This window comes from Pseudonaja textilis, chromosome 11 (genome assembly GCF_049901715.1).
Source record: "Pseudonaja textilis isolate UNSWEBS1 chromosome 11, rPseTex1.2, whole genome shotgun sequence".
Taxonomy (NCBI): domain Eukaryota; kingdom Metazoa; phylum Chordata; class Lepidosauria; order Squamata; family Elapidae; genus Pseudonaja; species Pseudonaja textilis.
Window position 1 is genome coordinate 2401725 of NC_142000.1, and position 228276 is coordinate 2630000.

Genomic DNA, 228276 nt, shown 5'->3' on the forward strand with positions numbered 1-228276 from the left:
TTAAGAAGGCTTGTGTGGCCAGCAGCTGCTTTGTGAAGGGTCAAACCAGGCATTCTTGGTCAGAAGCCACAGGAAGATGGTGGAAGTCATTTAACAGATTTAACGGATAATCAGAGTTGGAAGGGACCTTGTAGGTCATCTAGTCCAACCCCCCGCCCAAGCATGAGACTCTACACCATTTCTGACAGATGGCAGTCCAGTCTCTTCTTGAAAGCCTCCAGGGATGAAGCTCCCACAACTTCCGAAGGAAACTTATGTTCCATGGGTTGATTGTTCTGTCAGAAAATTTCTCCTTATTTCCAGGTTGAATCTCTCCTTGCTCAGTTTATTCCTTGTCTGGCCTACAGTATTTTGGAAAATAGCTCAATCCCTTCCTCCTCTCTGTGGCAGCCCCTCAAATATTGAAAGACGGCTATCCTGTCTCCCCTGGTCCTTCTCTTCACTAGATTAGCCATGCCCAGTTCCTGCAACCATTCATCATATGTTTTAGCCTCCAGTCCCCTAATCCTCCTGGTTGCTCTTCTCTGCTCTCTTTCTAAAGTCTCAACACCTTTTTTTAGTGTGGTGACCAAAACTGGATGCAGTACTCGAGGTGTGGTCTTACTAAGGCTTTACAGAGTGGTATTAGTACCTCCCTTGACCTTGATTGTATCCCTCTGTTAATCTAGGACAGCAGAGGCTGAAAAGTGCAAGGCAGCGAAAGGACAATGATGCAGGGAAATAGGTAGGTGGGGGAAGTTGAAACGCCCCTGCAGTGCAGGCCAGTGGCTAAGTGCCTGAATTTTGGTGACCTGATTGTGTGTGTGTGTGTGTGTGTGTGTGTGTGTGTGCGAGAGAGAGAGTGAGAGAGATGCAATGGCTATAACTTTGGGAACCAATCATAAGTTCCTACATTCAGCATTGCTGTAACTTTGAACAGTTGCTGAATGGTCGTAACTTAAGGACTACCTTTAAGATAGGTCCAAAGGCAGTACATAAAATACAAATCCTGTACAATTCCAGACAAATGGCTATCCGATCTCTTCTTGAAAATGTCCGCTGTTGGAGACCCACAAATTCTGAAGGCAAGTTGTCCCCACTGAATGATTGTTTTCATAGTCAGGAAATTTCTCCTTAATTCTGGGTGAGATCTCTCTTTAATGATCTTCCATTTGTTACTTCTTAGAACTTAGATAACTTTGTCACTTTGAACGTCCACTAATCGGCATACATTAAAATGTAATTTTTTGACTTCCGGTTTGAGCTTCTTCGGTGACAGACCGAATCCTCGTCTCTGTGAGGCTTCGATCCGTGCTCGCCGCTGGAAACAAACTATAGAGAAACAGGGCCTATTTAGAGATAATGAGTGAAAATTTAATGGAAAAAGAGATTCTGCAAAGGTACATAAGATAGTATTGTTATATTAGAAACAGAAATAATTTTAGAAAATATGAAACAATGTATGATTAAAATGTTTGATAAAATAGCTATCGTAATCCAGTGGAGTGCTTGTCAATAAATAAATGTAACAAAATGAATACTAAATGATTTACAAAATATATGTGAAGAGAAATAAAGGAAAAATTAATTATGGAGATTATATGTGTCTTTAAGGAAGTATGATATTTAATTGAAACGAAGTGTTAAAGATGTTAAGATTTTAATGATTATTAATGATAGAACTGAATTGGAATGAAAGAGGGTTTATAATTACATATATTTATACTCTGTTCAGACAGAGTCATCCGGACTTCAACTCCCAGAATTCCCCTCACAACAATCCGGCTGGAGAATCCTGGGAGTTGAAGTCCACAAGCCAGGTTTAGGGACCCCCCCAGTCAAAAAACATTCCTTCCTTCCTTCCTGGGAAGGATACAAGGGCTGCCTGCCTAGGGCTGCCCATTGAGGTGTCTCAAGGGGAGCCCCTCCCCAACGCTGGAGAGCGGCCACTTTTGCCCCCTCAGCCACTCCGGACTTCAACTCCCAGAATTCCCCTCGCAGCAATCTGGCTGGAGAATCCTGGGAGTTGAAGTCTCCGGGGGGGGGAGAGAGAGAGAGAGAGAGAGAGAGAGAGAAGGACGGAGGGAGGGAGGGAGGGAGGCGCGCCGAAACCCGCCTTTCCCTCCACGATTCCTCCGGGACAGCTCTCCCCCCCCCCCAATTTTGCGCGCGCAGGCCGGGCGCGCCTCCGGGCGGGGCCGCCCCTTTTTCTACGCGGCGCCGGCGCTGCGCGGCCTCAGCTGACAAACGGGCCTCCTCGGTGCGTCATGGCTGCGTCGCTGAGGTAAGGCGAGGCTGGGGCGGCCGGACCTGCCGGCAGGGAGAAGCGGGGCTTGCAAGGCGAGAGCTGGGCCCCGCGCTCCAGGCTGGGGATGATGGGAGAAACCGAGCGCCTCCGGGTGACTGATTGGGCTGCCGCTGGGACGGCGGCGGCGGCGGCGGCTCCTCTCGCGGCCGGCTGCCGCGTTAGCGTCCCCCGGGCGAGTGGCAGCTCGGCTGGCCGGCAGAGACGCGGGCGTGGGGAGGGATTTTTCCCTTTCTGGGGTGGTCGCGCTTCCCGCCTCCCGCAGTCGTTCCCCGCCCCAGGTGGATGCCCAGGTGGAAACTTCGACTTACGGCCACAATGGAGCCCAGAATTGATGCTGCTAAGTGAGACATTGGAGTGTTTTAACAGAGTTCGAAGGGACCTTGTAGATCATCTAGTCCAACCCTCCTGACCACCCACCCCCGCCAAGCAAGAGACCCTACACCATTTCTGACAGGTGGCAGCCCAGTCTGACTTTCGCCCCATTTTACGACCTTTCATGCCACCGTTGTTAAGTGAATCGCTGCCATTGTTAAATTAGTCACAAGGTTCTCTATGGAGATTCTCAGTCCTCCAGGTCGTGGTTGGCCCAGAGGTGCTTTTTTTCATGAGGCAACTGGACTTTTCCTTCCTTCCTTCCTTCCTTCCCCTGTGTGTCATATCTCCTGATGCACACATATCTTCAGTCCTTTCTTTCTTTCTTTCTTTCTTTGTCAAACATGTACAAGATAACAAGTATAAGTACGAACATAAACAAGAGCAAAGGCAGTAAATACAGATAAATGGGGACAGTAAGACCGGGTCGGTAGGCACAGTGGCGCGCTTATGTACTTTCTGGATTTTCCTCTGAAGACATTTCGCTTCTCCTCCAAGAAGCTTCTTCAGCTCTGACTGGATGGTTGACTGATTTCCCCACCATCCACTCAGAGAAGAATGGAGGAGAAGCCGGAAGAAACATCTTCAAAGAAAAACCAGAAAGTCTGGTTGCCTCTTGAAAAAAAGGATAGTTTTTTGGGATAGTCACGCCGTTCTTAAGAGAATCCAGCTTCCCCATGGACATTGCTGGTCAGAAGGTCGTAAAAGGGGATCACCTGGGACACTGCAACAGTCATAAATGTGAATCCATTGTCAGGCATCCAGATGTAAATCATGTGACCACAGAGATGCTGCAACAGTCATAAGTGTGAAACATGGCACGTCACTTTTTTCAGTGCCGGTGTAACTTTGGACGGTCACTAAATGAACTGTAGTAAGTTGAGGACTACCTGTACAGGAGTGAAATCTGTGTCTTACTGGCAGCTTTCAAACAGGAGCTGCCTGTCTTAACCAGTGCAAGCCCAGTCTGTCTTGTGGGATGAGTATAGGATTCAGAGCAACCCCGCTTTAATTGTTACTTAATTGTTAATTGTTATAATGATTTCCGTGTTAATAGTTTTATTGCATTGTAAACTGCCCGGAGTAATTTTGGAAAGCAAAATGGGCATCATATAAATTTAATAAATAAATGCCATATAAACTATTTTCCAAGATAGTGTTTCTTGAACGTTTTGCCCTCAGGACTTCTTGGCACTTTTAAAACTTTGAGGTGGACCCCAAAAGAACTTTTATTTATATGGGGGATATTTCTCAACATTTACCATATTAAAAACAAAAATGGACATTCATAGGATATTTACGTATTGAATTGTGTAAAAATATTAAATATTTTGTTCACTAGGTATTACTGTAGGTAATAACATTTTTTTTGAAAAACCTTGTACTTTTAACCAAAAAATAAGTGGCATTATTTTAAATTTTTACCAATATCATTAATATATAATTTTGATTTTGATTTTGCAGACCCCTGAGAGGGACTTGGGTGACCCCTCCCCATGTCCTCTGAACACACTTTAGGAAAACACTTCTATGGGTTCAGAAAGGGCCTCTTGTTATATATAATTAAGGCTTCCATATTCTTACCTTAAATCCACTTGAAGGTTTTAGAGATCCCCTAACTATCTGAGCCTTGCTTCCATGGGAAATTTGGGGTGTGTCTTTTATAAAATGTTGGTGAACAAGTTTTGAATGGGAGTGCTTCAGGGTTCAGCTCTTTCCCCCTTACCTAGAGAGAGAAGTATTCAGGGAGAGGGGGTTGACCTTGACTTTCTTGTTGTCAGAACTCCCCATATCGATATTGTTGAATGTGTTTTGAACTGGGGTGATTCTGCAAAGGGGAAACCATAGCTGCAGGTCAACATTTTAAAGGCCCTTCAAAACTGAGCTCTTCTGGAGCAGTCCCTGAGGTTCCCTGCTTGGAAAATTGGAAGAAAAATAGCCATTAATGGATAGGTAGTAGACACCTTTGGCCCCTTGAAAAAGAAAGAAAGCTCAGCAGAGGTCCGTGGGATGAGAAATTGTTGTGTTTCCACTTGTGAGTGATAGGCTATGTATGTACATGCTCTGTGCACTATTGATTGCAAGTAAGGGATAAATCTCTTGTCATTTAGGCTTATCTTTTAGGGTAGCACACCCATTACCCTTTGTGCTGTTTTTTGTGCAACCTGACAGCTGATGTACACATGCACAATTACACTTGGCTACCTGCACAGCGCTTGTCTCTTTGATTCTCTTACTGGTGCTGAGGACTTTTGACTTCTCCTCTGATCTGCACCATAGCAAGATCCTGCAGCTCAACCAGCACAATTCTGATCTTGCTTTTCCTTCTCTCCTCCCTCCTTGGTTTAGTCAAGAAATTTGCAAAATTGTGCTGGGTGTCTCAGGCTTCTGGCAGTGTTTCACTGCCATTTTGATGGGCTGCCTGCAAAACTCCTTATGGTTACAGTCATGCTGCAGTGTGCTATCCTGCCATTTTGAGGCTGGATATTTATGAAAATAGTATGTGAGCCACAAAATGCCCAGGAAACAGCTTAAAAACAGAACCATAAGGGGGAAGAGAGGAAAATCCTCACTGTAATTATATATTAATTGCATACTCACAACTTTGCAGCTTTGTCCAGTTTGCTCTACCCAGCCTGTACCTGTAGGACAGGGGTTCCCAACCTCTTCTATACTCCACACCCCTAGAATGCTTCAGATATATTCTCGCACCTCTTACAAAAGTAAATAATTATATGTATATAATTATGTATATACAACTATTATTTTGAAACTTCTAAACCCAGGTTTTCGCACCCCCTGGAATATCGTCTCATACCTGCAGGAGGTGTGAGCACCCCCGGTTGGGAACCCCTGCTATAATTCTGAAGAACCTGGATGAGGATTTAGGTCAGGGGTCCTCAAACTTGACAGCTTGAAGACTTGTGGACTTCAACTCCCAGAATTCCTCCTCCAGTCATGTTAGCTCAGGAATTCTGGGAGTTGAAGTCCACGAGTCTTAAACTTGCCAAGTTTGAAGACCCTTGATCTAGGTGTAGGAATCCCTTTGGCCCCACCAAGTTTGGGGAAGAAGGTGAGGAATAGCTCATGTTCTTGCCTTTGCTCACCCCAGGAAGTGCTCCAACTTCTTCCATTTCCGAACTGTGAGTTACAGGTGAAACTTGAAAAATTAGAATAACGTGCAGAAGTTCATTTATTTCAGTAATGCAACTTAAAAGGTGAACCTAATATATGAGATAGACTCATTACATGCAAAGCAAGATAGTTCAAGCTGTGATGTGTCATAATTGAGATGATTATGGCTTACAGCTCATGAAAACCCCAAATCCACTCTCAGAAAATTAGAATATGGTGAAAAGGTTCAATATTCTAGGCTCAAAGTGTCCTACTCTAATCAGCTAATTAAGCCATAACACCTGCAAAGGTTTCCTGGGCCTTTAAATGGTCTCTCAGTCAGGTTCAGTAGGAATCACAATCATGGGAAAGACTGCTGACCTGACAGTTGTGCAGAAAACCATCATTGACACCCTCCATAAGGAGGGAAAGCCTCAAAAGGTAATTGCAAAAGAAGTTGGATGTTCCCAAAGTGCTGTATCAAAGCACATTAATAGAAAGTTACGTGGAAGGGAAAAGTGTGGAAGAAAAAGGTGCACAAGCAGCAGGGATGACCGCAGCCTGGAGAGGATTGTCAGGAAAAGGCCATTCAAAAGTGTTGGGGACTTTCACAAGGAGTGGACTGAGGCTGGAGTCAGTGCATCAAGAGCCACCACACACAGACGGATCCTGGACATGGGCTTCAAATGTCGTATTCCTCTTGTCAAGCCGCTCCTGAACAACAAACAATGTTAGAAGTGTCTTAAAGAAAAACAGACCTGGTCTGTTGCTCAGTGGTCCAAAGTCCTCTTTTCTGATGAGAGCAACTTTTGCATCTCATTTGGAAACCAAGGACCCAGAGTCTGGAGGAAGACTGGAGGGGCACACACTGCAAGATGCTTGAAGTCCAGTGTGAAGTTTCCACCGTCTGTTGATTTGGGGAGCCATGTCATCTGCTGGTGTTGGTCCACTGCTTCATTAAGCCCAGGGTCAATGCAGCCGTCTACCAGGAGATTTTGGAGCACTTCATGCTTCCTTCCACAGATGAGCTTCATGGGGATGCTGACTTCATTTTCCAGCAGGACTTGGCACCTGCCCACATGGCCAAAAGCACCAACACCTGGTTCAATGACCGTGGGATTACTAAGCTTGATTGGCCAGCAAACTCGCCTGACCTGCACCCCAAAGAGAATCTACGGGGCATTGCCAAGAGAAAGATGAGAGACATGAGACCGAACAATGCAGAAGAGCTGAAGGCCACTATTGAAGCATCCTGGTCTTCCATAACACCTCAGCAGTGCCACAGGCTGATAGCTTCCATGCCACGCCGCATTGAGGCAGTAATTGCTGCAAAAGGGACCCAAACCAAGTACTGAGTACATATGCATGCTGATACTTTTCAGAGGTCCAATATTGTTCTATGTACAATCCTTGTTTTACTGATTGCATGTAATATTCTAATTTTCTGAGATTGTGGATTTGGGGTTTTCATGAGCTGTAAGCCATAATAATCACAATTATGACAAATCACAGCTTGAACTATCTTGCTTTGCATGTAATGAGTCTATCTCATATATTAGTTTCACCTTTTAAGTTGAATTACTGAAATAAATGAACTTTTGCAGGATATTCTAATTTTTCGAGTTTCACCTGTAGTTGTACAAAGACCATATTCACACATTATGCGACGTTATGGTTGGAGTACCTATGATTTACTGCATAAATCATCATCGGCTGGATTGACCCAATGGTTGAAGCCATAACGGTGATTTATAACCAGAATGGGCAGGTTTATGCAGTCATCTTTCCTTAAGATGCCATCCAATGGAGAGGTGGTGTAGTTGCAAACCCCTAAATTACCTGAGCAGCAGAAACAAGAATTTCCTGAAATTTATTTGGAGAGAGAAAGCATGTTGGGTGTGAGATCCCTGATATGACCTGTCTTACCAATTGTCCAGCACTTATACTTATAGGCCTTCTTTGGGCTGTTCCACTTCATGCCCTCTTTTACCCAGGCGAGACATCCTTCAGAGATATTTTACTAGACTTAAACTGGGATGTTCATTCCTCTGTGTAGGCTGGGACTGGAGCCATGTGAAGCCATGACTTATTTTAACTGTGGTTTCTTTAATAAGCCATGGGGCTGAATTTCCATAGCGTGCTAAACAATAAACAGTGATTTTCCAAGCCACCAGTATGAATAAGGTAACACTGCATGCTAAGTTGAAGCCCACAGTTTAGGACACTGTGTGAATCAGCTGGTATACCACACAATAAGCCATGATTCATCCTAGTTCAGTGACTTAGTTGTATAATTCATGCAACGTTGCAGATAGTACTGGCTGGACTTGTTTAAAACCCAGCCTTTGCTTTGCAAACTCAGCGGGATTAAGAGTTGTTTTTTTTTAATGCGTTGCCTGATACAGTATTTAAAATGTGCATTTTGGACTTCAGAAGCTGAGAGCTTCCTCATTGCTGCTATAAAACAAAGGTTATCTGCAGGGTTGTATTCCAAGAAAGCTATATAATAATTAATAATACATCAGGGAGTATTCATGCTCAGATTAATGGGGTTTGCTCCTAATTTTCTCTGTTTTTCTAACAGCTCAGCATAGGAAGAACAGCAAAAAAATTTAGAGTGCAACTGTTGTTTCCTCTAGAACAAGTGTCTTCAAACTTGGCAAGTTTAAGACTTGTGGACTTCAACTCCCAGAATTCCTGAGCTAACATGACTGGAGGAGGAATTCTGAGAGTTGATGTCCACAAGTCTTAAAGGTGTCAAATTTGAAGACCCCTGGACTAGAAGGTACTTTTGACATAGTATGCTTTAGTTCAGAGGTCTCCAACCTTGGCAACTTTAAGACTTATGAACTTCAACTTCCAGAATTCCGCATGCAGCACAAAGAAAGAAACACTTGATCTCTTGAGTATCAATATTTTGTTATTTTAGTGTGTGTTATTGTTAAGATGCCAGGAAGATTTGGCGGCATGCACATGGGGTAAATAAATACATACCAATTGGCCCATTTCTCTTTTATTTCTTGGTAATACTATCCCACCAAATTTAGAAATACCCGTATCTGCCTTCGTGGGTTGTGAACAGGCTGTAAAAACATGGCATGGAAGGGGGGGCAGACCCTCATAATTGCCCCCCCCTGCCCTTAACCAGCATCCCTTGAGGGACCCTGCTCATTTTGATTCATCACCTGTCACTTTTCGTCTAAAACGTTAGATGAAAACGAACTGGAAATACAGGTAATCCTCGACTTACAGCAGTTTGCTTAGTGACCGTTTAAAGTTACAAGGACACTGAAACAAGTGAGCTATGACTGTTTTTCATACTTACGACCGTTGCAGCAGCATCCTCATGGCCATGTGATTTACACCTTTGGTAGCATTGGGTTTAACCTTGTTTGGGGCTTGTGACTCGTTCAGGGCCGGGGATTTTTGTCGCTGAATGGGCTCAGAGAACCGCAAACGCTTCTGGGAATCGTTTTCCTTCGGGGCCCTTCTGCACCGGGCGACCGGCAGGGTTGTGTGATCCAGCTGCAACGGCCAGACTGGAATGCTCCCTTTGCAAGCGCTGGTGGAAGGGGGTGTTTTCCCCCACCCCTGCTTGGTCCATGAATGTTGTCGAGCCACACCGATGTTAATTTTGGTTCCTCTTTCCAGGGCAACCTTTTGGCTGGGGAATGAAACCTTGAGAGTCTCGGCAGCACTTTTCGCCTTGAACAGGACCCGCTTGTGTGACCGGCTGAGAGCAAACAAGGCCGTTCCCCAAAATGCCATCGTCGTCTTGCAAGGCGGAGAGCAGACCAACCGCTACTGTACCGATACAGGCGTTGTTTTTCGCCAGGTGAGCTTTCGTGGCAAGCGTATCTTTCGTTTCATCTCTCTCCCTCCTTCTCTCTCCCTCTCCCTCCCTCCCTCTCTCTGTCTCTCTCCTCCCTCCCTCCCTCTCTCACCCTCTCTCTCTCTCTCCTTCCCTCTCCCTCCCTCTCTCTGTCTTTCTCCCTCCTCTCTCTCCCTCCCTCCCTCTCTCTGTCTCTCTTTCTGCCTCCCTCCCTCTCCCTCCCTCCCTCTCTGTCTCTTTCCCTCTCCCTCTGTCTCATCCTCCCTCCCTTCCTCTCCCTTCCTCTCTGTCTCTCTTTCCCTCCCTCTCCCTCCTTCTGCTTCCCTCTCTGTCTCTTTCCCTCTCCCTCCCTCTGTCTCTCTCCCTTCCCTCTCCCTCCCTCCCTCTGTCTCCCTCCCTCCCTCTCTCTGTCTCTCTCTGTCCCTCCCTCCCTCTCCCGCCCTCCCTCTCTGTCTCTCATCCTCCCTCCCTCTCTCCCTCCCTCTCTCCCTCCCTTTCTCCCTCTCTGTCTCTTTCCCTTTCCCTCCCTCCTGTGCTCTCCCTCCCTCCCTCTGCCTCCCTCCCTCTCTCCCCTCTCCCTCCCTCCCTCTCTCTGTCTCTCTTTCTCCCTCCTTCCCCCCTCCCCTCCCTCTCTGTCTCTTTCCCTCTGTCCTCATCCTCCCTCCCTTCCTCTCCCTCCCTCTCTCCCGCTCCCTCCCTCCCTCTGTCTCCCTTCCTCTCCCTCTCCCTCCCTCCCTCCCTTCCTCTGTCCCTTCACTCCTCCCCCTCCCTCTCTCTTGCCTTGCTCCCTCTTCCTTGCTTCTTCTGTTCCTTCACTGTCTGCCTTCCCCTCCCTCCCACTCCCTTCCTCTGTCTCTCTCTTTGTCTCTCCCTCTCACCCTCTATCTCTCCCTCTCCCTCCCTCTCCCTCCCTCTCCCTCCCCCCCCTCCCTCTTAGTCTCCTTTCTCCCTCCCTCCCTCTCTCTCCCTCCCTGTTTCTCCCCCTCTGTCTCTGGGTCTCTCTTTCTCCCTCCCTCTTTCTCCCTCTCTCCCTCCCCTCCCTCTCCTTCTCTCTCTTGTATTCTAGTGACTTTCCAATCCTTGTTTATGCTTGGAAGCACTTTATTTGAGCACCTGTCCTAAAAGCGCATGTCCTGAAGGATGCGCATAAAATGCATCGAACTAATTTTTCTTGCCATTAATAATTTAATCTTATAGCACTGATGGCTCATAAAACCAGTCCACGTATATTAGCTGAATCATTGCTTTGTGTGAGTGGTTTTGCCTTCTGCATGTAACAGCTTAAGTAAAATCTTATAACGGTAGTCCTTGAGTTACGACCACAATTGAACCTCACATTTATGTTGTTAAGTGAAACATTTGTTCAGTGAGTTTGCCCCATTTTATGACTTTTCTTGCCATGGTTGCTAAGCAAATCATTGCATTTGTTAAATTAATAACCTGGTTGTTAAGTGAATCTGGATTCCCCATTAACTTTGCTGGTCAGAAGGTCGCATTGGGACATAGCAGTGGTTATCAATAGCCTTGTATATCATGTTCAGGAGTGTAATTTTAGTAAATTCTCACATTGCTTTGATAATTATTTCGGAATGATTCTGAAGCATACTAATTTAATAATACTTTGACTTTTCAAGCCCAACGAATTGGATTTTGTCAGATTCTTTAGTAAATTCTGGCAATACAAACAAAATTTTTGTAGTTTAAAATCTCAGTGTAACAGCATACTGATGATCACATTAAATAACTGACCCTCTTTTTGCTAGTGTCATAGATACATTATTATTGATGTAGTTCATCTTCATTTATTCAGCATGAAACTGTCATTCTTTCTTGCATTTGATAAAGATCTGCCCTTGATAAGAATCTTTCTGCCTTACCAACATATATTTGAATATATTAGTTTTGTCTGTATGTAAATTAATAAAATGTTTAGCTTTTTGCCGTTAACATGGAAGTTTGGAAATTTCTCAAGAGGATTGAAAGTGAGAATAGTGGTATATAATTATTCATGATGCTTAAGGAAATATTTTTAACTATTTATTTCAGTTTATATAGCTGGCATCTTGCCACTCTAGATGACTAAGTTTAAACATAACCACAGTATAAAAATTTAAAAAATATCGTATTAATATGGCTGTACCGAACATGGAAAAAGTGCCATTTTTTCCAAGTTTGTAAGACTCGTGTTCCAATGTAACTGAAAGTGTTCAAAGGCAAACCTTAAGCGATTTCAATTGTGTCAGGCTCCGACCTCCCTATTCCCCAACTATTGTGGCCTGTTGTCCGCCGGCCCCTCCAGCATCCAAATCAGCTGAGGAGGAGTCCGGATCAGCATCAGGGCAACCTGAGAGCTCTGAGGGGGAAGAGGGAATGGAGCTGGCAGAGAGAGAGAGAGAGAGAGACAGAGGCAGAGCCTGGACTGTCCGTCAACCCTCAGGTGGAGAGTCAGCAGTCCCCAGGTCTAGAGGGGGCTGATGAGGAAGAGGAGGAACAGCTGGGTCCAGTGCCCGATGCGCGGATGCACAGAAGGCAGAGGAGAGGAGAACAGCGGAAATCTGTGGGCCGGTCCTTGGGACGCAAGAGCGACCACTGCTAGTGAAGCCCCACCCTCGCTCTGGAGATAAAAGGCAAGGGGTGGAGATGAATAGGTGTAGCAGACAGCTATTCATCTTTGGACAGACAGACTTGTTAGCCTGCGATGAGAGAGAAACTTTTTGCCGGGGCTGCTGGCATGCCCAATAAACGAATCTTTTGAGTTAACTTCAGAGGGTTGGTCGTCTTTGGGGAGTTGGGTCAGAACACAAACATTCTGTCCCTGAAACACTTTGTCAGACTTCATGCAGGCTCATAGTGAACAGCCCTTTCTCTGGGATTTCCTTCATGTTCCCTCAGTAGCAGAGACAGAACATGGCTGTTTGGCCAGAACAAGAGGACAGAGTCTTTGGAGGCCCGTCAGTATGGAGAGAGTTGCAGTTTACCAGTCAGCATTCAGAACGCGAAGATAGACAAAAGCGTGGTTCCTGCTCTTCCCTGCTCCACTGAGTGTGCAGCTGAATTGCCTGAGTGTGCGAGAGGATTGTCCTGCACCAGAGCTTCTGTCCTATCCACATTTTTAATTCATTTTAGCTAGGTTTGTAGCAGTTGTAACACTTGTAATAAGGCCCATTAAAGTTGAAGCAGCTAAATTTCCATACCACACGAAGCTCCTTTTACCTTTAACCTTGGTTAATTTTTGTAACCTGGTGTCTTATGTGAAAGAAGCCAGGGGAGCTAGTTTTTATAGTGGAAGCTATTGCGCAAAGCCTAAAAATTAGTTAATATAGGAACCAGGATAAGCATGACAGTCTAAGGTTAAAGTTTTTGGAGTTTGGGGAAGAAACCACCGATTCAGGTAGTGGATTCCAGGCACTGAGCACTCTGTGGCTGAAGTTGTATTTCCTGCGATCGAGTTTGGTGCAGTTTACCTTGAGATAAATGGACAGGATGTACAGGCACAGTAGACTGTAAAACGATCATTTTGTGGGAAATGTTAGGTGAATATTAAGGGCCAAAGTCTCTTTGATGCAGCTTTTGCCCTGATAAGTTTTGTAGATTGATTTATGTTGATTTCTCCCGTGACTGTACTAGTCACTCAGGCCTGGCGTAATAGTTGGGCAATGGCTCTGTATGCAAGATTCAGCTCCTGGTATCTCCTGACAGGACCAAGAAAGAGCCACGGCTGAGGTGTGCTCGTGGACTTTCCTCTCCTTTCTATCTTTGCTCTTTGTTGTTGTTTTTTTCCAGCTAATCTGCTGAGGCTTTATCAGTCTTTATCATCTGTGGAGGCTTTATCAGTCCAAGGTCTCCTGCTAGCCTGGAATTTCAATGGCTTGTCCTTGCATGGCATCAACTAATAGCCTTCAAAGTTCAGTACTGCAGGACCTCTGAGCCTCCCCCTCTTGTCTTTTCCCTTTAAGAACAGCCCACCTGGGCCAAACTAAAAGACCTCCCTGGGAAGGAGGGGCTTTGCATGTTCCCCCAGCCATTTCATGACCCTTTCCTCTTTTAGAGCATGAGGACGTGGCCCAGTCTACAGAGGAGTCTGACCGAGAGACGAGTTAAGCGGTGTAATCAACTTGGTTTGTTTTAGGGATGTAAATCAGGACTTTGTTAGCTGAACTAGAGTTCAGTGCAATTTATTGGTTGGGTCTGGGAGCATGTAATTTTGAAACCACTTGTTTCATTTTTATGAGAAAAAGGGAAATTTGGAGCGAAAGTGAAATATAACACATGGAGTAGCCATTTCTGTAGCCCTATTTTTTAAAAAACAATATTTTATTTGGGCTTCTGTACTGCTTCAATCAGATGATGCTGAGCAGCTTACAGCTTTGATCAATGTATAAAAGCAATGTCAAAAGTCAAAACCAAAACACTCCATGTACCTACCCCCTTGGTGGGGTGATTCAACCTTCCACCCCATCTCCAGAGGCTTCCAAAAGGACCAGGTCTTCAGGATTCTCTACTTACCATAATTGAAAGGAGCAGTTCTCATACCTTGAGGCTAGTTCATCACTGAGAAGACTTGACATCAAGGTCCCTCAAGATGACATTTCTTTTTGTGGCAGGACCTTTAACATAAATGATCTCATCCGTTTCCACTCGGACCGGAAGGTCTTTAAAAGACCTGGACTCTGAGCCACATTATGCTTTCTAAATGACACCTGCCACCTAGAAGCACACCTGGAAGCTAACCAGCAGCCAGCCAAGTTCCCGCTGTTGAGATGTCACATGGACAAGACTTGGCATACCCATAATTCCCAAGGCTGCCATATATTAAACTACCTGCAGCTTTTGAATGGTCTTCATGGACAGTCCAACATAGAACACATTGCAGCAGTCTAGACATGAGGTGATAAGAGCATGGATGGCTATCAACAAAGACTCCCGTTTCAGGAATGGTTGCAGTTGACAAAAAACATTTTTGGCCATAGTCTCGAACTCAGTTTTGTGAATCTCAGATTGTGGGTCAGTTCTGTCCAGGAAAACATAATCCCTGTGTGAAAGAGCTAAAGATGGAATCTCTCCAGAATCAGTCAGTTTTCAAATTCACAACCACTCCGTTCAAAGCCATGCTATGATGTTGTAGGCATTTCATTTCTATTCGTTTCTTTAGAATTAATGAATCAATGCGCCAGCGTGTCAGATAATGGTGATTTGGATCAGTGACGAGGTTCTTTCCTTCTGTTTTTCTAGGAATCCTATTTTCATTGGACTTTTGGGGTAACAGAGGCCGACTGCTATGGAGCCATTGAAGTGGACAATGGAAATACCATCCTCTTCATCCCGAGGCTTCCAGAGAGCTATGCCGTTTGGATGGGAAAGTAAGATGCTTTTTTTCTCCAAAATTGAAGCTTTTCAAAAATGTTTCTGTAATGGGCCGAATGGTTTAGAAAACAAACAGAATCTATAATCTTGGGGAATCACCAGTATTTCCTTTTTGGAACAATATTGTTCGTTTGTTTATTTATTATTAATCTGTGTTTGTAGCCGGAATCTCAGGTACATTCTTGTTTTGCTTCTGCTAGTTTCATATACGAGGGGTGGTGAATTGGGCGTTCATTCGGCATTTCATGTTCTCAGGTCTGTTGGAGGAAATTACTTGAGAAGGTTCTTGCTTTCATTGTAATAAAGGTTAGATCTGAAGGCTTCATACTTGGGAAGAACATTTACTTTTGGGTCTAAAGATACCTCCCTTGCAGATGCCACGTGAACAGTCCCTGCGAGCAGCTCATGCCAAACTCACCTTGTTACCTTCTTTGATAAAGTGACTAGATTACTGGGCCGTGGAAATGCTCTGGATATAGTATGCGTAGATTTCAGTGAGGCATTGGATAAAGTAGACTGCATCCTACTTCTTGGTGAGACAGAATAATTCAGGCTAGAGAGTACCACGGTTGGGACAAGAAGCAATGCAGCAAAGCTCCTCAAAAGAAGATCCAGCCTCGAAATAAGGACGACTTTCCTGACAGTGGGAAGCCTCAAGGGGTGGAATTGATGGCCTCCCAGAATTATGGGTGCTCCCTCACTTGGAGGTTTCTAGGAAAAGATTGGATAGCCATTTATCCAAGATGTTATGCGGACTCCTCCCTTGGGCAGAGGGTTGGACTAAAAGACCTTCAAGGTCCCCCTAAACCCCCTGATTCTGTGTATAAAAGAACAAGTTCGGTTTTGAGCAGAGCTCACCAATTAACATCTTGGCCAAAAAAAAAAATGTTTAAGTTGCTCCCACCAGGCCTGAATGTTGACATTTAGCTCATTCTTAGGCAATTTAAAATGTTCTTTCCAGTTGTTTAACATTCTCTTCACAATTGAACATATGTGCTGTTCTTTAATCTATTGGAAACAATAAAAGCTCACATCTTACTGTGGAATTTTATGCAAAGGAAGCTGTTTATTCCATTGTTGCTTCATGACCAGCAACGGGTGTTAAGTTTTGGTCCCACCCCCCACTGTGCCCTGCCGCTTCTGAAAGGCAGTTAACTATATTAAAATAGAACTTGGTGACTGATGGACGCAGAGTTAGATTACAGATTTTATTATGGGTATTGCAATTATCTTTCTCTTACCAGCTGTATTGCATTTCATTTTGGGGATCATTTTGTCTCCAGATGAGTTAGTTCTTTGCGAGATGAATGCTATAAAAAATAACAATTGAAATAATAATGTTAATAGTACCTGTGAAAGGAATGCATATTACAAAGGCTGGCAATTGAAAATGGGATATAGGTTCTAGTGGAAAGTTCACCCTTTGCCGCATATACAGATAATCCAAGTGGTTTTTTTAAAGGCCAATCTAGACAAAAGTATGCTTTTTATAACTCGTGAATGAAAAGTACATTGGCAGAACAATTGGGGAAAGTCTTATCAGAGTTCCTTTGTCTTGGTTAGAAACAAGTACTTTTTGTGAATGATTACATTTTCAGTGGTTGTCACATGCAATATGCAGTTTCAGGTTTTTGGGAAAGCAGTTTGTTTTGGGAGCAAATATCCAGTGAAGAAAATTATCTAAAACCGTCTAAAGAATTTTTGTCATCGAAGAGGTGGAATGACCCACTGGTGAGACCAGAGCTCAGTAGGACACATGAATTCTAAACCAGCTATTAATATATAATGCCAGCTACCTTTTGTATCCTGCTCTACGGAGTAGAAAGTTGGTCTCTGACAGAAAGCCACTTGAAGAGACAAGAAGCATTTGAAATGTAGATTCACAAAAAATAAATAAATAAATAAATTGAAACCGAGGCAGGAACTTCAGGAGCAAGGACCAAAAATTGATCAATGTGTTTATCTTCAGATTCAAAGCAGATACAAACAAGACAAAAAAGAATTCGGAATCAACAATAAATTGCAACAATTAGATAAAATTTTATTAGGATCAAATAAAAAAAAATAACAAAATTTTATAACTACTTATTAGAAACAGAACTAGAAGAAGAAATTGTAAAAGGAAATATGACTGCTTGGAGTAAGAACGTAGGGCGCAGCATCACATTAGCGGAATGGGAGAAAGTTTGGGGCAGAAACAATAAGATTACCAAATCGGCAGCATACAAGGAAAATCTTTATAAAATGTTTTATAGATGGCATCTCCCCCCTTCAAGGTTAGCAAAGATGCACCCCAACATGAGTCCGCATTGCTGGAAGTGTAGGAAAAAAGAAGGAACCTTTTTCCATATGTGGTGGTCTTGTGCAGAAATCCAAAAGTATTGGAAGAAAATCAAAACTTGGAAGAAATCACAAAAGAGCAGATCGAATACAAACCAGAGTCCTTCCTACTAGGGATTTTTGATAAGCAAATTTCCAAAAAAGCTAGATACATAACAATGCACATTTTAACAGCGGCCAGATTAGCCTTCGCTCAACACTGGAAACAACATCAAACTCCATCAGAAGAAATGATTATTGAAAAAAATCTCAAAATGCACAGAAATGGATAAATTGACTTTGGCGCTAAAAAATAAAGACACTTCACTATACTACGATAGCTGGAATTGTTGATATAATTGGATTGACCAAAGATAAATTATATATCATAAGGCATAAAAGAAAAGTATCAACCCATAATAACGAGGTAGCGATATAAGTAAAAAACAGGTGTGGTTATATGACACAAGTTAAGGTTATGAAAACAAAAGAAGATCTTGCAAACTGTTAAAATAAGAATACTTTTAACCTTGTAACCTCCTCCTTTCTTTCTTCCCCTTTTCTTTTTCTTTTTCTTTCCTTTCTCAAAATTCTTTCCCTCTCTGCCTCCCCTCTTTTCTTTCTTTTTCTTTCTTTTGCTTATTTGTGCATGTATTGTGACTGGTTTTAATTGTAAAAATTAATAAACTATATTTTTTTTAAAAAAGAAATGTAGATTCACAGATGGCTGCTACATATAAGCTGGGTTGACAAAATCAGAAATGAGGAGGAGATAAGCTGCCTGGGAAAGCCAAGGGAAATCATCAAAACCAGTGGTAGGATTTAGCCAGTTCACAAACCACTTTGGGAGAACTGGTTGTTAACTTTCTGAGCATTGGTGAACTGGTTGTTGGGAGCAATCATTAGGGCAGAGAACCAATTGTTAAATTACTTGGATCCTATCCCTGATAAAAACCATTAAAAAGCGAAAGTTAGAATATTTTGGACACGTGATGCGACACCTGGAAAAATACGGCATCCATCACTTAATCCTCCAGGGAAAGACTGAAGGCAAGCGAAGTCCAGGCAGAAGAAGAACATCATGGCTTCAAAATCGAAGAGACCGGTTTGGACAAAACTCAGCAGCCCTTTTTCATGTGGCTGTTAATAAAAATAGGATCGCTAACATGATAGCCAATGTCCAGTGATGGATATGGCACAAGAAGAAGAATGAAGCTAGGAAAGAAAAAAATGTTTTCAAGATGAAAATGACTACCCAGTACTGGTAAATCTCTTCCTATCAACATCCTGACCTTTTTCCATTCGGAAACCCTTGGAAAATTTTCTCGTATATCCAGGAGTATTTTCAAGGTGGGATCAAAATATAAGATGACACCCACCATTGTGCAGTTAAAACTGCACCTGTCTTTTATATGCAGTGTGGCTACGCCTATCATCTGTTGTTAGGGGAGTACACAATCCAGAACTTAGTGTCAAATGAGGGTTTATGCTAGTATCTTTGGAGCAAGTTAGTTTGTGCATGTGAAAGAAAATACAGGTATGTTAATCTGATTCAGCCTCAGAACCCAGTTTAGTGTTTAAATATCTGGATATTTGTGCTCTCATACTTCTGCTTTCAGTTAACTCTGGTCTGTTACAGGATATGTGGAGCTCTTCATCTAGAATTGAATTCCCCTTTTTTTCTGTCTCTCATTTCCAACCTGGCCTTGGTCTGCCGTGCCTAAATTCCAAACTGTAGTAAACTATTGTTCATGGGAAAAAGCCAAGATTATAAACCTAGCTTTGAAGTTCCCATGTTTTCCAAAACTATGGCAACTCATGATTTGACTCCTTTGGGGTTTTCTTTTGGTGGATCTGTTTCAAATTCTCTTCTTGAAGTACAAACAATGTGGGGTGCAATTTTTCTCTTTTCCCCCAACCTACTCAAGAAGGGCAGAAAATATGGATTACCTTGCCTCCCTTATTCCTCCATTGCTTGGTCAGTGGGACCTTGGAAAGAGAGAATGAAAAAACTGACACCTGAAGTTGCCCACCCAGGGCCTAGATACAGGGCCTAGATACAAAACCTGCTCACGTTTTGGGGGAAAAAAAAAGATGAATTGTGGGCTGTTAAAAATGGAAACAAATTGTTCTGACCCAGGTCCCCAAATGGTGGGCTAGGTAAGGTAGCCAAAATTTATCAAGAAACAGCGCAGTACAAGTGAATGCTGGGTCTAAATGGAAAGGGAAAGAGAAGCTGTGTCTACCCTTGGAGCAGATCACCAGGCTTGGAATCTACTCACTTGCCTTCTCTCCCTGCTGCCAATCTTTTGGGATTAAGTGGACAGTAAGTGGAACGGCACAATTTAGGGCTTAAGACCACATACCTACAATGCATTCTATTACAGACTTCCATTTTGCTAATTAATGCTGCACCTGCCATTTACCTGAGTTTAATTATAACTGACAGAACGAGTCAGTGTATTGATTAAAGTTATTTGCTGAATCAAAACATAATGTACAACAGCTGGTCTGTGTACCACATATGGCAAAACAATGTAATTGCTTGCAGGGAATTATCTTTGGCCTGCAATGTCCTGGAGCTGCATCCAAATTTGCATGGTTTTTAAAGGACAGACTGTTTGCCCATTGTCATCTCTCTAGTTTTTTTTCCCAGAACCTGCTTTTCAAAAGACGTTTCTAGAGTGCAGTCAAATTATCCTTTTGAGGAATTGAAGTAAGAAATGGAAAATGTGGCAAGTGCTGAATTTTCTGTCCCTTCTGCCCAGAATATTTGATTCAGCATCAGAGCGGAAAGAAGCTTGGGGTTTTCATTTCACCAGAAAAGTTGCCCAGAGTAAACGGATTGTGTTGTATTATCGTCTTGTATCTCAGTAAAATTCTGCAATGTCTCATTTTTCAACGTCTTGAGACCTTGAGAAGCGGGAGTTGCTGTCTGCTGTGCGTGCTATTGAAATTCAATTGGCAGGATGTAGGTGTGGGGTCCTTGGTGTTCTCTGGGCTTGCTTGTTCTCTTGTAGATATTACCCTAACTAGGTAACATCATCAGTGCTAGACTGTAATCAGTGCTGGAATGTAGGTGTGTTTGATGACATCAGGTGGGGACAAAAAGGGAGTGAATAGCAAGACCCGTCACTTGAATAAGCCCAACATTTCATCCTCATTTAGATTTTTCTCCTCTACGGCTCTCAGACCCTGAGAAGGAAGCTAAATACCTCAAGCATTTGGCCAGAGTCAACTCAGCTCTTCAAATCGCTTGCGGTGATTATGTTGCAGAAATCAGAACCTTAGCCAGTGGCCCATTTGAAACTTAAGTGATGGTGCATAAGTCAAGAGTCTTGCATATCTGACCTTGCCAAACCCAGCAAGAAACACCTGCCCTTCATAGGTAGACAGGTGCTTTGGATGAAAGAATCTAAAATTCTACTGGCACAAGCTGAGTTCAGACAGAAATAAAAACCTCAGTGTTGCTTCTTGGCATTTGTTTTTTTTCTGAACCACACTGGCTTTTGAAAAGCACTCAACTGATTTAATCACAGCTAGAGACCAGAAAAATACCAGCTACAAACTTTGAGGTAAGGGAATCTGGGATGCCAAGAATGCCATCTTTAGCAATTCTTGGCTACTTGCTTTCCTGGTGTTCCATGATCTGGTAAAACGAGTCTCATCATCGTATTTCAGCTGTGCCACTGAGTCTTGCATTCTTCTTTGGAGAATTCCTGGGTCCATGCACACCATCTGGGCATGGTTTTGCTCCTTTTTAAAAAAAAGATCAAAAATTCACTACCTGAAATAGCACATTTTGCTATTGTGAACCCCAAACACCCCCACCAGAGATCCTGCATATTTCTGTTCTCGTTATTGTAAACTATGAATGTGGTGAAATCACATTTGCATTTATACTTGGCTTCTAGCAGATTAAGACTGTAGGTGTCTGTTTGTCTGTCTCTGTCCATCATCCCTCCCTCCCTCCCTCCCTCCCTCCCTCTCTGTCTCATTGTGTGTATTGAGTATTCCTTCCTGTCGATATGTGTGTTTTGTTTATGGTGTGTATGGAGTATTTCTAGGTGGAACTCTCTTTTTTTTTTGTTCTGCAGCACTCTTTGCTCTCTTGTTCTTGGCAAATTTGAAAAGCTGCCTTGGCTGCACATAGAAGAGTTTATTTTAAAAAATACCCACAATGTTGGCTCTGCCAGAAACATCTGTTAGTACCTCCTAAAATCTGCAGTGTTCTTCTCCTAGCTGGTCTTGACACCCTCTTGTTAACACTTTTCCATCTGTGCATTTGATGTTAGTGTAAGGAGGAGTGGGAGGGTTGGCACGCCAGCGATAGCCCCTAGATGTCCCTCTCTGCCACGCTCCAATTTTTCATGCTTCCCATCTTGTTTTCTTACCCTTTCACCAAGACTACTTTTGCGTAGCTCTTGACACAGAAAAATTAAGGGGGCTGGGAATCACTGGTTGGGTGCTTCAGGTGTCTTGCCCGTCCCGCTCCCCTCCCCCCCCCCATATGTGTGTTATATTTGCAGTCAGAGAAGGATGCTTCCTATCCTTCCTAGATACCACTGACAGTCCAGATGTGTTAGACTACAATTCCCATTAACTGCAATGCCCAGCCAAAGTGACCGAGAATCCTGGATGTTTCTTTCTCCAAACATTGGAAGGGCACCATCTGGTGAAAGGCTGAGTTACACTAATCAGCTTATGAATATTTTATCAAAAGAAAAGAAAAATAACAAAGGCCAAGTGGCATGTTTTTCTTAATAAATGCATTTTAAGGTATGTGTATGAGTGTATGTGTGTGTGTGTGTGTGTGTATGTATGTATGTGTATGTATGTGTGTGTGTGTGTATATATGTATACACACATACACACACACACACACACACATGGTATTCAGCTTTGTTTGGGTATTTTGCCATGTCATTATAGTTGTGCTTTGAAAGTTGTAGCAACGTTTCGGCAGAATCTCATCTGCCATCATCAGGCTTCTGTATTGTGTTTGTCTGACCCGCAAAAACTTAGGAAAACATATATGTATGTATGTATGTATGGTATTCAGCTTTGTTCGGGTGTTTTCCCGTGTGTGTGTGTGTGTGTGTGTATAATACTTGTATGTATGTATTTATATATATATATATATGTGTGTGTGTGTGTGTGTGTGTGTGTGTGTGTGTGTGTGTGTATATGGATCTTTGGTTGTTCGGGTTTTCTCCCGCGTAAGATTTGAAGTATCTAGGCAACGTTTCGATGAAGTCTCATTCATCATCTTCAGGCTTCTGTCTCCGGCTCTGTGCTTCTCAGAGTAATGGAGATTGCATGGACCAGAAGCTGCACTGCAGCTGCATCACTACCCACTTCAAACCCCTCTGAGCCATACATGAAGCAAACCGACACCCACTATGAAGATGCAGCAGGACCACGTACTAGAAGCCAAACAGCAAGATCACAACCCCCCAGCTCAAATCCCCCAGCAACTAAGACTAACCTGAGCACAACCAAGCCCCCACCTGAACAGAACACGCCTCCAACCAATCAGAACACGGCTAACCCCCCAACCAATCAGAACACAGCCAAACCCCCTACCAATGAGAACACACCCCCACCCAATCAGAACACAGCCAAGCCCCCACCCAATCAAGTCCCACCCCCACTGGCAGTTAAAAGGAGGAAGCAGCTGCAATCTCCATTACTCTGAAAAGCACAGAGCCGGAGACAGAAGCCTGAAGATGATGAATGAGACTTCATCGAAACGTTGCCTAGATACTTTGAATCTTACGCGGGAGAAAACCCGAACAACCAAAGATCCACATATAAATACCCGAGAACCTCAGAAAACATATATATATATATATATATATATATATATATATATATATATATATATATATATATACATATCATACATACATACATACATACATACATACATACATACATACAAGTGGGATGCACCCTCTTAAGGATTTCTTGTTGTGTTTGTGTTGGGTAATGCAGATTCTTGTGTATTATTTAAATATTTAATCTTTTTTTCATAAAAAACCCTCTTAGAAATACATTCATTTTTGGAGGGAGTTTGAGAAAGAGTTTAAATAATAAAGTGTATACTTGCACATATTTCAACATTTCAAAATTCACATTAACTGTTGTCCAGCACTGTCTCACCTAATTAATACGTTCCTAAGAGTCCTTTAATTGGATGGCAATGGCTTCCCTCTCTTTGTCCCATGAATATCACCATCCGTGGCCTGGAGCCTGGCCGGGTTATACGCTGATGGAGCTGGAAGAGTTCCCTGTCCTCTACTTAGGGTGGGGCTCCAAATTAAGACATCTGCTTTGTTGCCCTTCCCAGACTTCGTCACTCCCCTGCTTCTTCCTGGGCCTAGATTGGGTGCCGTCATCTTGACCCTGGCCTGCTCTCTTCTTTCCCCATTCCTTGGGCAGCTGCCCTCTTCTGCTGATGGGTCTTCAGCCCCCTTAGAATAGAATAGAACAGAACAGAACAGAATTCTTTATTAGCCAAGTATGATTGGACACACAAGGAATTTGTCTTTAGTGCAGAAGCTCTCAATGTACATAAAAGCAAAGATACATTCATCAAGAGTCGAGAATCATCAGCTACCACACTTAATGATAGTCATAGGGTACAATAAGTACTCAAATCATACTAGAAAACAGTCCATATAAATTTTAAGGATACAAGCGACAAAGTTACAGTCCTACACTCACAAGTGGGAGGGGACGGGTGATAAGGAGTGATGAGAAGATTAACAGTAATAGTAGTGCAGACTTTGTAAAGAGTTGGACAGTGTTGAGGAAATTATTTGTTTAGCAGAGTCATTCAGGGAAAAACTCCCCTTGTGTCCAGTTGTTCTGGTGTGCAGTAGCGTCGTTTTGAGGGAAGGTGGTGAAACAATTTATGTCCGGGATGTGAGGGGTCTGTAAATATTTTCACAGCCCTCTTTTTAACTCGTGCAGGATACAGGTCCTCGATGGGAGGCAGGTTGGTAGCCATTGTTTTTTCTGCAGCCCTAATTACTCTCTGAAGTTTTTGTCTGCCTTGTTGGGTTGCAGAACCAAACCAGACAGCTATAGATGTGTATGTATTTATTTACTACATGTGCATGCTGCCAAATGTTCCTGGCATCTTAACAATAACACACACTAAAATAACAAAATATTGATACTCAAGAGATCAAGTGTTTCTTTCTTTGTGCTGCATGCTTCATGCTCAAGTCAGAGGGAAGACAAAGAAGGAAAACAGATTCATTTCCAAACTTTAACCTGCTTCCCAGATTTCAGTATTAATCGGCTTCAGAGTTAAATACACTATATCCCACATCTACGTTTTCACCTATTACAGGCTGGTTTTACAAGTACATTTTAGCAACTAAAGCAGGGCTCTCCAACCTTGGCAGCTTTAAGATTTGTGGACTTCAACCCCCAGAATTGAAGCGTTGTTTTGAGGGAAGGAATTGAAACAGTTTATGTCCGGGATGTGAGGGGTCTGTAAATATTTTCACAGCCCTCTTTTTGACTCATACAGTATACAGGTCCTCGATGGAAGGCAGGTTGGTAGTAATTGTTTTTTTCTGCAGTCCTAATTACTCTCTGGAGTCCGTGTCTGTCCTGTTGGGTTGCAGGACCGAACCAGACAGTTATAGAGGTGCAGATGACAGACTCAGTAATTCCTCTGTATTCCTTTGTTCTATGCTATTTCCCTCCCCCCATGTCTCCTAAATGTTAGTGCCCTCAGCAGGGAGAGTGCAGGTTGTAGGAAAGCTGAGGAGCTGGGAGGATCCTGGGGATCACAAATTGCATTGGCACTCATACTGGCTTTGCAGGATCCTGTCAAGCTTTCAGGCAGCTCTCTGCAACTGCGAAACCATGGTCCGGCCACTCTTGATATACCGGGATTCTGCAAATTGTATCTGGCGACTTTGTGCCTCCAAACTGGTAAAGTCTGATTTGCAGGGACTCAACATCTTGTAAATCTTCGTAGAGGAATGATGAGAAAGTTTTGTAAATCAAGTCTTTGCCATCTGTCCATAAGAAAGCCACTTTAGTGAATTGGGGTGGAATGGGACAACTCACCGCAGCCAACTTGCTGTGGTCAATTCACCCTGGCCAACTCACCACAGCCAACTCACCACGGGACAACATGCTATAGGAGAATTAAATAATTCAATTTAATCATTTAAAATAAATAAAAAATGTTTTAATTTTTGTCATTCACATTTCATTCTGGCCTGCCTTTGGCACCCTTTCTTTAATGATTCTATTCCACCATTTCTTTGATATCAGCGTAGCTCTTGTCCCGCAGCAAGTTTGCGCTGGCGAGTTGTCTATGACTATATGAAGCTGAGAAGGAGCTACTGGTAATGAAATGTATCAAAAATTTTATGTTTATGGGATTATTTTGCAGATAATTACAAGCATTGTTAGGTCTCTGTTACAAGTGAACGCAAGCGAAGATTTGGTTTATTAATGGTGCATAATCTCCTCTCTGTTTTTCATTGAAGTGGCTCTTCATTACAGATATTTAATGAATTCAGTCTTTGAATCAGTGGCAGTGTTTTGTTGTACTTATTAACTTTTGGTCTTTCAAAAGTTTCAGTAGCCTTCTTGACTCAGATACTAAAAAATCTGTACTTTCTGAGGATAGATAGATTAGATAGATAAAAATATGAATTTGAATACATGTTTCTTACAAAATAAAAACAATGTTGAGAAGGGACTGCAAAGATTTGAGCAGGCTTGTGAGGCAACATGATCGAGATAGATTCAACAAAGAAACCTGTGGGCACTTTAAAGATTAACTAAGGTGTTATTGTAGCAGCTCACAGTTCACTAGATCAAATGAGCGGAGGACAGGTTTGTGGTAGAGAATTATCAGTATTATTTGGGGGAGGGAGGTTTGGAGTGATTGGAGGATAAGGGAAGTAGGAGGCAGGAAGAATTGTTTGCACTAATGTTCTTGCCCAAAACAGATGTTGGATGTGATATGTGATTTACATCTATAACAAATCCTAGCTGCATTCTTGCTTTTGGAACTTTATATGATTTTTTTTTCTCAAAGAGGTTTAGACACAGTAGTACAGGGGTGGGATTCTACCAGTTTGCACCTATTCGCTAGAACTGGTTGTTAACATTCTAAGTAGTTTGGAGAACCGGTTGTTAGAAGAAATTACTGGCCTAATCCTGTAAGGAAGGCAGGAAGGAAACATTCTGGGGTTGCTTACAGAAACTGCCTCTCCGTTAACCCTAATTACATTTTTGGCAGGACTGGACTTCGTGTCTCTGGAACTTCTCTGGAGTTTTTTTTCCTCCTTTGCTGGTACTTTGCTTGTGTGGAGTGACCATTCAAAGTTACAATGGCACTGAAAAGAGTGACTTATGACCGTTTTTCCCACTTACGACTGTTGCAGCATCCCCACAGTCATGAGAGGCCAGGCGAGAAGATGCGTGCCTCGATGTAAGTGATGTTGAGTTGGCCATGCCCACCCAGTCACATGACCACCAAGCCACGCCCACCAACTAAGCCACGCCCACAGAACCGGTTGTTAAAAAAATTGAATCCCATCCCTGCAGTAGCACCTTTCCTGGTGTTAGCTTGGCCTCTTGTTTCATATAGAGATGCATATTCATACAGAGTTTGATGGAGAACTACTAGCATAGAAAGAGACCTAACACTTTGGAAGATGATCCGGTTGATGTTCTTCTGATGCTGTGGGGTCACCAGGATAGCATTGTTGGCAGAGGTGAAATGCTGCCGGTTCGGCCCGGTTCTGGTTGGGCGGAACCTGTATTTCTGACGATCGACAATTTTCTTACTTTCTAGCTAATCTAAATTGCGTGGCACAGCTGATATCCCCCCCCTCCCTGCCGCTGTTGTACTTACCTCGGAAGGCTTCAAAATGCTTCTTTTTTCAGCACCCAGGAGGCTTCCCTGAGACCCCCTAGGCCAAAAACGAGGTATGGGGAGGGTGCTGAAAAAGAAAAAGACTTTCCCCCCCAGTCATGTGACCACCTGGCCACACCCACAGAACCGGTAGTAAAAACATTTGAATCCCACCACTGATTGCTGGAGTAGATACAGAGGGGAATTGGCACTTGCCACAAGGTTTGGTTGCAACCTGCCTCATTGCTTTATGATGCATTGTCGCTGTTGTTTAGTGGCTGTTTTTAGTTTTCAGCAAGCCAAGACAGTGTCTTCATTCAGGTTGGGCTGCCAATCATTAAAACCCCTAGGAGTTATTCATAATCAGTCTACAATGGGATCAGGGTTTCATCTAAATATTATGAATACATAAGTAAGAATCTGGTTAAACAAAGAACACATCAAAGTGTGCAACACGTCTTGTGCTAATTGAGCACGCTGAGCCAACATTTGCTGTCTGTGTTGGAGAAAAACGAGGCCCCGGGATCATTAGTTGAATTAGATGTCCCAGCTTCTGAGGTTACTATCAAATGAATGTGAAGGACTGCCACGGTGCATGGCAGCCAGAAGGGTGTATAGACGGAGAGGGGGGTTGAGGGAGTGTCAACTACTCAGGTTTTTGATTACAAAGCCTCTGTTTGAAAAATATTGGAGAAAACGGCAAGTAGCATTCAAAAAACATGAGAGATGGGTGGAAACAGGAATTCTCACTTCTTCATAGCTTCTTTCCCTCTCTTAAGGTTAGTTAAATTGGAAGAACATATTAGTTACACCAAAATATTGGAAACCCAACTCTATTTTTTTTAAAAAAGAGTGCAATACTGTTTTTGGAGTTCCCACTTATCACAAAAACATTCCTTGGGATTGGCCCTGCTCCTTGGCCACCTTTTTTCTTTTTCCCAAGGATTGTTATAATGAATAAGTGTAACTAATTGGCAAGTTGGTATCTTGATATTACAGATAATAAGCCCTGTTTTTATTTGAAAGAGTTGTCTCTTGCCCCCCTGGATAAAAATACTAAGAGAAGCTGGGTGGCAGGGAAGGAAGGAACATTTTCAGGAATTTGTTTCTGGTAATTTAGTGTGGCAACCATTTTTGTGAGAGAGCCCACAGTGTGTGCTAAGGGTACATACTGATTGCTAGAGGTCTAGATTTAGATCTAGACTCTAGATTTCTGGGTTGTGCCAAATCTAGCCACTTAGATGAGAATGTGGATTACTGGCATACAAAACCTTATATTGTCTCTACAATATTTTGTCCTACCCTATTAGGAAAGAATGGTGTTGGTTTTAGGACTTTCTTCTTAGGATTTTACAAAGTGTGTAGTAGCTTTTCCACTAAAGAGAAATTTTCCAACCTCTTGATGTGTTGGGCTGCAATTCCTATCACTCCCAGCAAGCATGGCTGAGCACCAGGTTAAGATAAGGCTACATTAATCAGAGGCTCATTTTTGTCAATGAAGGTTAGAAATAATTCAGAATATTGGCAGCAGAATGAAACAAAGGCTAATCATTTGTTTTAGGTTTTCTTTCATTTCAACATTTCCCCTATTGTACATGTATTATATTGCTTTCATGTTGATAGATTGTACCCATCTCTTGTTTGGCTGATGAGGTGACATTTAAATGACATTTTTACAATTAGTATTTAGAAGAAACTAGCTGCTTTTCAACTTTATTATGCTCAATCTTTTTCTTTTTCTTTTAATCCTTGCTCGTAAATGTCATAAAATGAAATTTTAGAATTTTATTAAAACCACATTCTATCCTTAGAATGAGGATACACGAAGCAGATCTTTCTCATTAAATAATTCTTTTAAGTTTGTAATTATGTCTTTTCAGGTTTTTTTTTATTTGCTGCTCTTCACAATGTGAAATTAGTTGCTGTGGGATTTGGAAAAGCTTTAAAGGGGATTTTTAAAGTCTTGGGCAATGATTTCCTTGCTGATAAGTTAGGGAATATTCCCCTCCTAGATCAAAGACCAACAAAAGCCAGTTCTTGGGAGAAAAAGACTTTCCAGTAAACTTCTTTGAGAGGTAACTATGATGCTACTTCGTGCATTGGTAAATAGTTGTAAATATTGCTCATGGTTGTAAGCAATTTTTTAAAGGTTTTCATTTCATAGAATGAAAATGGTTCTATCATGGAGCTCTGATTGGAGCCTTACGCTAACAGAAGCATTGCTAAAACATATAATAATAGGGTTGGAAGGGAAATAGATCTTCTAGCTACGAAGAATGTGCTATCCACTCAATTACAGTTAATCCATAGGAAGAAGTGTTATCCCTGCATACCCTTACAAATACAGGGAGAAAAAGATTCTTTTAAACTGAGCTTGGTTCCTAAGGTTGACTTCCAGGTAGGCTTCTTGGCAGTAGTAATAAAATAATTGATCTTGGACCTCCAAAGGAATTCTTGTTTCTCTGCCTGCCTTGAATCCTTCCAGCACAGGGGTGTCAAACTCAAGGCACAGGGGCTGGATCTGGTCCGCTGGGCCACCCTGGAAACAGCAAAGGACTGGCCTGCGGTGCCTCTGCCAGTGAAAACAGAGCTCCATTGTCACTGGCAGAAGGTTACAGGAGGCTGTCGTAGTTGAAAACGGAGTTCGGGAGCCCATTTTCTCTGGCAGAGTACTCAGGCTTCCACAGGCGCCCCCGACACGAGTTACATTGAGCTGGCCACGCCCATCCCAGCTCCCTGAAATCAAACACAACCTGATGCATCTCTCAATGAAAGCGAGTTTGACACCCCTGTTCTTCAATGTCAGGATGTGTGTGTGTTGGGTCAGGATAACTGAATTACTCCCAAGGCACAAATTTCAATGGAGGTTCTCAGACAAAGTTGCCAACCTGAGTCTCTGCCCAGACCACGTCATCTTCTATCCAGAGACAATCCAATCGCAAGTAGAAGGACAAGGCAGAGGCCAAGCAAAGTCAGGGAGAGCCCACTGTCAGGTCTACCACCGTAAATGCTTCAGCCTGCTTTGCTTCGCTGGCATCCTGCCATAAAACATCGGTGGGGGGGAGAATGGGGATGTAGGGAGGAGGGATGACAGGATGACAGGAACCAGAGGTCCCAATCCAGAACTGACTGGCACATCTTACACGTAAACTGTTTAGAGCACGTCTTCTGAAAGGTGGAGATATGTTAACTCATGAACTTCATGAAAAGAACTTTTCAAGAGCTACATGAAAAAGAACTGATATTTTCAGAGCTGCATCAAGTTTACATCATTCTTTCCTCATTGGATGAAAGTTATGATGATTATGTGTCTTCACTGGAAGTCCTGCCCAAAGATGAACTAACATTGACTGACATAACTGGAAGGTTGTTAGAAGAAGCAAGAAGACAGCTGGATAGGAACCAACTGAGGAAGGAACAACCACATGAAGAGGATTTGTCTTCAACTGCCTATACTGTTAGGAAATGTTTTTCTTGTGGGGCTAGGGGACATATAGCTAGATTCTGTAAGAAGGGAAAACAACAGAATACTGGTAATCACCAGAAGGCTAAGAAGAATGTTAGTTTAGCTGTGTCTAGCAATTCAACTGTATACCATGATTTGTGGGTTGTTGATAGTAGAGCATCGCAATGCATTACTAAAGATAGAAAAAGGTTTGTGAAGATGTCTACGAGTAAACAACATGTATCATTGGCAAATGGATGGAAGATGAAAGTGTCTAGTCAAGGTACTGCATATTGTTCTTGTATACATGAACATGTAACTATGTTATATGTACCTAAACTGAAATTTAATTTATTATCAGTAAGGGCTTTAGTTAATCTTGGTTATGTAGTAACCTTTAGGGGAGATAAATGTATAATAGAGAAAGAGGGTAAAAGTGTTACTGCTACTTTAGAGAATTATTTATATGTGATATATGATGACCAGTTGCAGACGGCTAACTCAGTTTATAACAATGTTAAGCCACATGATGAATGTATACATTTACTGCATAGATGTCTAGGGCACATTAATTTCAAAATGCTCTGTTGAATTGTCAGAGGGAGTAAAATTGAAACCCTGTAGCAAGTATTTAAACTGTAATGCTTGTAGCCAGGAGAAAAGTAAGGTTACTCCTGCAAACAGACTAAATGGGTTTAAGACCAAAGAACCTTTAGAGGTTGTGTTTGCTGACATAATTGTCCTAAGAAACCTAGTTTAGGAGGTGCCTGCTATATTTTGAGTATTATGGACCATTACTCACGGTACAGTTTCTGCTATTTCATGAAAAACAAAACAGAAACATTCCAACATTTCTTTAATTGGCTAAGGTTTGCAGAGAGAAAAATGAATAAAGTCATTACTTTAGTTACTGATAACGGGACTGAGTTTGTTAACAAGAGATTCCAAACTATGTTGAAATTGGCTGGTGTTGAGCATAAACGCTCTGCACCTTACAGACCACAACATAACTCTTTTGTAGAACGAAGAGGGCAAACATTACAAGCCATGGCTTGCACTATGTTATCTGACTCAGGTTTGCCTGAAACACTGTGGGGTGAGGCCATAATGTGTTGTAACCATGTGTTAAACAGTGTCGTTAACACAACAACTGGTGAATTGCCATTCACTTGTTGGCATGGCAGAAAGCCAAATTTAAGTTATCTACACACATTTGGAGCTCCAGCATGGGTGCATATTCCCCCACAAGTAAGACTGAAAGGGCAACATAGAGCTAAGAAATTATTTTTTGTAAGTTACGAAGCCAACCATAGATCATTTAGATTCTGGGATCAAGGCACAGCTCATGTTTACGGTAGTGCTAGTGCAAAATTTCTTGAGCACATTGAGTGGAATAAACTGGAACAGGAATCCAGCAATGATATTATTATTGACACCCAAATAGTCCCTAAAGATGATATAAGTAAACCACGAATAGCCATTAAAGAGGAAGGACAGGAGGAAGTAGGAGAACAGGCACAGGGGGAGGTAGAAGAACAGGAGCAGTTGGCACAGGTGAGTCCACCAGTAAGCCCTGTATTACCAAGACGTTCAACCCGAGTAACACGACCACCTGATAGATATCAGGCTAGTGTTGTATGCCAAGTGAATACAGTTCCTGATAACTATAGTGAATTGAAACTGTATCCTGCTAAAGATCAGGCAGCTTGGCAGAAAGCAATGGATAAGGAACTGGAATCATTAAAACAGTTGGAGATATATGAAAACGTTAAGTTACCACCAGGTAAACATGCCATAGGATGTAAATGGATTTATAAACTGAAGACAGGTGTAGATGGGACTGTTACCCATAAAGCCAGGTTAGTAGCACAAGGGTTCAATCAGACAGCAAACCTCTACAATGAGGTGTTTGCACCTAGTCTGAAGGCTACTACATTAAGGGCAGCATTAGTTGGTCAGCTAAGGAGAAATACATTGTACATCATTTAGATGTAGAAACGGCACATCTGCATGCACTGTTGCAACACACTATATATTTAAAGAAACCTTTAGGTATAAAAGATACAACTGATTGCTGGAGATTGAAAAAGAGTCTTTATGATTTGAAGCAATCAGGATATGAGTGGAACCAGTGTATGGTTAAAGAATTAACTAAGATAGGTTTTGTAGCTGGCAGGGCTGATCCATGTTTGTTCAAAAGAGAAAGTAATGGTGTAATTTCATTGTTGCTATTGTTTACTGATGACATAGCATTAATCCAAAATTGAACTACTAAAGCTACTAAAATAATCTCACTGTTAGAGAAGAAATTTAAGAAAAAACAGTTAGGAGAAATCAAACAATATCTTGGTTTAAAGATAGATAAAACTAGGGGAGGATACAAGATCTCACAGGCAGATAAAATTAACCAATTACTAAAAAGTTTTAAAATGGAACTTTGTAAGCTGGCTAAAACACCAAGGAGCCAGGAGTTTAGCCATAGTAATGTTCAAAGTCCTATTTTTGATAACATTTATCAGTCCTTGATTGGTAGTTTATTTTATCTCAATAATTGGTCAAGGCCAGATATAGCATACTTTGTTAATCAGTTAGTGAGATTTAACGCTGAGTCAACTGAAAGGCACTGGCAAGCTGCTAAGCGTGTTAAGGTACCTGAAACAAACAATGCATTGTATTTGGAGCCTAAAGATGAACCGAGTTTAACTGCATATGCTGATGCAAGTTTTGCTACAGACATAAATACACGAAAATCTACATCGGGTACTGTTGTATTATTGGGAAAAGTGTTGATTGGATGCAGGTCTGTTAGACAGAAACATCTAAGTTTGTCAACAATGGAGGCTGAATTCTCATGTTTATTATGTACTGATTTAGTTTGTTATAAGCAATTATTGATTGATATGGGAATTGATGTAACAGATTCTATTGTTGTTTATGAAGATAACCAATCAGCAATACAAATGGCTTCAAATATTGCTGTTAAAACAAGAATGAAACACACAGATTTAAGATATTTAAATGTGAGACAATATGTGCAAAGTAAAATGATTAAGCTGGAATATTGTATGTCAGAAAACAATATAGCAGATCGTTTTACAAAGGCCCAAGGGTCTATAAAGCATAAGGCTTGCTGCAAGGATTATGGACTTAGAATGTAAGGTTGTATATATTGTCCTATCCAAAGGGGAGAATGTTAGGAATGTAAGTCACCTAACAGTTGTTTGGGTTGGAAATATATAAACCAGGATAGACATTTTAATACTGTATCTTTAAGAGAATACTAAAACTGTAATTGGGTGTGGTTCCGCAAGAGAAGAGAAAGAGAGAGTGTGCTGGTTTGGTGAGAACTTTTTTGTTATTCTAAGATCTGAAAGCACACCCTAAGGAAAAGAAAGAATCTGTAAAGGTTTTTGACAGAAGTGATTAAGCGGCGATTTTAAACAGGAATGTCAAAGCAATGTTTTTTTTTCTCATTGCTGGATTTTCTATACACGATCTTATATTTTGAAACTAGACTGGTTTTTTCTTTTACATCTATTTTTTTCCCCTCCTTTTTGATTTTGTAATATTTTAGGCTAAAGGCTCCCTTTTAGTTATTTCTTTTTTAAAAATATCTTTTTCTTTCTTTTTATTAATTTTTATTATATCTTGCTTGGAAAAGGAGGGGGAAAATGAGAGCAAAGAAACTTTGTAATTAGAGGCTTGAAAATATTCTATTTCCCTGTGACCAGACAAAGCTGAGAAAGAAAGAACTGAGTCTCTTTTTCAAGGACATTGCTATTTGATAAGATAGAGGGAAGAGCATGGGAGAGTATTATTTCAGGTGCTCTTCTGGGTTTCTATCAACAGCTGGAGTCTGGTGTTGAAACCTAGGGGAAAAAAAGGTGATAAGTTTTTGGAGAAGAGAGCTATAATAAGAGCCTTGGATAATTAAACAAAGTGCAGTGTGCTCTTTTTACTTTTTCGAAGTTATGCTATCCCTCCTCACCAGCTTTATTGTATTTCATTTTATCTCCCCCCCCCCCCTTGTAATAACTATTTGGGTTTTTGGCTTTGTTGGAGCTTGTCTTTCTTTTTCTTTTTTTCTTTGGAAGTCCAATCTCTACGTTTGCTTTTTATTTTAAAGGGAAAGCTTTAGTATTTTTTTTTTTTAAGGGATTTTTTTTTTAAAGGTATTTTTGTTTTTTCCTCTACCTTTCTGGTTTATTCTTATGCACTCTTTTCTATTTGAGACCCTTCAATTGGATTAAGGTGTTGAAGAACCTGAAGAATTTTTCCTTTTCCTTTTCCTTTTTTTCCTTTTTCTTTTCCAAGCCTTTTTCTTCATCTAACTACTGATTGGATTAAGGTATACAAGAACCGGAAGAAATTTTGTCCTCCCTTTTTTTTTCTTTTTTCTTTTATCATTATTATTGGGCTTCTTTTTTCTACTATTTTTATTTTGAACTATAATTGGTTACTTCACAATTGGATTAAGGTTTAGAAGAACCTGAAGATTTTGAATTGCTTAAAATGAGGAGGAAATTTACAGCTCCTGGTTCCTCAACTTCTACTTCTTCCTCTCCACCATCTGGAGGACAACGTTCAATACAAAGAAAAAGAACAAGAAAAAGTGACTGCAGATGATTATGCAAGGAATTCAAAATATTCAAGCAAGATGAGAGAATATTGAAAAGAGAATAGAGAACATTGAACAAAGAACAGAGAACATTGAACAAAGAACAAGGAAAACCGATGAAAAAGTGGAGAACAGCCAACAAATGATGTTGAAGTATGATGAGAGATTCCAAAAAATTGAAGAAGATAAAGAGAAAAGAAGATTGGAGATATTGATAATAGATTAACAGTGATTGAACAAGATAAAAGTGGTATGATGAGATGGGAGATGGATAGATCAGAATTCTATCTTAGATTCCAAAACGTACAGGAAGAAAAAGGACAAAACTTAGCTGAGATGATGATAGAAATACTGGCTGAAGCTTTGGAAATAACTCGAGAAGATGATGGGTAGCATAGATGAGGTTTATCGAGTTTTCACAAGATATGCAATGAGAAATAGCTTACCAAGAGAAGTTCACATTAGATTTACAAAGAAAGCCATTAAAACGCAAATGGCAAAAGAGAAAACATTGAAATATAAAGACAAGGAGATTGCGGTCTTGAAACAAATACCCAGAAAAGTGAGAGAGATGAGAAGAGAATACCGATTCCTGACTAAAATGCTATTTAAAAAAGAGGTGAATTATAGATGGCTGATTCCAGAAGGTTTAATGTTCACATGGCAAGAACAGAGACAGAATTGACTCAATTGAGAAAGCGGAATTATTTTAAACAGAATTTCTTGGAGGGAAAGAAGAAGAGTCAGAAAAAGAGATCTCACTAATTGAATTCCAAGAGGACTGCCAAATGGCGACTGAAAAAGAAGGTGCAGTAGGTGGGAAGGTGGAAGCCAAAGAACAACATGAACTAAGATCTACGAGAGCTGCTAAACTTAACCACAAAATATAACCATGGAAGAGAAAAAACTGATTACAATTAATATAAATGGACTTAACTCAGCCGTTAAAAGAAGGAAAACCTTTCATAAATTAGAGAAATTAAAATTTGATATAATTTGTCTACAAGAAGTACATATTAAAAACAATATGAACAATTGTTGATACAGCCAAAATTAGGGAAAATATTTACTTCCTTGACACAATGTAAGAAAAGAGGAGTGGTTTTATATATTAAAGAAACCACCCCAGCAAAATTGATTTATACCGATGATGATGGAAGAATACTAATGGTGGAAATAATGGACGAAAACACTCCTGATTGCAATCTATGCTCCGAATGACAAACAAGAAGAATTCTACAAAAAATTACATATCAAAATAATTGAACTGGACTATGCTAATATAGTTATGATGGGAGATTTTAATGGAAATGTAGACAACAAATTGGACTATACAGCACAGAAAACAATAAAGCAAAACAGAAAGACTCTCCCTAAATCGTTTTTTTAAAATGGTAGATGAAATAAACTTAAAAGATATATGGAGAGAAAGAAATGCTAAAACTAAATAATACACCTCCTATTCAAAAAGACACTTATCATGGTCCAGAATAGATATGATATGGATGTCAACAGGATTAATAACTAATATTCAAGAAATAAATATTGGAACAAATATTTGGGCAGATCACAATCCAATGACAATTAAATGGAAAGGACAAAAAAGAAGATCTAGATGGACATTAAATAATACTATTTTAAAGGAAAAAGACTTCACACAGTGGATGGAGAAAGAATTGGCTTTTTTCTTTACAGAAAACAAAAAAGAAGATGCATCAATTCAGAATGTATGGGATACAATGAAGGCATATGTTAGAGGCTTGATAATAGACTATACAAGGAAAAGGAATACTATGAAAAGACTAGCCTCTAAGGCCTTAGAGGATGAGTATAAAAGACTTGAAAAAGAGCTACAGAAAATGCCACAGAAAAAGGACATCAAGCTAAAAATGGATATAATTAAACATAAAATGGGTCAAATAGAAAAAGAAGAATTAGCACAGAAAATTAGAGGTGCTAAACAGAACTAATTTGAAGACTCAGACAAACCAGGTAGATGGTTAGCATACAAATTGAGAATGGAGAAAGAATCAAGGAAAATATTGCAATTAATAGATGACCAAGGCCAAGTTTGCTATGGTAGTAAAGAGAAGAAGGAAATCATTTGAGACTTCTATGGGAAATTATATATGCAAGAGAATATTGATGAGGAAAGAGTTAAACAGTACTTACAGAACGCTAATTTACCTCAGATACCTAAAGAGACTGAAACAATGTTAGAAAGACATATAAGGATGATGGAGTTAACTGAAGCACTCAAGAAGTAAAATAATGGAAAGACACCAGGCCCAGATGGACTTCTGGCAGAATTTTACAAAACATTACAAGAATCGTTGAATTTATTTTCAAACCAGCCACCTTTCCATTTGGTTTGCCTAATTGGGAGTTGTACTATCAAGCTACAAATCTGATGTGGGTTAAGGAATGGATAACACTAAGAAATACTAGGGGTATTTTAGAAGACATTATATACGTGAGTCTCTGTGGTTAAACTGGGAGAAGATTAAAAGACAATGTTATTTGAAAATTCCAGTCTGGTTATCGACTATTGAAGCATTTTCTTATAATATACAAACAGTTAGATATGGTGAAATATTGAATGAAAAGGGTGAACTCAAATCTATACAAAAACTAGAGGAACAAGGTATAAAGATGAATTGGTTTTCATATGCGCAAATACATTCAAGGTATGATAAAGATACTAAAATGGAAGGTTTCTATGATAAATTGACTGATTTAGATAAGATTTTGACAGGTACTGATGAAAAGGTGATTAAAAAACTGTATGGATATTTATTAGAAATTAAATTAGAAGAAGTACAAGTTAAAGAAACTATGATTGCTTGGGGGAAGAATTTTGGATATGGGATTAATTTAGAGAAATGGCAAAAATTGGGGTCTCAAAATTATAAAATGACAATGTCAACAGCATATAAAGAAAATTTGTATAAGATGTTTTACAGGTGGCATTTTCCCCCGACAAGAATAGCAAGAATGTTCAAGAATAAATCTGAAAAATGTTGGAAATGTCATCAGACACCTGGCTCATATTACCATATGTGGTGGACTTGTGCGGATGCTAAAAAATACTGGACTAAAATCCACATGTGGTTGGAAAAAATGACAAAAAAACATATAGAGTTGAAACCAGAGATATTTTTATTGGGAATTTTACCTGAAATATATCGTAAAGACTTGAAATACCTGATTGTAAATGTATTAACAGCAGCCAGGATTGTATTTGCTAAAAACTGAAAAAATGAGAAAATACCATCACAGGAGGAAATCATTAAGAAAATATTGGAATGTGCTGAAATGAGTAGATTGACATTTGAAATGAGAGAACAAGAGGATAAACAATTTTATAAAATTTGGGATCTATTTTATCAATGGTTAGACAATAAAATACAGTAATGGAATATGTAGACTTTTAGAAAATAATAAATATATAAAGATGTACTTATTATATGTACAAAATGATTTTAGGATAGATTTGGGATGATAATATGAACTGTTATAAAATAAACTAAATTATGATTATCTTGTAAAACATGTATGAATAAAAGTATAGTCAAATGATTGATTAATAATGATACTAAGGTATTTAATTTTTGATTGAAAATATGAGATTATATGCAATGTAATTGTAATTGAAGACTACGAAATGGAAACACAAAACAATTTGTAAACCAACCGGCACACTGTATGTACACATATGGAAGATAGCTTGATGTTTTTATGTTTTGTTTGTTTATGTTTGTTTTTAAAAACCCATAATTTTTTTAAAAAATGCTTAGCTTGTCAACCCTGGTGCGAACCTGGCTGAGGCCATCTTTGAGGCTTCAAGTTTGCCACAAGGCAGAAGAAGAGATGGGGGAGGGTGGGAGGAATAGATAGCTGGGGTTTGTAGTCAAAACAAAAAATTTCCTGTGGGAACCAAGGACATTCCAGCAGGTGCTGGGGAGAGGAGGAGTGGAGTAACCAAGCAACTGGCCAGCACCTCTATTGGACAATGTGACTGATGGCTTGGGGGAAGGGGGAACTTTCACTTTTTAATTAGGTGAAAACCACAGGAACTTCCAGATTCAGTTTTCACCAGTTGTGTCAATAAGATGCGTCCAATAAATTGTTCTTTGAGGAATCTACCTGACCCGGAGTTCTGTTTTCTATGGGTGTATTACTTGGAATACTGACATAGCTCCTTAAATGACCTGTGAGCAGGCAGATCAGCTTTAGGGCCATCTAGTAAAAAACAAGCAAGTTTGTTCCTGCATAAAATGGGAATAAAAAAGGAGAAAGAACAGTGTGTAAAAGTGCTCTTAACTGCAAAAATAACCAATGCACATTTGCTTGCTTTTTTTGTTTTAAAGGATCCACCCTCCTGAGTACTACAAGGAGAAATATGGGGTTAACGAAGTACACTATACGGATGAGGTGAGTTCCCTACATTTTGCAAAGTTAAAACCACAGTTGGAGATGGGTGGGAGGGCAAGTAATTTTCAGGTTAATAACTGACTCTGCAGGTTAAAGAGAATGAAAAGGGAGCTCCGTGGATGACACAATCTGGAATGACATGACACAGAGGCAGTGAGGAGAAAGGAGAGGGACGAGCCAGCTCAGGCCAGTTCTTAAAGGGATTTGCTCCAAGGGCTCTGACCTTCTCCTCCTCTCCGTGTGCAGAATGGGGTTGCAAGGCCACCGGGATGGTTGCTCAAATTTCTGCTGGTTCCATCAACTCCCTTTCCAGGGTGGTTAGATGAGCTGATGCCTCATTGTCTAAGACAGGGTTGTCCAACCTTGGTAACTTTAAGACTTGTGGACTTCAACTCCCAGAATTCCTCAGCCAGCTTTGCTGGCTGAGGAATTCTGGGAGTTGAAGTCCACAAGTCTTAAAGTTACCAAGGTTGGACAACCCTGGTCTAAGATAATTCGACCAGGTTCCGAGAGGATTTGGCCCCGAATGTTTATGTGATTGCCTTCCCCCTTCCACCCACGTCACAAGCTGGGCTACTGTAAAAGCCAGAATTAAATGGCATCAGTGGAATTGGCTTATTTGGAAAAGGAGAATTGAAGTCAGAAATTAGGGGTAATGGGCAATATACTCCTTCATGGGATGCTCAGAATATTCTAGAGAACAATGGAATTTTCTAACAAATGATACAACATGCTGGGCCATGCCAGTCTGGACATTTTGAGATGGTCTGAAGTATGATGGAAGTCAAGTAGGCCTCCCCAAATGGGAAGAGTTTCAACCCAGCTTCTTGGGATGGATTACTCCCAGTAGAGCCATAACTCCCAACTGCCATCAGAACTTCATATCCCAGAAAACACCAACATATCAGGGACTTTGGAATTCAGCAGAAAGGAGAGATTGATTCCTCCGAAGGTGACTGGCTGGGAAGTTGGCATCCTCAGGGCTTGCTCTGAAATGCAGACTTTTGCCTAGAATGATGTAGTAGAGGAACCTGATTCCTGTACAGCAGTGTTTGCCAATCTTGGTCACTTTTTAAGATGTACAAACCACAACTCCCACAGAATTCCCCAGCCAGGAAGTGAATTTCACCAGTCCGTGCATCTTAAAGTTACCAAGGTTTGAAAATGATGCTATAGAGTTTGGGATTGGACAGGGGATTTTTTTTATTCGGGATAATTCTGCCCTGTTTTATGTGGCTTTGGGATGTAAGAAATTAGAATTCTGTATTAGTAGGTTTATCTCTCATTAAATCTAATGTGTGCCAAGCACTTTCCTTGGCAGCTGCTTTTTTAAAAGATTTGTTTTAATTCTTTTTTATTCTATCTCTCCAATGGCAATATTATAATTTCTGTGTTGCTTCAACTCTGCGGTCAAATAAATACAGGGGTGTTGGAAAACCCCAAATATAGAAATAATTTAAAAGAGTATTTTTTTTTACCTTAAGAGCAAAGTATTGATGCATCTGCTCACTTCAAATCCTCAGTCCTAATTTTGAGGGGAGAAGTTTCCTCCCTCCCAGAAAAGGACACGGATGAGTGTTTTCTGCCAGGCTTTTATAAATTAAGCCAGCCTTCCTTCTTTCTTCCCTCCCTCCCTCCCTCCCTCCCTCCCTCCCTCCCTCCCTCCCTTTTTCTTTTCACTTTTTCAATTAAATATGCATTTGTTTTTCCCCCACTCCTTTCCCTTTTTATAGCATATAATTTTTCCTTAACAGGTCGAAGTTTCCCAGATTTGGCCACTGGGCAGAGAGAGACCATTTATAAACACAAAAAAATCCTTTAAACAATTATGTTTCCTTCTCGGAGCCCCCACTTTGACCATCTGTCTGAAAAATTCCACTTTCCAGTTGACATCTCCAATGCAGTTTGATCCTTGAAACAAATAGGCCTGTGAAATAGTCTCTTTCTAATCTCATCATCCCCTGTGCTGTCTGTAAAGGCGGCTGGCAGCTTATCTGGATTGGAATCGAGAGTGGTTCGCCTTATCTGACTTCAGGTGTCAGATACCAAAATGCTAGTTAAGGATTCCTTATCTGCAAGAGTGGATGACAGCCAGGAATTTGCACTTCGTATCACAACCATTGGCAAATTGTCAGGGGTGCTATGTACCATTATAGCGCTTCCTCCTTGGAAAAGTGTAAGGCAGGTAATTGTCCTTTAACATGTGGAAATAAGGAGGCCACATTTCTTTCCTCGACCTGGTGCCCTTTTAGAGGATTGGGACTTTGTTGCCCTATCCTGCCACCAGTTTTTCATGGATTGTGGACAGAAATAATTCATAGGGGAGGCGTTGTCCATTGCATCACTTTTTCCAGTGCTTTTTGCAGCCCTTGGAATCTCTAATGCAAGGTCCCCAACCCCTGGGCCGTGGCCCACTACTCTTTGTGGCCTATTCAGAATTGGGTTGTGCCAGCGGTGGGCCAGTGTGCACACATGCAGCTTGACTTGTGCGAGCAGTGGGGCAGTGTGCATGCACACATGCACACAGCTCAAAATGAGCAAGTTGAGCTCTGCGGGGCCATCGCTTGTGCAGTCCGGTTCTCCTCCCCCACCCAGTCTGCTGAGCCCCAAATGTTGGGGACTGCTGCCTTAGTGGACAAATCCATGCGCATGTCCTGAGTTCAAATATTGTTAAATAGAAACATCATTCCATCCCTCAGAAACAGGAGAGATTTCCAGACCCATCACCGAGAGAGGCAGGACCCTACAGCATCTCTCTTTGGATCCTCTGTATTTCACCTCTTCTTAAAAGCAGCTCTAAACAGCTGTCTGTTCACAGACTCTTTGCATTTAATGTACCTAATTGATTTCTTCTTGTTTGGGAGACTATTTGTTTTTCTGCTTACTATTCCTTTTGCTGAATTGACTGCTGTATTAAATTGCCTCTTCCTCCACCACCCTCTGCTCCCAGCTTGAAAAATTTTACATTGATGGACAAGTTATAAATAGGATTGCAGCCAGATTAGCAAAATTTTAGTCAATACTTTGTCTGAGTTTCCACTGATTGATTTTTTTTTAACCTTGCAGTTGTATATAAATGGTGGTGAATCAATAGATACTTTTCAGGTTCTATGGCTCCTTTTGGCAACACTGCAGTGTGGAAGTCCATTTATGGCACCAAATAGTTTTATTAATAATACTTGGTTAAGCAGGTAGACAATATATTTTCAATCAGAGCACAAAACTTTATTCTGATTCGAGAGAAATTCGAGTATAGTATAAACTTCTAAAGCAATATTTCAGTGACTTCCTGTGTGTAGAAATCTTCACAATTTCCATCTTACTCATAGTGAATTCATTAGAAACAACAGGTAGCCCCAAAAAGTTATTTCCATGCAAGAATGAAGGGTTGATAAGTTGGAGGAATTTCTAAGATTGATGAAGTACACATGGACTGGATTCCTGCATTGCAAGAAGCCAGTTTTCCCCAGTGTGGTGTCCCCAGGTTCTATAACTGCATCTTGTTCAATCCAGCTGTGGATTTAAACCCTAATGTATCTAAATCATAATGACGTTTGATTTTGACAAGTGCACCCCTCCCCTGTTTGTAGCCGAATTGGAGGAGCAGGAGGCGTGGGAGTCAGAGTCAGCATCAGGGCAACCTGGGAGCTCCGAGGAGGAAGAAGGAATGGAGCTGGCAGAGAAAGAGAGAGAGAGAGAGAGAGAGAGAGAGAGAGTCAGTCAGACAGACAGAGAGACAGAGACAGAGACAGAGGCAGAACCTGGGCTGTCTGTCAGCCCTCAGATGGAGAGTCAGCAGCCCCCAGGTCTGGAGGTAGCTGATGGGGAAGAGGAGGAACAGCTGGGCCCAGTGCCTGAAGTGCAGAAGGCAGAGGAAAGGAGAGCAGTGCTAATCTGTGGGCCGGTCCTTGGGACGGAAGAGCCACTGCTGCTAGTGAAGCCCCACCTAGCTCTGGGGACAAAAGGCAGGAGGTGGAGAGGAATATGTGTGGGAGACAACTATTCATCTTCCAGCTGGCTGGATTTGTTAGCCTGCGAGAGAAATTTTTGCCGGGGCTGCCGGCGCTCCTAATAAAGGAATATTTTGAATTCACGCCAGAGTTTGCGGGGCTGGGTCAGAACATTGTGTTTGATGGTTTGGTTAGATATGAACTGAGGCCACTGGCAGGTATTTAACAAACCTTCATAAAAATCAAACATGGGTGGATATTAAGAACTAGTCATAATTTTTGGTGAATGATGGGAGACTCAAGCAGAAGAAAAAAAATATGAATTATAGCTCAACATGCTGCTTTATTACTACACGCTTAAATAATAATATAATACTAAAACCTCCTAGAGAAAAAGCAGAACACAAACTGGGCCCAAAGAGTTGGCGTCTTTGAGAAAATGGAGACAGTGTTGTCCTTATTGATGTCAAATAGAATATTTAAATAGAGAGTATTTGAGAACGAGCGGGGAAACAGTTCAGAATCAGGGCAGCCTGGATCCCAGGGCTGTTTTAAGTTGATAGAACAGAGCGGAGATGATTCTCTTTTCATTTATTTTGTCAGATTGCCTGTGTTTTGGCTTCGAAAAACCCTTCGGTTCTTCTTACTCTGGTAAGTGCTAAGATGCATTCCCTGGTGTCAAGATATGACTTAGAGGTATGCTTCTCCAGTGCATTTTACTAAATGCATTAGTCTCTTCTTTTTATTTTATTCTTGCAATAAACTAGTAGTACCCAGTGTGCTCCCTTGGCTTCCTGTGAAGTCTTCCACCCAGTTTCCTTTGGAAATAATCGGTTCTACCTCCTGGAAAAAAAAAGCCACCTGCTCCTTTCCTGGCAACTTGCTATGGGAAGAGAGAAAGAAGTGGCTGTCTGAGTGTAGGTAAGTGTGCACAGGGTTACTGGTCCCACCCAGCCTTATCTTCACCCACTCTGGCCCTGTAGTGTGGACCTTGGTAGGAAAAAAAACAAACCCATTGCTGACCTCTACAATATAAAGGGCACCCCACAGGTGTTTTTTTTCAAGAGGCAACTGGACTTTCTGGTTTTTTTTTGAAGGCGTTTTGCTTCTCATCCAAGAAGCTACTTCTGCCCTCCCCCACCATTCAATCAGCACGATCTGTCTCCAGTCTACAACACAGTCCTTTCAGCAGTTCCAAGAAGGCTCCACACCGATTTGCACCACTCGACAGACCCTGAGGACACAGATAAACCTCCAAGTGGCCTCAACGACCCTCTAAAAGGATGCAAATGACCAGCTGTCTGCAAAGAGGATAAATCTTTCCCTTCCCCACCATCCAGTCAGAGCTAAAGAAGCTTCTTGGATGAGAAGCGACACATCTTCAAAGAAAAATTTGGGGCTCAGTTGTGGTCAAAAGTCGAGGACTAGCTGTATTCTACCAGGAGATGGAAGATTGATTTGAAAAATGACATCCCCTCACTCAAAGAGGCCGTTGAATGCGGGCTGCCCTGCCCTGTTAATCCAATTACAAGAGACTAACAAGAGGGCTTCTTAGACGGAACTCCAGTAGCACTGAAGGCAGTGGATATAACAGGGTGTCTTGTTTCACTTAGGGCCTAAATGGTGAAAAACCAGATGCAATTCTGCTTCTAGCTTATCCCGGAAACACAATGATTTATGAATGCTTGTAGATTTCTGGGCCTTTGCAAAATTGCTTGGGGGCAAATTCAAGGTGCTAGTCAAATTGTCTTAGTTGAAGGATCTTCATACTGTAGCTTTTGAGAATACAAGTGTCAAGTATTGGAAAACTGCTTGAATTTCACTGTTTCATAGAAATAATAATAATAATAATAATAATAATAACAACAACAACAACAACAACAATAGTAATAATAGTAATAATAATAGTAATAATAATAATATAATGATGATGGCTGGAATTCCATTGCACTGTATGGCCCTGAAGGCTGGGCAGCAACATCAGGGACCGAAGATTATCTGCATGCCATGGAAATGCAAATGTTCCATTGGATATCGGGCATCTCCCTTCTTGACCACATCACAGATGACACTATTCGACAGCATTTTAGTGTGGCACCAATTATAGAGAAGGGGAGAGAAGGCTGGCTCCGCTGGTATGGACACCTCCACCTCCCACCGTGGCCAAGACTAGAAGTCGATGGCCGGCAACCTCGTGGGCATCCAAAACAGAGATGGCAAAACACCACCAACAAAGAGATGCACGCGTGGGCCTGCACCCTGGAGACGCAGCTGATGGTGCAAAATGGTGTTCAATAATCTGAAAAGCGGACCCTGCACCTACAGGAATATGCTAGGAAGAAGAAGAATGGCTGCAATCCCTGGATTTGCCCCTTAATAATGACAGAATATCAGAGTTGGAAGGGACCTTGGAGGTCGTCTAGTCTAACCCCCTGCTCGAGCAGAAGACCCTGTGCTATTCTAGACAGATGGCTGTCCAGTCTCTTCTTAAAAACCTCCAGCAAGGGAGCACCCACAGCTTCTGAAGGCAACCCGTCTTCACAGGTGTGCAGAACAGATGTTTACTTTTTCCCTTCTTTAGGGTGAAAGGATTCTACCTGCTAATGCCCTCCCCATTCAGTGCAATCATCCATTGTGTCAGAAAACCAGCTGTGGGGAGAAAAAAAATCATTTCCCCTCTTCCTCCTGGGCTCTATCAATTGCCCTGCAAAACAAGATTGAACCAAAAACAAGCCTGATTAATTTTTTTGAACTGCAGAAGGCAGAAGAATAACACAATATGCAGCTTGTATTTTGTACGGAGGTGCCTTTAGCTTGCTTGGTGCTTGCCTCATCAATGCCTTCTTCCATCCAGATGGAAGTGAACACCTGGGATTCCTTCGTCCTATTATTAGTCCTCTTTGCTCCATCTGGAGCGTGCAGAGAAAGCCACAGGAGAGGTCTTTGTCTGAAAAGGGAGAGCAGCTTTTCCTCCCAAATGATTCACTTTAAAATCGCAGAGTCATTGTAAGTTCATTAAAAATATGATAAAATGAAGGATGCTCTAATTAGACATTTTTGTAGAGATGCAGCAGATTGTCTAAAATGCATGGCTGTCTTCCTTTTAGGTCAGTGGGTATTATATCTATCCATCTTACCCAACCTGGCATCAAGAAGGAGGCAAGGGGAATGACCAAATTCATCTCCCAGGGAAGGGAGAAAACTGGTTGGGTGAAAGGCTTGTCTTGGCTGTTTCTAAACTGAGCAGCTGCTCTAGAACTTGTGTTTTGCTCTCTTTTTTCCAGCGAGGAATTAACACCGACAGCGGAAGCGTGACCAGGGAAGCGTCTTTTGACAAAATCAGCCAGTAAGTTATCTTCTGGGTTTGAAATGTTTGGATGAATCCCCAATTGACTAATTATTTGAAATATCTAATAAACAAAAATAGGAGCCCGCCATTCCCAGTTCAGATGATCTTATTTCGATTGTATTTTTTTTTTTTCATGGTAGCAGAAAGCAGAAGAAAAAGAAGCCCGATTCTGTGTACAAACCCATAACAAAGACTTGTGAATCAAATCACTTTATTCCAAAAGAGTGGAGCATTTTAGCATTTTATGATAGATTGCAGTATTTGAAGCACATCGAAGCGTTCCAGAGGAGAATCCTTTGTGAGACAAATGAGTTATATTGCAGTGCAAAGAACAACATGCCAGTGGAAAACTTATTAATTAGCCCTGAGTCCAGGGTGAAGAGGCTCCCTGGCTATTCTATTTCGGTGTGCGGTGCTGCTGTAGCTATGATGTGTGTGTGTGTGTGTGTGTGTGTGCGCGTGTCCGCCTGCCTGCCTGCTTCGTTGCCTCCGTGTTTGTGTGACAACTGCTTTCTTCCCTTGCCCTGCCCAACTTGCTTGGAATGCTGTGGCTTTATTTATTCAATTATCAATCACATTTATGTGCTACCCATCCCATAAACAGTGATTCTGGGCATTGTGCAACAATAAGTAAAACAACATATATAGAGAAACCATCATTATAAAAATATGAAAAGCCATATTAAAATACAAAAACCTCTAAAAATTAAAACACACAAACCACATGAAGAGAGCAAAAGATCAAGCACAGTGAAGCCCTCTAAAAATGTCTGCAGCTCCCTGGGATGCCATAACCCATGGAGTCTTCAAACTTGACAGCTTGAAGGCTTGTGGACTTCAACTCCCAGAATTCCTGAGCTAACGTGACTGGAGGAGGAATTCTGGGAGTTGAAGTCCACAAGTCTTCAAGCTGTCAAGTTTGAAGACTCCCTGGGGTCTTGGAAATCCATGATCCCAAGACATAACCAGGTCTTGAGGGACTTTCAAAAAATGATGAACTAACCTGACTTGGGGGTAGGAAATATTCCACTGGATGGGCCCCATGGTAGAGAAGGCGCAGTTCCTGGGACCAACCATCTGTAGGTCCCTGGCAGAGGGTCCCTGTGACATGCCTTCTCCGCCAGTTCTAATGGGATGATGGGCTGGTGTAATTAAGGAGAGGCAGTCCCTCAGATACCGTAAATGTGGAGGATTATTTCCCTAATACGTACATGAAACACTCTCACAGCTTTGTGCAGAATGACTTTGAATGCAGAAATGTATCCCAGTGCCACATCTGACTTGGGCCAGATGCTATGTTAAAAGTCCCCTGCATACACACACAGACATATAGCCTCCGTTCCAATTTTTTCAAAGAGAAAAATGGGGCCTCTTCTGTCTTCCTTATTTGTTGCAAAGAGATTTCCAGTTTTTCTGGCAGTTTCGTCTGTCTGGATTAGCAGAGGTTTCCTTGCATTCTAACCATGGGGCATCGACTGATCTTCCTGTTGCCTTTTGACAGCTATGGATCATCTGTGCCTTCTGTCAGTAAAAGAGCCCCCTTGATGTGGTGTAGAACAGCTTGCAGCTTCTCACATGTCAAGACTTCCATCCTCAATCTCTCACTAAGCGTCTTCCAACCTCTTGGCACTGTAGTCTTGGCTGAGGGCCAGTCTACATTGGGGCTGGGGGGACTTTGATATGGACTGCTGGCACCAAATTGGGCTATAAGGGAAAAACCTTCCCAGGCTGTTCTCGGTTTCTGCATCCATAAGAATCTTTATGACTTATCTACTTGCAAACAGCTGCTCACAGATCTATACTTCAAAAAAGATCAACAAGGCTGCTGTGCGTTTTTGAAAAAGAAAACCACGGCTCTCATTTGGAGGAATTTGATGGCAGCATTATCCCTATTCTGGTCACTAAAGATGGGTAATGTTTTGGTGGGAGGATTCTTTTGAATTTTTAATGACTTAATTTGCATTTCCCAAACTGCTATGCAAACTAAGATACACTTAAGCTTCAATATTTATAGATTTTTAAATGTTATAGTTTGGGGATGTATGGTTTTTATAAAAATCTTAACAGGGAAAAAAGGCACCAAGCATATATGTGTTAGTAAAATGAATATATAAAAAGACATAGCCAATAGGGTCTACGACAACTCACCGTGGCCAACTCGCTGTGGGACAAGAGTTACACTAATATCAAAAAAATAGCGGAATAGAATTATTAAAGGAAGGATTTGAAAGATGGACAAAATGAAATGTGAATGACAGAAATTAATTTTTGTTTATTATTTTAAATAATTATACTGAATTATGGAATGGTCCCTCAGTGAGTTGGCCTATGGTGAGTTGGCCAGGGCAAGTTGTCCTGGGTTGAGTTGGCCGTAGTGAGTTGGCCTATGGTGAGTTGGCCAGGGCAAGTTGTCCTGAGTTGAGTTGGCCTATGGTGAGTTGGCTGCAGTGAGTTATCATCCCATTCCGTAGCCAATACAGCAAGGATTAGCCAATGCACGCGGGAGTTATGTCACAAATGAGACCCCACTGGTGACAAAATCCTGAGGTCCATCAGGGAAGGGGCTCTGGTGGGCTACCTTTCATCAGCACTTTGCAGAAAAGGATCCATTCTCAGCCTTGTAGGAATGATGGAAATGTTACTACAACCTCAGGATTGAAGCTGAAGATAGACGTTGTGTGCGTTGTGCCTTCCCTGAGCGATCATTTGGATGCTCCCCGGCTTTTCCTCAATAAGACAGCCTGCTGACTCAGAGGCCAGGGCTGTTTTCCATCATTCTTGCTCCCAGCAGGCTGTTCTCCCAACACACTCTTTCAATGTCCTGTTCTCCCTACTGATCTCAATCCCACAATTACTTTCTGATCTTCCTGATGCAGCTTGTGGCACACCTTCCTGTCTGCTTGTGAGGAACATAGTGGGATGCTTGGAGACAAAACAAAGACCCATCCTTTTGCTCAGTATTGTTCAGTGTACCAGCTCTCTCATCGGTGGGCCGTGTGGCTGTCTGCCTTTCTATTGAATGCAGTTTTGCATTTTCATTTTTCATTTTCTGCCTTTGTGCTAAACTATATGTGCCGGGGATTTAATGGCCTTAAGCCCTTGCAAAAAGGATTCCTTGATGTTCAGAGAAAGCAAATCTCATTAGATCCGCTTCTTTTTGTCACCCTGTGGTGAGACTCTCTTCTGCACAGTGCCAGAATTGCATGGCCGCGAGGAGCTCAAGTGATTATTGGCTAAAATTACTCAATTTTATTCAACTTCCAGAGGCGTGTGGAGCGTAGGGCTGGGCAGATCTGGCTCTCTTCTAGAAATTGAACGTCACCTCTTAAGCATTGGCAGTAACGTCTGCGAAACTTGTAGGATTGTAGCGTAGGCATGGAGCAAGATCATAGTGATCAAATATATTCCTGCAGCCTGGCTGGCAGAAGAAAGTTTCAAAGGTTGAATGCTGCCGGAAGTACTTAATTTCATAGCTGGCATTCTTGAAGATATTGATTCACACCTGAGTTTTCCTGGCTTTACAGGAATTCTCTTTCCTTTCTGTTGAGAAGGAGACACCCCCTACTGTTTGTTCGTCCAACCTACCTGTCAGGCTCCAAAAACTAAGAAAGGCCCAGATGTCTTCATTGTCCCTCATCCCGTCAATCAGAATAGAACTGGAAGGGACCTTGGAGGTCTTCTAGTCCAACCCTCTGTTCAAGCAGGAGACCCTGTACCATTTCAGACAAGTGGCTGTCTTGTCTCTCCTTTAAAACCTCCAGAGATGAAGGTCCCACAACTGGTGCTTTGGAAAATAGGTTGACCCACCCTGTTCTTCGGGGCAGCCCCTCAAGTACTGGAAGACTGCTATCATGTATATATCCATAGATAGAAATCTTAACCAAAATAAAAAGTGCTGGCACTCCCACAAAGCATATACTCTGGGGAGTGTTAGGGAGAAGCTGTGTTCCCCCTCTTTCTCTCACACAGATTGAGGTGAAAGGGATTGCCTCTCGCTCCTTGGAGTGCACTCCCCTCCCTCCCAGAATCCAGATCGCATCCCATCACACTTCCCCTCTTCTTGCATCTCTCAAGTTCCACCATCCCGCTGTGGTCTAGAAGAAACGTAACACTTTCCTGGGTAATAGATCAGATACCAGGTGTTCATTCTCTTCCTTCCTCACATCTGGACACGAGCCCTTGTAGCTGCACCAGCTTTAATCTGGATTGTTGTTTTTTTTCTATTATGTGCACCAAGTTGTTTTTGACTCCAAGCGATCACAAAGATCAGGGGTCAAACTCGATTTCTTTGAGGGCTGCATCAGGGTTGTGTTTGGCCTGGGGGGGGGGGGGGGGGGCAGGATGGGCATGGCCAGCTTGACATCTCTCATGTTGGGGGCACCTGTGATGGCCAAGTGCTAAGGCAGGACTTCCCTCAGATCTTCTCTCACTCTCATTATCTCCCTTCCTTCCTTCCTTCCTTCCTTCCTTCCTTCCTTCCTTCCTTCCTTCCTTCCTTCCTTCCTCCCTCCCTCCCTCCCTCCCTCCCTCCCTCGCTCCTTCCTTCCTTCCTTTCTTCCTTCCTTCCTTCCTTCCTTCCTTCCTTCCTTCCTTCCTTCCTTCCTTCCTTCCTTCCTTCCTTCTCTTCTTTTTCCTTTCCTCTTCATTCTCCTTTCTTATTCTTTCCCCTCTTTCCTTCTTTTTCCTTCCTCACTCTCTTCCCATCTTCCCTTCTTTTTCTTTGTCTTTCCTCTTTCCCTTTCTCCTTTCCTGTCCCTTCTTGCATGCTCAAATGCAAAAGGGGAAGCATTTCTCCTTTTGTTTAGTTTTTAGTTTGTTTTGCTAGCCTTCTGCCAGTGAAAATGGAGCCCAGGGAGTGCTCCCCCCAGCCCTATTTTCGCTGGCAGAGGCACCGCAAGCCTTTGCTGTTTTCAGAGCAGCCCATGGACCAGATCTAAGCACCACACAGGCTTTGAGTTTGACACCTTTGACATAGATAGATGAATATATCTCCGTGATGATCTACCTCTGATCTGTTCTTTCAAGCCTCCCAATGGTGCATTCATCGCCACCATAACCAAGTCCATCCACCTTGCTGTTGGTTGTCCTCTTCTTCTCTTTCCTTCTACTTTCCCCAGCACTGGTAGTCTTTGACTTACAACAGTTCATTTAGGGACCATTCAAGTAAAAATGCCTCTGAAAAAGGTGACTTATGACCGTTTTACACACAATTGTTGCACACAATCACATGGTCAAAATTCAGATGCTTGGCAACTGACTGGTATTTATGATGGCTCCAATGTCCTGGGGTCAAGCTATTATCTTTTGCAACCGCCTGATAAGCAAAGTCAACAGGGAAGCCAGATTCACATAACAACTGTGTTAACTAACTTAAGAACTACAGTGATTCACTTAACGACTGTGGCAGGGAAGGTCGTCAAATGGGGCAAAACTCACCTAACAAATATCTTGCTTAGCAACATAAATTTTGGGCTCAATTGTGGTCTAAAGTTGAGGACTTCCTAGATTAAAACCTTTTTCAAAAGACGAGGGTTTTCACATAATGTGTTTACATAAAGTAGGATGATTTGAACCTGGTCAATTGTGCCTTGGGTGAGCACTGAAGGCTTGTGACCTGCCTAAATACTTGTTGCTGCACAAAGTTCCTACCCTGTTTTCCCCAAAATAAGACTCCTCCTTATAATTTTTTTGCCACCAAAAATGGCACCAGGTCTTATTTTGGGGGGATGTCATCCACTGACTAACCTCACTTGCGTGCGTCGCCCCCTGGCCTCCTTTTCGTTCTCAGAGGCCTTCGGGAGCTGCTGCTTCTGCAGCCAGCAAGGCTTTCCTGAAGGCCTCTGCAGCTGATAACAGAGCTCTGGATCGATCCAGAGCTTTGTTATATCAGCTCCAGAGGCCTTCAGGAAAGCCTTGCTAGCCTGGCCGGCTGCAGAAGAAATGGGCCGGCAAGGCGGGTGTCGGGGTGTGCGAGGCTTGGCTGCAACTGTCCAAAGATAGGTAGTAGCGCAGCTCTACCCCCTCATCCCCACTCAAGCTTAATTTTTACCTGGAGTGGGAAGGATCTTAATTAGGGCTTATTTGGGGGATAGGGCTTATATTGGGCACATGTGTCAAAATCAAGCTAGGACTTGCTTTCAAGGTAGATTTTATTTTCGGGGAAACAGGGTAGATGCTCGAACATTCCCACCCATAATGTCCCAATTCTCCCACTATTCCTCTGCAAAGTCTTGCAGAAAAAAACTGATTTCCCTGGGCAAATTCCGCATGCAGCTGTTCCAGCCGCTTCTCCTCCTCACTACACATCTTCGGTTCTTTGGTTTGAAAAAGGATGGGAACAGTAGCATGGCACCGAGGAGAGAACAGACGAGCCCTGAGAGCTGTTTTCCTTGGTTAAGCCTTTCATCCACAGCAGCCTTGGAAAGAAAGAGTCCGTGGGGAAAGAAGGACACCCTTTGTTTAGGAAAAAAACCCAGGCTCTTCCCAACAGAGCAATAAATGTATTCACAGAGCTGGTGGGATGGTGGGCAAGTACCTCACCCATTTGCCTTCAAGGAAATGGCTGTTTTGTGTCAGCGCTCCCAGCTAAACCAGCAAGAAATAAGGCCAGGTGAGCTAATTCTACTTCCTTGGAAGGCAACCTTACCTGCATCTTGCAAATCTGAAAGTACAAACCTCCCGCCATCTCCATAACAGCTGGAGAACTCAAAGCGTGTGTGTCCCTTCTCAGCCTCTTTCTCCGCTCATCGTGCAGCTGCGGGCTATGCGTTCTCTGATCTGACCATCCTCTGGGCAGCATCTCTTCTCCTCCAGCCCTCTCTTTCCCAAGGCCATTCCCACATACCATTTCATATTTTTGTTGTTGCCACTGGTCATTGCTGGTTTTGGGCGGGGTTTGGAAACTATCCGAGAAAGCTTGCTAGCAGAATTCCCGGACTTAAATCTAGTTTTCTATGGCAGCAAGAAGGATGTCAAGGGAGCATTTTCTCTCTGCAGCATATTCTGGTTCTCTCTTCTCTTTCCTTGTTGTATCCCTAACATTGCAAATTATTCTGCAAGGGGGGATTTATTTGGAGGTCTAACAGAATAACGGGTTGGAAGGGACTTTGGAGATCTTCTAGTCCAACCCCTTGCTTAGGCAGGATATTCTGTACCACTTCAGACAAATTTTTGTCCAATCTCTTCTTAAAAACGTTCAGTGTTGCAGCATTCACAGCTTCTGGAGGCAAGTGGTTCCACTGATTAATTGTTCTAACTGTCAGAAAATTTATCCTCAGTTCTAGGTTGCTTCTCTCCTTGATTCATTTCCATCCTTCGTTTCTTGTCTTGCCTTCAGGTGCTTTGGAGAATAGGTTGATCCCCTCTTTTCTGTGGTAGCCCCTGAGATATTGGAAGACTGCCATCCTATTGCCCCCTAGTCCTTCTTTGCATTAAATGAAAACGTATCCTATCCATGGCATTTTACTCTGCATATGTCGAGACCAGGGTTATTTTTTAGTACAAGTTTTGTATGAATTCCTGATCAGAAATAAATTCCAGATGAGCCACTAATAGAGTTAACTTTTATTTCTCTCTTACCTTTTCTTTTTTTCTCCCGTAGGTTTACAGTAAACAATACAATTCTCCATCCTGAGATTGCAGAATGGTAAGTTATTCCTCACATTGATATTCCAGTTGTTGCCTTGACATTTCTGTTTTTGAGCAGAGAACTGCTGGGCCTGTATTTTCACAGGAGATGAGTCCTAAGGGGATGATAGGAGTGGAGTATCAGCCTCCCCACCCCCGTTTTATTTTTGTAACAAGGCAATGTTTAATCCTAAAAAGAAAAAAAAAGCTTTAAAAGAATTAAAAGTACAAATTAAAAATGCAGACTAAGAAGGAAAGAAAAAAAAATTGCAAATATTTTATATTCATCAACAGTTACTGGTTTGGCAATGAATTCAATACTATAATAGGAACCATGAAAGTCGTTATTGTAAAATATGACAGAATGTTTGACATAATAACACATATTACTGCATCTGTTGATTAGTTGAAAACATTGTTTTTTCCTATATTTCTGTCACATTTCTGACAACCCTTCCTTGATATCTGAAATATGATTTTTCCAATTTCTTTTTGCCTGCTTGATACAACCATAATTCCTGATAAAACAGTCAAATTCCATAGTTTTGTTTTATGATTCAACATTACATTAACAACTTTAACATTTAAAGATTTCCCATAAATATATTAATCTACTTTATCCCCAAAAGATTAAATGGTAACATAACCAGGTCCTCTGTATCAGGGACCTCTCAAATTTTCCTAACCCTCAGCATTTGATATTGACATTTTCTGGGGAGTCCAACACACCCTAAATATAATTTTTTGATAAGCCAACCATCATCTCCAATCTGTTGGTACCATTTTCATATTTTCAAGGACATGAAGCCATGGCTGCGGTTTTATCAAAAATTCAGCTCTTTAGTCTATGTCTGAAATATCCCAGAAATGTCCCGTTTAAAAATATTCTTGACCTTTTGATATGTTATGGGTGTGATTTTTGCCAGGGACTTCATCAGGAAATGTCAGAGACTCTTCCAGTGGTGGGATTCAAATTTCTTTTACTACCTGTTCTGCAGGCATGGCTTGGGCATGGTGTGGTTTTATGGGCATGGAAGGGAAGGATACCGCAAAATCCCCATTTCCTCCCCACCCCACTAACCTGCTTTCCAGCTCTGTTCTCCTGTGCAGGGCAACCAAAGGAGACCCAGCCGATCAGCTGGGACTCAATGGGAGGCAGAGAAGAGATGGGGCCAGTCAGAGGTGGGATTGGCCAGTTCCCCAAACTACTCAAAATTTCTGCTACCGGTTCTCCAGAACTGGTCCGAACTGGCTGAATCTCACCTCTGGGCTCTTCCCTTCCTGCGATAGCAAAATCTCTGGAGGAAGACCTCTCCCCTACTCTCCACACCTGACACCTGGCAAAGATGTGTTGCCATCCAAGGCTTCAGTTCATTAATACGTTAATATTCCAAATTTGTATGTAACCTTTCCAGAAGAGTCTGGGTCTAATAGTTTTAGTCTGGGACCATAAATAAATAACCAAAATTGCTTACACATTGTACTGTACATTGAATTGCTGCTTTCAGTTTTAAAATTGATTTTTAGTTTTTTTTTTTTTTAAAGATTCCATTGCAATGATAAATACTGTTCTGAAAGGCAGAATCCAATTATAGTTACTATTAGATGAAAAAAGGGGAGAGAATAGAACGGCTGGGTTATCAAAGGCCAAATAATTTTGGAAGGCAGTTTCTACTGAAGCTGCTTTTTGAGAAGAGAGTCTTGTGATCAGCAGATGCTCTGACTGTCTCCCGTTGCCTAGAAGGAAGGATTTTGGTGGCCCAGCTCATGATCGCGGTCATTATACAGTAGCACAGGAAGAAAAATGAAACACTACTTTATGATTCTTGTTAATTTGCTGTAAAATTAATTAGTGTTAGCTGTTGTGTAGGTACAAATACAAACAGATTCATTATAATTAATGTTCCTTCACTGACTACCCAAGGAAGTATTAATTGAATGTCTGGCAGAATGGGTAATGTTATATAAATGTCAGCCTATTACTGCTTTCTTTGGGGATTCATTTTAAAGGCATTAATTCTGATGCATTCTGCTGGCAAATTTATAGATGTTCTCTTTAATTACACTTGAATGTCAGTGGCGTCTGACATTAGCAGATGCCACCTAGAAGAATCAAAGAGTCTTAAAGGGTGGCACAGTGGTGATATTGCTTAATTTTTAATTCTTTGTTAAAAGACTCACCTTATTAAACAGCCTTCTGCTTTTGGAAAATAAAGGGCCTTTTGTTCAAACTGGTCAGTTTCGTGGGGCTCCAAGGAGGGTATTTGAAGTGACTAATAAAAGGCGAGCTAAGTATATTGTCACATCTGTTGATGCAGGATAATCACGGTGGGCTTTTTTGAATCTCTGTCCTCCAATCCCTCCCTTGTAATACTCGGGTTGACAATGTAGCACAGATGAAGGAAAAGCAAAAGGCAGCATGGGGCTCACAGGCAGCAAAAGAGAAACACGCCGTGGCTCTCCACTGTTTCATCATCCGTGGTCTTGCTTTTTGTACTCTGCCAGCCATTTCTGGTTGAGATGGTTGGACTAACTGTGTTCACTTTCCAGATGTTCTGACCCAGCTCCCCAAACACGACCAACCCTCTGAAGTGAACTCAAAAGATTCCTTTATTAGGCACGCCAGCAGCCCCGGCAAAAAGTTCCTCTCTCACCGCAGGCTAACAAGTCTGGCTGGCCGGAAGATGAATAGTTGTCTCTCACATCTATTCATCTCCGCCCCCCGTCTTTTATCTCCAGAGTTAGGGTGGGACTTCGCTAGCAGCTGGGGCTCTTCCGTTCCAAGGACCGGCCCATAGATTTCCACTGCTCTCCTCTCCTCTGCCTTCTGTGCATCTGCACATCAGGCCCTGGACCCAGCTGTGCTTCCTGTTCCTCATCAGCCACCTCCAGACCTGGGGACTGCTGACTCTCCATCTGAGAGCTGACAGGTGGCCCAGGCTCTGCCTCTGTCTCTTTCTCTCTGACAGATCCATTCCCTCTTCCCTTGCAGAGCTCTCGGGTTGCCTGGATGCTGACCCTGAATCTCACGTCTCCTCCGCAGCTTCTGATTCAGCCGCTGGAGGAGCTGGAGGCTGACAGGCCACAATATCAAACCAGATCAGTGACTTGGTTAAACTGGCTGCTTATCTGGTCAAGGAGTTTGGTGAACTGAACAAGGCTATTCAATGATGGGCTCTTTTTTTCCTAGTGGATATGCCTTTCTTCCTTTGTGGGGTTTACAACGACTTGCCATGGCCAACTTGCCATGGAACAATTCACCATGGCCAACTTGCTAGGGAACAACTTGTTGCGGGCAAGAGTTACACTAATATTGAAGAAATAGAATCATTAAAGAAAGGATGCCAAAGGAAGGACAAAATAAAATGTGAATGACAATTTTTTTTTAAAAAAAATGTAGAACTATTTTAAATCATTAAATTGAATTGTTGAATTGTCCTGCAGCGAGTTGGCTGTGGCGAGTTGGCCCGTTCTGTACCTTGTGGTGATTTTGACTTGTTTCTTTGGTTTTTGCAGTCTGGTTTTGATAGCATATTCCATGAATATTCTCAGGTCCTTGGTCTTCTCTAAGGCTGGTTGTTTCCCTGCAGACATTTTGTTCCCAGGCTGAACGTTGTATTGCAGGAGTGTCAAACTCGTGTCATCACGGCGGCATCATGAGATGTATCGTGACTTCCCCCCCCCCTTTGCTAAACTGGGCGTGGGCGTGGCCAGCGTGTGAGGCATCCGGCCTGCGGGCCGTGAGTTTGACTCCCCTGTTGTATTGTGAAGGATTGTGCATACAGGCGGTCCCTGGCTTCCAACCATTCATTTAGTGACTGTTCAAACTTATAACAGCACTGAAAAAAGTGACTTATGACTGAGACTTACGACTGTTGAAGCATCCCCACAGTCGCATGATCAAAATTTGAGTGCGTGGCATCTGGCATGTGTTTATGACGGTTGCTGCCTCTCGGGGTCACGTGTTCGGCATTTGTGACCTACCCAGCCAGCTTCTGACAAGCAAAAGTCAATGATTTGCTTAACAACCACATGATGCACTTAACACCTGCAGTGATTTGCTTAACAACCAAGGCAAAACAATTGTAAAAGGCAGCATAGCTCATTTAACAGCCTTGCTTAGCAACGCCTTGCCTCCTTGTGTTCGTATGTCAAGGACTACTTGTACATGGGTCGCCATTATTTTGGAAGACATTGAACAGGTTGTCCGTTTCTTCTTTTTGGAGTTCTGGGTTGCTGCAGCGCCTCTTGTTGAGATGAATAAAGTTCACGTTCTCTTGGAGGCAAGTTGCGTCCTTGCATCTGCAGGGAAGCCTTTGATTGATGGGAGTTGGAGGTTCTTTTTTTAAATATTCCTAGATGTTATGTGTACCTTTTCCTAAGCTCAGGGCCACACAAAAGTTGTGGGCAAAAGAAAGGAGGCCCCTGGGAGGTGTGGAAGAGATTATGTGGATAATCTCACCAACTTTGTGTCCGCACTCTGCCTGATAAATCCATTTTGGGAGAGCCCCTTTCAAAATTCTGAAGGTGCCCATTAAGACTCGTGACCCTTGATGACTGGCTTGAGCCCAGGGTTGTGCAGAAGGAACAGGAGTCATCTCTGAATTCAAAGTGCCCCTGTGCAGAGGGGACCAAGACTTTGAAGGATTTAAAATCAATTCAGAATCGGTACAAGGGCATCCATAAGGAAACTCGTCCTTGGAAGTTCACAATGTAGACAGAAAGCAAATCCAAGCCCAGCCTTTTATGGGAAACAGTTGTAAACAACAGCAATGTTTTTGTGCTGCTTAAGAAAAGTGCCTTGTAAGGAAAGTGAGATGGCCTCTGATGGACACGCTCCTCATCTTCCTCTCTTCTTCAGGTTGTCTGGAAAGTGCAGAAGCTGCCTGGGGTGTAGCTGGATCAGTGAGCCCAACGTCTGACTCGGGGACTGGCTTCACTGAGCCACATTATTGCTTAGTGTCATGCCTGAACCTGGTGCCTGAGCATAATTAGAATCTATGCTCGGATGAAAGAACATGCGCCGTGCCAAGTCAACACATGCCAAGACTTAGTACCCCAATTAAAGGGTGGGTGTGCCGTGCCAAGTCACACCCACCCTTTAATTGGGGTACTCAGTCTGTCATCCAGACCTGAAGCACCTGGCATTCCCCAATAGCTTGAGCCAGAATGGGAGACCCAACGGGGAGCCTTGATTTCAGGGGTGAGAGAAGCCAGGCCTCGCGCTTCAGAAGGAGAAACCAAACACTCGGGGTTAGACTAGGCAGTCCCTGACACAACCGCAGTAACTGCGAGACGGATCCCCGAGTCCTGGAGGACGGCCACTTTAATACGAGCCTTTTGGCAGCCTTTGACAGCTATAGAGTCATGGCAAGAGAGGTTGCATGGAGAACATTAAACTCTCATCTGAAGCCTGCCGCCATCTGTGGCAAGGGTGTCAAACCTGATTTCATTGAGGGCCACACCAGGGTTGTGTTTGACCTGGCGGGGGGGGGCAGAGGCGTGTCCAGCTCAGCCTCACTCATGGAGGCTCTGTTTTTGGCCACGACAGCCTCCTGCATCCCTCTGCCAAAAACAGAGCCTGGAAGGTCCATGCGTGGCCCTCCCAAGCTCCTTTTTCACTGGCAGAGGCACCTCAGGCCGGTCCTTCCCTGTTTCCAGGGTGGCCCTAGGGGCCAGATCTAAACATCCCACAGGCCAGTTCTGGCCCACGAGCCTTGAGTTTGACACCCCTAATCTATAGTTATTTCTCTGAAACCTCCCCAATCCGGTAGACTCCTGATGTTTTCAGAATTCCTGGGAATTCTGGGAAGTTGGTACAGGCACCTGAAGGGAATTCAGGCAGATCATTCTGGAGTGTAAAAGAGAAATCCTTACCCCAAATACAACTCGCTGCTCAACTGTTATGCCTCTGAAAATATGGAAGTGCTTGATTGACTTTGGTTTCTGTGTGACTCAGCTATCCTTGTGTTGTACTGTACTACTTGTGATGGTATAGGTTTGCTACATAGAACAATGTGGACTCTGTGGATTGGTCATGTGAGTGATTCACTTTGCAGCTGTCATGACTGACCATCGTAATGGGCAGGCTCCATTATAGTCGTAAGTCGAGGACTATCTGTAAACATTTATCGAATTCTTTCCACCCTTGAAACAAATCTGCCAGGAAGGCCAGCCCTACTATTACTGAGATCTAGATAAAATTACTATAGTTTGTGAGGAATCACCAAGTTCTGCACATTTTTAATATCAACCTTTCCCTCTGGCTCTTGACTTGGGGGGTATGTGTTTCTGGCATAACTGCTTTTTTGCAGTAACAAAAAGGGAATTGTACTTTTAAAACACTCTTTTTCTAGAAAACACTTTGATAAAAAATATTGTATGTATCTGATTAGGACATACAGAAATTTCTGCAAAAATTGTAGTTTCGTTCTGAGCGGGTAGATTACCTGGGATCTATTTTATCAGGAAATAATACGGTCAGGAAAGATTTCTTAAGTCTGAGAACTCCATTTTGCCAGGTTTGAAATGCATCAGAGGAATTCTGCAGGGTTTTTCTTCCTGCCAATGTTGGGTCCTTTCTGTGATAAACTGATAAACTGTGATAAACTGATATTGGTTTTAGCTGCCTTGTTTCTGCAGCAGTTGTGAGCGATTGCTTTACAAATGTCTTCTGCGTCATTTAAGGCAGGGACTTTGAGTCTTCCTTGGCAGAGAAGTGATGATTTCCCATAGAAAATCAGAGACATCCGGGATGTTGCAGTAATTGTTATTGGGCATTTCATAATGAAAGGTAGCAGGCAGACCAGAAATCTCTGCTTATTCTAATTGGGGGCCATAGTTCATGCAAGAGAAGAAAGGAGGGGCTTGTCTGCTCTTGTAAACTATTTAAAGATTACTCTACACCAGGGATGTCCAACCTTGGCAACTTTAAGACTTGTGGACTTCAACTTCCAGAATTGTGGCTTGTGGACTTCAACTCCCAGAATTCCTCAGCCAGCAAAGCTGGCTGAGGAATTCTGGGAGTTGAAGTCCACAAGTCTTAAAGTTGCCAAGGTTGGACACCCCTGCTCTACACATTTGTATGAGTTTACTTTGAGAGCCCTGGAAATTAAGCCTGTATGTCTTTTCTCTCATCCTTTCAATAAAGGAGTACATAGCATGTGAAATGCATCCTTCCCTCTTTCATGCATAATATTTCTTTTTCCTTCTTTCTGTAAAACTGAATTGAACCTAGTGGAGCCACAGCATTCATGGCAGTGCATTTGTCCAATCAGGTGCGTCCAGGTAATTCTTTGGACTTGCCCCTAGTCTGGATTAAAGTGCAGTGCTTCCAAGTCTCTGCATCCCATCATTTGCAAGCATTTCCGAGATGGCATCTTCCAGACGTGTTGGGCTGTACTTCCCACGGCGAGAGTAAAATCATGAGAATTCTAATCCGACATGCCTGGAAAATACTAAAAAGCCCAAGGATGCATTTTTGCTTTGGAACCTAAGAAATACTGTTCCAAAAAGAGAGAACATATCAAGGACCTTGTGGGTCTTCTGGTTGAATTCCCTGCACAAGCAGGAGGCCCTATATCAGGGTGTCAAACTTGATTTCTTTGAGGGCCACCACAGGGTTGTGTTTGATGGTGGGCGTGGCTGGGACGGGGTGGGTGTGGTCCTCTGCCAGCGAAAATGGAGCTCAGGCGTTCGCGGCCCGCCCAGGGCCCCGTTTTCAACCAGGATGGTCTCCTGCAGCCCTCCACCAGCGAAAATAGAGCTCTCAGACCGCTTCCTGCAGGCTTCTGCCAACGAAATCAGAGCAGAAATTTTGAGTAGTTGGGAGAACCGGCCAATACCGCCTCTGACTGCCTCCACCAACCCCATCTCTTCTCTGCCTCCCACTGAGTCCCAGCTGATCGGCTGGGTCTTCTTTGGTTGCCCTGCCCAGGAGAACGGAGCTGGAAAGCAGGCTTGTGGGGTGGGGAGGGAATGGAGATTTTGCAGTATCCTTCCCCTGCCACGCCCACCAAGCCACGCTCACAGAACCGGTAGTAAAAAAATTTGAATCCCACCACTTCCCTGTGCCTATATAATTTGACTGTCCAATCTCTTCTTAAAAATACCACTCTCCAATTCTGTGCTAGAATTAGTATGGCCTAGTGTGACCTGTTATGACAGACCTGCAAACACTTCTTGGTACATTTACTGGATAAATTCTGTTTCCTAACGTCTTTTATTTGCTGAAATCTCATATAATAGTTTTATTCGTTTGCAAGTTCAGTTACCTGGCTGTTCTTTGTACTTTCCAGTTAATCACTTGTGAGCTGTAGGGGAAACCGTTAACCTGATTTTCCTCTTCCCTCTTTCTCTCTGAAGCCGTGTCATTAAGACGGACATGGAATTGGAAGTCCTCCGCTACACCAATAAAATTTCCAGTGAAGCTCATAAAGAGGTAATGGATCTCTTCATAATAATTTTTCTTTTTCTTTGTGTAACATCACCCTTTTTTACCCCCAGAAAAATGTTCTCAGCTACTTGAATTGCTTAATAATGGAGTAATGAGGAGCTTGGGCTAAAACTCGTCAGGCCGCTTTGAGAAAGCGAGAGACGACTGACTTCCCTCAGCACCACAGAAAGCTGTTCCAGGATGCCAGTGAACGCCGCTCCCCGGGCCTGTTTCTTCTGCGGCCATTTGCTCTGATGGTTTTTAGCTGGGTGCTTTGATCACCTGTAGAGCTTTCTGAGTCAGCTAAATGATACAGAGGCATTTAGACTTGCAATTTTCTTGGATGTTCAAGAGAGAGCGCTGGAAGGAGAATTGCACTGACCCGTTGGTTGCAATATAATGGGGAGAAGCCAGGAGGAATCTCCTGGTTTGAACTCTTCCTAGATTTCCCTGGATGCAGCTGTTTCCTCTGCAGGCAGTTGAATCATCTTTGTATCTGTAACTCCAGTCAGCTACAGAGGGGAAAACTTTGCTTTTGAGGTTTTCGCAGAATCACGCTGATTATCTGCCGTTTTGTCCTATTCCAAAAAAAATTCAGGGAGCTTCAAAGGAACCAGCCCCAGTAGGTGGACAGGATAGTTGGGAGAGTTTAATTTTTTTTTGTCCCCGGTTTTCATCCAAATCCTGGCCGTCTTCCCATCATTTGCAAATTGTGTTCACTTCAGTGGGGAAACATGAAGTGTACACAATTGGTATGCGATGTGAAGATGACAAATATTGTGAGGTGTGGGGCTGGCACATGATTAGGATGATATAATGACTGTTCAAATCTCGTTTGTTTCCTTATCTCCTGGGCCAGCAAATGACCTCTTCCCACAATGGCAAAAGCAAGGACATGACTAGCATTGCTTATATTGTGGCCCATAAGGGCTTATTTCCAAGTTTGCCTGTTCTTGCAGTGGCTTCTTTAAGACAGTCTCTGTGATGCAGTATGGTAGATTTAGACCTATCTGATCTTTTGTTTGACCTACAATTCAGATTTTTGAATTAGACGTTGAAGATGTGCAAACAGTCGATTCAGAACATAAAGGAACAAGCTGTCTTGAAAGCTCCTTCTTATTCTGGTCTCTGTTGGGATCTCTGGAACTTAATCACTTAGCTCTTGAGATGCGAGCAAGAGTTCTTGCTCTTTTTGTGCTGCTATAGTTTTTACTGTAGCTGATGAATATTTTCATCAGTGCTTTGCAGCAGACATTATTCTAGAGTTGAGGGACTGTAGCTGCTGCAGAGCGGCCCTACTTCTGAAGAATGGCCAAATTTCTTATACTATACCTGCTTTTGTGACTATAGGTAATGAAGGCCGTAAAACCTGGCATGAAAGAATATGAGTTGGAGAGGTAAGTGCATTTCTGACATTTATGGCAAAACGATGGAAAAGCATTTCTAGCTTAACAGGAAATACGGCAGATAAGGGCAAACGACATTGATTTAATGACAATTATAGGACTATTTTGAGGTTGTGCTTGGCCTATTACTCTGTAATACAGAAAAGGCATTCCATCAATTCCTTTCATTTTATTAGATGACAATTGCTTTTAGGTATGTCTTAAAAGCCATATAATTCTCTTTGCTGAGTTTTATGTAATTTACAGAAAGAGTCCCTAATAGCTGTTATTAGTGTTTGACGATGTTCAATAAACCATCTTTTATAGGTGAGAATATCATAGTTATTCCTGTTACATTACACAAATATTTATAGCGACCATAAAAGAGTCTGGAGGTTTGTTTCAATCTCTTAAAACTGGAGCAAATGTTGCTGGTTCTGCTGATGTATCTCTATTCCAATCTACAGTATTAGTTTTCCTAATGAAATTGAAGATTGTCTACCTTGTCTAGAATCACTCAGCTTTACCTAATAGGACAAGTAGGTGTGCAGTCACACTGATGCAACTTTGATACTCAGCACATGTTTGCATTCTTCCCTTTGCCCTGTGCCATATGGCAACAGTCTAGTGCAGGGGTCTCCAACCTTGGCAACTTTAAGACTTGTGGACTTCAACTCCCAGAGTTCCTCAGCCAGCTTTGCTGGCTGAGGAACTCTGGAAGTTGAAGTCCACAAGTCTTAAAGTTGCCAAGGTTGCACACCCCTGGTGTAGAGTATTTTAAGCAGCTAAACCCAACTTAGGTTATGAACACCATGTGTTTTCATGCATTGTGCTAATCCATAGCCAACTTTATTTTAAACCACAAGCAGGCCATGTTATCGCCTTAGCATAATTCATTGACCCATCCATTAATTTGTCCATGAACATCTGTAATGTATCTGCATCTGAATAAAGCACTTGTTTTAGGAAGTGGAAAATATGCATATATGTGTGTGTGTATATGAGACAGAGCGGGGAGGGAGGGAGGAAGGAAGGAGAAAAGAAGGGAAGGGAAAGAGAAAGAGGGAGGGAGGAAGGGAAGGCAGGAGAAAAGAGGGAAGAGAAAGAGGAAGGAAGGAAAGAAAGGGAAAAGGGAGGGAGGGAGGATGGAAGCAGAAAAGGGAGGGGAAAGAGAAGAAGAAAGGAAGGAAGGAAGAAGTCATCCTAAAAGCTCTTACGAGACAAAACCACTGCATGATTTTGAACAGGTTCTTCCCAGCTTGAGCTCGCGAAAGAAAAAGTGTGCCGGTGTGCCAAATATGAATGTGATTACACAGATGATGAAACACCTACCAGATGCATCTCCTTGCCAGAGGCCTTGCTTTTGGAAGGATATTTACACCAAAGCATCAATGTGCACGAACACCCCCCCTTTAATTTTGGAGGAGTGATATTCCTGCTTGATGTGTTTCTTGTGAAGGAAACAATTTCTTTGATACTGCAAAGCTAAACCTGTAGCTCTTCCCCTAAGACGTTTTTCTCTTACAGCACCCCTCCCTGAGATGCATTTGGTTCCCCCTGCGCCCTGGCATTATTTAAATGAGCCCCGGAAACCTGGCCTTGTCCCCTGTCCCCCCCCCCCCCAGATCTTGGGTTAGAATGAGTCCTGTCTATTGCATCACTTTGAACTGAATTTGGTCTATCAGACATCTGAGTTTTTTAACTGTATTTTAGGAATGATTTTACTATTCATTAGAGTTGTTACAGAAGTTGGCAGACTGTTAAATTTAATAAGATTTTTTTTAAAAAAATGGATTTTCCATTTTACCCCCTGGTACTTTGGAAGTAATCTCTTTGGTTTGGAGCCTCTGAACATTTTATGGTCAACTTAGACATCATGAAAATTGAGATACCAATCTCTGTTGGAGCTGGCACAGACAGAAAAAGCTTTCCTTAAGGGCGTGAAAGCCAGGATCAGACTCTAATGTCCGATTCAAGGTAGCCCTGTGGTCTCTGGGCTGGGTTTCCACACCTGCCCCTTTCAGCTCTCTTCTGATCCACCTGCAACAGAAACTTTCACATCATGGTTGAGATGGGCGTCCGGTTTGGGGAAATCAAAAGGTGTGTTTTATAAGGTTTAATTTAAGCATTTGAAATGGAGAAAAGCATCCCATTTTCTGATTCCTAAGTGAATTAGGCATAAGATGTAAAAAAAAGTTTCACTTGATGAAGGACACCGTCCAACTATGTAATTCATATATGATTTTGCATCTCTTTGGGCTGTTGCAACGAAGTCTTTGGATGCTACAGTTGACCTGAATGAAGCAGCAAACTGGTCAAGATGGTGGAAGCACCACTCCTTCATGGTATAAATCAGGGTGTCACACCAGATGCATCACACATAAGCCACGCCCACCCCAGCTGCACGAAGGGAAAAACTGTCACGATATGTCACATGACAGCAACGTGACGCCACCAGTTTGACACACGTGATATAAATCAAAGGGATCTTTTTTAGGTTAGAGTCAGATTGTCAACGTTCCAGAAAAATCAAACTCCCAACACCAAAACTCTGAGGCAGGCATTTTCTCAAAGTTCCATTTTACTAGAGTAGTCATACTGGCACATCTGGGAAAGCCCAAATCTGAGAGTTCCAGGTTTTCCCCACAGTAATCCAAAACACAAACCCATCCCCTGCACTCATCAGTCCATCACATGGTCCAATCACCATCCATCCCAACTAGAGACATCTCCTAACCACTCCTCCTCCACGTGCAGGAAAGACATGACCTTGACTGCCAAGGAAAAATGCTATTATGTCCAACTACATACACTCTACCAAATCCCCCCTCTCAATGTCCCAGGCACAGGAATGTGGCAGCATGGAAGCTTCTGGTGCTATTATGGCTTTCAGAGCTGACACAGATACTTGAAGGCTAGCCGTTTCTTATGCTAGTTTCTCTCTCTCTCTCCCTCTCTCTCTCTCTCTCTCTCTCTCTCTCTCTCTCTCTCTCTCTCTCTCTCTCTCTCTCCCTGTGATTGGTGTCAACACCTTTCAGCTGCATGGATGAGTCCATGCAATTTCTTGATAAGGTTTTTCAGAAGTGGTTTGCCATTTCTTCCTCTTTAGGGCTGAGACAGTGACTGGCCCAAGGTTGTCCAACCAGCTTTGTGTCTCAGATGCAACTAGAACTCACAGTCTCCTGGTTTCCAGCCTGGTGTCTTTACAGACTGCACCAATCGGGCTCTGTGTTAGCCTATCAACCTCTAATTATGAATCCTCCTGCCTTGGAATAGGGGTGCTTGCAAATCAGGATCGTACTGGTTCTAATAATCAGAGAGAATTGGTTGACTATTCAAGTCCTGTTTCTTTCTATTTTCACGAAGCAATCCTTTTGACAGGTTGCCACTGATGAATGCATTCTGCTCCTAAATTCATTTGAAAAATATGCTCAAATTTGGGGAATTTGCTCATTCCCACCCCCCCTCCAATTGCCACTACTTATGTCATCTTTTCTGATAAGCTCTGAACCATTTTCATGGATCTTAGTAAAAATGTTCTGAAGCTGATACCAGAATGACCGTGGTGTTGCTTCCTTTTGAGAACAGGCAACCTGCCAGTTCTCACATAGGAGCGGGAATCTCGATTACTTTGGCTGTCTCACAAGCGTTCATCTCCCAAATATATTTGTTTCATGTTGGGGGCCCTCGAGGGCCATTTAGTGTTGGTGGAAAAAAAAAAAAAGATGAGAATAAATTTGACCATTATGAAAATGGGGGACAGATGAAGTCAAACCAAGTCTTGTGGGGGCCAAATAGTTGTTTCTCTAAGGCAGGCAGGAAGGAAGCAAAACAGAAAAAAAATTGAACAGGCTTCCTGTGCAGAGGGCCTGGTTTTGAACCATAGATGAGCATCGTTCATAATGGCTCCTTCCTTCCTTCAATAAATGCTACTTACCGTATTTGAAGTTCCTGGATTTCTTGCCATCTTGTAATGGTTCCTTATTTGCCTGCGGGGTAATTAAGGGATGGGGAGGATTGAAGAGAGCGGATGGCCAAATGTTGGCAAGCGTTTGCCAAGCCCTTCAGACCAGAGGTCTCCAACCTTGGTCACTTTGAGACTTGTGGACTTCGACTCCCAGCAAAACTGGCTGAGGAACTCCGGGAGTTGAAGTTCACAAGTCTGAAAAGCTGCCAAGGTTGGAGAGCCCTGCTTCGGACAGATTTGGCAGAAAATCTGCTCTGTTTTTCTTGCCCTCGTTTGTTTCCTTTGTCTGCCATCTGGATGCTTCCAAACCCAGCCGATGGAATTCACCGCAACTCTTTGTGACACTGTGGCACAGCTAAACCCTCCAAGATCCCTTTTGAGATGATTGCTCTTTCTATTATAGACTCTGAAACCTCGTTGGGGAAGAAGCCAACAATATGCTGTGTTGTTAAATTGCCATAAATAACACCCGATCAATAGAAGAAGCGAATGTCACAAAGCTGAACTGGGTGTGCAAATAGTCCTCATTTATTAAATGTTGTTGTTGGTGTTTTTTTTAATGTTGGTGTTAGGGAAAGGTTTGCTTGGCTGTTAAAGAGTGATGAATTGGCTGCCTTTGCACAATGCATACGCATTTTTAAAAAGTAGAACTGCATTTAGCCATTTTCTGTTTATGCACAGTGAATCGTTCAGGGTTGGTTTGCACATGCTAACCTTCAAAAATCTCATTATTAGCCAGGAGAAATTTAATAAGTATGTAATAATGGTCAAATAAGCCTACTTATGTGTGTTGCTTTAACAGTTGTTTTTCAACCTTGGCAAGAAGGAATGGAGGGAGGGAGAGGAAGGAGGGGAGGAAGGAACAGGAAAGGAGGGAAGAAGGAAGAAAAGGAGGAAAGAAAAGGAAGGAAGGAAGGAAGGAAGAGGGGAGGAAGGGAAGAAGGGAATCAAAGGGAGGAGGAAAGACTTCTGATGCTCCCTGCCAGATTCCCGCAAAGAAACTCAATGGGGAAACCAGCAGGAAGTTGGAAATTGCTCTTGCTCCCACAGTTTTTTGTGCCTGCCTGTGGTCCTTCTGTTTCTCTGTTCAGTAAGGAAATATCTCTGAAATGATGACCCCATGGGCACGGATTATCTAGTATTTATTGAAAGCCAAAGAATATACCTAGATTTCAGCTCAAACCCTGTGTCAGTGTTCCAACTAACCAACTCCAAACCAATAAACCGCGAGACAAGCATTTCTTCAAAGTTCCAATTTATTAGAGTTGTCATATTGGCACATCTGGGAAAACTTGAATCTGAGAGTTCCGGGTTTTCCCTTCCCAAATGAAAATACAAGATCCATCCCCTGCACCCATCAGTCCACCACATGGCCTAATCAAATCATCATCCCAACTGGAGACATTCTTCCGAACACGCCTCTCCAGGTGCAGGGTAACATGTCCTTGACTCTCTAAGAAAGAGTGTTGTTGTGTCTAATCTTCTACCCCACTATGAAATCCCCCCTCCCAAACTCCCAGGCACTAAATATGGCAGCCTTGAAACTTCCAAGTAAAAACTGGCTTCCAAGGCTGACACCCTGCAGATGTAGGGCAGTGGCACTATATGTGTCCCAAAGCAGATGCCTTAAGTAGCTCATAGTTTGGCTTAATGTGACGGCCTGGTTCCTATAACATGCTAAGATAGCACACTAAACCACAAACCAGCCAAGTCCTTTTTTTAAAGTAACTGGTTGTGCAGCCTTATTTTTTTTTAACCGCCACTGTGACTTTTAAATCACCTACCCAGACAGGAATTGGAAAATCGGCTAGATTAGGAGAGGGGGTACAAAGTAGTCACTTTGCATCTGAATTGAGAGAAAATTGGAGCTGGAGGACTTGGATAGTAAGACACTGCACAGAAAAGAAGCAGCCACTGAACTACCCCCCCCACCCCCCATTCACTAGAAAGAAAGAGTGCAGAGAAGAGCAACCAGGATGATTAGGGGACTGGAGGCTAAAACATACGACGAACGGTTGCAGGAACTGGGCTTGGCTAGTTTAGTGAGGAGAGGGATCAGGGGAGACGGGATAGCAGTCTTCCAATATTTGAGGGGCTGCCCCAGAGAGGAGGAAGGGGTCAAGCTATTCTCCAAGGCACCTGAAGGCCAGACAAGGGATAATGATCAAGGAGAGATTCAACCTAGAAATAAGGAGGAATTTCCTGACAGTGAGAACAATCAACCCATGGAACAGAAGTTGCGGGAGCTTCATCCCTGGAGGCTTTCAAGAAGAGACTGGACTTCCCTCTGTCAGAAATGGTGTAGGGTCTCCTGCTTGGGCAGGTTGGCCAAGCAGGGAGACCTACAAGGGCTCTTCCAATGCTGTTAATCTCCTAAAAGTACTGTGGATATTACTCTTCAGTTCAAGGCAGAAGGGGAGTATATCATCCCAGCTCTTGCTGTAGACGAGATGGATTCACCTGAGAATAAACATTGCAGCATCTGAGGCTGCTCTGCAGCTGTTTAAGGATTGGCACCCGGCACCCTCTGGCTATCTCAGGATTGCAGCTCCCAGAATTCTTAGCCAGTTCCTTGGGAATTCCGAGAGTTGCAGTCCAAACGTAAATGGATGGCCTCGGGGAGGGAACTATCGGTTTAGCGATTTGCATTCTTCTGCCTCTCCTATATTTGAATTGTCCCTGGAGGGACTACCCAACAGTAACTAGGAATCAGAATGATTGATGAAGACGAGCAGCTTAGCCATTTCAGCTTTTATGTTGTGCTTTGAATCACACCTTGGAAATTAATAAGAGGCAGCTTGGCAAATGAGGTGTCAAACGAGCATCACGCTTTCCAGGTAGCTCAGGGGTCTCCAAACTTTGGCAACTTTTAAGACTTGTGGACTTCACCTCCCAGCTGGCTGGAGAATTCTGGGAGCTGAAGTCCACAAGTCTTAAAAGTTGCCAAAGTTTGGAGACTTCTGAGGTAGTAGCTCTCCAAAGATGCAGCCCTGAAATCCTTGCACTGGGTGCAGCATCCAGCTTGGCTTCTCTCCCACTTTCCAGGGCTGAGACTCCCCTCCCTCTTTCCAGGTAAGGCAAGATCCTTGCCGTCTTCAGCCTGTTTTCTTCCCCGTTGTCGCACCGTTTCCCCCTTTTGTTTTAGGTTCGAGGACAAAAGGGCGTCTCAACCTTCTGAAAATCAATAGCCAAAGTAAGAGACCGGAAGCCAAAAGTGGCAAGGGCTCCTCGGTGAGTTGTTTAGAAGAGCAGCCATGTCAGAGCACCATCTTCCTTGCCTGTTGTTCTTCTTTCGCCCTGGATATTGATTGTGTACCTTCCCTTCTGCTGCCGCCCACACGGCATCTTGACAGTTAAGAGAGGTCAGCTCATTCCGCTCTATATTGCCGTCCTGATTCCCAAATGGGCCTCGGGCGATCAGGCCATCAAATATCGGCTGGCATTACATTGCCATATCTCTGGAGCTCTCTTGTGCATTGTGACTCACACCTTTCATTTATTCCGGTTCCCCCCGCCCCAAGGGCGCAAAGAAAAAAAATGAAGATTGCAGCCATTCAAAGAGAGTGCATTGTTTTCCTGCCTCTCGTTGTGTTACAGATGCGGTGATTTCTCATCTTTTCAGAGACGCTGCTCTTTTTTTTTTTTTTTTTGGCTTATTCAGATATTTAAGTTTATGGTTTCATTCAGTTTGAGAGTAAACATTTTCATCTTTAAGACAGCGAATGCGTTTGAAATGTTACCAATCCAAGTCAAAATTAGAAATGATCTGTTCATGTGCAGGAGTGGAGTGTGGGCGGGAGTGCGGAATATGTTCCTCCTTTATCAGGAGTATCACGGGATGAGGCTACTCTGGAAATGCTAGGAAATCGTAGAGGGTCTGCCCCATCTTGTAGACTTAGAGGGGGAGGAGGAGAGGAACTGAGCTAGCAAGCTGTGGTTCAGCCAGCTTCAAAACAAGGGCTAAGGAACCCAAAGAAGCCAAGCTGGTAATCAGCGTTTCACTGTTCAATAAAATTGGGATGTCACAGATGTTGATTCCAACTTTTGACTGATGATGGTTTTGTAGCCCAATGGTTGTTGCCACTTCTGAGGGATTCTGAAGGTTTAGGAGGTTCTTATTCCAGAGAATCTTGTTTGGGTATCAGTAAGTCCTACATCTGGTTTTCCACCCATTGGCCCCATTTCTGCTTTTATGGATTTGTAAGATTTATTCAGAGACAGGAGTTAGAATTGCAGAGTCTACGTGTATGAAAAAGGTTTGATCCTCTAAACTCCAGACTAAAATCTGGATCCTCTGCAAAGGAGGATCTACAGCAGGGGTCCTCAATCTTGGCAACTTTAAGACTTGTGGACTTCAACTCCCAGATGTAACTTTCAATGGTATGCTGGCTGAGGAATTCTGGGAGTTGAAGTCCACAAGTCTTAAAGTTGCCAAGTTTGGAGACCTCTGATCTACAGGATCAATTTTCTTGACTTCCAACACCGTCTCTAATACCCCTTCATTTTTAAAAAAATTGTCCATCCAGTTCTCAAAAGTATTGACATAATCCCTTTCTTTGGATTTCTCCTTTGCTATTTTTGTGAATCTGCACATCTGCTATCACCTCTCTTGTGTGTTACACAATGTTATGGACAATCATTTCAAGGACGAGTGACAGTTTAAATCAAAGTCACTATGTCATTTAAGGAGACAGAGCTACACTGAGATCCCCCCAAATCAGTTTGGCACCTTGATGTACAATCTGAAGGTGAAACTGTTGACTAAGGGTGCATGAGGATAATATTTTCATAAAATATGGTCCGAGCAGGGACAATATTAAATGCAAATAGTAGCAAATAATTCCAACTTCATCCATCCACCCATCCATCTATCAATCCAACCAACCAATGAGGGACTCGGGCAGAAAACAGAATTAAAACACAGTGAAAACAATAGCAAATAATTAAACCCCCAGCTAAGGTGAGCTTAAACGGAAATGATTTTCCATCTTTCTTGCTATATTCATGGAACCTGCCCTTCAAAAACCCCTTCCCCAAAAGCTAGGCAAACTCTGGGATTCAAAAACTACACAGAATTCAGTAAGGTGCTATTAATGTTAGTAATTCAAAATCTTGAGGATTTAAAGGCCAACCCTTCCTTAAGACTCCAGTAAGGCTTGGAAATGCTGTTTCCCAGATTTTTTCCCACCTGGACTGAGTTGCTAGTTATGAGATACAGATCTTTGGCCAGATTACCCTTCCACTCCCTTCCATGCCTTTCCCAGGCGCCCCAAAATCTCTTACTGGCATGGCTGTTGGCCTGTCCCTTAATGGGCCAAGGCGGCAAATTCAGGTATAAACATCCTCATGAATTCCGTCTACTCAAAACCTCTGTGGAAAATACTCTCATCACAGATCATGTTAATGTGCTGTAACAATGAGCCAGATGATGGGTTTTTATAAGAATTGGATTTGATCACAGTTACTGAGAACTGGTTTAGTTCGTCATGGAGTGCCTGGCGCGTGTGCCTGGTTTCCAATACTATAGTTCTCTTACTGTCATTTCCTTGGTTTTAATGGAATGTCGAACATTTACTCTTGGAAATGTCACTCTTGAATGGCGAAGCCTTCGGGTCCAAGCAGAATGAAGCGGATATTGCAAGCTTTAAAATGCCACTCACAGTTCTTAGCAGAATGTATCTGCACTACTCTACTAAAGTGTTTTTCCTCCTCCCCATTTCTGTGGGTGGTGTAAATTCTCTGGTTCTCAGGGTTTGCCTAAGAGGCAGTGAAGTGGAATTTCATTTCTAGGATGTCACTAGGGAACATCACTTAAAAATGGGTGCAAGATGAGTTTTTGTCCTGCCAGTTTTATGAGATCTTGTGAGATCCAAATCTTGCTAATGTCCACAATGGAGGAATGGTGGTGGTGAAGAGGATGAGACTTGCAGAGATGGCTAAATTAACTTCTTCGCTTAGAGAGAAAATATCTACATTTATGGCTGGCTGGAAACCACTTAATAGGCGTTTTTTGCATAAAATGGGGAAAATGCACCTAAGATTTGTGGTTTTGATGATTTAAAAAAACGGAATTGTAGAAAAGAATGAGCTCTTTTTGTAACCAGAGAGGAAGCGATAACTTTGTAATTATACTTGCACTTGCTGCAAAGGAAATTGGAAGCTGCTTCATTCTGTTTCTCTTTTTTTCTTTTCCCCCCTCCTTTTTCTTTTAATTAGTTTGTCTTAGTTCTTTTCTTCTTTGTAAGTTTTAATAAAAATTATATGGAAAAAGAAAGCAAATCTTCCAAAATAAGACTTAAATAACTTTTCAAAAATAGAGAAAGAAAACATCATGATGTCAACCGTCCCACTCAGCCATCTAGCAAAGAAAGACCTCTAGCCATTTGTTTTTGCCAAGAGTAGACCTTACTGGAGCTTAAGTGGTTACAGAAGTAGTGAAGCTGGTTCTGGCATTTTCACGCTCAAACGATGCAATTAATTTCCCCTTTTCCCTAGCTTTCCAGTTGGTTGACCTTGGCGGATTGGAGCCTCTCACGTCTCAGGCTGGCATAGCGTGGCTTTCATTCCCCCCCACACTTCCTTCCTATATTCCAATCCAATTTTCCCTCCCCCCACCCATTGCTAATGTCAGGCTGCTAGCCTGCAAAGCTTGGACAGCAGAGTAGCAACCATGACACACTCTTATGCTAGCAAAGAGGGTCACATGTAGTGTCATGCCCGCATCAGAGCCTGAATCTTGGAGGAGGACAAGCCGGAGCTGGAGCACACACAGATCGAGGGGCCAGTTTTGTTGGCTTTGGAGAAATGTGAGGAGGAGGAGCAAGACTAAGCAGCCCAGGGCCCCTCGGGATTGGGGTGGCTTGTTATCAGGGAGGAACGGGGACAGGATGACCGAGAGAGAGCAAGCAGTGGAAATGAAGAGTGGCAGAGCTCTGGCGATGAGCAAAGACCTCCCCCTCTTGATCCCCGAGCACAGAGAGTGGAGAGAAGGCGGGAACAGTGCAGGACAACCTGACGACTCAGGAGGAGAATGTCCCACCCCTCTTCACAAGGCACACTTGGGGACTGAGATTTAAGGGGATGCTGTGGGGAGGGGTGCTTGTCAGGGACAAACACTGAATTTGTAGAGTTTTGTGTGACGTTGCAGACATTGGGAGTTTGCAGGACTGCTTGCTTCTTCCTTGCTTTGTGGGCTCATTGCTTCTTCCTTGCTCTGTGGACTCATTGTTTGTTCCTTGCTTCGTGGATTCATTTCCCTGTTACTTTGCTTGGCTGGACTGGGTGGAGCCAGAGGCTACCGTGTATGTGCTTTGCTCTGGGACTTGCCAAGAACATGGGAGCATTTGGGGGAAATTTGGAGCATTAAAGGGGAGTTTGGACTCTCAGCTGGCTGTGTGGCCTCGCACCTGGTCCCAGGTCATCACACTCCCCACATTACTAATGTCAGGCTGTTAGCCTGTGAAGCTTGGATAGCAGAGTAGCAGCCATGACACACTCTTATGCTAGCCAAGAGGGACACAGATGGTTGGACTCCATATTGTCCCAACAGCTCTGAACCACTAAGGTCAACCATGGAGATGTATGGCTGAGGGAGATCTTCTGCTCTCTGCCCAACCTTCACTTGACCACAGAGGGAAAAGCCTGTGGGAGGTTTACTTGAGGATGCTGACCATTTTTGTCGAGTCTGCATTAGGGAAAAGCAAGAAAGTTTGCAGACAGCCGAGTGTGCTGAAGAGTCACCTTTCTGTTCTTCAACCATCCCAGAATTTGGAATCAGGGAAGGCAAAGCTGCGACAGCAGGTGCAGAGATCACCCCTGCATCACATCAGGCTTTCCTGTTCAGTTTTAAGGATAGTTTTAATTAGATGATAATGAAATGGGAACGCTGGCATGATGCAAATAAAAGCAGCCTCCTCCAGCATAATCATTGTGGTGACAAATACCACCTCTGGATCCAGAAGGGGTCTACGACAACTCACCACAGTCAACATGCCATGGTCAACTCCACCACAGTCAATTCACCGTGGCCAACTTGCCACAGGACAATTCACTGTGGGACAATTCTTCAATGCAATGCAATGCAAGTCAAGTCAAGTCAGTTTAACAGACGACTAGACTAGACTAGACTAGACTAGACTAGACTAGACTAGACTAGAGAAAGAATAGAATAGAATTTGAAGATGGAGTAGAGTAGAGTAGAATGGAACGGAACGGAACATAGGAGATAATAGAGTAGAATAGAATTAGAATTAGAATTAGAATTAGAATTAGAAATAGAATAGAATAGAATAGAATAGAATAGAATAGAATAGAATAGAATTCTTTATTGGCCAAGTGGGATTAGACACACTAGGAATTTGTCTTTGGTACAGAAGCTCTCAGTGTACATAAAAGCTATAAGTAATAAATCATGATCATAGTCATCATAAAAATACATTCATCATAAATCATAAGGTACAACACGCAATCATTTAAAAAAATAACAAAATATTTTAATTGTTGACATTCACTTTTCATTTTATCCCTCCTTCGGCATCCTTTCTTTAACGGTTCCATTCCAGTGTTTCTTCTGTATTATTGTAACTCTTGTCCTGCAGCGAGTTGGCTGTGGCGAGTTGTCCCATTTTGCCTAGAAGCCATGATTGTAAAAATGAGAAGTGAGTTAGATTACAGCCCAAGACTCGGCTGGAAGATGTGTCCCCTTCCTGGAATAATGGGAAAGGTGGACTTGGTTGGTAGAGGCCCGCTTGGGAAGCACCATCCTTCCCTCTTAAACCCAAGTGGGCAGTCTTGAGCTTCTTCCTCATCCATTTCTGTCTTCCTGGGGTAAGCCGATGTTTTTGTAACAGCTGCTGCATACTTCATGAGAGCCATGTTCGTGTTCCTCTACACACAAGGTGTGTGTGTGTGTTTGTGTCTACAAGATGATGGACACGGCTCTGTGTTTGAAGGCCCAGCTGAAGAGGCAGGAATTCAGTTGTTATAATAATGGCTTCATCTTGCAGGCCTGACCCCTCTACCCCCGAGCTAAAGTTTCCCTTATCTGCACCATCCTGTCTCTTGAATTCTGTGTCAAAGGAAGGCAAACAACAAAATACCTTTTGCAATTCCTGAACCATTTTCCTGCTAATTTCAGTCGGATTTGCATGGACAGCTTGTGAAAAATGTCTAGAGGAGTGCTTGGTTGTATAATGTAGCTTGAAGAACTTTGCCTGGTTGCACTGCTTTTGTTGATAGCGTAGTTTAAATGTATGTGTGCATTATGAGCTTAAAATTCTGCATGTACTAATAAGCATAACTAATGAAATTTCCAGTAATTAATTATTTCTTAGGGGCAAAACTCTCCCCTTCGGTGTCTCCTAATGAAACATGAGAAACATGAAAATTAATCTGTCTTATTAAAAATGTTTAAATTAAAAAGCCATTTGTTTTCACTCTATTTATTATGATATTTTCTGAATAGTAAAACAACCCCACAGCTTATGGGAACATCTGTTCCAAGCTCCTGGAATAAGGTTTGTTTTACGGTTTTCCCCTTCAACTTTCTGAACTAGGGCAAACCTTGATTATGCTACAACCTTAAGTTTTATTTTTCTCCCTGTTCAGAATTACTTCAAGACTCCCCTGTAGTCATGTGCCACCTCCCCCTCCAATCTCCCCCTCCCACCCCCTTAACCCAATGACATGGAGATTGGTCCCTCTGGGAGCAATTATTCTTTTCAGGATTATTCTAATACGTTTTTAGCTCCAGGTAGTATAAAGGTCAGGAGCAGGTTTCCACCCTGGTCTCTTTAAAAGAGCATTTCTATAGCTGCTGGCACAATTAATGTTTTTCTGAGTCAGACGCAAATAGCGTGGGGCCTGCTTTGACCAGCCAGAGGTGCTCCAGGTCCATGAGAAAATCCATTTTAGGTAGCAGGAACCCTGCTGTCCATCTTGCCTTCTGGGCTTGAATGGGGAAAGTTGTGTCTGTGTGGAGTGTCAACTCATAAAATATTTCTCTGGTCTTTTTAGAGTTGCCAGCAGAAAGGGAGGGGGCGGGGAGTAGCGTAGCTGCTTGCAAAAGAGAAACTGCATTCCGTAAATGTTTTCAAAGATAGTAACTAGGTGACCGAAGTTTCTGCTGTGCAAAATTCTAACTGGAGAGCGTGATGGATGACTCTTGGCTGGAAGTGTCCCGTTGGAAAACATGAATTACCGTTGGAAAACATGAATTACGATACACCCAGGGGGTGGGGTGGGGGGAAACCAGGGTCAAGGGTGACAATGACTGATGTGTCTCTGAATCAGCTACACCCAGGCAGCACCGGCATGTCTACTCCTAATAAATCTTCTTTAAACTTTGAAAATCCAGCTAGAGACTCATGATTTAAATGGGTGTAACTACCGGAGCCCTGACACGGAGCTTGCTGGACAACGCTTCTGCTGACCTGTGGCTTGTAGCAGGAGTCTCCAACCTTGGCAACTTTAAAACTTGTGGACTTCAACCAGTGGTGGGATTCAAAATTTTTATTACTGGTTCTGTGGCCGTGGCTTGGTGGGCGTGGCAGGGGAAGGATATACTGCAAAATCCCCCTTCCCTCCCCACCCCACTAACCAGCTTTCCAGCTCCGTTCTCCTGTGCAGGGCAACCAAAGGAGACCCAACCGATCAGCTGGGACTCAACGAGAGGCAGAGAAGAGATGGGGTTGGCGGGGCCAGTCAGAGGTGGGATTGGCCGGTTCTCTGAACTACTCAAAATATCTGCTACCGGTTCTCCAGAACTGCTCAGAACCGGCTGAATACCACCTCTGACTTCAACTCCCAGAAGCCAGCTGAGGAATTCTGGGAGTTGAAGTCCACAAGTCTTAAAGTTACCAAGGTTGGAGACCCCTGGCTTGGAGAGTTATGGCAGCCGCATTAGTGCGATCGAAGGTCATAAGGGCGCCCCTTGGAAGACGTCTTTTTGTGTGCAGCAACCAGGGAGCTCCATTCCAACTCCTTCATTCCTTCTGGTAATTCGGCAAGATGGTAAATATCAAAGCACTGTTGACTGTGTTTCCTTCTACAAATTTCCAGTGTTTTAGCCTCATGTACCTTTGATTACAAATCTTCTATCGAACCTTTTTCCTTCACAATTTGAATAACAGAATAACCGAGTTGGAAGGCACCTTGGAGGTCTTCTAGTCCAACCCCCTGCCCAAGCAGGAGACCCTATACCAATTCAGACAAGTGGTTGTCCAGTCTCTTAAAACCTCCAGTGTTGGAGCATTCACAACTTCTGGAGGCAAGATGTCCCACTGGTTAATTGTCCTCGCTGTTAAGAAGTTTCTCCTTCATTCCAGGTTGCTTCTCTCTTTGATTCGTTTCCAACCGTTGCTTCTTGTCCTGCCCTCAGGTGCTTTGGAGAATAGGTTGACCCGCTCTTCTTTGTGGCGACCCCTGAGATACTGGAACGTTGCTTCATGTCTCCCCTGGTCCTTCTCTTCATCAGACTAGACATACCCAGTTCCTGCAACTGTTCTTCACGTGTTTTAGTATTTATATGACCTACAAGTCTTTACAAAAGAGTAAAACATAAACACAATGGAAATTTTGAAATAAAATAAGCAAGCACAGCTGTTCATAAAATTGCAAGTACCACTTTTGGATTTGCAAAATAGTGCATGCTGCTTGCAAGAAAAACTGAAGGGAAAGGATTGGAGGGAAGCAGGCAACTGTGGAGCCCTGGGGTGAAGGTGAATTAAATGCAAAATGATATTTATTAATGCTACCAAACACACATATCAGCGGCTGGTGATGAAAGGGTGAGAGGGGAGTTGTTTTGTGCCCAGCGTGGCTTCAGATTGAAACATCACAGGGGGGTTCATTTCCTTCAGTGGCTGCATTTTCCTTGAGATGACAGTAATTGGTAATGTGTTTCCTTTTTTCCCCTCAAAGTAAATAAAGATTGGTTAAACCCTTTGAGGGTTCTTTGGCAACCCCAGGGTGAAAATGCATCCAGCCATTCCTCCCCCTTCTGTATTTGGAGGCTCCTGTGTTGTTTTTCCAACTCTTTCTTCTTCTTCTTCTTCTCCCTGTCAGCAGAGAATGGAGAAAGTGATTGCTTTGCCCTGACCTTTTTGCCTGCGGGAACATCAAGAAATCTCTTTTGCATTTGACAGGCTCTTGGGAGAAACTATTCTGTCACGGTTGGCTTTGTCTAATTCAATGAATGCTATGGAATGAACTCTTTTCCATGGTTGGTGCTTCTAATTTTTTTTCTTTTTTTTTGAAAAATATTTCAGGTCTTCTCCACCAGAAGTGCTGGACCTGGAATTGGGATAGCTTCTTCCCTAGGAAGCTTCATTTAGGGCAGGCGGGTCAAACTCGATCTCATTGAGGTTGTTGGCTGGGGGAAAGGAGCGTGGCTGGGGTGGTCGTGGCTGACTGATCATGGTCCGGGGTGTGTGGCCAGCTTGACATCGTTTGTGTGGGTGGTGCCTGTGGGGGCCGGGCGGGGTTGAGGAGGGAACCAGGGGTCTCCAGTGGGTGGGGTGGTGGGTGGTAGTGTCAAGCCCAAAATTGACATGTGTAGCCATTTTGGTTAGGTTTAGTATATAGTATATATTCTTTTTCTTACTTTCCTTTGGGCGGTCATGGGGGAAGGGTTTCGGGCTTGCCACATTCCTAAGGGGGGAGGAGTGGAGATAAAGAGAGTTGTTTTGGCTAGATGATTCTTCTTCCCGTGGGAAAATGAGCTGTCTGTGCTTAGGGCCCCTTGAGATGCAGATTTATGACATCAAACAATGTTGAATTACTTCTGTTGGAGAATGTGATTTTTGGTGTTTTTTTTTCTAACTTCTAATATTGTGGAGTAATTCCAGGGTGTGTCAGATCCGGAATTACCATGGACTTTGCCAGTTTGATGCTTTCCTAAATAAAAGAAATTGTCTTGGAAGATGGACTTTGCTCTATTCTTTTTAAATGGATTTCATCCCTTGGAAACCTGACAGGTAGGCTCATCCCACAGGATGGTGTGGGCTGGGCTGAAGCAACGCACACCGGCCCCTTACAGTTTCCAGCCTGGCCATGCGGGCCGAATGCAACCACACCACAGGCTGGATCCGGTCCATGGGCCTTGAGTTTGACACCCCTGATTTAGGGGAAGAGGAGAGGAGTTCAGAAAAACAGAGCAAGGGAAAAAAAAGTCTTTGACTTACAAACAGTTCATTTAGGGACCCTTCAAAGTTACAATAGCACTGAAAAAAGTGACTTATGACCGTTTTTCACACTTACGACCGCTGTAGTATCTCCCTATGTGATTAAAATTTGGATGCTTGGTAGCTGACTCATAGGATGGTTGCAGGGTCCCTTTGGGGTGATGTGATCTCCATTTGTGACCTGCTGACGAGCAAAGTCAGTGAAGAAGCCAGATTCCCTTAACAACTGTGTGTTACTAGTTAGTTTACTTTATTGTCATTGCACCTCGTACAACAAAATTAAATGCCATCTTCAGTGTTACATTATGGCTATGGAAATAAACACAAACACACATCCTTCACATTCTGTACATTGAATTGAAAATACCTGATATTGCACCAATATTGCACTATACGGTAGCATTCAATTAGTGGTCTGGGATAGTTAGTGGTCTGGTTAGTGGTCTGAGTTAGTGATCCGGGATAGAAGCTGTTTTTCAGCCAATGTGTCCTTGTTTTTATTGTCCTGTACTGTCTGCCAGGTGGTCATAGTTCAAAAAAAGGGGGTTCCCAGGATGAGATAGATCTTTGAGGATGTTTTGAACTTTCCTAAGGCAGCGGGAGCTCTAAAGCTCTTCCAAAGAGGGGAGAGGACAACCCATGATCCTCTGGGCAATGACCTTAACCCTCTGGAGTATTTTCCTATCTGCCCCTGTGCAATTGGCAAACCCTACACAGGTGCTGTAAGTTCAGATTCTCTCTGTGGTGCAGTGATTGAAGGTCACCACCAACTGAACAACTGCAGTGATTCTCTTAACAACTGTGGCACAATAGGTCGTAAAATGGGACAACATTCACGTAACAAATTGTTTCACTTAGCAACAAAAATTTGGGGCTCGATTGTGGTTGTAAGTCAAGGACTACTGTACTTTTCCTTTCCACTTAGAGAGAGATGTCATGTGAACTAAATATGTGCATATCTTCCACCAATGTCATCTTACAGGTTTTAATTGCAGTCTTCAGTACGTTGTTCATATCATATACACTGTTCAGTCTCCAGAGCATTCTCGAAAGCACGCCCTGAACTAGAAATCAATGCTAACTTTGTGTTCATCATTTCCTTGCGGTCTTAAATTAAATTTTTATTGTCCCAATCTGTGTATTACCAATCAAGCAATCAGGGCATCTTCCAGGCAGCTTAGCAAGCGGACTCAACTCTCTTCAATTATTCCTAATCATATTTTACAACGATTGACATTTAAATCAAATTCCTCAGCGATGAAATCCCCCTGCAATTAAATTAGCAGAGTACTTCTCCCCGGCCTCCTGCCGCTCCCCGTCTCTTCAGAGCTTTTAGGGTCCTCCATTGCTGAGCTGCATGTAGACTTAATTCTTGCAACTCGGATTATGAAGAGACCTGATCCTCAAGTCCCCTTCTGAGTTATTTTTTTAAACTCTGCATGGAGGTGAAAGGGAAGAGCAAAAGGCCCATTCTGTGGCTGACCCTTTGTCAGTGGACAGTGTAATTCTAGTCTGGCACCTCTGAAGGGTGTCCATTTTGAGACAGGCCACCCAGGATTTGGTGATCAGCGTGAGAAATAAATAATGTGAATAAATCCATAAGGAAAATTGATGTTTGTTCCCATCGAGCTGATTTCCTCACTTGCAGAGCTCAATTTGCTCTTGAGAACTTTGGTGAATGTTCACTTAGGGATCAGTATCTTCTTCACTTCACTCAGGCTTTTCTCAAATTGGTTATTGTCTTCACAATCGAACATTGTTGACTAGCAGCTGAGGGTGAAAAAGGAATCAACTTAACATCCCTGAAAATTCTTATACCAGAGCAGATGCAAATAATTGCGGGGATATCGAGCCACCGATGACAAACCTCTGCCTTGCCAGGTGTTCCATCATCTATCACTTTCTACCCTCCTGGCAGCCTTTTCACAACGTGGCTTGTCAGAGGCTTAAAACTGAGCTGCCTCAAAAGGACTTTGGCTTTGCTATTCCCCTGTGATTGGTTTATAAGCCCAGTATTCCCCTTTTCAGTAAGTCAGCCCACTTACTTTGCAGTAAGTCAGCCACCCATATCTCCAGAAATGCCTTCCCAATCCTTAGCAGAATCTTCTTGATCTCCAGGGGATCAAAGGCTGGTTTAGGAGCAGAGCAGAGCAGAGAAATAGAAGGAACATATTTTCCCTCATCATATTCACTCAGGCTGGACAATGTGCTTGCTTGGGAAATCTGGTCTGCTCCTGCAAAACAGGTAGATTTTCCTAGGGTGTTTATTTATTTAATGTGGTTTAGATGTTTTTTCCCCCCTGAGGTTCAAGGCAGCGTAGATTAGGATGAGAGAGGATGTACCTGTCCCAGTCATCAGCTTTCATAGACAATGGTGAAGTCAACCCTAGGTCTTCCTGTCCAGTTTCAGGACAAGCGCTGAAATGAGATCTTCATAAGCTGCTTTTGCACTGCACAGGGTTTAGAAGTATTGACTGGCAGAGTCAGGAACATTTCCAGCCAAGATTAGAATTAGAATTCTTTATTGGCCACATGTGGTTGGACACAAAAGGAATTTCTCTCCGGTGCATAAGCTCTCAGTGTAAATGCAAAAATAGTAAAAGATCATTGTCATAGTCATTGTAAAAATACATTCATCATAAAAAAATTAGATACAACACTTAGTGATAGTCATGGATACTAAATAAGAGAGAGAAAATTTGACCGTAGTAAGTCCAAGTCAGTAGCGGGATAGTGTGCTCAGCAGGGGTGGGATTCTACCAGTTCGCACCTATTCTCTAGAACCGGTTGTTAACATTCTAAGCAGTTCGGAGAACCGGCTGTTAGAAGAAATCACTGGCCTAATCCTGTAAGGAAGGCAGGAAGGAAACATTCTGGGGTTGTTTACAGAAACTGCCTCTCCGTTACCCCTTATTACATTCTTGGCAGGACTGGACTTCTAGTCTCAGGAACTTCTCTGGAGTTTTTTTCCCCTCCTTTGCTGGTACTTTGCTTGTTTGGAGTGACCATTCAAAGATACAATGGCACTGAAAAAGGTGACTTATGACCATTTTTCACGCTTATGACTGTTGCAGCATCCCCACAGTCATGAGAGGCCAGGCGAGGAGATGGGTGCTTTGATGTGAGTGATGTCGAGTTGGCCACGCCCACCCAGTCACATGACCACCAAGCCACGTCCATCACCTAAGCCACGCCCACAGACACTGGTTGTTGAAAAAATTGAATCCCACCCCTGGTGTTCAGGTCCCAGTCTGAGGTTCAAAGTGTTAATGGGAAGGTTAGGATTAGGTTCAGGTTGGCCCAGAGGAAGAGCTTCTAGAGCCAAAACTTTCCAGGGTTGAGTCCACTAAATCGAGACTGTATCAGATGTCAACACAGAGGCGCCTGTTGGTGGTACCCCAGCATAGGGACACAGCGGGGGTGGTGGGTGGTGGAGAGAATTAAGGCAAGCACTGAGCAAAGAGGGATGCTGAGCGTCTCAGTTCTGCCCTGTGGATTATGCAACATCCCTAGGGACCGGCTGGTCTCTTGGGATTGGGGCCCTCTTCTGAAGGCGATCACATGACCCTGGGACACTACGACCATCATAAATATGAGTCAGTTGCCAAGCGTCTGAATTTTGATCTCATGGCCAATGGGGATGCTGCAACGGTTGTAACTGAAAAATGGTCATAAGTCACATTTTTCAGTGCCTTTGTAACTTTGAACTAAACAAACTGCTGCATGTCAAGGACTGCAGTATATAGCAATAGCCTTTAGACTTCACAGTGCTTCACAGCCCCCTTCAAAGTAGTTTACAGAGTCAGCCTGTTGCCTCCAACAATCCGGGTCCTCATTTTACCCACCTCAGAAGGATGGCTGAGTCCACCTTGAGCCAGTGAGAATCGAACTCATGGCAGTGGGCAGAGTTAGCCTGCAACGCTGCACTCTAACCACTGTGCATCATGGATGGATGGAGGGAAGGAGGGAGGGAGGGAAGGGCACTAGCAATAGAGTTATATACTGCTTCACAGTGCTTTTACAGCCTTCTCTAAGCAGTTTACAGAGTCAACCTCTTGCCCCCAACAATCCGGGCCCTCATTTTACCCACCTTGGAAGGACAGGAGGCTGAGTCCACCTTGAGCCTGGTGAGATTTGAACTGCCAAATTGCTGGGGAGATGGTGGTAGGCAGCTGATTCCTGCTCTGGAGAGCCCACCGATGGCTCCCCAGCAAAAGAGCAGGTACAGCCTTGCTCTCTGCACTCCTTGGACAATGGGTATGTCGCACAAACTGGGGTGTGTGTGTCTCTTTGTCAAGCCTTTTACTGTTGAATGTGGTGGATGTGAAACATCTTAATTCGTAAACACCCTCAACAGTAGGAGAAAGAGCAGCTGGGCTCAAAGCCTGTGGACTTGAATCTTTTTGCTCCAACATCCTTAATTGTGGCTGCAGCTATTCTAGGCAGCGAGTTCCAGTTCTCTTCGCCTGATAAATCTAGCCATCACCCCTTTAAAAAAGGCCGATGCTGGTATGGCAAAGCCTCCTTCCTCGAATGGCTTGTACTGCCCCATCACTAAGCAGGGAGGGGACTGGAATATATTTCAAAGAGGGATTCGGGTGCAGCTTCTCTATTGCTTTTTATAATGGTGAGCTGGTTTTATGTATCTCTCTTCCCTCCCCACTTCTAATCCAATCTTAGAAGTGACTCTTTCGATAGCTCTCCTCTCCTTTTATTGCTCTTTCAGAAAAGTTGGACACGGAAATGCATCAGGCTGCTGGGGCACAAAAGAAAGTTGAATGAAATGAGCCTGTGTTATGTAGCTATCCTGTACCTGGAATCCTTGCTGATGGCTTTGGGGGATCAAAAAGAGAATGGAATAGCATCCCTGTTGAGAACCAGAGAAATGTTTTAAGTCAATAACAGGAAGGGACTTCCGTTTGGTTTGCAAACAGTGCAGTTATCTGTAAGCTTTTGAACAGAAAGGAGGGGGGTGGGTGGGGCAACCCAATTAGTTATCTTTCACGGTCAAACTTCTGGATGTAATGCCTGGGCTTTGAAGGAAAATGTACATCCTGCTGACATGCACTCAAGAGATTTTGGCTGCGGCTCCCTGAATTTAGCAATAATGAGAACTGGCAGGGAAGGGAACAGTGCTAGAGAAATTGCATCAGTGGAATGCAGGCAAGTTTTGCGATGGTTGAATGTTTTGCTTATTGCTCAGTGAATTTGCCCAGGTCTCCATTCACACCGTGCTTGATATATGTTAGTTTGCATAAAACACTTATCCAAAACCATTTAGATGTGACGCATGTGAAACACACAAGATCTTTTGTTTGGAAGCACCAGTACTTTGGACAGGAAGGCTGTGCACAGAGTGGCGAGGACGGCAGAAAAGATTATTGGGAGTTCACTTCCTTCTATCCAGGACGTGGCACATAAGCGCCGCTTGAGCAGGGTCCAAAGGATGCTACACAGCCTCGCCATGACCTGCTTTCCTCGTCACCTTCTGGGAGGAGGGGGCTTCGTGGTATCCGAAGCAGAACAACTAGATTCAGTCACAGTTTTGTTCCATATAGGATCAACCTTCTGAACTCTCAGGTTTCTTCTTTCTGCTATGTATTTGAAAATGGTCAGTGATGTGTGTGTGTGTGTGTGTGTGTGTATTTAGCATGTGTATATGTGTGGTATGTATAGGCAGGGGTGGGCTTCAAATTTTTTAGCAAGGGGCTCTCTGCTCTAATGACTGGCTGGGTGGGCGTGGCTAGGTGGTCATGTGACTAGGTGGGTGTGGCCAACTCAACGTTGCTTCTTTGCCCTAATTACCTAAGAAAGATATGTACCAAAAAGTTGTTTATTATTTCGTGCATGTAATACTTAAATAAAGGACTGGGTGAAACCAGGCTTAATAGCAGCAACTGTGAGAGGGAGTCTTAGTGGAGTTTCTGGTGAGTGACGTGATTCTTATTATTTGGGAATTAATCCCCTTGGAGGCTAGTGGCTATGTTATCTGATTTTCTCAATGGCTCTCCCTCAGCGAGCACTGAATGGATTGTTTATCTAGCTTGCAACACTTTTATGAGGTGTGAAATGCTCTTGGCTGAATGCCCAGAAGTTCAGTTAAGCCTATTAAGAGCTTTCCCTTGCTGCTTGCCTTTTCTTGTTTTGAGGTAAGCCGTAGGTAGTGGCTTGGCTGCTCAGTGAGTTTCATGACTGGTGAGTTTTGAATCCGGGGCCTGCCTTCCTCCTCCTAAAGCGCAGCCCATTCTGCTGAGTGACTTTAAAATGATCCCAGTCTCCATTCAGTGAGTGAGCAGAGGAAAAAGACCGAGGAAGCAGCTCATTGAGCAGCACTGGGACTGGTTTTGTTGAGCCATGCAAATGGTGACCTCTCTCCTTAGAATTCTTAGAATGAATGAGCTTGAAGGGACCTTAGAGATCTTCTAGTCCAACCCCCTGCTCAAGCAGGAAAACTTATATTATTTCAGATAAGTGACTGTCTAGACTAGGGGTGTCAAACTCGCATAACCATGGTGTCATGTGATGTATCGGGACTTTTTCCCCCTTCACAAAACCGGGCAGAGGGCCGGCCAGCACGTGATGCATCCGGCCCATGGGCCAGGAGTTTGGCAGCCCTGGTTTAGATTCTTCTTCAAAACCTCCAGTGATCTACTGGTTAATTGTCCTCCCTGTTAGGAAGTTTCTCCTTAATTCCAGGTTGCTTTTCTTCTTGATTAAGTTTCCAACCGTTGTTTCTTGTCCTGCCCTCTGGGGCTTTGGAGAATAATTTGATTACCTCTTCTTTGGGGCAGCCCCTCAAATACTGGAAGACTGCTATCATGTCTCCCCTGGTCCTTCTTTTCTTTAGCCAGACCCAAATCCTGCAGCTGAAGAGAACTTGTTCAGGTGGAAAGATATTGGTTGGGGGCTTTTGAGGAACTTTCCTTGGAATGATTACTCTTTCACAAATCCCTGACAAATATACTTGGTTTCTGAAGATAAAGGAATAGAAAGTAGCTTTAATAAAATGAATGTGTGAGCTTGTACATGTGTAGATGTGATGCAGTCCTAGCTTCCTGAATTAGCTTTAGCCTGGGTGAAATGCTTCTAATGCCATAAACATTATTTTTGGCATGTTTTTAGCAGCTGTGCATTATAATAACGAATTTGCTTGGAATAAGACTGGTTTTGTTCTTAGTAACAAAGGGAGATGGTTGGGTTATTTGTACTTTCACTGAATCCCATGAATGCTGAAGTGAGGATTAGCATCCTGTATCACTATTTCAGCAAAAGCCCACTCCTGCGGGACTTTCTGCTGCCTGTGGTTGTTTGTGGCTGAGGTTTTCCCATTTCCTGCTCCGACTCGCTTTTTATTTTTCTGCATGTCAGCAGTGTGCAAACAAAATGTAATTTCCCAACACCGCCTGTTATTTCACTCTTGCAATAAAGTAGTTGATACACAAAACATGAAGTCTGGAAGTGTCCAGTGTATTGATATTGATTTTGTGCAGAACTAAACACATCTCTAAAGCATAAATAGTGGGGTAGGGTTTTTATGTGGAGGATTTTTAAATATTGCAGCCTTGCCAGACTCACCAATGTGTACATTGGATGGCATATAAATTTGTTTAATAAATAAATCCATAACATAAAACATTCAGACAGTTTGAAGGATATTTACGTGGGAGAAACAAGTGACTACTAGTTTTCCTGCATGCGTGTATGCACGTGTGTGTCTGTACATTTGTGTATTTTCTGTCTGGAAAGTGAGGATCAGCCAAACTTGTTCTTCCTGTCTGTCCCAGTGCTGAGTGTCCTTTGCATAATTTTTCAGGCTGAAATATATTACTAATAATCTGTGGTGAATAGATTTTCAAGTAATTTAAATCAGTGTTACTAATTTTCACTTGTAATATCTCCTAGTTCCACTTTGTCTTCTTAAATGTTTGAAAATTATATGTGTGGCATATTTATATTATCACCATCATCTTTTGATGACCCCCCATAATCCCTTGTGGGGTGGAGTCTGGGCAACTGAATGGAGCTAGCAGAGTGTTTTAATGGCCGGATGCTTTCCCTGTTGCCAGTGCAGAGTTTTGTTCAGCGGATCTCAGGGTTCACTGGAGAGAGAAATATCTGCCTCTGTCTAGGATTGAACTCACAGCCTCCTGATTGTGAAGGGAGAGCTCCAGCTCTAGGCCAGCGGACCACTCCATGTGTGCCATATTTATATGGAACCATCTTTTTAAAGAATCTTAGTTTATCCAGTTATTGTTTTGGGATTAACCCACAATAAAGACCTTCAGATTCTTGGCTCCAAACCAGGCTGTTTTGGCAAAGAAGCACTGAGGAATACCCTTTCCTTGTACCATGTAGTTGAGAGTCATTTTTGATTGTGGCGGGATATAAATACAATCAATCAATAAAGTGTAATGAAAGAGAAAGCTTTGTGTACCGCCAACATACTGGCATGGCTTACATCTCTGAACAACTTGCTTTCTGTGGGTGTTAGTTTACATTCCTGCAATTGCCCAAGTTAATCGGTAAAGTTTTTTGGGCAAGGTTTTTCAGAGGTGGATTGCCATTGCCTCCTTCGTTGGGCTGAGAGAGAACGACTGGCACAAGATCACCTGGCTGCCTTTGTGCCTCAGGTGGGATCAGAGCTCCCAGTCTCCCAGTTTCCAGCCTGGTGCTTTCACCATTACATCAAACTGGCTCTTATTCGAGTTACTCTTGACTTGATGAATATCTGAGTAAGTCGCTCCAGTTGTAACCTTGCCCTTGCCTTCTTTTATCTAGGGCAAGAGGAGAGATTGGCCCATGGTCACCCAGGGGTCTTTGGGCCGACAGCAGGACTAGAAATCACGATCTCTTTCTTTCTAGCCTTAACCAGTAGTCCAAACTGACTCTCAGAATGACCTGCTTTGGGAATTTCATGTCAATGGAGGATAATATGGGCCAGCAAAGGACCCTCATGCACAAGTTATAGAACAGGAGTCCCCAAACTTGGCAATTTTAAGACTTGTGGACTTCAACTCCCAGAATTCTCCAGCCAGCATAGAATTCTGGGAGTAGAAGTCCACAAGTCTTAAAGTTGCCAAGTTTGGAGACCTCTGTTGTAGAAAATCTTGTAGAATTCCCCAGTCCTCCTGTTGCAGAATATCAAGAAATCTCCAAGACAGCATGGCAAGAATCCCAGGCCATTTGCGTGTCTAAACTACTTCACGGTCCCAGTTGAGCCTTTCTTCCAGGAATGGCCACAGAGTTCTCAAAATAACAATAACAACAACAGCAATAATAATAATCATCATCATCATCCCACAATGTTTTGCAACAGCGTTAATTCATGTTTCTGTCCTCCTTTAGCTATGAGATAGGAGCAAGGTGAAAGTGCATCAGAATCTCAGAAGGTGTTTGATGAGTTGTCCTGCAGAAGGAAAGAAGATAATTTCTATTGGGACCTAGCCGTCGTCTCAGGTGCTTTGGAGCATGTAGCTTTGTTGAAAGTCACAAGGCTTTTAATGAGATTTGCCTAAGCAAATATCGACAGGAGACTAGAGATCAGGTGGCCTCTTTCCTTGCTGCCTTTGTGAATGTCATTGAGAAGCAATCATGGAAGGAATACTAGTTGGGTAGTTGAGAGTGAAGATTTTGGATTTGTAGGTACAAGATTGAAGTCTTACCCAGATGAGACACGCTCCACTTCATTTTCTCTTTTTTTAATCAAGAAAGCATTTTAAGATTAGCTCTGAGTCCTACAGGGGTCAGATAATATCTTGCAACTTGGGTAATAGAATGTCTATGCATTTTTTTTTTCATTCTTTTGCTTTATTCCATTTTATTAAGATTTTATCCTGCGGGCTTTTCAAGGTTAGGGTTTACAGAGTTTATCTCCTTTCTTTGGCTCATTTCCCCCCCCCCTCAAATGGCCCCCTCCAATTGAATTGGCACATCTGTCTCTGTAGCTCCTATGGTTACCAGCGATTTCCTGATAATTCCAATCACTCCTTTTCAGGGACTGTTTCTAGAGACCGTTTTGTAAGCAGCAGTCTTGGTCTTTTGGGCTTTATTCATTGGACAGATCTATATCTGCCTATATAATGTACCTAACCAAAAGGGTCATAGCGGTTTTATGACTTTGTCCAACTGACTGAAAGCAAAAGAAAATCTGTTTTAGACTGCTTTGTACCACTCAGGTGACCCTGATGACACAAGTGGCCTCAAGGACTCGCTAAAAGGATGCAAATGACCAGCTGCCTGCAAGGAGTATAAATCCTTCCATTCCCCACCATCCAGTCAGAGCTGAAGAAGCTTCTTGGATGAGAAGTGAAATGTCTTCAAGGAAAAACTAGAAAGTCCAGTTGCCTCTTTAAAAAAGTTCCTTTGGGACAACCACGACCTGCAGGACTGAGAATCTCTGCAGACATTTTCATTTAGACTGGATTTTGCCATGACTTGTGCCTGCATAAGGCTTTCTCTTAAGTCTTAAGCTAATATCCCTTTCCCACTGCTGCATTTTCCATGTAGCCAATGCGTGAAAACTTTACCTGGCTCTGAGCAGATACATCCCTCATGCTATCGGGACAGAGCCAGTCCACTTACAAGCCCTCATCTCTCTGCTGGTTGTTGACCATAAATAAAACTTTACACACCCTCGTCATCACCTTCGGTAAATAAATCTTGATTTGGTTAGGATCACTTAAGGCAGGAGTCCCCAAACCCTGATCTGTGGCCAGTACTGGCCCGTGGCCCGCTTGTAACTAGGCCGTGCAAGCAACAGGTGAGCCCGTCGATGCAACTCCATTGTGCAAACGGTGGGCACTCACACGCATGCCCTCCACTCATGCAAATGGAGCTGTGCACGTGAGTGTGTGTGTGGCCGCCTCTTCCACAGAGCCATTTTTTTCTCTGCCCCCTCCTGCCAGTCTGCAAAGCCGGAAATGTTGTGGACCACTGACTTCAGGTGACTTTGGCCCCAAGGTAACAGAGAAGAAATGCAGGAGCCAGATAGTTGTTGGAGAGAACTCACTCTTTCCATACAGAGGGGCAGGGGTGGGATTCAAATTTTTTAACAACTGTGGGCGTGGCTTAGGTGGTGGGTGTGGCTTGGTAGTCATGTGACTGGGTGGACATGGCTTGGTGGTCATGTTATTGGCTGGGCGTGGCCAACTCAACATCACTCACATCGAGGCACGCATCTCTTCGCCTGGCCTCTCATGACTGTGGGGATGCTGCAACAGTCGTAAATGTGAAAAATGATCATAAGTCACTTTTTTCAGTGCCATTGTAACTTTGAATGGTCGCTCCACATGAGCAAAGTACCAGCAAAGGAGGGAAAAATAACTCCAGAGAAGTTCCTGAGACAGGAAGTCTAGTCCTGCCAAGAATGTAAAAAGGGTTAACGGAGAGGCAGTTTCTGTAAGCAACATCAGAATGTTTCCTTCCTGCCTTCCTTACAGGATTAGGCCAGTAATTTCTTCTAACAACCGGTTCTCCGGACTGCTTTGAATGTTAACAACCAGTTCTAGCGAATAGGTGCGAACCGGTAGAATCCCACCCCTGCAGGAGGGGGTTCTTTCTAACGCTTTCCATTCAGGGGTTTCTCCCCAAAATGAAAAGCAGAGTTCCAACGTCTCTCTGACTCTCACCCTACCCAAATATTCATTTTGACTGAAGAAGTTACTTGGATGAGTAACGAAACATCTCAGTTTCAATAAACTTTCGTCCAGTTGCCATTATTTAACCTTTTAAGATACAAACATGGAAATGTCTTTCTCAGGAAAAAATATGACCATTTTGTTTCTATTATGCTGCAGACCTTCATAGAATAACCAGGGCAGTTCAGAATGCAAAAGTGGAGAAGCCTTGTTATAGATCAGGAAGTAAGCTAATTCATTCTTATAGTTTACCCCTTTTGAAAAGTCTGATTTCTTAAACCCGTTTCTGTAATTTATTTTGAAGAAATTGCTGCTTGAGCACAAAAAACTTAATTGGCAGACACAATAATTAGTGTTTACTTAAAACAGAGTGATACTATGCTTATTTTAAAACAGTAATTATGAGGGTTTTTTGTAACTGAACACCAAGTGTACTGATCTAATGAAATCATAATATATAGGGTTTTCTAAGTTGACAGATGTAAATATGGGTATATCACATATTCATGTAAATATGAGTGTCCATCATTATTTATTTAAAAGATTATGAAGCTCAAAATTTGTGACTGTGGGTAGTATACGAAAGAACAACTCAAAAGAGATTAAATGCAAACAATAAACAGATATATAAAACCCAACAATCATATTGAATTATTTCTCCAATGATAAAACAGAATTGTTGCCTTTAATTATTTAGAATTCAAACAAATTCCATCTAATGCCCCAAAAGATGGCATGTGGAGAAGGAACCAAGGATATCTTCTTTAAAAAACATTTCCCCCACATTCTACTAGCTATCCTAAACCTCTACATTTCTCTGTTACTTTAACGGTCATGGAAAGAAATAAAATATTAATTAACCTTTAAACCCTTAATTGTTTGGTTATGTCAGTGGGACTATGATTTACTAAATTCCTCTGGAGCCAACTCTGGATTAGAATTCTTCTTCTTGTCTTCATGGAAAGGTTGGTTGTGTTACACTCACTTGAGCAATAAGTGAAACTGTGGAAATGCATATTTAGCAATTAGGACTACCGTGCATTATATAAAAATAAGTTGGAAATCTTAAGCCCTTTCTTTGCATTTTCAGAATCTCAATAGATCTACAAATAGCAGGTTCTTGTTAACGGTTAGTGACTCAGTGTTCTTTTTGTTAGAGACTTCGTTAGAGAGTTCAAACATATTTTAAAAGCCAAGTTGCTTAAAGATTTATCCTTTTTATAATTATGTCCCAGAAGTAGAAATTGCCTTTCCAACTGTGCCTCAAATAAAACGCTATCAGAAATGTTTCCAGTGTGAAAAAAGGGACAATCACAGCTTTTGCACAATTCAGAAGTTTGCAAGTTTTCTGAGTTGTACTGATACTTATCAGAATTCTGAATTTGGTGGGTTTTTCTCTAGGAGTTTTCCTCAAGCCACCATTGTTAGGCTCCTGTAGATCAGGGGTCCCCAACCAGCAGGGGCCATTTTTACTCAGAAGCACAACTTCTTTGCCAGAAGTTTCTGGGAAGGAAACAGTGATAATAATCCCCATGTTTCTCTTTTCCTCCCCACCCCCAATCTCACCCCAAGGGAGTTTTGGGTGGGGGAGAAAATTGCCAAATAAGTGTTCTCAGCGTACGCCTGGCTAAGAAGTCACAGATGCATTCGCAGGGAAAATGCTTAGAGCTGGAGGTCAGCAAGTACGCTAGGAACAGAACAGAATAGAGCAGGAAGGAACTTTGGAGGTCTTCTAGTCCAGCCCGCTGCTCAAGCAGGAGAACCTATACTAGTTTAAGAGTGTTGGACCGTTAAGGATTGACAGACAAAAATAGCCAGGCTGGCTCAGGAATTCTGGGAGTTGAAGTCCATGGGCCATCAAGGGTCTATAATTCCCCACCCCTCCCTAAGAGGTGACACTTGTAGAAGGCACAACTGTTTGAGGGTTTTATTTTATTTTATTTTATTCCAGATGTTTATATTGTATGAGTGGATTTGAAAGGAGAGGTTAGCCTTTTTTTCTTTCTTGTCTTGGATAGGTTATCTTCTAAACTAGAGTGTGAGTGAAAGTTTTCTTCTCAGATGGCCCTGATTTCTTTTATAGGATCCTCTCTCCAGCTTGTCCCAAGGATTCCAATTCTTTCCTTGAAAGAAGAATCCACAGTCTTGGATTTAATAAATGGCGGGACTCAAGAAGATCAGCTCCTAGAAAGGGAATAGTGAAAGGGACGGGGGTTTTGTAGTTAGCAAGTAGAGATGGTGTAGGGGTAGAATCATTTAGCAAGTTCAATAATTATGTATTGGTTCCTGAATGGACTCAGTGGCTAAGACGCTGAGCTTGTTGATCAGAAAGGTCGGCAGTTTGGCGGTTCGAATCCCTAGCGCCGCGTGACAGAGGGAGCTCCCATTCCTTGTCCCAACTTCTGCCAACGAAGCAGTTTGAAAGCACGTAAAAAATGCAACTAGAAAAATAGGGACCCCTTTGGTGGGAAGGTAACAACATTCCATGCGCCTTCGAAGGCATTTAGTCCTTCCGGCCACATGACCACGGAGACGTCTTTGGACAGTGCTGGCTCTTCGGCTTTGAAATGGAGGTGAGCAGTGCCCCCTAGAGCCGGAAACAACTAGCACGTACGTTGGAGGGGAGCCTTTACCTTTACTTACCTGAATGAACTTTCAAGAACAACATAGACTTCATATTTTATTCCATTATAATACTAACATAAATCTTACTTACTTACTTGGTATATTTTCTGCCTCTCTTCCAAAAGCTCAGGATATCCTCCCTCCCCCAGTTTCCAACCACAAATGCAGCCAGCAAAATGGAGTGGGCAAAGAAAGGGGGATTGCCTCAAGCTAGGAGCTTTCTAGTGGGTCACTGTGGATCACTGTGATGTAGTTGTTGTGGAATTGAACGGGAACAGGGAAAGCTGAGTTCTAGTCCTCCTCTCAGCCAAGGAATTTCTCGGGGAGACTTTGGCCTGTTCCTCTCTCAGCCCAAGAGCCAAGGGGGTTCACTAACCAGAAGGTTAGAGAAGCAGTGGAAGATCCTGGTCCTTATCCCCCACCCCACCCCTCCCCGAGCGATGAAAGTGCCCTGGGACAGCCCATCCCAGTCCAACAGAACTTGGGGTAGTTGTTGTGGGGGAAAATAAGAGGAGGAAGTGACGATATCTACAAGACATTGAGCTCCCGAATAAAAAAAATCGAGTGTAAATCTACTCAATACATAAAAAGTTAGCAAATACCATTAGACTGAGGTGCTCTCAGTTCAATCAGATGCTTCTTATGTTTAAAGATTTAACGGTACACTTCCTAGTTCATGTGAACTAGATGCACCCAACAGAGCTTCAGTGGAAGATGCTTCTCTGTTCATCCCAAAAATGCTTTTCCAAAAGGCAACTGGACTTTCTTGATTTTTTTCCCCTTGAAAAGGTTTTGCTTCTCATCCAAGAAGCTTCTTCAGTTCTGAAGAATCTTTTCTGTTCACACCAGAAGAACAGACTTGCTCCCTTCTTTCCCCATATTGCACGAAGCAAATGAAGGCTCAGGTTTCAATGTACCAGTATCCAAATGCATTGCAAACGGCGGCTGATAGCGGTCTTATGCCGTTGGCATGCAGATTCCAGCTCCATCTTGTCAGGTTTGCAATCGCAGAATGCAGTAATATCTCCACATCAGAAACGCTGTAATGCGCTGGAGTAGGCAGCATTTGGCAACACATTTAATAACTACAATTTATCAAGTTTATCAAACTGTCTCAGGAAGCTAAAGTGCCCATAATAGTAACATTTACTTTTAAAAAGATGAATTGTAGAGGAACAGGTCTGTGCAGGGCTGGTTTCCTGGGTTCAGCACATTGGAGTAGATAGATGGCTCAGAATATGCATGCTCAATGTAATTATGGGCACCGTGTCACACTGAGTTAGGCACTGTAAGCTTATTGAGTGGATGGCGCAGGAGAGTTAGTGTGTGCTATGCCAACATAGTTGTGAATGCAGAATTGCAGGGGCTTTTTTTACAACAACTTCTGGGGCAAAGCTACTTTGTGAATCCTGATCTCAATTGACTGTATCCTTCCCTTCTGAACTAATATTTGGATCCCACTTAACCGTTACCCATCACATTTCCTTGACTTTTCTTGTGGCGTTTTTTTTAATCAAGACATTTCAAAATATTTGATTATATATGAAGACATCCAGTAAACAGATACATGTAATCTGTGGAAAAATGGGACAGAGTAGAGTTTTCCCCATCTCATATTTGCAATAATATTGATGATGATAAAGAGGCGAGCAACAGCACTTATATACCGCTTCACAGTGCTTCACAATCCTCTCTAAGTGGTTTATAGAGTCAACCTACTGCCCCCAACAACCTGAGTCCTCATTTTACCCATCTAGGAAGGATGGAAGGCTGAGTCAACCTTGAGTCAATCAGGATCAAACTACTGGCAGCGGGCAGAGTTATCCTGTAATATTGTATTCTGGAAGGAAGGAAGGAAGGAAGGAAGGAAGGAAGGAAGGAAGGAAGGAAGGAAGGAAGGAAGGAAGATAGCAATAGCACTTAGACTTATATACCACTTTATAGTGCTTTCCAGCCCTCTCTAAGCGGTTTACAGAGTCAGCCTCTTGCCCCCAACAGTCTGGGTCCTCATTTTACCCACCTCGGAAGGATGGAAGCCTGAGTCAATCTTGAGCCAGTGAGAATTGAACTCCTGGGAGTGGGCAGAGTTATCTTGCAATGCTGTATTCTAACCACTGTACCACTATGGAGCACTGGCGAGTTCTTCATTTTAATAAGAATTTTCTGCAGGATGAGATAAATCCTGCACCTGTTAAGCAGTAAGTTTGTACTCTTGCGTTACCCTGATTCCAGCCTCCTGATATTTGGGCTGATGTTTCAAGGTTCTCTACTGATTATCCTCCCAGAGGAATGGCTTCGTAAGCGGCCTGCGGATGAGCCCCTGGAAGGCCTTGTGATTAGATTGCCCTCTTTCCATCGGTTCACCAGATGTGAGTTGCAGTTTGCCATATGTTTGATGTTGCCTGAATACCCTGGAGCTTCCTGACTTCTGATGTAAAGGGGAACAATTGACCGCCTGTGAAATCTGAGACAATTGGCAATTTGTCTCGTGTGTTTTTTCTCCCTCCAATGAACCACTCACATCTGACATGGCTCCATTGAGTCTCATCATAATGTCTTAGAGCAGAGGTGTCAAACTCAAGGCCTGCGGGCTGCATCGGGCCCACAGGGTGCCTAGATTTGGCCCACAGGGCCACCCTGGAAACAGCAAAGGACCCGCCTGCAGTGCTCTTAGAGGGTTTGTGCCTACAGAGAAAGGAAGGTGGGAAGGAGTAGGAGTTCAGAATTGAGTTCTTTGATCAGGATTCTTTAGAAAATATTATTGTTGATGTTAATTTCTCAGTCCTGAAGAAAGGAAGGACATTAGGGGCCGGGCTCCAAAAATACCGATTAAAACTTGATGGTACAAGTACTCCTGGAGTTACGACTGATCACTTAGCAACTGTTCGAAGTTAAGACGGACCTCCCTGGGGGTACTTTCAACTTGGATTCAGAGTTCTGATACACATACACATACCCTGTCATCACGTGATGACATTTTGGTTTCTTGGAAACCCAGCTGCTTTTACCCTCTGTCACATGGCTGGGTTTTATAACGGTTTTACAGAAAACCAGCATTTACTTCTAGTTTTTGGGTCCAAAACAACTGTTGTATTTGATATTCGCCAAACAACCACTGGAAAAAAAAAAGTCATAAAATCGGCTTGAGTCCCTGTGTGATCTGATTTATGACCCTCACAAGTTACAACTGTGAAGAGCAGGTTCTGTTGTAACTTGAGGATTACTGTGCTCTTTTTATTCTCTATAGTTTCAGGGATTTATCACAACTGTGGTGTCAACTTTGAACTGAACCTGGCAACAATCATCTTTCTGTTCCTCAGTTGCCACACAGAGGGGGAAGAGGGCAAGGAGGTTGGAATGTCTTACTGGACACAACAGAGAGGTTTCTCGTAAGATCCAAGGTCATCTCTACTGGCAATGGATAAGATTTGGGGAAGGAGTGCCTGCAGAGACTGCCAATTGACCTGTGACATTTGGGGAGGGGGTTATTTCCTATTTTAATTATACTGATCCCAGGGGAAATATTTAGAGTTAATTTTCCTTTAAAGCAGTGCCGACATGATACAGTCAATAAAGAAGTTTTTTGAAGAGGTTTCCAGTCTCAGAATTCTGATTTGCTTAGTCGAACCACTTGACATGTGGTTTGAAATAATCACGGAAAATGGTAGAGTAAAAAAATTAAAAGATAATTCCCAAAGAAGTGAAGACATGGTTTGTAGGCTGTACTTCCTGACTTATCGACTGCACGTGCCTCTGTGCTTGAAAAAACATGGCAGACCCAGGAAATTTGTGGAAATTGCAGATTGGAGGATGGGCTCCAACCCTTTGTCTCTTGTAATTAGCAGCCCGATTCTGCATTCAGTTTTTAAATTAAGCAAAGGAAAGCAACTCTTTTAAATTCAGCTTTTAAATTAAGCAAAGGGAAGTCATCTTGCAAACGGGTAAAATAAACACCAGTTGTCAGCCTTGGAAGCTATATTTTACTTGGAAGCTTTGAGGCTGCGACATTTCATGGCTGGGAGTTTGGGAGTGGGGCGTGTCTGAGAGAGGTGGAAGATAGGTGGAATCTAAACAACATTCTTATATAGTCAAGGACATGTTACCCTGCACGTGGAAAGGAGTGTCTGGAGGAATGTCTCCAGTTGGGACGATGTTTGATTGGACCACGTGATGAACTGATGGGAGCAGGGGATGGATTTTGATTTTCATTTGGGAAGGGAAAACCCGGAACTTTCAGATTTAGGTTTTTCCAGAAGTGCCAACTTGACTTCTTTAGTAAATTCTTACTTGGTCTTATCTGTATTTTGTCTTGTTATATATTTATGTTATGTTACTGATAAGGTCTTACGACTATTCAACTATTAACATCTTACTTGGATGAACTTCTTGTGGTCCGCCGGCAGCTGATGGAGCTGGCAGCAGAGTTGGACAGCGAGGAGGCTGGGAAGGAATCTGGGCCAGTCCTGGAGGCTGAGAAAGGCTTGGATGAGGGCTCTGCATCAGAGGAAGGAATGGGCCCAGGGCAGTCTGGCAGTCATCCGCTGCCTTTGGGCTCGGACAGCAGTGAGATGGGAGATCTTCTGGAACTGGTTCTCAGCCTGCGCATGTGCAGAGCTGCCAAAAGGAAGGAACAATTAAGAACTCAGGGTCGACGTGGGAGTAAGGCCACAGGTGGACAATGAATGGCCCCTCCCATCAGAATTGAAAGAGGAACAAAAGGGGAGGGGGCTTTTGCAGGAAACAACTCGCTCGTTCGTTCGTTCGTTCCAGCCTCGTGAAGATTTGTCTGTGTAACCCAGCCCTTCCTTGTCAGCACTGTGTGTGGAACTATTTACCAGATAGCTTCCAAGATAGATAAGGTCTGAGCTAATTAGCATACCTTTGCAAGACTGTTTGCCAAGCCATTGGCTGAATGTGAATGCACTAAATTCACATTCATTTAATAAAGGAGGCTTTGCCAGGACTCAGAGTTGGCTTAGTGCTTTTTGGGGGAAGTCTAGAACAGAACAGATCTCTGCTTCTGAGTGCTGAATGGGAATGGGGTGTTTCATTGGAACGCTGACACCTATGTGGAGATAGCTCTGTTACTCCTTGGCCTTCCATTTCTAGACGTTACTTTCTACCATCCTGCAGGCAGATGGCATCTTGTCCTTCAGCCCCTGGCACAAGATGTCTCAGATTCACCTTGATTGTGTGACTCCTTCCGTCCAAGAAACCCTTTTCTGTTCCTGCTTAACGGCCTAAATTCTTTCTTCCCTCATAATTTCAATAGCCCAAGTGTGAAGAATGACATTATAAAATTATGATGAAGACTTCGCTCACGAAACGTTGATGTCTGATTCTGACCCACAGATAGCTGAGAGGCCATACTGACTGGAAATTTATAGCTGGGATGTGAAATTAAACCAGTACAGTTTCCTAAAGGAAAAAAAAATACCCTCTATACTGTACAGTCTATTAATGCTGACTTCTAAATCTGAATATATTAGAAGCAATTACACACTGCATAGCTCTGCGTATTATTAATTTGACTGAAAGATTTTAAACGCAGCGCATTACTCACTGGAAATCCCTAGCAGCCTATTGTGTAACTTTACATAATTCCAAGAGGTTCAGCCAGCAGAAAAGGAGATATAAAATTAATGTCTAGTTATTACCTAAATTACTTCATAAATTAGTTACTTCTCTCATCAAGGTTAAAATGAACATTATTACTCGGGGGATGGAAGGAAAAAGTCTCAAAGTCGTCCATTCTGGCTACTGTTCTGATTAGGAAAAGTTTCTGTTTTGGAAACTAAATATAGCTGTCGCTCATTCTAACGTCAGTAATATTCAGGAGTGATGAACGGTGTAAAGCAATGTTCCTCAACTCTGGCAACTTTTAAGATCGGTAGACTTTAACTTCCAGAATTCCCCAGGCAGCATGAATTGTGGGAATTGAAGTTCACAGATCTTAAGTTGCCACAGTGGAGGAACATGGATCCACAGAATTCTCTCAGGCTCTGGCAAAGAGCTTTTCCCCAACAGGACATCCTCCAACTATGACGACCCTGTAATGTTCAGGATATCCAGACAGTTTGGCTGAAGTTGGGTGGGAGGGGAGAATCCTGGGATTTGTGGTCCTGACATCAAAGTCTTGCTGGTTGGGAATAGACCCAGGGGTCTCCAATCTTGGCAACTTTAAGACTTGGGGACTTCAACTCCCAGGGGAGCTTTGCTGGCTGAGGAATTCTGGGAGTTGAAGTCCACAAGTCTTAAAAGTTGCCAAGGTTGGGGACCCCTGCTGTAGAGTAGAGTAGAGTAGAGTAGAGTAGAGTAGAGTAGAGTAGAGTAGAGTAGAGTAGAATAGAATAGAATAGAATAGAATAGAATAGAATAGAATAGAATAGAATAGAATAGAATAGAATAGAATTCTTTATTGGCCAAGTGTGATTGGACACACAAGAAATTTGTCAGTGTTTTAGGGGTGTTAAGAACAGTAGCAAAACAGATAGTCCTTGACTTATGACCACAATTGAGCACAAAATTTCTATTGCTATGTGAGACATTTGTTAAGTGAACTTTGCCCAATTCTACAACCTTTCTTGCCACGTTTGTTAAGGGAACCACTTGCAGTTGTTAAGTTAGTAACACTTTTGTTGTTAGGTGAATTTACTTTCCCCATTGACTTGGCTAATCACAGAACATGACCCCAAGGCACTGCAACCGTCATAAGTATGAGTCAGTTGCCAATTTTGAACACATGACCACGGGGAGGCTGCCGCGGTTGTGTGAAAAATGGTCATAAGTCACTTTTTCCCAGTGCTGTTGTAATTTTGAACGGTCGCTAAATGAACTGTTGAAAGTTGAGGACTACCTGTAGTCTTTTTAACTTACTGCATTGTCCTAATATCTTGTGAGATGGTTTTCATAAACTTTTGCTTATACCCTGTCCTGCGTTTCAAGATTAAAAATCAGTACATCCTGGACATAAACTATTTCAACTCCTACCCTCAAAACAATGCTATAGACTAGAGCCCTGCACATCAGAACAACTAGACACAAGGACAGTTTTTTCCAAACGCCATCAGTCTGCTAAACAAATAATTCCCTGAACACTGCCCAACTATTTACAAAGTCTGCACTATTATTACTATTAATCTTCTCATCACTCCTTATCCCCCATCCCCTCCCACTTGCGACTGTAGGACTGTAACTTTGTCACTTGTATCCTTAGGATTTATATGGACTGTTTCCTAGTATGATTTGATTGCTTATTGTGCCCTATGACTATTATTAAGTGCTGCACCTGATGATTCTTGACTCTTGATGAGTGTATCTTTTCTTTTATGTACACTGAGAGCATTTGCACCAAGATAAATTCTTTGTGTCTCCAATCACACTTTGCCAATAAAGAATTCATTCATTCATTCATTCATTCATTCATTCATGTGCTTCCTGATTCCTATCAGCTGAAGAAACCTTAAAAAGAAATGCCTCTTGGATCTCTCCTGAGTGTGGGATCCTCTCAGGCCATTTCTGTTCCTGCATAACCATGTAATACCTTCTGCCTTCATCATTTCAAAAGCCCAAGGATCTTCTTTTAGACAGATGCTTCTGATCTGATTAGGTGCCATTGAGATGATGATGACTTTTAGTGACCACTTAGCTAGTATATCTCCAGGATATACCCACTAATGAATTAGTGTTATAGCCCCAGGATTTTGCAGACTAACTTTGAAATAATACTTACATTTGTGGTGAGCCAGTCTTTGCCATTATCCTCAGGAGGTGATCCATCTCAACTGCCAGGATTTCCACATTTTCTCTCATGGTAAAGACCTCCTGCTTCTTCTTTACATCAGGGGTCCTCAAACTTGACAGCTTTAAGACTTGTGGACTTCAACTCCCAGAATTCCTCCTCCAGTCATGTTCGCTCAGGAATTCTGGGAGTTTAAGTCCACAAGCCTTAAACTTGCCAAGTTTGAAGACTATGTTGTACGTGAACACTTTTCTTGACAACAATGCAGAAGTGTCTTGCTGTTTCCTTTTCCTATGAGATATTTTTAAACTTTGCAGTCTAGCCTATAATTTTAACAATTTCTCGAGGATCACTCATCCAGATGAGCACATGTACACCTCCTGGCATATACATATATTTACAGATAGATACTAAAAAGATTTTAAAGTTCTCTTCTCATAAGATGGCCTGTGCATAGTAGAGAATAGCTATTTCTAAATTGGAGATATATATAGCCCAAGAAACTATTTAAATTTTAAAGTGCTGTATTTTAGTAAACTCAAGAAGACCTCCCATGATGTTTCTGATCATTTCATGTCGAAGTAGAGGGAAAAAATGATTGGGGAGCAGAAATGGAAGAAGGTGCTCAAGAAACGGTATAGAGGTGGGAAAAATATGTTGCTTGACATGAAAATGCACAGTAAAGCTTCCAGCTTAATCAGACTGCTTAGACACACAGTCTCTGTCTCTTTCAGTATTCTATGGGTTACTCTTAAGACAAGAAATGATCAGTGCTCTTAGAAAATGGTGGGCCATAGACTGATTTGTAAGAGAAAAGGAATTTTGGACATCTTCAGATAGAACTGAGAAGGGATGTTGGTGAACGACTGAAGAGTCATTGCTTATCATTGCAGAAAATGGGGTGGTGTGGTGTGCTTGTTGTGATAACTGTGAATTTCTTGATAGTGAGAATAATTGATCAGTAGAACAGCTTGTTGCCCAGCGTTGTGGGTGCTCCATTGCTGGAACTTTTCAAGAAAGGATTGGCCAGTGATTTATCCGGAATGGTAGAAGGACTCCTGCATTGGGTAGGGAGTTAGACTGGAAGACTTCCAAAGTCTCATCTAGCCGTATGATTCTTCCCCCCGCCCAAATTTTTTATTTGTTTTATTTATACAACACATGAAAATTCAATTTCAAATATGATTCTATGAACATGCGATTTCCTGCTCTTGTTTCTATAAAAGAAAAAAAATATGACAGGGAATCCTTCAGTCAAGTCTAGGAAAGGTTGAGAAAGCTGAGACATGGGGTGTCATTGAACATTCATACCTGGAACTTCCCAGAAACTATCTGTCTTGTCTTGACTTGTCTCATCTTGTCTGTCTATCTAAATATCTATCTATCAAGAAAATTTATATAGGTATGTAAGAGTGTTTGCAGCATGACTACTATTGTGAGACCACCCAGGAGCACAACACAAAGGCTTCTTATTTTTAGCAGTGGTTTATATACAAGACAACTATATACATACACATATGTGGTTGGCAAATACCTGGCAAGCAATCAATCTTCTTTACTCTGCAAGGAGGACTCCAATGGAGACCGAACACAAGGAGAAGGAGATATGCCCTCTCATGGCCTCACATATATAGACAGCTTCTTAAAGTGGTAAATACTATGGACTCATACTCAGTCTTAAAGTGGCAATAACCATGCTGATTCATCCTCATTGCATCAGCCTTACAGCAGCTGGTCAGCTATTAAATCTCAATACCTTAACAAGGTGCCTACTTGCTCACAGCAAATCAAGGTAGATGAAAACACAGTGTGGAAGAAATAAAAATAAAAAATAAAATAAAGAAAATAACCTCCTACCCCACCACCCCTTGCAACAACACCCAGTCAAATGAACCATTTGATGGGCTGGAGCCCATTCTGGGATCCCCAGGCCCGCTGGCAGAACCACGTCTTCAGGGCCTTCCAAAAGAGTGTCAGGGTGGGGGCCAGTATAACTTCCGGAGGGATGATGTTCCAGAGGGAGGGAGCCACCACGGAGAAGGCCCTTCTTCTGGGTCCCACCAGAGGTACCTCCTGAGGGGACGGGACTCAAAGCATCACATGACCTGATCTGCTTTGCTCCCATTTCATTCCTTGATGTCAGGGTGACATTATGTGTTGAACTTCCTCTGCAGGCAGGAAGACCTGAAAATGATTCCCCACCCCAAGGAAGAAAGAGTGTGTGCTTATGTGTGTGATAGGTATCAACACCTGTGATGACCTGGGGCATGGTACAAAGGCAACCCAGTCAGATGATCAATAAGAGTCCCTTTATTATCTCCAACTTTTCCCCCAATGTCCTGGTTACCTTCTGGCTGGAGAAAAACTCTCCCAGGAACTGCCTTTGGCCGCAGAGAATCAAGTCTAAAACATGGTAATCAAAAATTGTAACTATAAGTCCAATCAAGGCAAGATGAGGTAATTAGTCTGGCAGGGCAGGAGAAGGAATTCCAGATGTGAAGGAACGGCCATAATTCAACACGGTTGGGAGGATGCCAGGAACACAGATAACCAAAGTCAACACAAGATAAACTCACGTTTGCTCAGCAGCTGTCACTCAGCATGCATCTCTTTTACACTCTCATTCCCAGGTGTGGCTAATGAAGGGAATCAGGGCCCTTTCCTCCCCCGTAAGCCACACAACTCACGTTGCTCCCTTCTCCATTCCTCCCTTCGTGCCCTAGGATGAAGAGGGGGTGGACCTTGGTCTTCCTCTGCACCCCCTCTCCCTTGTTCTACCTCTCTCCTGCTCTGCCCAGCCTGACTTTGCCCTTCCCCAGTTTCCTCCACAGCCAACGGAGCCACACTCGCACTCCCTGTCAGCTGTTCATCTTCCTCCTCGGATTCAGACTCCGACAGGGGCATGACAACACCTAAGCAACCCAGGCCAAACCCAAACAGCTAAGTAAATTAACCTTTGCATGGGGAAGGTTGAGAAGTTTGTGATGCCAGAGCACAAGTCCCTGATGAAGCCTGTTCCTTGCACACACGCCACACAGCACTGCAGTCCTTAGCTCCTCTCAAGGGTGACCTGACTTTTGAGTGGGTGTGTAGCAATGCCTTTATTAAACTTTTGTCTCACGAATCAGTGATAATTTATAAAAAATACGTATTGGTATACACACATTAAAGCTTTTTAATGTGTGTTAGCCATTAAAGTATAATTACATTTTTGACTTTTTTTAATTATTGGTTTTTCTTGAATGTATATTTAAAGATTGGGTGCTTGTAAATGTCTCCTACTTATGCATTGAAAACTGGGCTCCTTTCTGACAGAATCATAATTAAAAAGAAGGATTACTTAAAATACCACTTAATCATTGTGTCACTGAAGGATTTAGCTCTCATTAATTAGATGTTAATAAATAGTCATAAACAAAAAAGTGCTGTTTGAGATCCAGAATTATGATCAGGAGAATAATGGGTCTTCAGACTAGGTGCTGGCTCTCTTTTATTCAGTATTAAATTGAGCGTGAAATTAGTGATGTTGTACTAATCCTTTGAGTTTTTTTGTCATTGCCAATACCTGCAAGAGGAAACACACGAGAACTTTCGGAAGGGGAAGGGGAGATGTAAAACCTGCTCTCGAAGGATGAGGAAATGATACGTGGTTGAACATCCAAGAAGGCGGCTGAAGTTCCCTTAACCCAGAGGTCTCCAACCTTGGCAACTTTAAGACTTGTGGACTTCAATTCCCAGAATTCTCCAGCGAGCATAGCTTAGCATAGCTGGCTGGAGAATTCTGGGAGTTGAAGTCCACAAGTCTTAACGTTGCCAAGTTTGGGGACTCCTGCCTTAACCGGTCGCATCCTTCCTGGTTAATTCCAGCACTCTCCGGGAGTCTTTCAAAGTCATATCTGGAATCCTGGAAAGACTTGGCTTTGGCCCCTGGAACTTTCCAAATGTTGCTACCAACGTGGAATAGAATGTGACTTTAAATCAGTCCTGTGTCTTTTGGGGGAGGGCAACCCTGCCAGGTGAGCATTTTGGTCCCAAACTGTCATCCAGATCGTGGTTGTCTCAAAGGTGCTTTTTCAAGGGTCAATGGGACTTTCTGGTTTTTCTTTGAAGACATTTCGCTTCTCATCCAAGAAGCTTCTTCAGCTCTGACTGGGTGTTGGGGAAGGGAAGGATTTATACTCCTTGCAGACAGCTGGTCATTTGCATCCTTTTAGTGAGTCCTTGAGGCCACTTGGAGGTTTATCTGTGTCTTCAGGGTCACCTGAGCGATGCAAATGGGTGTGGAACCTTCTTGGCTGCAGGATGTTTCTCTGCCCTGTGTCCCTTCCCTTTTGAAGGCGGGCCCAGACTATTCGGGATGAATCTGTGGTTGTCTGCATCTCAAATGGAAGTGCAAACAGTTCCTGCAGTCTGCAATTTTTCTGGAAATCCATTTATACCCCCCGCACCATTCGAAGTGTGTTCAGCTTAAAGTGCATAGCTAAAAGTCTATGGAGATTCTCCGTCCTCCAGGTCTTGTTTGTCCCAAAGGTGCTTTTTCAAGAGGCAATTGGACTTTCTTGTCTTTTCTTTGAAGACATTTCGCTTCTCCTCCAAGAAGCTTCTTCAGCTCTGACTGGATGGTGGAGAATGGAAGGATTTATACACCTTGCAGACAGCTGGTCATTTGCATCCTTTTAGACAGTTGTTGAGGCTACTTGGAGGTTTATCTGTGTTCTCAGGGACACCTGAGTGATGCAAATGGGTGTGGAGCTCCCAAACAGACTGCTTTAAGCCAGCCTTCCCCAACCTTACTGTTTAGTCCAGGGGTCACCAACCTTTTGGACCTCAGGGACCACCAAACTCATAATTTTAAATCCCAGGGATCACGAACCGGTTCTGTGGGCATGACCTAATTTGTGGGTGTGGGTTGGTGGTCATGTGACTGGCTGGACATGGCTTGTATGTAAATATTATAAATATTTATATAAATATTGAATTTTTTATTAAAAAAGAGCAGTTTTTATCCAAAATCAGGCAAAGCAGGCAGGCAGATTGAGTTGCTCACAGAATCATTCAGTGAACTATCTGCCATTGGCTAGCTCAGTCTGTCACATAAAATTGGCTTGCCGTGAGTCTGCACTGAATAATAGAACCTTCAGTCCTAAGGGAGGTTCAGCTGTGCTTAAAAGAAGAGCCCGAGATCTAAAGATTAGCTAAAAAGCAAGAAATCCAATCATTTCCTGCTTCCTAGCTAATCTAAATTTCCCGGCACAGCAGAACAGATGATAGTCGGAAAAAGGCAAAATAGAAATTTAGTAGGCAAGTTTACCGGGTAAGGAGCGAGTGGGCGGGGAGGGTCCCCACGGGCCATGTGGGCTGGGCACAGCCTGGATTAATTGCTTTGGGGGAGTGATCTGGGGGTGGAGATTTCTCTGTGGCCCACCAAAATTCTCTTGCGGCCCACCGGTTGGCGACCACTGGTCTACTCTACATCCCCTTATCTGTATGAATGGATGGCCTCCCAGCTCCAGAAGAATGGTGGGTTCACCTCTGGCAAGCTTGTCCTTGGTTGTTCGTTTTGCCTCTTGACACACAATTGTTCACTTAGATTGGAGGGATTCTTCCCTACCACCATTTTTTCTTGCAAGGTCAGATGTCCAACATCAATTTACTCCTGTGTTTTTCAACCTCAACAACTTTAAGATGTGAGGATTTCAATTCCCAGAATTCCCCAGCCAGCACGAGGGAATTGACATCCTCACACCTTAAAAGTATATAAGACTGAGAAACCCTGAATCGACTCCTAAATGCTCGGAGCTCTCCTTCTGCACCTTCTCTGTCCCACATCTAATTGTTGGATACTCTCCAGAGGAGGAGAGATAGGTTCCTTCCTCCCTGAAAAATTAGAATAGCAATCAAAACCGTCCATATTTTGGCTTGTTTTATGAAATGTTAGGGTTTTTTTAAAAAAAAATGTTTTGTTTTATCCCATTCCTTCCTTATTTTGTTTTTAATTGCACATTAATTATGGCCAGAAAACTCTATGTGTTTCTGAAGAAAAAAATATTTATAAACACCTTAAAAAAAGCCAATAACCCACCTGCTTTGCTAACCTATCTGTTTAGAGAGGAAATAGGGTGATGCCCAGAAAATTCAATCTTCCCATATTGGCTCGGGACGATGGGAGCTGTAATGCAACGTATCTGGAGGGTACCAGAAGGAGCCTTCATTCACCACATCAGCTATACGTTATTTGATGGGGTTTTATTTGCAGCTCAGATCAGCCAAAAGATTTGTAATTCTCTGGTATACAATTAAAATGCCAATTATGGTTTAGCCAGCTCTCTCTGCTCTTTAACCTGAAACGATCTGTTGTTTTTCTTCCCTGTAAATCACCAGTGATGAATGTTGTTGGATGTGCTTTATTTTCCTTTTAATTTATGAACCATGAGCTGCCTTTATAGGGTTTTTTGGGTTTTTTTTGGAGGGCATCTGCCGATTTCCTAATTAAGCTTTGTTAGCATCTATCACGGCAGCTGTGCAGTCTTAGAAAGGAAAGAAAATGGATTTAATTTGTACAAGGCTGGATGTGTTATATGTTCAGGGATAATTCCCCAACTTTGGCCTGCAGAGACATGATATCACTGATCTCCTAAATGCGTTTTAAGGCAGGGAACACCGTCTGGCGTCTTCTTCCCTCCTCCTTCCCTCTTTTCCGAGGAACAGTACTAACTGTTGTTGGATGAAGAAGGTAGGATTGACAAACGATCCAGGTTGCCAGAGCAGCTTGGAAATAAAGACTCGTTGTAACAGATTGCGAGTCCGTTATTGACAAGCATCCATTAAATGCAAAAGTACGCAATGTGATTTACGTCATTTGCACCAATTTACATTTGCATAATGCTGTCAGTTCTTAATGCGATTTCCCTCATTTGGATGCAGATCAGTTCACTGACTGTATGTCATTTACCTGAGAATGCACTTGATGCACCGGATGCAGTTGGTCAGAGAAGTTTGGTCCGTTGGAGGTGAAGGCCACTGAATCAATGGTCAGTTAGGAAAGAAAGACCATCCCAACTTGACCAATTGGGAAAGAAAGACTCCTGGCCCCTGATTAGCCCAAAGGATACTTTACTAAAGCCAACGTGGTTACAGAAGAGGCAAAGTGGGGTCTGAGATTTTCCCCGCGCAAAAGATACAACTTTCCCTTGTTCCCGGCCAACCCCCTGGTTGTCAGTCAATGTCCAATTGGATGTTAACAGATTGTTTGTGAAATGTTCCCTGTCTTCCGACATTCATGGCTCCACATTCCTTTAGTGTGACCTTGAGACGGCCGGTGCTGGATGGGATGGCTTGGTTTTGATTCCTCCCCGTGTCCCTTACCCCACTGCTCCCCCCCCCAACTGATGTCAGGCCATCAGCTTAGCAGAATGGCAGCCATGACAGTTTCCCTGTAACAGAATCTTAATAGCCTTAGACTCCTTAGAACCAAGGAGAAATTTCCTGACAGTTAGAGCAATTAATCAGTGGGACAACTTGCCTCCAGAAGTTGTAGATGCTCCAACGCCGGAAGTTTTTTAAAAGATGCTGGATAACCATTTGTCTGAAATGGTATAGGGTTTCCTGCCTAAGCAGGGGGTTGGACTAGAAGATCTCCACAGCCCCCTTCCAACTCTCTTATTCTATTTTATGCTATGCTATGCTATGCTATTATCTCTCCTTGCTAAGATCCCGCTTGTAATGCCACAGAGCAAATTTGTTTGCTGGCTGATCAGTGGGTTTTCTGTGACGAGCCGAGTCCCCCATAAAAGGCATTTGTGAACATACTGTGCATGCATTCCAACTGTGCTCCAGTGCAAAAGCAGGTCCTCCTGATAAGGAAGGGGGAAAGCCCATTGAAAGCAATAAGGCAGCGTGATTTATGCCTAGGAGGCAAGCAGGAAAATGGCCATCCCTTCTGGTTTTTTTTGGTTGGACTGCAGTTGTATTTGCCATATAAACATTGAAAGAGTCTTTAGAAATAATTTTGATTTACCATCAGTGATCATTCTGAACATTCCAGTCTTCACAAAAAAAAAAAAAAAAAATTGTAATGCTTCACGTGACTGCCTGGTTTTGAAGCTCTGTGTTGTCTGCTCCTGTCCTTGCTAAGAGCTTAACTTGTAGACACACTTAACTCTAAATTGATCCCTGGTGTATCCCCCCCACTGCGATATTCTTCCCATTTCCTCCCCATTATCCAGTTTAGGCCATTTATTATATAATCAAGTGCTTTTCAGGTTGGACTGCATCTGGGAAGCACAGGTGAAATATACACTTTGCCTTCCTGCCACAATCATTTCCGAGAAAATGATTAAGAGTCAGATGCAGACCCTAGATGAAAGCCTAATCAACAAGACTTCAGTATTTGTTGCGGTATATTTGTTTTAAAAAAAATCCCACCTTTTCTTTAGAACTCAGAGATTTAAATGGCAGCCTCTCTTCCTTTGAGGCCTGTCGAAAAACAGCTCTGCCTCCTAGCAGTGTTTCTCAATTTGGGCTCCTTGACGATATGTGGACTTCAACTCCCAGAATTTCCCAGCCAGCCTAGCATAGTTCAAAGAGCCGGGGTTGAGAAACACAGTCCTAGTGAATTTCTATGGTTGAAGGTTCCTTTGAACTTGGATTTCTCCAAACCTGGTCCAATGCTATAACTCCCACACCATGTATTTCTGTCTCAAGACTGGGAAAGTTTGGGTACATCTAGTTTTATATGCAACTGGTGTGGATCTTAATGCAGTTTCTACAGGCTAACTCACTGTGCACTTGGTCCGGACCAGCTCAAAGTTGACCTAGCCTTCCATCCTTCCGAGGTGGGTAAAACGAGGACCCAGATTGTTGTGGGGAAAGAGGCTGACTTTGTAAACCACTTAGAGAGGGCTGTAAAGCCCGGTAAAGTTATATATAAGTAAGTGCTATTGCTATCTCCCTCCCTCCCTCCCTCCCTTCCTTCCTTCCTCCCTTCCTTCCTTCGTTCCGGTTAGAATGCAGCATTGCAGGCTAACTCTCATGGTTCAATTCTCATCAGGCTCAAGGCTGACTCAGCCTTCCATCCTTCCAAGAATGGGAAAACGAGGACCCAGATTATTCGGGGCCAGAGGCTGACTCTGTCAACCGCTGAGAGGGGGCTGGGAAGCACTGTGACGCGGCGTATAAGTCTAAGCGCAATTGCTACTGCTATCAAATGTGCTCCTAAAAGCTTCCCTGGTAGTAGCTGCTGCTGAAGGACAGCCGTGAATGTCTCTGGGAAAAAAAAAAAACCCGGAATGGCTCCATTACCACTCCTATGTTAATGAAACGATTTTAATATTACAATAAATGAGGTTCCCCCCCACAATCCTTCCTGTATTAAAGGGAATTGGATGGTTATTAGAGCATATTTCACGAAGACAGAAAGGAGCTCTAATATGTGCTTGACTCTTAAAGCAGTTAATCCTATATTAATTGTACTTGGGATCCATCTGTCCTTGTCGGATGGCAAAGCATTCATCACTCAAAAGGCGGCTGGAGCCTCTCTGAAGGTGGAAGAGCTCCCCCTGCAGGACGACTCTGGTACCAGCCGAGATTTATTTAATTATTTGATTTATATTGCTGCCTATTCGCCCATGACGACTCGAGGCGGCTTACACAATGTAAAATCATATTTAAAACAAAAAATAAAAACAAAAACAATAAGAACTAACAAAAAGAATCAAATAAATTAGTAAAGTACAATAGAACAAAATTTGGGAAAACAAAAAAACAAAAGAAAACAAAAACCAACTCCCACCCACCCCGATGACAGCGGGTCACACTAGCCTTCTGATGGGCTCCATCCCTCTCTGGGCTCCCCAGGCCCGCTGGCAAAACCAGGTCTTCTTCAGTGCCTTTCGGGACAGTATTAACGAGGGGGCCATTCTAATCTCTGGGGGGATGAGGTTCCAGAGGGAGGGAGCCACCACAGAGAAGACCCTTCTTCTGGGTCCCACCAGGTGTATCTCCCTCAGGGGTGGGACCCGCAGCATTCCCTGCCTCCTCGCTCTGATGGGTCGGGTAGATGTCACTGGCAAGAGATGTTTCCTCAGATCACCTGAGCCATGAAGGGCTCTAAAGTGGACAGCTAGCACCTTGAATTGCACCTGGAAGCAAATTGGCAGCCAATGCAGCTCCTGCAGGAGAGGTGATACATGTGCACACCAGGGTCTGCATAAAACCATGCGGGCAGCTGCATTTTTCACCAACTGGAACTTCCAGATGCTCTTCACGGGCAGCCCCATGTCGAGCGCGTTGCAATAATCAAGACGGGAAGTGACCAGGGCCTGAGTGACTGTGAGTAGGGACCGTTGATCCAGGAAAGGGCGTAACTGGTGCACAACCCGCAGTTTACTTTCAAGAATAGGCTGGACTGCCACCTGTCAGAAATGGTGTAGGGTCTCCTGCTTGGTGGGGTGGGGGTGGGGATTGGGCTAGGTGATTTACAAGGTCCCTTCCAACTCTGGTAATCTATTATCTGAAACCGAAAGTGATCTTGTGCAGTCCCGAGACATCCCATGGGAGCGGACTGCAAAGGCTCACCATCTAGCTCTCTGAACGTTGGGACAGTTACTAAAACATCTTCTTTGAATGTGACTGGACAATGGGGAGATAACGTGTGTGTGTGTGTGTGTGTGTGTGTGTGTGTGTGTGTGTGTGTGTAACAGAAAAGGGAAAGTTAACTATCAGTAGGGAATCTTTGCACGCAAACTCTTAGTTCTGGCTTTGCTACCGTAACCATTTGGCTTTTAGTAAAAGTAACCTTTTCCCTACAAATGGAGTCGAGAGTGTTTCTTTCCTAAGAGGCCAGAATCTGCCAGGTCTGACAGTTATTGAAATATGACATATCTCTCCCTATCCTCCCATTCTCTAGGGAAAAATACCTATTGATGCATTAAAGGAAACCACTAATTGGTGTGATTTCCAGGAGGGGAAGATATGTATTTGTTTGCTTTATGATAATGGCTTCAGGCTCCAATAAAGTTCCTGCGTTCGTAATGATATTAGCCAAGTAATCAGTTTGTGGTTGATTACAGAGGCGGAATTAATTTAAACTCTTCTGTTATTTTTACTGGCTCAGTTTTAGATTTTTGAATTTCTCCATCATATTTTTCCTCCAGAAGCTTTGTAATGGCAGAATAATAAAAAGTAACTGAGTTGAACTGACGGAGTTACTACTTATTGTGGAATGTGTTTTTTCACTTTCTGCCCAGGAGGTACTAGCAGAGTTATTTCCTTTTTCACTTCCAAGTTCATACAACTCTCTCTCTCTCTCTCTCTCTCTCTCTCTCTCTCTCTCTCTCTCTCTCTCTCTCTCTCTCTGTGTGTGTGTGTGTGTGTGTGTGTGTGTGTTATGGTTGATATCTGTTTCCATAGTATGTTCGTTCTGTAGTCCAAACTCAAAAGGGCAACTGAGTTTGCAAATTATACTGAACTATAATTACAGCTTGTTTTGCTTTGGCAAAAAGTGTGAACTTCTGAAGAGCTTCTGAATTTGGTCTTTGCAATGGGATGGGTGTGCTAATCTCATTGTGGTTGATTGGGATGCAGGACAAGGCACGGTGTTTTGCCACCTGAAGAGTGTGACTAAGTCTGATGTGTAAAACTGCCAATGATTTATTTATTTCTGTGCCACTCTATTTCCAAAGGTACAAAACAACCTGAATAAAGAGGAGGCCCGGGGGGGGGAGAAGGGGATGGTCCAAGTGGGGAGGAAGGAAGGGGCTTCACATCAACCTTAACAAGCCTGACTTTGGGTTTTAGGGCCCCATGGAAGCAGGGATTTTTTCCCAGAAAGATGGTGGAATCTCCTTCATTGGAGATCTTTTTTTTAAAAAAAATAATTTTTATTAAAGTTTTACAAATAAAAAAAAAAACCACAAATCATTTTACAATTTTTGCAATTCATTGTGTAGCATCGGTTTTTCCCGTCTTCCATTATTCATATTTACCTTATACATTATACCTTATACACACATCTATTATTCCTGTTATCTATCCAAGCATACAAATTCTCCCAGACCGTATAGAATTCTCTTTTTTCCTTCTCTTGCAACTCCATAGTAAGCCTATTCATTTCCTCACAATCCATAATTTTTTAAATGAACCTATTATCCGTGGGATTATCCTCCTTCGTTGGAGATCTTTAAGTGGAGGGTAGACAGTGATCTATCCGTGATGCTTATAACTCTAAAGCTGCCCTACGTGGCCTCAGCAGCCCTTCCAATTTGCGGTTCACAACAGTGAATCTCCTAATTCAGGGGTGTCAGACTCGATTTCATTGAGGGCTGCATCAGAGTTAGGGTGTGCGTGTGTGTGTGTGTGTGTGTGTGTGTGTGGTCAGCTTGACGTCCCTCGTGTCGCGGGCGCCTGAGGCAGCCCGAGCGCTTTTCCAGTGAAATCGGGCTCCCAAACTCCGTTTTCGGCTGTGACGGCTCCTGCAACCCCCTGCCAGCGAACATGGAGCTGGGGAAGGGGGCCTGTGTGCGGCTCTTCCAAGCTCCCTTTTCTCGCTGGCAGAAGCACTGCAGGCCGGTCCTTCCCTGTTTCCAGAGCGGCCCCATGGACCAGATCTAAGCCCCTCACAGGCCAGATCTGGCCCCCGAGCTTTGGGTTTGACCCCCCCCATCCTAATTTATTCACTTTGGGAGGTAGGTTGTGTGACAAAGCAAGCTCTAAGGTCAGGTGAGACCGTGAGCTTTCATCTTGGACTGGAAACAAAACAATCTAAGCCTGATATATTTCGAGGTAATATTTGATGGGTGTGAATGTTGTGGTTGGTCTGTGTGGTGGATGCTATTTTCCCACCCCAGCGTGTGGCAGCAAGTAATTCCATGCACACATTTTCATGCTGAGAAAGGAGGTTTCTTCTTTCATATATTGCTTCTCAGGCTGGCAAAGATGAAATGCTCTCTCTTTTTTTTCCTTCCCGGGTTCAAGAAACCCACTGAACTCTGATCCTGAGCAGACAAAACACAAGAGCCACGTTCACATCGCATGCAGTGTCTGAACAGAACCCCTAAAATAAATCCTGTGTTTTGCACAACCTGCTAAGATAATAGCTGGCTTCCCAGAAAATGCTGTGCCAGCGGTGACTTCTGCTTCTGGCCTGGCCTTGGGGGGTGGCAAAGCAGCCCTTTCTCTAGTGGGCCTTCTGGGGGGTTGGGGGGATTTTGCTTTTAATGCCTAGCTGATGTTTTGGCTTCTGCTATTGTCAGGAATTCAAATGGATTAATCCATATAGGTATGAATTAATTGTGGCCTCAGCTTAGGACCACAATTGACCCCAACATTTTGTTACTAAGTGAAACATTTGTTAAATGAATTTTGCCCCATTTTACGACCTTTCTTGCCACGGTTGTTAAATGAATCATTCCAGTTGTTGAATTAGTAATATGGTCGTTGAGTGAACCCAGTTTCCCATGGATCAGTCCACCTGCCACTTCCCAAGTGTCTGAGGCTTTTTTCTTCCTGGTGTTGGGGTATGTGCGTGCACCTGTGCGTGCTCTTTTTCTTATAAACTTTTGCGCGAGTTAAAATCTGCATGGAGGAGAAGGGGAGTTTGTGCTAAAAAATCCCAAGTAGCACGAGATAAATTGGGGCTGCCTTTCTTGAGATAGTACTTTGCAGCTTCTGGACAAATGATTAATCCTCTGCTTTCTTGCTTTCCAGCCTGTTCCAGCACTACTGCTACAAGAAAGGAGGCATGCGGCACACTTCCTACACCTGCATCTGTGGCAGGTAAAGCATTGGAGGGTGGGGGCCATTGATTTCCCAGAGCGTGGGATTAATGTGGAGCTTGTACACAACAATAGGGAAGCTTTTAAATTAAGTGCGGGTTATTTAACATGCGTAGATCGAATACTTCAGTGAAAAAAAAAAACGAAAGCCAGGAAAGGTTTATTGAGTAAGGCCCATAAAAATGGAAGACCTTGGAGTAGCTGATCCTGGCATTGGCCATGCTGAGAGCTGGGTGTCAGGACTCCTAGTAATACAACAAACAGAACTCCGAGGCAGGCAGGCTCCTCAAATAGTTTTATTGGACATGTCATATTGGCATAGGCTGGAGAAAACTGATTCTGAAGATTCCCGTGGTTTTCACCTAATTAAAAGTAGAAGTTTTTCCCCTTCCCCAAACAGTCGGTCCCATGGTCCAATCAGGTTGCTGTCTGGTTGTCTGGTAACTTCACTTGTCCTTTCTCCATTCACCAGTGAAAATGTCCTTGGTTCCCAGGAGAAAGTATTTTGTTTTGTCTACAAAACCATAGCTATCTCTATTCCCCCCCACCTCCCTATCCCTCCGCTCCAGTGTGGCAACACTGAAGCCTCCAAATGGTGTTGGGCAGGTCAGCTCCAGGGTTGACGTTGGGGCGATCGCTGGCATATTCACTCTGTGGCAGAGTTCCCCCAACCTTTTCGGCTTTCCGGGTTGGCGTTGCAGGGGAAAGAGGGGCTGGTTCTGCACACGTGGTGGGCCAGCGCGCACCCACAGCTCCATTTGCGCGAGTGTTGGGGACATGGCGCCTGACGCTCACACAAACAGAGCACCCCTCCATGCACTTACCCACTGCTCGCCTGTTTGGAGATGTGTGCACTCGCTCACCACTTCCGTGGCCCGGTTCCAAAAGGCTCAAGGCCCAATAGTGGGCCAGGCGTTGGGGACCCCTCCTCTAAGGGATACCAGCAAGCAAGAATATCCTTAGGCCCAGAATCCAGAAATGTTACCACTTGTGCCTTTTCTATAAATTTTCCAAGTTTTTTTGTCCCCTCCTTTGGTCTGTGGCTATTACAACGTAGAATTTATTGCATGCGTGTCCAAGTGTGTCTAGAGATTCTAAGTCGTCCAGGTCAGTGGTGGTATTTTACCGGTTTGGCCTGGTTCTACTGAGCCGGTAGCGCCAATGAGCGGCGGAGACGAAACCGGTTTCTGCCATTGGGCCCACCCGCCCACCTGGGCTCTCATACTCACCTTCATCCTCTGCTTTTGAAGCACAGCTGCTTTGCACGGCACAGGAGAGTGCTGCACGGCAGCTGCTGAAGTGACCAGGAGCGTGCAGGATTGCAGGAGGTGATTCGGAAAGCCTCTGCGCCTGCGCAAAGTGCGCATTTGGAACCGGTGGTAGAAATGTTTCAAACGCACCACTGATCCAGATCCTGGTTGTCTCAAAGGTGCTTTTGAGGCAACTGGACTTTTTGTTTATTTTCTTTGGACAGGTTTCACTTCTTCATCCAAGAAGCTTCAGCTCTGATTGGATGGTGGGGAAGGGAAGGATTTATGCTCCTTGTACACAGCTGGTCATTTGCATCCTTTTAGAGGGTCATTGAGGCCACTTGGAGGTTTATCTGTGTCCTCAGGGTCACCTGAGTGGTGCAAATGGTTCCTGCAGTCTGCCATTTTTTTCCCCCTCTGGAAATCCATTCCTACTCCCACATCTGTCAGGCTACAGAACTTTTTCCCATTCAATGAGCAAGAATGAACTTCTGAGAACCAAATGTATCAAAAGGAATCCTTTATTGAGATGAGACAATTCATGTAGGAGTTCAAAGCAGCGTCTGAGGTCTCTCGGGCATACAGGGATACGTAAGGGAGTTTAGAACCCTTCCCCTTATCTCGATGTGTATTTAGAGAAACAAAAGCCAGTATGTGAATTCCCCTCCCACCCCTTCTGTAGGAACGATCTTCCTCACAGTTTCCCAGGACATACCTAATTTCCCCCCACCCTCTTTTTAGAATGAACTTTTCCAGAGATTCCCAGGACACATCTCACTGGGGAATTTTTATGTTCTTCTCATCTCCTGGCTGTGCCTCTCAGAGGTGATAGGTTCCGGCCATCTGGCTTTTCTCCCTCCATTGTATCATGTGCGGGTTATACAAATTCGATGTAAGGTTAAATATATTCAGGTTACATCAAGAAAGGATTTCTTTATCAGCCTCCGCCGCCCTTTTCTTCTTCCACTGAAGAAATACACGGATCTGACAACATCATTTGAAGAATGTTCATCCCAAATTGCATAGCTAAAAGTCTGTAAAGATTCTACGTCTTCCAGGTCCTGGTTGTCCCAAAGGTTGCCCACCCTTTGCCACCCGGAATAGCCATGGCATTGGGGAGTGGATGAAAACCACCCTGATTTTTGAAAAATGGAGTGGTGCTACTACTGGAATGGCAGGTGGGTGTTGCCACTTCGACACACCCAAAGGTGCCTTTCCAGGACGCAACAGGACTTTCTGGTTTTTTCTTTGAAGACTTTTCGCTTCTTATTCAAGAAGCTTCTTCGGCTCTGACTGGATAGTGGGGAAGAGAAGGATTTATACTCCTTGCAGACAGCCGGTCATTTGCATCCTTTTAGAGGGTCATTGAGGCCACCTGGAGGTTTATCTGTGTCCCCAGGGTCACCTGAGTGGTGTAATGGAAGTATAAATCGTTCCATTCCCCAACCTCCAGTCAGAGCTGAAGAAACTTCTTGGATGAGAAACGAAACATCTTCAAAGAAAAAACAAGACGGTCCAGTTGTCTCTTGAAAAAGCACTTTGGGGTGTGTTGAAGTGGCAACACCGACCTGCCACTCCAGTAGTAGCACCACTCCATTGTTCGGAGGTGTTTTTCATCCACTCCCCCAATGCCATGGCTACTCTGTGTGGCAAAGGGTGGCTAACCTTCGGCTGGCAGAGGGTCCCAATAAGCAAGGCTGTGACGTGGATCAACTGAGCCGGGACTTGCGGATTCTTTTTTCTTGGGCTTTGGCTGAGGTCGGGGTGGGGATTTGTGAGACTCCCTTTGCGAGGTCAGTTCTCCAAAGCATCTTTGGGGGCTTATGGGGGTGTAGGTGTATTTCCCAACCCACAGTGGAACATTTTGGATTTGGTGCTGGGGGTTACGAAAAGACCCTCAGGCCCTCAGCTTGTTCGATTGAATTGGCCTGGAGCTCTTTCTCTGGGTGTGTTCGGTCTGCATAATTGGCTCTTTGGGGTGGGAGGGTTATTTTTCTAAAATGGGGGGGTGATTCAATGGCACGACAGAAGGCTGTTCATCCACTGAGCAGATTCTGTGGGGAGAGAACACCTTTTTAATTGTTGCTATGGCTCCTGGCAGAGAGCTGAGCTGAACTAACTTGTGCCATCATAAAGCTGCTAAGTTGGCTCAATAAAAATAACATCTCGCTGATCAATATTTCCAGCAAGAAGGAAATGGGACTTAAAAAGTCTTCATTAAAAATAAAAGAAGTCATGCTGGCAAAATTAGGGGAAGTGCAGAGATGGCTGAGCAGCCATCAAGCGCTGAAATCCTTTCATGCATATTTAATCTGGGGTTAATTGATTAGCCGAATTCTGTATAAAACATCCTGTTAGTGCAAATTAGAAGTGGGCGGATTTGCTTGGCCTGCCCTGGCTTGGCTACGCGAGAAGCCACACTTTCTCTCAAATGCTGGGAAACAGCTTGGCTTATTTTAGAGCCAACCCTACATGAGGAGCTTCCAAGCTTCCTTTGGAACAGCTACTGATCCGGGGGGGAGCAGAAGCTGTTTCTCTCGCCCTTCCATCTTTCCAGGGAGAAACAGAGAGAAGGAATGGGATACCGCGCGCCCACCTGTGCCCCCCACCTGATCTTACGGGGCAGAGACGTGCTTCCGCATGTCTCCTCCGCACTCAGCTTTTCCCTTGCCTACCTCTCCCTCCAACATGTTAAAGAATTGGAGAATTGTACCCCCAGGTCTCCTGGGTGGGTTGCTGCGATAATGTAAAGATGGGGCAGAAAAAAGCCCCTGTTGGTTTGGGATTGGCCCTGCCACCTGATGGACCAGCTCAGTGAAATGGAAGAGAGAGGCTGGAAGGCGGAAGTGCCCCAAACGTTTCTCCTCCATTCTTTCGGCACTCATTGTGCAGTTGAATGGAGTAGAAATTGCTGTCAGAACTGGTTGTAGCAAAAGTCCACCAGCACAGAGGGAGTTAAGAAAGCCTTTGAATTATCCTGCCATTTGAAAATGAACATTGAAGCGGACATGGGATTAGGAAAGAGCCCTGGTGGTTCAGTGGTTCCAATGCAGTATTGCAGGCTAATTCTGCCAATTGCCAGCGGTTCAATTCTCACCAGCTCCAGGTTGACTCAGCCTTCCATCCTTCCGAGGTGGGTAAAATGAGGACCCAGATTGTTGGGGACAAGAGGCTGACTCTGTAAACCACTTAGAAAAGGCTGTAAACTAGCACTGTAAAGCGCTATATAAGTCTAAATGCTATTGCTAGCCTTCCTTCCTTCTATCCATCCATCCATCCATCCATGGTGTGCAGTGGTTGGAATACAGTATTGCAGGCTAATTCTGCTGATTGCCAGCATTTTGATCCTGACCGGCTCAAAGTTGACTCAGCCTTCCAACCTTCCAAGGTCTGTAAAATGAGGACCCAGATTGTTGGGGTCCAGAGGCTGACTCTGTAAACCGCTTAGAGAGGGCTGGAAAGCACTGTGAAGCGGTACATAAATCTAAGTGCTATCGCTGTTGCCATTTTGGACCCTGCCTTAAAGGCTGATCATGTTCTTTGGTTGGATAGATGAGGAGAGAATGAGAGGAGATCCAGATCAGGAGGAAGGTGCTGTTGCAAACTCCAGCTGCTGGGCAGATTTGGTCTCTGCAAGATAAGACTCACGAAGACCTCTGAGAAAGAGCATGATTGGAACAAAAGGTACCACCAAAGGTCTGAGCAGGAATGCTACATGGCTAAACAGAGAAGATCGACTGGCAAGGGCTTTATATGCAGATGCCAAGTCCTGTAGAAATAAATAAAACCAGAAAAACAGAAAGCAGACCCCTTTCCCCCTTCTCACTTCATTTATGGTGCAGTAAACAATTTTTTTTTTTTAATTTCAGACCAGTTGGGCTATATGAAAACGGTTGCAATCCTCTGCGTGCCCCTTCACCATCAGGCTACTGGAAATCTCTTTATGATGCAGACTGATGCAGTTTTAATTTGCTAATTCATAATTGCTGATTTAAATATTTTATTAGTTGATCAAAAGATGAAATACAGAAATACAAGGAAAAATGAAGAAAATGGGGAAATATGGGAGGAAAATGGGAAAGAAGAAGAAAAGCATTGACTTCTGATTCTTTCTGGTGCAGTAGAATAAGGCGATCACCTAAAACCTCAGCCTTTTGCTTTTAAATAATAATACAGGTCCTTTGCATTCTTTGCGACATCAGCGGAGCCCAAAATTTATGTTGCTAAGTGAAAATTTTGTTACCTGAGTTTTGCCCCGTTTTATGACCTTTCTTGCCATAGTTGTTAAATTTTAACACGGTTAAGCTAGTAACCTGGTTGTTAAGTGACTCTGGCTTCCCCGTTGATTTGGCTTGTAAAAGATGATCACATGAGTCCAGGACACTGCAGCTGTCGTAAATGTGAGTCAGTTGTCCAGCAGCCGAATGTAACTCACAAGACCACGGGGATGCTGCAGTGGTCGTCAGTGTGAAAAACGGCCATGTCCCTTTTTTCACGTCCCTTTTGAACGGTCACTAAGCGAGCCATTGTAAGTCAAGGACTATCTGTATATAGTAGCCATTTCTATAACAACAAAGGTACCTAATCAGCATAAAGTCCAAAAGTGGATTCCAAGAATTTCCTAACTCCTAATTAATGATGATCTTGACACTAGCCAGAGCACTGTGAGTACAGATTGCAGGCCATCAGACACCAGTCTCCTGCAGGATCCTACGTGGAATCTGTATGGGATATAGCAGCCCCTCAGAGAAAGGCTTTATAGTACCACTCTGTAAAGCCTCAGTAAGGCCACACCTAGAGTACTACTGCATCCAGCTTTGGTCCCCCCACTATAAAAAAGATGTTGAGACTCTAGAAAGAGTGCAGAGAAGAGCAACCAGGTTGATTAGGGGACTGGAGGGTAAAACATACGATGAATGGTGGCACGAAATGGGCCTGGCTACTCTAGTGAAGAGAAGGACCAGGGGAGACAGGAGAGCATCTTCCAGTATTTGAGGGGCTGCCACAGAGAAGAGGTGGGGAGGGTCAAGCTATTTTCCAAAGCACCCAAAGGCCAGACAAGGAATAATGGATTGAACCTGAGCAAAGAGAGATTCAACCTGGAAATAAGGAGAAATTTCCTGACAGAGCAATCAACCAATAGAAACAGAAGTTGCCTTCAGAAGTTGTGGGAGCTTCATCCCTGGAGCCTTTCAAGAAGAGATTGGACTGCCATTTGTCAGATATGGTGTAGGATCTCCTGCTTGGACGAAGGGTTGCACTAGATGACCTACAAAGGTCCTTTCCAACTCTGTTAATCTGTTGATAAGAGATTGGATCAACGTCAGGCGTGGCTGCGTCATGGATGAGTAGAGGAGGCTTTGGATGGACTTTGGAGTCTATTCTGAATTTTCCCTCATTTATTCGCCTTTTCCCAGCCAGGCATTAGACAAAGGCTGACAAACCAGGGAAAGGAAGATGAACATGTTTGAAGGTCAAGAAACTGTTGGAGGAGGTTACTTCCAAAGGAAGGACTCTGGAAGTTTAATTACAAGAATATTTTAGGCATGCAGGATCCTCTCTTGTTAACACACACACGCATACACACACACACGCATACACTACAGAGTTGGAAGTGACCTTGTAGATCATCTAGTCCAACCCCCACCCCTGGCCCAAGCAGGAGACCCTACTACACCATTTCAGACAGATGGCCGTCCAGTCTCTTCTTGAAAGCCTCCAGTGATGAAGCTCCCACAACTTCCGAGGGCAACTTCTGTTCCATGGGTTGATTGCTCTCAATTTCAGAAAATTCCTCTTTATTTCCAGATTGAATCTCTCCTTGTTCAGTTTCCATCCATTATTCCTTCTGATGCTTTGGAAAATACCGTGTTTCTCCAACAATACGGCCTCCACCAATAGGAAGGCCCAGCATGATTTCTAGGCATGAGGGGAAATTAAGCCCCGCCCCCAAAATTTAGGCCTATTTAAACCAGGCGTTTCCCCGCCATTTCTCACATTGTTTGTTAGAATTACACGAGGTGAAGAGAAATGGGGGGGAAGAATGGGGGGGGATGGGGAGAAAACTTGCCTTTAGGAGTGCCCCGCAGGTAGCCTAGGCTAGAATACCCCGATAGCCGATCGAAGCTCCCTTGAAGGCAGAGTCCCCAGACGCTTCAGGGTGAGGCGTGGCTGCCTGTGTTCCCTCGACTTTAGGGCAGTCTCTTTTGGGCGACGGAAGCTCCCCAAATGCAGTCGCCAGCCACTTCGATCGGCCGGTAGAAGCGGCCTCGGGGCGAGTGCACACATACACACACACTCCCCTCGCCACGAGGCTTCTTCTGTCGGCAGACGAAAGCTCCCTTGAAGGCAGAGTCCCCAGCTGCTTTGGGGCGAGGTGTGGCACACACACACTCCCCTCGCTGCGAGGCCGCTTCTACCGGCCGATCAAAGTGATTGGTGACTGCATTTGGGGAGCTTCCATCGCCTGAAAGAGACTGCCTAAAGGCAAGGGGACATGGGCAGCCACGCCTCGCCCTGAAGCGGCTGGGGACTCTGCCTTCAGGGAGCTTTCGTCGGCTGATAGAAGCGGCCTCGCGGCAAGGTACGTGCGTATGGGCCACTCTAGGTGGGGGAGGAAATTAAGTCACCCCCGAAAAGATGGCCTACCCGTTTTTGCAGGGGTCAAAAAAAAATAAGGCCCGGCCTTATTTTGTGAGAAACACGATAGCTTGATACCTCCTCTCTGGGGCAGCCCCTCAGATACTGGAAGGCTGCTCTCCTGTCTCCCCTGGTCCTTCTGTTCCCTAGACTAGCCATGCCTGGTTCCTGCAACCGTTCGTCATACGTTTTAGCCTCCAGTCCCCTAATCAACATGTTAATGAATCAATTCTGGATACATGTGAATTTTTTTAAAAAGTATATTACTTTCTCTTCCTATTTCAAAGAACTTGGTAAAATAGATTTTCTTTTCATTTTAATCTTGCTTGTGCCACCGTGTGCGTCAGGCTAAATAGGGTTTTGTTCACAACATAATTTCCCCTTTTAAAAATTTCATGCCTCCATTTCTCAGTGTTTTACGAAGGAGGATTTTTCCTTCTCGATTTCCTCCTCCCACCATTCTGTAATTTGCAAGAGGTCTTACCACTAAGCATGGAGCGTGATCTTCCATTCTTTAATAACTCCGACTAGCACAGAATTTTGAGTGTGTTGGCTCATTGCAAATTTAAAAAGTGGATAAATAGAGGTCTGTTGTGAATCAAAGGCCAGAATATTCAGAAGATCAAAGCGGGCATATTAATGAAAGAATTGTGTTTTGGGTTTTTTTTGTGGACAGTAGATGCTCCTTAGGAAAGAAAAATCCTCCTGTGAGCTAATATAACCCTTGGTTGTCAAGATCGTGTAAATTATGAGTACTGCTGTATAAAACCTTAGTAAGGCTACACTTGGGATACCGCATCCAGTTTTGGTCAAAAGATGTTGAGACTTTGGAAGAAATGCGGAGAACAACTAGGATGATCAAAGGCCTGGAGACAAAAACATATGAAGAATGCTTCCAGGATTTGGGGTTGGCTACTCTAGAGAAAAGAAGGAGTAGGGGAGACATGATAGCAGAATTCCAGTATTTGAGGGGCTGCCATAAAGAAAAGGGGGTCAAATTATTCTCCAAAGCCCCAGAAGGCAGGACAAGAAACAGTGGATGGAAACTGATCAAGCAGAGAAGCAACCTGGAATTAAGGAGAAATTTCCTACCAGGGAGGACAGTTAACCAGTGGAACAGCTTCCCTTAAGACACTGTGGGTGCTTCATCACTGGAGGTTTTTAAGAAAAAACTGGACAGCTGCATATCTGAAATGATATGGGATTTCCTGCTTGAGCAGAGGCTGGACTAGAAGACCTCCAAGATTTCTTTCAGCTGACTTCCACATTGTCCACCTCACAGACTCTCAGACTTTATTGGCATATTAATGTATTGGATTATTTCCTAAACATTTCGATCACTCTAGCTCTGTAATGGGAATTTACCTTGTGCCAGGATGGGGAGTTCAGGTTCTCCAGAGTTTACTTCCTCTCTAAAATGGACTTTTTCCCCCTTCATTGGCCTACCCCTGCAATACTCCTTGTCTGCTAAATTGTCTTGGCATTTATAGTCTGATTCCAGACAGGCGCACATGCGTTTGCTTTAGGGAGGCCATCTAAATGATTTTTTAAAAAGCCAACCTACACAAAACAGCAAAGTAATATTTCTCAGTGGATCCTGGATGAAAAATGCATGAGCAAAACAGTGGCAGAGACGTTTTGCTTGCTTGTTCAGGAAATGTGGATCTTGGGGAGCAATTAAACCTTTGGAGTTTGTCTTGCCCACAAGTTCTCCCCCTTTTCTTGGAAAGTTATTTTGTAGACTTTAAACTACTAATTTGTAAAAACCCTTTAACCACTTTTCTGTAAGCTCTTTGTTTTAGAACTTCTTTGTCCAAAATCAAAGCAATCTGGAAAATATTGCCTTTAATTGAGATGCCAGTGTGCCTGTTGTACTATAACTGGCCAAGTGATGCTTCCTCATTAACGTCTTGTGAAATCAGTAACACCCGTTTACCTTTTGCCGTTGAGCTCTTTAAGGGTGGGGAAAAGATTGGCTCCTAGTTTTCTCTGGATTTAATTGGAGATGAAATGGTTGGCAGTAAGTCTTGGGAAAAATTGTTAAGACTTTTACAGAGAAGATGTTAGGTTAAAACAGTGCAGTATCCAGATTCAATAACAATAGCGCTTAGATTTATATGCCGCTTTCCAGACCTCTCTAAGCAGTTCACAGAGTCAGCCTATTGCTCCCAACAATCTGAGCCCTCATTTTACCCACCTTGGAAAGATGGAAGGCTGAGTCAACCAATCTTGAATAAAGATTGGACAAATCCTTCCGACTTGGGATGGGCTTACTCTATCTGCCTGTCCAGGAAGAGTTAGTGGGCCCATGCCAGATTGAACACAAGAGCCGTGGTGGCGCAGTGCTTAGAATGCAGTACTCCAGGGCTACTTCTGCTGACTGCCTACTGCCTACAATTTGGCAGATTGAATCCCACCAGGCTCAAGGCTGACTCAGACTTCCATTCTTCTGAGGTGGGTAAAAGGAGGACCCAGATTGTTTGAGGGCAAGAGGCTGACTCTGTAAAGCACTTAAGAGAGGCCTGTAAAGCATTGTGAAGCGTTATATAAGTCTATTGCCCTTCCTTCCACCCACCCATCCATCCATCATGCACAGTGGTTAGAATGCAGTATTGCAGGCTGACTGTCTACTGCCAGGTCAATCTTAACCAGCTCAAAGTTGGCTCTTCTGAGATCAGTAAAATGAGGAGCCAGATTGTTGGGGGCAAGAGACTGACTCTGTAAACCGCTTAGAGGGGGCTGTGAAGCACTTTAAAGTGGTATATAAGCCTAAGTGCTATTGCTATCTTTCCCGCTTAAGATCTCAGTCACCTGGGGACTGCTGCCACTGGCCTCTTTTGTGGAAAAGTCCTTCTCCAGAGTAGACCCGCTAGAGGCCTGGTCTTGTCTTAGGTACAGATCATGGGGTAAGACAAACAGTGCTGATGGAGATGGGAGAATGCATTCTTAAGAAACAAAAGCTCCTCTTCCTGTACATAAAAGGCTAACATGTATAGGGAGATTCAAACATTTCTCCTCTTATGCCAGTTATTTGACTTCCGGAGATTTTTTAAAAGAAGTACAGAACAGCTAAAAATAAGTTTCGCCATGAAGTGTTTGTTTTACAGCTTCGGAGTCTAGCACCCTATTCTCCTAAATATATAGGTACTCACGTATGTGGGGCTAACACCCAATTTGGTGTGTCTCCCATCCTCAAACAGCAGGGAACTTTCCTGCGGGGCCACTGCTTCTGAGGGCTAACAGCAGGGATGGGGTTTAAAAATCCCAGCAACCGATTTGCTGCCTGGTTGCTAGGTGGGCATGGCCTACAAGAACTTCTGGGGGCGGGGGGCGTTTTCACCTTTCCAAGGGTCCAGAGGTGTCCCCCAGGCCTCTGGGAGGGCGAAAATGGCGTCCCCCGGGCTCTGGAGGCCCTCTGGAAGCTAGAAACAGGCCCATTTCCAGACTTCCAGTACTTCTGGAAGGCCTGTTTTTCCCCCTCTGTGCGAACCCTGCACTTCCCTGCATAAAAAACGGGCCACATGGAGACTCCCGGGAGGGCCGGGACGAGTGGGGCAAACGTAACCGGTTCGCCCGAACTGGTCAGAACCGGTAGAATCCCACCCCTGGCTAACAGGTTGTCCATTCCTGATTTGGAATGGGAAGGCTTCCAAACAGGGAGGAGAATGATAGAACATGGTGATCAAACCAACAAAGGCAATGTGACATCGCTGTGAGCAGTTCACAAGCAGCCGTCTGATTCCCGTTGGGATAGAACTGGTCTGTGGAGAAAGTCATAAGTCTCAGGGCATGCAAGCATTTTGCCTTTGTGACTCAGGAGTTCTGCTGCAACACAGTCTCTCGCGTATGAGACCATTCGCTTCCAACCTGTTTATTCTCTGGCAAGTGATCAGCCCTAATATAATAGTACATCATTTGGTCCTCTAATATTGTTTATCCAAGCAAGAGTCTTTGGCAGGGCTCAATCGCTCTCATTTTGTCCCAGTTTTCCATGCACTGAGTTTGCCCAGTTTTTCAGTTGATGGAGTAGAAATTCCAAACAAACCATCAAAAAAGACTGAAAACCCAACAGCCTGGGTTCGAGACTCGAGCATCACACAATGGGTTGAGTGTCCATCTTCACCTAGCACAGGGGTGAGGGAAAGAGCCATCATTCCCCACCTCTGGCCTAGCTCCTGCCCACCTAGCAGTTTGAAAGGATGCCAATGCGAGTAGATAAATAGGTACCACTTGGGAGAAACAGCGCTCCGCAACATCATGCTGGCCACATGACCTAAAGGAAGGTTCCCTGGTATTTCCCTCCTGCCCTCTTTCCCTTTGATTCAATATCGAGATTGGCCATTTAACTGACCAAGCTATATAATTCAGGACTAATAATTTTGCCAAACACTAGAAAAAGGCATAAACTAGGTTTATTTTTTGCAATATGTAATATTTTTTTACAGATTTTTACTACGCAATAACTTTTTTCATTCTATGCACATAACATTTATAATGTGTATTGCTATTGCAGTGGCGATAACAGCTCGGTTTTGCACTACGGCCATGCTGGAGCCCCAAATGATAAAACCATTGAAGATGGAGATCTCTGGTGAGTGAAAGCGCTTTTGTCCTAACCCTTCGTTCCATCTTGTAAGGAAGGCAAGTTTTGAGCAGCAGCAACAACAGCTGTATAGTTGTTAACTGTTCATAATTTTTAGTTTATGTGCTCTAATTTATTAACTTCCTTCCCTGGTTTTACTGCAGAAAATTATGTCCAGGTATTAATGTTTAGCCTATATATGATCAAATATATATATTTGCAATCCTAACAAAAATCTTGTTTTTGAGCTTGTGATTTTGTTGTTGTTGTTTAACCAAAAAGGAATCCAGATCTTGTATTCTTGTGGAACTGGCACATTCTCCTCTTCTGAACTCTGATAACATATGAAAAAGCTGTTCTAAAGTTTTTATTTAAATCTCATCTTTCCCTTCATGCAGAAGGGAAACAAGACAAAATCCAATCGTGCTAAATGGAAACGTAATAAAGATTTTTTAAAAATTGGTGTGAATGGCAATGAGAAGGCTCAAACATTCCCATGTACAGAGAGTCCTCGACTGGGCCATCATTGAGCCTAGAATTAAGATTGTTCAGTAGGATAACATATGATCTCATCCAATTTTATTACCTTTCTTGTGGAGGTTGTTAAGCAAACATGGTAGTCGTTAAGCAAAACCCATTGTCCCAGGGATGGGATTCAACCAGTGTTACTACCGGTTTGGTGAGAGTTGCATTTTGTGCTGTGCGTGTGTGTACAAGCATTCGTAAAAAGCCATCAGCTGTGCCGCCTGGACTGCTAACAAGCGCTGCGCGCAGGTGCGCAGCGTTTGAAAATCCTCTTCTTTCCTGCTTTTTCAACCTCAGCTGTGCCGCGCAAAGCAACTGAAGTTGAAGAAGCAGGAAATAAAGGACAGCCAAGAGTCCAGGCAGGCAGGTGGGCCAAACAAATGACCAAAAGGTTGTTGCACTGAACCGGTTTGGTGTCTGCTGCTCCTCAGATCTCCCGGTTCTATAGAACTGGGCCGAACCAGTAGCATCCCACCCCTGCATTGTCCGTAAGCCAGGAACCAGAAGTAAAGACTGGTTTCTAGCAAGTTTGCTGTGGTGAATTGTCATGGACCTTTCTCTGCTAGCTTCCCACAAGTGAAGTCAGTGGGGAAGCTGACTGGAAGTAGCGCCTGCTCCCTCTGCTCTTTTGCCTGTGGGGGTCATTTGGTATATCTGTTTAGGTGAGGAAATATCTGTGCTGTGGTTAGCCGGCAGCAGGTGCGGATGGCTGAGGAGAGCGAGGACACAGATGAGGGGCCAGGACCACTTGGGAGTAGACTGCTGCCTTCAGAGATTGTGGGGGCTGGCAGCAGCGATGAGGAGGTTCCCCAGGAGCCTATGCCAGGTGTGCGTGCATGCAGGATTGCTCGTAGGAAAGAGCAGCTGCAGCAGCACAGGCGACTCGGGAGTCAGGCTGCAAGGTAATCGCCCTTCCTTCAAGACAATAAAAGCCAACTGTGAAACAAACGTCCTTTGCAGAAGGCAAAGACGTTTTGAAACTCCAGCCTCGTGGACATTCCAGTGTCCTGAGTTTGTATTTGAAGATTCTTGTATTGCAAATTATTTCTTGTCTTATCTTTTGGCAAGTCTCGCACAGTTTGTCAAGGCTTGTGCTTATCACAGCTGATTATTTTGCAAAAGCATTACAAGGTTTCTGTTCCCTTTGGATGGTGTTGGATTTGTTGGAAAAGGGCGTGGGTCAGAAGAACCTCAAGGGTGACAGGTTGTCTGGTCTCAACTAAGGCCAGGCTTTCCTCACGGGAGGTAAACGGCTGTTCCTTCTGCCTGCCTGTCTTGTGACGTTCCCGTGTGCAATTGCAGCTTTAACATGCTTCTGTGAGGAATTGTTCCAGGGGGTTCCTTCCTCCTCTTCTTCTACTGCCAAATCACTGACCCCCCCCCCCCCCGAATAGAAATTGGGGCCATGCAGGGCCTGCTGCAAAAAAAGAGGGAAGGTTAATTCTATGTTTTCTGCTCTTGCACATCAATTTCTGCAGCCCCCTTCACTCACCTGGCCTACCGGCCGGGGTCACACACCAATACCAGGGTTGCCTTTTTAAGGAAGGGGGTTCCCAAGGCAAACTGAGAGAGCACAAAAGGAAAGTCACGTTGCGCCTGGCGACAAAACACAGACCTTTTGCCGCAGCTTTCCTTGTTCTCTCTATGATCCTCCAAATGCCAGCCTTCTCAGGTCAGAAATGTAATTTTTTTTCCCCCAGTTTAAAAGCCAGAGCTTGTCACTTTTGAAATATGAATTGTAGAGCTCATGGCTTGCATTTCCCCTGCCCCCCCCCACCCCACCGCCAGCCCTTTCATAACAGAGAATAGCTGGTGTTGCACCAATTGGGCTGGAGGAATCTCTCCAGCTCTTCTATTCTAATTCTTCTTCTAAAGAAAAAAAGAATTAGGGATGACACGAAAGCGGTATTTGAGGGGCTGCCACAAAGAAGAGGGGGGTCAATTTATTTTCCAGCTCAAACCCAACAGGAACTGGTGCCTTTTGGGGATTTGACGAGAGGTTGCACGACGGCTGCCCTCCCAACAATAATTGACTCTGGGTGTCAACCGTCCCCACTTGGTCAGTTAGAAAAGAACGGCTCTCGAACTCACGGCTAGCGAAAGTCTACTTTACTAGAGCCCAAGCGGTTACAATGCAGCGAAGCCGGACCTGGCATTTCACGTCCAAAGCATACAGTGAACGTTCCTTTGGGTCCTGTCCCCCTCATGGTTATCAGGAGGTGCCCAGTAGTATTTATACCACTTGTTTTGCTAACGGTCCCCAGCTGTGTGAGCTTGAGGGGGTTGCAGTCCCCCCCTAGGTAGTCAATAGAGAAGCAACCTGGAATTAAGGAGAAACTTCTTAACAGGGAGGACAATTAATCAGTAGAACAGAAGTTGCCTTCAGAAATTGTGGGTGCTTCTTCCCTGGAGGTTTTTAAGAAGAGTCTGGACAGTCCCTTGTCTGAAATAGTGTAGGGTCTCCTACGTGAGCAGAGGGCTGGACTAGAAGACCTCCAAGGTCCCTTTGAGCTCTGTCCTATTCTTGGAACAGCCAGGAGGGCACAAAGACATTCTCTTTTCTTTCCTCTATGCCCCCTTCATCCCACCCCGCAGCTCCCTCTCCCCATTTCTCAGGACGGCCTGGCATCTAGCTGAGCAGACCTCTTGCAGCAGGATGGGGGGCCTGACATGGGGGCATTTCATGCTAGGCAGTGGTGGGATTCAAAAATTTTGATACCAGTTCTGCGGGCGTGGCTTGGTGGGCGTGGCAGGGAAAGGATACTGCAAAACCTCATTCCCTCCCCATCCCTACTAACCTGCTTTCCAGCTCTGTTCTCCTGGGCCGGGAAACCAAAGGAGACCCAGCCGATCATCTGGGACTCAACGGGATGGGATTGGCAGGGCCAGTCAGAGGCGGGATTTGCCGGTTTTCCAAACTACTCAAAATTTTCGCTACTGGTTCTCCAGAATCAGTCAGAACCTGCTGAATCCCACCTCTGATGCTAGGTATCATTTCAAGCCAGTGAGTTGGGGTGGATGATCTTTCCAAAGGGATCCACAGAGCTACACCTTCTCTGCTCAAGAAGGGAGCAAATAACTCCTCCGAGCCCAAGATCAAAAGATTGCTTCTGCACCAAGCCGCTGGAAATTACGGAGGGAGATGAAATGCAGGCCCATTTCGAAAGTGCACCCGGGGGACTCTTTCTCGATGGCCCAGTTTGCCTTTTCTGTGCCGTCCCTGTCCTTGGCTCGCCTTTGATCGATCCGTTCTGGAGAAAATCCAGCGCTGTGTTAGCTGGGTTTGGTAGGTTTGCCTGGCCTGAAGCCCGAGAGCCTTTTGCTGCTGTTAGTTCAAAAGCGTTTTGCTTTGTCGCAGAATATTAATATTGCTGGGAAAAAAACACATTTCACGTTTTATTTAGGCTTGGCTTTTAAAGAGCTGTTTGTTGCCTCCTCGGGCCTTGGTGCTCCGCAGCTTTTTATTAGCGTTATTACTCATTAGTAGTATTATGGGATGCAACGTGTGCGGCTCTCAGCCGGTTCTGCACATCTTGAGAGGTCAATTATGAAGTGGCATTTAATCCACAGTGCTGTAGAGGAGGGGTCTCCAACCTTGGCAACTTTAAGCCTGGTGGACTTCAACTCCCAGAATCTTTTGCTGTTTGATTCTTATTGGCTGCCATAGAAATGGGGGGGATGACTTGTGCGGACGCTAAAAAATACTGGACTAAAATCCACATGTGGTTGGAAAAAATGACAAAAAAATCATATAGACTTAAAACCAGAGATATTTTTATTGGGAATTTTACCTGAAATATATAGTAGACTTGAAATACCTGATTGTAAATGTATTAACAGCGGCTAGGATTGTATTTGCCAAAAACTGGAAAAATGAGAAAACACCATCACAGGAGGAAATCATTAAGAAAATATTGGAATGTGCTGAAATGAGTAGATTGACATTTGAAATTAGAGAACAAGAGGATAAACAATTTTATAAAATTTGGGATCTATTCTATCAATGGTTAGACAATAAAATACAGTAATGAAATATGTAGACTTTTAGAAAATAATAAATATATAAAGATGTACTTCTTATTATATCTACAAAATGATTTTAGGATAGATTTGGGATGATAATGTGGACTGTTATAAAACAAACTAAGTAAATTATGATTATCTTGTAAAACATGAATGAATAAAAGTATAGTCAAATGATTGATTAATAATGATACTAAGGTATTTAATTTTTGATTGAAAATACGAGATTATAGGCAATGTAATTGTAATTGAAGACTACGAAATGGAAGCACAAAACAATTTGTAAACCAACCGGCATACTGCATGTACACATATGGAAGATAGCTTGGTGTTTTTATGTTCTGTTTGTTTATGTTTGTTTTTTAAAACGAATAAAAACTTTTTAAAAAAAAGAAACGGGGGGGTGGGTAATTTGGTATTTGGGAGGGGAAGGTTGCTGGAGTGTGAAGATGTTCCTGTGTGGACTAAAAAGGAGGGGATGCTTTTCTGCTTACTGTGTCAACTCTGTCAATATTTCTATGGTCTTTTATAGTTGCCAACAGAAAGGGAGGTGGGGAGCATTGCGGCAGCTTGGAAATCAAAAGTGCATTCCATAAATAGTTTTCAAAGATAGTAACTAGGCGACTGAAGTTTCTGCCATGCAAAATTCTAACCGGAGAGCATGATTGATGACTCTTGGCTATGGATGTGTCCCATTGGAGAATATGAATTAGGATATACCCAGGGGGTGCGGGGGAACCAAGAGTGACAATGAACGATGTGTCTCAGAGTCAGCTACATCCAGGCAGTGCTGGCATGTTAACTCCCAATAAATCCTTTTTGAAGTTTTGGAAGTTTGGCTCGAGACTCATGATTTAAATGAGGGGAACTGCCAGGATCCTGACAGGTAGCTGCGAAGCCTGGCTGCGGATCTAACTGGACCAACCTCCTTAAGGGACTCCTGACCCGCCGGTCGCCAGGAGCACAGCATACCTGAGACAAGGACACGCCGGGTGTTACCTGCACACCTCTCGACACAGTTGCCTCATTAATCCAAGAAGGAGGCTTGCTTCCCTCCTTTTGGGTTGAGCCTCACCAGTTCCCCTTAGGTCAGTTCCCTCCCCTCCAGCACCCTGCTCTGCCCACACAGAGAGTAACTGGAGCCTTGTGCCTGCCTCCTGGTGGGCTGGCAGAGAGGAAGATGGCTCCAGGCAGCCTCAGAAGGCAGAGTCTGCTTCTCCACGTTCTGCCTTGCTAGGGGTAGCTTGCCACAAGAATCGAAGCTTGGTGCCCTGAGCATGCTGCAGAAACAGGCTGCTACCAGAGGTGGGCTTCAAAAAATTTAGCAACCAGTTTTCTGCCCACTTGCTGGGTGGGCGTGGCCATGGGGTGTGTGGCCTAGTCGACCTTCTGCACCACGGCAGGGGTGGTGGTGCGTTTTTGCCTCCCCGGGCTCTGGAGGCCCCCTGGAGGCTGGAGATGGCCCTGATTCCAGCCTTCCCAAACTTCCAGGAGGCCCATTTCGCACCTTCCCCGAGCCTCCATGTGGGCCCTGCACTTACCTGCATCCAAAACGGGCTGCGTGGAGACTCCTGGGAGGGGTGGGGTGGGGTAGGCGGGGCCAGCCAGTCGTTGCAAGTACTGATTCGGCGGACCGGATGTAAAATTTGCAACCGGTTCGCCTAAACCGGTGCATACCGGTAACAGCCCACCCCTGACTGTTGCTAAGGAGTGAGCAGGGTATCTCTCTGCAGCTGAAATTTATAACTTAGCCAATTATTAAACTCCAGAAATTTTTGTTAGAACCATGCACTTATTTCCTATGTCAAAGTAGCTCCCAAGGCTGGATAGTCTGATCTAGTTTTCTGACTTGGCAGAGCTCAAACCTGTTGATGGCTGCAAAAATCCTTAGAAGCAACACACACGCAAACACGTGTGCGCACACACAGACAGACATGCCTTCTTTATTCTCACGTTGTACCCATGGTGGCTCTGGAGTCGCCATTTATTGTTTGTTAGTTTATTAGAATTTGTCAAACAAAAACAAGAAGAAGAATAAAAGAATAATAATACAATGACAGGGACGATAGGTACATTAGTGCACTCGTGCACGCCCCCCCTGTTAACCTCTTAAGTATGATGTAAGGTCCACAGAAGTCAATTTGTCACTGAAACTGTGAAAATTTATAGCTGAAACAACTGAATCAGGTTCAGACTTCGACAGCTCTATTACAGACATCATTTTTTTCACAGTCAAGTTTAGAACGATTTACTTTGAATTTAAAGCTGTTGATCACGTGTGTATTATTGCGATTAAAACAAAAAGAGGCATCCACAAGTAAAAAAAACATTTACTACATATAATTTTGTATGCAATACCTAGGTCTGACAGCATGCGATTCTAATTATCCAGACTGAGAATTTTGAGCCTAGTAGCATATAAGTCCCGTGCTGTGACTGTTTTCTCCGGACGAGGGCAGTGTTGCTTTGAAAAGTGAAAACATTTCCTTTCCGTCCATACGCTGACTCATCAAGTTTAGGGAGGGATAAGAAATGTCAACTGGCCTATCTTGCTTGATTATGCTGGGCCGGATCAAATGGGATCGTCTGGGAGAGATGTTCTAGTACCTTCCAACCCCGTGGTTCTATTCCAAGAGGGTTTGTTTATATGTTTGTTTGTCAAACAAGTACAAGATAACAAGTGTAAGTATGAACATAAACAAGAACAAAGGGAGTAAATACAAATAAATGTATTTAAGACAGTAAGACAGGGACGGTAGGCACGCTGGTGCGCTTATGCACGCCCCTTTTAAGGACCTCTTAAGAATGGGGTGAGGTCCACAGCAGACAGTTTGAAGCTGTGAAGCTGTGAGGGGTTGAGGCTGTAACCACGGAGTCGGGTAGGGTGTTCCAGACATTGACTACTCTGTGGCTGAAGTCGTATTTTCTGCAATCGAGTTGGAGCGGTTTACCTTGAGTTTGTATCAGTTGTTTGCCCGTGTATTATTGTGATTGAGGCTGAAGAAGTCATTGACAGGCAAGACGTTGTAGCAGACATTTTTGTGTACTATGCTTAGATCGGACTGCAGGCAGCGCAGTTCCAGATTGTCCAGGCCCCAAATATTGAGCCTGGAGACATAAGGAATGCTATTGTGAGTGGAGGAGTAGAGAATTTTTCTCAAGAAATACCTCTGAACTCGTTCAATTGTGTTAATGTCCGATATACAGAGCGGGTTTCAGGCGGACGATCTGTATTCGAGAATTGGTCCGGCAAAGGTTTTGTATGCCCTAGTTAACAATTCAGTGTTGCCGGAAAAGAAGCTTCACGAAATAAGGTTAACAATTCTTCAAGCCTTTTGGGCTTTAAGCCCTTTCCCGCTTTCTTCGGTGTTTGTAGAAAACCCATATCTGTTTTCCCATCCAGGATTACCTACGTGCCACAGATAAACCCGAGGAAGCAACCTTGGCAAACAACATTGCTGGTTTTGCTGGAAAGTGTGATCTATTGCAGCATTTCTCAACCTAGCAACTTTAAGATACAGAATTCTGGGAGTTGAAGTCCACCTATCTTAAAGTTGCTAGGTTGACAAACGCTTGTCTGTTGGATTATCTTGTCTGCTTTCTGTCCTGGACTGAAAAGCCATTTTGAGTGGGGCTCAGCTCCTGCCATAACCTTTCCCTTCCCCATTTCCTTCCCCACCATGAAGTGGGGGAACCGACCCCTCTAAATCTGAGCTGATTGCAAATTTCACAAATGAAGGCCCAAAGCTTTTCCTCTTTTCAGTGGGATTTTAATGTGCCCTGCCAGGATGCTGAAGAAGGATGCCCACTGCCCAAAAGTTGCTCCCTTCACCAAATGCACGGCGGAGTTTGACTAAAGAAGGGCCTTTCAGGGAATGGGGAGGCATCTCCGAAAAAGCTTTTATTTTGAATAAAATATATTACTTGGGAAAGGTGCAGCCAGGGTTTCTCTGCTGGGTTTTTGTAAAGAAATAAATAAAATGGATGCTGAGATTTTGACAGGCTTGTCTTTATGATAAATGGAAAGAGGCAATGCCTCAGGTACAAAATGCCTCCCTGGCATTTTGTACCCAACAGTGTGCCTGCCGTCTTAGTCTCTCGGCAAAATGGATATAATTTCTAGATGTAGCTAAGAAAAGTTCCAAGATATTTTCCTAGTGTATTCTGCCATCTCGTGGTGGGTGTAAAATAACTCCCTTTCCTTTTAAAAGGTGCTCTGGTTTCTTTTGCCCCCATAGTGTCAAGGCCTGTTTTTATTCAGTTTTTCAACTGCTTAGCAGTAGATTCTTTTAAGTATATTCCTCTCTTTCCTCTTTTGAACAAAAAATAAAAAATAAAATGGTTTTTTTTTTTCTTGGAGTAAACGCTGCAACTTCGTCTCATCTGGGAAGTTTAAATTCAAGGGGAAAAAAATCCTTTGATGAACAAACCTAATATTTACCCCTCAAAAAGACGTAGTCTAATTCATTTCAAAGGAAAGCTGATTTACTGACATACTGCTGCTGCTTTTAGTGTTCTTATCCCTTTATCTATTCCCTTTCTAGTTTTTCTCGGCTGCATCGTCCCCAAATATATTCAAGTTTTTTCAAAAATCATCCAGCACCCTACATCTCAGAAATCAAATGATTCCTAGAATCATACCACATGCTTAAAACTTCCCTGCCTAGTGAGGTTCGGTCTGTAAGGTATTGACGATCCCATCTGTAAGGTACAGTCCATTATTAAGGTATTAGCTAATCCCAGTTTAATATGTGGAAATTTAATAAGGACCCATTCAATTCCATCCTCTATTTATAAAGGCGTTAAATAGCATTGCATCAAGGAAGGACTGAGCCCTGGGGGACTCCTGCTCAGTATTTTACTCCAGGGAAATGCAGAGCCTTTAACAAGCCCCTTTGGGCCGCTGCAAATCCAGAGAACAGTCAGGGTGGAAATAAAGCAGTATTTTGGACGTGAGCTAAACAAGGGTCCTTTGGAAGTGTGAATGGAAGCTTTCTTCATATATAACTTGGCACACAGTTGACTTACCACCTGGAAACAAATACTGTGGGAGTAAGACACCCCTGACACCCCTCAGGGTGTGTGTGCCTTAAAATGGCTTCTACTGTACAGCACAGTGGACTTGCCATGGTCATGGCTTCACAGTACTCCACAAGAAGAAGGCTCCCTCTCAGCCCACCAAGGAAACGTCAGGCGATTGGCCAAGTGCAATCAAAAAAATGAAACACCAGCCTAGAAAAGAAACTCCCAAAGAGAGGAATAGAAGAATTGTGAGGCTGCGAGAGAGAGTACAACAGCGTGACTCCCGACTACAGAATTTTCCTGTGCAATACAGGATTGGGATAAATAAATACCCGAGCAACGCCGGCTAGTTGAAAATAAAAGCAAGGAAATTATTTGGGATTAAAAAGAAGAAATCGGGGAATGCTGAAACAAGTATTTAGAGATGCATATAGGAATGATAAAGATAAGTTAAAAGACAGGGATGCCTAGAATTGAATAAATTATTGTGTAGCCCAGGAAACGGATGCTTTTCAGGGGCTTTGCAGGTCCCGGTTTCCAAATCCAGCCTGCTAGGAGAAACTGGCCTGGATTCTCTTTCTCCACCTGTACGTTAAAAGCATAAAATTCATCACTCTCTAGGATCATTTCCTAAGCTGAAGGAACTCTGTGATCTTCTCAGGAGTCCACATTGGGCTTCTTCCTTCCCCACCCCCCAACATCCCACCTTCATGACATCCGTTGTCAAATGATACAACACCTTCTCTCTGTTCAGGGTGCCCATTGAAACGGTCTGCCTGAAAGTGCAGCCCCAACCTTGGATTTGCGTCGTGAAGTTCAAGTTTTCTCCACAACCCGTTGCAATTTTAGCTCTCACAGAACAATCACAGAACTGCTCCTGCACCCTACATTTTACTGTTAGATCTTCAAAGACTCCTGTTGGGGAGTGTGAACAGAGGGGTTTTTTTTCCCTCTTAAAAACTCCCCCTCCCCCCATTTCCATGGCAGCCCACTGATACAATGAGGACATAAAAGTAATATATTGCTTCCAGCCAACGTAGATGCAACTGAGTGGTGGGGAACAATGGCCTTTTTGACTTGTGGGCTTCAACTCCCGACATTCCTGAGCCAGCCATTCTGGAATTCTGGGAGTTGAAGTCCACAAGTCCTAAAGGGGACACCTTTCCCCACCTCTGGTCTAACTGAAAGGTGGAATGGCCAAAGCGGTGGCTCCTGAAAAACTCCAGCACCAGCTTTCTCCGTTCTAGGTACTTAGACTGACATCTCATCCTGGCTGGCTTGGAAAGGTCTGAGCCCAAAGGATTTTGCAAGGAGCAAAGGCCATTGGAAAACTTGGATGTAGTCTGAGATTGTCTCGAAAACCAGACTTGCTCTCTCTGTTGACCAACCTTCCCAGGGGACCAGACGTCTGGTTCCTGCTCTCAAAGGGAGTGGAAAGAGGCTCGTTGGAGCCTCTCCTGACTGTCAGGGTTCCAAGTAATCTACCCATAGCAAACAGGACTCCAAGGCAGGTAGATTCCATAAAAAACACTTTTATTGGATACATTATATTGGCACAGACTCGGTGAAAACCGACTCTAGCAGTTCCCACGGTTTTCACCTAATTAACAGTAAAAGTTTCCCCCCTTTTTCCAAACAGTCAGTCCCATGATCCAATCAACGTGCTGGCCGGTTGCTTGGCAACTTCACCCCTCCTCTCTTCAGCTACCTGTGGGAATGTCCTTGGTACCCGGAGGAAACTATTGTGTTTTGGCTATGAACGCCCCTTCCCCCCCTCCCCCCCCGCCAGCTACCTCTATTCCCCCTTCCCTAACCCTCCTCTTGAAGCCTCCAAGATGTCCTCAGTCAGGCCAGCTTCAGAGTTGACACCCTCCTTGTTCAGGAGCCCAGGCAAGCACCTTTGCCTTTGGAAGCCGGCCTGTTTGAGTCACAGCACATCATGGCTTGGTCCTGTGCCAAAGACAACTAACTCGTTCAGTGTTCCAGGAATGGAATTCAACGCTTTGTGTGCCGTGTCTCCCATTCATGGCAGACATGGAAGCGAGTGACCTTTTGCATACACAGGGTAGGCCTGGTGCTATTTGCAGTAAAAGGCAATCATCAAAAGAATGACTTTTGCCCTGGGACTTTAATCTCCAACTGTTTGATCAGTGCACTGGGAGCAAAATGTTCTAGCCGGGTGCCGGGACTCCAGCACAGATGCCCAGGGGAAGGATTGGCCAAACTGGTTGCCACTCCCCAGGCCAACTCCTGAAAGTCCCTGGAACGAATGAAAGCGGTTGATACAGTTGCCCCCCCCGCCCAGCCTTTTCGGATCATGCAGCGTTTCAACACCAAATTCAATTTTAACTCTCTCTTTGCTATGCGAAGAATTCATCACAGGATGTCCATGCTGCTTGCGAAACCGGCCAGCCCTCGTGGCATCTCATCTGTCACCCTTATTCTGACAGATGAAGGGCTGCAGGAGTTTCATAACTTGGGAGTTCCACACTACACACGTGTTTGCATAGGACATCAATACACATGGGACATAACTACGCCCTGGAGGTCAGATGCACGCAGATCACTCTTGGCTGCTGGAATATCCAACATGAGCAAAAGGCACCCACCAGCCCTTTCCTGTTGGGCACCTTCTGGTCTGGAAATGACCAGAATTCATAGGCAAGTTACCCTTGCAGTTGGCATTGGTAGCGGTGGCAGCAGTGTTGCATTGAAGGTAACCGATTGAGCATCCCACCTGCGTATCAACGGAAACGGTCACCGGAATGGGGCCTCTGATTTTCCAACTGAATCAGTGGAGAAGTATTTCAGGCTGAGTTGAATAGAACCATCAGATACTTTCTATTGGGTTCACACAATTCAGTGAGCTTTGGATGTCTATTTGGGCTATGTAGGAGCCATGGTGGCACAGTGGTTAGAGTGTAGTACTGCCGGTTGCCTGCAATTTGGCAGTTCATATCCCACCACTCTCAAGGTGGATTCAGCCTTCCCTCCTTCCGAGGTGGGTAAAACGAGGACCCAGATTGTTGGGGGCAAGAGGCTGACTCTGTCAACCGCTTAGAGCGGGCTGGAAAGCATTGTGAAGCGGTATATAAGTCTAAGTGCTATTGCTATATTGGGGGCAAGGGTAGTCCAGAGAAAGAGAGACCAGGCCTTTGCAAGCATGTGGGGATTGGAGAGCGCTGGCTAGGAGAAACTGGCCTGTTTCAACTCTCAAGTCCTCTTCCCGCTTTTGGAATAGTTCTTGGGCTGCCATGGCTGCTTTGGGGTGTCCATTGCCACTGCAGCAATGCCCCCAATGATTGAGTCACCCGATAAATGTCTCTCTTGGGTCCAACCCCTCATAGGGGTTGGGGGTCTGTGGTGTTTCAGCCCTGCCCCCCATGGCAGTTGGCCATGATCGCTGGAGTTGAGCAGAGAGGCCAGAGCAGGGGGACAGGGGGGTGGGTGGAGTTCATTCTCAGTCCTGCATTGCTACAGGGTGGGTCAGATCAGCAGCCGCTCATGTCTCTTGGGCTGACTGCCGTGATATTGACTCAGGCTCTAAGTGGGAAAAGGGCATGTTCTTTTTTGCTTTGCTGGATTTTTGCCTCAGCCTTGCTGCCCCAAGCGGACCGGATTCCAGGTTGCCCCTTCCTTAGCCAGCCATCCCATGAAATGGGGTCACCTTGACTGGCCCCGAGACACCCACGGATTTCAGAGCAAACCAGGATCGACTGACCTTTTGGTCTGGTCTCATCCAGGTTGCGAGAGGAACCGTTGCTTCTCTATCTTCTTATAAAGCACTAATTAGGGCAAACCCGGAAAACGGCATCTGGTTTCAGTCGCCACATTACCGAAAAGATGTTGAGACTTGGGAAAAGGGCAGAGAAGAGAGCAGGGGTGGGATGCAAATATTTTTACTACCGGTTCTGTCGGCATGGCTAGGTGGAAGTAGCTAGGTGAGCATAGCCATATGACTGGGTGGGTGTGTCTTCTTCTTCTTCTTCTTCTTCTTCTTCTTCTTCTTCTTCTTCTTCTTCTTCTTCTTCTTCTTCTTCTTCTTCTTCTTCTTCTTCTTCTTCTTCTTCTTCTTCTTCTCTTCTTCTTCTTCTTCTTCTTCTTCTTCTTCTTCTTCTTCTTCTTCTTCTTCTTCTTCTTCTTCTTCTTCTTCTTCTTCTTCTTCTTCTTCTTCTTCTTCTTCTTCTTCTTCTTCTTCTTCTTCTTCTTGCGCTCCCACACTTTTTTCCTTTTTTTTTGCCTCCTGGGCCTCAGGGAAGCCTCCTGGGAGGCTGATTTTACTCCCAGGAGGCTTCCATGAGACCAGGAGGCAAAAATCGGAGCACCGGGGTCTGCACAGCACACACACACACACACACACACACACACCACGGTGTCCCTTTATGCCTCCTGGGCCTCAGGGAAGCCTTCCGGGCAAAACACTTAAGAGAGCTAGGGGCATCCCGGCACAGCCGATCATCAGAACAGCTGATCGTTGGGAGGAAAAAGAAAGAAAGAAGAGATACTTTTTTACTACCGGTTCGCCCAAACCAGGCCTAACCGGTGGAATACCACCACTGGATCAAAGGCCTGGAGAGGAATACATATCCAGAATGATTGCAGGATTTGGCTATGTCTGGTTTGATGAAAAGAAGGACTAGGGCCGACATGATAGCAGTGTTCAAGTATTTGAAGGACCGCCCCAGAGAAGAGTAGGGTCAACCTGTTTTCCAAAGCCCCAGAAGGCAGGACAAGGCACCATGGATGGGAACTAATCCAGGAGAGACGCAACCAGGAATTAAGGAGAAACCTCCTCACAGGGAGGACAAGTAACCAGTGGAACAAAAGTTGTTCTAGAAATTGTGGGTGCTCCATCAACTGAAGTTTTTAAGAAGAGACCGGACAGTCACTTGACTGAAATGATAGAGGTTCTCTTGCTTCAGCAGGGAGCTGGACTAGAAGACCTCCAAGGTCCCTTTGAGCTCTATTCTGATTGATTGATTCTTTGGCTGGCAGGGATTCCTCAGGGAGGAGGGAGGTGTGAGAGAGACTCTTAAGGGGCCAGTAACAACTTTGGCTCTTGAGCTGCTTTGCCATAGAAACAGTTTGTGTTTCTATCAAGAGACTCAAATCACAGGCATTTTGTAACCAAGGTTGGGCAAGACATTGTGTCAGAAAGACTGCAGCTAAGAAAAAATAATTATTGTTTTTTTTTCCTTTGCAATGTTTTCTTGAACAAACAAACGAATGTTAAACTTGGCTTGCAGGCATTTAAATTCAAGTGGCACAGTGAAATGGCATCAAGGTGACCAAGTCAGAGAACCGGTTTTTCCTTTCCTTAATCAGGCTATAGGTAAAACTTGGATTTAGAAGACTAAATTAAATTCTGCAGCAATTATATTGCTAAGTAACGGTTTATCTCCTAATCATGATATTAAAAGTGTGGAGATTGAAGGGACAGCTGACTTCCCAAAACGTTCTTCATTAGATTAAAGACATAACAGTGGCATTCACAAAACATTAGATATTCAGTTATTCCTTGTAGACTAGTATGAATCGGAGGAATGTGAACCAGGTTATAGGTCCGTATACAGAAGGAAAGGATTAATTCAGTAACCAGGCAAAAGGCTAGATTTTCCAGCTATGAAGGGATGTTGTTATGCCCTTGTTGGAGTCAGATTCCGAGGGAGAGGTGGAACAGCTGACAGGGAATCGGAGTGTGGCTCCGGTGGCTGTGGAAGAAACGGGAGAAGGGCACAGTGCGGCTGGGCATTCAGAGGAAGACCCAGGCCCATCCCCTCTTCATCCTAGGATATGCAGGGAGGAATGCAGAAGGGAGAAAAGTGGGTTACGGGGGAGAAAAGGGCCCTGATTCCCTTCATTAGCTGCATCTGGGAAAACAGGATTTGAAAGGGTGTTTGCACACAGCACCTTGATGGAAGCAAAGCCTGCCTTATTTTTGTCTAGGCTTATCTGGGTGTTGGCATCCTCCCAACTGTGTGTGCTTCGTTATCTTTTGGAAGTCTGCAATTTATTATCATGGCCTGTCGTGTTAATTACTTCAGCGTGGTTGGTGTTGGTTTTTTTTAATTCTAATTTATCTGTACTTTGGGTTTGGACTGCATTTCTTCCTTTTGTAGACGGTTTTTGGAAGAGTTTGCTCTCCAGCTGAGGATAACTGGACATTGGGGCCCAAGTTGGAGGCATTAAAGGGAATTTATCTACTTTTGTGACTTTGTTATTTTTGTGCCATGCCCCGGGACATCACAGATGTGTGGAGATGGCCTTGGGAAAGGACATTCATTCCTTCAAAGAGGAGAAATGGCAACTCAGTCAGAGGTGGGATTCAGCAGGTTCTGACCAGTTCTGGAGAACCGGTAGCAGAAATTTTGAGTGGTTTGGAGAACCGGCCAATCCCATCTCTGACTGGCTCTGCTCCCATCTCTGCCTCCCATTGAGTCCCCAGCTGACCGGCTGGGTCTTCTTTGATTGCCCTGCACAGGAGAATGGAGCTGGAAAGCAGGTTAGTGGAGTGGGGAGGGAATGGGGATTTTGCAGTAACCTTCCCCTGCCATGCCCACCAAGCCACGCCCACAGAACCAGTAGTAAAAAAAATTGAATCCCACCACTGATCTCAATCCTGGAAAGCAGGAGAAAGTAAGTAGAAGCTATTTTGTTTGAAATAAAAGAGAGAAACTCTTGACAGGTTTTTGAGAGTCTGTTCAAGAGTCCTGTAGCAACGAATTAGCATCTCTGGAATCCTTCGGGACCTGTTTCTTGAGCTGGCCCACCTCAAAGGGTGGATCTCTGCCAGTTACAGGAGGCTGGACTAGTCCAGGGGTCTCCAACCTTAGCAACTTTCAAGACTTGTGGACTTCCACTCCCAGAATTCCTCATCCACAAGTCTTAAAGTGGCCAAGGATGGAGCCCCCTGGACTAGATGACCATTGTCCTCTTTTCCGGCTTCACCTTTCCAATGACAACCTGTTCTGAGGAGGTCTACATTTGCTGTAACAGTTTATCATAATTATTCTCTTTGAGTGATTTACTATGTGGTGTTAACCATATGCCTAAATATTTGACCTTTTTTGTTGCCTGCATCCCCATGTTTTTTTCTAATTCTTTCCTCTGATTCTCTGTTAGATTTTTAGTCAGTAATTTTGTCTTATTTCTATTAATCTTTAATCCTGCTACTGAACCAAATTGTTCTAGTTCTTTTATTAGGTTATGTCCTTTTTCCATGGGTTCCTCTAGGAAGAAAACCATATCGTCTGCAAACGCCTGTAGTTTATATTCCTCTGCTTTGACCCTAACTCCTTGGATTTCAGAGTTTTGTCTTATCCGCGTTAACAGTGATTCTAAAGCAAATATAAATAAGAGGGGTGAGAGGGGCAACCCTGTCTGACACCCTTTTCAATGTTTAATGGGCCTGTTTGTTCACCATTAATTAGTATATTGGCTTGTTGGGTATTGTAAATTGTTGTGATAATGTTCTCGAATTTAGTGCCCAGACTCATGTTATAGATTTTTGTATTAAAAGTGCCAATGTAAGTTATCAAATGCTTTCTCCGCATCTAAAAACATGACTGCAAATTGTTTCTCTGGATGAACTTCATAATATTCTAAGACGTCAATAAAGGTTCTTAAATTATTTTTGATTTGGCGGGATGGAAGGAAACCATTTTGGTCTTCATGAATGTATAAATTTAAAACTTGTTTTACTCTATTCGCTATAATTGAGGTAAATAATTTATAATCAGCGTTTAAAAGTGAGATTGGTCTATAATTGTTGATATATCTGGCATCTACATCCTCCTTCGGAATTAACGAAATCAACGCCCCCCTCCATGAGTCTGGCTTTTTGGCTGCCAAAAGTACTTCGTTAAACACTTCCAGCATCAGTGGCCCTACTAACTCTATTGTGGCTTTGTACTATTCTACTGGAATCCCATCTGGACCAGGGGATTTATTATTACTTTGATTCTCCAGGAGGAGAATCTGAGGAGGTCTACAATCAGCCTCCCTGCGCAGACAACTGTGTGGTCGTGCTGCAGTCCGTATTCAGACTCAAACGGGCATTTCCTTTCTTTCCTTTTCCGCAGCCTCTTTGACATGGGGGGAGAGTATTACTGCTACGGGTCAGACATCACCTGCACCTTTCCTGCCAACGGGAAATTCACTCCCGACCAGAAGGCTATCTACGAGGCCGTCTACCGATCCTCCCGGGCCGTGTTCAGCAGCATCAAGCCAGGTAAAACAACCACAACCCCAAATCGGTCCCTGCCAACAATAACAGGGGGAGAGAGGAGAACTATGCCCTTGCCTCTTAGAGGTTGTGGGCATGGATATTCCAGTGCCCGCCATACTTCACAATGTCCATCCTGTCTCTCTGCCTTTTCTTGACCCAACTCTCAAGTTGGAGCGGTCCAAGGGCACGATCACAAAAAATCACGATGGAAGAACTTCCGTTGCCCCACTGCAATTGCCACCTTGACTTTTTTTCACCACTCCTGGGGTCACCCCGGCCTCAGGTGCACGTTCTCCTACCTTTTTAACAGCCTTTTGCCTCTGTCATCCAATTCTTTCCGCGACAGCTGAAGATCTCTAGTAGAAAATATTTCTGCTTTCCTGATACCAGGACAGCAAGGTTCATAGGGCTTTAACGGCACTCTCTGGGTGGCTTACAATGTCAGCACGTCACCCCCTCCCCCCCGCAACAATCTGGGTCCTCATTTTACCAACCTCAAAAGGATGGAAGGCTGAGTCAACCTTGAACCCTGTCAGGATTGAACTCCTGGCTGTCGGCAGAGCTAGACTGCAATGCTGTATTCCAACCACAGCACCACCACGTTTCTTTCATTGTTGTAGTTAGTATGTTAAAGGAAAATGTTGTAGTCCTGGGGTGGGGATGGAAGCTGCCGGGTGTGGGAAGGTGAGCTGCAGCCACCACGCCCAGCAGTGTGGTGCAAAACCCCAGCTGGCCAATCTTACTTTGGCTCCCAACGTGAGCCTCTCTCCAGATTGACCACGTAACGGGGGGAAAAATGAAAAAGTGGGAAAGAAAGACAAAAAAATGTACAAATCAGTTCTTGAAGTTGTTCTGGAATGACTAAAGGAAGGGAATGTCACTGGAGATTCTTGGTCATCCAGGTCATGGTTGTCCCAAAGGTGCTTTTTCAAGAGGCAACTGGACATTTTGCTTCTCATCCAAAAAGCTCCCTTCAGCTACGGCTGGAAGGTGAAGCCAGAGCTGAGAAAGCTTCTTGGATGAGGAGCGAAACATCTTCAAGAAAAAACAAAGCCCCGTTGCCTTTGGAAAGAAGCACCTTTGGGTCAAGAAAGGGAAGTCCAGTGGAGCCTCACGGAGTCCGTCTGCTTCCTTCTCATTTCTCCTTTTACATTGGAAGAAGGTGGCAGATGCCAAATGGCAGCTGATTGCTCTTGCTTGACCACTGAACAGCTCGCTGTTCAACAACCCTGTTGCGGCTCAAGACATCTGCAGCCTCTCCAAGCCGCTTCTGCAATCACGGCCGCCAAACCCTTGTTGTAATGAGTCTTTCCACTTTGCCCTTTGGTTAGAACTCCAGGCAGCCAGCAAAATGTTAACATGCATGAAACTTAAGCAGTTAAAAGCCTCAGTTTATATCAGTGAAAAAATAGCATGACCAGAACATCCACCGGACCTGGTGCTTTTTGTCAAAAGTGACCATATGGGGGTCTTGCCTTAGTCGCACATTATTCTGCCCCCCAACCCTGCCATGCACACACACACACACAGAGGGAGGGAGGGAGGGAGGGAGGGAGGGAGGGAGGAAGAGCCTGGGCCATCCATCAGCTCTCAGATGGGGAGTCAACAGCCCCCAGGTCTGGAGGTGGGTGATGAGGAAGAGGAGGAACAGCTGCGTCCAGTGCCTGACATGTGAATGCACAGAAGGCAGAGGAGAGGAGAGCGGTGGAAATCTATGGGCCGGTCCTTGGGAAGGAAGAGCCGCCACTGCTAGTGAAGCCCCACCCTAGCTCTGGGGATAAAAGTTAGGGGGTGGAGATGAATAGGGGTGGTCATCTTCTGGATGGACAGACTTGTTAGCCTGTGTTGAAAGAGAAACTTTTTGCCGGAGCTACCGGCGTTCCTAATAAAGGAACATTTTGAATTCATTTCAGGGGGTTTGTCGTGTTTGGGGAGCTGGGTCCGAACAACACTATGATGTGGGTGAGGTCTACCTTCCATCTCATGGCCAAGTTTAGCTCTGGGCCTTCTCGGTCTCTTGTCTCCTTTGAAGGAAAATTGGCCCCATTGAAACCTCCCATCAGTGGTGAGACCAGCCTTGAAAGGAGCCCAAAATACCATCCGCCCTGGGGGCCATTTATTCTTCAGTCCTTCACTGTTGGCGGTAACGCCGTTGTGATCGTTCCTCTTTGGGCCGCCTCTGTTGTTTTGCTTTGTTACTTGTTTATTTCCCGCTTTTATTATTTTCGTGAATAACTTAAGGCTGTGAACATTTCCAACACATGTTTTTTCTCCATTGGGACCAGTCTACCCAATTATGGGATGGAGCATCCTGCTTCTGTTTTCGCTTTTCAGCCCCCAATCCAAGGGCCTTTTCAGGCACTCGGTTTCGCCACAAACTATTTTTTTTTGTGTTAAATTCATGTTTTACCAACAAAGAAATAAAGGGAGACTAGCATAGATCTATTTCAAGCTATTTAGCTTGAAACTTAGCTAGCTGATGAGAGCTAAATATCTTGAAATAGATCTATGCTAGTCTCCCTTTATTTCTTTGTCGATAAAACATGAATTTCACAATTTGCAACACATCTTCCTCTTTTATTTTCCCCACAACAACAACCCTGTAAGGTGGGTGGGGCTGAGAGTGTTCTGAACCAAACTTTGCTCCAAGGAAACAAACACCAGACAGAGGTAACAGCAAAACCTTTTAATCAGGGGTCCCCAACCACCGGGCCACGGACCGGTACCAGTCCGTGGAACATTTCCTACCGGGCCGCCGGTTTGCTGGGCGCCACCATCTTGTTTGACGAGAAAGTGCTTCCGGGTGAGCTTTTCCGGTTGGAAAGCGGCGTTTGGGTCCTGAAGGAATCCTCGCGCCTTAGTTTCATCGAAGGCGGGGTGGCAGCTTCGAACGAAACTAAGGCGCGAGGATTCTTTCAGGACCCAAGGCAAGGCGAGCCGAGCGACCGTCCCGAAGCCGTCCCGAAGCGAAGCCCATCGACAAAGGTACAAAGGAGGAGTTGAAGGTGGCGGGGAGAAGCAGGGGACGGCTGGCTAGCTGGTCGCTCGGCTCACCTTGCCTTGTCATGTGTGCTGGTAGTACCGGGACGCGGATCATTTTGTGATGCCGGTACCGGGCCGTGGCACTGCTTTTAATGATTCTTTATGAATTCCGTTCCTTCCCGGTTAAAAGGCTATTAAAACTAATTGTGTCTGATAAGAATGAGCCTTGCCAGGGTTGTGCAAGGCTGCCAAGAACACCAGATAAAATTACTAAGAGATATTTCAAACGAAGTGTCTCCAAACACCAACCAAGATATATTCTAAATGTCTACAAGGCTTGAGTGCAAAAACTTATTTGCTTCCTGCAAAGAACTCTGGTTTCTCAGCTGGCTTTTATCTCTTAAGGGAGGGGCCATCACCTTGCAGCCTTACTCCCAAGTCTCCCGTGCTGCTGCAGTTGCTCTTTCCTTCAAGCAGCTTTGCACTGATGCGCACTGGGCACAGGCTCCTCAGGGAACTCCTCATCACTGCTGCCAGCCTCCACAATCCCCGAAGGCAGCGCTCCACTCCCCGATGGTCCTGGCCCCATCCCTGCATCACACACAGGCCCCTCATCTGAGTCCTCGCTCTCCGAGACCTCAGCCATCCACACCTGCTGCCAGTGAACCACAACAGAGAGAGAGTGACAGGCCCAAAGCCACCCAGCTGCTTTTCATGGCTAAGGCAGGACTTGAACTCATGGTCTCCTAGTTTGGTGCTTTCACCACTAAACCAGATGGTCTCCCTGGCTTTTAATGCTGTTCTTCCAGGAGGCTTCACTGTCCCCCCGCTTCTTCCTTGTGAACCTTCGGTCTGGTGAGGAATGAAGCACTTTCTCCCTTCCACCCTGCTCCCCTTTCGTCTCCTATCTCATCCTGACATGGCAAAGAAGACACTTGTCGATTGGCTGGGGGCTGATTTTTGTGAGTAGCTTCCATTCATGGTGAAAATAGGAAGCTTTTTGACAGGCGCTGAGACAAACTGACTGCAGTTTTTACAAGCAATGTGGCTTCCCCAGGGAAAAGGTAGAGCTATTTATTTGCGGTGGCACGTACTTCCATTCTCTTTGCTAAAGCAATGTATATCCAAAAATAAGAGTGCATGAAATAAATAAATTGAAAAGCTAGGAATGTCGAAAGTTTGGATTGGAAAAAAGTGGGACTTGAAATGAGGTTTGGATCCTTTCGATTTGAAAAACACGCATTCTGAGAAGTGGCTGTTGGATGGAAGAATCTGGGGGGGACGCTGGTGCTGCCTTTAACATTTGGGGCAGGCTGGTCCGTTTGCCACGGAGCCTCTAATGCTGGGGTTTCTCTGCTAATCGGTTCACGGTGCTTCGGTCAGTCCTGGCCCCCTTTCCGGAGGGAAACTGATCCAGGGGTGATTCGACTCAGAATAGGATGGGATAGCGATAGAATAAGATAGAATGGAATGGAATAGAGAAGAGGAGGAGGAGGAGGAGGAGGAGGAGGAGGAGGAGGGAGGAGGAGGAGGAGGAGGAGGAGGAGGAAAGAAGGAAAGTAGAATAGGAATGGAATGGAATGGAATGGAATGGAATGGAATGGAATAGAATAGAATAGAATAGAATAGAATAGAATAGAATAGAATAGAATAGAATAGAATAGAATAGAATAGAATAGAATAGAATAGAATAGAATAGAATAGAGGAAGGGAAGGGAAGGGAAGGGAAGGGAATAAATAGAATAGAGAATGAATAGAATAGGATACAGATAGGGATAGGATAGGATAGCATAGGATAGGATAGGGATAGGATAGAATATAAGAAATAGAATTAAGCTGGAAGGGACCTTGGAGGCCTTCTAGTCCAGCCCCTTGCTCAAGCAGGAGAACCTGTCATATATCATCTCAGACAAGTGACTGTCCAGTCTCTTCTTAAATAAGAAATAAGGAGGAATTTTCTGACAGTGAGAGCCATCAACCGATGGAACAGAAGAAGTTGCCTTCGGAAGTTGTGGGAGCTTCATCCCTGGAGGCTTTCAAGAAGAGACTGGACTGCCACCTGTCAGAAATGGTGTAGGGTCTCCTGCTCAGGGTCCCAAGGTCCCTTCCAACTCTGTTACTCTCTTGTTACTTGCTTCATTCATAGATCTAGCATCCAGTGCAGGAGAGTGCAGGGTTTGCTTCCGTTTCTCCAAGGCTCCGTGCCTGAGAAAGAGAGAGGCCATCAGCAATATGCCAGGCCTGGGCGTCTGTCTGCTCCTGTAGATGCTCGACCACCAAGGCTCACCAATGAAACGAGGCCGAGTCTGTTTCCGGCTCCGGCCAGAAGGCCTCCCGCTGGCTCTCTGGCCTGCGCTGCACCGTGTTGTCTCTCTTGGCAAGGAGTTGAGAAGCAGACGCCCCATCAGCAGATTTTGCGGAATCGAGATGGCTCAAGCCCCATGGTGCAAAGTCCAAAGGTTGGCCAGTTAGGCTGTGCAAGCTGGGCTGACAGTTGGCTGGCTTCGAACAAGAGTCGAGGGGGCCAAGGTTAATTGCCTGGGATCTGATGGGGCAGGGAGAGGAGGAGGAGGTGGGTCTATAAATAGCCCTGTCAATCCATCGTGTGGGCGGGTAGGATCATTCCGGGCGCAGGTTGGCATCTGGATAAGGGCGGTCTTTGTGTGACTGGAGAAGGAAAGGAGAGAGGAGGGAGGGAGGGAGAGAGAAAAGAGAAAGAAAGGAGAGACAGAGAAGCAGAAAGGAAGAGATACAAAGAGGAAAGAGAGAGAGAGAGAAAGAGAAAGAATGGAGAGAGAGAGACAGAAAGGGAGATACAGAGAGAAGAGAGAGAAAGAGAGGTGGTTGTAGGCAGAGAGAGAGAGAAAGAATGAGGAAAGAAAGAAAGAAAGAAAGAAAGAAAGAAAGAAAGAAAGAAAGAAAGAAAGAAAGAAAGAAAGAAAGAAAGAAAGAGAAAGAAAGGAGAGACAGAGAAACAGAAAAAAAGATACAGAAAGAAGAAAGAGAGAGATAGACCGACAAAGAAACAGAGAAAGAAAGAGAAAGAATGGAGAGACAGAAAGGGAGATACAGAGAGAAGAGAATGAAAGAAAGAAAGAAAGAAAGAAAGAAAGAAAGAAAGAAAGAAAGAAAGAAAGAAAGAAAGAAAGAAAGAAAGAAAGGAGAAAGAGAAAGAATGGAGAGACAGAAAGGGAGATAAGAGAGAGAAGAGAATGAAAGAAAGAAAGAAAGAAAGAAAGAAAGAAAGAAAGAAAGAAAGAAAGAAAGAAAGAAAGAAAGAGAAAGAGAGAGAAAGAAAGAAAGAAGAGAGAAAGCAAGAGAGAGAGAGAGAGAGATACAGAGAGAAGAGAAAGAAAGAGAGGCGGTTGTAGGCAAAGGACCAATACAAAGGTTGCAGTCTCGGCCTGACTGCTCTACCTTGTACTGTTTGCTCCAGGTACAGCGCCCCGTGGTTAATGCTGGGCTAAGAAACGGTTTTCCAAACCAAGATCACCTTTCTGTTGGGGGCTGCAGATCTGGTGTGAGCAGGGATGGGGTGTGGAGGGACTGAGCCCAAAGCAGAAATCCTCGCCTCCTCCCCTCAGGGCTTTTCCTGTTTTCTCTCTCTCAGCTCTTCGCTGTGTCTTCTGGGTATGGCAGCTGAGAGGCTTCCCCAAGAGGTGGGTGGGGGCTGCCACCACCACCACCACCCTGCCCCTTGCTGCCACCACCCCCCCCCCTTGGGCCTGAAGCAGGGAGCCTCCTGCACAAAAATGGAAGGACACTTTGATGGATGGATGGTTGCAATAAGGCGATAAGAGTTAGCAGAGATGACTTAATTGACTTCTGTGATTAAAGAAAAAACCCACACAATTACTTTTGTTTCTACTTGGAAACCACTTCTGGACTTCGTGCTTGAGATGGAAAAAATGAAACTTTGATTTGGAGGTTTACCGAATAGATAGGTTTGTTGTTGTATAAATGGCCAGTTTATATTATTATATGAAAGTAGTAAGTTGAGGTTTGATGCTATTACCTTATTCTACTGCATCAAAGGGAGTCAGAAGTCAATGCCTTTCCTTCCTTCCTTCCTTCCTTCCTTCCTTCCTTCCTTCCTTCCTTCCTTCCTTCCTTCCTTCCTCCCTCCCTCCCTCCCTTCCTCCCTTCCTTCTTTCTTTTCTTTCCCTTTGGCCTACATTTTTCCCTTCCCTTCTCCCTTCCTTATTTTCCTACTACCGTTTTTTTCTTCTGTATTTTATATTATTAAACTAATAAAAGAAGAAGAAGAAGCGGGGAGCCTCTCAAGCTGCATCCTCATCCTAATTTTGTTCTGAGCCACTTCTCTACATGCAGATATTAACTAGCCCACATTTGCATTAATAATCATCACAGTTAACCAAGGAACAGACCAAAAATGGTCTTTATGGCCTTGTTAAAGGCCAGCAGGGTCACAATGAGACTGATCTCTAGCGGCTGGGGTCCCAGGAGGTGGGCACTGGGCAGAAAAGGTTCTTGTCTGGGTCCTGCCAGATGGATGGGAGCCAGAGCAGGCCTCTCCTCCCAGATCTAGTGGGATGGGTAGGTAGCAATAGCACTGTGTATATAGCTGTATATAAGTCTTGTACCGCTTCACAGAGCTTTCCAGCCCCCTCTAAGCGGTTTACAGAGTCAGCCTCTGGCCCCCAACAATCTGGGTTTGGAAGGATGGAAGGCTGAATCAACCTTCAACCGGTCATGATCGAACTGCATCACAGTCGGCAGAGTCAGCCTGCAATACTGCATTTAACCACTGCACACCATGGATGGATGGATGGATGGATGGATGGAAGGAAGGAAAGGAAGGAAGGAAGGAAGGAAGGAAGGAAGGAAGGAAGGAAGGAAGGAAGGAAGGAAGGAAGGAAGGAAGGAAGGACAATAGCACTTAGACTTATATACACAATGCTTTGCAAGCGGTTACAGAGTCAGCCTCTTGCACCTGACAATCTGGGTCCTCATTTTACTCCCCTCAGAAGGATGGAAGGCTGAGTCAACCTTGAGCCCGTCAGGATCGAACTGTTGGCAGTTGGCAGAGTCAGCCTGCAATGCTCCATTCTAACCATTGCACCAACCAGGTCTCTAGGTGTTCCCAGAGAGAGCCTGAACTGTCTTAGTGTTAAGAACAGCTTTGAGATGACATAGCCACCATGACTGATTAACGTTTGTGGGATGTCAGGAGTGGGGTGCAAAAATGTGGGGACAAAAAGAGGAGGCAGCTACCTCCTAAAGAAAGTTCACCAGCCACCCAGGAGACTGAAATATATGAAGCAACTAGGGAAAACAATGATGCATTTCCTCTCCCTTTCTGATAAAAACATTTGCCACAAACAAACCATTGTTCCCTTTTGTAGGCTCCCTGCATGGGGAATTCCTGTACTTTGGTACTTTCTGCAACTCTGGGACCCCCATGGCCATCCTCTCCAGCCCAAATAGTTCGTGGTGGCTTTTGTTGTCTGACACGTTGAGGAGGCTGAATGATCATTGTAAAAACATATGAAGAATGGTTGCAGGATTTGGGTTTGGCTATTCCAGAGAAAAAAAGGGACGAAGGGGGGGACATGATATCAGCCTTCCAGTATTTGAGGGGCTGCCCCAAAGAAGAGGGAGTCGGGCTATTTTCCAAAGCCCCTGAAGGCAGGACAGGAAACAGTGGATGGAAACTAATCCAGGAGAAACTGAAAATAAGGAGAAACTTCCTGACTGGGAGGACAGTTAACCAGTGGAGCAGAAGTTGCCTTCAGAAGTTGTGGCTGCTCCATCGCTGGAGGTTTCTAAGAAGAGACCGGACAGCCACTTGTCTGAAATGGGACAGAGGCTGGACTAGAAAACCTTCAAGGTCCCTTCCAACCTTATTCTGATTGATTGATTGATGTTAGGATCCTGAAAACTTCTCCCTTTAAAAGAAATTGTACACTGTAGTAACAGAAAGAAGGTGAGGTTTGGGAGGCTCGTGTGAAGCCGTTGGCCTTCTACGGTGATTTTTGGCTCTTCTTGGTACTCTGACATTCCCTTTAACGTAAACGTGCCAAATGCTTGAAATGCTTCTGTGGAATCTCTACCTGCTTTCATAACTGTCTTTCTCCATCTTTATTTTTTCCCCCTGTAGCCTTTCCTCTCTTCCTTTGGAGATGCAAAAACTTCAGTTGTCTTTGATCACTCCTGGAGTCCCTAGGGAAGTATTTATTAGTGTTTATATCTATCTATCTACCTAACTGGGATTTTCTGCTGGGCTGTGATGAGATTAATGATGGAAGGAGGGCTTCCCAGCTGGAGAAGGTTATTCGTCCCAGTCTCCTGGAGGGAAGGCTGGTCGTTCTGGCCACCTCCAAGGCCATCTCAGTGAGCGATCCACCTGTTCTTTCCACGTCCGGGACATGAGGCCTGGTCATTCGATTCGCTTTCCAAATTCTAGCAAGCCAATTCCTACAGCAGAAGTTTCTTCCACTTGGGGTTCACACGGCTGACAGTCCCCGTCTTCTGAGTTGTGGCCTGGCCATTGTTTTCTGATCTGGGCTGTTCGTTCGGGAGAGGAGCTGGCTAATGCAGGAAATTCAGTTGCCCAGAGAGGCCGGCACCGAGGTGAGGTTCTCTCGTTATTAATTCTAGGCTGGGCTTAATGCTAGGATTTCCTCAAGATTGTGTTTTGGTTGCTTGAAGCAGTTAATCCAGAAACAGCTCTTAAAAACCTCCTTGTGGGCTATTTATAAATCATCCGTGGTGTAATTACAACAAGAAATCAAAGCTAGGATTCTCAGGCTTCAAAGGTGCTGAAAAGAACCTTCGGAAAAATCATGTCTGGCACCCGTGCAAATTTCTGCTAATTCTGCAGGCTGTATGTGAAATCATAATTGACTTGGTATTTGCAAAGTTTTATTGTGTATGTGTGCATGTGTGTGTGTGTGTTCTGCCAATTGGTGTCTTGTCCACACCAGCCGTTAGAAAACTGGGTGGGTGAAAAGAGGGAAGTGCAATTTTCTTACTTGACTGTTAAGAAAGGATATTTATCGCTAAGATTTTACTCATTGAAATACAATTCCCTCCATCCGGAAGACAAACCTCTCCTTTGAATTAATCCTGAGCAGCTCTTAGCTGTTTCCTCCAGCAGCAGCAGCAGCAGCTTTGCTCCAGTTGCTAAAGCCCCATCATGCAAGGGTCCCATTGGCTTGGACTACAATTCCCATGCATTGCAGCTGGGGTGGTCTGAATGATGTCCTTGCCTAGGCAAGGCCAGAATATTTTCTGGGTTCGGGAATAATCTTGGAGCAATTTTCTTTATGGGTTACAGCACCATGAGTTTTAGATAACTTTGCTGACAGTTTCCAGCAATTGTGCTTTGGAGGGGGAGAAGGCGTAGAGCGGGGATCTCCAACCTTGGGGTCTTGTGGACCTCAATTCCCAGAATTCCTCGACTTTAAGACTTGTGGACTTCAACTCCCAGAATTCCTCAACTTTAAGACTTGTGGCCTTCAACTCCCAGAATTCCTCAACTTTAAGACTTGTGGACTTCAGCTCCCAGAATTTCTCAGCCAGCTTGCTGAGAAATGTCACACGTGACCCCAAGGCTTCAGATTGCCTGCTCTTGCCCTGAAAGTTTTATCTACTCACCTTGGTCTCTCAGGGAGATAAGGCGTTTATGGGTGCCATTATGGCAACATTTTCTATACACGTTTTATAGTTGTCAAGGGCACTACTTAATGAGACTTCCTTACTGTTTTTATTATTATTGCTGATCTTCACCTGTTTTTATTATTGCTTTGTGATTTTGATCTTCGGCACCTAGAGTTACCCTAGAGTTACACCTAGAGATACAACTCTTTTAGCGAATACGTAAGATCTTGCATGGGCTATTGGCAGAGAAAGTTTAGTAATTTTGCATGGAAATGTGGATTAGCTCAAGTGTATTGATTTAAGCTGGTGATTTGAATGGCAGAAAATGAATTGTGAACAATACAGGAAACGCCTCCCTCCCCTGCCCCCAACCAGAATCGCTCTACTAGTAGTGATGGTGCTGAATTAGACGCTAGGAGACTGTGACTTCTAGGTCTGCCTTGGGCAGGAAGCCAGTTGGGTGTTTGGGGGCCAGTTCTAGAACTAGAAGAGCGGCGCAGTGGCGCAGTGGTCAGAATAGAGTACTGCAGGCTCCTTCTGCTAATGCCGACTGCCTGCGATTCGGCAAATTGAATCCCACCAGGCTCAAGGTTGACTCAGCCTTCCGTCCTTCCGAGGTGGGTCAAATGAGGACCCAGATTGTTGGGGGCAGGAGACTGACTCTGTAAACCGCTTAGAGGGGGCTGTGAAGCACTGTGAAGCGGTATATAAGTCTAAGGGCTACTGCTATTGCTAGAAAGCCACTTCTGAAAATGTTGCCCCAAAATTCATAGAGACTTGTTCCTGCAGACACCAGGAGCCAGAGTTGTCTCGATGGACCAGAGCAACCAGTTTGGCCCATTGAGGACTCCCAGCCCTGGTTCGGCTTGATTTCTTGTGCTCCTGCAGACCAGCAGTTTGTGGTCTGTCACCTCCTTAGCACATTCATGTAGTCCATAAATACAAACATTAGCTCTTCACTCCTCTAGTTCCAGTCTAAAAACTCCAACCAACCTTGGCCTCCAAGGCGAGTGTAGACTCCTGCAGAGTGACTTCCATCTGTGACTGTATCACGTGGGGCTCTCTTTCTCCAAAGTTCTTTCCCCCCACAAGACTGCCCAGAGCCCCCAAGCCTCACTAAGGCCACCTGCTCCAACAGGAGCTTCAAGAACCACATCAGAACTTGCCATGTTGCAGGTGCACATACGTGGCTGGTTCTGGCTCCGGCAGTGACCCCACAGGATTAGAATTAGAATAGAATAGAGCTGGAAGGGACCTTGGAGGTCTTCTAGTCCAGCCCCCTGCTCAAGCAGGAGAACCTATACTATTTCAGACAGGTGACTGTCCAGTCTCTTCTTAAGAACCTCCAGGGATGGAGCATACACGGTGTCTGGTGGCAGGCTGTTCCACTGGTTAATTGTCCTCACTGTTAGGGAGTTTCTCCTTAGCGTCTCCTCAATTCCAGCTTGCTTTTCTCCTTGGTTAGTTTCCAACCATTGTCTCTTGTCCTTGCCTGTTGGTGCTTTGGAGAATAAGTTGACCCCCCCTCCTCCTCCGTGGGGCAGCCCCCCAAATACTAACCCAATGCATGGCTGGTGTCTCTTCAGCCCCAGGCTCTCTCCTCCAGCAGGCCTTGGCACCTGAGCTCTTGGCACCATCTGGGTTTGTCTGACCTGCAAACCACCTGGACTGGTTCTTGGTTGGGTCAGATGCTCCTGTTGAACAGATGCTCCAGCCCTGCCTCTCTTGCGCCTGGCCTTTCTCCCAGAGACCTGCAGGCTTGGTTCCTGTCGAGGCTCAGCGACGGGAGAACGCTTCACTGCCTCAGCTGCTAGGACACCCCCTTGTTTCAGTGGGATGGGGCTTCCCCACCCCCCTCCAGAAGCTGCCTTCTTCCCCTAGGGGGACATAAAACAAGTTGAAAATTCAACTCTGTGGCTGAAAAATTGCTGGCGCTTGGTGGTTCTGCCAAACCTAAACAAGGCACAGCTAACTTCTTGGCTCCTTGTCTCAGTTCAGCAACCAGACTCTGGGAATGTTTCGTCCTCTGCAAAAGAAGGAAGAAATGAAGTCATTTGGCCATGTGGCAAAACCCCTGGATGTGCAAGTGAAACCTCAGTGTGTCCAAGAGGAAAGAGCAGTGGGCTTCAGGTCACCCAGATGTCTGAAATAATAGTTTATTGGCACTCCTGAGGAATGTCTTCTCTAGGATGTCTTAATTCTCGGGATTCTGTCTAATAAGGACTATGAGTTGCTGGCTGGAAGTGGAAACCATGTTTCTGCTTTGGAAATTCGGCCAAAATAGTGGCCCTACGTCTCCCATTGATATGAATTTGATATTGGAAGGTACTGAGATATGATCCCTGGAGTCTCCTGAAGGCTTCTTCCTGGAACTAGTGAGCAAGGACTCACCTTGGATTGTGTCTACTGAGAGAGGAAGTGTCTCATTTTGACACTCCTGCAGTTCCCGCAGCCTGGAAGCAAAAAATAAATAAATACCATGGTGGCTGGAATAAAGCATTAAAGGCAGGCCTTCAGCATAAACCCCCAACATGGTGACAGATTGGCTCAGAGGAACTTGTCAAAGAATCATCCATCACACCATCAGTTCCCCACCACTGGTTGGTTGTCTGGTTGTAGATTTGCTTCTCAAGAGTCCTCAATGCAAAGCAAAGGGGGTTAGACTAGAAGACCTCCAAGTTCCATTTCAACTCTGTTATTCTGTAAATGCTTTTGGACTCTTAAGTGGCCAGAAGCATTTCTTTGTCCTTTTTTTGCTGTTTTTCTTCCTTCCTTAGCAAAGAAAGTGAAGCGGAAACTGAAAAGCAGCGATTTTAATAGCATCGTCTTGACCTCACTGAGGCCGATTTCTTGACTTGGTGAATGTGTCGAGACCATTCATATTGGGAGATTCCAAGGAGTAGCCGCACTCGCCCTGTCGATCCCACACATTTCTCCTCAACTGGAATCCTTCCCCAAAGCTAAGAGGTTATGGGAATAACCTGATACAGTATTCAAAGTCCTTCAGAGTTTGCTTTACTCTAAGAAAGCTTCCACTGATAAAATTTCAACCTGAAATACTGTCCTGAATTGATGCAAAGCCACAAGCTCTGGTTTTGTGGGGTTTTTCTTAAGAGGGTTTACGTGGGGACTAAATAGCAATAGCCCTTAGACTTATATACCGCTTCACAGTGCTTTCCAGCCCTCTCTTGTTTACAGAGTCAGCCTCTTGCCCCCAACAATCCAGGACCCATTCAACCAATCTTGGAAGGATGGAAGGCTGAGTCCACCTTGAGCCAGTGAGAATTGAACTCTTGGCAGTGGGCAGAGTTAGCTTGCAATACTGCACTCTTAACCACTACACCACCATGGCTGTTAGATAGATATAGAGTTGGATGGATGGATGGATAGAGATACAGAGAGATAAGAGAGAGAGAGAGAGAGAGAGCAACAGCACTTAGGCTTATATACTGCTTCCCAGTGCTCAGTGGTTTACAGAGTCAGCCTGTTGCCCCCAACAATCTAGGTTCTCATTATGCCCACCTTGGAAGGATGGAAGGCTGAGTCAACCTGGAACAAGTCAGGATCGAACATATCTTGCCAGCATTGGCACCCTGTGCCTACTTGAATTCACCAGGTCAGATTCTGAGATGAAGATGCCCTCAAAGAGACTCAGGAGAATATGAAAAAAATAAAATAAAATCTTATGACATTTTTTCCCTCTGACTCACCTACAAGAGACTTGACCCCTTTGGCCTAGACCCCTAGCCTGTGCCATACATCAAGAGGGAGCTGAAATGTCCCTCTATGTCTTCTTTCCAGTTGGGCAGAAGTTGCATGTTTCTTTCAGATTAGACTTGCACAACACAACTTAATCCAAAATTGACTCGTTTTCTGCATTTACAGAACATTCTGAACCATTAGTCATAAAGGGGCTCCTTCATACAACATGCTAAGCTGCAAGAAATTTTGACATGTTGTACACATGCACGTGCTAGGGCACGGGTGTCCTATCTTTTGGCTTGCCTGGGCTGCACTGAGTGAAGAGCCACATATAAAATATATAATTCAGTTAATGTGCATAAATCACATTACGTTAAACCAAGGGTCCCCAAACTTGGCAACTTTAAGATTTGTGGACTTCAACTCCCATAGGTGGCTGGAGAATTCTGGGAGTGAGTTGAAGTCCACAAGTCTTAAAGTTGCCAAGTTTGGGGACTTCTGCGTTCAGTGTTTAGGATCTTGTGGGACTGAATTACCAGCTGTCTAGGGCCGCATGTGGCCCATGGCCCAGAACTAACCATGTTAGGGCTTTAACTAGCCCAGGAGAGTGTATTTGCCAACCTCCGTGCCTTTTCAGCCATTTTATTTTGAAAGGCAAGTGTCTGTGGTGTAGAATGACTCAACCCCAAGGCATCCAACATGGGGCCGGCCTGCCTGCCTGCTTTCTCCAGACATAGAGTGGAGAGAATTCTCTTGGGGGGACTCAGAAAACGGACACGCATGATAAGAAAACGTCTATTTATCAGAACAACGAAATAACTTTTTTTTCCTCTTTCCCTAAGGGGTGGCCTGGCCTGAAATGCACCGTCTGGCAGACCGAGTCCATCTGGAAGAGCTGACGAAAATTGGCATCCTCCGCGGCAATGTGGAGGACATGGTGGCGGTCCATCTGGGTGCTGTATTTATGCCTCACGGGCTGGGACACTTTCTTGGGATTGACGTTCACGACGTCGGCGGCTACCCGGAGGTCAGTTCTGAATTCTCCCCGCTCTGCAGCCAACCCAATACAGATCGATGACTGAAGCGTTTGGCACACTCGTTGGGCGGGTTGAGCAGGGGTAGGTTCTCTGCCTGGTGGCGGGGTGGGCGTGGCCATGGTGGGCGTGGCCATGGTGGGGGGGATTTGCCCTCCCCGGGCTCCGGAGGCTCTCTGGAAGCCGGAACCGGGCCCATTTCCAGCCTTCCCAAACTCCCCGGAAGCCCATTTTCGCCCTCTCTGAGCCTCCGTGCTTTTGCGGGGAACGGCAGGCAAACCCTGAAACCACACAGAGACTTTCCAGGCTGGATCCTGAACCCAGTCAGGCTTCGTAACCTCTAGCCTATTTCGGGGGGCAGGGGAGACCCATAGTCTAGCCTTCCTGCCAGGAACTTTTGAGCACACAGCTTATAACTCACAACTACCTCCCTGAAGTCACAGTGAAGCCCATGCTGGCCCAATCCACGAGTCTTTTCAGCTGCCACGGCCTGTGTGGTGCCCTTCCCTGTTACTCTATCCATCTGGCATCATCACGGCCTTTACGGCTGGAGGGCTGAAAGACGCCCCAAGCCTCTCGCTGAAGGTGTGCGCCCTTTCCTTTTCCCAGGGAGTCGATCGCATTGACTTGCCCGGTCTCCGGAGCTTGCGGACTGCCCGGACCCTCCTCCAAGGCATGGTGCTGACCGTGGAGCCTGGCATCTATTTCATTGACCATGTCTTGGACCAGGCCTTGGCGAATCCAGCGCAGGCCTGTTTCATCAACAAAGACGTCCTGGCACGTTTCCGAAACTTTGGTGGGGTGAGTAACTTTGTTCGGGCATAAAAGTGGACTGGAAAAATGTAGCGTTGATGAGAAGCTCTTTCAAAACACAGTGCATCAAAATTAAAAAAAAAATCAAAAATCCAAGGTACAGATTAGGCGAGACCTGGCTCAAAAACAGTAACTGGGGGAGGGGCTCTGGAGTCCCAGTGGACGTTCACTCGAACAGGAGCCAGCCGTGTGCAGCAGCAGCCAAAAAAGCTCATACAATCCTTGGTTATATAAACAGAGGCATAGAATCAAGATCATTTGAAGTACTAGTGCCATTTTATAAAGCCTCAGTAAGGCCACACCTGGAACACTGCAACCAGCTTTGGTCGCCATATTACAAAAAAGATGTTGAGACTTTGGAAAAAGTTCAGAGAGGATCAACTAAGGCGATCAGAGGCCTGGAGAGAAAAAGAGAAAAAAAACGTCTCTACAAAGAGAGAAGCAACCTGGAATTGAGGAGAAACTTCTTCACGGCGAGCTCAATTAACCAGGCGAACAGCTTTGCCTTCAGAAATCATGGGCGCTTCATCCCTGGAGGTTTTTAAGAAGAGACTGGACAGCCTCTTGTCTGAAATGGTAGAGGTTCTCCTGCTTGAGCAGGGGGCTGGACTAGAAGACCTCCAAGGTCCCTTCCAGCTCATTCATTCTGTTTGCACGCAGAATGCCATGAAAATGCGTCACAGTCTTGTGGAGTGGGCAGGTTTGGGTGGAATGAGACAGGGAATGGCCTAAAAATATCCAGAGGGTTTGTGCATAATCAGAGTTTAAATTTGGAACTTGTGAGAGTACAAAGCTTGGCCTCTTTGCATTTCTAGAAAGAGATTTTAAATGCTCTGCCTTTAGGGAATATTTTCTTTTCATCAGCTGGTTGCTAAGCAACATGGGTGCAACAGGGAAGTAGTTTGCAGCCGCTGGACAAGGTGGATGCACTTTTGGAAACTCCGGGCTTGTTCCGAAAGTAGCAGCAGCACCTTTGAATCATTTGCGCAACTCCAGGTGCTTCAGTCACCTGTTGGAGGAGAAAAGGAGCCAAGCAAAAGAAGGAAGGTGTCAGAACAGCAGCATTGCTAGCGACAATGGGGGTATGCTACTGGTTCGGCCCGGTTCTGGCATACCGGTAGCGCCAAAGATCAGCTGGCAGAGAACCTGGGCTCCCATACTGACCTTTACTCCCTGCTTTGCACGGCACAGGAGATTTCTGTGCATCCCTGTTGAAGCTACTATCCAGCAGTGATTCCAGCAGTGACCCCCATTTAAATCCTGAGTCTCGAGCCAAACTTCCAAAACTTCAAAAAGAATTTATTGGGAGTTAAACTGTCTGGCACTGCCTGGGTGTAGCCAACTCTGAAGCACATCATTCACTGTCATCATTGACCTTGGTTTCCCCCCCACCCCCTGGGTGTGTCCTAATTCATATTCTCCAATGGGACACATCCAGAGCCCAGAGTCATCCATCATGCTCTCCAGTTAGAATTTTGCGCAGCAGAAACTTCGGTCACCAAGTTACTATCTTTGAAAACATCTACGGAATGCAGTTTCCATTTTGCAAGCTGCTACGCTGCTCCCCCTTTCTGCTGGCAACTCTAAAAAGACCAGAGAAATATTTTATGAGTTGACATTTACAGAGGGGAGTGCAAGAGGTGAGTAGGAAAGCCTCTGCACATGCGCAAAGTGTATGTGTGCGCAGCAAAGTGTGCGCGCGCACACAAAGCCCGCCCACCAAGCCACGCCCACTTGAACCAGTGGTGAACCACTTAGAAACCCACCCCTGGCTGGCGAGCTGGAGAACATCCCAACCCAGACAGAGGGGAGCAACTTGAGGGCAGGATACCAAGCTGGGGGTTCCCCCACTGCTTGGAAGCCTCTCCCAGCGTGGAGCTCTTGCGGCCGTCCCTGGCAAAGTCTGGCAGGCTTTGGACAAGTCTGTGGAATAACCCCACAGTTGGATCCCAAAGACCATCCAGAAGGGTCGGAAGGGCTGCAGTCTCGGGGCTGCCTGGGAAGAGAATATCAGGGAGGAAATGTTTTGCGAGAGAGGCGTCCATCGGCTGCAATGATCACTGGAGGTTCGTCGTCTTGCCCGGAATCTCCACCGGCAATCGCACTGTGTCAGAAGTGTGGACTTTGGCTCCTTTGGTGGGAGGCTTTGCTCCAGGACGAGATCCCTCCTCCTCCTCATCTGCCCTGAGTCCTTCCCTCTTGGCTTCGCCTCCGAAAAGCTGTGTGTGCAGAGTCTACACTCTTATCAAGCCAGGTGGGACTTTACCTTCTGCTGCTGAATTTTCTCCCTAGGTCGGAAAGGTTATCTCTGCTCTGGGCCGTTTCTTGATCAGGGCGTTTGAGCCAACCAGGATTCTGGGGCTGGAAAGCCTGTGTCCCCCCCTGGGGAGATGGGGGGGGAGGGGGCTTCCTGCTTAGATGCTCCAGCAAGTGCTGCTGCACCGGTCAGCCCTGAAGCCGGGGGCCACCTGCTCTGGCTTTCTTTCCTCTCTTCCTAGCCAGGCCCAAGGAGACAGCAGTCCTGGGGGGCAGCCCCTCCGCACATGGGCCGCCTTCTGAAGGCCCCACGTGTCTGGGGCAGGTCTACTCCAAATAGCTTCTTGGCTGGGTGATGGATCTCTTTTAGAATGCAAGGAAGCCGTAGCCCCCAGAATTGCCTAGAGTTGGCTCTTTCCAGAGAAAAGTAAGAAGGCTGACCAATTTCTAGCCAGAAACTTCCAAGAACCATAGGTTAAAAGGGATCCTGGAGGTCTTCTAGTCCCACCCACTGGCCAAGGTCCTCAGATCGTCCCAGACAAACGGCTGTCCAGGCTTTTGAATAAACCTCCAGTGATGGAGCTCCTCCAACACCAGGAAGCAAAGTGATTCATTGTTCTCACTGTCAGGAAATTCCTCCGTAGTCCCAAGTTGGGTCTCCTTCTCCCCACTCAAGGCTTCTTTTCCTGCCCTCAAGAATGATTGGAGAATAATTTTTTCCTGTGACAGCCTTTCAGAGGTTGGAAGATTTAATCGTGTCACCCCCAGGTCCTTTTCTTCATTAGGCTAACCATGACCCTAAACTCCTTCAGCCATTTTTCATACAATTTAGCCTCCAAACACTTTCTTCTCTTGGTTGGTTTCATCCCTGTTCTTCTCTCCTTCTGCATTTCACGTAGCCTTTTGTTTACCATAACTTGATTCGGGATCACCAGATAAAAATCAATGGAAAACAAATGGGACATCAAAATAGCATGTAGAACAGGGATCTCCAAACTTGTCAACTTTGAGACTTGTGGGCTTCATCCCCCAGAATTCCCCAGCCAGCAAGTTTGAAGAATCCTGATTTAGAACCATGAAATTGCAAGTTAAACACCCTCGGCATGACTAACATTCATTTAGAGTGATTTGGAATCAGAATTTTCCTCAGCAACCACACGGGGGATTGAGAGTTTGGTTTGGTGATCTGAATTTGCAGGAAAAGACCAGCCTTCTACTGTGCAGTTGACTTCGCCGCATGGCAGGTTCTGCTGGCCTTACTGGCCAGGAATGCTGTAAAATACAGCCCCATAAATTCAGAAGGGTTTGCATGTGTGTATCTACTGCCCAAGAAGCTGTGCAAGTGGGTGTCTGGGATGGCCACACATTGTGTAGCGCTCTGTGAAGATTTCCAAGGAGCCTGATCCAAAGTCCTGACAAGTGCAGGTTTATCATTGGGAGAAACTTAGAAATACAAGTATTTCTACTGGCTCATTTTGATCTCTATGAAGGGGAGAAAGGGGAGGTCAATGTTTTGTCCAGGTTGTTATTATTGTTAGTTGCAAAGTCATGTCCGACCCATCGCGACCCCACGGACAACGTTCCTCCAGGCCTTCCTGTCCTCTACTACTATCCTCCAGAGTCCATTTAAGCTCACATCGAGTGCTTTAGTGAGTCCTTCCTTCTGATGAGGTGGCCAAAGTCTTTGATTTGTCCAGGTAGAAGGCCTCTTTTTGTCAATGAAAAGAGAGCAGTTGCCGTTTCCTGGATAGTAAAGAGTGAGAATTTGTAGATTTAGACTGAACAGCTGCCAGCTGCCTGCTGCACACATTCGGCCAAGCTTATTTAATTCTGGTCCATAATAACGTTTAAATTAATCTTAAATAATGAAGATAATTTGACAGTCAGCTTCACTGAGCACTTTAATAAGACTCAATGACTGGCTTTGTTTGAATAAATAGGCAATTTTGCAAGCAGGACAAATGTTAAACTAGCATTATTTTTAGATCAAAATGCTAAGAGGTCAGAAACAATTACAGGCCGCGCATAGTGGGAATCACCAGGGTTTGTGTTCCTTTGGCTTTGACACTTGGGATAAAATTGCTTTTATTGCAGCTTACAGGCTTACCAGCACATTTCTGATAAGATAAGGGATAATGACGGAGTCTGCATATTTGACCAGAAGAGATTAGCACTGGGCGCAGAGACTGGGTGCAGAACGGTGTGGCCTTTTCTTTCGCACCCAATGAGAATAGGAAAGGTTTCAGAGACCTTAGTAACAGTATCAGCTACAAAGCATCCTATCTCATGGCTCCTTTTTCAAAGGCAAAGGGATGAATAGAGCTTAACAAACAGGGAAGAGGAAGGCAAAATGTATTTATGCTGCAGCCCCAAAGTTGGACTTACGCTGGATCTTTATTTGAGGCAATTGACCCAACGGGAGCTGATAACATCCTATGCCACAGAGAGGAGGGAGGAGGGGGTCAAGCTATTGTCCAAAGCACCCGAAGGCCAGACAAGGAATAATAATGGATGGAAACTGATCGAGGAGAGATTCAACCTGGAAATAAACTTTCTGACAGTGAGAGCAATCAACCCGTGGAACAGAAGTTGCCTTCGGAAATTGTGGGAGCTTCATCCCTGGAAGCTTTCAAGAAGAGACTGGACTGCCCTCTGTCAGAAATGGTGTAGGGTCTCCTGTTTGGGCTGGGGGTTGGACTAGATGGCCTACACAGTCCCTTCCTTTAATCTGTTATGCAGGCAGCATATTTTCAATGCTGAGCACCTAATTTACATTGCTTATATTTATACCTTGCATCTCCAACCCTCTGTAGTCAGATTAATTTGTGGAGGGAGGTGTAACAAAATGAGTGATCCACATGATGCAGTCTAAGAACGGAACAGGGCTTCCTAAAAGAACGACGTTACCCCTACTTGCTTTGAGCGGTTCATGGCAATGGGCCACACGCTCCTCTCACCTGAGGCAGGACCCCAAAGTAGTAGCCAGGTGCATGAAGGGACGTTCTCAGGTCGGCTGTTTTCATCCCCGTTATGATTACAGGTAGTCCTTGGCTTACGAGCACAATTGAGCCAACGTTTCTGTTGCTAAGCGAGACATTTGCCAGGTGAATTTGGCTCCATTTTACAACCTTTCTTGCCACAGTCATTAAGTGAATCACTGCTGTTGTTAAGTTAGTATCACAATTGTTAACTGAATCTGGTTTTCCCATTTGACTTTGGTTGTCAGAAGGTTGCAAAAGGTAATTTACATGACACCCCCCACCCCAGGACCTTGCATCTGTCATAAATGTGGGTCAGTTGCCAAGTGTCTGGATTTTGATCACGTGATCATGGAAAGGCTGCAATGGTTGCAAGAGTGACAAATGGCCATGCGTCACTTTTTTCAGTGTCATTGTAACTTTGAATGGTCACTAAAGGAATAGTTGTAAGTTGAGGAGTACTTGTGCTGGTGGAGAAGAACTGTCTCCACGCCACTCTACCCTACAACCAAAGGATTTGAAGAGCCCACGTTTTCTCTGCAGCTTCTTTGAGGAAGTAGAATAGGATAAGTAGAATAAAGAATAAGAGATAACAGAATAGAATAAAGGATAGGATAGGATAGGATAGGATAGGATAGGATAGGATAGGATAGGGAGGAGGAGGAGGAAGGAGAGGGGGAGAAGGAAGAGGAGGAAGAGGAGGAAAAAGAAGAGAAGGAGAGGAAGAGGAGGAAGAGGGAGGGATGGAGGGAGAGAGAGAGAGAAATAATAGAAATAAATAAAAATAGAACCTTGGAGGTCTTCTAGTCCAGCCCTTTGCTCAAGCAGAATATACATACCAGGGGTGTCAAACCAGGCTGGATGCATCACGTGCTGGCCCCGCCCCTGCCCAGTTTAGCGAAGGGGGGAGAAGGTCCCAGTACGTCACGTGACAAAGCCGTGATGTTTGACCCCCGTGCCCCATCCCATTGCAGAGAAGTGCCTGTCCGGTCTCTTGCTTAACCACCACCAGGGAGGCCCCCGATTCCTGGAGGCCAGCTGTTCCACTGGCTGTGAGGCAGGGAGGCAACCTTAGCCACAGAATTGTTTCGATCTCTGCAAAGGGTTGCCTAGGCTTAACTAAGCCAGGTTAAAGCAGAAAAGCCGCGTCGTTTTGCTCTGACTCTGCACCTGATGAGGTGTGTCTTGTCTTTTCCCAGGTACGGATCGAGGACGATATTGTGGTGACAGCCAACGGCATGGAACTGCTGACTTGTGTCCCTCGTACGGTCGCAGAAGTCGAAGCCTTCCTGGCCGAGGCTCAGGGCAGCACCAAATCTTTTGCTTCGTCTTCTAGCTAGGTGTCCACTCCGCCCTGGAGGTTTGGGGCTCCTTGCAGCCAGCCTGCCTTGCGCCTCAAGAGAAGCCTGCTTGTTGCAAGGGAAAGCAGCTTTCCAAATCAAAGTCGTTTTTTCCCCCCCTTGGGAAGATATTGGGGGGGGGGGAAGCGACGGCACCAAATCTCGATTCTCCGTCTTGCCTCTTGACAAGTTTTGCCCCGAATGACGGGCGTAGCCGCTGATAAGCAAATACAGGAATCAGTGCAACCGAATCCCGTTTCTTCTTCATAGCCAATAAAGAGCCCAAGTTCTGCCAAATGAAATCAATGAATAAAAAAAAGTCTTGCTTTGAAGATCGCTTTGGCCTTCCGTTCTTTTTCCGAGACCCTCTTTTCAGTGTTCAGGTTTTGAAAGGTTTGACGATGTCCCAGCTGCCTTAAAGGGTGGGGGGTAGAAAGGAAGGCCCTCTGGTCTGCTTTGACCCCGGCTTTCCCCCCAACCCCAGGTCACCTTTAGCCCAAGAGAGAGAGAGAGAGAGAGAGTGAGTCAGACAGAGGGAGGGGGAGGGAGACAAGAGAGAGGGAGGGAGGAGGCACCAACTTCTTGCCACTCTGGGCATGCTCATCGTGGTGGCTTAGTGACTATGTTGGCTTATTCTAAAGCGTGTAACTCCCAACGTTGATTTCCTCGAGAAAGAACTCCTGATTTCACATTCTTCCCAACTTTGCAATGGAGAAACAAAACTTCGCTTGACATCCACGTTCATTTTGCCTAATACTGTTTGCAATTTGCATATATGCTTGAGTAATATGGTAGTCCTTGACTTTACGACCATTTCCAGTTATCGTCCTGAGTCATGAGACCCTTGTGACCAGACTTTTTTTTTTTTAGGAAGTAAAGCAATTTCTGTGGCTGCAATTTCTTTGGGGGGGGGGGGCTGGAAACTGGCAAAAAATATTGCCAATCGTAGTCCCATGGCCACAGGACACTGCAAGTGGTTGCAAAGCTGAACAGGGTACCAAGTGCCCAAAATGTGGTCACAGGATCGCAGGGGTGGCTCATTCTGGGCCCATCATAATTTTGACCTATCATTAATGGACCGTCATAAGTCAAGGATTTCCTGTAAAGTTTTACTTCAAAATAGTATTTTACTGCCTTATATACTTTAACCGAATTCCCTTTTGCTGTACCTTTTAAATGAGAAACCTGCAAACAAAAATCTGGAGAGAGAGAGATTTTTAAAAAGTATGGAATCTGTAGAACTAGAAAATTATACAAGAGAAAGGAATCACAAACACCTTGAGTATGTAACAAGACTTTCAGAAATATTTACAGAACACTTATGAGTAGGAAAGTAAAATGCCAAGGTATTAAAATACTAATTAAAAGAAGCAAAATGTGAGCATGCTCTGTGTTGCAAGTTGTAAAGGATGGAAAGATTCAAGTAGCTTTTTAGCTTCTATGATGTAGTAGATAAATGTTTATTAGGGATAAATTTTAAAAAGTGATGCTAAGAATGCATCAAGAATATGAAAAACCGAGTACATAAATAAATACATTTAGAGAGGAATGAAAGCCAGAATTGAAGAAGGGGAGCAAACAAGCTAAATTGGGATCCCCAAATTAGATTAACTTTTCGCCTGGCATGAAAGAAAGTAGATATCCTACCCCAATGGAAGCTTCAAGTAAAATGTAAAATAAAAGTATGCTGCAAGCACTTTCGAAAAGTGGAAAAAAATATTTGAAAACTAGATATGACTGGCTTTTAAGGTTATTATGGTTATGGATTGGAAAATAATCTCTTACCTGTATTTTACAATTTTTAAATGTCACATTTAGTCTACAAATGCATAAATGATTTATATAGTAAGACATTTTTTATATAAAACATGACATTTATTGGATGAGAGGGGGAGACTGTAGGTTTTTTAAATCATTCTGTGTGCGATGATTCTTGCATAATATACTCAGGAATATTTTTATACCTCTCCAAGATAATCCATTCCTCTTCCTACTCTCCAAATTCAGTATTATTGGAACTGCAGCTTGTTAGCCTGAAACAATTAGGCTTCAAATAAAAAGTATTACAGCTTTACAGAAATATAGGTCAGCGTGTTTGTTTTAAGGCTTTTTATTAATATTTTCTACCACAATCGAGTTTTTCTAAATACATGTACAAACACGGTAACTTCAAAAAGGGGGGAGGTATAAAAGTCATTTTCACTAGCCCAGCCATATATGCAAACATACTATGAATGGAGAGATTGTGAAAGAAAATAAATTAACGATTCATGAACTTCCCTGCTCTGTCAAATATGTTTTCTTCTACTCAAATAAAATATATATATATATATACCACCAGCATTTGAAGCATCAAAAAGCCTCATGTTTGTGGCCACAGGATTGACATAAAGCAAAAGATGTAATTTTATGGACTCCGTTGGAAAGATGATCGTGTATTTTTGGTTCACTGTGGAATTAAAATTGACCCTGGGTGGGTAATAATAGTAAGGTTTTGATTTTTTTTCCCTTCTCAATGAGCAAGGAATTCCTTCTGGTCATGAATCAAAAAGAAAGCAGTTCTGCTATGGAACATCACAAAATTAAGACCTTGCTGAAGATGGGAGGACGACATGATGTGGCTCATATTTATTCATTCATTTTATTAAATTTATATGCCACTCATCTCACTATCGAGACCAACTCTAGATATCTCATAATTACCTGGTTTTTTTTTTTCATCCTGCCTTTATTTTTATAAACAGAGCAGCGAACATACCTAATTGTCCTTCCTCCTCCTCTTTTCCTCACAGCAACAACCCTGTTAAGTGAGCACGATTTTCGTGCTGGGACCGAATGAGAGTGACTGGCCCAGTGTCACCCAGTTGCCTTTCAGGTCTAAGGACTGGAATCCCCATTCCCCTGAGCCTGATACCTTCACCACTAAACTAAACTAGCTCTCAATTATTTTGAATGTTATCTGTCTCCAAACCATTGCAAACCTTGAAAATGTGACCTTGAAGTAGAATTGATCTCTGGATCAAGCCACAATCACACCCTCACACAAAGCCAGAGGGTTAGGGTCACTTATGCCTTTGTGGGAACCCTGCCCCAGTAACCTGTTCACCAAATAATAGTCTTAAAACTGCATAAATCCACCCAGTGATGAAGTGAAAGCCTGTATGCAGACCCCAATTTCCATCCACACTCTAGGCAACTCATTTAGGGGTGGTGGGAAAAGCAGCAGCAGCAGCATCCTTCCCCCCTCCTCAAAAAAAGAAACAAAATTCCTGGGCAGACGCTGCAGATATTTGTAGATAGTCATTATAGTTGCCCAATTCCACTTGGCCACACCGAGAGCAAGCCCATTTTCAGACCACAGATAACAGACCACGGGGCTTGGAGAAGCCCACAACCCTTGTGGTGTTAGCCAACCTTTCCCTTAACTAAACAATTTGTTAGGCACCGCTACTGAGCAAACCTCAACTACAGAAGTTTTACACAGCAAGTATTTGAACTACATATTTGAAAATCCCAACCTATATTACAAAATAAGTCATGCACTACCAAAATAAGTGGAAAAGGAAAAAATTTTAAAGCTTGTTTAATCAACTCTTCAGCTGATTATCAGTCTATGGACATTTAATTGCTACCCTGCTGAAGAAAAGCTGTCAACCGAACAACTAATTTAAGGCTTTCAACCATTTCACAAAGATAATTTGGTGAAGCATGTAAATGTGCACATGAATACCTGGGGATCGTTCACACTTACACATTTTGCCTTGCAGAAATCACTTTGAAACAGGCACCTCTTCCTGGGCAAGATAAACTGGAGTCTGAGAAGAATGTCTGTAAATTCTTACCTTAAAAACAATTTATATTTTGAAAAAAGTATTGCCTAGTCATCATGCCCAGAAAAGATTTAAATAATTTAATAAACGATGCAGCCCTAATTTAGTGACAATAATTTGAGGTTGTTTCCCTACTCCTTTCATTTATCAAAAAAAAAACCAAAAACCTGACAAGAAAATACATTAACACTTAATTTAAATACTTAACATAAACATTCAATTTCCTGGCATCAAACAGAGGGATAAGTCTACTGAAAAATGATGTTAAAAACCAGAGATGATACAAAGTTTAGAGCAGATTTGTCTCCATTCTATAATCCACCTGGTCAAGGGAAGTCCACAGAGTTTTATCTATTGTCCGGAGGCATCTGAATGTGCTGCAGAGTTTTCTGTGCCCAGAGGCTGCGCACTGTCTGTGAAGTTGTGAGCGTGCTCAAGAAACAAATCCTTCAGTACGCTCAGCTCCTTCGTCAGGAGCTTGATTTTGGCCTCCAAGCGTTCATTTTCTTCTTTCAGCTGGTTGACCCTCTGGAGGGTGTCCTGGGCTTTCTGCTTACTTTTCAAGCGGCTCTTTTTCACCGCCATGTTATTACGTTCCCTGCGCTGGCGGTATTCATCACTGTTTCTATCGACAAGGGAATTCTTTTTGCCCTGCTTGCTTGGAGGTGTAGCTTTGCCCCCACCGCCAGGACTCACGGGCACCAGCTGAGGGACTTGTTGCAACCCACTGGTGTGCGCTGGGGTATAGATGACACTTACTCCATTGGTTTCTGCAGCTGTGTTCTGCTGTGATGCCTTGCTCATTTGGACAAGCTCTCCTGTAGACCCAGTGTGAGTTATAAGAAAAGATGCAGTCTGGGACTTCACGGTGTTTCTGGAGCGGCTGTCCACAGGCTGCCACGCGGAATCTAGAAAGAAAAATAAGTTTTTCCTTTTTCTCAAAATGTATAACGCCACATCCCCTCCTCAATATGATTTTCCATAAACCTGTACAGTGGATGCCTGCCCTGACACATGTCTTTTATATTTCCCAGTACCATATTTGGATTGTACTTCATTCACAGTTGTACCATGAGATGGACATTTTGCCCAATGAGGGCCTAGCATTAATTCATCATGTTATTTATACATGTAGTATTGGTGAAACTAACATTAGCTTAAACTGTGACTCAGTCATGGGTTGCATACCAGAGTAACATGAATATCAACATCGGTTCCAACACAAAATTAGCACCACTCCTGCTAGGCTACCATCTTAAGAAGGTCTGTGGGCACAAGATAACTCAAGGCTACTGCTTCAAGGGCTTTAAGTTAAAAGTGGCCGCAGCAGGATTAGAAGGCAGCACAGCAAAATGAAATGTCAGGTGAACTTTTTCCTGTTCTGTTGCTTCTAACAGTTAGCAAAATTATGGCAATTCAACCAAGTTTTCACCCTGAGTGTTTTCTTTTGTTTAAGCATCATTCCAATTCTCTGTTCTTCATAGGAACTACTTACACAGTTTCTAATCGTTATACCAAAAATGGATATAATTAGTTGGATAGAACAATGATAATGTGAATTAGAAATAGGCCTTTAGATCCTCTGTGGAAATGGAGCATCTCAGATCATCCAGGTCTAGATTATGTTCGGTGTATTTGCCACACCATGAAAAAAAAAATATTATGCAAGCTTTTAATCTGATCCCATCGGGTTCTTTTTTCTTACAAAACGGGGTGCATATGGAATGAGGGCCACCCGAAGGCAGGGGTACTGCAGGGGTCCAGGAATGCTGCTCTATCTCCCATACGCCAATACCATTTGGAATCTATTTTAAAAATATCAGTCAAAAATCTCAATATTTTTATTAAACTATTGCTCAAACAGAGAAAGACTGTATCCCCCCATGGACAAACTTCAAAAATGTTAAGATCTGTTAACCACCAATTACTGAATCCCATAAGCTGAGTAATTAGCAACAGAGCTTAAGGGGTTCACTCACAATAAGGTTTTAATTTACCTTTCTGAAGCGAAGAAATCAGTATTGTGATATTCCTCTATCAATGCACATATTTTGGCTTCCAGATGCAAGCATGTCCAAAAATCATATGCAAAGCATTTTTTTCTGGATTCTAGCTTAGCTGGCTTAAATTATTTCAAGGGCTTTATACTTTGACAGCTACACAGTTGTACAGTGAATATGATTTTCCTATTGAAAACTGCAACTTTATATCGAGGAAATCAACTCTCAAATGTAAATGCTCTAGTGACGGTCATGTTAGCTGCTTGATCTCATTCCTGCTCCCCTCTTAGGCAACCTCTCAGCCACATGCTGGGATGCTTTCAGCCACCACAAAGGGATCCCCAGTGGACGAACGTCTAGCCAGGCCTTCACGGTTTCCAGTTTCACAACCTTCTCTTGGCAACGGTGCTCACTGTCTAACTTCTGCTCTATTTTAAAGATCTTCAACCAAATTCTTTCCAGCTGGAAGGTAATGGAGGAAGGGGGGGAGAGCAAGAACCAGGCTATTTGGCCTTCTAAAATCTGAATGTGAAGAATTTTGCCCCCCCCCCCTTTTCAAACGGCCTCAGTCCAGCCTTCATCCAATATGGCTCCAGTGCTATGTCACTAACCGGTAAGAGATGCTGCTTGGGCGAGAGCCATCTAAGCTTCAAGCGCTCTAAGAATTAATTTCTCTAACACACAGAATGTGATGCAATGTTTAAGGACTTTGGGGGTGGGATGAAACACACACACACACACCTCCATATGCTCAGACATGCTGGCAACAGACAGTATTCCAGTTATTGTGGGAAAAGAGCGTTACAGTTCTTTAGTAAGTTTATATAACTACCCATTGCTGATGCTGAGTAGCACTGACAGTTTAAGCAACGCCTTAAAAACCATTAAAGAAACAAATTTAAACAAAACCACAGGAAAGTGTGTGCAAGGTTTTGCATATAATGTAATGATGTTGCTGGCTCCCTATTTCATGGGGTCACCAAGTTTGCTGACAGGACTAAGGTTTAAGAGATTTCCAGGAAATCAACAGTCAGGGCTAATCTCACCTGGAAGGGGGGAGGGGGGGAAACGATGCTAGCAGACACGTACCTCACCTTGTCAGGTGGGATAGGCCGATGAAACTGGGGGGAGGAGAGGTGGGTCCTTCCAGTGATTCAGCCCCCTGCCATGTGCTAGGTGGGACTTTAAAGGCCAAAAGCAGCGCCTGGAATTGAACCTGGAAGGGAACTGGCTCATGAAGCAAAGGTATAAATGGGAACTTCTCGAGCCACGAATCTAGGAGCAGCCCCAGATGGAGCACATGGTCCATTTGGGGCAAGGCAAGCCCCACCCAGCAGCAAAGATGGTAAACTCCAAAATCTGGAAGCCTACAAAACCTCAAACCCCTCAATATTGCCAGGATTCTGCTGAGGCACGGCATTCCCCCATCCAGACTCCCACAGCCTCCAGACAGCAGCAGCAGTACTGCTTAGCTTATTTGGTACAAAAGTGCACAGGCGGCTGGATATCCTCAGCATACCGATTATACCTCCCCTTGCGAGGATAGATAACCTCACCCAGCCCCTTCTTATAAGACCATCCTCCAAACAGGGCTTGGATAGCGTACCAAACCCTGCAGAGCCCCATGCAGTAGGGGCCAACTGTGGCAGTTCTCACTCCTGACTGGAATCAGCTCCACAGGGAGATGAGAAGTCCAAGACAGTCCCACTTACTCCCAAGGCACAGAGCCTACCCAGAAGCAGACTACGGCCAATCGCATCAACCTACCCCCATCCGGCTCCTGCTGGAGGTCACACAAAGGGGCCATCGAGCCTGGATCCTGACTGAAAGGACTCTAACCGCCATTTAATCCAACTACTACTATCTGCGCTAATTATGGAGGTGATCTAGGGACTAGGAATCAAAAGGAAGACATGAAAGCTGGCCTCTAGGACAAGGGTTGCCAAACCCCGGCCTGGGGATCAGAACAGAGCCGCCCAAGCAGCGGGTGAGCAGGTGAAGCTTCATTTGTGTAAGCAACCACACACACATGCTGCCACTGCCAGTCCGCGGAGCCGGAAAGGTTGGAGACCACTGGCTTAAATGGCAAGAGATATAAACGCTTACGATCATTTGGCTTACGCTCAAGTATTGCCCAAATAGGGGCAGAATGTTTCTGCTCCAACTTTAACTGTACAGGTAAGTCCTTGAGTTATACCTTCAGCGACGGTTCAAAGTTGCAGCAGCACTGAGCTAGAGGGATTTATGACGGGTCCTTCAAGTTCTCTTCATTGCAGCATCTCTGGGTCTTGTGATTGTGATCTGGGTGCCCAACTGGAGATTCTGACATTGTAGTAAACACGGTAATATTGTCGTTTCTGATGTTCTGTCTTCCCTGCTGCCTATTCAGGCAGTGGGAAGTTGGCATGAAGGTCACACCCGTTTTCTGTTTCAACAGCTGCGCTTCCTTAGCCAGCTGATTTTGGGGTATTTGCCGCGCATGCATGGGGTGCATGTGGGACGTGCGCGCATGCACAGGGGGCAGGGGCCGTGCATGCATTGCACTAAGGGTGCAGGTACACATGCACACGTGCACTTTCGGCCCGCAACAAAAAGGTTAGCCATCACTGGCCTAGGTGAAGGACTTATCTGCTCCCACCTGATCTGAACTCCTTAGTGCCTCCCTGTAGAATGCACCTGGCCACCTCCCCCCCACCCCCCACATCTGCTGGTTAACTCTCCACAATATGAGCCCTTAAGCCTGGGGTCTATGCTGGCTGGAGAATTCTGGGAGTTGAAGTCCACAAGTCTTAAAGTTGCCATGTTTGGGGACCCCTGGCTTAAGCACATTGATACTGCTTCGTATTTAAGTCAGATTAGATTCCTGCACTTGAAATTTCTGCCGTTTTGAGAAATTTGCAGCTAGCAGAATTTCTGTTATGAAACATTCTGCCACATTGAGCTCAAAATTACAGACTCTTGTCCATGGGCTGGATCCGGCCTGCGATAGGTTGCCACGGCCCCCAGTCAGTCATGAGAACCCAGCCGCGCACTCCCATGGGCAAACAAAATCCTGACAAGGCCCAAAACTGGATCGAGTTTGACATCCCAGCTCTAGCCACTTGTCTTTTAAGCATCTGTACCAAAACAAAAAGCAATCTGGTCAAATTGAACTTTCCTCAATCAATGATATTGGTCTTATTAGCCAGTCTCAAAAGTTATTGATATTGAATGTTAGAAAGGAGCCGGTGGTGGAGGAGTGAATTAAGAAAAGAGATTAACCATGGGAAACAATTTGTCGCTAAAGATGTTAGGAAGTAAGTTTGTCCCCTGCAAATTTGAAAGGATTAAGCCAGATATCCTTCGATCCATCAAGGAAAAAAAGTGACTCTTCTTAAACTATGATAGATGGGGAAATTGTGGCAATCTGAAATAACTGAAGAGCTATTAGTGGCCATCTGAACCAGGAGGTTCGGATTAGAGACGGAGGTTGAAAATGGTTAACAAACCCTGGAGGCCACATATTTCCTTCTGTGTATAAATGGGTGATGGGAAGGGGAGGGAAAATGCCTGTGATAAAAACTGGGAGTAGCAAATGAATGAAAACCAGTAGGAAGAACATGAAAGATAGAGCAATTCTTTCATGTTTTAAAACAACACCTGGGCTAGTATTACCGTCCCCTACAAGACCAAAATGCAGATTTAAAGTCAAAGAGGCTACAGCATTTTAAAGAAAGAGGCAGAGGGGGGAAAAACTCTCATCACACGTACCTCTGCTTTCGGGTATGCCATAATGTCACTCGCCAAGTTCTAGTCAGAACACATTTAGTGGGATTGGGTTGGGGAAGGCTGGACATGATTTCAAGGTCTGCAAATAATTAACAGAGCTATGACTGGATGGAAAGTTTAACTTGAGGAAAATTTTGTAGGATACTACTGAAACAGTCCAGGTGCAAAAAGTACATTGCTTGTACAAAACACAGAACCACGAAAGAGACCCCCCTTTTTTCATATTCACAAAGTATTCTGAAAAAAGCCATGGTTCCTTTATTGAAAAGCAGATAGGTGCTGTGTTTCTACAAGCTGGAGTGCTTATTCTGAATCATTATCAAAGTATGCTGGACCAATGTGTCCACTAAATAATCGGGCCATTTGGGCTACATCTTACTAGCTGCCTAATTTGTAGGAGTATGCACAACTCCCCAATTTCAGAACGTTCCACTCCTCTCACTGAAACATGACATTCTAGGGCAGAGCTCTCCAAACTTGGCAACTTTAAGGCTTGTGGACTTCAACTCCCAGAATTCTCCAGCCAGCTATGATGGCTGGAGAATTCTGGGAGTTGAAGTCCACAAGTCTTAAAGTTGCCAAATATGGGGACCCCTGTTCTAGGGGCAATTTAACAGTTGCAAAAAGTAAATCGTCCAAGCCAGAAAGCAGTTTGGGGTACCTTACATATAGGGCTCTGCCCCAAATCTGTTTGAGAAACATTGCATTCGTTTTGTTAAGTTGGCCAAGCCAAGAGAGACACTAAATTAAAAAGCAATGAAACCTAACTAGGTAGAGTACCTAAAACCTGGGAGGAGTCTATTATGCCACAAGCACAAGGGCACAAGTTCAGCAATCAGAAATTCATCTTCCTCAATGTTTACAATCCTTTTTCAGAAGAGATAAATTTAATCTCATGCAAATTATATACAGAATGGTTATCATGCTGAAATAAAGTGCTCTGTCATCCTATCCTGCACTATAAACTTTTGCCAGAATGCAGACACAGCTTCTTTTCACTGCACTAATTTGTTTTATCTTTATATCAGTCTAATAGTATGCAATTTTGTACACTAGTTATCTTAATATACCTGTTGCCTTGATCATGATGTTTCCTATACAACTTCTTGTAATGTATTTTTAACACAGCAAGTTAACCTGTATAATTTCCATCCTATATCTTAAGAAAGTCCAAGTAAACTTTCTGAGGTACTCATATCCTACCATTCAGTAACCTCTTTATTAGTTTTCTCTAAAATATTCAATACAACATGCTTAAAAGTCCGTTTCTATAAATACTTCATATAACATTTACAGATTTGCATATCTAGATATGCATCCCTTTACCTGATGGTTTTATTCAGATTTTTTTCCCCTAAAACTGTGCATATTAGTAATAAGCTTGGTAGGGTGCTCTTTGGTATTAACAATAGAAAACAAACGCTCCTCTAAAGGTTTTTCATGGACAAGGTATATAAATTTGGTGATACCCTAAGTCCATATTGCAATCCAGATGCAAGGCTATCTTCCTGCTTCTTTCTATCCAACACAAAGCAAGGAGTGATAAAAGCTGCCTGCATTGTTTCCAGTTGTAAGAAACAATGCACATCAGAAAAACCCCTGAACATCCAAACGTATATCAGACACAAAAAGCCTGATCCTACATGAGATCAGCTCCCTTTCAGCTGCTAAAAACTTATTTAAAAAGTTTTAAGATGACGCAATGTTGTCATCTATTTGTGGAGTTAACTTTTAAAACTGCTTTGTTTTGAAACTCTTTTGAAGCTTATCGAACTTACCTATCTTCATCTTTCTGTCCTTCACAGAAAACAGGTGGGAATCTTATCTCTCAGATTTGCTACTAAATTTCATCAGCACAATCTGAGGAAACTGTAAGGAAACATTGGGGTTACGTTTCCACCTTTGCCTCATAAGTCCTTATTATGGTAAAGAGGTAACTATTGTGTCTGCACGCATTTCCAGCTGAGGACCACTACCTGGAGAATAGTCGTCTGACCCCTGAGAATATACAAGGCAACAACCTTCATTATAATCCATGATACCAATACCCTTCCCCTAGGTTTTTTAAATTACTAATTTTAAAATGATACACAATGAAAAATAGGTAATATCATGGGGAATAGGTTTAAAACACTGCATCACAGTTTCCATGGCAGTTTTTGATTGGTTAGATCTTAACATCTAAAGGCATAATCAGATTTTTTTGAGAATCTATTAAAACAATTAAAATAAGTTTCCAAACTGAACTCAACTCCTGGGACTTCATGAGCTTATTTCCTTGGCAACAGCACAGAAGTGATTTATTGTCACTGGCTGCCTTCTGGGGGGTTGACTTCTCAGCCTAGTCTACCACCTTGGGACTCCCCCGGTCCTCCCATTCAAACCTTAGGCAGGCATGACCTTGCTTACCTTCTGAGCTTGCAATAATTTCATTTTACAAGCCATAATATTGTAACCATCCTGGATTACTGTAAGAAGCGCTAAGACAGAATGCCTCAGTTGGAAGGCTGATCTTTTTAGCACCAAAATCCAAATTACACATGCCAGAAAGAAGCTGCCTCTTGGAACACATGCTACTGCTTTTGGAAACAATTGGTCATCTCAGATTCCTCAGCTCAAACACATGAAACAGCTGAAATTCCAACGTCAATGTGTCTTTACTTTGAACATTTTGATGGCTGATATTTCTAATGCAAGCCATAGCACTGAAGTTATTTAGAACCAATAGTCTGTATAGCTATACTAAAAATACATATATATCCCTTGCAGAGTTTGTAAGAGTTGGTACATAAACTTGAGCAATCAAATGAAGTGCAATTTTTAAATGTAATTTAACTTATTAGGCATCCCAGAAAAGTACAATCAATAAACCATTGCAATAAAGGAAATAAAATAGTCCTGTTTAAAATGTTCCAAGTGCTTAACTCTTAATATTATGCACTGCCCCTTCTAGCATCAATGATGGCTTTCAGTCTTTCATGATAATTGTGACTAAAGCCTTTTTTTTACACAATAAAGCTTCCCTTCTTCTTGGCAAAAAGCTTCCATGTCCTATGTATTCCTTGGAATGGCCTGCATGTTTAAAATCCCCTACTCAATGATGCACAGGAGACTGTGACGGTCACTCCAGAACTCTCACTGAATCTTCACTGCTGAATGTATGTTGCCTTCAATGTTGATTTAATTCCCTGCAGCTCACCCACACACCCCCAAACAGCAGAGCTCCACCTGCATGCTTCAAGGATGATGCACTTCTCCAAATATGGTGTTTATATGGTTGTGACCATAAAATAATTTTGATCTTATCACTCCAAATGATTTTGAGGCTTCTTTAGAAGCTGTTCTGGATATGTTCAAACATCTCCTTATTGTGCCTGCTGAAAGAGTCACACTACTTTGCTTCAGAGAAGTATTTCAGTAAAACTTGCTTGATTTTCCTAGCAATTGTGTCTGACATCCTTCTTGGTCTACCTGACCAGGGCGCTATTAATAGAACCCTATTTTTACACTTTCTGGTCAGCATTTGAACAGGACTTATTGGCATTTTCAAATACACTGGTCAAAAAAATAAAGGGAACACTTAAACAAGACAATGTAACTCCAAGTCAATCACACTTCTGTGAAATCAAACTGTCCACTTAGGTAGCAACACTGATTGACAATCAATTTCACATGCTCTTGGGCAAATGGAATAGACAACAGGTGGAAAGCAGAGGCAGTTAGCAAGACATCCCCAATAAAGGAGTGGTTCTGCAGGTGGTGACCACAGACCACTTCTCAGGTCCTATGCTTTCTGGCTGATGGTTTGGTCACTTCTGAATGCTGGCGGTGCTTTCACTCTAGTGGTAGCATGAGACGGAGTCTACAACCCACACAAGTGGCTCAGGTAGTGCAGCTCATCCAGGATGGCACATCAATGCGAGTTGTGGCAAGGTTTGCTGTGTCTGTCAGCGTAGTGTCAAGCATGGAGGCGCTACCAGGAGACAGGCCAGTACATCAGGAGACGTGGAGGAGGCTGTAGGTGGGTAACAACCCAGCATCAGGACTGCTACCTCCACCTTTGTGCAAGGAGGGACAGGAGGAGCACTGCCAGAGCCCTGCAAAATGACCTCCAGCAGGCCACAAATGGGCATGTGGCTGCTCAAACGGTCAGAAACAGACTCCATGAGGGTGGTATGAGGGCCTGACGTCCACAGGTGGGGGTTGTGCTTACAGCCCGACACCAAGCAGGACGTTTGGCATTTGCCAGAGAACACCAAGATTGGCAAATTCTCCACTGGCAGCCTGTGCTCTTCACAGATGAAAGCAGGTTCACACTGAGCACATGTGACAGACGTGACAGGGTCTGGAGACACTGTGGAGAACGGTCTGCTGCCTGCAACATCCTCCAGCATGACTGGTTTGGCAGTGGGTCAGTAATGGTGTGGGGTGGCATTTCTTTAGGGGGCCGCACAGCCCTCCATGCGCTCGCCAGAGGAAGCCTGACTGCCATTAGGTACCGAGATGAGATCCTCAGACCCCTTGTGAGACCATATGCTGGTGTGGTTGGCCCTGGGTTCCTCCTAATGCAAGACAATGCTAGACCTCATGTGGCTGGAGTGTGTCAGCAGTTCCTGCAAGATGAAGGCATTGATGCTATGGACTGGCCTGCCCATTCCCCAGACCTGAATCCAATTGAGCACATCTGGGACATCATGTCTCGCTCCATCCACCAACAGACTGTCCAGGAGTTGGGGGATGCTTTAGTCCAGGTGTGGGAGGAGATCCCTCAGGAGACCATCCACCTCATCAGGAACATGCCCAGGCGTTGTAGGGAGGTCATACAGGCACGTGGAGGCCACACACACTACTGAGCCTCATTTTGACTTGTTTTAAGGACATTACATCAAAGTTGGATCAGCCTGTAGTGTTTTTTTCCACTTTAATTTTGAGTCTAACTCCAAATCCAGACCTCCATGGGTTGCTAAATTTAATTTCCATTGATAATTTTTGTGTGATTTTGTTGACAGCATGTTCAACTATGTAATGAACAAAGTATTTAATAAGAATATTTCATTCATTCAGATCTAGGATGTCTTATTTTTGTGTTCCCTTTATTTTTTTGAGCAGTGTATTTGGATGTATTTTTATATCCTTTCTTTCTCCTGATTTACAAAGTTGAAGTATTTTTGCTAGCAGATCCTTTGGTGGTTCTTTAGCTTTCACTATGCTTCAATAACCAGTGCAGCCCTGGTGAAATGACCAAGGGTTTATCAAACAGCTAAGAAACTCAGTGGCGATTTATACACAGACACCAATACAAACCAGGCACAAGCATGGATATCCACCCTTCACTGACATCTCACACTGTGTCAGTCCAACATTACCATGGTTTAATGATCGTGCTGTTCTACAACTCCCCAAATTTGATTTGGCTGGAAGGGATCTTGGAGGTCTTTGTTTGTCCAATCTATTCTTGAAAACCTCCATCGAGTATATATTGCAAGTATTTTTTTTTTAAAGTCGCTCGTCTTTACTTACGAAATGATCCACCTCTTACAAACTCTGCAAACCGTGTGAAAACTTAATAGCACAAGCGTGCATCTTGAAAGCTCTTCTGTTTTCTTCTAGGGAAGCGGCCAAGGATAGGATCAGGATAGGAATAGGAATTATAATAGGAATAATAGGAATGGGAATAATGGGAATGGAATAGAATAGTATAGAGCTGGAAGGGACCTTAGAGGTCTTCTAGTCCAACCCCCTGCTAAGGCAAGGAAACCCTATCGGTTAATGACCGTTTCCTGAACTATTTCCCTTCCAAGCAACTCCAAAACCTCCTTCCAATAACCAGCACAGGCTTAGCCCGGAGCAACCGAAAAGAGGGGGGGGGTGTTCCGAGTCCACCCCAGACCCGCTTGCGGCAGAGAGAGAGAGAGAGAGAGAGAGAGAAAACACCCCCGCCCCTCTCCGCCCGGCCTTTCCCCGCCTGCCCAAGCATGACTTCATCCCGGCAGGGCCGGGCCACGGTTGCTGCGAAGTTGCATCATCCAGCCTGGCGCATGCGCACTCCCCTTCCCTACCTGCCGGGACCCCCTCCGGCCAAGGGGAGCGGGGGAGGAGGCGGCCGTGGGAACAGCCAGGCCGCTCGCAGAGGAGTGCGGCGGGGGGGGCGCGCGAGGAGACCGCGCCGGGCGCCTGAGGGGAGTCGGAGCACGAGGGCTGAAGGGAGCCGGAGTCCAGCGGCAAGAGGTCCCGGAGGGGGAGTTGGCCTCTCAGAGCCCTAGGCCGGCTTCTCTCGCGCGGGGAATGGACGGGTAGTAGGCCCAGCCCAAGGTTTCACCACCACCATCCCGGGCTCCTTCGGGCGGATGCCGCCAGATGTCTACGGATGCCGGCGGAGAGGATGCCGCGAACCACTCACCTGGCCCGGGAGGAAGGCGCGGGCCCCACCAGTCCCGACTCCGCTCGCCGCCGCCGTCGTCCTTTCTCCGAAGAGGCGGGAGCCAGAGGTTGCGAAACGTCCGCCAGCCAATCGCGAGGCGGATTACCTCAAGGCTGATGCAATCGCCCTGCCCGCCTCCGACTGGCAGGCGCCTGGCCCAATCGCAGAGCAGCTGCCCAAGAATGCGCCTTCCTGACCGCCAATGGGAGAATTAGGCGGGAGGGCTGAGTAGGAGGGGGCGGTGGGGGTGTCCTTTGTGCTCCTGTGGGATGGCCCGCCTCTGACGCGTCCACATGACCCGCGTGACGCGCGTCAGGAAAACCCTCAAAACTCTGTTCACGCATGAAACGCGTGTGACGATACCATATGGAAACCTTCACGTGATGGCCCAATTTACATAACATACAAAGATTGGGGTTCCAACGAGCTTCCATTTTAGGCTAGTCAAGAGTAAGATGGGGAGGCCTGGAAAGTAACTGAAAAAATGAGGAAAAAAACTGGTTTCCCTCCCTTTTTTAATAGGAGGGAAACTTTTTCCCACAATTTTTCTGGTTATTTTCCAGGCCTTCCCATCTCTCATGGAGCCTAAAATGGAAGCCCACTGAAATCCAGTCTTTATATGTTGTATAAATTGATGTGAAGACTATATCCAGGCCTCTGTGGCTCTTTAAATCTCTTTCCAATAATTACAGTTGTGGGGCTTTGCGTGCTCTGAGGAAAATGAGAGCTGCACCTGTCAGCCTTCAAGATTCCTTTCCTTCGCATCTTTCGGCTGCCATGGTAATGGCGTGCGTGTGAAATATTTGGATTTTGTGGGTGTGGGAAATGTGCTGGAAGTTTGGAGAAAGAACTGTATAACTTGGGGGAAAACTTCATTGTTTATGCTTACTTGCTGGCTTATTGAGCAGTTGCAATTCTTTATCAAACTAGGCCCAGGTCAACGGCCAGATGTCTGCATCACCACCTGAAGATGCCCCACATGACATTATACACAGCTTCAATTGGATGGACAGTTTGAACTATTTTGGGTGGGAACGTTGCCATCACTTTGTATATGTGTTTTTCACGCGTAAATCCTCAGATTCAGAATTCCTTTGATGCTACCACTTGGTTTCCAGTAAAAGATATCTTTTCTCTAATTTATGGAGTCTAAGTGTTTCTTTCTTGGATTTTGAATGGAGCACCATTGACAACACCAGAGATTCAACCATGGAGGACAGGTCTCATCAGAGGAGCGAAAGGAAGAGTGTCTTTCTGTACTTTACTACAGGTGTCGCCAACACACACACACACACACACACACACACACACACACACGTGTCTGTGGACTAGTACCAGTCTGAAGCCTCTGGGGAACTGGTCCGCGCAAGCAGCAGGCAAGTCTGCAAAGCTCCATTTGTGTAAATGGTGGACATGTGCATGAAACCATCTCTCTCCACACCATTGCTGCCACCACAGAGCCAAAAGGTTTGGGGATGGCTGGTTTACTATACGATGAGATGTAAACTACACAAACCTATACCAGATTTATTGTTGTCTACTATTGGCTGAGCAATCTGGGCCAGCAGTTGCAGGACTCACTGGAAGAAAACATGTTTAAGACGAACTGCGTGATTTTTGCTTGGAATATCTGCCTAGACTGCACCCACTCATTGCCAAGCAGTTTAACGACACACTGCAAGAAAGTGAAACTGAAGATTGGTTAATACCTGGCAAAACCCTACCTGAAAGATCCAACAAAAGGGGCAGCATCAGGCAGCTACCAGTCAATTATTTGCTTATTAGCAACTTTCAAATTGCGAACTGGTACAGCAGTTGATGGAGTCCAACAGCATCTAATTGAAAACAATCTCTTACCACTTAACAGAAATGAAATTGTCCAAACAGCAGAAAAAGAAAAGATCAGTCCCTGACTGAAAATATGATTTTGGAAAAACGGCAGGAGAAGGGAAACCAACTTGAATGTAACTTGGATTGATTACAAGGAGGCATTCAATTCCTGCCACGTGATCGAACAATCAAACACATGGAAATAATATGAGTCAACGGAACCAAAAGAAGCTTTGTGCAAAAAGCTTTCTGAATAATGGGAAATACAGTTGCGGATCAATGGTGATAGACTGGGAGAGGTTACATCAAGATAGGAATCTTTCAAGGAGACTATCACCACTACCGTTGTTGCACTGAATCCTCTGTCTGTCAGGTTTCCAAGTGATGAAAACCCATTCAAGAAGAAATAAGCAAATTTCGGGCTCAACACTGTCATCAATACTAAACAAGTCAGGCCATGGCTATCAAACATCAGGAATATCTACCCGGTTATTCCACCTACTTTCCACGGACAATCTGAATCTTTTTGGAGAAATAGAATCACTGCTCAAATAATGCCCACATTCACAGCAAAATTTTGTAATGGAATTTGGACTGGACAAATGTGCCACCCCCAACATCAATAGGGGAAAATAGTGAAAACTAAAGGAATCAAGCTGATCTATGGAAATGACCTCAAGAGTCTGGATGGAGACACTCACTTCAAATATTGGCAAAGCTGACAACATCAAATCAAGAAGGTTAATAGAATACATCAGAAGTGAAGAAATTCAGTGGTAGAAATATCGTCAAGACAATTAACACTGACCCATAGCAACCTTCAGACTTCTCATTTCCTTTTCTCAACAAGAAGTCCAAAGGGTAGAGAGGCCCTTCAGCCATTGGAGAGATCCATGGCCAGTTGAAGAACACCATGGGGAAGGGGATGTCATGGCAAAAGAAACTGCCCAGAGATCCACAACTATGATCGTGATTTTTCTAAAATACCAAATCTGTGCCTGTGTGCAATAATTTCTTCGTTCCTGAGCCTCTTGGACTTTGAAAGTTCTTAGCTGAACAATGAGTTAATGCTTTGTACATTCCTGCAATTTTGCACCAGAGCTTGCATCTGACCGTCATTATGCCTCTGATCTCCACCCTTTTAACCCCGTACAGCACCATCTTGGCAGGTTCCCAGTTCTGGGCCTCAAAAGCTGAAAAACACAAGCTACCTCTACACTATAGCCCATGGCTGGAAGACAATTATAGCCTGCTGTACCTTAAACTGACCATAACAATTAACTTTTAAGAATATTTAACAGAATGTTTAATCTCACAAGGATCTAGATCTATCAACTTCAGAATCCCTACATCTCAGCCAGAAACTGAGCAACGATTATTATCTGGATAGACAGCTGTGAGGGAAAGAAAGGAAGGACCAAGTGCCAGACAATTTGTGTTTCTCATCCTTGTTCCTGTTACTGTAGTTGTAGCAGCCAGTCAATCCCACCTCCCCTAAAGTTCCCTAAAAGCTAGGTAAAACTAGCAAGTGCCATCACATGCAAAAGCTCTCTTCCTGAAATTTGGCTGGCTTTATGTGTACATGATTATGTGCAAAATTCATACTTGAAGCCAATTTCTCACTCTCTAGCAGTCCAGGATTTCTCCATAAAAGAATCTCGTCATGCATCCAGAAGTCTGTGTGAGACAGTCAATAAGGGTAGTGATTCTGTTAGGTAAGGTAGATATGGAGAGTTGGAGGGATGACTTTGACAGAAATATGCAAGGGTGATTGCATAAGCAGAGAGGGCTGAAACATTTTTTAAGTTCTGGGTAGCAAGATAAAATCTGGAGGAGGAGGCAATCAGATTTGTGAGATTCTGTTGTTATAGCCAATCTCAATCAAAAATTAGAGTTGATTTTCCAGTCTGGTCTATCAGTGGGGCTGACAGAAGATGAGTGGGAAAGAAAACAAATTAGCTCCAAGTTGGCAAGGGAGTGAGAAAAGGCTGAATTATCTCCCATTATTTATTCAAACTATATGCCAAATATATATTAAGGAAAACTGGGGCAGTAGATATCAGTAACCTGTACTCTGTTGATGACACTATCCTGATAGCCAAAAATACAAAGGTCTGCAAATCCTAATAATAAAGGTCAATGAGCACAGTGAAAAAAAACCACTAAAATTAACTATAAAGACAACAACAGGAAAGAACACAGCCTTAGCAATGAAGATATCAAAATGGTGGGTAGCTTCTGCCTTTGAGAATCAATCTTCAACTATAAAGGAACAAGTAGTCAAGAAATATATCATACATTCTGTAGAGCAGCCAAGAAAGTATTGGAAAAATATTGAAATGCCGTGACATATCCATACTTACAACAATAAATGCATCATCAAACGAATCAATCTAGAATTGATTTGAGGCATGAATGACCTCCGACCACATCTTAAGGCACAAATGATCAGGCTCAAATTATCCTAATTAAGACTCCACATAAAAGGCTATGATGTTGGGAAAGGTGGAAAGAAAAATAAGAAAAATACTGATCAGCATCAAGGGAAATGAAAGATCCGACTTGTCATGCAGAAAAACTACATTCATTCATTCATTCATTCAAAGTTGACTCAGCCTTCCATCCTTCCAAGGTCGAGATTGTTAGGGGCCATATGCTGATTCTGTAAACTGCTTAGAGAGGGCTGTAAAACATTATAAAGTGGTATGTAAGTCTAAGTGCTGTTGCTATCATTTATAAAATTTATTGGCCACTCATCAAGATAACGCTGGGCAGTTTACAATCCTAAAAATAGATTAGATTAGATTAGGATTAGGGTTAGTTTAGATTCATAAATTAATATCTGCAAACGCTGTGATCCAATTACAGATAGAGAGAGAGGAAGAGATGATTAACAATTGATCAACCTCCTCCATAGTGATGTTTCCGCATTGGGGCCCCAAACTAACTGACAGAACCAGGTCTTTAAACCCTTACAAATGGTCAGCAGGCTTGGGGCCGACTTGCATCACTGGAGGGGGCAAGATGTTCCACAAGGCAAAGAAGGACCTTCTGGATCCCACTAGCTGGAATATTCAGGCTGATAGGACCTGCAGCATCCTCCTCTGCTGGTACAGGTGGGACGGACCAATCCCAGTGGGATGAGACAGTCCCTCAAGTAGCCTGGACCACGAAGGGCTTTAAAAACCTTGAATTGCACCCAGAAGCAAATTGGCAGTCAACGCAACTCCCGGGCCAGTGGCGTTACATGGGCCATTCTTTGGGCCCCAAGAACTGTCCACACCCGCCCACTCTGCACCAGCTGTAACTTTTGAATGCTCTTCAAGGGTTTCCCCATGTTATGCTGCAGTGGTCATAAGTCACTTTTTTCAGTGCCATTGTAACTTTGAATGGTCACCACATGCATGGTTGCAAGTCAAAGACCTGTATAACATGGATGTACAGAATGCCCTACTTCACATTCCCCCCATCAGCAGTCCCACAAATTGTTTTGGTCTCAGCTTGTCATTAGTGCCAAATAACGAGCATGATAGAATAATAGGAAGAGACCTTGGAGGCCTTCTAGTCCAACCCCTGCTCAGTCAGGAGACCTAAACTACTCTGGGAATGGCTGTCCGGTCTCTTCTTGAAAACCTCCAGTGATGGAGCACTCACAACTTCTGAAGATAAGTCATTCCAACTGATTAATTTTCTCACTGTCAGGAAATTTCTCCTTAGTTCTATGTTGGATCTCTCTTTGATAAGTTTCTATCGTTACGCACTCAACTCAGGTGCTTTGGCAAATAAGTTGACCCCTTCATCTCTCTGACAGCCCCCCAAGTACTGCTATCAGCCTAGTCCTTCTCTTTATTAGGACTAGATATATATCCTAGTTACCTCAATCGTTCTTATGGTTTACCTCCAAATCCCTTATCATCATTGTTGCTCTTCTCTGCACACTTTCTTCTTCTCAACATCTTTTTTATATCTCCCCGAATCTCCAAGAACACGTCCCACATCTGACCAGACCTGTGTGCTTCCTAGCAGGACTACTGTTGCAATCATCTACACCAGAGGTGGGCAACTATGGCCCCTTTATGACTTGTGGACTTCAACTCCCAAATTTCCTGAGCTAGCATGGCTTGCTCAGGAAATTTGGGAGTTGAAGTCCACAATTCATAAAAGGGCCATAGTTGCCCACCCCTGATCTACACCTACTACCCCACAGTTCTTCACTGTTTGAATGAGGCAGCACCCTCATGAAACCTGTCGCCTCCGCCTGAGGTCCAGGGTGCAACCTCAGAGTCATAACATGTAGCCACTTTTTTAAAGTACTTTTTCAATTTCTTCTGCCACCAGCTTCTAATCTGACAAAGGTTTTTGAAAAGCTTAACAGCCGTTTTTATGACATTTGCTTGGCCGCCATAAAGATACTGGTTCAGTTGTGACTTTGGACCTACATAGTTATCTATACATCCCAGCACAGAGCACAGAACAAAATCGTGCTGAGTGGTGTTATCAGTGGACATCCCATAGGAACAGTAAGAAGAGCAGCCGGTGCTTCTGATAACCGCCTTCACGGCTGATCTTTGAAAACAGTCCAAATGCCACGTTGAGATTCTGCAGGTAGGTTTAACCTTTCAACCATACAAAGCAGCTTATTTTCATAATGGGGCCACACCTTCATGCTTTTATCATTCCAAACTTTTCCATTTTTAAAAAAAGAAACTACACAGTCATAGGAATAGGCAGCATTTCATAGGCAGTGGAAAATATAATGTTTCTAAAAGCTTTAAGAGGAAGCCTTATTAAGCCTCTTGATAAATTTTCTCTCTTCGGTTTGTCCTTCATTACTATCCTCTCTTAGGATGCTCCTTTTCATCCTGATTCTCTAAAAACAACTGACGTTAAATATCACCTTCGACAATGAAGATATTGAACTGCTGGGGAGTTTCACCCTTTCAGGATCAACCATCAATAACGGAACAAGAAATCAAGAAATATATTACAAACCAACACTTGATATAGCAGCCATAAAGACCTTGGAAAATATATTCAGATGCAAATGAAACAAAAAGTTAAAAAGCTATGGTATTGATTTAGTTACTTACCAAGCCCATCTAAATTATACCAAAATATCTCTACAATAGATATTGTCACAACTTTGTGGCATGTCACAACTTTGGAACACCCCTAATGTTTGGAAATTGAAAGTTGAAAAAAATTGACACGGGTGATATACCCATACCTCCCTCCCAAAAAAGCAGAATTCTTGTTCAAGGAACAAATGGTTAGGCTCAAATTATTGTAATTTAAATACATTACGCAAAGACCTATTGGTAGCGCTCTGGAGAAGTCTATGAGGGATGATTGAAAAATAATGCCCCCATCTTCAGAACTTTAAGTAGGGGTAGGGGTATATATGAAACAAAAAAAAATATTTGAAATGAACTCTTCTGTTACCTGTATTTAACTTCTCCATATAATGACATCATTTTCTATTCTGTTCTGCCAATGATGGACAAGCTTCTTAAAGTCATCACAAAATAATACTGAATTTTATTTCAACCAAATCCTGCTAGTCGTTTCTACCTCTTCATCTGAATCATCAGGGGCACATGACGGTGTTCCTTCAGTTCTGGGAAATGATGGTAGTGCATGGTGCTAAAGGTGAGGTAGATACTTTGAGCCAACATCACATCCCTCTTGAGGGGACTGAGGTGCATAGCCTAACATTGTCAAATCTCCCCCTCCCCCCGCAAACTGTAACCATGGGTTTTCCTGCCAGTGGTTGGATGTTGACGTGTTTTTGCAGTGAAACTGAGATCAACCCTATATTTCTGAGTCATAAAAATGAGCCCATCTATTATCACAATGCTAGAAATTGTCACAATGCAAGAAATTCCCCACCTGCTCTGTCAAAATATGAGAAATCTGTATCAACTCAGAAGTTTTCATGTCTGCTGACAATATGCAAGAAACTCATCTTGCAGAAACCTGATATTAAAAAGCATCAATAATGTGATCCAAATATTTCAGTACAGTCCCCAAATTGGCAGCAAATTCCCCTTGAGCGATCTGCCCGTTGTCCTTAATCAGTTGATCTTTCTTGTGTAAAACTCAGCTGCCGTTAAAGGCAATCCATTGTGTTCTTGATCACACATTTCAGCTCTTCCTGATTTGCCATCATCTTTCCATTTTCCAGCAACTGCAGAATAGGTTAGTCCTCGACTTACAACAGTTCATTTAATGACACTGGAAAAGTGGACTTATGACCATTTTTCACAGTTATGGCCTTTCCAGCATCCCCATGATCATGGCATCAAAATTTGGATGCTTGGCAATTGACTCATATTTATGGTGGTTCCAGTGACCCAGGATCATGTCATTGCTTTTTCCAATCTTCTGAGAAGCAAAGTCAAAGGGGAAGCCAGATTCACTTAACAACCAGGTTACTAACTTAATAACTGCAGTGATTCATTTAACAACTGTGTCAAAGTAGGTTGTGAAATAAGTCAAAACTCACTTAATAAATGTCTCAACAAAGAAATGTTGGGCTCAATTGTGGTCGTACGTTGAGGACCACAATCCTTACCAGCCACCCACCTAATTAATCAATCAGAATAGAGCTGGAAGGGGCTTTGGAGGTCTTCTAGTCCAACCCCCTGCTCAAGCAAGAGACCATTTGAAAGAGGTGGCATCCAATTCAGGGTGTAGGTGTCCCTTAATTCTTACCTAAGTTAGAATTCAAGGTAAAAGGCTTTCGGGTCAAGGAAAGTTTGGTTGACTTCACAAAGTCTAGGCATATATTTTTTTCTAAGCAGCAGTACGTAAGTGGCTTGCAATTGTCTTCCTCTGGGAGATTTTTCAACTGATTGATCTAGTCTGCAACACTGGGATTCCACCAATGTCCACATCCAAATGCTAATCAGATCCAGCTTTGTAGACTAGAAAAAGTTGGCTAGCAGCTGAGAGAAGCTGCACCTTCACCACCTCAAATGGTCAACTGGTATGTCTAAATCAATCAACCAATCAGAATAGAGCTGGGAGGAAACCTTGGAGCTCAAGAAGGACCATTTCAGACAAGCGACTGTCCAGTCTCTTCTTAAAAACCTCCAGTGATGGAGAGCGCCCACGATTTCTGGAGGCCAGCTGTTCCACTGGTTAATTGTCCTCCCTGTTAGGAAGTGTCTTCTTAATTCCAAGTTGCTTCTCTTCTTGGTTAGTTTCCACCTATTGTTTCTTTTCTTGCCTTCTCTGGTGCTTTGAAAAATAAGTTGACCCCCTCTTCTTCGGGGCAACCCCTCAAATAATATTCCTATCATGTCACCTCTAATTCTTCTTGTCTTTAGACTAGCCAAACCCAAATCCTGCACCTGTTCTTCATATGTTTTAGTCTACAGGCCTTTGGACATCTTAGTTGCTCCTCTCAATGCATGTGACAAGGTCCATACCACAAATGTCCAGCGATCAAAAATGTCCACCTCAACTTTTTTCGCTTCATTATTATACTTTCCATTCCAGCTGCTGATGACTTGAGTGTCTCCAAAGGTTAATATATTTGCTCTCAGATGAGAGTTTCCTCATCAGCTGACAGGGGGCGCTCTTTCTGTTTCCAAAAAAGCACTTAGGGTGCAAATGCCACACGGAAGCGGCCCTGGCGCCTTGGCTCTCTGCGTTCCCAACTTGCCATTCTAATGGGAGGGGAGGGCGAACTGCAGGTGGAAAACGCTCTAAATAATTGAGTCCAAAATTTGGCTGGTCCAACAGGTGGCCAGAGAAAATCCAGTTGGGCTGTGTATCTCCTTGAAGAAAGTGTCACTCGACACCCTGTGGTCTATTTGTGAGAAAAACCTTCATAGGATTGGACGAATCATAACTAAAAGTTGGAAATTGTCATCTGGGAATCATATAAAAATGATTATATCCTATTTGGGGATTTATATATTTATGAAGCAAATGTATATACCCAATCACCTGTTAAATCTTTGTGTTGTTTATACTTTCACTTTGCTGATAGTAGTGTTGGCCGTGAACATACAATAGTATCCTTGACTTACAACAGTTTGTTAGTCACCATTGGAATCCACATCATTACAAAAAGTGACTTATGAGCATTTTTCACACTGCAGCATTCCCCATGGTCACATGACTAAAATTCCACCGCTTGGCAACAGACCCGTATTTACGACGGTTGCAATGTCCCTTTTTGTCACCCTCTGACAACAAGGAAGCCAGGTTCACTTAACAACTGGGTTGCTAACTAATCAACTGCAGTGATTCACTTTAGCGACCGGGGCAAGAAACATCATAAAATGGGGCCAAAACTCACCTAACAATCCTCTTGATTAGCAACGGGAATTTTGGGCTCCATTGTGGTCGTAAGTCGAGGACAACCTGCAGTTTGCAATGAAACAAGGGAAGGAGGGGAATATGGAGGGGTCTCCAACCGTAGCAAATTTAAGACTTGTGGCCTTCAACTCCCAGAATTCCTCAGCCAACAAAGCTGGATGAGGAATTCTGGGAGTTGATTGCACAACTCTTAAAGTTGAGGAATTCTGGGAGTTGAATGCACAACTTTTAAAGTTGAGGAATTCTGGGAGTTGAATGTACAATTCTTAAAGTTGAGGAATTCTGGGAGTTTAAGGCCACAACTCTTAAAGTTGAGGAATTCTGGGAGTTTAAGGCCACAACTCTTAAAGTTGAGGAATTCTGGGAGTTGAATGTACAATTCTCAAAGTTGAGGAATTCTGAGAGTTTAAGACCACAATTCTTAAAGTTGAGGAATTCTGGGAGTTGAATGTACAATTCTTAAAGTTGAGGAATTCTGGGAGTTTAAGGCCACAACTCTTAAAGTTGAGGAATTCTGGGAGTTGAAGGCCACAACTGTTAAAGTTGCCAAGGTTGGAGACCCCCAGGCTGCCTTTTAATGGGCCTCCCTCGGGCTCTGCTGAAAGGTAACCTTGGACTCTGGGGAGCCCTTTGCCAAGCGCCTTATCTCGGCTTCCAGGTGTCTCAGCCTTTCGGACAGCCTTAATCTGCCAGATCATTTCCAAGGAGGAAAAGGCGCTTTTGGCTGGTCTCCAACTTGGGGAGAATCTCAGGCGCTCGGAAGGGAAGTCCGTGCCAATACAGCCCCCACCCGACCCGGCTATTGGCAGGGAAAGCCCCGGGAGGGAGGCGCAGTCTGGGGGTGGCCCGGCGGGGGGTCCAACGACAGAACCGACCGCGGAGCGTCCCGTGCGGGAGTTGCGGGGGCCGCCGTTTCCCCATCAGGGCGGCGGCGGCGGGACAGGGCGCCTTCGTGGCCCGCCTGGCTTTCGGGCCGGGCGGGGGCTCTCCGCTGTAACGAGGGGGTCTCCGCCGAGCGATCTGGGCTTTTGCACGCGGGAGCGAGGGCGGCTTTAGGCTTCCTCGGCGCCGCTGCGAACTAGGCAGGCAGCGCCCCCTCCCTCCCGCGGGCCCTTCCAGGCAGGCGGCCCGGAGGCGGCGCCGGAGGTGGGACGGGGAGGCACCGTCGGGGCCGTGGGGGGTGGGGGGGGAGGCGGACGCTAGGGGGCGCCGGCAGGTATAAGTAGGCGGCCCGGGACTAGGCGGCCAGCCCAGAGCCAGCCCGGCCCGACCTGGAGTGCCGCCGCCGCCGCCGCCGCCACCGGACCCCCGCCGGCCTCCGACCATGCGCCGAGGTCCGCTTTAGCTACTCGATGGAGCCGGGCAACTTCTACGAGGCGGACGCGCGGCCCCCGATGCCCAGCGCCTTCCACTCGCACCCGCACCCGCAGCAGCAGCAGCAGCGCCCGCCGGTCCCCGCCGCCGCCGCCGCCGCCGCGCACCTGCCCTCCGCCGCCGCCGCGCTCGGCTTCGTCCCGGCGGCCGGTCCTTTCGGCTACCTGGCGGCGTCGGAGCTGCCGGAGATCTGCGAGCACGAGAACTCCATCGACCTGAGCGCCTACATCGACCCGGGCGCCTTCAACGACGAGTTCCTGGCCGACCTCTTCCAGCACAGCAAGCAGCAGCAGCAGCAGCAGCAGCAGGAGCGCGCCGCCAAGGCCGGGCTGGAGGGCGGCGGGGCCGGCATGCCGGGCGGCGGATTCCCGCCGGGCGGGGCCGCGCTCTACTGCTACGCCGACAAGCTGGAGGGCGGCGGCGGCGGCGGCTACGAGCGCCTGGGCCAGGGTCCCCCGCCGCCGCTGCCCGGCCTGCGCCCGCTGCTCATCAAGCAGGAGCCGCACGAAGACGACGAGGCGGCCGCGCTCTCGGCGCTCTACCCGCCGCCGCCCGCCGGCCCGCCCTGCAGCCACCTCCAGTACCAGGCGGCCCACTGCGCCCAGACCACGGTGCACCTGCAGCAGCCCGGCGGGCAGCCCACCCCGCCGCCCACGCCCGCGCCCAGCCCGCACGGACCCCACCACCCGCCGCCGCCCCACCGCCTCCAGGCCGCCGGGCCCAACGCCAGCGCCGCCCCGTCGGCGGGCAAGTCCAAGAAGGCGCTGGACAAGGGCAGCAGCGAGTACCGGGTGCGGCGGGAGCGCAACAACATCGCGGTGCGCAAGAGCCGCGACAAAGCCAAGCAGCGCAACGCCGAGACGCAGCAGAAGGTGCTGGAGCTGAGCAACGACAACGAGCGGCTCCGCAAGCGCGTCGAGCAGCTGGGCCGCGAGCTGGAGACCCTCCGCGGCATCTTCCGGCAGCTGCCCGAGAGCTCGCTGGTCAAGGCCATGGGCAGCTGCTCCTGAGCGGACGGGCGAGGGGCGCCTGGGCCGCTGCCGCCGGGCGGAGGAGCCGGGCCGGGCGAGGAGCCCGCGCGGGCGAAGCCGTCGGGAGCGGCCGCTGCTCTTCGGGGACCCCGCCGGGTGTCGTGGCCGAACTCTGCCGCCGCCGCCGCCTCCTCCTCCTCCTCCGGGCAGCCGCGGACAGAAAGGTGGGGAGCGCGGATCCGCGCGGCATTTGCCACCTTAAACCCTGGCCGGGAAAGAGAGCGGGCCGGCCCGGACTGAACCCTCCGCTTCTCCGCTCGGGATTTCGGCCCGGTCCCCTCCTGCCGCCGCCCGCCCTGTACTGTGAAAGCCTCTCGTGTACTTCTCGTCGTCGTCGTCCTCGTCGTTATAATTATTATTATGTTTATTTTATTGCTCGGAGCCTTGCCATCTCACCAGCCGGGACTAAGGCTGTGCACAGAACTCTCTTTAGCCATAGGGAAAAAAAACTTTGCAAAACTTTTTTCTCTCGTTGTGCAGCCGGTTTCCTTGACTTTGGGGACCCGGTTTGGAATCGGTGCAGAACTTTTAACTGAGCTTCGCCTGGGCAGGATGGGCCCTTGAAGGCTTTCAGGCACACACACACACACACACACACACACACACACACACACACACACACACTGGTCATTTTAGGGAGAATGCTGAGCTCCTTTTGAGGGGTCACAGTTTATGGGCACTGCTTTGGATTCCAGTCCCAGTCAGCACTTTCAAGTTGCACGCTTCAACGGATGGACATCTTCACCTAAGTGCCAATTTTTAATATTCCTTGTACCAGGTGCCAACATTACCTCCCTCTTCCTAAGAATTAATTCCCCGGGAGAACTCTCTGTTTGTAAGGTGTATTTGTGGGGATTAACCAAAGATGCAAGACAGTTTTAGAAATTCTGGTTTAAAATCCCTAAATAAAACACAAATATTCTGTCATAAACCTTTATTTTCCTGTTTGTTGTTTGCGGCTTCCCCTGGGAGCCTAAAGTTTTGCTGGAGTTTATGTGCAACTCAAAATGCCTTTGGTTGCAGTCTAAGCCTGAAGTAAGCCCCATGGTGTTGAATGGGGCTTTAGCTGGTTGGTAAAGTCAGGTTATATGATTCAGGGCATTTAATCTTATCCTTGCTTGTCCTGGAAAAAGTTTTATGTGCATTTATTGCTGCTGAGAAAGGGGATTTTATAAGATAGCTAGTTTGCTGATCATAGGCTTATACAAACTGCCTTGTCCTGCACTTTTCTTTTTGGAAGGTATTCCAGGTGTGGGTTTCTTCCTTCATGGCCTGGGATTGGAGCTTCATAGGTGTCCCATTGTTAACTGTTTCAGAAGGGGCCAGCCTAGCCTTCCCAAGAGATGGCTAGAGGATAAATAAACTTTTGCTAAGTTGTACTGTTCAAAAGTCAGTTTTTTGTAGGCTTCTGTAATTTATTTTAAATATTATATGAACTGTGCTTTGCTTATTTTTCTGCAATTGTTTTCTCTGTGTGGATGTTTAAAGTTCATAATAGCAATAGCATTTACACCGCTTTTATGGCCCTCTCTAAGCGGTTGACAGAGTCAGCCTCTTACCCACAACAATCTGGATCCTCCCATAAGCTAACTTGCTGCCTTGAAAAGCTGTCTTAGGATCACCTATATCAATGCATGTGTGAATAAGTTGTTTGAGGTTGTAAGTGAATTGCTGCTTAGGACCCAGTTCTGATTTGATAAGCATTTTAATTTGCTTCTAATGAAGTCAACAAATTGCTCTGCTTGAGGCACAAAAAGAGAGGGGGGAAAAGACTTATTCAGGTGGATTTTTGGAAAACAACATTGTCCTTGTAACTCCTGTGTCTTTTCTAATTTTTAAACCTTTTTTTAAAAAAAACCACACATTCTATTTAATGTTACAATTATTTGTCTCTCCCTGCTCATGTTTGGCATGTTCCCTGCTGAAGGTAGAATAACGAATTGGAGCTGGGCCTTCCTTCCCTCCACTCTTCTTTAAAGGCGGCCCTGGACTTATCCTGGGTCATCCCCTCCTGGGGGTCTCCCAAAATCCTATTCCAGATTTTCTGCCCAAGCTTCGTGTGTTTGCTGACTTGGTTCTACTCTCCTCCCTCTCCTGTAGCTGCAAAGCTCAGGTTTCCTGATCATCCCTCACCCCACACACGCTGTAAAAGTGGGAGGAAGTCCAGGGTCAGTGGGTCCAAGGTGAGAAGCTTCCTTTTCCAAGCGGGTGACCCCATGGACATGTCCACCTTTCCTGCCAACCAGGCGGAAGAGGCTGATCAGCCCTTTAGAAGAGGGGTCTCCAACCTTGGCCACTTTAAGCCTTATGGACTTCAGTTCAGGGAATTCCTCAGCCAGCAAAGCTTAAAGTGGCCAAGGTTGGAGACCCCTGGTATAGCCAGCCGGCTAGCAGAAACCAGGAATGCTGGCTAGAAACCCTTGTAGTTGTATTGTTCACCATGTGCCAAGCTGAGACTCCAGTAAAGTAAGAATCCTGACAGATTTCTAATCAGAAACTTCCAAGAACCATAGGTCAAAAGGGATCCTAGAGGTCTTCTAGTCCAACCCACTGACCAAGGTCCTCAGTTCATCCCATTTTCCTGAAATGTTTTCTGATGTTATTTTTCTAGCAACTAGGAACTCAAAACCCTCCTATCTGTCCAGGCTTTGGAATAAACCTCCAGTGATGGAATATCTCCAACTCCAGTAAGCAAGCTGTTCCACCGATTCATTGTTCTGTCAGGAAATTCCTCCTTAATCCCAGGTTGGGTCTCCTCCTCCCCACTCGATGCTGCTTTTCCTGCCCTCAAGTGCTGTAGGTCAGGGGTCTCCAACCTTGGCCACTTTAAGACTTGTGGACTTCCAACTCCCAGAATTCCTCAGCCAGCTTTGTTTCTGGGAGTTGAGGTCCACAAGTCTTAAAGTGGCCAAGGTTGGAGACCCCTGCTTTAGAATGTACCTTCCACTTCCTCACTTCCAGCCCTGGGTTGCATCGTGATGGGTGCCCATCCCGGGAGGAACCCCTTCTGAGCCTGCTTAGCTTTTTGAGATCACGCAAGCTCAAGAGAAAGGGCAGAAAAGGAAGCGGGGAAGCAAGAAGGCAAGTCCTGTGACCAAAAGTATGAGAGAGCCTGATCAGCTCATAGTGCGCTGTGCGTTGAGAGCAAATACTGAAGATGCTTGTGCTACTTCACAGGTATCCCTAGACTTACAACAGTTCACATTCAAAGTTACAACAGCACTGCAAAAAGTGACCTATAACCATTTTCCACACTCGTCCTCAATTTACAACAGTGCATTTAGTGACGATTCAAAGTTACAAGGACTGGAGAGCCCCCCCCCCCCATTCATAAACCGGCAGCCAATCACAGCCTCCAAATATTTCAGCCATGTTCTAATCCAAGGGTCTTCAAACTTGACAGCTTTAAGACATGGGGACTCCAACTCCCAGAATTCCTCCTCCAGTCTTGTTACCTCAGGAATTCTGGGAGTTGAAGTCCCCATGTCTTAAACTTGCCAAGTTTGAAGACCCTTGATCTATCTATTCTATCTATTCTCTCTCTCTCTCTTTATCTATTCTACTTTTCTTTCTCTATCAATTCTATCTATCTTTCTCTCTCCCTCTATCTATCTATCTATCTATCTATCTATCTATCTATCTATCTATCTATCTATCTATCTATCTATCTATCTATCTTTCTTTCTCTCTATGTATTGTACCTCTCTTTATCTATCTGTTCCCGGGATCTTCAAACTTAACAGCTTTAAGACTTGGGGACTTCAACTGCCAGAATTCCTCCTCCAGTCTTGTTAGCTCAGGAATTCTGGGAGTTGAAGTCCACAAGCCTTAAACTTGCCAAGTTTGAAGAGACCCTTGGGATAGAGGCTAGTTGCCCAGGGATGTTCGTCTATGATTCCTAATCCAAAATGTTCTCTTTTCTCTTCTTCCTTTCCTTCCCACTTCATCTCCATCCCATTTTGTTTCTCCATCCTGCTCTTCCTTTCTGCTGTTTCTGACGGGAAGAAAGATACACAAGTAAGGGGGTCTGCGTGAGAGAGAACAGCTGATATATGGAAGTGGGGATAGATTAATGTTATCCATTCATTGCCATAACAGGCAATTCATCCAATTAGTAATTATTAATTCAGATAATATTATTGTATACTTGCATCAAGTTGAGAGCCTCCAGAGGGATTGGTTCAACTCCAATTGTCTTTAACCAGCTAAAGCAAGGGTCTCTTCAAACTTGGCAAGTTTTAAGACTTTTGGACTTCAACTCCCAGTGTTCCTGAGCTAACAGGACTGGAGGAGGAATTCTGGGAGTTGAAGTCCATGCATCTTAAAGCATGTTGACTGGAGAATTCTGGGAGTTGAAGTTCACACATCTTAAAACAAGGGTCTTCAACTTGGCAAGTTTAAGACTTGTGGACTTCAACTCCCAGAGTTCCTGAGCTAACAGGACTGGAGGAGGAATTCTGGGAGTTGAAGTCCACAAGTCTTCAAGCTGTCGAGTTTGGAGACCCCTTTTCCTAATCCTTAACCGAATAGATGAGGAATACGAAATTCACATAGTCCTCAACCTACAAGAGTTTATTTAGTGACAGTTTTAAAATTTCAACGGCACTGAAAAAAGTGACTTATGACCGTTTTTCACACTTCAGACCATTAGCAGCATCTCGGCAGCAGTCACATGATCAAAATTCAGACCCCTTGGCCACTGATTCATATATATGATGGTTTCAGTGTCCCCTTGGGGTCATGTGATTCCTTTTTGTAACCTCCCAACCATCAAAGTCAATGGGGAAGCCAGATTCACTGAACAACCCCATGTCATTAATTTAACAATGGCAGTGATTCATTTAACGAGGGTGACGAGAACAGTCATAAAATGGGGCAAAACCCACTTAACAACTGCCTCCCTTAGCAACAGAAACTTTGGGCTCACTGGTGGTCGTAAGTCAAGGACTACCTGTATTAGCTTTGCAGGCACATCTGATCTCTGGAGAGAAGCATCATCCTTCTGTATCTCCCAGTTGTAGACAAGGCCAGAGGTCTCCAAACTTGGCAACTTTAAGACTGGTGGACTAACGTTGAGGAATTCTGAGAGTTGAAGTCCACAAGTCTTAACATTGAGGTATTCTGAGAGTTGAAGTCCACCAGTCTTAACGTTGCCCCAGTTGGAGACTCCTTCCCATTTCAGGGAAGCAGCCTTAGGTGAGATATCTGGAACAGCTGCGAACAAAGGCACTCATTTTCCACCAAAGATCAGAGCAGCCGGACTCTTCTGAGAAGCTGAGAGAGAAAAGGGCCAGTGCTCAGACCTTCCAGATGTTCTGGACAGGGAGCAGGTGAGTCCCCACAGGGAGATAGAAGGTCCCTTATGTCCAGTTGGAGAATTTAAAAAAAGAGGCTTTCAGGAAGAAAATTGGGAGCTGCAGAAGTAAAAAAAAAGATATCGTCTGTTACCCTTGCTTGCACTTTGGAGAATGCAGGATTTGAAAACACCTGGATGCAACCTACACAACATACAATGGGCATCTGGGTGGGAGGCAAGGGACAAAGGGGGACACAGATTAAGGAATTTGCATCATGCAAATTATATGTGTTGTACCCCATGTGTGCTGTTGTCACAACACAACATGACATCACTAGCTTGCACTAGATGCCAAGGTGCAACAGAAAATACACTTTCAAGAAGTCCCATCTTCCTCAGATACCAATGTAAAAGCAGATCAAAACAGATTAACAGAGCTGGAAGGTACCTTGTAGGTCATCTAGTCCAACCCCGCCACCCGACCAAACCCAAAGCAGCAGAGGCAGACAGTCGTTACTTGTTACAGGTGTGAGGGCTGGTCTGGTCCTTCTCAAACAGACGTTTCAACTCATGGAAGCAGGTTGCATCCCCACTTCAGTTCATGTGCTGCCCATGTGCAGAAATGACACTCTCCAAGCGAGGCAAAACAAGAGTTGGGTGAAAAGGGCTTCAGAGAAGACCAGCTAAGGGGATCAAAGGCCCGGAGACAAAAACATACGAAGAACGGTTGCAGTCTCTTATTTCCGGGGAAACACGGTAGTTGCAAAAAAAAGAGACGCCTGGCGAGTTTGCATTCTGTCCTGAAGTTTCGTCACTTCTCATTTTCTTGGGTTCTGTTTACGTTTCCCATTTCTCTTTCTCCATCTTCATGTGAACGTCCTTGTTTCCATCCATGTTAGAAAGTAGGGATAATTGAACTGGGGAGGCAAAGCTGGACTGTGAATATTGAAGCGCTTGTTTTTGCTGTTCCAGTAGCCGAGGTGAGGATGGAGTCAAGTGCAAAGAGAAGAGCTCTCAGGAGCCACTCTTGGCAAGGGAGGACTAAGAGAGAAAATGTGACACCTAGCATGCGCTGAGCATCTGTCCCTTGACATGCAACCACGGCCAGCCCACCACCAGCTGGGGTGAGAGAGAGACAAAAAAGACATCGCAGCCCAGACAGGCACAAGCTCCATGAATTCATCAGTCAGGAATCCAGGAGAGACCAAAACGGCCACTTTTCCTTCTCCCCTTTCCCTTTCCCTCCTTCGAATGAAGCGGGGTGGTTCTTCGGAAGGGTCAGGATGGCAGCTCCTCTTCCGTGAACCTGTCCAGCTGGCACTGGAGCCAATGGCTCTTCCTAGGCCTTCGCCTTATACTCATAGGCTGCTCCGAGACATGGAAGTTCCATTTCAGCATGTACATTGTATTATACTATGTCAGAAAAAGTGACCTGGGAGTTGTTCAAAGATCAAAATTGGCCAAAGAAAACAGCTGGCATTGTTTTCATTCAATGGGACAGTCACTTTGTGAAAAGGAGTGAAACTTTGCCTCTGACTTTGCCCCTGAAAAGAGTAGCAGACTGAGCACATCAGAATTTGGAATGGAATGGAATGGAATGGAATACAATACAATACAATACAATACAATACAACACAATAGAATACAATAGAGCTGGAAGGGACCTTGGAGGTCTTCTAGTCCAGCCCCCTGTTTAATCAGGAGAACCTATACTATTTCACATAAGTAACTGTCTAAACTCTTAAAAACCTCCAGGGATGGGGCGCCCGTGATTTTGGAAGGCAAGCTGTTCTACTGGTTAAGTATCCTCACTGTGACTTGACAAAAGTTAGCAGTAGTGAAGGAAAAGGGGGCCGTGTGTGTGTGTGTGTGTGTGTGTGTGAACTCAGGAGTTTTGTAGTTGGTAGGAAAAGAGAGGCTGGCTTCCCAGGTGTACCTGTAAGGTATGGGCCATCCAGTGGTGGGTTTCATTTTTTTTAACTACCGGTTCCGTGGCCGTGGCTTGGTGGGCGTGGCAGGGGAAGGATATACTGCAAAATCCCCCTCCCCTCCCCACCCCACTAACCTGCTTTCCAGTTCCGATCTTCTGTGCAAGGCAACAAAAGGAGACCCAACTGATCAGCTGGGACTCAATGGGAGGCAGAGAAGAGATGGGGCTGGCGGGAGCAGTCAGGGCTGGCATTTGCCGGTTCTCCGAACGACTCAAAATTGCCGCTACCGGTTCTCCAAAACCGATCAGAATCGGCTGAATGCCACCTCTGCTCTCTACCCCACTAACCTGCTTTCCAGCTCCGTTCTCCCGGGCAGAAACCTAGCTAGCCACTGGGGGGGCAGCCAAACGCTACAGAAAACAGACTCCCCCCTGCCATCTAAGGGCCACTGGGATTTCTGCAATTCCCAAACAGACTGCCAAAAGGGGGAAACTGGTTTCGCCTGCTCTGTTCTGTCACTGGGCTCTTTTTCCCAAAGAGGGGGGGGGGTTCACAGAACGTTTGGCAAGTGACGTCCAGCCAGTCTAAGCACAGCAAGTCGCAATGCACAGCGCAGCAGGTACTGTGCAGCCTGGAAATGAGAGTTGAGTGGCAGGAATGGGAGCAACGGTGGCAGTTGGTCTGCTGATCTTTGCTCATTGGTGTGTGTGTGTGTGTGTGTGTGTGTGTGTGTAAGAAATTTCCATCATTGCGTTAAACAGCCAGAACCCTGAGGAGAGAAGGAAGTTCCACCACCACGAGCCAGGAAGAAGACTGACCAGAAAATTCTGCAAAGGGAGAGCGGGGGGGGGGGAATCTGAAGGCCCCCTCAAAGTGGGAGGCTCCTGAAAAGGGATCCACCTCGGGGAAAGGCTTGACCCAGGGATGAGATGCTTTTGATCGGCCACAAGGGGCCAAAATTCCCTCTTGGGTTCCTGGGTGCCTTTATTTTCCAGGTTGTGCCCAGTCTTAAATGCACAGGAAGGTCTGGAACTTGCCTGGGGAGACTCAGGTTTGAATCCTCCCCTCAAAGAGGCTCCCTGGGGGGATTTGAGCCAATCCTCCAGTGGTGAGATTCAAATTTTTTTTTTAACTACTGGTTCTGGGTGTGGCTTGGTGGGTGTGGCTTGGTGGGCGTGGCAGGGGAAGGATACTGCAAAATCCCCATTCCCTCCCCATCCCCCTGACCTGCTTTCCAGCTCCGTTCTCCTATGCAAGGCAACCAAAGAAGACCCAGCTGATTAGCTGGGACTCGATGGGAGGCAGAGAAGAGATGGGGTTGGCGGGGCCAGTCAGAGGTGGGATTGGCTGGTTCTCTGAACTACTCAAAATTTCTGCTACCGGTTCTGTAGAACCGGTCAGAACCGGCTGAATCCCACCTCTGCATCCCTCCCTTTTGGCTCAGAGTTTCTCCACCGTGGCCACTTGAAGAGGCCTGGCCTTCAACGCCTTCAACTTCTGGGAGTTGCAAGTGGGTGGAGAAATGTCGCTCAGCCCAGCCTCCTTTGTGAGGCTGTTGTGAGCAAAACAAGGGGACAGAATGCCACGGAGGCTCCTGGAGCCCCTGAGTGAAAGGCGGGCGTCAATCAAACCGATGAACGGGGGGTGCGGGGTCCTGGCAATGGACATTGCTTCTCCTTCCCCAGGTGCAGAAAGGAGGGAGGGCTGAGGGAGAAAGCAGGCCCCCCCTTCTGCGCGTTCGGAGGTGCATTAAGAGGGTCCATGGTGAACTTCCTGTTGGCCACCTTCTCCTGTGGGTCCCAGCTCTGGTTTGTTCATTCTTGGCGTTGAGTCCTCTTCTCTCACCCACCCGCCAACCGCACCTCCTGCCAGTTGTTCATTCTGGAGATTCAAGTCTTTCTAGTTTTTCTTTAGTCAGATTTATGACTAAAAACGCAAGGTGCTCTTGACTTAGCTCCCTTGGCGGTTGCATGATGGCAACTTCCCCAAAGGGGACTCCATCCGGGATCAGAGCAGTGGGCGGATGAGAGGACAAAAGGTGCCCCCTCACAACTCAGAGGAAAGCTCTTGGGGGAAGGAGGGAAGAAGGAAGGAGAAAGGGAGGAAGGAAAAGAGGGAGGAGGGAGGAAAAGGAAGGAAGAAGGAAGGGAGGAGAAAAAGGAAAGAAGGAAGCAGAAACGGGAGGAAAGAAGAGAGGAAGGAGGAAAGAAAGGAGAAAGGGGGAAGAAAGGAAGGAGGAGGAAAAGGAAGGAAGGAGGGAGGAAGGAGAAAAGGGAATGGAGGGAGGAAAGGAGGAAGGAAGGAAGAAGAAAAGGGAGGAAGGAAGAGAGGAAGGAGGGGAAAAGGAAGGAAGAAAGGAGGAAAGAAGGAGAAAAACTAAGGAAGGAAGGAAGAAGAAAAGGGAGGAAGGAAGAGAGGAAGGAGGGGAAAAGGAAGGAAGAAAGGAGGAAGGAAGGAAGGAGAAAAACTAAGGAAGGAAGGAAGAAGAAAAGGGAGGAAGGAAGGAAATTTGGATTATTTTGCTTTACCAAGGGTTAGCAAGAAAACTGGCAAGGAAACTGGCTTCCTGCTTTCAACCAGCGTTTCCCTTGCTGGTCTGGCTGTCAGCTGGCCTGCCTCGGGGGACGGTGCTGCCAGCGTTAGAAAAAGCGGAAGAAAAAGAAGAGAAAACGGAAGAGAGAGAAGCTTCTCCGTCTGCCCCTGAAATCCTTGTTCTCTTCAAATTAGGGTTACGCCACGAAGAGGGGCTTCTAAGCAAGATATCAAAGGGAAGAGATAAAGTAAAACGTTCTATATAATTGGTAAAGGGCCCATTTTGCCTTGTGATGGGAGGGGGGGGGGCGTGGAGGCAGCTAGATTCAGGCCCAGTTTGTCTTCCCAGTGAAGGCAATTTAAGAGGAATGCATGCATCTGCCAAGATCTCGAACAGCGGTTGGCTCCAAATGTTTTGTTACCTGAGCAGATGGCGACCTGCCCTTTCATTCCAAGTCTGCATAGAGCCCTTCCCTCAATATCGGGGGCAGGATTGTATCCTCCATCTACCATCCAGGATAGGACCGTAGGAAGATGAGCCAGCTCCAGGCCATCGCTGCAAAAAAAAAAAAAAAAGGCTAGTGTGACTTTTCAGGTTGGAAGAAACTTCCCTCTGGTTCAGTTCCAAGTGGGGAGAAAGACGCTGGAAACATGGAGGCTGATTGGGAAGATGGTTTATTGATGGAAAGGACCACCACGTGGGTTTGAGGTCCTGGGCAGCTGACCACATGGCGTGGAGAGAGGGTGGCTTTTATAGCTTCTCTTGAGTTTTGAACTTGAGCTTCCTGTTCCTGGGCAAGCAAATGTATTCTATTGGCTGCTGTCAGACTCCCATGGGGCCATGTGGGGTCATATTTGTCTGAATCAAGTTTGGTTGAACCTTGGGTTGATGCAATATCCTTAGATTTTTGCAATGCAGTGAACCCTTCTGCTGGATAATCCTAAAGGGTCTTAATCCCATCATCCTGGCCTGGAGCTCAAGGTCTTTTGCCTTGTAGATATAGGCTGGCCCAGTCCTGCTGGGGCGATTAGCAAAGGTGGCGGCTGCTCTGCAAGATCATGTTTCCACTTTAGGGAAATATAATATTCTACCTTTAAAAAAATATTTCTCAAAATATTCATTCTTCTAGGAGATGGGTGGGTGCAAACTTTCTACAGTAATCGTTTAGTGTCCAGATTTCAGGCAATCGTAATTCCTTGGTGTTCCGTGTCAACCAGACCAATCCTCAAATGTCATGTCCCACTCCAGCTGCCATATTGAGCACCCCTTTTTAAGAACGGTGTGGATTCTGGCAGCCATTTGTCTGAAATGGTATAGGGTCTCCCACTTGAGCAGGGGGATGGACTAGAAGACCTCTAAGGTCCCTTTCGGCTCTATTCTAATTGATGTTCAAGATGACAGGGATCTGCTTAGTCTTGAGAAGAGAGGGATCACGGAGATAGGACAGCATTCTTCGAGGTGAAAAAAATTATAGAGCATATTCCAATTGAATGCCAGGCAAAATAAATTAAAATCAACTACGTTCTCCTATGCAGGGCAACCAAAGGAGACCCAGCCAATCAGCTGGGACTTGGGAAGAAGAGAATAGATGGAGGCGGGGCCAGTCAGAGGTGGGATTTGCTGATTCTCCAAACTACTCCAAATTTCTACTATTGGTTCTCCAGAACTGGTCAGAACCTTCTTGTTAGATCAGGTAGACCGGTTCCCACAGAGACGCGAGACCAAGTGTACATTCCACTCTTTATTTCAGTGTTAAGACCTGTACAAGATCTTGGAGCCGCGGCAGCCCTTCATATAGGGATTGCTCGCGGCTCGGCGGCCAATGACAGCGCTTTGAATCTCCCGCGATCGGCTCGGCCAATCGCGGTTGATTCTTAGCGCGCCAATCACAGCCGTTCAGTTGGCCAATCGGGTTGCGGTCCATGTGGACCAATCAGAATTCAGTGTTTGGAGAATGCTAATATAGAACACTTCTGACTACCACCTCTGGATCAGATGTGGGTATGGGTAGTCTTTGCCTTACGGCCATTTGTCAAAGTTACAATGGCACTGGAAAATGTCACTTATTGCAGGTTCCCATACTTACTGCCCTTGCAAGCATCCCCATGATCACTGGATCAAAATTCAGCCACTTGGCAACTTGTTCTTATTTATGACAGTCGCAGAGTCCTGGGATTATGTGATTCCTCCTTTGTGACCTTCTGAAGAGCAAAGTCAATGGGCGAAGCCAGATTCACTTAACAACGGTGGCAAGAAACTAATTTCGTTGTATATATGATATACAACGACAATAAAGGCAGTGGTGTGGCAGGGGAAGGTTACTGCAACATCCCCCTTCCCTCCCCACCCCACTAGCCTGCTTTCCAGCTCCGTTCTCCTGTGCAGGGCAACCAAAGAAGACCCAGCCGATCAGCTGGGAGTCAGTGGGAGGCAGGGAATAGATGGGGTTGGCGGGGCCAGTCAGAGGTGGGATTGGCTGGTTCTCTGAACTACTCCAAATTTCCACTACTGTGGTTCTCCAGAACTGGTCAGAACCGGCTGAAAACCACCTCTGGTCACCACATTACAAAAAAAGATGTTGAGACTTTGGAAAAAGTGTAGAGAAGAGCATCTAAGGTGATTAAAGGCCTGGAGACCAAAACATATGAAGAACAATTGTAGGAACTGGATATGGTTAGTCTAGAAAAAACTGGGTGGGGGGGCACGATAGCAATATTCCAGTATTTGAGAGGCTGCCACAAAGAGGAGGGAGTCAAATTATTCTCCAAAGCCCATGAAGGCAGGACAAGAAACAATGGATGGAAACTAATCAAGGAGAGAAGCAACCTGGAATTGAGGAGAAACTTCCAAACAGGGAGGACAATTAACCCGTGAAACCACTTGCCACCAGGAATTATGGGTTCTCCATCACTGGAGGTGTTTTAAGAAGAGACTGGACAGCCACCTGTCTGCAATGGTATAGGGTCTCCTTCTTAAGCAGGGGGTTGGACTAGAAGACCTCTAAGGTCTCTTCCAGCTCCATTCTAATTGCCGTAGGATGTTTTTTTAAAAAATTATATGACACCCAGAGATATTTTCTGTAAAACGGGTTGCTGTATTATATTTTCTGTAAAACGGGTTGCTGAAAAATATATAAATAAATCTTCCACCAAACAAAAAGGCTCCAAGAATTCCATTTTAAAATGCAGCCAGGGTTAAATTCAAACGGTTTCCATCTTTCGTAGATCATGGCCCGTGTTCCTGCAAGAAGCGAGAGAGGGAACGGCATTGGCTGATTGATTTATCAACCATCTCACTGCACAGCAGTGTTTCTCAACTTTAATAATATTAAGATATGTGGACTTCAATTCCCAGAATTCCTCAGGCAATATGCGGGTTAGAGCAGGGGTCTCCAACCTTGGCAACTTTAAGACTTGTGGACTTCATCTCGCAAAGCAAAGGCTGCGGAATTCTGGGAGTTGAAGTCCACAAAATCTTAAAGTTGCCAAGGTTGGAGACCCCTGGGCTGGAGGATTCTGAGAGTTTACATCCACATATTAAAGTTGTGAAGGTTGAGTAAGCATGGCACCAAGACCTCCCCTTAAAGGTGGTGGAAAGGACAACAGAAGAGGTCAAGAGAAGTATCTTGGAAATTGTCAGAGTATATTCATGAACTGGAATAGAACTTGGTAACAAGGTCAACCAATGAATAGGCGTAGCAACTAGGCTAGGAATAGCCTAGGCTGGAAACTGAAACTAGAGGTAGCCTAGGTGTGGCTCTATATCAGGGGTCTCAAACTCAATTTACCTGGGGGCCGCTGGAGGCAGAGCCTGGGTGAGGCTGGGCCGCACTGCAGACGTCATTTCCACTCGGCTTCTACTTGTCAGCGGCTCCTGGTTTTGCCTTTCCCTTCCCAAGGCAACGCGGGACTGGAGCCGCGTGGAGCTGCACCGGCGGTAGCAACTCCTGACAGCCCCAGCCGGACACCTGAGCGGAGCCCGGGCGGAACTGCCTGTTGCTTGCTGCGGGCGCTGCTGCGGGCATCTGGCTGCCCAAGTAAAGAACCGCACCAGCTCAGGGCAACTGTGAGGAGCAAGAGGGGAAGCCGGACCATTGGAGAAGCAGAGCAAAGCCGGAGATTAGTAGCTGCCTCTTTCGGCGCAGAAAGCTTCCCTCAACCAGCCGGCTGGTCTCCTCCTCCTCCTCGACCATACAGAACAAACAGACAGAGAAGGAGGAGAGCAGCTGGCCAGTTGGGGGAGGCTTCTTGTGCTGCGAAAGAGGCGGCTAATGATCTCCGGCTCCGCTCTGCTTCTCCAACATCCGGTGCTGCCCTGTTCTATGTGCTGGATGCTCGGACTTGCCAGGCCCGAATGTCAGCCACGACGAGGAACGGTGGGCGGGACTTCCTTCAGAGGTCCATTCCCCCTGCAGGCCGCACTAATATTATGCTTTCATATCACGGTGGGGGCCACAGGATATCGTCCTGCGGGCCGCAATTGGCCCGCGGGGCGCGAGTTTGAGACCCCTGCTCTATATTAAACTCTGAAGCTATGTTGAGCTCTGAGTCTGTCTATTGAAATGAAAGTGCTTGTTTCCTCTGCTGCGTATAATGCTTGCCTGCTGAACTAAAGTGAAATTGATGTCTGTTTCTGAGCTGCTGAAGTTGCTGCTGAAGCTCTGAACTTGCAACATGTCTACTCCTGTTTTAGTTTGCTCCGTGTTGGAGAAAACTACATCTGGTTTGTAAAATTTACTTCATGTATTTATAAAGACATTAAATGAAGCATCAGCCATCTGTGTTTATTTTTCTGGAGCTAAATTAACGCTTCAAATCTCTGAATAGAAATTACATACACACACACACTCATACCCACAACTTTCAGCCAATTCTCACCTTCCCACCCAAGGCTAGCATACATAGGTTTGCAGGCCTGCAAATCAAGCCTTCTAGGGCCACCAAACCTGAGCTGCAGAAGGCTAGGTAACCACTAGGTGGCACCAATGAGAGTTACTTTCCCTCCACACATCTCTTTGCCCCATCTAGTGGTCACTTGGAGTTTCACACTCCAGATCTAACAGTTCTAATGTCTGTCTGACAGACTGACCCCAACACAGCATGACAGACCCTAGGCTCTGGTGATGGATTTGGAGCCATGGATGAAGGCCAACTCCTGAAAAAGCACGTGATAAGAACGAGTAAGAAACAGCAGCAACTCAGAGCCAGTTTAATTTTGGACAAGACGGTTGCAACGCGACTGCTCAGGTTTAAAGAGCAAATGTAAGATATGCCTGTTAAATGAGTTGTTGAGAGATGTTGGGTGAAAGCTTGAAAGGGCCACCTTTTGCCTCTGTGGAGGGGTATCAGGTAAGATGGCTAATAAACACCTGGGACCACAAAGGAGTGGAGCCAGAGAGCCACACAGGTGCACAAACACATTCCATGTATATTTCCCTCACCCCAAGAGGAGAATCAGCCGGGCTCCTTCACCTCCTGGAGTTTGATAAGAGGGTAAAATTATTGCTTTGTTTAGAAGCACCAGGGCGATGTGGAATGTCATTAATGCGTGCTTGAAATTCAACACGCCTTGTTTTGAAGGCAGATGAGGAGATGAGAAATCACGGTTGGTCCAAATGAAGCTGCTCAGGGGATTTAGAGCCAAGCTCCTAAGGTAAACAACTCGGCAAGACCATCTGGGAAGGATCAGGAGATGCTGTCGGCCCTTTACCATGTTCGCACCATGAACCTAAGGAGGCCAGTTCAAAGTCTAGCTGGAGAATGTGCCTGTCGTGGTCTTTCCTAACTTTCCTTTTAATGGATCCCGATTAGTGTACATTCAACGTGACCATAAAGTTATTATTCTATTCTGTTCTGTTCTATTGTATTCTATTCTATTGTATGTTATTCTATTCTGTTCTGTTCTATTTTCTATTTTCTATTCTATTCTATTCTATTCTACTCTGTTCTGTTCTACTCTGTTCTACTTCTATTCTATTGTATTGTTCTATCCCATTCCATTCCATTCCATTCCTTATTCTATTCCATTCTATTCCATTCCATTCCTTATTCTATTCCATTCCATTCCATTCCTTATTCCATTCCATTCCATTCTATTCTATTTTCTATTCTGTTCTGTTCTACTCTGTTCTACTCTACTTTATTCTAATGTTCTGTTCTATTGTATTGTTCTATCCCATTCCATTCCTTATTCTATTCTATTCTATTCTATTCTATTCTATTCTATTCTATTCTATTCTATTCTATTCTATTCTATTCTATTCCATTCCTTATTCCATTCCTTATTCCATTCCACTCCAGTCCAGTCCAGTCCAGTCTCTACTCTACTCTAGCCCTATTCTGTTCTGTTCTGTTCTATTTTCTGTCCTGTCCTGTTCCTGCCATGCCTTGCTGTGCCATTCCTATTCCTCTTCTACAGCCCTGCTGTGGTTTATAACATTGTTTTCTCAACTCAGCAACTCTGAAGGTGACTGAACTGTAACTCCCAGAATTCCCCAGTCGGCATTTGAAGTCCACCCACCTTCAAATGGCTGAAGCTGAGAAACGCGCCTCTTCCACGACCACAACTTCAGCAGTGATTCTGCTCCACGGCCCGGTTTCATGGGTGGAAATGGGAGTAGGTCCCTCCGGGAGGCCTCCCTCTCCCTCTCCATTTTTAACCCCCTCCCCAGCCCACCCTACTCCAAGGTCCCTCTCGGAGTTACTGTTTTAAGAATAAGAAACAAGGGGAAATAAGAAGAAGGGGAGAAGTTGGTTGGAGTGGGGTTTTCAGCTTTCTCTCTTTCCACAGCTGTAGGGGAAGTACATCGAGCGAAGCTATCTGCGCTGTATTTTTGAATGTAGATTCCCAAGATGAGGCTTACACAGTTCTTAACAACCCTTGGACTGTGTAGCCACGGCTGGTTTATTTAAAAACCCCATAATTTCTGGAAATTGGAGCTTGAGCCTAGCTGATAATGCAATGTTTGTATCTTTACTTTTATTTATCAGCTTCCACAACAGGCTTGAATTCCAATAAAAAATCCTACAGAATCTTATGAATTCCTGGAATTTGGCCAGGGTGTAGCACCACCATTTCAACTGATTTTCCTAAAGAAAACACACACAAATGAAGAGCCTTTCTAAGATTAAATGTTCTTCCCACAGTAATACTGCAGAGCAGGTTTCTGAGAATCCCACCTGCAATACAGATTGGCTGTCAACAGCCAAATTGCAGACACTTCAGATGCGAACAATACTTGAACCATAAAGCTGAAAACTAACTATATTTAGCATGCATGGAAGTGCAACTATTGGGGATGTAAGGTACCTGGTCAACTACCATGTCTGAAGAGACTCACATCCCCTTGTCGTTTTGCAGCTTCTCTGTAACTTTCTGTAGCATTTGCAATATCTTTATCAGTGAGATGGGCAGCATCTAAATTTAGACAGATAGATGACAGATAGATAAGCAGGTAGGTAGGTAGATGAGAGAGGATAGATGATAGTCTCAGCCAGTCCTTGAGTATTGAAGATTTGTCTTTAAATGAATCCAAACTCCAGTTCCTCTTTAGGACAACGATGGTTTATTCAATATAGCATCAAACAACAAAAACTCTAAGCAGGCAAGAATGGCTAAAAGCCAGGCAAGGTTAGTGTTGGGTTTGAGTTTGCTCTCTTTCCTTTTATTACCATTATGAGACCACCAACGCCCAAGCCTATACTCAGTTCTAGTTCTGGCCACACCTAACCTATTATCTCTAAATGCTATTAACCCTATAACATGTCTACATCCCTAACCTATTCTGAGCCTCACTAACTGATCCCCACCTGGTGCCACCTTCACCGCATCTTAACTCAATTACCACCTTTATGTGCCCCAACCGCCTCTAACAATATGCACCACATCAATACATGAAAAGAAACCATTTCCAGCCCTGCAGTTGCTTCAGAATCCATCCTGCAGCTCACAGCTCTGCTAAAGCACCCTTCAACACCATCGGCCAGCACACAAGCAGCAATACAGATGTGGCATGAGCAGACCTAAGGTGATATTCTCCACACTGCCAGCTGACTTGCTGCGAGGTGTGTTCTGAGCTGACGGGGCTCCGTAGCTAATTCAGAGCCCGACAGATAGATATAGATAAATGATAATGACGGACAGTAGGTAGAGATGGAGAAATAGAGAGGTGGAGATACAAATAGATGCAGATAGATGAGAGAGAGAGAGAGAGATAAGTCTAGATTGATAATGACAGACAATAGAGATGGAGAAATAGAGAGGTGGAGATACAAATAGATGCAGATAGATGATAGATAGATATAGATTAGATAGATAGATCTAAATAAATTATAATGATAGACAATAGAGATAGAGATAGATAGATGATAGATAGATCACTTCCCTTCCACCCATTTTTAAATTGTATTTCCATTGTTTTATTTTATTCTATTGCCTTAGGGATTGTAAAAATACTTGGATTACTTTAATATAATTTAGAAGTGCTTGGTAAGTAATTACATATATATCATAACTTTTTAGCACCTTGTTTGTTTCACCCAGCCTTATTTGGCAAAGGCATCTTACAAGATGGGCAATTGAGCATTTTCTACTCTGAGACAGATATACAGATATACAGATGAACAGAGTTGGAAGGGACCATGTAGGTCATCTAGTCCAACCCCCTGCCCAAGCAGGAGACCCTACACCATTTCTGACAGATGGCAGTCCAATCTCTTCTTGAAAGCCCCCAGTGGTGAAGCTCTCACAACTTCTGAAGGCAACTTCTGTTCCACTGTTGATTGTTGATTGTTCTCACTGTCAGAATATTTCTCCTTATTTCTAGGTTGAATCTCTCCTTGCTCAGTTTCCATCCCTTGTTCCTTGTCTGGCCTTTGGGTGCCTTGGAGAATAGCTTGACCCCTTCCTCCTCTCTGTGGCAGCCTCTCAAATATTGGAGGACTGCTATCCTGTCTCCCCTAATCCTTTTCACAAGACTAGCCATGCCCAGTTTCTGCAACTGTTCATTGTATGTTTTAGGCTCCAGTGCCCTCATCATCCTGGTTGCTCTTCTGTGTACTTTTTCTATAGTCTCAACATCTTTTTTATAGTGTGGTGACCAAAACTGGATGCAGTACTCTAGGTGTAGTCTTACTAAAGCTTTATAGAGTAGAATTAGTACCTCACTTGATCTCGACTGTTAATGCAACTTAGGATTGCATTAGCTTTTTTGGCGGCGGCTGTACACTGCTGGCTCATATTTAGCTGGTTGTCCACTAAGACTCCAAGATCCCTCTCACAGTTCCTGCTATTGAACCTGGTTTCACCCAGTCTATATGTGTACTTTTGGTACACATGTGATAATGTGTGATAATATACTGAGCCGTTTTTATGAACCTGGGGCTAAACCTTTCTTACTTGCATTGCATACGGTGTCTCATCAGCTTGAGTGCATGAGATATGAAGAAGATGATGATGACAGTAATGATATTCACTCCAGCCAGAACTCACAGAAGTACAGGAAGTCCTTGACTTACAACCACAATTGAGCCCAACATTTTTTGTTGCTAACCCAAAAATCTGCTACATGGATTTTGCTCCATTTTAGTCACTAAAGGAACTGTTATAAGTCAAGGACTACCTGTAATTGTGGGGTTTTTTCCTGTCGTTATTTTTATACCTGTAGCTTTTTAAAATGAACTCAGTATTCCTTTATATGAACTATTGGGGCCTGATAACGACTTTCTCTTCTCCCCACTTGGGCAGGGAGTTGGGCTAGATGACCTACCAGGCCCCTTCCAACTCTGTTAATCTGTTTAATCTGTTTTCTGCCCCTGCACTTGCCTGTCCAAGCTGCCCTGCAGGAGGCTCTGATCTGCAGTGGGGGGGGGGGGGGCAGGCACAGACCCTCCCCAGCCAACAAGAGGGAGGAGAAACGGGGTGAACAAGTAGGTAAACACCAAGGCACGACGGGTGATGGAGAACCTCCCTCTCCGCACCAAACTCATGACGGACGCCTTGTTTGCATTCATTTTTTATCTCCATTTCACCTCATTTCCCAAAATTAATAATTGCCTTTGGGAAACTCAGACCTGCCAGGAGAGGAAACTTGGAACAGTTTCCCCCGGCATGAATCATGATGTCTCGGAGAACCTAAGCAAGGATTACACCGTTGGCTTCCGGCCAAGGTTAGATCAACTCTAGGAGATGGGAGATCTTCGTCCGCCTCCCTGGGCAGCAACATCAGCCGCCGTCCCCGTCCCAACCGGGAGGTCTTCCTGGGCCGCCCTGCCAGCAGAGTTCATCGCGTCCAGCCCGAGCTTCTTCTGGCGTCTCCTGGGAGAGGCCAAGCGTTTGCTCCTCGGGCGGAGTGTTTTTCATCCTGCCAGCAGGTCCAACTCTTAATGGAGAGAGGGCTGATAAATTACCCCCGGAGAAGAAAAAGAAGACGTTTATCTTATCTCTCTCTCTCTCTCTCTCTCTCTCGGTGCCTCTGGGTGGGGGAGAGGAAGGAGAAGTGGTTAGAGCAGGCAGAGTTGAACCAGCAGCTGGGAATGGCTTTTATCTCCTCTGGTTCTACAACTTTCCTTCTCCCCAGGTTGCCTCGTAGGGCCGGCATGGAGCTTCACACTGTGCATGTAAGGTTACTGCCACAATGCCCTACCCCATGACACACATGTATGCACCCACCCACCCAGCCACACAATCATGGTCCAAAAGGACGTGCAAGCTGTCTGGCCTAACCCTGCAAAAGCTCAGAGCTGGATGATTTCATGATCCAAATACAATCTTCCCGTTTGGCGGCCTTGCGTTGCGTCATACTTCGTGCTGTTCCCCTTCTGTCACTCTCCCTCCTGCCTTTGGAGGAGGAGAAACTGGCCACACAATCATGCTTTTGCTGTGTGTTTTGTCGTTGGGGGCAGCAAGAATTTTAAAAAAGAAAAGAAAAACAGGGCCCAGGTTTCTGCTTCTTAAAAACCTTCTGACAAACCTATACCTGTGCCTTTAAGATCACTTTATAAACAACCTAATGTTCATCCCCATTATAGTTTCATACTTGTTCTTTATACGTGGACTGGGCTAGCCACTATATCGAGTTTCATTTCATCTGGAAGAATATGCATTTGGGGAAATCTGGTAAAATTTACATTTCATGATTAATTTATTTAGTTTATATGCTGCCCATCTTGCTGTCTTAGGTAGCTTACAGAAGTATAAAGCAGAGATACAGAAGCATTAATATTAAGTTTAACAATTAGCAGAGTAACAACAATCCACCCAGAGTTACCTTGCGATAAGATGGGAGGCCTATAAATTTAATAAGCAAGCAAATAAACAAATAAATACAAGTTAAAATCAAGAACACTGAGGGTAAGGGAAGTTTTATTTTAATAAACTTTATTCTATTTGCAGGGGTTTCTGCAGTGTATGGTCATGTCCACCACAGAAAAACCAGCATAGCTTTGATCCACCATCACAGCTGCCATTTTGACTTTTTTGACCATACCTTGAAGACATAGCTGTCTGTTTGAGTGAGACGATGGGAGCACGTTGTTCAGTTCTACACCCCAGTCCAAGCTATTCCTGCCCAGAGTGGGTTCCTTATTATATTTAAAACAATCTTTTTCTCATCCAGATGCAAGACAGGAGAAAGGTCTGTCTCTGTCCTTCTGTGGTTTCTGTGCTGAAGTTGAAATATATATCACTATAAAAAAGAAGTTGAGACTCTAGAAAGAGTGCAGAGAAGAACAACCAGGATGATGAGGGAACTGGAGGCTAAAACATGTGATGGGAGGTTGCAGGAACTGGGCTCGGCTAGTCTAGGGAAGAGAAGGACCAGGGGGGACAGGATAGCAGTCTTCCAATATTTGAGGGGCTGCCACAGGGAGGAAGAAGGGGTCAAGCTATTTTAGTTACAGGAACAAACTCGGTTCCCGTAACCGTTCTTCATATGTTTTAGTCTCCAGTCCCCTAATCATCCTGATTGCTGTTCTTTGTACGTTTTCTAGAGTCTCAACATCTTTTTTATAATGTGGTGACCAAAACTAGATGCAGTACTCTAGGTGGGGTCTTACTAAGGCTTTACAGAGTGGTATTAGTACCTCACTTGATCTTGATTGTATGTATCCCTCTGTTAATGCAATTTAGGATTGCATTGGCCTTTTTGGCTGCTACTGCACACTGCTAGCTCCTATTTAGCTGGTTGTCCACTAAGACTCCAAGATCCCTCTCCCAGTTACTGCTGTTGAGCCTGATTTCACCCAGTCTATATGTATCCTTTTGGTTTTTCTTGCCTGAGTGCAAGACTTTACTTTTCTCTACATTGAATTTCATTTTGTTAGATAGGGCCCAGTATTCCAGTCTGTCAAGATCCCTCTGGATCTTGAGCCTATCTTCTTGGGTGTTGGCTATTCCTGCCAGCTTAGTATCAATCTGCAAATTTGGTAAGTCCTCCTTCTATTCCCTCATCTAAGTCATTTATGAAGATATTGAAGAGTATCCCACTTTGTGCGCAAAGCCATCTGAAGGACTTTGGGCTGGTCATTCTCTCTCACCCCGATGACAAATCGCTTGTGAGAAACCTTGCCGAAGAAAAATGCAGGAACTTGTCTTGGCAGGTACCAGGTGTCCAGGCTGCCTTGAAGGCTACAAAAACAAACCTCTGCCTCTCTTTTTCAGAGCCAGTCCATTTGAAAACAGCTGGTGAGTCAGGCTGTCACCCGGTGAGTCAGGCTGTGAGTTTGAATCCTGCATGGAGCCAATTGGGTGACCTTGGGCCAGCCTTTCCTCAACCTTAGGAAGAAGACAAGGGCAAGCCAGTTTTGCAAAGGTTGCCAGGAAAACGGCAGGAGCTCATCTGTGTTTTTCCAAAAGGCAACTGGAATTTTGGGGGGAAAAAATCAACACTGCAGTGTTACAATAAGTCTTTTAATACATGTTAGAGGGGTGGCAACAAATCAGAGAATGCTGTATCTTAGTTCATATGGGCAGGAAGGGTCTAAGATTTAAGATAGAGATCTTTCTTGGAAAGACCTATCTAAAGATAACCATGTCCTGGAAACAGACATGGACGATTTCTCGAAATTCTCCACCCATTTCGTGACCAGTGAAAAATTTCTTCAAATTTGCCTGGAACGTCCTACCTGACTCTGTGGTTACAGCCTCAACCGCTCACAGCTTCAACCTCAAACTGTCTCCCATGGACCTCACCCCATTCCTAAGAGGTCCTTAAAGGGGACGTGCATAAGCGCACCAGCGTGCCTATCGTCCCAGACTTACTGTCCCCATTTATCTGTATTTATTCCCTTCGTTCTTGTTTACGTTCATACCTCTATTTGTTATCTTGTACATCTTTGACAAACAAAATAAAATTAAAATAAAATAAAATAAATTTCTCTAGGTGGAGAAATTCTTCAGTCCCTTCTGAATAGGCAAAAGACAGGACTTCATGCTGATGATAGAAGAAAGTTTAAAAGGAAAAGAAGCGGTGGGACGTCCTGTGTACTGGATGAAAGGATTTGATGCCAGAGTGCTGGAGAAAGGACTGTGTCATGAAAGGCAGGACATTGAACCTACTTGGCTTCCTTGCACTAAACAAATGCAAAGACAGCCCCTTCAAAGTGCGGAGGCTTCATGGTTCTTGGAAAGCGAATCATCTTTCACCAAACCGGATTAATGAGGACATGGAGTGCTTTTCCCCAGCCACGGTTAAAAGAAAAAAACCAAACCAAACCATGGGTGAATGGTAACTATGAGCTTTTTGGTGGGAACATGATGAATACTTTATCATTGCAGGGTGTGTATGTATGTGTGGAGGAATAGAATAGAATAGAATAGAATAGAATAGAATAGAATAGAATAGAATAGAATAGAATAGAATATCGGGATGAAGAATAGAATAGAATAGAATAGAATAGAATAGAATAGAATAGAATAGAATAGAATAGAATAGAATAGAATATCGGGATGAAGAATAGAATAGAATAGAATAGAATAGAATAGAATAGAATAGAATAGAATAGAATAGAATAGAATAGAATAGAATAGAATAGAATAGAAGGTACCTTGGAGGTCTTCTAGTCCAACCTCCTGGTCAGACAATTCAGACCAATGGTTGTCCGATCTCTTCTGAAAAACCTCCTGTGATGAAATGAAGTACCCATGATTTCTGAAGACAAAGCAGTTCCACTGGTTAATTGTCCTCACAGTTAGGAAGTTTCTCCTTAGTTCCATTGTTGTCCTACCCTCTGTTGCTTTGGAAAATAAATTGATCCCCTTCTTGTTTATGGAAAATACTGGAATACCCCAACTCTTCTTTTCTTTAGACTAGCCAGACCCAAAACTTGCAGCCGTTCGTCATGTTTTAGTCTCCAGGCCTTTGATCATCTTAGTTGTTCTTCTCTGAACTTTTCCCAAAGCCTGAACATCTTTTTGGTAGTAGGATGACCAAAATTGGTTGCAGTATTCCAGGTGTGGTCTTACTAGGGTTTTATAAAGTGGCACTAATATTTCACGTGAAATATTAAAAAGAATGTTCTGTTTGGCCCCTAATATGCTACCCCAGATCTAGCTGGGACTGAGGTGCCTGTTATGTGGCTTGAGAAGGTGTTTCCCTGAGACAACAGCCAAGGAAGAAAGAGTTAACACCTCCCTCCCTGCCATGTTACTGTCTCCATTCCAGCTTTTGCCGTGTCACAGGTCCCCCCCTCCAGCGGTCTCTTCCGAAGGCCGTGGTTTCCATATCAGCTGATATGCGATGATTCAGGCCCAGGAACTTGGAGTTTAATTAAACCCTGGAGTCAGGGATCTGAGTGAAACTCTGGGGTTATGTGAGCATTTCCTTTCCTTTGGGTTAGCTCCACAATTGCCCGTGATACTCATCTCAGCTCTTACAATTGCTTCGATTTTCATAACTCGTTAGCCGAGCGGGTTTTCCTGGCCCCAGACAGTCTGAAAGGAAGCGCTCTCTAGAAATTGCACTGTCGGTGCAAGGCAGAGGAAGATCTGGAGAAGAACCGAAGGAGGTCTTTTGCAAAAGGTGACGCAAATCTGACAAAACTGCAGACGTCAACAAGCTTAGGATTAGAAACACAGAGCTCTTCACGGCTGCAGCATTATTCCATTTATGCATGTCAATGTGATATAACTGTGATACAAAGGTGATAATTCCTTCCTTCTCTGGCTCCCCAAACCATGATGGCCAATGGATTGTGCTTCAGGGCCCGGTGAGCATGTCTTCTTCTGCTTCTCGGAGGAGTGCTGGGTTACTCTAGCGCAGGGGTCTCCAACCTTGGCAACTTTAAGCCAAGCGGACATGTCAACTCCCAGAATTCCCCAGACAGCTGGCTGAGGAATTCTGGGAGTTGAAGTCCACAAGTCTTAAAGTTGACAAGGTTGGAGACCCGTGGCTTAAATAACCTTCTGGGGAATACCAGCTTTCCCGTTGCGACCTGGAGATGCGAAGACAAGCAATTACCTTGTCCTTCAACACCTCTTTGTAAAAAGCAGGTTTACAGCACCAGCTACAGCCAAGAACCAATTCTGAAATAAGTTGAATGTTCTGACGCCTGTTAGATTTTCTTGAACAAATCTCACTCCGGAAGTTGGTGAAATATGTCAGCGTATGAGAACACCTCCTTCCCATTAAGTTTTGGAATTAGTGTCTTAAGTGTAAAGGAAAAGGAAAAATATTGTTCACACCTTTTTTGTTTCAGGATTCTTATTGTTTTTTTTAAAGAAATAATCATGGGTATAGGTGTTTATTGAGAGGAGGAGGAGGAGGAGGAGGAGGAGGAGAGGGATGGAGGGATGGAGAGAAGTGGGGGGACAGATAGTCAGATAGACTTTAAAAAAATGTTCTGTGGTCTTCAAACCTTTACACAATCCAGTCAAAGCCAAAACAATCAACAAACAACAAACAAAGCTTTGCTGCCTGAGGAATTCTGGGAGCTGAAGTCTACCAGCTTTGCTGGCTGAGGAATTCTGGGAGCTGAAGTCCACAAGTTTTGCTGGCTGAGGAATTCTGGGAGCTGAAGTCCACAAACTTTTCTGCCTGAGGAATTCTGGTAGTGGAAGTCCACAAGTTTTGCTGGCTGAGGAATTCTGGGAGCTGAAGTCCACAAGTCTTAAAGTTGCTAGAGTAGCCCCAAACCAGCAGGAGTCTGGTAGCACTTTGGCCAGCCGATGAATTCATGAGACGGCTCGCAAGGGCTTATGCTTTCTAATAAAGCATGTTACTCAGAAAAGGCTCCTCTGATTGTCCTCCTAGCAGAAAATTTTCCAGTGTAGTTTGCACTTTTCAGTTCTATTCAGCTTGAGTGACAAAGTAGTGACCTCTATCCACCCACTTTTAATGCAGGACAGTTGAAGAGTAGCAATTGAGGAAGTCTTCTCCTCCCACATCCCTTTGCTTCCTGGGAGGAGAAACGGCTGCCAATCTCTCTCCTCCATTTGCGGTGGGGTGGTTGTCTGGCTGTGTCATGGAAGAGCCCAGCCGACAGGCCCCACATATGTCAGGGGAGCCCAGGCTGATGGGGGATGGTCTTTTCCCAGGAGCCTTTCTGCTGCTTCCTCCTGCTTCATCCTGCCGCCATACTTGTGAGCTGTCAGCCACGCAAGGATCAAGCCAGAGGGAGCAACTGCTACGTCTTGCAAGAGAAGGAGGGCTGTGTTAGCAGTTCCCGGAAGTAGACAGCGGTGCCCCCACAACCTGCAGAATGGGTGTCCGCACAAAATTCCTTGGCAGCAGAAGTTGTGGGAACTAAAATGCACCGGCTTGCAACAGCACTGGCAGGAAACTACTGGCAGAACCTGTTTCTTTTACCTGGTTTAAATTGACCAGAGTTTCAGGCCTTTTTTAAATGTTGTTTTAGAAGGTTGTTGACGGAAGGAAGGAGGGAAGGAAGGAAGGAAGGAAGGAAGGAAGGAAGGAAGGAAGGAAGGAAGGAAGGAAGGAAGGAAGGAAGGACGGGAGGAAGGAAAGAAGGAAGGAAGGACGGAAAGAGGGAAAGAAGGATGGAAGAACAGAAGAAAGGAAAGAAGGAAGGAAGGACGGAAGGACAGAAGGAAGGAAGGAAAGAAGGAAGGAAGGACGGAAGGACAGAAGGAAGGAAGGAATGACAGAAGGAAGGAAGGACGGAAGGAAAGACAGAAGGAAGGAAGGAAGGAAGGAAGGAAGGAAGGAAGGAAGGAAGGGAAGGAAGGACAGAAGGAAGGATGGAAGGACAGGAAAGAAAGAAGGAAGGACGGAAGGACAGAAGGAAGGAAGGAATGACAGAAGGAAGGAAGAAGGAAAGAAGGAAGGAAGGAAGGAAGGAAGGAAGGAAGGAAGGAAGGAAGGAAGGAAGGACAGAAGGAAGGAAGGACAGAAGGAAGGATGGAAGGAAGAAGGAAAGAAGGAAGGAAAGAAGGAAGGAAGGAAGGAAAGAAGGAAGGAAGGAAGGACAGAAGGAGGGAAAGAAGGAAAGATGGAAGAACAAAAGAAAGGAAAGAAGGAAGGATGGAAGGAAGGAAGGATGGAAGGAAGAAAGAAAAGAAAGAAACCCCCAAGATATGTGTGCATCAAGAGATATGGCACACAGGGAAAGGAAGGAAGGAAAGACGGAAGGAAGGGGCTTATGTAGACAAAAGGCCTGCATAATGTGCCGTCATGCATTAAGGGGTTGGTTGTAGGGTGTGCTGTCCAATCTATTTCTTGGCCCCAGCCCCCAAGGCCACGGTGGGCATTCAGCAGCAACCAGAGCGAAAGGAACAGCCTGAGGCACCCCAAAGGATAGCCAGAGCCCAGCCCATCCCCAAAATCATCAAAAAGGCCAGGACTCAATGCTGCTAGCCTTCCCATCTGTAACTTTTTATATCGCAGTAGGGAAAGTATTCAATGCACACATGGTAATTGTATCCATTGGGTTTAATTAGTTCACTTTTTAACCGAGTTTAAATTGTATTCAGAAGTAGATTTAGCTCTGTCTCAATCCATATTTTGGAGTGCAGTTCCTGGCATACCCAGGGGTGGGATTCCAATTTTTTTAACAACTGGTCCTGTGGGCGTGACTAGGTGCGTGTGGCCATGTGACCCGGTGGGCGTTGCTTCTCTTTTTTGCAAAACATGCCCCCCCTCATATTTTTTGCCTCCTGGGCCTCAGGGAAGCTTCCTGGGGAAAGCAGGAAGACAGCAGGGGGATTCCAGCACAGCTGATCTTGGAATAGCTGATTGTCGGGAGGAAAAAAAGAAACACCTGAAAGAGTACCTGGGCGGGGGGAGAAGGCAGCCAGCGATGTCGGGCATGTGTGATAAGGACTGACTGGGGAGGGAGGGGAGGAGAAGTCGGAGGGGGCCATGACCAGCCAGGGGCGCGAATTGCCATTTCTCCAAACTGTGCAGAATCATAACCACCTGTTCTATAGAACCGGTCCGACCCGCTAGAATTCCCCCGGGCATACCCCTCAAGGGCCCGATATGCTTGCAATGGCTTCTTCTTGTTCTAGAACCGTGTATCTCCACCTCAACAACTTTAAGATGTGGAGACTTCAAGTTCCAGAATTCAGGTGAAATGCTGGCTGGGGAATTCTGGGAGTTGAAGTCCACCCATCTTAAAATAGTTGTTGAGGTTGACTAACCCTGTGGTAGAAAGTTCCATTTCTCCATCAGTTTGGTGTCATCCACAAAAGGAGACCCTGCAACTTTCTTCCATTGATAACTGCCTGAAACCAAAAGATTTTGATGGATCGGGATTTGCAAAGCATCTAAGGGAGATTGTCTCAAAATTGTGGTGAATGGGTGGAGGGAAGACATCAGTTATATTTCCTTTCATTCCTTACATTTTGGATTCTACTGAAGAATGTGTGGTCTTCAAGCTGGAACTTGTTAAAATTCCAAATATTCAAACCAAGGAGAACCCTGGAGCCAAAGGGTCAGCTTGGCCTGTTTCAATCCTATCAATGTTTTTGTGACACAAGTCAATTCTGACCCAACTGATTGGCAGCCAGCATTCAGTGGAGCCTACCTCAGTGGCTAAACCCTGAAACAGTTTCGGCTGAGATTTGCTTTGTAGCAGAGAGCTGCTTGATTTTGATAATAGGGTAGAATGAAGAGAGATGGAAGGGACCTTAGAGGTCTTCTAGTCCAACCCCCTGCTTAGGCAGGAAACCCTACACCATTTCAGACAAATGGTTAGTCCAATCTCTTCTTAAAAACTTCCAGTGTTGGAGCATTTAAAACTTCTGGAGGCAAATTGTTCCACTGATCAATTGTCCTCACTGTCGGAAAATTCCTCCTTATTTCCAGGTTGAATCTCTCCTTGATCAGTTTCCATCCACTATTCCTTGTCTGGCCTTTGGGTGCCTTGGAAAATAGCTTGACCCCTTACTCCTCTCTGTGGCAGCCCCTCAAATATTAGAAGACTGCTATCATTTCTCCCCTGGTCCTTCTCTTCACTAGAGTAGCCAGGCCCAGTTCCTGCAACCATTCATGGTTCATCATATGTTTTAGCCTCCAGTCCCCTAATCTTTACAGATTAACAGTGTTGGAAGGGACTTTGTAGGTCATCTAGCCCAACCCCCTGCCCAAACAGGAAACCCTACACCATTTTTGACAGATGGCAGTCCAA

The 228276-nt window shown here is 44.5% G+C and overlaps 3 protein-coding genes and 1 long non-coding RNA gene across 4 annotated transcripts; 3 read left to right on the forward strand and 1 right to left on the reverse strand.

Moving 5' to 3' along the window:
• Positions 1 to 2217: 2217 nt before the first annotated feature.
• Positions 2218 to 170680, forward strand: PEPD (peptidase D). The gene is made up of 15 exons (XM_026714484.2): positions 2218 to 2263; positions 9425 to 9608; positions 14838 to 14965; positions 39623 to 39686; positions 44240 to 44287; positions 46921 to 46982; positions 54586 to 54630; positions 62976 to 63051; positions 64396 to 64442; positions 117285 to 117353; positions 129755 to 129832; positions 147475 to 147623; positions 162770 to 162954; positions 163571 to 163762; positions 170208 to 170680. Exons 1-15 carry the CDS (start codon positions 2247 to 2249, stop codon positions 170346 to 170348), a joined length of 1485 nt encoding a protein of 494 aa, XP_026570269.2. The 5' UTR covers positions 2218 to 2246; the 3' UTR covers positions 170349 to 170680.
• On the forward strand, positions 71547 to 80767 carry LOC148124813 (uncharacterized). The gene is made up of 3 exons (XR_015744925.1): positions 71547 to 71628; positions 77861 to 77912; positions 79722 to 80767. It is a non-coding gene; the product is annotated as an uncharacterized LOC148124813 (long non-coding RNA).
• A 1762-nt stretch (positions 170681 to 172442) lies between the features above and the next one.
• Positions 172443 to 186414, reverse strand: CEBPG (CCAAT enhancer binding protein gamma). Its single transcript, XM_026714486.2, has 2 exons — positions 186347 to 186414; positions 172443 to 175086 (listed from the first exon to the last, which is right to left on the reverse strand). Exon 2 carries the CDS (start codon positions 174980 to 174982, stop codon positions 174530 to 174532), a length of 453 nt encoding a protein of 150 aa, XP_026570271.1. The 5' UTR covers positions 174983 to 175086; positions 186347 to 186414; the 3' UTR covers positions 172443 to 174529.
• An 11294-nt stretch (positions 186415 to 197708) lies between these two features.
• CEBPA (CCAAT enhancer binding protein alpha) lies at positions 197709 to 199864 on the forward strand. The gene has a single exon (XM_026714449.2). The coding sequence runs from the start codon at positions 197881 to 197883 to the stop codon at positions 198910 to 198912; it is 1032 nt and encodes a 343-aa protein (XP_026570234.1). The 5' UTR covers positions 197709 to 197880; the 3' UTR covers positions 198913 to 199864.
• The last annotated feature ends 28412 nt before the right edge of the window (positions 199865 to 228276 follow it).

Excerpts from the sequence above, each read along its gene's own strand:
- PEPD (XM_026714484.2), top strand. Across the intron at positions 64,443-117,284 it reads AAAGAATATGAGTTGGAGAG|CCTGTTCCAGCACTACTGCT; the intron begins GTAAGTGCATTT and ends CTTGCTTTCCAG. Across the intron at positions 162,955-163,570 it reads ACGTCGGCGGCTACCCGGAG|GGAGTCGATCGCATTGACTT; the intron begins GTCAGTTCTGAA and ends TCCTTTTCCCAG.
- CEBPG (XM_026714486.2), bottom strand. The coding sequence starts at position 174,982 with ATGAGCAAGGCATCACAGCAGAACACAGCTGCAGAAACCAATGGAGTA.
- CEBPA (XM_026714449.2), top strand. The coding sequence starts at position 197,881 with ATGGAGCCGGGCAACTTCTACGAGGCGGACGCGCGGCCCCCGATGCCC.